The sequence below is a fragment of the Hevea brasiliensis genome, chromosome 9 (assembly GCF_030052815.1).
Source record: "Hevea brasiliensis isolate MT/VB/25A 57/8 chromosome 9, ASM3005281v1, whole genome shotgun sequence".
Taxonomy (NCBI): Eukaryota; Viridiplantae; Streptophyta; class Magnoliopsida; order Malpighiales; family Euphorbiaceae; genus Hevea; species Hevea brasiliensis.
Genome location: NC_079501.1, coordinates 24,447,379 through 24,735,736, shown reverse-complemented (window position 1 = coordinate 24,735,736; position 288,358 = coordinate 24,447,379). Strand labels below are relative to the sequence as shown.

The 288,358-nt window shown below is 34.3% G+C and overlaps 20 protein-coding genes, 2 long non-coding RNA genes and 1 pseudogene across 33 annotated transcripts; 13 read left to right on the top strand and 10 right to left on the bottom strand.

Moving 5' to 3' along the window:
- The first annotated feature begins 20,634 nt into the window (after nucleotides 1–20,634).
- LOC110654529 (G-type lectin S-receptor-like serine/threonine-protein kinase LECRK3) lies at nucleotides 20,635–23,176 on the top strand. The gene has a single exon (XM_021810552.2). The coding sequence runs from the start codon at nucleotides 20,664–20,666 to the stop codon at nucleotides 23,046–23,048; it is 2,385 nt and encodes a 794-aa protein (XP_021666244.2). The 5' UTR covers nucleotides 20,635–20,663; the 3' UTR covers nucleotides 23,049–23,176.
- A 20,294-nt stretch (nucleotides 23,177–43,470) lies between these two features.
- On the bottom strand, nucleotides 43,471–74,595 carry LOC110654527 (ubiquitin carboxyl-terminal hydrolase 3). Its single transcript, XM_058152192.1, is given in 8 exon segments — nucleotides 43,471–43,569; nucleotides 44,349–44,425; nucleotides 44,568–44,616; nucleotides 45,454–45,528; nucleotides 45,682–45,740; nucleotides 46,325–46,455; nucleotides 53,156–53,319; nucleotides 74,401–74,595. Coding segments are annotated over 8 exon segments (729 nt in total). The 5' UTR covers nucleotides 74,476–74,595.
- A 1,548-nt stretch (nucleotides 74,596–76,143) lies between these two features.
- Nucleotides 76,144–78,910, bottom strand: LOC110654509 (AP2/ERF and B3 domain-containing transcription factor At1g51120-like). Its single transcript, XM_021810531.2, has one exon. It carries the CDS (start codon nucleotides 77,179–77,181, stop codon nucleotides 76,507–76,509), a length of 675 nt encoding a protein of 224 aa, XP_021666223.2. The 5' UTR covers nucleotides 77,182–78,910; the 3' UTR covers nucleotides 76,144–76,506.
- Nucleotides 78,911–79,567: 657 nt separating this feature from the next.
- LOC110654526 (probable enoyl-CoA hydratase 2, mitochondrial) lies at nucleotides 79,568–83,524 on the bottom strand. Its single transcript, XM_021810545.2, has 8 exons — nucleotides 83,168–83,524; nucleotides 82,882–83,051; nucleotides 81,896–81,970; nucleotides 81,332–81,422; nucleotides 81,176–81,227; nucleotides 80,793–80,896; nucleotides 80,642–80,718; nucleotides 79,568–79,950 (listed from the first exon to the last, which is right to left on the bottom strand). Exons 1-8 carry the CDS (start codon nucleotides 83,397–83,399, stop codon nucleotides 79,774–79,776), a joined length of 978 nt encoding a protein of 325 aa, XP_021666237.1. The 5' UTR covers nucleotides 83,400–83,524; the 3' UTR covers nucleotides 79,568–79,773.
- Nucleotides 83,525–84,880: 1,356 nt separating this feature from the next.
- LOC110654525 (uncharacterized) lies at nucleotides 84,881–87,906 on the bottom strand. Of its 2 annotated transcripts, XM_021810544.2 has the most exons (7): nucleotides 87,773–87,906; nucleotides 87,452–87,654; nucleotides 87,086–87,122; nucleotides 86,608–86,891; nucleotides 86,430–86,460; nucleotides 86,031–86,290; nucleotides 84,881–85,799 (listed from the first exon to the last, which is right to left on the bottom strand). In XM_021810544.2, exons 1-7 carry the CDS (start codon nucleotides 87,816–87,818, stop codon nucleotides 85,095–85,097), a joined length of 1,566 nt encoding a protein of 521 aa, XP_021666236.2. In that variant the 5' UTR covers nucleotides 87,819–87,906; the 3' UTR covers nucleotides 84,881–85,094. The 2 variants fall into 2 exon arrangements, with proteins under 2 accessions (XP_021666236.2, XP_058009489.1); XM_058153506.1 differs by lacking the exon at nucleotides 87,452–87,654 and having other exon boundaries at nucleotides 87,773–87,884.
- A 9,680-nt stretch (nucleotides 87,907–97,586) lies between these two features.
- LOC110654508 (increased DNA methylation 1) lies at nucleotides 97,587–100,618 on the top strand. The gene is made up of 7 exons (XM_058152191.1): nucleotides 97,587–98,333; nucleotides 98,415–98,514; nucleotides 98,644–98,729; nucleotides 98,838–99,067; nucleotides 99,405–99,491; nucleotides 99,601–99,692; nucleotides 99,945–100,618. Exons 1-6 carry the CDS (start codon nucleotides 97,587–97,589, stop codon nucleotides 99,677–99,679), a joined length of 1,329 nt encoding a protein of 442 aa, XP_058008174.1. The 3' UTR covers nucleotides 99,680–99,692; nucleotides 99,945–100,618.
- A 638-nt stretch (nucleotides 100,619–101,256) lies between these two features.
- Nucleotides 101,257–111,702, bottom strand: LOC110654524 (polycomb group protein EMBRYONIC FLOWER 2). Its single transcript, XM_021810543.2, has 15 exons — nucleotides 111,547–111,702; nucleotides 111,218–111,374; nucleotides 111,008–111,063; nucleotides 110,606–110,670; nucleotides 110,112–110,164; nucleotides 107,566–107,619; nucleotides 107,429–107,488; nucleotides 106,642–106,688; nucleotides 106,402–106,535; nucleotides 105,709–105,982; nucleotides 104,570–104,618; nucleotides 103,174–103,257; nucleotides 102,825–102,904; nucleotides 102,509–102,598; nucleotides 101,257–101,792 (listed from the first exon to the last, which is right to left on the bottom strand). The coding sequence occupies exons 2-15, from the start codon at nucleotides 111,341–111,343 to the stop codon at nucleotides 101,654–101,656; spliced, it is 1,311 nt and encodes a 436-aa protein (XP_021666235.1). The 5' UTR covers nucleotides 111,344–111,374; nucleotides 111,547–111,702; the 3' UTR covers nucleotides 101,257–101,653.
- An 18,301-nt stretch (nucleotides 111,703–130,003) lies between these two features.
- On the top strand, nucleotides 130,004–131,704 carry LOC110654523 (phospholipase A1-Ibeta2, chloroplastic). Its single transcript, XM_021810542.2, has one exon. The coding sequence runs from the start codon at nucleotides 130,100–130,102 to the stop codon at nucleotides 131,678–131,680; it is 1,581 nt and encodes a 526-aa protein (XP_021666234.2). The 5' UTR covers nucleotides 130,004–130,099; the 3' UTR covers nucleotides 131,681–131,704.
- A 49,537-nt stretch (nucleotides 131,705–181,241) lies between these two features.
- LOC110637817 (pentatricopeptide repeat-containing protein At4g16835, mitochondrial-like) lies at nucleotides 181,242–183,676 on the top strand (annotated as a pseudogene).
- A 1,042-nt stretch (nucleotides 183,677–184,718) lies between these two features.
- On the bottom strand, nucleotides 184,719–187,175 carry LOC110647820 (GTP-binding protein YPTM2). Its single transcript, XM_021801810.2, has 8 exons — nucleotides 187,006–187,175; nucleotides 186,580–186,652; nucleotides 186,257–186,304; nucleotides 186,117–186,164; nucleotides 185,735–185,806; nucleotides 185,488–185,643; nucleotides 185,257–185,360; nucleotides 184,719–185,052 (listed from the first exon to the last, which is right to left on the bottom strand). The coding sequence occupies exons 1-8, from the start codon at nucleotides 187,017–187,019 to the stop codon at nucleotides 184,956–184,958; spliced, it is 612 nt and encodes a 203-aa protein (XP_021657502.2). The 5' UTR covers nucleotides 187,020–187,175; the 3' UTR covers nucleotides 184,719–184,955.
- On the top strand, nucleotides 187,066–193,812 carry LOC131182848 (uncharacterized). Its single transcript, XM_058152190.1, has 3 exons — nucleotides 187,066–187,125; nucleotides 192,161–192,425; nucleotides 192,907–193,812. Exons 1-3 carry the CDS (start codon nucleotides 187,066–187,068, stop codon nucleotides 193,041–193,043), a joined length of 462 nt encoding a protein of 153 aa, XP_058008173.1. The 3' UTR covers nucleotides 193,044–193,812.
- A 2,754-nt stretch (nucleotides 193,813–196,566) lies between these two features.
- Nucleotides 196,567–197,990, bottom strand: LOC131183208 (uncharacterized). 2 transcript variants are annotated; one of them, XR_009151341.1, is made up of 3 exons: nucleotides 197,911–197,990; nucleotides 197,404–197,462; nucleotides 196,567–196,830 (listed from the first exon to the last, which is right to left on the bottom strand). It is a non-coding gene; the product is annotated as an uncharacterized LOC131183208 (long non-coding RNA). The 2 variants fall into 2 exon arrangements; XR_009151340.1 differs by lacking the exon at nucleotides 197,911–197,990 and having other exon boundaries at nucleotides 197,404–197,892.
- Nucleotides 197,991–203,546: 5,556 nt separating this feature from the next.
- Nucleotides 203,547–205,473, bottom strand: LOC131183209 (uncharacterized). The gene is made up of 3 exons (XR_009151342.1): nucleotides 205,447–205,473; nucleotides 204,945–205,003; nucleotides 203,547–203,684 (listed from the first exon to the last, which is right to left on the bottom strand). It is a non-coding gene; the product is annotated as an uncharacterized LOC131183209 (long non-coding RNA).
- Nucleotides 205,474–207,537: 2,064 nt separating this feature from the next.
- LOC110647821 (flavanone 3-dioxygenase 3) lies at nucleotides 207,538–211,517 on the top strand. The gene is made up of 2 exons (XM_021801811.2): nucleotides 207,538–209,822; nucleotides 209,945–211,517. Exons 1-2 carry the CDS (start codon nucleotides 209,673–209,675, stop codon nucleotides 210,338–210,340), a joined length of 546 nt encoding a protein of 181 aa, XP_021657503.2. The 5' UTR covers nucleotides 207,538–209,672; the 3' UTR covers nucleotides 210,341–211,517.
- Nucleotides 210,563–211,102, top strand: LOC131182847 (2-oxoglutarate-dependent dioxygenase 21, chloroplastic-like). Its single transcript, XM_058152188.1, has one exon. The coding sequence runs from the start codon at nucleotides 210,563–210,565 to the stop codon at nucleotides 211,100–211,102; it is 540 nt and encodes a 179-aa protein (XP_058008171.1).
- A 1,331-nt stretch (nucleotides 211,518–212,848) lies between the features above and the next one.
- LOC110647832 (uncharacterized) lies at nucleotides 212,849–219,769 on the top strand. 5 transcript variants are annotated; one of them, XM_058153503.1, is made up of 8 exons: nucleotides 212,849–213,167; nucleotides 216,758–216,846; nucleotides 216,959–217,034; nucleotides 217,742–217,791; nucleotides 217,905–218,246; nucleotides 218,708–218,746; nucleotides 219,117–219,331; nucleotides 219,416–219,769. In XM_058153503.1, the coding sequence occupies exons 1-7, from the start codon at nucleotides 212,993–212,995 to the stop codon at nucleotides 219,294–219,296; spliced, it is 951 nt and encodes a 316-aa protein (XP_058009486.1). In that variant the 5' UTR covers nucleotides 212,849–212,992; the 3' UTR covers nucleotides 219,297–219,331; nucleotides 219,416–219,769. The 5 variants fall into 5 exon arrangements, 4 of the variants coding, with proteins under 4 accessions (XP_058009486.1, XP_021657524.1, XP_058009487.1 ...); XR_009151339.1 differs by having other exon boundaries at nucleotides 212,850–213,167; nucleotides 219,117–219,554; nucleotides 219,675–219,769; XM_021801832.2 differs by having other exon boundaries at nucleotides 212,850–213,167; nucleotides 219,117–219,769.
- A 14,718-nt stretch (nucleotides 219,770–234,487) lies between these two features.
- LOC110647828 (lysine-rich arabinogalactan protein 19) lies at nucleotides 234,488–235,024 on the bottom strand. The gene has a single exon (XM_021801828.2). It carries the CDS (start codon nucleotides 235,022–235,024, stop codon nucleotides 234,488–234,490), a length of 537 nt encoding a protein of 178 aa, XP_021657520.2.
- A 3,383-nt stretch (nucleotides 235,025–238,407) lies between these two features.
- LOC110647827 (putative glycerol-3-phosphate transporter 4) lies at nucleotides 238,408–243,338 on the bottom strand. Its single transcript, XM_021801827.2, has 3 exons — nucleotides 241,915–243,338; nucleotides 240,239–240,784; nucleotides 238,408–238,676 (listed from the first exon to the last, which is right to left on the bottom strand). Exons 1-3 carry the CDS (start codon nucleotides 242,945–242,947, stop codon nucleotides 238,639–238,641), a joined length of 1,617 nt encoding a protein of 538 aa, XP_021657519.2. The 5' UTR covers nucleotides 242,948–243,338; the 3' UTR covers nucleotides 238,408–238,638.
- Nucleotides 243,339–243,617: 279 nt separating this feature from the next.
- LOC110647833 (50S ribosomal protein L19-2, chloroplastic) lies at nucleotides 243,618–246,282 on the top strand. Its single transcript, XM_058153502.1, has 5 exons — nucleotides 243,618–243,845; nucleotides 243,927–244,286; nucleotides 244,386–244,472; nucleotides 244,546–244,679; nucleotides 245,890–246,282. Exons 1-5 carry the CDS (start codon nucleotides 243,822–243,824, stop codon nucleotides 245,996–245,998), a joined length of 714 nt encoding a protein of 237 aa, XP_058009485.1. The 5' UTR covers nucleotides 243,618–243,821; the 3' UTR covers nucleotides 245,999–246,282.
- A 1,691-nt stretch (nucleotides 246,283–247,973) lies between these two features.
- Nucleotides 247,974–252,781, top strand: LOC110647830 (vesicle-associated protein 2-1). Of its 2 annotated transcripts, XM_021801829.2 has the most exons (8): nucleotides 247,974–248,214; nucleotides 248,457–248,593; nucleotides 249,769–249,839; nucleotides 249,950–250,031; nucleotides 250,401–250,516; nucleotides 250,602–250,733; nucleotides 251,476–251,550; nucleotides 252,408–252,781. In XM_021801829.2, the coding sequence occupies exons 2-8, from the start codon at nucleotides 248,533–248,535 to the stop codon at nucleotides 252,540–252,542; spliced, it is 672 nt and encodes a 223-aa protein (XP_021657521.2). In that variant the 5' UTR covers nucleotides 247,974–248,214; nucleotides 248,457–248,532; the 3' UTR covers nucleotides 252,543–252,781. The 2 variants fall into 2 exon arrangements, with proteins under 2 accessions (XP_021657521.2, XP_021657522.2); XM_021801830.2 differs by having other exon boundaries at nucleotides 247,974–248,593.
- Nucleotides 252,782–254,446: 1,665 nt separating this feature from the next.
- LOC110647822 (uncharacterized) lies at nucleotides 254,447–260,772 on the top strand. 2 transcript variants are annotated; one of them, XM_021801817.2, is made up of 15 exons: nucleotides 254,447–254,989; nucleotides 255,083–255,144; nucleotides 255,426–256,313; nucleotides 256,477–256,543; nucleotides 256,630–256,692; nucleotides 256,952–257,015; nucleotides 257,118–257,211; nucleotides 257,288–257,371; nucleotides 257,460–257,549; nucleotides 257,665–257,692; nucleotides 258,015–258,542; nucleotides 258,627–258,685; nucleotides 259,789–259,898; nucleotides 259,993–260,080; nucleotides 260,159–260,772. In XM_021801817.2, the coding sequence occupies exons 1-15, from the start codon at nucleotides 254,569–254,571 to the stop codon at nucleotides 260,462–260,464; spliced, it is 2,952 nt and encodes a 983-aa protein (XP_021657509.2). In that variant the 5' UTR covers nucleotides 254,447–254,568; the 3' UTR covers nucleotides 260,465–260,772. The 2 variants fall into 2 exon arrangements, with proteins under 2 accessions (XP_021657509.2, XP_021657508.2); XM_021801816.2 differs by having other exon boundaries at nucleotides 258,624–258,685.
- Nucleotides 260,773–261,759: 987 nt separating this feature from the next.
- LOC110647824 (bax inhibitor 1) lies at nucleotides 261,760–264,136 on the top strand. The gene is made up of 6 exons (XM_021801819.2): nucleotides 261,760–262,029; nucleotides 262,567–262,710; nucleotides 262,815–262,906; nucleotides 263,332–263,518; nucleotides 263,611–263,766; nucleotides 263,861–264,136. The coding sequence occupies exons 1-6, from the start codon at nucleotides 261,913–261,915 to the stop codon at nucleotides 263,909–263,911; spliced, it is 747 nt and encodes a 248-aa protein (XP_021657511.1). The 5' UTR covers nucleotides 261,760–261,912; the 3' UTR covers nucleotides 263,912–264,136.
- A 1,116-nt stretch (nucleotides 264,137–265,252) lies between these two features.
- On the top strand, nucleotides 265,253–280,879 carry LOC110647825 (uncharacterized). Of its 4 annotated transcripts, XM_058153501.1 has the most exons (6): nucleotides 265,860–266,043; nucleotides 267,178–267,334; nucleotides 267,570–267,680; nucleotides 280,134–280,284; nucleotides 280,318–280,446; nucleotides 280,635–280,879. In XM_058153501.1, exons 2-5 carry the CDS (start codon nucleotides 267,218–267,220, stop codon nucleotides 280,404–280,406), a joined length of 468 nt encoding a protein of 155 aa, XP_058009484.1. In that variant the 5' UTR covers nucleotides 265,860–266,043; nucleotides 267,178–267,217; the 3' UTR covers nucleotides 280,407–280,446; nucleotides 280,635–280,879. The 4 variants fall into 4 exon arrangements, with proteins under 4 accessions (XP_058009483.1, XP_058009482.1, XP_058009481.1 ...); XM_058153500.1 differs by lacking the exon at nucleotides 265,860–266,043 and adding an exon at nucleotides 265,253–265,391 and having other exon boundaries at nucleotides 280,134–280,446; XM_058153499.1 differs by having other exon boundaries at nucleotides 265,852–266,126; nucleotides 280,134–280,446.
- The last annotated feature ends 7,479 nt before the right edge of the window (nucleotides 280,880–288,358 follow it).

The following is a 288,358-nucleotide window of genomic DNA, read 5'->3' as shown; positions in this document are numbered from 1 at the left end:
TGTGGTAGGTCCGGCATAAGTCATTTTAAAATGCTCATGAGGAGTGAAACATGGTTTTGGTGGTGCCGAGGTGAGGCAAGATTAGAGTCGATGTCCGCTTGACGCTCCTTGAGTGAAAACTTGGAAATTATAGTTCCAAGGGACAGCGTGAGTATTGGTGACAGGGAGCTGAGGCGGAGTTTGGATAACCGTTACTGGCGGTGAGGCTACTGGGGGTGAGAAGGTGATTCTGGGTTTAGAGGTAGAAGTATTCTGGCTGTATCTAGTTGTGTTCACTCCCCCTTCCGTCTTCGACCTTGTCTGGCATCTCAGAATTTTGAGGGATAACAAGTTCTGAACCTCTTGCTTGAATCCCTCACAGTCCCGCAGCTCATGATCAGCTGCCCCTCCATGGTAAGGACATCCCGTATTCTTTACTGACCCTGATACCTGTGGGCAAAGGTAGCCTTCCCTCATTGCCATGGAAAAAATTTCCTCAAAGTGAGGAATCAGCTCGTCTACCTCCGGTGTCAACCTTTCTCCGTCAGATTCTATCATATTTACACCATTGCCCACATTATGGTTGGGCAATGGGTTTGAGGTAACATTAGGGAGGGAACCATTTTCCTCAATTTTCAGCCATCCATTCCGGATTAAAGCGTGCATTCTCCCCCTGAGTGCTCCACAGTTGTCAGTTGAATGCCCTTGTGCTCCTCCATGATACTCACAACGGGTAGTGGCATCATACCACCTAGGATATGGAGGTTGAATTGGGTCTAGGGGAACTGGTACTATCTGGTTTATACCGACTAAGTATCGGTATATTTCACTTAGTGGGAGGGGAAGGGGTGGATCAGAATTTCTTGGTGGTCTCGGGTTATTTGGGGGTGGTCTGGGTTGGTTAGGTGGAGGAATCTGTCTGGGTTGATAATTTGCAGGTGGTGGGTATTGTGGGCGCGGGTGTGGATAATTTGGGAACGGAGGTGGGACGTTTGCAATTGTTTGGCCATGAGGGGAGGGGTATGGCCGATAGTTATTCTGGGGAAGTGGGGAGTAATGGTTTTGCCGGGTGATGGAATGCACCTCACCTTCTTTCTTTTTGCCAAAGCTGGCAGTCTTCTTTGCAGGATTCTCATTCACCTCCTGCAGTCGCCCCATCCTTAGGTTGGCCTCTATTCTCTCACCGGCTTGGATGATATCCAAGAAGCTGTTGGAAGTGTTCCCAATCATCAAATTGAAATAGGGGGCCTTCAATGTTTCAATGAACAGGGAACATAGTTCATTGTCGGTCACCGGAGGGTATACTTCCACCGCCTTTTCTTTCCATCTCTGGGCATACTGCTTGAAGCCTTCCCTGTCTCTTTGTACCAGGTTCTGGAGGTCCCTCCTTATGGGTGCCACATCACAATTGAATTTGTATTGGTTCAAGAAGGTATCAGCCAAATCTTTCCAGGAGCGCAGCTTGCTCCTGTCCAATTGTATGCACCATCTCAGAGCTACTCCGGAGAGGCTCTCGTGAAAGAAGTGAATGAGAAGCCTGTCATCTTCTGTTAGGGCAGACATTTTGGCAATGTAGGTTGCCAGGTGAATGCGGGGATCTGAGTTCCCGGTGCACTTGTCGAAATCCGGGATCTTGAATTTGGGTGGCACCACCACATCCGAGACCAACCTAAGTGACGCCACATCAACCGAGCCGTACATGTTCAGTCCCTCTATTGCTCTCATTCTTTCCTCTAGAGCAGACAGTTTTTCATTTTCCTTGGTCTTATTTCTGCTCCTACTGTGTGAAATGCTCCTCCGGTTGGGAGATGAGGGTTGGAATGGACTGGAGGGACTAGGGCTGAAGGGTATGGTTCGAGATTAGAAACAGCTGGATAATAGGGGAAAGATGGGTCATTATTTATGGTGGCCGGATTGACAGTGATTGTCGGGTCCGAGATAGGTGACTGGAAGGTAAAAGAAGTTGTAGCTTGGTGTGGATCATTTGTTGCAGGTGGCGGAGGAGGTAGTGGTAGGCTAGGCTATGCAGTGGGTTTATTTTGGGACATTTCCCTCATTAATCTCATAAGTTCTGAGACCTGATCCTTCAATTCGGAAACCTGTCCTTGTAGGTTCTGTACTTATTCCTGATCTTCCATTATCTTCTTTGTTCGGGATCTTGTTAAGTACACTCGCTTGGGCTGAACCGTGTGCTTGGTCAGACTTGCCTTGTTTGAAGAAATGTTTGATTTTCTGTGAGGAAGTAAAAAAATTTTAATGAATTTTGAATTTCGTAAAAAAAAACTAAAAGTCCTGGTCCGGACGAAGGATACAGTGGCATTTGAGAGCCAAAATGTAATCTGCGAAAGGATGATAGCATCAACTTTATCATGGCATCGTTCGATAGTCTGACTGTGAATGACTGAATTGAATGTGCATTTATGATACCTGTCCATATAGCACATCCAATTTTTCACATAACCCTAGCGAGGGAGTTCCTACGGGAGTCATATTATTCATTCACAATTTTGCTAAACGGTGGTCCAAAATCATTTCATTAACTGAATAATTTGTACACCGTATTCTTTACATCAGCCTAGGCTCTGGGAGGTTCTTTATAATGAGATGACATTTTCTGAGATACTCATATAACCTTTCTTTTTGTTTGGCAGGGTCGAATGCTTTCAGAGCATACTCGGATTCAGGTAATAGTTCTTGCTTTCCCTGTGCTATCGTTCTTTCCAGCTGGTCGACATTCTCTTTCAGCTCTTGATAGAAAGCAGCTTGTCTTTCTTTCTCTTTCCTTTCCTTAGCACATTCTTTCAGAATATCGTTGATGAGTAGTGCTTGTTCCTTTAATTCGAGCTTCTTCTTTTTGTTTTCTTGCTTGTATTCTTCTACGAGTATCTCTTGGTATTTCATTTTTTCCTGAAGCTTACTATTCAGTACTTCTACTTCTTTTACCACAGCTTGGAGAGAGTCTTTTTCATTTTCCCACCGTGCCTCTTGCTTTTCGAAGCCCATTTTTTTGGCCCTTGCCTCTTCCCTGAGTCTTCTCACCTTTCTTTTAAGGTTCTGCTGTTGGTCCTCCAATCGTTTTATTTGTTCTTGCAGTTATGAGTTCTCGGTATTTGCCTTTTGTAATGAGTCTGCTAGACGATTATTAGCTTCTTCTAATAGGATGTTTCGGCGAGGGTCGCTATCTTCGAATTCTACAGTTGAGTGTTCTCGGTCTCTATCAGCCCTCCATTCAAGATAATCGCGTGTGGCACTTGGACCTTTAGGCGACCTCTCTGTCAGAGTGATGTTTTCCCAAGATTTGCAAGCCATTTTCAACCCTTCTTCTTCCTTGAGCTCATGGTAGAAATGACCTTGGTGGTATTCTTCAATGTTGATTCTGGACTGTGTTGAGCCGAACTACCTCATTACTAATGCCGGAGTGTAGCTTGTGTATCCAGTCACTCCGATCAAAGATACTGATTGATTATCCCCTGTGCTGACCAAAATGGGTTGAGCTGGTGTCCACAATTTCCTCCAATAATAGTTGTGGCTATTGAAGCTCAAAATCCGTTCCCGCCACTACTGTTCATTCTTCGGACTGATTACTAATCGGGTCATTTTCTCGATGAGAGGCTGATCAAGATACCAAGTTAGTCCCTTCGTCTCCACCGGACACATATGACTAATAATCCAGAGGTGCAACAGCTGAGAACAACACTTAATGGACCCCTTGCCTTGCCGTCTACAGTAAGTAAGGGTTAAGAAAGTCTCGGCGAGAATCGTAGGTATCGGATTGACCTTCTGTTTCTCTACTGCCCAGAATATTTCTACAACACCGCATGTTATGATTCTGGAAGGCCCAGGGAACAAAATCAAGCCGTAGATTGCCAAAGCGAGCATCAATGAAGCCTGGTCCCACTGTTTATCTTGAATGTATTGTTCTAACCATTTCTCGAGGTAGGTCCAATACCATCCATGCCTGTTCCCTTTGACGGTTTCTTTTGCCTTTGCTTCTTCTAGGGAAGTACCCAACATATGTGCCAATCGTTTCCAGGTCTGCCTATGCTCGAGGTGTAAGTAGATCCGATTCTGCATTGAGTAAGGAATTTCTAGTAATGCCTGATATTCTTCCATAGTGGGAACTGTATCAATATCATTGAAGGAGAATACCCCGTACTTAGGACTCCAAACCGACAGCATGGCCTTTAATGCCGGGATTTGGACCTTGACTCGCATTAAGGTTGCAATCCTCCCGTACTTTTCCTCAAATTGTACCTTGACCTGATCGGGAAGCAACCTCCAACCATTAGACAGACCCTCAAGGTAGTTCATTCTAACCTCAATTTTGTTCAGATTGAATGAAGGCGATAAGCTAGCATGTGCCTTGGAAACATCATTTTGCGGGGGTACTGGACTATGAGCTGATCCGGACCACAGTTTAGCATTCTGAACTTCTTATGCCGACTGACTCGAGGATGTCATGTTAAAAATGATGCTTATCCTTTTATAGATCTTATTTTGGTGATGCCTGCAGGGAAAACTTATTAGCTGGATAAATTCAGGTGATCTTGAATTATACTGTTGGCATAGTGATACCTACACATTTATCGAAGTAGGAAAATGTGTGGGTTTAGTATGATTCAAGATTACCCTTAAAAATAAGAACAAAATAACATAAACAGAATAGGGTAATAGTAAGTATGCCTCTTTTGTCTTAAAGTAAAGGAAAGTCCTAATACCGGCTGGGTGCTATCTAGTTGGACAGTTCTATCTTACAAGGTAGCTCACTACGGCTTCTAACTATCATGATAGTTTGGCTCAGGGTCTAATTTTCTAAAAGCCATAGGTTCCCAAATTGCCCCCACTGTAAACAGTGGAGCCCCATTCTATCCCCCACGATACTGTCGGGAAAATTCCACGGGTATCACAGTGAATAGAACGAGTTTCAATTTGAGCAGAAGCCTTCACGGATACTAACGGGGTAAAACCCACGGGTACCGCTACATGACTCCCTCCTACTTTCCTAAAAGGGTAAGAAAGCCCGGGTATAGGGCTGAAGTGTGTGAGGATATCGTGTGAGTGTTCAGTGTGTGAAGGGACACCTTTACCTCTTCCCAATTCAGGGGGAATTTTATTTTTCCTTCTTTTTTTTAAATGTAGAGCACTGTAGAAAATAAGACAAGCAAGACAAACAAAATGGTTAGCAGGAATAACAATAATTAACATACAGAATCTTGAGGAGTGAGCCCACCTAACTATGATTTGATCGCAAGATTAAATATACTTTTGGACCTCTAGACCGGGGTTAAGTTTTAATACTCCCCAGTGGAGTCGCCAAGCTGTCGCAAGGTGTTTTGCGGTCGCCTGGACGAACACTCACCGAAGTGGAAAAGTGAGGAGTCGCCACTTTAATTTTGAGGGAAATTAAAGAAAACCATTTGTGAAAGCAAGTTAAAATGAAACCACTTCAAAAACAGAGATTCTAGGTTCGGGGTCCATGAACGGGTGGGGAAGGTGTTAGGCACCCCACCTCGTCCCTCAATGAGGGTAAGCAGATTTAACTTCACGTTCTTCATAGTTAGGAGGGCTTGAAGGGGAATGTTAATCCTTTTGACCGAAAGGAATGTTTGATTTTTCACTAATCCGGATTACCCAGATACATAAGTAAATGAGACAACCTTAGTGAGTTGCTGTTGCGTATTAATTTTATTTCAGGGGGATCATCTTACGTATTTGTTAAAATTTGACTTGGAAGTCGGATAAGAACTCTCCTCCGATCTCCTATAAATATTTGTTAAAAATTTTGGGTTGAGAATCGGATAAGAACTCTCCTCCGACCTCTTTTAAATATGTGTTAAAGTTTTTAAGTGAGAATCGGATAAGAACTCTCCTCCGATCTCTTGTAAGTATTAAAATTTTGGCTTGAGGATCGGATAAGAACTCTCCTCCGACCTCCTTATAAATATTAAAATTTTAAGTTTGAGGATCGGATAAGAACTCTCTTCCGATCTCTATTAAATATTAAAATTTTAAGTTTGAGGATCGGATAAGAACTCTCTTCCGATCTCTATTAAATATTAAAATTTTAAGTTTGAGGATCGGATAAAAACTCTCTTCTGATCTCTATTAAATATTTATTAAAATTCTGGGCGAAGATCGAATAAGAACTCTCCTCCGACCTCTATTGAACATTTAAATGGGGACCGGATAAGGACTTTTCCGATCTCTCAAGGTTTAATTACAGCTACGTATCATAAGAAACTGAAACTAAGAGTTTCGGCATTCAAAGATGCTAAGGGTCGGAATGAGGCTTCTTTTAACTGGTTGGTACCTTGTGACCAGACAAAGGATGCCAGACTAAATTTTACCGATCTCCTATGTAATTACCTTACCAATACCTTTTTGTACATAATCCGTCCTGTTTATTTACTTGAAATTTAGTTTCATTCTGCTGGATCACCTTCCCGGTTAGCCTAGTGATACAACTCTATTATTTTCTTGACGTATTACTCAGGCTTTCTATTTTAAAGAAGCACTTAAGACACGACTACCTACATTTTACCGAACTACTTATACGCTACTTGAGATGAGGACTTTCGCATTTAGAAGTAGCAAAGCTTAACAAAAGAATGGACCAATTGACAAAGAAAGTAAACTTCGGGAATAACCTTCATTACACCATAGAAACTTGGCGAAGATTAAGAACATAAAAGTAAAGGAAATGCGTAAAATAAAAAGAGCTTTTAGTGAAACAGAGATATAAACACTCACCTGTGAGGAGCCGAATCTACTAAACTAATCGCAGAACGTAATAGGGGCACAAGCTTTTTAGCTTGAAGGCTGAAGCTCTCCTAGAAACGAAAATGAAAGAACTGAAAATGGAGAGTTCCAGTATTTCAAGAATCCCTTTTGCAAGAAAACACTTTGGAAAACTGGTTTCAAAAGTTTTTCCTTATCAAAAACTTAAAAACAGCAGAGTAACGAACTGAATTAAATTTCAGAGTTCTTCCACTATAGTAACTATTTCTCCTTTTTTTTCCCGTCCTTTGAATAGTTTTCATGCAGGTATTTATAGGAATTGGGTGCTTCCCCTGAAGGGTCAGGATCTATTTTGAGGGAGATGGAGGGTCAGGATTTTGAAGGACATGATCTGAGGCTCAGGAATTAAAGAGGATCAGAACGGACGGCCGAGATCCCCTTCAGAATATTTGTCATTTTCTTCTTTTAATCTGACGGTCCCAAATTCTCTTGTCCGGGGCGATCCGAGGGCTGGGAGTGAAAGGCGCTGATCTTGTCATTTTCTTCTTCGATCCGAGAGCTCCGAGCTTGTCCTTACAAGTAAGATCAACGGCGGAGATTAGGATGTACAGCGCTGTCTTGACGTACTCTGGCGCATGTCAGAAATGCGGGCGATTCTGGGGCGTGCGGTTGAGATTTCTCCTGCAACGCTTTAACTACCTCGGCTCTAATTATGACGATAATTGACAGGAGCTGTCTTATTCTCTTTGTCTTCCGACCTCCCCTCTTTTTTGGTCTTTTCAACGTGATCCTTTTTCGATTTTTCATACCGGGTTCCTCTCTTCATGCTCTCTTCCGATCTTTCCTGACACGCTCTCTTCCGATCTTTCATGCCAGTCTCCCTTCTACCGATCTTTAAAGATCGCTCTTATGATGTAATAAGACCTTTAATGTAGTCCGATCTCTAGAGATCGCCCAAATGATGTGATTAGACTTTTAATGTAATCCGATCTCCCGAGATCGCCCAAACGATGTAATCAGATCTTTTCGGAAATAAAATTTATTTTGACAACTGTTGTTTTATTATTATTGCATTGATTATTTTTCGATCCCTGAAGTATTTATCCGATCCGACTCTTAATTTGAATGACACTTATCTGATCCGTAATTCAAAATATCTTAATCTGCCGCCCTACAGTTAACCGATCTCTTTATGGAATCTCCGGAATATTTGTGAGACGTGTCAGAACAGCTGGCGAGTCCCACTATCCAATGCATTATCTAGAACATCATGAGCATTAAATGCTCGGACGAGTATAAATAGGGGTGGGGTTAGCCAGTTGCTCCTTCATGTCATTTTCAATCTCTCGCAAACAACTTCCAAATTCTCTCGTTTTCTCAAGTTCTTTCGACACCGATCAAGCTCCGGTAAGGATTTTGATCTTTACTTTAGTTTAAATTTTCTGTTTCCTTTGAAAATGAGCGGTGCTGAAGGTCAGAGAGCAGTAAGCCCCCTTCCATTGAGTTCTCGTCATCATCCGATGATGTAGAGGTGGTTGGACCAAATGCGCAACCTGAACTTCCTAGGATCTCCGCTCCAGCTCGGGGACAACCAGCACCATCAAGGCATGTGCCTTCTTCGGGGAGGGAAAATCTTCCCATGGATGAGCTACCGTCAATCTTGCAAGAAACCGACCTTCAGTCGTTCAGCCAGGAGTACAACATCCAGCCTGATTCCTACGAATTGATTAAGTGTCACGGTGATCTTCATGCCGATCACTTCTTCGAGGAGAACGATATGATTATGGTCTACGAAGAACAATTAAAGGCCGGTCTGCGGTTCCCTTTGGACGACTTCTTCAAAGAAGTTTTGAAATATCACCAAGTGTGCATTGCTCAAGTTCACCCGAACTCGTGGCGGATCTTGGTAGCTTTCCGAGGCCTATGCCGAGCTAAAGGGCTTCGACCCACGGCTAAGGTGTTCGCTGAACTGCATCGGCTAACTCGTCGCAAGGATGACGAGTATTGGTTCTTCCAGGCGAAACCCCATTGTGGGCTTTTTACCGATCTACCTTCCTCCCTGAAGAATTGGAAGAACCGCTTCTTTATCCTGAGGAGCAAAATTTCGAACAGCTTTGAGGGCTTCCCCTGCAGCTGGCTGCATCAGGGTCCTTTGCTTACGAAGCACATCGCCCTAAATAGGGAAGAGGGTGCAATGGTGATGGAGTTGAAGGAACAGGCGTCCAGAGAGAACTTCTCTTGTTTGGATGCCGTGACGGCCGAGCTACACCATTGGACTATGCAGCTGGTCACCGGTCAAGATCGCGGGCTTCAGCTCTCTACTCTCGGCATCGGTATTTTCTATATCTCAGATCTTTGGACCTTAGCGATCTCACTGACCTCTTCTTTGTGCAGGTATGGCAAGCGGCGAAGCTTCTAAGGAAAGCCGGAAGCGGAAGAGAGAGATCTCTAGGAAGGTACGGGAGATGAAGCGCTCCGAGCTGCTTCAAACACCTGGTCATGAGCCCGGGGAAATACAGGAAGGCTCATCTCAACCTTCGGGACCGGTGGTCGTAGAAGTGGTCCGATCCCCTCCTCGCCGGGAAGAGCCGCCTCCACCTCCTCCAGTTGCTCCGAGCGCAGAAGAGGGTCCTTCTCAACCTAACGTGAGAACCCTCTCCCGCGGTGCCCAAGTCTTAGTCCACTCACTGGAGAAGAATCGTACGGTTCGAGAGAACCCTGGTTTCGCCAAGGTCTTGGCGTCCTCTATCTGTCTTCGAGAAGATCGGGATAGGCTGTCTCCGGATAACCTTGATGATATCTTGACCCGATCCATGAGCCTGAACGTGGAGTGCCTGGTGAACCAGCACATCATACGGGAGAAGGCGCATCGCCTGGGTAAAGAGGTCGAGAGGATGGGTCATGAAGCAGCTTCCCTCCGATCTCAACTTTCATCCGCTCAGGGCTACATATCTCAAATTGAGGGGCGAATGAAGTTCTATGAGGACAAGCTGGCCGAGTAAGCTTATGTCCTGGCTGAGCGAGATCATGCTCTTGAAGAAGTGCAAGCGCTCTGGGCCGATGAAACTACTCAACTTGCTCACCTTGCTGAGGAGCTCAAAGCGAAAGAAGAAGAGATGGTGACCGGAGTGGCCGGCGCTTATGTGAATGCTCACAGAGATCTCCTGGCCGAGCTCAAAAAGCGTTATCCTATGGAGGACTTCTCTTGGATGGCCAACCTGACTCCCGAGGATGAAGGTGAGGATAGCGAGGAGGAGGCTGAGGGTGAGAGAGGAGATGGACAAAATGTAGATCAGGTTAGGGGTGATCCCCCAGCCGAATGACTTGTACAAATTCTGAAATGAAATGAAATGAAATGCCTCTTTTGTTCGGTGAATGGTTGTGATCGGAAAATTTTTAAATTATTTAAACACTTGATTGTCTGAGTATATCGAAGCAACTGGAAGTGATTATTAACCTAAGTGTGAGAGATCGGAAAACACAATGAGCGTGAGATCGGTAGGGAACCAACGCTAAACGGGACTCGATTAAAATTGGAAATTTGACGAACCCACTTAAGATCGAGATCATCATTACACTGGATTGGAATCTTAACTTGATTATTCCTAAACTTAAAATGAGAGATCGGTAATAAGACCGGTGACATAAAGATATAGTGTCGGTTCAATTTTGTTTGACAAGAGAGATCGGGAATGTACTTGACTGGTCAGGAAATTTGACAATTGGCTTGAGAGATCGGTGAGTGACTTGAGAGACCGGTAAGGCTTTAACTGATACGAGGACTTAGCATTGATTCAATTCTCTGTGAAGAGGGATCGGAAATGTGGTTAAATGGCAAGGAGAGGTCGGAAATGTAATTGGCTGGCAAAGGGAGACTTAATGCTGGGGGATCGGTTTCGAAGTTTATTGATTCTGGGGGTCGGCCAAAATATGGTGTCGACACTTTTGCTTAACCCTAAGCAAGAGGTTAAGCAACATTTTAAGCATCTTCTTAAGTATTGTAAATTCATACATTTGAGATACTTTTTCATATTTTTCTCTCTAAAGCTTCATTGTTAATATCATTTTGAGCTTAATTTTGAAATTCTTGAGCATATATTAATTTAATTCCCAATTGTATATACTTCATTAATTGATTAGCTCACACAATTTTGCCCATCTTTGCATTCATTTTAGACATTGAGGACAATGTCTCATTTGAGTTTGGGGATGAGGGCAGAATTTTTGCAAAATTTTTTAAAAAAATTCATTTATTCATTTATTGCATTTCATTCATTCATATATAGTTAATCCATACACTTATACATATACCATACATATGTCTATACCTATATACATACACTTGCATATAGTTTTCATATAGATTACACTTAATTTTAATCTGATTTATGCATTCATTTTAGGTTCATGCATATCATAAAAATAAACTTTTACCTTGTCCTTAGAGGATTGAGAGTTGCTTTGAAGAGCAATTGAGCTTACTTTTAGAAGGGTTTGATGGATTGAAAGTTCTGGATAGGTGTAAGATTATTAGATTCTTGCCTTAGTTTATATCTTCTTAGCAAACGGCCACCCAATCAATTGCATTGAGTTTGAGTGCCTAAAGAAAATCTAGGGTAAGAAGTAGCTAATTGATGTCTCACCAATGCTAGAACAATCCTTCAAAACCTTTCAAGGCGAAATCATAGCATGCACTTGAGAAAGAAATGATCTAGGCATTCTTTGAATTTTAAACCCATATTTTAGCCTTAGCCAACCTCACTTTAAAATTTCCCTTTGGAACCAATTTGAGCCTACATTTATCCCTTTCATTTCTTTGGAACCCACATTAATGCCTAGCCATAAACCCAAACACTTACTTACCCTCCATGAGAATAATTTTTTGAGTGATAGATACACCTAAAAAAAAATAAAAAATAAAAAAATATAAATAATAAAAAAAAAGAGAAAAATAAATAATAATTAGTTGGGAGAAGTGACCAAAGTAAAAAGGCTAGCAAATTCGATTATGGTATGTAAAGTAATTCACCACCCAAGTACACAAAGAAATGAGTTTGTGGGTGAATTAAAAGGGACAATTATAATTCAAAGTTAATTTTATTTATGTAGTCCCTTCAAAAGTTTCAAAATTATATACTAGCATTGGTGAATAGTTGTAAAGTTCCCTCTCCCATTTGAAAAAAAAAAAAGGGGTTGTGTGTTTTGATCTTTTAATAATTTGATTATTCTCATGTTTTATTACCTTTATCCTTTCCTTATTAGCCATACAACCCTTGAAAGTCCTTTTGATCTTTTGATGTGTTTTTCTATATTAGTGGAGATTGAAATAGAAGAATTGCCTATGGGAACGAAATATCATTCATCCATTCATTTACTTCCATCATTATTTGAGAGACTTTAGTTTATGGATTGCTCTATAGTCTATTTAGGCATGATTATTCTTTATGATTGATTGGTATGGGCTTGATGATATGGATAATTGACCCAAGGCTAAGCGGTGATAACTTTGGTAAGGATTGAATTCTTTGTACCTTGAAAGTGGGTATATGGTTTGTTGGTGGCTAAAAGTAAGCTTGAGAGCTTGGATAAGTAGTTTTCATGAATTTAAAGGAAGGTGCCCCAATTGCATTAATTGTTTTTTGAATTGCCTGAGGACAAGCAAAGGTGTGAGTTTAGGGGAATTTGTTGCACTTATTTCATATAGGCATTTCAAGGTAGTTTTGCATCCATTTTGCCCTTATACTTTAGTATATTTTATGTTTTTAGCTTTATTTTAGCTTATTTGTTAACTTTAGCTACTTTATATTTGATTTTTATAATTTTACTATTTTTAATAGGTTTTTTTAGCAAATTGAAGGTCAATGAGTGTATTAGGAAATGATTTGAAGAAATTTGGAGTCCCTTAAACATGGAGAAAAGCTGAAAAAATCAAGCTTTGGAAGATTAAGTTGGCCAAAATTTGCTTGAGATTTTGTTTATGATGTTGCTCAGGGTATGTCATATTGCTTAACCTTAAACCTGGGGCAACTCGCAAGTCAAGCACAGCTTAAATCCAACATATTCAAGTTTTCATCCACAAATTTACCGAGATTTGCTTAGGATCCTGCTTGAGATCTTGCTTAGGGTAAGCAGCAGTGCTTAAGGTGCAACACAGGTCAAGCTGAAAGTCAAGCATGAGCAGAAAAACTCATTTCATTCCAAACCTGCCGAGATTTGCTAAGGGTCTATTTAACCATAAGCAGACAGGGCATGTAGAAGCCAAAAATTGCTGAAGAAGTTACTTAGGGTAAGCAGTACCCTAAGCAAACTGCCCAGAACATGAATATCTCTACTGACCTGGATATTTTTACACCTCATTTCCTATCCACTCCTTGGCTCTTATTTATTTTTAGGGCAACTTTTGGTACCATATAAAGTCATCATTTTCTAGTTTTTGCCACAAGAAGTAATAAAAGGAAACAATAAGAAAGAAAAGGAAAAAAAAAATACAAAGATAGTACGAAAAAGAGCGCCATCAATTCTGCAGAAGAGGAGCTGCTGCAGCTATTTTTAGAAGCTCCAAGACTCAGAATTTTTGGTCCCTCTACCTAGGTTTTTCTATTTTTAGTCATCTTATCATGTTTTTGTTTACTTTTCCATCAATCTTTCTTGTAAATACCAACATGAGTGAGTAAACTCTTTGAATTTCAGAGTTGAGAAACATGTTTTAGATTAATTTGTGAATTTGAACTGATTATTTCCATATTTTATATAAATATGAGTTTTGATTATTTCATTGTGTGCTTGATTTACTTGCCTAATTTTTGTACCCATTGGGTATTGTGTTAATCTTTGATTGAAAGATCGAAAGGTGAAGATCGTTGATAGATAATCAAGGATTGAAACTTAAAATCACTTAGATTTAGAAATAAATTAGGGTTTTAAGAGGAATTAATGATTGGTTATAAAACTTAATGAGTTTTAAATTGATCAAATATCGTACGAAAGTAGGTTTGGTTATTTCAAAACACACTTTGGTTTGCTTGAAAAAGATATCAAATGAATTTAGAATCAATCACCTTTAAACTCTATTTTCCCTTAAAAATAGAATATTCAAGACAAATCCTAATTAATTTTTGCATGAACTCCCAACTCTGGAATCATTTTTATCATAATTAGACTTTAATTTAAATTACCCGTTATTAATTTAGTTCAATTGCATCTAGATTTAGAATTTATTTACTTGTTCTTTACCCATTCTAATTAGATTTATCAATTTACTTTGCTCATTTACATTTACCATTTATTCATCAATCATTAGCCCAAATAATCGCTTCATTCATAGTTTGGTATTCAAACGGCAAATCATCGTAAGAACAATACTTGATTTATCACTTTATTACTTGGTACGATCCGTATACTTGCGAACACACCATCATGATGCTTTTAGAGATCATTTGCTGCAGAAGAAGTGTTGTAATGGAGGTTGACGAAGAAGAAATGGCAATACTTACTGATTAGGCTTATGATTTGCTATATGGGAGGTAGACTTGACCTTTTGGTGGAGAACGACGAGTTTGCAATGGATGATGCAGACAAGCTGCATAAGTGGGTGATGATAGCCCTTTGGTGCATTCAAGAGGATCCTTCAAATAGTCCTACAATGAAGATGGTCATGGAAATATTAGAAGGTTATCTTGAAGTTCCTTTGGTGCCATCTCCTTCTTCCTTCTCAATGCACTGATAAGTCTACTTATTCCTTGATATAAGAAGATTTATTATATCACATAAAAATTTTATGGGACAAATTTTGGCTACTCAGCTTGCAGTGTTTCATCTTCTGCAAATTGTTATGAAATTGGCTTCACTTGCATTGCATGTACAACTTGTTTCAAAGTTCCATGTATAGTGTGTAGCAAAACTTATAAGCAAAATTGAGTATATCCACAGAAAAATTATATTAAAATATTGTAACAATATATATTATCAGTAATACTATAGAGTAGCCCACCGTCAATGAGGCCTTGATCTAGTGAGAAAGCTGGTCATCTAAAACTAAGAGATCCCATATTTGAATCTCATTAGTTATCGGTTGATTATATTTTCATATTATTTGATTGTTTGTTTATGTTTATTTATTTTGCTTTACAAATAAACTTTAACTTAGTCCTATTTCAGTTGTAATTAATATAACATATATTCTATGTCTTTAAAAAAAAAAGACATACCTGTAAAACCCCAAAAAAGAAGTCTTTTTATTCAACTTATTTTGAATTATATCAATAGTGTAAAGCCCCTTTATCTGGGGTTCTATGTCAAAAATACTAAACAGCCAAGCAAAATTAGTTATAACAAAGGGTAGCTGAATTGTAAAATGAGCTCCAAAAGTGCAATACTTCCAGTACTCGTATATGCAAAAAGACGAAACTATTAAGTTTATCTTCTCTGTAGACTTTTCTAGAGAGAGAATTTTCTTTTGTCTCTCCCTTTTCGTTTCTCTGTGTTTTCGTGAGCGATCGCCTGATTGAGCTGCCCCATTGCTGGGGTGGGGTTTATACTTTGGGTTAGCCTTTTTTCCAGAACAAGACGCCTACTTGTACATGGCTCGCAAGTTATGGAGAAGCAATTAAGAAATTTCAATAAATGGTGGAAAATAAGAAACCGACAAAATAGTCAAGATTGATGGAGCTGGGAAGGTGGCCCATTTAGTAAATTTGCGTGTTGCAAGGAAGGGGTATTTGAAAAGAAGACTGGAAATTACAATTTAATAAGTAAGTGGTCTTTATGAACTTGTTTTCGGAATTTATAAATATCAAAGTCACTTCATATAATAGTAGTATGCATAGAATTTTGAAAATTTAAATTTAAATTAATTATAAAAAATAATAATTAAATTTTAAATTAAAATCAATTAGTCGCTGTCTGTTCTGAGCTTTCTCCCATTATCAATAAAAAAATAATTGAATTAAAATCATTTAATAATTTATTATTGACTAATGCATGCATTGAGACAATGTCATCTCCATGATAATGTGTAAGCTTCCCACTAAATTCACTATGCTTAAATTCGAATTAATATTTTTTAAATTTAAAACACAATTATTATTATTATTTTTTTTTTTTTGAAATTCAAACCAATTATATACTGAACTCCTCTTTATTATAATTCGGTTCGATTAAATACTCTCAAAAACTCCATTCATTACAAAAACGTGTTGGCTTTTGCTTATAGGTATTGAAGTCAAAGATGTCTAAATCATCTGCTTTGAATGGTAGTTTGTTTCGTTTATTACACAGAGAGAGAGATCACTTGAATTTTCCAAGTTGAAATATTCAAAGTATTTTTCATAGACTTAAAAGGAGACTAGAAATTTGCGAAATAGTCTTCTATATTTATTTTTGGTGTTGAATGCACTTTCCATTCTTTTTCTTTTTTTTTTTAATAGTAATCTCCATAAACTCTTTTTCAAATTTTAATTTTAACCGATAATTTAATTAATGAATTATTTAAAAAATTATTTAAATATAAATAATTTTAATTAATTAAATTTTAATTATTTAAAATTAAATTTTTAATATTTATTAAGCTATATTTATATGTGTTTAAACTTTCAAGATTTAAAAAACGATTAATACCCTATTTGGATAATTTATGAGAAGGAAAGAAAAATAACAGAGAAAAAATATATTTATTTTGTCTTTTTTAATTTCTTCTTCTGTATTAATGAATGAAAGAAAAAATAGTTAAAATTACTACTTTACCCTCACTTTATAAATTTTATTTACCATTTTATTTAATAAGGACATAAACAAAAAATTAAATAAATGATATATATATATATATATAATTGCATAAATTTCAATGAACAATTCCTTCACTTTTATTATTTTCTCTTCAAATTGAAGAGAAAATAAATATGGTAAAATAACTATTATTTTTCCTTCTTCCTCCTATTTTCTCTTCCCTTTCTAAACAAAAGAAAGTAAGAATTCGTTCTTATTTTTCCACAACTTATCTTCCTTACCTAATACTTTTCACGATGCAGTAAAAGTGTGAAATGAAGAAAATTGAATTCCAAAAGTTGAATTAAATATATTTCATCTCGTGAGTCAATTCTTTGATCAAGAAAATTAAAAAGACACTTGGTTAATTTTTTTAAAATTTTTATTATTTTTTATAATATTTAGAGTCAAACCAAAACCGTTTTGGAATAATCTCGAACTAATATTATTTTGAATTAAACGTTTCGAATTAAAATTATTTTAAATTAAAATTGAACCAAACTATAGAATTATCTAAATTAACAATTTCAACTCAAAACTAAATCGGAATCGATCCGTGATAAGGTCTAAACGAAACAGTCTCTAAGGCCCATACCTTTATTAGTGTTGTCTCTCTCCCTCTTAGCCGGCCAAACACATACAGCTTTCAAGTCATTGAATACAATGTCAGAGAGAATATAACTATACAATGTGAAAATTACAATTGTGTGGTTTCATGCTGTCGTGGAATCTAATAATTAAAATCGAATCAAAATTTGGTTATAATTTTAATTTTATTTTTTATTTTTTAGTTTCTAGTTTCCTTTTAATATAATTTTAGAAATAATTTTATAAAATTATTTTTATGAAAAATCATATTTAAATTAGTATTTAAATTAGAAATTAGGGATTAGTATTTTTTAACCCAAGTTAATTTTTTTAATTAAATTTTAATGATATGGCACATGAATTTCACTGATTTATAACAAAATAAGTCAAATGGCTTATCACATTAAATTAAACACATTTTACTTATATTGATTAACCAATTATTAATTTTTATGAATTTTAAAATTTTAAACTATTATACTAAATAAATATAAATTAAGAGACAAAATACGTAAAGATTTGAATCATTATTATAATTAGGCTTTACATGTATTATTAAGTTTATAGTCAAGGGATCAAGCATTTGAATTATAATAAATTATAACTTTAAATTTTAACATTCTATTTCTCTTTATAATTTTTTATGGAATCATGCTGATGGCTTGTCAAATTGTGTCATAAATATATATATGGCATATATATATACAATCTAAAAATTTAAAACCTAAAATTCTAAATCCTAAATCTTAAAAACTCTATAGAATTCTCAACTTAAACCTAAACACTAAGGTCATGCTTAGTATGATAAAATCAAAATTATAATGTAATCGCGATTACATTATATATTTAATTACGATATTTGGTAATATAAAAAATTTGATGTAATAGAATGACAATTACGTAATTAATTATACTTAAAATAATATAATGTTTATTACATATAAAAATGGATACAATCATCATTACTTGTTTTGATTTTTCTTTTTATTGTCAATACTACTATCACTATCTCTACTCAGCCACCACTATTATTCCTACTCCGTTACCACCACAGCAACTATTACCACCATCACTATCACCACCTTGTTACCACCATTACCTAACCATCATTATTACCACTTAGCTATTATCACATCTATCATTACTTGACCACTACCTCACTTTGCCATCACTATCATCATTTAAATACCATTGTGGCCGCCGCCACTACCACCACTACCATTACTTAACCACTACCATTTGATTATCAATAACTGCAATCATCACCACTTATTGTTAATATTATATATAAATTAAATATTAAATAAAATAATCATTATATTATCACATCTATCACTACTTGGCCATTACCTCACTTTGCCACCACTATTATCATTTAAATGCTATTGTTGTTGCCACTACCACCATTACTGTTACTTAATCACTATCATTTAACTATCAATCACTGCAATCATTACTATTTATTATTAATATTATATATAAATTAAATATTAAATAAAAATAATCATTATATTACATTATTTATATTTTTATTCTGTAATCAAAGAGAATAACATTATAACAAATATATTATAATTTTGATTGCATTATATAATTGATTAAATTGTATTATATTATGTTTAACCAAACGTAATCTAAATTATAAATCCTAAACAATAAACTCTGAACCATAAAATTCTAAGTTCTGAACAATTTTTTAACACTAAATTCTAGGCCCTAATCTTAAAACTTTAAATGTAAACCCAAATAAAAAAAAATAAATAAATCTAAAAAAAAATTGACGGACAAAGGCAGGCGATTTAACATTTCCCTTTTTATTTGAAAAAAAAGAAAACCTTAATTAATTTGTCGTAGATGGGATATGATAAGCCAAGGGTTAGTCATATTTAGGCGCAATGCAATTTTACTTCATCAATCACACTCTAGCCAGCTATCTCTTGCAAAAGTGATAAAGAGAGAGCAAAACAAGTAACAAAATCTTCATAATTATAGATAGAAAGAGTCAATTCTTGCGCATAAACGTACAAACATTTAATAAATAAATTTATTGACTTTTAAGACATGGAATCCCAATTTGCACCGAGCTGTTGAACATATTTCAAACTTGTGAGTAGGTCGATTTAAAGTTATAAAAAAAAAATTAATTAAATTGATTTAATTTGAAATTTAGTTTTATTTTTTTAAATAAATTGGTTCAATTTTATTTTTTTTAAGAATTCAATATATTCTATTTAATTTGAATTTTCAAGAAAAAAAATAGAATCAATTTTTTTTTAAATAATTATTATTAGCTTTTAAATCAGAATTAAAAATATGAAATATAATTAAAATTTATTTTAAAATCAGTATAAAATAAGTATATAAAAAAAATCCAAGAAGAGATGAAATTGAATTTAAACTTTCCTGTAATTCACTTTGGTTCAATTTGATTTGTTATAAAAATTGATTTATTCAACTTTTTTTTTTTGTTTTTTTATCAAATTCAATCAATCAATGCTTATCTCTACTTTCAAGTTAGAAAATACTATAATTTTTTGATTTTTCAAACTCAATCAAGTCTATCGATACTCACCCCCACTTTCAAGTTATAAAATATCACAAAGTAATAAAGAAAGACATGAAGTCTTGATGTTTATCTAGGATAATTTAGAAAAAGTAAAATATAAATTAATCTTTTAGATATGTTAAAAATCACAGATCAATTCATATATTTCTTTTATGAGAAATAATTTAGTCTATGAAGTTTAATTTGGTTAACAGTTTAATCTTTACCGTTAAACTCAAATTTTGTTTTATTAATAATAGTCTTTAGAATCAAATTTTATATTTAAGTATTAGTATTTATTTTTTATTTAAATAATTTTATATTTTATAAAGTATCCAAATGTCCATATGGCTCGAATCTTCGCGGGGATGGTTTCTCAGGTGGGTGACGTTCCGGTTGGTGGTGCGATGGAGGTAATTGACTTGACTGCTGTAACTACCTCAAGGGTCATGCAATCGGAATTCCTAATTTCTGACATAGTCTCCTTCGGATTTAGGGTTCTAGGTTGATTTTTGATGTGATGAACACAATAGGATTTGTTTCCAGAATGTTTAAAGGAGGTTTTGGAGTGCTAAAGTTGGGAGTTGAGAACAACTTTCCTATTTGTCCCACTCGATCAAGTTTCAAAGCCAATTATGATTTGCAAGGGTTAAATCACATATAAATAAATAAATAAATAAAAACCATTAAGAAGATAGTTACATATTTAGGTCCACAAGTAAAGGAATGTGGTTCCTAACGTGGAGGAGGACCTGTATGATATGACAAATATCATTTGGATGAACATATTGAATCTCTTCTACGCAGCAAGAAGAGGGGACAAAATGATCAGTTTTGGCCACACCTAACCTCAACCAGTGCAGATGAGTCAAGGTGGGCTCAGCAGCAGCATACGCGATATTTAAGTGCGAAAAGAAATAAAAGGACAAATTGGTCCTTTTACTGTTCTTAGTATAAGTTAGGACAGTGAAAAGCTGCTATTTATATGATAATGTAATATAATGATACCCCGTGTATTGTTCTTGGTCATTCCTAATTAAGAGAAACTCCAATGGCTTCCATGGAAGTTCCTAAACTCCTTTTTCTATTCTCTCTCTTTCTCCTACATTCAGTTTCTGCCTTGGAGAACATAACCTTGAGCTCATCTTTAGTTGCAAATGACAATAGCCCTCCATGGCTTTCATCTTCTGAGGACTTCGCTTTTGGTTTCCAAAAGCTCAACAATACCAACCTCTACTTACTTGCTATCTGGTTTCACAAAATTCCTGATAAAACCATCGTTTGGAGTGCAAATGGAGATAATCCAGCCCAACAAGGCTCCATGCTCCAGATTACAGCCACCGACCTTGTACTTACCGATCCTAGTGGCCAACGAATATGGAATGGTGAAATCAACCCAACTGCAACCGTTTCCTACGGTGCTATGCTAGACACTGGCAACTTTGTTCTTGTTGGTACAAATTCTGATTACCTATGGGAGAGCTTCAAAAATCCCACAGACACCATCCTGCCTTCTCAAACACTGGAATCCGACACCGTCTTGTTCTCTAGGCTCTCAGAAACCAACTTCTCCAGAGGAAGGTTTGAGCTTTATTTCGACAATGGTGACATCAAGTTCAGTCCGCTTGCCTGGCCAACTGATTTCCAGTATAAATCTTATTTTAGTAATGGAACGTCTGCCAGTGGTTCTCAGCTTGTTTTCAATGAATCATTTGATATCTACATGATGCAGAGCAATGGAACGATTGTCCAACTCCCATGGAAGACCCCGAACACAGCACCTAGTGTGGCTGGAAACTACTATCGAGCAACAATGGATTATACTGGAGTCTTAACACAGTATTCCTATCCCAAGGGCTCCAACGGTGAGCAAAGCTGGTCAATCGTGCGATACATCCCTGAAGACATTTGTCATGCCATATTCAATGATCTTGGTAGTGGTGCATGTGGGTATAATAGCTACTGCAGAATGTTAAATGGCAGGCCTACTTGTTCGTGCCCAACTGGATATTCACTTATGGATCAAAATAATCCATTTGGAGGTTGCAAACCAAATTTTCCTCTGGGTTGTGGACTTGGTGATGCATCAGAGAACCTGAAAGAATTATATGAATTGCAGGAGCTTAAAAATGTGAATTGGCCTCTGGGAGATTATGAAAGGCTGCAGCCTTATAGTGAAGATCAGTGCAGAACTTCTTGTTTGCAAGATTGTTTGTGCGATGTTGCCATTTTTGGTAACTCAATTTGTTGGAAGAAAAGAATACCTCTTGGCAATGGAAGATTCGAAATTGGGAACTCAAAAGCTCTAATCAAAGTTAGAAAAGGCCCTTGGGATTACCCTGGTCCTACCTGCAGCATAGATAAGAAGGAAAAGTCGATCCTCTTAGGATCACTTAGTGCCTCCCTTGTCCTCAATGCGTTTCTTCTAATCTTAGCTCCTCTAATTCTCTTTTTGAAACAAAAGAGGAAATCAGACAGAGTCAGTGAAGTTTTAACCCCTCTGGAAACAAATCTGCATGTGTTCACTTACAAGGAACTCGAGGATGCAACCATTAACTTCAAAGAACAAGTCGGCAGAGGTTCTTCTGCAATTGTCTACAAAGGCATCCTAAAATTTGCTCCAAATAATGCAGTCGCGGTGAAGAAGTTGAATAAGTTGTCCCAAGAGGCTGACAAGGAATTCAGAAATGAATTGAAAGCAATTGGGAAGACAAGCCACAAGAATCTTGTCCGGCTGCTGGGTTTCTGTGAAGAGGGAGCTCATCGCCTTCTGGTTTACGAGTTTATGACTAATGGTACATTAGCAAATTTTCTTCTTGGGATTCCAAAGCCTGGCTGGAATATAAGGGCTAAAATTGCCTTGGAGATTGCAAGAGGGCTTGTGTATTTACACGAAGAGTGTGAAGTTCCGATCATTCACTGCGATATAAAGCCTGAAAATATACTCCTAGATGAACATTTCACTGCAAGAATTTCTGATTTTGGGTTAGTGAAATTGTTACTGTGTGGTCAGAGTCGAACTTTGACCAATATCAGAGGAACAAGAGGATATGTAGCTCCTGAATGGTTCAGAAATGTAGCTGTTACAGCTAAAGTGGACGTTTACAGTTTTGGTGTTTTGTTGTTAGAGATTATCTGCTGCAGAAAGAATGTATCGAAACTCGAGCACGAAGAGATACTAACGGACTGGGTTTATGATTGTTTTGTGGAAGGAAGGATAGATGATGTGGTTGAATTTGATAAGGAAGCTGAGGCTGATAAGGACAGGGTGAGCAGATGGGTAAGCATAGCAATCTGGTGTATTCAAGAGGATCCTTTGAAAAGGCCCTCAATGAAGATGGCCCTGCAAATGTTAGAAGGATCGGTTGAAGTACCCTTGCCCCCTATTCGTATTTTCAGCTCTACTTACTCAGATTTTGAGTCATCGTCATCATGAAATTAAGCTCTACTGCAGAAGAATAAGGTGTTGATAATCCAAGAGCATATATTACAGAGATTTTTTTTTAACTTCTACATTGTAGATTGCTAGTACCACATGAATAAAGCTGGTGTATTGATCGAATAGTTAATGATTTAATAGTCATACTGTAGATTATAGGTTTTTCTTCTTTTTATTTTGCTTATAATAACCTGATGATCGAATAGTTAATGATTTGATAGTCATGAATAAAAATTTCATTGGCTATTCGGACACTGGGAAAGTTCTTTACAATTGTTTGCATGGGAAAGTTTTCTCAAAATGTTATTTCAGAGGAAGAAATGTGGTGGAGGGTGAATCTGATATTTGACCAGAACAGAATCCCCAGTAAGATAGGAAAGGAGCGTTCAGCCTTAAATTGCCAAACTTAAAACGCACCCTCAGCTTTCGTAGAAATGGCGATTACAGAAGCAACATAGTTCCTTGAAAAATGAACTTTGTTATTTCCCAGCAGCCACATAGACTACAAAAGAACAGGCTACAAAATTGAAAGAAAAAAAAAAAAAAAAAAAAAAAAAAAAAAAAAAAAACAACCCAACAACAACAATTTATTGTCCGTAATATGGAGTCGGCCACCATTAATAAGTTTTTGATATATTGATAAGGCTAGTCACCTAAAACTAAGAGATCCCACATTTGAATCTCATTAGTGCTGGGTTGATTATATTTTCATGTTATTTGATTGTTTATTTTACATAAATTTATTTTCCTTTGCAAATATACTTTTACTTAGGCCTACATGAGTTATAATTAATATACATATAATTATGATATAACCTATATTCTATGTCTTGGGGGGCAGAAAAAAAAAAGAAGTAATTATAAAACCCCTAAAAAGAAAGTCCTTTTATTCAACTTATTTTGAATTCTATCAATAGGATATGCTTTAAAAAGAAAAAAAAAACACTCAAAAAAATTTTGTTCGATTGTCCTGAAAAGCTTTGATTGTGCATTCCAAGATGTTTTAATCTTAAAATATTTAGGCTAAAATACCCATTGAAGTTAATGTTAATTTTCCACAGAAAAAAAATCAACGATGTCAATCCAAGATGGAGTTGTATGTTTGTTTAAAAGATTAAAAACTTAATTATGATTATAATAATAGCCTCGTAATATGTTTTTTTTTGGTTAATAGAAAATTGCTTGCTTGGGCTAAATATTGTATTCTGGATTGGCTGTAGAATTAAGGATGGCCTGGTCTCTTCAAAGTTCAAGCCAATCCAGTATTGATAACCCTCTTTATCTGGGGTTTTATGATGAGAAAAAAAAAAAAAAAAAAAAAAAACTCAGCAGCCAAGGAAAGTTAGTTTATATATATATATATATATATATATTTTATCATAAAGGAAAATTAGTTCACAAACAAAGGGTAGCTGAATTTGCAAAATTTGCGCTAAAAAGTAAAGGTTCATTGGTTAAATAAATCTAAAATTTTACCTCAGTTATTAATTTTATTCAAAATTTTTAATTTTGAATAATTTAATTATAATTTTTAAAATAAAAAAGTTTTTATTTAAAATTTGAAAATTAATTTGAAAATTTTGATTTGTTACACTTGAATTGTCATGTGTCATGTGGCATGTTATGTCTCTCTTTCTCTCCCTTAATCTCCGCGTGTGTGTATGTCTCTCTCTGTCTTTACGAAAAGAGTATAAATTTTACACTGAGTAAATTTGATTGCTGATGATAGAGAGAAGACGGGAGGGAGGGAGAGATGGAAAAGAGAGAGATGAATAATATATATATATATATATATATATAATATACTATATGGCAATTTAAATGTAAAAGATAAAAATTTTGAATATAACTAACAATAAAAGTAAATGTTTGAATTTATTTAATTAAAAGACCAAAAATAAAAAATGCAATACCATCGTCATTCGTATCTGCAAAAAGACAAAAGCATAAGACTTTGCATAGCTTCAACCGGAACTTGAGAAGTTTTGTACAGCTTTTACTTGCCTTTCGGATAAATTTTAACAACTATCCCTGAACTTATATAGTTATAACACTACAGTCTTTTAACTTTAAAATGTAACATAAAACCCTTTAAATTTTTAAATTTTGCACAATAAAATCCCGTTGACTTTCAATTACTGATTTTTCAGTTAGAAACTAATGTGAATAGCTCCCACAGATCGTGGTTTTTTTTTTCTTTTTTCAAAAAGTGTGGCAAGGATTACGTGCATGTCGTTATTGCAGTCTTCCATATGGAGCTTTCTTCTTCGGTTTTGTGCCTGTAACACTCTAATCCCCTACTGATATCTTATCTTTTTTTTTTACTTTCTAAGATCGTAGGGTCTAATCATTTGAAGCTCTAAAACTATTAACGGATATTAATAATCACCCTATATCACCTATAAAATTGGTGAATTGGCAGAGTGAGTACAAATTAATGAGTGAATAAATAAATAATAAAGAAAAATAGGCAATGTTTTGGTATTTAAATATACCAATATGCTCTACTAAAATAAGCTAGCTAAATGAATATCATTTATTCAAAATCACTTAACTGAGCTAAAATAAAATTCATTGTGTAAAAATATTGTTGAAATAAACATACCAAAGTATTATAAAATTTACAATATCCTTGTATACTCGCAACATACTTACTGTAGATAGTGTTGGTATCTTAGGCACATAAAATAAACTTTGACAGCCTGAGAGCAATGTTGGTATCTTGGGCTATATAATGACGCTAACAGCCTAAGAGCAATAAATACACTGATTATACATATATGCAAAGTTATCCCTAAAGGGCGACCAATTGATATACGCACAAAAAATTATGTGTACATTAAATATTATCTCAAAAATAGTATAAATATAAGTTGAGCTAAAAATAAATCACCTGTCGTCAAGGTACTATTTATTCGATGTATATATTGAGTGTATTCAGGCATTCATTTAGCTGTAATTATAATTTCATTTTATTAAAGATAAAGCATAAATTATCTTTCTCTATTTCTATTTACATAATTAGAAATAATATAAATAATTTATATTTAATAAAATATAAATATTATATATTTATCCATTCACCTGTACTGCAAGATTCCAATGCACAAATACTATTATTCCATCGATGTAAATGAGGGAGCAGAAGCATGGTTATTGATGCATTAGAGCATAAAATTTCAAAATTTTTCTTTTAGGGTTTCATGCATCATGCCACATCTCTTACGTGCCTAATTAATTTCAATGCTCAATTGCATATTAAAACACTTTTAATATGTATTAGGATCTTCATTTGCCATTCAAGATTGTGAATTAACAAATTAATTCAATTAAACCTTAGTTTGAAAGAGAAATTTAGGTACTAACCTCTTTGATGCACTATGGATGCAATTGACACCTTTAGGAAGTACCTAGGACCTCGAGTGTTGCCCCTCTAACTTGTCCACACCAAGATTACCAATGGGCAGCCCCTAATTTTACTTTTCAAGCCTTGCCAACCAATTATAATTTGGGGTTTTGCTTTTAAAAAGGTTATATGTGTGTATAGGACACTAGAAACAATTCCTAACAATTTTAATTCAAAGGGAATGAATGATTTCTCTTTGAATTGTTGAGAAATTGAGAGGAGAGGAAGAAAGCAATGTGCCGCCACACTTGAGAGGCAAGAGAGAGTTATACGTTTCTTCTTTTCTTTTCCTTTTATAATTAGGTCAAATAATCACTTAAACCTTTTGCCACATGTCACCATCACATTGCATCTTATTTTTAATTGACTTAATCACATTAAGCCAAGTGTCAAAGCTAAACTTAATCTTGACTTTGCTCATCTTATATGATGGGAAGACAAATGACAAGCTTATATGGTGCCATGTGTTACCATGTGAAATGATCAAATTACCTTTATGTTTTAATTTTGAGTTCTCAACCCAAAATCATTATTTCTCCTCTTATAATTAATTTATATCAAATATAAATTAATTAATTAATCTCCATTAATTAATTTCTCACAATTAAATTTATATTTAAACACTTTAAATATAAATTTAACTTATAGTATACATCCAATAACCTAGATTTGGTTTCAAGCCATGCTAGAGACTTTGCAATCTCATTGTAAATCAAACCTATTTAATTAATCAATTAAACTCTTTAATTAATCAATTAAATCACATTTTACTTAGTGATTAACTTGTGTATGTATGTGACTCACTAGGCTTATCACTAATTGGCAATGAGATATGATATTAACTCTTAATATCATCACAACTCTTTCTTACCATAAATGATTTCTCTAAATCATTTTAGGCATCTCATAGACCATGGTTGACACCTAGCATAGCGTGCCATGGCCACCCAATCAGTAACAAGGAATACCTTAAATGAACTTATAATCATATGTTACCATGCACTAAAATCTCTCTGTTACAAAATCTCAATTCGAGCTGCAGTCATGGTTAATGTCAAACCCCATTTGCCATGAACATTATGTTCTCTTTTAATTCCAGTTCTTGATTAATTAGATTTTCTTATCAGAAACACTTTTCTGACTAAATCTGTCTGTTCTGGCTAGGAACTTGAAACATCAAGAACAATTAAATGAACATAGGATTTTATCCCTATTTACTTAGGGTAACGGATTCCATCTTGATCAACACCTATCTCCATATATAACTAGTAGGAGCCAACACATGCCCATATACTCATACACAGTACAAGTATGAAAGTAGTATCAAACTCAAACCACCTATATACAAGATAATTGTGTTATCTCAGGTCTAAAGATTATATGCACTGATATGATATATGACAATGCATTGACAAGAGTAAATTCTATGTGCTTGTCATATGCGTCACTGGTTCGGCCTACTTATCATGTATAAATGCCTATCATGTTTGTTGTGTGGCATGAGACTAACCACTCCACCTTATTTATATCTCATATAAATACCTTGGAAACAAACATGATTACAATCTTTCTGAATAAGTCATGTCCTTTGTGAAGTATCTTCGATTGTGAACCAGTTTATGGTACTTTGTGCTAGAAATACTGTAACTCATATTATTAACAACTTAAGAATAAAATTTCTAACAAAATATCAATGGTCCTTTTCTATTACACATAAATACATTATGTAAACGAAAAAGTGAAATTATCTTTTATTAATAAAATATATACAAGATATATACTAAATAATATGCTCTAGGGCATACTACTAACAATCTTCCACTAGCACTAGAGCCATTCATTACAATATCTTAGACCCATCTTCTCAAGATGTCGGTCTAACTGAGTTTGTGACTTAGGCTTTGTGAATGGATCAGCTGGATTTTCAGCTGATGCTATTTTCTGCATGGCTACATCACCTCGCCCAACTATCTCTCTGATAATATGGTAACGCCTTTCTATGTGTTTGGATTTCTGGTGAGACCGGGGTTCCTTAGCCTGTATGGCCGCTCCATTGTTGTCACAATAGAGAGGAACTGCTGACTCAATGGAAGGAACTACTGCAAGTTCTGTCACGAACTTCTTTATCCAAACAGCCTCTTTTGCAGCAATATACTTGGCCTCTGTAGTGGAATCAGCAGTCGTATTCTGTTTGAAACTTTTTCAACTGACTGCACCTCCATTACAAATGAACACAAACCCAGAGGTAGACTTTCTATCATCGATATCTGATTGAAAATCAGAATCAGTATAACCATCCAATTGCAAGTCACTACCTCCATAAATCAAGAATAAATCCTTAGTTCTTCTCAAGTACTTAAGGATATTCTTGACAGCTATCCAGTATTCCAAACCTGGATTGGATTGAAACCTGCTAGTCAAACTAACAGCATATACGATATCTGGCCAAGTACACATCATTGCATACATCAAACTTTCAATAACCGAAGCATATGGAATCCTGGCCATTTTATCTCTTTCTTCTAGTGTCTTTGGAGACATCTCTTTAGAAAGGTGAATACCATGTCTTACTGGTAACAATCCTCTCTTGGAATCAAGCATGTTAATCTCTTTAACACCTTTTCAAAGTATAGACTTTGGAATAAACTAATTATTCTTTTCGCTCTATCTCTATAAATGTGAATTCCAAGAATATAGTTTGCCTTCCCTAAGTCTTTCATAGAGAATGTATTTGACAATCATATTTTTACAATTGTCAACATACCTATGTCATTACCTATCAATAGAATATCATCCACATATAAGACAAGGATAGCACTATCACTAACTTTCTTATATACACATGGTTCATCCACATTTTTTTATAAAACCAAATGACTTAATAGCTTTATCAAAATGGATATTCTAACTCCTCAAAGCTTGTTTTAACTCATAAATGGATCGCTTTAGCTTGCATACCTTGGAACCGTATTGGGATTCAAAACCCATAGGTTGCTCCATGAAAATGTTTTCATCAATGTATCTATTAAGAAAAGCTGTTTTGACATCCATCTGCCAAATCTCATAATCATACTATGCAGCTATTGCTAATAGAATCCTAATTGATTTAAGCATGGCAACAGGCGAGAAAGTCTCCTCATTGTCAATTCCTTGCATTTGGCGAAACCCTTTCGCTACTAGCCTTGCTTTATAGGTCTCTACCTTGCCATCAAAACTAATTTTCTTCTTGAAAATCCATTTATTCAGTATAGGTACAATACCTTCAGGTGGGTCAACAAGGTCCCAAACTTGATTCTTATGCATGGAATCAATTTCGGATTTCATAGCTTCAATCCATTTTGAAGAATCTATATCTGATATAGCTTCTTCATAGGTAAGAGGATCATCTCCATGATCTACTTCTTCATGAGTAAACAACTCTTGTTTATCTTCATGAAGAAAATCATATCTCATTGGTAGGTGAGATATCCTGATTGATCTGCGAGGAATTACCGTAGATGTTTCATCAATAGGTGTAGGTTGACTAGATGGATCTATATCTATTCGATCTATTGGTCAGTTAGAATTCTCCAATTCTAACTTTATTTGCCTTCCTTTGCCACCTTTTTGAATAAACTGTTGTTCAAGAAAAATGGCATCTCTGCTTACCATAACCTTTTGTGATGTAGGCAAATAAAAATAATATCCAAAACCTTCTTTTGGATATCCAATAAATCGACCTTTTTTCTGATTTGGTTTCCAATTTATCAGTGTTCAACTTTTTAATATAAGCTGGACAACCCCAAATCTTAATATGCTTAAGACTCAGTTTTCTTCCATACCATATCTCATAAGGTGTGGAAGAGACTGATTTTGATGGAATCCTATTCAGAATATGCAAAGTTGATTCCAATGCAAATCCCCAAAAAGAGATTGGCATATCAGTATAACTCATCATACTGCGTACCATATCTAATAGGGTACGATTTCTCCTTTTAGATACACCATTCAGTTGTGGCGTTCCTGGAGGAGTCAGTTGGGAGACAATGCCATGCTCTTTCAAGTATTCATTAAATTCAGTACTTAAGTATTCACCTCCATGATCTGATCGAAGAGTTTTAATACTTTTTCCTGTTTGATTTTCTACTTCACATTTAAATTCTTTAAACTTTTCAAAGGATTCATGTTTGTATTTCATCAAATACAAATACCCAAACCTTGATTTATCATCAGTAAAGGTAATAAAGTAATGAAAACCGCCTCTATCCATTTCCTTAATGGACCACATATATCATTATGTATCAATTCTAAAATATTTTCAGCTCTTAGCCCTTGTCCAATAAAAGGTAATCTAGTCATTTTGCCTTGAAGGCAGGATTCACAAGTTGGAGTAGGTTCAGAACCCAATGAGGATAAAATCTCCATTTTCTCCAGCTTTGTAATCCTATCTTCTGCAACATGACCTAATCTTAAGTGCCAAATATATTTTGAACTTGAGTTAATTTTTATCATGGCATTACATTCATTTAGATTGCTTGCATTAGATTTGTGTTTAACATTATTATCCAAATAATAAAGTCCATCATGCATATAACCCGAGCCAACATATTTATTTCTAAAATAAATATTGCAAACATCATTTGTGAACTGAAATTCATAACCATTTCTAGTCAAACTAGATATAGAAATGATATTCTTAAAAGCATCAGGTACATGCAAAATATTATTTAAACACAAAATATGTCCACACATGTATAAAGATTTAGATTTTATGGCTAAAGCTTCAATAGTTGAGCCATTGCCAACCCGAAGTCTAATATCTCGTGACTGCAAGCTGCTACTATAACACCCCTCTCCCGTCTACAGTGTAGCCGAGTAAGGCGTGCTACATTCGGTGCCGGAGCACCCTATCCTGTCTTATCGTTTACAATATTAATTTAATATCCATTTATTTTTATTATCTCACTTGTAGAAATTTTTTTTTATTTCCATTTCATTTTTATGGAGACCCAAACAGAGTCCCCTCTGTTCTATTAGTGCATAGTAGGTTTCATGTTACCTATTAAAATAATTCATATCTTTTACATCTATTCATTCATCATATTATTCCTCGTGCTCATATAAATTTTCAAGGAAATAAAATACTTTATTTCATTCATAAAAAGTCAAGTACAATATTTACAATTCATATGCCATCCAAAATTATTTATATCATTTAATTACATACAATACCAAAATGTAAAATCTAATATGTACATGAGCCCTATCAAAAATAACTGATGAGGTGACAACCCACACTGTAGCAGATCTGGCCCAAGTCCGGTCTAAGAACTACTGCTGCTGCTGCTCTCCAGCACCTACGCGTGGTAAGAACCAACGCGCTAAGCATAATGCTCAGTGGTGCATAAATAAGGAAAAATAACTAAACAATTTAAAATAATTATTTTAAATATAATCTTATAAGGTAACATACAATTATATGAATTTACTGTCTTTTTACTTGTTTAACAAACTTTGGAAACAATTAATTTAATCGGGATCTTTTTATTCATGTAATTTATATTCAGTCTTATATAATTTATATTAATGGTTCTCTCATGTACTTGTTTGAATTTAAAATTTTATTTCTCATAACTGTGCCCAAGTAACCTATGACAGACTATAAAAACTGGATACACGGGAGTATACTAGTTAGACATCCGTATGTCTACCCAGTATACAACGGTCATATCAGGCACAAGGCTAGCGAGTAGGCATAAGCCAATAATAATGAAAATTGGCACTATAGCCATCGGGCAGATATAAAGCCAATAGAACAATCATCTTAGACATATGTTGTCTGTCAATGATTATCCCGATGGGCAGTACTGCAATATGCAATCTCTAATTGGTATACCAATCAATCCAAGCTATATAAATGAGTCTAGGTGTATTCTAGCCAAAATAATGTTATTTAATATTCATAGTTTCATTGATTCATGTCATTTTCATGCTTAGCAAGTTATTGTAATTTATTTTATCTCACATGCCAAATTATATTAGGAACATTTCTCAAGGTCCAGGTTTAGTATCTTAGATTCACCTAGCAAGTTGGCCAAGATGTGACCCTTATTTGGCTATACTTCCTTCATGGAAGTTGTTTCTCTATATCTTATCTTTGTTTTTCCTTTCAAATCATGTTATTTAAGTTTTAGAACTCAAGTTTTGGTTAAATAACCATAACTGGTTCATTGTCTCTTTCTGGGTCCAGAATTAGGTATATTCTGGAGTCTGTCTTGGTCTAATTAATTGGACCTGTTACAGTCATTTTTAGGCCTAATGTTCTTCATAAAAGTTATTACCCTATGTCTTATGGTCACTCAAAAATTTTAATTACAATTTTTCAAATTTCGTAGAATTAGTTATGGCCAAATCACTGGCCTGGACTCAGGTACCCTGTGTCTTTAGGGTCCAAGTTCAGGTCAGTAGATTTGACTCAACTTTTAGGGTCCTTATGTTCATAATTTGAGGATAATGTCTAAAACAAAGTTGGAGCCTTGTTTCTTAGGGTTCCAGATCAGTATGGCTCATCCCAATTAGAGTTTCCTAGTGGAAGATATACTATAAAAACTATTCTGGGGTCAAGTGTAATTTGGTCAAACTCCAGATTTTGATGTGTTAACTTCTTCTAACCATTTAACCTAGTTACTTTGGGTTCTGGATTTTGGTCAAAATACCAATATTGTATATCTATGTCTTATAAAAAATTTTCTATTAATTTCATTCCATTTGAACTTTTATAGTCCAAGTTATGACCATTTTACCAAAACTGGTCGGGTGGTCTATGTTTAGGAAATTCTGGGCAGGATTAATTTTGGTCAGTTTGGTGACCTAAATTGGGTCAGTAATTTCATTTGGTTAGAGGCATTTCTGGGCTTTGTGTTCTCAATAAAAGTTGTATTCCTATGTCTAATCTTTCCAATGGCATAAAATTCAGGTCATTTGGACCTGTCTAGAAGGAGTTATGGCCAAATGAACATATACTATTCATTTGGTCAATTTTCTGGACTCAGAATTTGGTAAGCCGGATTGGAATAGTAATTAGGTCTAGATTTGGACAGAATTTGAGTATGGTTTCTTCATGAAAAATGGGATATTTTGAGTCTAGTTTCACCTCCAATTAGCCTCATGCCAATTGGAGCCACATAACTTCAGTTATAACTCAAAGAGTATACTGGACTCATAGGTCCAAATTCTTGCATAAGAGAAGCACTCCCAATATTCATTCCTCATTACTCCCAAACTACAATTTATCATTCATAACACTTCAAATGATCAACAAACAGTCTCAACAAGATCAATCTCAAGCCATAACACCAAGGCACCAAAAATTAATTCAAACCCTAACTCAAAATTTCTTAACTCATGAAATTTCTAGCTAATTTGCTATCTATCATCACCAACCACTTCAATAACACTTACAAACCAATTCAATTCATCAAAAATCAACAAAACCATACTCAATTTGCTATCTATCTAAAACTAATGCACCTTTTAAAGTGAAATGCAACATCAGCAATATTTTCACATCATAACAGCAAAAAGGTAATTTGGAGCACTCACACACCCAGTAATATCAATCATAATATATGGGAGCTGATCCTCTATACAACTCTCTTAAATCCAACCTGTGCCAGCGAAAAACTCAGCTCGGACTTCCACTTAATAACCAAATCGGGGTCCCAGCGAAGAACTCAAGCCGTGTCTACCCTGAAGGACTGGGTCCCAGCGAAGATCTCAAGCCGTATCTACCCGTCCTATCCATAGTTCACACCACATCACACGCACGCCAACGTACGCACACTGCTCCAAATTACCACAACAACATCCATGGCACTTTAACAGTTGTGAATGCAACATAAAACGTGTCTAGAGTTTAACTAAATAAATACATACATATAAGTGATGCATGGGCATGCTTAAACATATAATAATATCAAAATTACAATTAAAATTAATATTTTACTCACAGACTTGACAGCAGTCACTGTGGCGGCTGGGCGGAGGAAGAAGGTTGTCCCGGCTCACCTGACAAATTTTATTACAATCATTTAATAAATTTGACTCAATACGATTAAGAAAAAGACCAAATACGTCCTAAGTCGTATCGAAAATCCGGCAGAGTCTCCTCTATACCTAGGACCTACCCAACCTGCAAAAGGGCTCAAAACACACTTCTATATTCACAATCCATATATCCATAACTCAATCACATCACACAGCCCCTCCTGAGCCCATCCAAACAGTCATCAATCACAATATGTAAATTTACAGTTTAGTCCTTATAATTGATCATTTTTGCAAAAACTGCCCAGATAAGCTCTAAAAATTCTAAAACTTTGCCCCGTGGTCCTTAGCAATACTACTAGGCTATTGCAAAAAGAATCATAATTTTCTAAGCTACCACAAATATTTTATGGATTTTTAATCCTATTTAAGCATTAGAAAATTACGAAAAAGTAAAGTGCGGATTTACCTTTGCCGATTCCGACTCTGGGGACGCGCTCGGGACGTCTGAGAATAGTGGGGTAGCCAAAATCTCGATCCAATTCGGAGACCTTTTCGGTGGTCAGTCTGTTTGGCTGAAAATTTACAGACCCGGACAACTGTTGAATTTCCGCGAATTGAAGATACCTACACGAAGCCCACAATACGGGGGTTAGTATAAAATTTTTACAGAATTTTCTAAGCTCATTTAATACTCAGAAAAACACTGCGAAGTTTCGAGGGACCCACCGAAAAACGGTGTTGAAAAATTTCGAAATTTATATTGCCGCAAAGCTCTCAACGAGTGGAGCACTCTGGTACTCTCGGTTTTCTCGTGGGGTTCACGGTTTGCTAGAAATCTAGCCCAAAAGTCAAAATGGGCTAAAACTTCCCTGACAAAAATTGGACAAACCGCTAGATGGATTTTAGTGTTCTTAGTGTCTATGGAAAGCTCTCGAGGTGTAGATGGATTTAGACACAAGACCCGGCCCGATTAGTGGCCGGATCAACCGGATTTTGACCGGGAAGATGAAGCAGTGCGCTTGCGCGTCGCGTCGCTTCGTGCGCCTTTTTCCGGCGTTTCAGGAGGCGGCCGGCGAGGGGAGGTGGCTGGGGAGGCACGCCGGCTGGCTGGGGAGGCGGCGGCGAGGCAAGGGGAAGAGGGAGGAGAGAGAAAACAGGAGAGAAAGAGAGGAAGGTCGGGACGCGGGCGGGGAGAAGAAAAAGGAAAAAGAAAGGCCGGTTTGATTAGATCAGTCCGATCCGGTACGTTCGATTCGGCCGATTCGATTCAGAATACAAAATTTTAAATTTTTACTCTGCCTTGGGACCGAAAACGAGGCCCAAAAATTCTGAAAAAATTCTAGAAAACTCAGAAAAATTTGTAGACTCCAAATATATTTTTAGTTTTGCCACGTGGTCTTTAAATTAATTTTTAAAAATCATCAAAGTTTTTATTTTCGGAAAATTAGCCCCGATTTCTAAAATCCGAAAAATCTTAAATAATTTTATAAAATTTAAATAAAATTAAAACATCAATATTTGCCCAAAAATAATAAATTTAAAAATTAAGGGTGTTACATTCTTCCCCCCTTACAAAAAATTCGTCCTCGAATTTTACACAAGGCAGAATAAAGTACAGGATTACACATTGAACAGATAAGGGTACTTGCTACGCATGTCCCGTTCTGACTCCCAGGTGTACTCTTCCACTTACTGGCTCCTCCACAAAACCTTAACCATAAGGATTTGTTTTGATCTTAGCTGCCTCACTTGGTAGTCCACTATGGCTACAGGTTGCTCCTCAAATGTCAAGTTTTCTTTTAGCTCTATTACATCCAGCAGTAGTACATGAGAAGGATCAGGAATGTATTTCCTGAGCAGGGAGATGTGAAACACAGGATGAACATGAGAAAGGTTGGGTGGTAGCTACAACCGGTAGGCAACTGCTCCAACTCTATCAGTAACTTCAAAAGGTCTAATATACCGAGGCGCCAACTTGCCCTTCTTTCCAAATCTCATGACTCCCTTCATCAGAGAAACCTTCAGGAATACGTAGTCGCCCACTGCAAACTCCACATCCCTCCGTCTGGGGTCTGCATAACTCTTACGCTTCATCGAAAGTTTTCAATCGTTCCCTGATTAAAGAAACTATCTCTGAAGTGTACTGCACTAGGTCTACATCATGTACCTTTGCTTCTCCCATTTCCGTCCAACACAGAGGAGACCTGCACTTTCTTCCATATAGTGCCTCATAGGGTGTCATTCCCTATGCTGGAATGGTAACTGTTGTTGTAGGCAAACTCCACCAAAGCTAGCTGATCATCCCATTGACGTCCAAAATCTAAAACACTCATGCGAAGCATGTCTTCTACTATTTGGATTGTCCTTTCGGACTGCCCGTCTGTCTGAGGGTGGAATGCAGTACTAAAGTTCAACTGTGTGCCAAGTGCCTCCTGCAACTTTCTCCAAAACCGAGAAGTGAATTGGGGCCCTCTATCAAATATTATGGAAGCAGGAACTCTATGTAATCTGATTATCTCTCGAATGTAGAGTCGAGCGTACTGTGCTACAGAATATGTAGTCTTCACAGGCAAGAAATGAGCTGATTTAGTTAGGCGGTCTACAATTATCCATATCGAGTCATATCCTCGCGTGATACGAGACAACCCAGTCACAAAATCCATAGTAATCATTTCCCACTTCCATTCTGGGATAGGGAGCTCTTGCAGCTTCCCTGACGATCTATGGTGTTCAAACTTCACCTTCTGATAAGTCAAGCACTTGGACACAAAGTCTGCTATGTCTCTCTTCATGCCATTCCACCAATAGCTATCTTTCACATTGTGGTACATCTTGGTGGAGCCTGGGTGGACATTATACAGTTTATAGTGTGCATCTTGCATGATTTCATTTCTGAGATTGTCCGCATTGGGCACACATATCCTAGAACCTTGCATAAGGACGTCATCATTGGCAAATCCAAACTCACCACCTTCACCTTGCTGTACTCTTTCTATGATCTTCATCAATTGTTGATCTCTATGCTGGAAAATTCTAACTCTGTCTCGCAAGTCTGGCCTCACTGAAAAGTGAGCCAACAATACCCCCTCATCCGAAAGATCTAGGATTAAACCTTGATCCATCAACTTATGTACTTCCTGAATCAACGGTCTCTTCTCTGCTGAAATGTGTGCCAAACTGCCACAAGATTTTCTGCTCAAAGCATCTGCTACTACATTGGCCTTCCCAGGGTGGTACTGGATGGTGCAATCATAGTCCTTCAGAAGCTCCATCCATCTCCTCTGTCTCAAGTTTAAATCCCTCTGTTGGAAGATGTACTTCAAACTCTTGTGGTCGGTGTATATCTCGCACACTTCACCATACAGGTAGTGTCTCTAGATTTTTAGTGCAAAGACTACAGCCGCCATTTCCAAATCATGGGTGGGGTAGTTCTGCTCATGCCTCTTCAGCTGCCTTGAAGCATAAGCCACTACTTTTCCATTCTGCATCAAAACACACCCTAAGCCAACTCTGGAGGCATCACAATACACGGTATATCCTTCACCACTCATCAGTAGTGTCAACACCGGGGTGGTGGTTAGACACCCCTTAAGCTTCTAAAAACACTCCTCACAGTTATCTGTCCAAATGAATGGAACATTCTTCCGAGTTAACTTAGTTAAGGAAGCTGCTATCCTGCAAAAATCCTGCACAAAACGCCTATAATAGCCAGCTAGACCCAGAAAACTTCGCACCTCAGTGACTGTTGTAGGCCTAAGCTAATCAATTACAGCTTCAATTTTCTTGGGATCCACTTGAATACCTTCACTAGAAACCACGTGTCCCAAGAATGAGATGCTTTCTAGCCAAAATTCACATTTTGAAAATTTGGCATATATCTGGTGCTCCCTCAAAGTCTGCAACACCATTCTCAAGTGCCACACGTGTTCTTCCTCGGTCCGAGAGTATACCAAAATGTTATCTATGAATACGATGACAAAATGGTCCAAAAATGGCTTGAACACCCGGTTCATCAAGTCCATGAAGGCTGCTAGTGCATTAGTGAGTCCAAAAGACATCACTAAGAACTCATAATGACCATATCTTGTCGTGAATGCCATTTTGGACACGTCCTCATTTCTGATTCTCAACTGATGGTAGCCTGATCGCAAGTCTATCTTTGAAAAGAATATATTGGAAAAGAATCTAGTTCTTGGAGCTGATCAAACAAATCATCGATCCGAGGAAGTGGATACTTGTTCTTCACAGTCACCTTGTTCAGCTGTCTATAGTCAATACACAACCTCAATGACCCATCTTTCTTTCTCACAAATAGAACAGGAGCGCCCCATGGTGAAGTGCTCGGACGTATAAAACCCTTATCCAAAAGCTCCTGTAGTTGCTCCTTTAGCTCTTTCAATTCTGTTAGCGCTATCCTGTAAGACGGCATTGATATGGGGTTTGTACCCGGAACAATATCAATGCAGAACTCTATTCCCCTTTCTGGTGGCAACCCTGGAAGCTCCTCAGGGAAGACATCCATGAATTCTCTGACAACAGGAACATTTTCCATGTTGACACCTTCTACAGATGTATTTCTCACCAATGCCAAATACCCTTGACTTCCACGCCTCAACATTTTTCTAGCACTGATTGCTGACACCAAATTATATGGAGCCACGCTCCTATCACAGTCAAATCTAAACTCTTCCACACCAGGTATGTGGAAATACAACTTTTTGTTCCTGCAGTCTAAAGTGGCATAATGAGTTGCCAACCAATCCAGCCCCAAGATTACATCGAAATCTATTACTGGTAGAGGAACCAAGTCTGCTGGAAGGATCTTTCCATCCACTACTACAGGGCTACCCGGAAAAACCATAACTACATCTATGTTATCGCTAAGTGGGATAGCTACAGACAAAGAGCATTCTAAAGTTGTAGGGCTTCCACCCAATTTCATGGCAAACATAGGGGAGACAAATTAGTGCGTAGCACCCGGATCTATTAAAACACGAGCCTCATGGGAACAGACTAGAAGAATACCTGCCACAACTGCATTGGAAGCCTGAGCATCCTGGTGGGTCAGGGTGAAAACCCTAGCTTGACCCCTACCCTGAGTGGCAGAACCCTGATACTGACTTCTACCTCATGATCTGCCTCTAAATCCACGTCCCCCTTGTCCTCGACCCTGTTGGCCACTGAACTGACTACCTGCCATGCTGGAAGCACCCGGATACAACTAACGAGGAACATTTGCAACAGAACCCTGTGACCCCATCTGTGGCTCACTGAACACGGGCATTCCCTAACAAAGTGACCTAGTTGGCCACACCTGAAGCATACTCCTGAACCCATCATACAAGGTCCTGAATGTCTTCTTCCACACTGTGCGCAAGGTGCTAAGGAGGATCCCGAGCCAGACCTAGAACTGTTGTATCTCAAACTGTGACCACTGCTGGATCCGTACCCTGGTCTGAACCCTCGGGATTTGTGTCTAAATCCACTCCTCTTATTTCTGCTTCTTCCTCTGTAATTAGTTTGGCCACTACTATCCGTAGTACCCATGTGGGAAACACCTAAAGAACCCTCTGCTCTATTTTTCTTTGCCCTTCCGCTGTCATCCACAGCATAGTTAATCTCTATCTGTCTAGCTCGATCAACTACCACATCAAAAGACTGATCAGACATTATGGCCAAGTTTGCATACCTCCTGTCAAGCCCCTTTAGGAATCTCTTCACCTTCATAGTTTATGTAGCTACTGCTGTAGGGGCATACCTGCTCAATTCGAGAAATTCTGTAGCATATTCATTTACAGACCTGCCATTCTGTCTTAAGGCCTCAAAGGCCCACTGCTTTTGATCTCTGAAACTTTCTGGTACAAATCGGTTGATGAACAGTTCCACAAACTGAGTCCACGACAAACCCTCCATCCGAGATAATATGTAGTCATTCATCCATTGTCTAGGCATAGGCCCCATGACATGCTGCATACACTCTATAAGTCTTCTATCAGTCAACTGTAATTTTGTTCCTGCCTGTCTGTAGGAATCCAAAAACCGATATGCATCATCTGAAACATCATAAGTACCAGGCACCAACTTTTTAAAATTAATTATCTGTTTATATGGTTCCCCTCTTGGTGCGGTGGACTGCTGCTGCTGTGGAGGGTGGACCATATACTGCGCCATCATATCGATGGTTCTCTGCAACCCAGCTAGAGTAGCTGCCATTGGGTCCATGGGACCCTGTGCCATAAAAGACTAATCCTGAACTGGTGGCAGCTGCTCTTCTACTTGAGCAACTCTAGGCCTCCTACCCCGCCTCCTCGGGGCAGGCGCCTCATCCTGTGTTGACACCTCGTTAGGCACATCTGGTTCTGGTGCAGTGGCAGCTCTCCTGCTTCTACGCATTTTCCTGAAATTCAGCAGCATTAGCCCACAATATTCAAAACAACATGTTACACAGCTTTATAGACTTGTATTTATACATAATTATATGAAGCAGAAACTAGAAGCAAAGATGACAATGCAAGACGAATGTGGACCCTATTTTTCGCATGTGACACCTAGTAGACTCTTCCCAATACTTTAGATAAACATTCCCTAAGAATCTAGAGCCTAAGCTCCGATACCACATTTTTCACGACTCAACCTATGGGCCGGACCGGCACTAGGACTTGAGCCAGCTTAAAGCCTCCGAGGCCCGTAGTAAGCCTAACTATTCCTTAACCCAACTCTAAGACCCATTGGGCCCAATTTCAAGAATTCAACCGGACAGAGTACGGCCATAAAATGGACCTTTCAATGGGAAGTTTCTGACTCACCCGACCTGTAAACACAATATATAATCAATTGGGGAGCTCAGCTCACCCTCCACATACTCAAATGTCATAAAATATATGGGAGCTCAGCTCCCTCATCCAATCCATCAAACATGCATAAAATATTAAGTTTACAGGTCTAAAATAACAATTTTTATTAGACCTAAATCAAATAAATATTTCTAACACATGCGAAAATTCTAAGATTTAACAAGTTTATACAAACATTAATAATCGACTTGCGAGGGAGAAAGCAGGTTAACCTCAAAAATATCCTCCTGTGGCCTGGAAAAATATTGAACAGGAGTGAGCGTTCGACTCAGAGTAAAATATCAATTTTAACCATAATCTCTATAACTATGTAAAACTAATGCACCCTGTAGAGTGAAGTGCAACATCAGCAATATTTTCACATCATAACAGCAAAAAGGTAATTTGGAGTACTTACACACCCAGTAATATCAATCATAATATATGGGAGCTGATCCTATCTGACTCTCTTAAATCCAACTTTGTGCAAATAAAAACTCAGCTCGGATTTCCACTTAATAACCAAATCGGGGTCCCAGAAGAACTCAAGCCGTGTCTACCCCGAAGGACTGGGTCCCAGCGAAGATCTCAAACCGTGTCTACCCGTCCTATCCATAGTCCACACCACATCACACGCACGCCAACGCACGCACACTGCTCCAAATTACCACAACAACATCCATGGCACTTTAACAGTTGTGAATGCAACATAAAACGTGCCTAGAGTTTAACTATATAGATACATACATATAAGTGATGCATGGGCATGCTTAAACATATAATAATATCGAAATTACAATTAAATTAACATTTTACTCACAGACTTGACAGCAGTCACTGTGGTGGCTGGGCGGAGGAAGAAGGCTGTCCCGGCTCATCTGACAATTTTTATTACAATCATTTAATAAATTTGACTCAATACAATTAAGAAAAAGACCAAATACATCCTAAGTCGTGCCGAAAATCCGGCAGAGTCTCCCCTATACCTAGGACCTACCCAACCTGCAAAAGAGCTCAAAACACACTTCTATATTCACAATCCATATATCCGCAACTCAATCACATCACACAGCCCCTCTTGGGCCCATCCAAACAGTCATCAATCACAATATGTAAATTTACAGTTTAGTCCTTATAATTGATCATTTTTGCAAAAACTGCCCAGATAAGCTCTAAAAATTCTAAAACTTTACTCCGCGGTCCTTAGCAATACTACTAGGCTATTGCAAAAAGAATCATAATTTTCTGAGCTACCACGAATATTTTATGGATTTTTAATCCCATTTAAGTACTAGAAAATTACGAAAAAGGAAAGTTCGGGTTTACCTTTGCCGATTCCGACTCCGGGGACGCGCTCGGTACGTCTGAGAATAGTGGGGTAGCCAAAATCTCGATCCAATTCCGAAAATTTACAGACCCGGACAACTGTCGAATTTTCGCTAATTGAAAATATCTTCACGAAGCCCACAACACGGGGGTTAATATAAAATTTTTACGGAATTTTCTAAGCTCATTTAATGCTCGAAAAAATACTGCGAAGTTCAGCGGGACCCACCGAAAAACGGTGTCGAAAAATTTCGAAATTTATATTACCGCGAAGCTCTCGACGAGTGGAGCACTCTGGTACTCTCGGTTTTCTCGTGGGGTTCACAGTTTGCGAAAAATCTAGCCTAAAAGTCAAAATGGGCTAAAACTTCCCGGATAAAAATTGGACAAACTGCTCGATGGATTTTGGTATTCTTGGTGTCTATGGAAAGCTCTCGATGTGTAGATGGGTTTAGACACAAGACCCGGCCCGATTGATGGCCGGAACTGTTTTCTTTAGCATAGTTTTAATTTATACGAAGCATAGTTTTAATTTATTTTTAGTCAGTTAGCAATTAGTTAAGGAAAGAATCTTTTCTGGTGTGCTTAGTCTGCAAGTCTGCAAAGCTGTTAGCCGGAACTGTTTTCTTTAGCAGCTTGCATAAATAAGCTGCTCAGCTCTTCTTCAATGTAATCTTAGTTTTCACAATTTGTCTCCTAATTTTCTTGTTATGATATCAGAGAAAAAATTCTCTCAAATTTTTTCTATTCCTGTAATTTTTTTCCTTTCAGTTTCTCGAAAAACAATCACTCCTTTTCTGAGATTCAACCTTCCTTCAATGGCTAGTTAAGCAAACTCTATTGCGAGACCAGAAGAATTGCCTTCCAGAATCCAGTCTGTATTATCTTCATGCAAACTAGAATCCATCGTTGATCTTAGTTTCTCCTATACTCTCAGCATAAGACCATGGCTTTACTCTCTATGAACAAGCTTCAATTTGTAGATGGTACTATTCTCATTCCTGTGATCACAGATCCTCTTCACTCTAATTGGCAGAAATGCAATACCATGGTTTTATCTTGGTTAGTGTGTTCTATTTCTCCTTCTATAGCTCAGAGTATAATAGGGCCTGATAATGCCATTGGTGTGTGGAAGGATTGTTTTGCTCAAGGAGACTTTTCAAATCTCATACCTGCAACAAGAGATCTATAGTTTCCATCAAGTTGATCTCTCTGTCACTGATTACTTTGCACATCCGAAAATACTCTGGGATAAGTTAACAAATCTAAGACCTATTCCGTCATCTTCATGTAATCCAACTTGCAATTGTGATGCTCTTGCTACTGTTACACATGATCAATCAGATTATGTGATTCACCTCTTAAAAGGATTAAATGACAGTTTTTCCATAGTGATATCTCAAATTATGTTGATAGAACCTCTTCCTTGCATTAATAAGGCCTTTGCCCTAGTTATTGAACATGATGCATCTCAACCAAATCAAGTATGCAAACTCAATAAATCTCTTTATGGCCTGAAACAAGAGAACAGGCAGTGGAATGCAAATCTCTTCTATTTGCACCTATGAAAAACCATTTCATTCAGTTGTAGTACTCCACCATTTTTTAAATAATTGAAAAAAAATTTTATTTTGTCCTCTCTCAGCGGCGACATAGACTTAAAAAAAAAAAAACGAACATGAAGCTAAGGTTGTAAATACACACCTGCAATAAGCTGCTTGGTGAGGATGCACCATGTGCTATCAGTCCTGACTTTCTTCAATCAAGCTCAAAAAGTTCTCCTACATATAGCAGAGTAGGGATTAATTACACGTGGAACCAATGATTTGCAAACATATCTGATTACTTAAGCACAACAAATTAGTGCTTTATTTCTCATTTGTTTTCTCATATTTAGACACAAACGCATTTGAAAGTATCTACCTTCCACACATGTGAAGCTGATAAAGTGAGCGTCCACATTATCTGAAGCCTGCACAAACAAAAATTGGGAAGAAAATGAAGTACCAAAATAAATAAAGATAAGTGCATCGCTATTTCTCACTTCTCAGTATTTTCATTCATTTGACAAAAAATATAAGGAAAATGAATATTTACAAACTCCTATCCTTTATCATTTACAACCACGTCTAATCTCTCCTATCAAGCATGATCAACCAGGTGCATTTCCACAACTTCACATATGGACCCAAAGCCATCCCTTCATTCCTAACCAAATCACTTGCTTTCAGTCTTTCACTGAATATTGTCTCTCTCAAAAGTCTAGAGATCAGTCTAGCTTTCTCAACTCTCTGTAGATAAAACTTCCTTGCAATCACTATGCTAACTCATCCGACCCTCCAAAGTAAGGTGGTTGAAAAACATTGTAGAACCATTTCTCTACCTTAGGTTGCTTTGTGTTACCACTATTAATACCTTTTCAGTGGTTTTCCATGGAAGTCATTTGGAGTGACTTGAACAGACAAACTTTATGGCCCTCCTTCACTGTCCAGAATATACCAATTACTTATTTTCTTCAGATACGATACAAAAGGCTACTGACCATAAACTTCCTTACAAGAGAAACATACTTCAAGTCAAGCAAAATAAAATTTCTTTTTGCTATTGAATGCCCTCATCATCAGAGGTCCTAAAATGGATATAATGAAGCCCTGGTGATAATGATAAATAGTGAATAGGAAAGGATTATTCTTCATGCTTGTATGCTTACATAACAATAGCATTTTATGTCAGCATATCAACATTTTGACAATAAGAACTAACATGAATATTATCATTCAATCAAAAACTGAAATCATTATGATACTACCTCTGTATCACCAGCTGTAGCTGCTACAGAATGAGCAACTTCCATTTCTCTGTCATTCTCAAGAAATGTAGCATGCTACCCAAAATACATGGAAAAGGAACAAAAATAATAAGAGAGATGTAAGGAAGCCATATTAAGTTATCATCAAAACATCAAACAATGCATATGTCGGGGTTCATGTTGGAAAGAGAAGCAGAAGGGCCAAAAGACAAAAGAAAGAAGGAAAACCTCCAGTGGTCCCATCTTTGCAGTGGATTTGAAAAACTTATCCAAGAATGATCCCTCAACTGAAAAATAAGTTAAATATCAAATCATAAGTATAGTTAATGTAATAGGGATTTTGAAAATGGATTGTAAATTTTTAATTACCATAATAGATACAAAAAGGTATTTAGTTCATAACTCTTTGCATATGAGCCTGGGATTCTGAAATTTCAGGGCAGAGCAATAAAACACCTAAACCTTTTCTTGTGTGACAATCCATAACCTTTGACAGTCTCACATAGAACAATAATAGAAGGCAAGCATGCAGTTCATAATTATCATCACTATTCCTCCGTCAATTGTTGCATGTTCTACAGCTCATCAACTAGAGCAGTGCATATTCCAGTCTGAACAATGGGAGTGCAAATTGATACAGCATAATAGGTCCATTCATTCTTCAATTTTAAGGGCTCAGCTTCTCATGTATATCTTTGTGCACTTAGTGCAGCCAATTATAACTCAACCTAACATATCATAATCAGAAGCAACTAAAACTGAATGCATATGTGATGTGGCAGTGGGACTGATAGAATCCAATCCAATTGTCAATGTTTGGTTTGGCGGAGGGTGAGGGAACCATGAATAAAAGATAAACAAACCAACTTACGAAGCTTGATCTCTGAAGTGATGTTACCAACAGCATGAAGAAGCCCTATTGTTCCACAAGCATTACCCACAGTTTGTTTCATGAAATAAACTTTACTGCTAGGTTCCTGTAGCCAGAACTCATCAAAGAATCATAATCAAATTGTCCAAGAAAAATGAAAAGGAAAAAAGTAAAATAAGATAAAGAAAGAGGGTTGCGGTAGGTGACAACCAGCGTAAAAATTTCGTCACACCTTATGAAATGGATTCAAATGATATAAACATTGGGGCATCCTCTACTTATGACGAGCTACATCGAAGCCCGGGTGTAGTGAGAAATATGCAAGGGTGTAGGGCGTTCACCGAAAGCGACGCGTCATGCCGGCGCCCTGGTGTAGTGTTAAGTGAGCAAGGGTTCCCACATCATGGACGGCTGTGGGTAAAGAAGTTAGTCTATAAGACAAATAGTAGAACAGATAGTGGAACAAAACACAAAATAGACATAGAAAATAATAGAAGATATCATAGAAGGAGACCAATTAGGAAGGAACAGGATAGGAGGAGGATCAGGGTTGGTACTTGGAATGTTGGATCACAAAATTAATGGAGTTTGTGGATACCTTGGAAAGGAGAAATGTGAATATTATTTGCATTCGGGAGACTAAATGGGTAGGAGAGAAAAGCAAGGAAGTGGGTAATTCAGAGTACAAACTGTAGTTTACCAGAAAGGAGAAAAACAAGAACGGAGTGTGCATAATCATAAACAGGACATTGAAAGACGCTGTAATAGCTGTGAATAGCTGTGAAAAGAGTAGGAGATAGAATTATACTAGTTAAAATAGTACTAGAAGGAGAAATAATAAATGTAGTTAGTGCTTATGCCCCACAAATAGGACTAGATAGTGAGAGCAAACAAAGGTTTTGGGAAGATATGAATGATTTAATGCAAAGCATACCGAATGAAGAGAATATTTTCATTGGTGGAAATTTGAATGGACATGTAAGAAGTGATAGGCAAGGTTATGAGAATGTTCATGGAGGTTTGATTTTGATAGTCGAAATGAGGAGGGAAAAAGTATCATAGATTTTGCTATGGCATACGATCTAATACTAGCAAATACCTACTTTATAAAAAGAGAGTCACATTTAGTGACTTTCAAAAGTGGGCAACATAGAAGCCAAATCGACTTCCTCTTAACCAAGAAGATAAATAGAGCTCTATGCAAGGATTACAAGATCATTCCAGGGGAGATTTTAACAAGTCAATATCAGTTGGTGGTCTTGGATGTCAAGTTTAGGAACAATTCAAGTAAGGTCAGAAGAAATAGTGTAGCTCGAACAAAGTGGAGGGAGTTCAAAGGAGTAAAGCAAGTAAAGTTCAAAAATGAGTTTCTCGAGTTCGAAGCATGGAAGCTGGATATGGAGGCCAATGATATGTGGATACAGATGGCATCAAAGATTAGAGAAGTAGCTAGAAAAGTACTCAGAGAACTTAAAGGACATGGACCACCCTCAAAAGAGAGATGGTGGTGGAATAAGGAAGTATAAAAGGCAGTGAAGAGAAAAAAGGAATGGTATAAGAAATTACCTAAATGTGATAATAATGAGGCATATGAACAGTACAAAATAGCAAAGAAAGAAGCAAAAAAGGCAGTTAGTCAAGTACGAGTACAGGCATTTGAAAAGTTATATGAGAAACTTGAAACTAAAAAAAGGGAGAAAGATATTTATAGATTAGCAAGGAGGAGAGAAGGAAATGTCAAGATTTCAATCAAGTTAGGTGCATTAAGGATAAAGAAGGAAAAGTGTTGGTAAAAGATTAGGACATTAAAGAAAAATGAAGAAATTATTTTAATGATCTCTTTAATAATAGTCAAAATGGTAATAGCGTGAATATAGACTATAGAACAATAGAAAAGAATGTGAATTATACTAGAAGGATTTGATCTTTAGAAGTAAAGGAAGCACTTAAGAGAATGAAAGTGAGTAAAGCCTGTGAACCCAATGAAATACCAATTGAAGTGTGGAAGTATTTGGGAGATATGGGAGTGGCATGGTTAACTAAATTATTTAATAAGATTATAAACTCAAAGAAAATGCCTGATAAATGGAGGAAGAATATTTTAGTACTTATTTTTAAAATAAGGGAGACATACAGAGTTGCTCAAACTATAGGGGAATTAAACTCATGAGTCATACTATGAAGTTGCGGGAGAGAGTTGTGGAGCATCGACTACGTCATGATACTTCTATCTCTCTCAATCAATTTGGCTTCATGCCCGGTCGTTCAACTATGGAAGCGATCTTTCTCATTAGAAGCTTGATGGAGAAATATAGAGATGTGAAGAAAGATCTACACATGGTTTTTATTGACTTGGAGAAGGCTTATGATAGTGTTCCAAGAGATATCTTATGGAGTGTGTTAGAATAAAAGAGGGTATCTATTAGGTACATACAAGTGTTGAAAGATATGTATGAAGGAGCAACTACTATTGTGCGCATAGTGGGAGGGGATACAAGAGATTTTTCGATCTCAATTGGATTAAACCAAGGATCAGCTACAAGCCTTACCTTTTTACATTAGTTTTATATGAATTGACGAAACATATACAAGAGAGTATTCCTTGGTGCATGATGTTTGCGGATGATATTGTTCTGATAGATGAGACGCAAGAAGGAGTCAATAGAAAGCTAGAGCTTTGGAAAAGTACTCTAGAGTCAAAAAGCTTTAAGTTAAGTAAAACGAAGACAGAATACATGTATTGTAAGTTCAGTGAAGGCCAAACTGGTGATAGGGAAGGAGTTAGTTTGGATGGAGTGGTATAATATCTCGGCTTAGTCCTTCAAGTAGATGGGGGATGTGAGGAGGATGTTAGTCATAGGATTAAAGCCGGATGGTTGAAGTGGAGACGTGCCACGGGAGTTTTATGTGATCACAAGATTCTCAATAAGTTGAAAGGAAAATTTTATCGTACAGCCATATAACCGGCTATATTATATGATAGTGAGTGTTGGGCACTGAAGGAGTCGTATACGTCTAAGATAAGAGTTGCGGAGATGAGAATGTTAAGGTGGATGAGTGGCCATAATAGACTAGATAAAGTCCGTAATGAGAGTATTAGAGAAAAGGTAGAAGTTGTGTCAATTGAGGATAAGTTGAGAGAAGGGAGATTAAGGTGGTTTGGTCATGTGAAGCGTAGACATACGGAGGCTCCAGTTAGACAAGTAGAGCACATTAGTTTATAGGATAGAAAGAAAAAAAGGGGTAGACCTAAATTGACTTAGAGGAGACTAGTACAACATGACCTAGAAGCATTACACATTTCTGAGGATTTAACCCAAAATCGTTTAGAGTGGAGAAAGCGAATCCATATAGCCGACCCAAAATTTTTTGGATAAAGGTTTAGTTAAGTTGAGAGTTGAGTTGTTACCAAAAGCTACATAGTTGGAAATAAGAGTTCAGTCTCGCTAATTAGAAAACCTTCTAAAGTTTTTCAGGGTGAAGAATCTAGAAAACATCACGATGATTTCAGGATATTCGAAAGAAATTCCAAATCTAAATTTTGCAGCAGCTTAGAAATATCACATTGGACCTAAAAAATGAACCCCATCTGATTGAATATAATCATTAAACAGAAGCTAAGCTGCTTCAGCTGAAATAGATTCTGTACCAAAAACATTCTTTATCTCTAGCATGGAGGCAGATGCCAACAATAAACGTTCACATTAAAGTGGGGCATCTCATTTACCATGCAGTTAATAAATATATCTATCAAGCAATCTTGCAAGTTATTAAATCCCTAGATGAGGTGCCAGTATGATCCAGCAACACTAATATAAGCTCACGAAACTTTATCCTTTATTCTAAAATTGAAATTTCACTTATGTCTGCAAAAGGTATGCCGACTCTAATGTTAGTGTTCAAAATAAAATTTCTTGAGCTAGTAAGGCCCTCTAAGTGGGCAAATAGCATCGGCAAAGGCATCTGACTGATTAAATTCCCATCAATTCCCATAATTGAATCACAGTTTATATGCAAAATACACCTTCACACAAATGTTTTAGTTGCAGAAAAAGATTGGATGACAAACATGACACGTGTTTGAGATTACAAAAACTCAAATTGAGCATACAATCAAATTATCACGGTACTCACATTTTTCACCCCTTCCTGCTGTATCCGGATTAATTACCGTGAAAGGGTCTCATAGGAAAAAAAAATATAAAAAAGGGTTAAAAATTTAAAAATTATAAAAACGGGGTGAGTTTATAACGCAGACACGAGTCAAAATAACATTTTTAGTAGGGACACTATTAAAGATAGCGTTTGGAGGCGAAGCAGTCGGGATGCTGTTTTCAACAGCGTCCCAGAAAAAAAAAAAAAAAAAAGAAAGCTGGACGCTACTTATAGTAGCGTCCAACTTTTGTTTTGATTTTTTTAATATTTTAAATAAAATATAAATATTATTTTAATAAATAATATTATAATAATTAATATTATATATTATAATATTTTTATTATAAAAAATTATTTTTTAGTTTAAAATTAAATTAAATTTTAATTAAATAAAAAATTAAAATATAAAATATTATTATAATAAAAGAATAAAAAAATTAAATAAAAATCTAGACGCTACTTATAGTAGCGTCCAGCTTCTTATTTAATTTTTTTAATTATTTCATTTTTATATTTTAAATAAAATATAAATATTATTTAAATAAATAATATTATAATAATGAGTATTGTATACTATAATATTTTATTATAAAAAATTATTTTTTAATTTAAAATTAAATTTTAATTAAATAAAAAATTAAAATATAAAATATTATTATAATAAAAGAATTAAAAAAATTAAATGAAAATCTGGACGCTACTTATAGTAGCGTCGAGCCTCATATTTAATTTTTTTAATTGTTTTAATTTTATATTTTAAATAAAATATAAATATTATTTTAATAAATAATATTATAATAATTAATATTTTATACTATAATATTTTTATTATAAAAAATTATTTTTTAATTTAAAATTAAATTTTAATTAAATAAAAAATTAAAATATAAAATATTATTATAATAAAAAAATTAAATAAAACCTGGAAGCTTCATATTTAATTTTTTTAATTATTTTATTTTTATATTTTAAATAAAATATAAATATTATTTTAATAAATAATATTATAATAATTAATATTATATATTATAATATTTTTATTACAAAAAATTATTTTTTAATTTAAAATTAAATTTTAATTAAATAAAAAATTAAAATATAAAATATTATTATGATAAAAAAAAATTAAAAAAATTAAATGAAAACCTGGACGCTACGTCCAGCTTCATATTTAATTTTTTTAATTATTTTATTTTTATATTTTAAATAAAATATAAATATTATTTTAAATAAATAATATTATAATAATTAATATTATATATTATAATATTTTTATTATAAAAAATTATTTTTTAATTTAAAATTAAATTTTAATTAAATAAAAAATTAAAATATAAAATATTATTATGATAAAAAAAAATTAAAAAAATTAAATGAAAACCTGGACGCTACGTCCAGCTTCATATTTAATTTTTTTAATTATTTTATTTTTATATTTTAAATAAAATATAAATATTATTTTAAATAAATAATATTATAATAATTAATATTATATATTATAATATTTTTATTATAAAAAATTATTTTTTAATTTAAAATTAAATTTTAATTAAATAAAAATTTAAAATATAAAATATTGTTATAATAAAAAAATTAAATAAAAACCTGAACGCTACTATAAGTAGGTCCAACTTCTTATTTAATTTTTAATTATTTTATTTTTATATTTTAAATAAAAATAAAAATATTATTTTAATAAATAATAGTATAATAATTAAAATTATATATTATAAAAAATTATTTTTAATTTGAAATTAAATTAAATAAAAAATTAAAATTATTACAAAATTTTATATTTTTTTATTTAATTTAATTTTAAATTGAAAAATAATTTTTTATAATATAGAATTTTAATTATTATACTATTATTTATTAAAATAATATTTTTATTTTTATTTAAAATATAAAAATAAAATAATTAAATAAGAAGCTGGATGCTACTTATAGTAGCGTCCAGGTTTTCAGTTAATTTTTTTAATTTTTTTATTATAATAATATTTTTATATTTTAATGTTTTATTTAATTAATATTTAATTTAATTTTAAATTAAAAAATAATTTTTATAATAAAAATATTATAATATATAATATTAATTATTATAATATTATTTATTAAAATAATATTTATATTTTATTTAAAATATTAAAAAAATTAAAACAAAAGCTGAACGCTACTATAAGTAGCGTCCAGCTTTTTTTTTTTTTTTTTAAATTTGGATAGCGTTCGCACGCTATTAAGAGTAGCGTTTTGTTTGAACGCTATTGTTAATTGCGGTTTGGACATTAAAACGCTACTGGTACTAGCGTTTTTACGCTTCTGACTTTTCTCACCTCAGTCAGGTAAATTTTTTACATCACACTCAATTTTAATAATTTTTATCTCCGCGTTACCATTGTACGGTCAATTTCCCGCTGTATCCTCTCTTCTTCACTTTGAAAAAGAATTAAAATATTCATGAAATCAATGGACAATTAAATTTACATTGCTAATCTTACAAGCTCATTGAGTTGCATCAAACAATTAAATTTAAATTGCTAAACTGTATCATAAGAGCGCAAGAGTTCAGGAGTTCTATCAGAATTTAAGTTAAGACACGTTAAAACACCAGAAACAAATACAAGATTAGTACAGAGAAATCCTATAAGTAAAAGACAACAAAAAAAAGAATTGTTTCACATACCAGCATAAGTGCACAACAAAGAACAAACCTGCTGAGCGATGGGATAGAGAAACAGAACGGCAAGAACAGGCTTCGGAACCATTTCCAAGAGTTCTTCATCCAAGCCATAAACATCATAGCACTCTGCTTCACTCTCCGGAAGACCTAAGCCCCAAAGAAACTGCACAACGAAAGTATCAAGAAAAAATAAACTAAAATGGCTTCCAAACTGTTGTCCCAAAATAGTCCAAGAGGGGGGTGAATTGGACTTTAACAATTTCTCGGCCCTTGCTTGTAGCCTAATGAAAAATTATGGCTTTGTTCAACTAGATGCTTCTCTATACAAAATGATAGTAATATGTGCTTCAACAATGTATTCCTAAGTTGCAATTCAAGCCTCAATCAATGTATATGGCAATATCTAACAAAGCATTCATCATACAATATACAACTAATTTCTCAAGTCACTCAATATGTCCACAAATTTATCAACTCAATCTATTTAACCAACATTCAATATCATGTATATAAGGAAAAATTTAAATTGCACAAAAGTAAAGAGGTAAAGGTTAGAGAGATCAAACACAATGATTTTTATAGTGGTTCGGCTTAACTAGCCTACATCCACTCTCTCAAAGAACCCTCTTTGAGTCTTCTCTCCACTATTTGCTCTTTTGAAAGCAAGAGACCAAAAGCCCTTTACAACTTTTCAACACCAAGCTTTCACCAAGGTAGCTTGAAACCTTCACAAGTGCTATCACAAGCACTTACTCTCTCAAGCTTCAATAGGTGCTTGTACAACCTCTCTTAAATGCAATTTAATATTTCAACACTCACTCTTACTCAATACAAATCAAACTATAAATAAGATATAAGTTGATTTGCCAATGGTAGCTCAAAATCTTTAAAGCTCTTGAATGAAAGCAATAAATGAAAAATCAATATTGGAGTTCAAATGTAAGCTTTCATCAAGTGTAAATGAAGTAAAGAATGTGTATTTATAGTCCCAAATCATTTTAGACCGTTTGAAACCCTTTTGGAACGATATACACACTGCCCAAGACAAAATGGCCGTTATTTTGTCCTTTTGTGCGAGGTTGAGCAGCTCTGATCAATTAGCAAACTAATGAAATTTTAGTAGCAGTCAGTAAACTGGTTAGTAAACTAAAGTTTTTAGCAAACACATTTGCAAACTAAAAACTTTAGCAAACCAATTAGCAAACTAAGTCAACAGCTGCATGTCTCAACTTGCAATGTAAAATGATTTAGACCTTAAAAAAATGTTTCAATAGTAGTGTCCAAGGTCATAATGAGAAAAAGTAATCAGAAAATAAAATTTCATTTTTGAGCTCCATATGACTAAATTCTCATCCATTCTTTTCACAAAAGACCTAAGACTCAATCTCTAACACTATGCCTTTCATACCTTTTCATTGAGTCTTGGCTTCTATAGTCTTGTTCTTTTCCTATTTTGGATTTTTCTTGAAATGCCTTTGAGTATCATTTCTCCTTAGATGCAACTTCAATGATACTTTAGGAATAAGACAAAGAATCTACACATCACTTTAAAGTTAGGTTAGATAGATTCTCTTTGAGTTTTGTTATCATCAAAATCAATGCTCATTTTGAGCTACACGGGGTCAACAATCTCCCCCTTTTTGATGATGACAAAACTCAACTGAATTAATCAATCAAAAAATAAAAGTGTGTGAAAGTTTATGTGAGTATGTAAATCCAAGTATAGTATGCCAAAAATGCTCCCCCTGAATATATGCACATAATTTCCAAGAAATCTATTTTCTGTACACAAGCTCCCCCTGAGCTTATGCTATAAAGCATGTTCACAATATTCTCAAAAAGCATTTTCATTTGTCACAAGTATAAACACAAGTATAAACACATATCCATCAACACAAGTATCAACATTTCATATCCATTCTATAAACACATATTCACACACATATTCACATGTTCATATCCATCATATCCATCCTATTTGTATCAACACATTCTATTCTCCCCCTTTTTGTAATCAATCAAAAAGGAAACAGGAGAAAAGAACCCAAAAAGAATCATGTTAGCCCAAATTTAAACGCAGTAAGGTGAACAGTAGTAAACTAAAAACCAACAGTAGCAAACAGACTAGTAAACTAAATATGCAAATAGGAAACTAAAAATCCAGATTAGATGGGAATCATTTAAGTCTTTTGCTTCTTCGAGTGGATTTGGAAGGCACTAACTTCTTCCTGGTGATTTTGACAATAGGTGGCTGAGTTCCTTAGTCAGCTACTTGATCACCCTTCTGTGGCTCTGAAGGAACGGAAGCGTGAAAAACACAAGTTTATACTATTGAATTCAAAAATTTTCACCTAGGGTCACATGCATCATGCAAGATTTATTTTTATCTATTTGATTTCAATGATAAACAACATATTAAAACACTTTTAATATGTTTTTGGATCTGTATTTGCCATTTAAGATTTTAAAATTAATCAGATTAATTTTAGAACCCTAGATTAAATCAAGAACGATTACACTAACCTCTTGATATGCTGCAGCGTGTCAGCGCCTTTGAAATTCGTCTTCAGGACACCAGATGTTGTCCCTCTAGCTTGTCCACACCAAGAACACCTATGGCAGCTCTTGAACAGCTTCTAAAGCCTTTTCTATTAATTAGAAATTCAAGTTCTGCCTTTTAAGAGATTAGAGATGTAAACAGGACACTAGAAACAATTTCTAGTGTTCTTAATTCAAGAGATTGATGGCTAATCTCTTTGAATTGATGAGAAATGAAGAAGAATAGCTGGAGAGCCTCAAAGTGGCGTGACAAATGAGAGGAGAGGCTGCTGGTTATTTTTCTTTTCATCACCACACTTAAATAGCTAGGTTAACACATTAAACCCTAGCCACATGTCACCTTTTGATTAGCTCTAGGTTTAAGTGACCCAATCAAATTGTGCCAAGTGTCAAACCTATATTTAATCTTGATTTTAATCATCTTACATGATTAAAAAACATTTGGCAAGCTTATGTGTTATGCCATGTGTCACCATCTCATGATGCCACGTGTCACACTGCAAAATGACCAAAATGCCCCTGTGTCTTAATTTTGAGTTCTCAACCCAAAATAATTATTTTTCTTCTTCTAATTAATTTATATCAAATATAAATTAATTAATTAATCTCTATTAATTAATTTCTCATTAATTAAATTCATATTTAAACACTTTAAATATAAATTTAACTTATATTATACATCCAATAATCTAGATTTGGTTTCAAGTCATGCTAGGGACTTTGCAATCTAATTGCAAACCAAACCTATTTAATTAATAAATTAAACTCTTTAATTAATTAATTAAATCATATTTAATTAGGTGATAACTTGTGTATGTGTGTGACTTACTAGGCTCATCACTAATTGGCAATGAGAAATAATATCAACTCTTAATATCATCAAAACTCTTTCTTACCATAAATGATTTCTCTAAATCATTTTATGAACCTCATAGACCATGGTTAACACCTAGCATAGCATGCCATGGCCATCCAATTAGTAATAAGGTTTACCTTAAATGAACCTATAATCATATGTTACCATGCACTAGAATCTCTCTGTTACAAAATCCCAACTCAAGCTGGAGTCATGGTTTATGTCAAACTCCATTTGCTATGAATATTATGTTCTCTTTTAATTCCAGTTCTTAATTAAAAAGATTTTCTCATCAGAAACTCTTTTCTGAATAAATCTATCTATCCTGGCCAGGAACTTGAAACATCAAGAACAATTAAATGAACATAGGATTTTATCTCTATTTACTTAGAGGAACAGATTCCATCTTGATCAACACCTACCTCCATATATAACTAGTAGGAGCCAACACATGCCCATATACCCATACACAGTACAAGTATGAAAGCAGTATCAAACTCAAACTACCTATATACAAGATAATTGTGCTATCTCAAGTCTAAAGATTATATGCACTGATATGATTTATGATAAAACATTGACAAGAGTAAACTCCATGTGCTTGTCATAAGCGTCACTGGTTCGGCCTACTTATCATTTATAAGTGCATATCATGTTTGTTATATGGCATGAGACTCACAATTCCATCTTATTTATATCTCATATAAATAACTTGGGAACAAACATGAATACAATCTTTCTGGATAAGTCATGTCCTTATTATGAAGTATCCTCGATTGTGAACCTATTTATGATACTTTGTGCTAGAAATATTGTCACTCATATTCTTAACAACTTAAGAATAATATTTCTAACAAAATATCAATGGACATTTTCTATTACACATAAATATATTATGTAAACGGAAAAGTGGAAATGCCTTTTATTAATAAAATTATGTACAAGATACAGACTAAATGATATGCTCTAGGGCATACTACTAATAATCTCCCACTAGCACTAGAGCCATTCATTACAATACCTTAGACCCATCTTCTCAAGATGTCAGTCTAACTGAGCTTGTGACAAAGGCTTAGTGAATGGATCAACTGGTTTTTCAGCTGATGTTATTTTTTCTGCATGGCTATATCGCCTTGCCCAACTCTATCTCTGATAATGTGGTAGCGCCTTTCTATGTGTTTGGATTTCTGGTGAGACCTTAGTTCCTTAGCCTGTATGACTGCTCCAGTATTGTCACAGTGTAGTGGAACTGCTGACTCAATGGAAGGAACTACTGTAAGTTCTGTCACGAACTTCTTTATCCAAACAACTTCCTTTGCAGCATCTAATGCAGCAATATACTCAGCCTCTGTAGTGGAATCTGCAGTCGTGCTTTGTTTGGAACTCTTCCAACTGACTGCACCTCCATTACAAATGAACACATATCCAGAGGTAGACTTTCTATCATCGATATCTGATTGGAAATCAGAATCAGTATAACCATCCAATTGCAAGTCTCCACCTCCATAAATCAAGAATAAATCCTTAGTTCTTCTCAAGTACTTAAGGATATTCTTGACAGCTATCCAGTGTTCCAAACCTGGATTGGATTGATACCTGCTAGTCAAACTAATAGCATATGCGATATCCGGCCTAGTACACAACATTGCATACATTAAACTTTCAATAGCCGAAGCATATGGAATCCTGGCCATCTTATCTCTTTCTTCAGGTGTCTTTGGAGACATCTCTTTAGAAAGATGGATACCATGTCTCACTGGTAACAATCCTCTCTTGGAATCAAGCATGTTAAACCTCTTTAACACCTTTTCCATGTATAGACTTTGGGATAAACCAATTATTCTTTTCGCTCTATCTCTATAGATGCGAATCCCAAGAATATAGGTTGCCTCCCCTAAGTCTTTCATGGAGAATGTATTTGACAACCATACCTTTATAGTCGTCAACATACCTGTATCATTACCCATCAACAGTATGTCATCCACATATAAGACAAGGAAAGTGATAGCACTGTCACTAACCCTCTTATATACACATGGCTCATCCTCATTTTTGATAAAACCAAAGGATTTAATGGCTTCATCAAAACGAATGTTCCAACTCCTCGAAGCTTGTTTCAACCCATAAATGGATCGCTTTAGCTTGCATACCTTGGAACCATCTTGGGATTCAAATCCCTTAGGTTGTTCCATGAAAATGTTTTCTTCAATGTATCCATTGAGAAAAGCTATTTTGACATCCATCTGCCAAATCTCATAATCATAGTATGCAGCTATTGCTAATAAAATCCTAATTGATTTAAGCATGGCAACAGGCGAGAAAGTCTTCTCATAGTCGATTCCTTGCCTTTGGCGAAACCCTTTCGCTACTAGCCTTGCCTTATAGGTCTCTACCTTTCCATCAGAATCAATTTTCTTCTTGAAAACCCATTTTTTCCTATAGGTATAATACCTTCAGGTGGGTCAACAAGATCCCAAACTTGATTCTTATACATGGAATCAATCTCGGATTTCATAGCATCAATCCATTTTGAAGAGTCTATATCTGATATAGCTTCTTCATAGGTAAGTGGATCATCTCCATGATCTACTTCTTCATGAGTAGACAACTCTTGTTCTTCTTCATGAAGAAAACCATATCTCACTGGTGGGTGAAATACCCTGGTTGTTCTACGAGGAACAGCTGTAGATGTTTCATCAACGGGTATAGGTTGACTAGATGGATCAATATCCATCTGATCTGTTGGTTGGTCAGAAGTCTCCAATTCTAACTCTATTTGCCTTCCTTTGCCTTCTTCTTGAACAAACTGTTGTTCAAGAAATGTGGCATCTCTACTTATCACAACCTTTTGTGAAGTAGGCAAATAAAAATAATATCCAAAACTATCTTTTGGATATCCAACAAATCGACCTTTTTCTGATCTGGTCTCCAACTTATCAGTGTTCAGCTTTTTAATATAAGCTGGACAACCCCAAATCTTAACATGCTTAAGACTTGGTTTTCTTCCATGCCATATCTCATAAGGTGTGGAAGAAACTGATTTTGATGGAATCCTATTCAAAATATACAAAGCTGATTCTAATGCAAATCCCCAAAAGAAGATTGACATATCAGTATAGCTCATCATACTACGTACCATATCCAATAGGGTACGATTTCTCCTTTCAGATACACCATTCAGCTGTGGCGTTCCTGGAGGAGTCAGCTGAGAAACAATGCCATGCTCTCTCAAGTATTCATCAAATTCAGTACTCAAATATTCACCTCCACGATCTGATCGAAGAGCTTTAATATTCTTTCCTGTTTGATTTTCTACTTCAGATTTAAATTCTTTGAACTTTTCAAAAGATTCATGTTTGTATTTCATCAAATACAAATACCCAAACCTTGATTTATCATCAGTAAAGGTAATAATGAAAACCCCCTCTAGCCATTTCTTTAAATGGACCACATACATCACTATGTATTAGCTCCAAAATATTTTCAGCTCTTATCCCCTATCCAACAAAGGCTGATCTAGTCATTTTGCCCTGAAGGCAAGATTCACAAGTTGGAGTAGGCTTAGAGCCCAATGAGGATAAAATCCCCATTTTCTCCAGTTTTGCAATCCTATCTTCTGCAACATGACATAACCTTAAGTGCCAAATATATTTTGAACTTGAGTTGGTTTTCACCATGGCATTGCATTCTTTTAGATCACTTGCATTCAATTTGTGTTTGTCATTATTATCCAAATAATAAAGACCATCATTCATATAACCCGAACCAATATATTTATTTCCAAAATAAATATTGCAAACATCATCAGTGAACTGAAATTCATAGCCATTTCTAGTCAAACTAGATATAGAAATGATGTTCTTAAAAGCATCAAGTACATATAAAATATTATCCAAACACAAAACATGTCCAAACATGTAAAAAGATTTAGATCCTATGGCTAAAGCTTCAACAGTTGAGCCATTGCCAATCCGGACTCTAACATCTTAAGAACGCAAGCTGCTACTATTTGCTAGTTCCTGCATATCATTAGAAATGTGAGAAGCGCACCAGATATCTAAAACCCAAGTCGTAGATGAACTATGAGTATCATCGAATCTAAATAACAAGATATGGACATACCTTAGAAGGTGTATCCTTCTTGTCCTTGGAGAAGCAAGATACTGCAGGCGGTTCCTTTTCAGTGCCCATCCTTTTGGCAGTGGAAACACTTTCCTTTGCCTCCATCAACTTTAGTCTTCCTTTTCTGTTTAGCTATTTTCTTGGAAGGACCAGGAATCTGAGGTTTCTTTTTCTTATTGCCCTTCTTCTTGTTGGACTTTCCAGTAGAAGAAGATGCAACCAAAGCTACCTCTTTTCCTTTATTGCACAGCATATTCTTTTGGGCAATAACCACATGTTGAGTAAACCAGCTAAGGTGCATTCCTGTTAGTCATATGGAAATTTGTCACAAAATTCTCAAAAGACTCAGGGAAGGGACTGAGGATCAAATCCATTTGTAGTTGGAAATCCATGTTGAAGTCAAGATGTTCCAACTGCTCAAATAGCCGAATCATCTTGTGGACATGATCCCCAACATTACATCCCTCAGACATCCTCATACGGAATAGCTGTCTAGATATCTCATACCTAGCATTCCTGCTGTGCTCACCATACAACTCTTGTAGGTGAAGGAGGATCTCACTAGCACTCTGCATGTTCTCATGTTGCTTCTGTAACTCATTACTCATGGAAGCAAGCATGTAACACTTAGCTCTCATATCATGCTCCTTCCACTTGTCCAAAGTTTCATGTTCCTCTTGTGTGGCCTCTGGAGGTAAGGGACTAGGAACATTTGAATCTAGAACATATCCTATATGTTAAAGGTTCAGGACAAGTTTTAAATTTCTTAGCCAATCAGACAGATTTGGTCCTGTCAACCTATTGTGATCAAGTATGCTTGCAAGGATATTGAATGGTGGTGGTTGTTTTGTGCTCATTTTTATCAGAAAATTAACTGCAGAAAATAACCAGATTAATTAGTAAATGTATCATGTAATTAACCAAAATGATTATGGTCTTTTAATCAAATTGGTCCTCCCACTAACTTAGCGAATCCTACACTTCCAAAGTAAGCGGAAATCCTAGTTGGATGGATTTCTAGTGGGTGATTGAATTCTTATAATTCTATTGATCATCCTCAGGTACATCCATTATTGGAATTACAATAAACTATAAGTGAGCAACTCCTTGCCCATCACATCTCATGTGAGGTTCAATCCTTTACCTAGCCCCTAATGCTCAAAATCTCAGGTACATCCATTATTGACTTATCTTGCATTAGTTAAGTTGATCCCATTGAGCCAGTAATTATGAAAATAATTTTAATGTCCTCAGGTACATCCAATATTGGCCACCAAACCATTTACATATTTACAACATCTCATGCTTAACAATTATTCTTAAGAAAATCTCTTAAATTAATTGCATCTCATGCAACTATTTAAAATTTCTTAAAATAATTGCCCCAATGGAGGGCTTATGTTATAATTACTTTAATTATACCATTTCCAACTTAATCATTTGTTTGGAAGATTTTATAGCCATCCTAATTACTATTAAGGTCTCACTTTGCACATTATCCATTTAGCATGCATATATCATATAATTGCATACATTCCCATACATCTCATGCATTCATGGATAAGCAATAAATATGGTATGATCATGGACTTTCTAAGGGATTCAATTCTGAGCCACCAAGAATTGAATCAGGACATTCCTAGGTGCATTTCATTCATTCATTTTACAAGAGTTGCTGAAGGAATACATAATCAACACTTGATCTTGAATTCCTCCCACTGGTCCCACCAATGCTCTTGACCTCCTTGAACTTCTTGCAATCCAATATTACATAGTAATCCTTGGCATACCAAGGCGAATTTACAAGAACTTAAATAAATGAAATTACAACCCAAAAATTATTACAAACTTAATAATACATGCCCAAAATAAATTAAAATAAATTAATTAATTTACAATCCCAAAGAAACATAAAAGAAATAAATCCAATCACATTGGTCTTTTATAGTCCATGATCATCCATCATGCATATCACTATTTAACAATTAAATAAAACATACATACTTAAATTAAATTGAATATCTCATATTCAACTTAAAAATCCAGATTTGAATATGATTCAAATAAATTTAAAAATTCAGATTTGAATCTCATTCAAACAAATTTAAAAATTCAGATTTGAATCACATTCAAACAACTTCAAAAATTCATATTTGAATCACATTCAAACATTTTTTAAAAAATCAGATTTGAATCACATTCAAACATTTTTTAAAAAATCAGATCTGAATTTTATTCAATCAATTTTAAAAAATCAGATTTAAATATGATTCAAACAACTTTAAAAATTCAGATTTGAATCACATTCAAACAACTTTTAAAATTCAGATTTGAATCACATTCAAACAATTTTTAAAATTCTGATTTGAATCATAATTTAATTGTGTGATAAAAACTACTAATTAAATACTTTAATTAGTCAAAGAATAGGCCTTAGATCATACAATAATTGCAGAATTAAAAGCCAAACCTTAAACCACCCATGGAAGCCAAACCATGCGCACCATTGATAGTGTTTTTTCAAGTATGCCGCCAACTTGCTTTGCAACCAGCAATGAACTTTTGATCTCATGATCAAACACACAATTAAATCATATAATCAACAATCTAAATGGCAAATATAGTGGCTCTGATACCAATTGAAGGAACGGAAGCGTGAAAAACACAAGTTTATACTATTGAATTCAAAAATTTTCACCTAGGGTCACATGCATCATGCAATATTTATTTTTATCTATTTGATTTCAATGATAAACAACATATTAAAACTCTTTTAATATGTTTTTGGATCTGTATTTGCCATTTAAGATTTTAAAATTAATCAGATTAATTTTAGAACCCTAGATTAAATCAAGAACGATTACACTAACCTCTTGATATGCTGCAGCGTGTCAGCGCCTTTGAGATTCGTCTTCAGGACACCAGATGTTGTCCCTCTAGCTTGTCCACACCAAGAACACCTATGGCAGCCCTTGAACAGCTTCTAAAGCCTTTTCTATTAATTAGAAATTCAAGTTCTGCCTTTTAAGAGATTAGAGATGTAAACAGGACACTAGAAACAATTTCTAGTGTTCTTAATTCAAGAGATTGATGGCTAATCTCTTTGAATTGATGAGAGATGAAGAAGAATAGCTGGAGAGCCTCAAAGTGGCGTGACAAATGAGAGGAGAGGCTGCTGGTTATTTTTCTTTTCATAACCACACTTAAATAGCTAGGTTAACACATTAAACCCTAGCCACATGTCACCTTTTGATTAGCTCTAGGTTTAAGTGACCCAATCAAATTGTGCCAAGTGTCAAACCTATATTTAATCTTGATTTTAATCATCTTACATGATTAAAAAACATTTGGCAAGCTTATGTGTTATGCCATGTGTCACCATCTCATGATGCCACGTGTCACACTGCAAAATGACCAAAATGCCCCTGTGTCTTAATTTTGAGTTCTCAACCCAAAATAATTATTTTTCTTCTTCTAATTAATTTATATCAAATATAAATTAATTAATTAATCTCTATTAATTAATTTCTCATTAATTAAATTCATATTTAAACACTTTAAATATAAATTTAACTTATATTATACATCCAATAATCTAGATTTGGTTTCAAGTCATGCTAGGGACTTTGCAATCTAATTGCAAATCAAACCTATTTAATTAATAAATTAAACTATTTAATTAATTAATTAAATCATATTTAATTAGGTGATAACTTGTGTATGTGTGTGACTTACTAGGCTCATCACTAATTGGCAATGAGAAATAATATCAACTCTTAATATCATCAGAACTCTTTCTTACCATAAATGATTTCTCTAAATCATTTTATGAACCTCATAGACCATGGTTAACACCTAGCATAGCATGCCATGGCCACCCAATTAGTAATAAGGTTTACCTTAAATGAACCTATAATCATATGTTACCATGCACTAGAATCTCTCTGTTACAAAATCCCAACTCAAGCTGGAGTCATGGTTTATGTCAAACTCCATTTGCTATGAATATTATGTTCTCTTTTAATTCCAGTTCTTGATTAAAAGATTTTCTCATCGAAACTCTTTTCGAATAAATCTATCTGTCTGGCCAGAACTTGAAACATCAAGAACAATTAAATGAACATAGGATTTTATCTCTATTTACTTAGAGGAACAGATTCCATCTTGATCAACACCTACCTCCATATATAACTAGTAGGAGCCAACACATGCCCATATACCCATACACAGTACAAGTATGAAAGTAGTATCAAACTCAAACTATCTATATACAAGATAACTGTGCTATCTCAGGTCTAAAGATTATATGCACTGATATGATTTATGACAAAACATTGACAAGAGTAAACTCCATGTGCTTGTCATAAGCGTCACTGGTTCGGCCTACTTATCATTTATAAGTGCCTATCATGTTTGTTATATGGCATGAGACTCACCATTCCATCTTATTTATATCTCATATAAATAACTTGGGAACAAACATGAATACAATCTTTCTGGATAAGTCATGTACTTATTATGAAGTATCCTCGATTGTGAACCTATTTATGATACTTTGTGCTAGAAATATTGTCACTCATATTCTTAACAACTTAAGAATAATATTTCTAACAAAATATCAATGGACCTTTTCTATTACACATAAATATATTATGTAAACGGAAAAGTGAAAATGCCTTTTATTAATAAAATTATGTACAAGATACATACTAAATGATATGCTCTAGGGCATATTACTAATAGGCTCATCTTCATCAGATGGTGGTTGAAGAGGAGCAGCTAGGGTTTGGTATGGATTTGACACGGTGGATTTAGTCCTTTTTCTCCCTTTCTTGGCTGCAGGGGCAGCAACTGCAGATAGTTGAGTTGGAGCACTCTCTTGTTGATCCTTGAGAGAAGCTTCCTTCTGCTGCGTAGGGGCAGCAGCAGTCTCAACAGGTGGAGCACTTGGAGGTTCAACAGGTAGCTCACCTTCAGGTTCTACAACCTTTTCACCATCATGCTCAGTAGGTACATCAGTTGCAGGGCCAATTTCAGGTTCAATGACCTGGTCACTAGCATGCTCAACAGGGGCTTCTACTACAGGTTCAAGCTCAGGTTCAGCTACATGGTCACCTTCATGTGCCATAGCAGCAGGAGACTCACCAACCTTATTGCTTTCACCCTTATCAGCAAAGACTTGAGTAGCAGCCTCAACTTTAGTTGGAACACCAGTTTCTTTGGCCTGCTGAAGATCCATAATTAGCCTCTTCAATTCCTCATTTTGAGTGAGCAGGTGACTCACTTTGTAGTCAATCACATTCACATATTTTCTCAGAATGTCAATGGACTGATGGGTTGAACTAAAGGGATCATTAACAGCAGCTTTTAACCCTTGAATCTCACTCAAAAATTCACTAGCAGAATCAGAACCAACCTTAGCAGAGGAGGAACCACCCTTTTCAAACCTTTTCTTTCTCCCATCAGTGTCAGAGTGTATTTCTCTGAGCACAATCAAATCAGTCCTAGAGCTTTCCTTAGAGACATTCACATGCAGCTCTTTAAACACAGCAGTTAAAAGATGTGCATAAGGCAGTTTTCCAATCCCATAAGCTTTGCACATGTTATTGAAAATTAAATAAGCCAAATTCATCCTAACTTTATTCACAATGTGCCACATAATACACATGTCCAAGTGACTCAAATAACCATAGCTACCAGATTTAGAACAAAAAATGTAGTTCACCATACTGTGAATGATTTTGATATGTTGAAGGGCTTTTGTACTGGTGGACTTTTCATTTGCGACAGTGTTAACAGGGAACACTTCATTTTCAAACTCAACCAAATTGAATCTGCCACCCTTGCAACATCCTTATGTGTGGAAATTTTATTTCTATCATTGGGCAATTTCAAAGCCGTAGCTATCAGTTCAACAGAGACACCATATATACTGTTATTCAAAATCACCTTAAATTTGTCCTCATCATCAACTGTTCTCAAAGTCCTATAAAACTCTTGAACAAGCCTAGGGTAATACTCATTTGCACATTCACACACATCCAACCATCCTTGAAACTCAAAAAGCTCTTTGAATTGAAAGTTTACCTAATTAAAGTACTCCCATTTGATAAATTTGCAATCTAACAGTGCTTTATCCACTGAGCCCGAAGATTTGACGGCGCGCATTTTTCGTTGGGTATCAATCCCTTGCTTTTGTCCCTTCTTTTTCTTTTCTGGCGTCGATATAGGGGGTTCGACACCCTTGGATGGATTTGAAGACTCACTAGCTGATTTCGATGCGGGTAAGTTTTTCTTCCCTTTCAATTTCTTTCACAATGTAGCAACAGGAATATCGTTGGAGGCTGACGAGGAAGACGAAGCAGCCGCAGCAACTGGAGACTTGCGTTTGGCACGAGCCATTGACAAAGTGGTGAATTTGAAAACTGGTTTTTCAGTGTGTTAGGAGTGGAGAAGAAAGGTGAGATGATAAGTCTAATGGGTTTGGGTGAATTTTTGTCGAGAAGAAAATGGGTCTGGTTTAGAGGTATGGTGTCGTGAACCGATGCAGAGGAGAGAGAGCGTGAGGGTTTCGTGTGGCAGAGGGTTTAAGTCCTCTTGAGTCCCGCGCTTTTTTGTTTCATTGTACTTTCAACTGAACTTGCTTTCTTACTTCTTTTTTTTATATTTTATATTTCAAACAAGTCTATCTATCCCTATATGCACAAATAAACATTTCTACATGTCTGACACAGCACTGAGAGTGTGACATCAAATGTGAAAAGATAAATGCATTGCTGGACATGCAGAGAGTTTCAAACACAATCACGTTTTGGTTTGAGATTTGAACAGTACACGATATAGCAAATTAATTTTAGTCACGCAATATTAGCATACAACTTAGTAAACTAATTTTACGAATACACAAACAAGTTAGCTAATATTCTTTAAAGATTTCTTAACAAACTTATATTACAGCAGATCATACACACATTAAACAAAATGTAAAAACATGAAATTATTATGACTTAAACTTCAAGCAAGTGGTTCACACATACCAATTTCCCTTCTAATTCTACAAAAGGTTTCTTCATTAAGAGGTTTTGTAAAAATGTCAGCAAGTTGATTTTCAAAGGCAACAAACTCTATTTTGATATTTCCATTTTGAACATGATCTCTAATAAAATGATATCTGATCTCAATATGTTTAGTTCTTGAATGTTGGACTGGATTTTTGATCAAGTTTATGGCACTTGTGTTGTCACACCTAATTGGAACAAGATTATATTTTAAACCAAAATCTTTCAATTGTTGTTTCATCCATAAGATTTGAGCAACACAACTACCAGCAGCTATATATTCTGCCTCAGCTGTAGATAAAGCTACTGAAGTTTGTTTCTTACTGTGCCAAGAAACTAGTGCAAGACCAAGAAATTGACAAGTACCTGAAGTACTTTTTCTATCTAGTCTACTTCCAGCAAAATCAGAATCACTCTAACCCACAAGATTAAATGATTCACATTTTGGATACCATAAACCAATTGAGTATGTGCCAATGAGATATCTAAAGATCCTTTTAACTGCACTTAGATGGGATTCTTTTGGACATGAATGAAATCTTGCACACAAGCAAACACTAAAGGGTATGTCTGGTCTGGATGCAGTAAGATACAAAAGAGAGCCAATCATACCTCTATAAAGCTTGGTATCTACTTCTTTACCTTTTTCATCATTGTCCATTTTAATTGTTGAACTCATAGGAATGCCCATGCTTTTCAAATCTTCCAATTTAAATTTCTTCAGCATTTCCTTGATATACTTTGATTGATTTATGAAGATGCCATCTTTCATTTGCTTAATTTGAAGTCCAAGGAAGAATGTGAGCTCACCCATCATGCTCATTTCAAATTCATTCTGCATAATCTTAGAGAATTTCTTGCAAAGAGATTCGTTAGTAGCACCAAAAATTATATCATCAACATAAATTTGCACAATAAGCATATCATCATGATGCTTCTTAACAAAAAGTGTTGTGTCCACTTTGCCTCTTTGGAATTCATTCTGTAAAAGAAATTTACTAAGCCTTTCATACCATGCTCTAGGAGCTTGTTTTAAACCATATAAAGCTTTAGTAAGTTTATAAACATAATTTGGATGCTCATGATTTTCAAAGCCTGGAGGTTGTGCAACATACATTTCCTCATCAATATAACTATTTAAAAATGCACTCTTGACATCCATTTGATAAAGCATAAACTCCTTGTAACATGCAAAGGCACACAACATTCTAATAGCTTCAATTCTAGCAACCGGAGCAAAGGTTTCATCAAAATCAATCCCTTCCTCTTGGTTGTAGCCTTGAGCCACTAGTCTAGCTTTATTTCTAACAACATTGCCTTTTTCATCCATTTTGTTTCTAAAAACCCATTTAGTACTAATAATTGAATGATCTTTTGGCTTAGGCACTAAATTCCAAACTTTATTTCTCTCAAATTGATTTAGTTCTTCTTGCATGGCAAGAATCCAACTTTCATCATTTTGAGCATCTTCAAAACATTTAGGTTCAATTTGTGAAACAAAAGCAACATTACCAAAATATCTTCTCAATTGTGCTCTAGTCATCATCCTCTGAGATAGATCGTCAATAATGTCTTCTTGGGGATGATTTCTATGAAATCTCCATTCTTTAGGTAAATCTTCATGATGGGGCTCATTTACTAGTAATTCTTCCAAATTTGGCATTTCTTCATTGATTTGATCTTCATTGGCATCATGGACATCTATTGTGGTTTCTCCTTGAGTTTCTTCATCTTTGTCATCAATTTGTTCCATTTCTTGACTTGATATTATATTTTCTTTTCCAAAAACCTGCTCATTATTATCATCACAAACATTTTTCCTTCTGATAGAAGGGTTAGTCTCATCAAACAAAACATGAATAGTTTCCTTAATAACCAAAGTTCTTTTATTGAATACTCTATAGGCTTTACTCTTTGTTGAATACCCAAGAAAGATTCCTTCATCGGATTTAGCATCAAATTTCTTTAAGTTATCCTTCTTGTTATTTAAAATATAGCACTTACAACCAAATGCTTTAAAATATGAGATATTTGGTTTTCTTCCTTTCCACAGCTCATAGGGGGTCTTTTTCAAAATTGGTCTAATCAAAACTCTATTCAACACATAGCAAGATGTATTAACAGCTTCAGCCCAAAAATACTTTGGCAAATTATTTTCACTCAACATAGTTCTAGTCATTTCTTGCAAAGTCCTATTTTTCCTTTCTACAACTCCATTTTGTTGTGGTGTTCTAGGAGCTGAAAAATAATGGTTGATTCCATATTTATCACAATATTTCTCAAATAAATGATTTTCAAATTCAGTTCCATGGTCACTTCTTATAGATGAGATGCAAAAACCTTTTTCATTTTGAACCATTTTACTAAAAAAGGTGAATTTTTCAAAAGTTTCATCTTTATGAGCAAGGAAAAACGTCCATGTATATCTTGAATAGTCATCAACAACAACTAAAGCATATGACTTTCCACCAAGACTAGTAGGAGTTACAGGTCTAAATAAATCAAGATGAAGCAATTCTAGTGGCCTAGTGGTAGACACAATATTTTTGGATTTAAAAGATGCTCTAGTATGCTTTCCTAGTGCACATGCTCTACATTGAAATTCATTTTCATAATTAATCTTAGGAAAACCATTAACAAGTTCTTTCTTAGACAATTTTGAAAGTGTATGCATGCTTGCATGACCCAGTCTTCTATGCCACAAATAACTAGAGTTATCCAGAGATACTATACATGTACCATGATTAGTTTCAAAATTATTCATGTCAAGCAAGTAAACATTATTGGATCTATTGGCAATGAACAATGTGTCATTATCTAAGTTATTGATTGTACATAGAGAAGAAATAAACTTTACCTCAAAACCTTTATCACACAGTTGGCTTACACTTAGCAAGTTGTATTTCAAACCTTCAACAAGCGATACATCTTCAATACAAGGTTTGGTTCCAATTGTGCCATTTCCAGTTATTTTTCCTTTCCCTTTATCTCCAAATTTTACATATCCTCCATCTTTCATTGTAATTTCTGAAAACTTGTCCTTTTCACCAGTCATGTGCTTTGAACAACCACTATCTATATACCATTTATCACTTTCCTTCATCCCTTTGAAACAAACCTGAAATTTAATCATTGAGTTTTAGGTACCCAAGCAACTTTGGGTCCTTGGGGGTTAGTGACCTTAGGTAAGGTTCCCTTTGGTACCCATACCTTCTTTACCTTAAGATGACATTTCCTAAGTGCACAAGAACTAATCATATGACCTCTTTTATTGCAATAATAACATGTAACATTAGGCAAGGAAGATGTAGATGCTTTAATGAAATGATTCTTGTACTTGTCATAGTTCATGAAACCATCAAAACCAATTCCATTTTTTTCATTCGAAATTCTTTGGTTTCCAAGAAGTACATCTAGAGTTTCTTTTCCTTTTGTAAATTTTGCCAAATCATTTGTCAAAGACTCTACTTTGGCTTCAAGAACTTTATTTTTCTCAATGAGTATTTCACATGTTTCTTTTGAGATTTTCAACTCTAAATCTAGTTCTTTAAACAAGGCAATTTGTCTTTTGTAAAATTCATTTTCTTTATACACATTGGACATGGCAATATTTTGTGATCTCAATGATTCAATTTCTAAATTCATTTTAGTGCATTTTCTCTTGTAATTTCTATACTCATCATATACTCTAGCAAATGCAAATTCAAGTTCTTCTACATTAGGAGATTCATAAGAATTTAGCTCATTGTCACTTTCTTCTTTCTTTTGTGAACTCTCGACTTTCTCTTCAAGTGCCATCATACAAAGAAGAGCAGTCTCTTTGTCACTTGATTCATCATTTGAAGATTCTTCACTGTTGCTCCATACTACTTTCATAGCTTTCTTGCTCCTATCTTCTTTTCCTTTCTTCTTTTTGAATAATGGACATTTGGGCTTAATATGTCCAGGTTTGTGACACTCATAACATACAATTTCTTCTTTTGAATCTCTGGAGTGTTTGTCCTTGGGAGTATACTTTTTCAAGAATTTCTTGTATTTGCTTCCTCCCTTCTTGAAAGCTCTTTTAAATTTTCTTGCAAGCATAACCATTTTATCATCATCATCACTAGAAGCACTTGAGTTGTCACTTGAGTCAACTTTGAATGCAACTCCTTTCTTCTTATCTTCATCCTTATTTGACTTGAGAGCAATGCTTTTCTTCTTCTTTTGCTCATTTTCAACTTCATCTTTCTTGTATACCATCTCATGTGCAATGAGAGATCCAATGAGTTCATCATAAGTGAATGTTTTAAAATTCTTGGTATCTTGGATAACTGTAGTCTTTGCTTCCCAAGATTTTGGAAGTGATCTAAGAATTTTCTTCACAAGTTCAGCTTCCTCAAATCTTTTACCAAGTGCTTTGAGAAGATTTACAAGATCGGTAAACCTTGTACTCATATCTGCAATTGATTCTCCTGGCTTCATTTCAAATAGCTCATAATCTAGAATAAGAAGATTTGCTTTGGACTCTGTGACGACATCAGTTCTTCATAAGTGACTTCAAGCTTATCCCAAATTTCCTTAGCAGACTGACATCCTGAAACACGATTGTATTCATTAAGGTCAAGTGAGCAGTGCAAAATATTGATAGCTTTAGCATTTATAGAAATTTTCTTCCAATCATTGTCATCATATTCATCTTCATGTTTTGGAACTTTTGTAGTTCCTAGACCATTCTTTTGAGGAACATATGGACCATTTTTAATAATTCTCCATGCATCAATATCTACAGATTGTATGAAATTTCTCATTCTTACTTTCCAAAATGAATAATTAGTGCCATTGAAGAGAGGTGGTCTAGTGATTGAGTAGCCTCCGGCTAATGGTGTAGGTATACCGGCAGTATTACTAGATGAACTAGCCATTATGGATCACTCTAAGGTTGTAATACCCTAAGCAAGAGAGTCAGGCTCTGATACCAATTTGTTGTCCCAAAATAGTCCAAGAGGGGGGTGAATTGGACTTTAACAATTTTTCGGCCCTTGCTTGTAGCCTAATGAAAAATTGTGGCTTTGTTCAACTAGATGCTTCTCTATACAAAATGATAGTAATATGTGCTTCAACAATGTGTTCCTAAGTTGCAATTCAAGCCTCAATCAATGTATATGGCAATATCTAACAAAGCATTCATCATACAATATACAATTAATTTCTCAAGTCACTCAATATGTCCACAAATTTATCAACTCAATCTATTTAACCAACATTCAATATCATGTATATAAGGAAAAATTTAAATTGCACAAAAGTAAAGAGGTAAAGGTTAGAGAGATCAAACACAATGATTTTTATAGTGGTTCGGCTTAACTAGCCTACATCCACTCTCTCAAAGAACCCTCTTTGAGTCTTCTCTCCACTATTTGCTCTTTTGAAGGCAAGAGACCAAAAGCCCTTTACAACTTTTCAACACCAAGCTTTCACCAAGGTAGCTTGAAACCTTCACAAGTGCTATCACAAGCACATACTCTCTTAAGCTTCAATAGGTGCTTGTACAACCTCTCTTAAATGCAATTTAATATTTCAACACTCACTCTTACTCAATACAAATCAAACTATAAAGAAGATATAAGTTGATTTGCCAATGGTAGCTCAAAATCTTTAAAGCTCTTGAATGAAAGCCATAAATGAAAAATCAATATTGGAGTTCAAATGTAAGCTTTCATCAAGTGTAAATGAAGTAAAGAATGTGTATTTATAGTCCCAAATCATTTTAGACTGTTTGAAACCCTTTTGGAACGTTATACACACTGCCCAAGACAAAATGGCCGTTATTTTGTCCTTTTGTGCGAGGTTGAGCAGCTCTGATCAATTAGCAAACTAATGAAATTTTAGTAGCAGTCAGTAAACTGGTTAGTAAACTAAAGTTTTTAGCAAACATATTTGCAAACTAAAAATTTTAGCAAACCAATTAGCAAACTAAGTCAACAGCTGCATGTCTCAACTTGCAATGTAAAATGATTTAGACCTTAAAAAAATGTTTCAATAGTAGTGTCCAAGGTCATGATGAGAAAAAGTAATCAGAAAATAAAATTTCATTTTTGAGCTCCATATGACTAAATTCTCATCCATTCTCTTCACAAAAGACCTAAGACTCAATCTCTAACACTATGTCTTTCATACCTTTTCTTTGAGTCTTGGCTTCTATAGTCTTATTCTTTTCTTATTTTGGATTTGTCTTGAAATGTCTTTGAGTATCCTTTCTCCTTAGATGCAACTTCAATGATACTTTAGGAATAAGACAAAGAATCTACACATCACTTTTAAGTTAGGTTAGATAGATTCTCTTTGAGTTTTGTTATCATCAAAATCAATGCTCATTTTGAGCTACACGGGGTCAACACAAACAAATCCCAGAACAAATTTGGATAGATAGAAACCTTAAAACAAAATGAAAAGAAGAATACAAAGAGTTTCAACTTGAAGCAAAATGAGCTTATTACGATCAGTTAATTGATTAATTTCCCCATAAAAAACTTTCCCAGCAACCAAACACAAACATTAAAAAAAAAAAAAAAGAAAAGAAAATTAATCTTTGAATTGGATTGCAGCAAATTAATCAAACAGACGATGATTAAAGCAAAAAAGCAAAGATTTTCAGAGGTATCGGAACGTGGTTCATAACATCTGGATTAGCTTCAAGAGGAAGCCACCGCTTAGCAGAGGAACTTTCGTCTGTGGCTGCCATTGGTGTTCTACTTGTTTAGTGGAAAAGAGATTCGGAACGCCGAGAGAAAAAGGAATTGATAAAAGCCATAAAAAGGTTTTGGCTGGGTTTTAAACTCCATTTTTTTTCTCGGGTCAATTATATAACTTTTTTTTTTTTTTTACAATTACAAATTTATTCTACCCAAGCTGACGCTTGCCCGCATGGCGTTCCGGGTGTAATTTTTTTATTATTGAAATTTTATAATATTATTAATAAATAAATAATTTGATAAAATAATTTATCCTATTCTCTATAATTATAGTGTGATTATTTTTTTATTGTTTTAAAAATAATTTATTGTGATTGAGATAAATATAATTATTTAATAATTAAATTACAATCTATATGAATATTAACTCAACATAAAATATCTGTTGAAGTAGGCTCTAGAATACATAAAAGAAATTTTTTTTTAATTAAAAACTCTTAAATTGAATTAAAATATAATAATTGAAAGAAAAATCTTACCTCATAAATTAAACAGTAACTTGAGGATCGCTTTCTACTTCATTTGCATCACAATTTATGATGATTCCATATTTTATAATATGACATGTTCTAAAAAAATATTTATAAAAATTAAGAATTTTGAGTTGTAAATGGTAGTTATGATTTTTCAAACTACTAAATTGTTCATTTGGAATGATTTAGAATTTTTGTATTTTTATTTTTTTTTTATATAATTCATTCTTTCATAGAAATATTATGCATTTACAAAATATATTTAGGGATTAATTAAAAAAATAAAATATATCTTTAATTTATTATTATGATAATATTATTTATAAATAAATATTTTATTTAAATAAATATCTTTAAATTATTTATACATTTAAAGAATAATAGAGGGTAGTTTAATAATTATTATATTTATTTTATAATACTATATTATCTAATTATCAAACAGGAAAAGCATTATATTATTTTTTTAAATATATTAATAATAAAATTTATATCATATAATATAATAAAATACGATACAATATATTATGTTGTACTCAATTCAAACAGGGATATAATATCATACATTAATATATATACAGGAAAGTGAATTCTGATAAAAACGTAAAAGAAATGTTTTTTATAATAAAAAAAATTCTGACCTGAAGTTACCATTCCCATGAACCCTAACTTGGGTATCATTTTAGTGTATAAATATAATTTTCATTAATTCTCAAATCGTGCTTCAGCGATTAGCACATATTTTATTTAATTTATTAATTACTAATTATATGTTATAATTTATGATATTTTTGTTATAATTTATATTTTATATATTAAGTATAAAAGAGAAAAAAAATTGTGATGTTGTGCATAGATAAAATAAAATATAATTTGTTTAACGGAATTAAATTATGAACACTAAATTGTTTGCAGAACATATGAGGGGTTAATTTATGGATTTTGTAATATCTGAGGGACTTGCTTGTAAATTACCTTTTGGTAGAAGCAAACTTAGAGCTTGTTTCTCATCAAGTCTAAGAACACAATAACCTAACCCTCTTGTTTATTGGCAACAGATGAAACCAAAACCAAACAAAATCTTTTAAGGAGAAACATAAAATTGAAAGTTCCATACTGAATCGTTCTGTTCAAACCATGAAAATTTCACTGAAAGATCAAAGCAAAACTCAAGAAACAACAACAACAACAACAGCAATTGTTTTTATTCATTAAAACATCTCAGAAAAAGAGCTTATAATTTGGTCTTCTTTTGATAATTTGGAAACCAAAAAGCTTAGCTACATTATCTGTCTCCTTTTCTTCTATGTCTTCAGAATCTACTTCTTTGTTTGCTCTTTTCCTTGCATCTGTTTCCTTGCCTACATTCCTAATAACAACATTACTTTCCATACTACTGCGTTGAGCATCTATCATGTAAAACAATCTTCCCTGATTCTCCCTTTGATGCTCACATCTATAGAAAAAGACCGAGCCCTTTGGTTTCAGGTTGTTCATCTTGAGAAAGTTTCTCCAGCCTTTTGTAAACACAAATGTCCGAGTACTTTTTCAATAAGAATACCGAAAAGTCCATGGATGACAGTGCCTGTCGAAGAAGGTTAATTCGATGGACTTATTCCCATTTTCATATCCTCCAGATGAGTTCACACCGGCAAGTGGGGGAAAGTACTCCATTGCATAGTCTTTAGGGATGTGAAAGCCCTTCATGCGAACAACATCAGTTTGTGTCAATTCCTTTCGGAAAAGCATTTGATATGAGATACCTTGCTGATTTGCTAGATTACTTGCTGCATATTTCCTCAACAAAGATTGATTTGCAAGGTAATTTGTAAATTTGGACAGGTATGTTTTATCCTTGATCATATACAGGATATCTTCATTTGAGTACCGACGCTGGAATTTGGTCTCTTGAACTGTGTAATTGGTCATAGGGAAGTTGAAGGGGGCATCACTTCTCTGAAGTTTGATGACTGCTCTGTCATAAGCCATTGCTGCCTCTTCCTCCATGTCATGTGTTCCAAGCCAGTAAGCCTTGTACTTAAACGCGATCTGTGCACCCCACTTGCCACTCCTAAGCGAAATTACTCCTCTGAATTTTGGAGAGGAACTTCTAGCTCTGCTGCTACAATGCTCAGTGCTCTGCTGATTCATGTTGATGATGTTCAAATTTGAACTTTCCATCGTCGTGCTTACCCTTGAATCTGAATTCGTCCCCACCTCCATTGACTTTTATAATACAATATTGAGAAAAAAAAAATTCGGAAATTAACAATGGAAGGAGTCTGAGTTGAGACCTTGTTATGGTAACTCTGAGGAGTCTGAGTTGGAGAAGGCAAATATGAGAGTCTGCAATTAATTTCGTGATGAATGGAAAACAAAATCCAGGGAGTTTACAATTCACTGCCTGATTATGTTATATGTCCTACATGGAAAGTATGCAAAAAACTCAACTGCTGGATGAAGGATACAGTTGCTGCTGACATAAAAACTGTCAACTGATATCCTAGTAATATGACAGATCTGCATGACGAATTCTGAAACTCAACTTTTACATATTAAGGGGAAAAAAACAATAATATTCATATCAATTACTTGATATGTTTATACCCATGTTTTAGTTCAACTTCAGTGAACTGTTCTTTTTTGCTTCTGAATAGTTCACTCACTTCCTAGTATGGAAGAAGAAAAGTTAATTGTCAACTCAATTCTTATTTTCAGTGACTTTTTTGTTAATGAACATTAACTAGATGTTCATTCTTAAATGTAAATGATTTCCAAAATATGCAAAACATTGTAAAATGGATAACAAACTCATTTCTTGATCCAGCAAATAGAATTTACAGCACGCCATGGTCATCATCATGGTCTAAGATTTGAAGTTTTCACATTGACAGCCAAAGATCATCTTCAAAATCACCACAGTCCAAATTCTTTCCAGATCCTATGAAGAAAACTCATTTGCTAGAGCTCTATGCCAAGCTCAAACTCTTTTGCTGAAGGATATTCAATATTCTCTCTCTTTTTCATGAATAAATTCAAAGAATTGTACAAAATAGGATGAGGGACTAAATGGACTAAGTGCAATTTTATCTTAGAGATTCAAAAAGCTTAAATCCTGAGATAAAAGAACTTCTCTTTTGCTACTGCATATTTCTGTGAACTTATCAAATCAATTTAACACAGACAAGCCTGCCTACATGCTCATATGCATACAACTCAAAATTTAAAAATATAAAATTATGTTGCTTGTATTGTTATTTTTATGGCATTTGTTCTCCTTTTCCTTGTTTAAACTGCATTGAAGTGGATTAAACATTCTTCTATGTCTTTCAATTTACCTTGATTTGCAGAGAAGTAAACAATTCATTGTTTCACATTTTGGCTTTCGCATCTATTGGTTGAAATTACTAACTGAGATTATACTTCTAAAAAGAGAATAATAAATTCCCCTTGATGCACAGATAGAACAAAATGATCAAAGAAAGAAGATGATGCTGACTATGACAATTTTGAAGGAATTTTGACTACTATATATAAAACAGCAATTATTGTAATAAATTAATAATGAATAATAAAAAAAGGCCAGTAATTATTATAAAAATTATTGTTATATTATATATTGCAAATTATTTCTTTGATGCAAAACAGCCATTTCTCTCACTAAGTTAAGCTTTGGTTCAATAATGCACAGAAACAAAAAGTTGCTACAAGAAGCCATACATATCCTTATTGACAACCTATTCTGAGTAGCAAAGAATTTCAAAATTGGGCTCCATGGTCCTGTCTTGCGTATGCTACAGTTGATAGGTGAAACATTTTGGTTTCTGAAATGGAAATAATAAACCTGCTTTGGCGGGCTGGGTTCGCAGTTACCTAGAGGTGGTGATTTGGGTTCAGTTTAGAACTGGCATAAGACCAGTCTAATTCAAAATCGAAATCAATTAAATTTGAATTGATTGAAATCAAACTTGAACTGAATTGGAAACCTATTGATTTAATTTTGGATTAAAATCAAAATTTTTCTCCTTTTCAAATAAAAAAATAACCGATAAATTTGATTACAATCGAACTGAACCGGAATTAAAAATAAAAATCAAAACGAAACCCCACAATCCAGTTTCAGCCCCCCTGGACCTGAAACCAGAACTGCTGGTACGGTTCTGGTCCGGAACCAGTCCATGGCCAGTCCTTCATTTACTTAAAGCTAAGGATTCCCGGCCATACATCAATGAGTTAATTGCAGCGGGAAAAAAAAGAAAAAAAAATGTACAGTATCACAGTTTTCTGCCAAATGGAGATTTATTTATCCATAACAGTCCGGTTCTGATTTGTGCAACTTCAACATTTGCTTTTCCTTTTTTTTTAAACTGATAAATACCCGCAACTTCACCCATTCTAGCCATAGAAGGATGGAACCTGCGAACCTATATGTTAAAAGTTATTGCTAAATCTTCTGGAACAACAATGACTTGGTATCCTTTAATGAGATGATGTCCTATCAAACATTTAAAGGTCAAGGTCAAAACATTTTGTATGTAATGTACTATCAGCCATTCTGTTTTACAAGATCTTTTCTGCGAGTCTGAAAACTGATTTATCACTAAACTACTGAAAAGATTCCAACCACCACCACCAAATTTATTATGATATAAAAGATGAATTACAATACAATAACATATACATTGTCATTGCTCATGAGCATCAATAATTTTAGTTCTTTAGTTTCAAATTGTAATTGTTTTATTTCAATTGGTACCTTGGCTTCTGCTTTTCTGCAACTTTGTCAAGAAATTGCTTTGTATCATTTTGTCCTGTTTACTCTCCAGTATACCTTGGTTTCCGCTTTTCAGCAAATGCTGCCAAACCTTCCAAGCGATCTTTTGTGTTCAACAGCTGTTCATAACACTCTTCTTCCAATTCCAAAGCAGATGCCAAATCTATCCCTAGCCCCTCATTAATAGCCTTTTTTGCCAGTCTTATTGCTATAGGACCCTGTCAAGAAAACAGGTTGGTTTGAATGAGCAGAAACTAAAAGCAAAAATTGCTGTTTGTTTCACATTGAAATAACATTCAGTGTTACACTTTAGATAATGCGGTTCAGTTTTACCGGGAAATGTTTTGTACACATCTGACCCCAGTAAAATTCATTTTAGTCTCGTAAGTTTATAAGAAAATAAAATTCTTTGAACCAAATATAGCGGATCCAGAAAATAAAGGATCATCAAGCTATGGAATTAAAGGTCCTAATTGTGGATACACGACCTTCTATTCCATAGGATTTCAACATGCCTGAAATTCCTAAGCAAAAATGATGACCAGAAGGTTAGAAAACTCGCATACATCAGGAAGCAGAAAAGTGCATTTTCTTCTCATTTATGGGGGGTGCATAAGGAATAGAACTAGAGAAGGAATGCAGTTTACACTCTGGAAGAGCAACTCAAAGACCTTCACTTATCTCTAATTCTCAGCATTTAGTGAACTATTCCATGTAAAATCAATCATTTTATTGTAACCATGGATATTATACGTACAATATGGGTAACAGATCCAATCATGACACCAAAAGTTCCCAGCAGTGTGTTAATGATTTGGTTGTCACTAAAATGTTTCTGCACTGCTGTACTGATCTTCTGTGCTACATAATTTGCTGACTAAGAAATCTTTATGGAATATATAATTGTACCTTCTGATTAATTTCCCGAGCAACTTCAAGTGCCTTTAAACGAGCTTCACCAGCAGGCACAGAGTAATTCACAAGGCCTGCAGCATTGCACACCTTCATTACTAAATATGGATTAATATATATACACCAAACAACTTCCCAGTAAACATACCAATTGACATGGCCTCCCTGCCACCAATCTTCCGACCAGTAAATATAAGTTCCTTTGCCACTGATTTTCCTACCAATCTAGGAAGTCTTTGTGTCCCACCTGCCCTGTTCAGAATCAGGATTCCATGAGAGGCCAGGAGATCTTGCACTAAATAAGTTCCCACAGAAAGATAGGAAGTTTTCAAGTATAAAGAAGTCAGGTCAAGCATTAAACAATAATAAGTTCCACTCTACGTAAGGATATGCCTCTATAGATCAGAGAAAAAGCTGTTCCAACAATAATCAGAGGAGGAGAAACGGTAGCGGATACATTGCCATCAAATAAAAATGCAAAGAATCAGCAATCCAAAATAGCAAACACATAAAACATGATTTGGCACATACCCAGGAATTATAGCAAGTCCTGTTTCTGGCAAGCCCAATACTGCATCCTCTTCTGAATCATTAGATGTGGGACACAAATACTAATGAAGTTGGAACTGAAAAACCATACTAAAACTAAAGGAATACTGTCTATTGTAAAAAAAAATCCAGAATTACCACATATCCGAAGATCACATGATAAAGCCATTTCAAGTCCACCACCCAAGGCTGTTCCTTCAATAACAGCAATTGTAGGAATACAAAGTTCCTGTAGTGAACATTGAACAGAAGGCAAGACAAAATTCCATGTTATATAGACACATTATAGTAAATACAAGGATATCAGCCCCAAGTGAATGTAGCATACAGTGAACACAAATGAAATGTGATATCATTGACATTGAGCTGTCTTTTAAGTGGTAAAGTTGGGAAAGTTGAACTACAACCAAAACAACAAAAATTTGATGATAACATTTTAAACAGCTTAACTTCACAGTCCCATGAATGCAAGAGAATCATTATTTCGGTAAGCCAAGTTAATCTGCTTGTGTCTATACTATGTATACAGTTATCTATATGTGCACATGATATCCATAGAATTGAATAAACAAAAATACATCATTGAGGGCAATTACATAATTCTTCCAAATATTTAAGCCTCATCCATTCTACTGTTGAATAGCATACAAATAACAACTATTAGAGAAGATATTAATGTACTGCGAGGAGTTCAGGATCCACCTCTATAAGTGAGAATGTGGATCGCAGTGTGTTGACAAAAAATTGCACTTCAGATGGAGTCATTGTCTTACGCTCCTGCCAATCCAATCAAAGGTAGAGCTGTGAAGCATATGCATCCAAGAGCCGGTAAAATATAAATATCATCTTGATTTACAAGCAAAACATAAACGTCTAACGATAGTGAAATAAACCAGGAAAAGCCGTCACAGAAAAATTAATGAAGCCCTCCTTGGAGAATTTCTTCATCCCAACCTCTAATGACTACATTTTCAACTGACAAATACAGAAGCTAATAATCAAATTTAAACATTTAAGTCTCTTGACCTTCAATTTCAGCCTTTAAATCAAATTGAAGCAAATATAGTGAAATTTTTTAGGAAATCAAAAATTGTACCATCTGCACTTAACCAAATTTTATAGCTCTAGAATGAAGACCAAAGCAAATTGAGATGAGTACCAAACTCAAACCAGATAACAACTTAATAGGCACAATCAATGCCACTGCGTGTAATGAACCAAAAAATAAGAGAAACAACACAATTACACAAGAGACAGACCACAAAAGAAATATATAATGCATGCTTCCTAACCTAAACCACAGAGAACAAGTTATTTAGGCTGACTAAATCCCTTACTGAAGTAATATATAGAGCACAAAGAGAAACTAACAATCCAACCAAACGTTTAGTTTGAGTTAAAAATGAAGTATCCTTCATTTTCTGCAGGCCTATTGCAAGCATGTTAGGTAAAGATAAATTTGTTGTGCAATGAGAAAGTAGCTGATATTAGCCCTTTTGAGGACTAAAAGATATCATTGCGTGCAAAAATTCTCCCCCAGAAGCCACCTTTAACGAGTCTACAGTAATATCCTTGTGATGAGCCTCATATATCCGCTATGACAAGGTTCCCAACCAACAAGTCACCTAAACAGTGATGAAATTGAAACAAATCAATCACCCAATTAAAAAAACTAATGAATGCAATACCTTCAGATCAGCTCCTGCACAGAACACTTTGGGAACCGAGCTGCATATCATAACAACATTAGCAGAGTCATCCCTACTGATTGTTTCAAAAGTTGCCCGTAATCCTCTCAGCATTTCCTTCCCGATGGCATTTTTCGCTCCCGGCCTATCCAAATTCACCTCAACAATTCCTGTTAATCAAATTAGTATTACTTGTAAGGCTGATAAAAACTCTGGAGCGACTTGTCATACCCTCGTAGCAAATAACAAGAAACACCATTAACAGGCATGCAGAAGTGGAACTTACCGGGATCAGAATCGGAAAGCCTTTGCAGCTTGACTGATTCAGAAGAAGCGGGCTCCAAGATGAGCGTTTTACGGCTCTGTAATTGATGAAAACTGCCATCGAAATTAGGATTGGAAATCTCAGAAGGACCTATCAGTTTGCTCAAATCGAACAACTGAGAAAAGTTATGGGATTTCGACTTTTTAATGTAGTGGTGACCAAGAGATCTTGTAAAAGCCATGAAAGTACCCATCTATGCTTCTGCGTTTTAAAGTCAAGAAAAATGTGTACAAAATTTGTGACAGCTCTAAGCCTTATGTGGAGATGGAGAGAGTGCGGAGAGCAGAGAGAAGAGTGGAAAGAGGTAAATCTAAAAGTTGGGATAATTACATTTAAAATTTGGCAAAACAAAGTTGGACTTTAAAAAAAAAAAAAAAAAAAAAAATCAACTCTTTATCCAAAAGAATTTTCATATTTTACAATTAAAAAAATTATTATTTATTCTTTACATTATAGTAAAATTAATAATTTAATTTGAGCCCTTAAAAATTTAAGAACTTCAAAGAATATATAATGGTAAGTTTTTAAAAAATCAATATTTTTTATTGCTCAATATATTTTTATATTCGGCCAAATATTAAAATTTTATGGGCATTGGGTTATTTGAATATTTTAAAATGATCAAAGTGAAGTTTAACATATTTCTCTATTTTTTTATTAATTTAAATTTTTAATATTTTTTTTTAATAATCTCATTATTATTGAAATAATTTTTTTATTGAAATTTCTTTTTATTCAAATTAAAAAATATATATTTTTCATAATATTATAAATTGTAATCATGTCATTTATTTTATTTTATTTATAATTTTAATTGAATTTAATTTTCATGATGATTAAAAAATTAAATTATAATAAATTCTATAACCTTTTTAATTTTATATTATTAATATATTTTAAATTTAATAATTTATAATAATAAATATTCATTGTATTTTTCAATTAATAACAATTCCATATTAGTTACTATGATGTAACGATTTCTAAATATTAATCAATGATTGCAAAATTATCATAATCGATCAATTAATCTATTTAATCAATGACTTATGATTAACAAATTACATATTTTAATTAGACCATAAAGTTAAATTTTTATATCTGTCATTGTTCGTTGACCACATTTTAATCTCTATTAAATTGATAAAAAGAGATTAAAAAATTAAATAATCAATAGAATTAAATATAAAAAATTAAATTATGTATTAAAAATATAAAAATAAAATAATTAATTTTAACATTATCAAAAGACTAAATAATTTACCAAATTTAAATTGATCTACCTCCATTTTTTTTCCCTAATCTCATCTCCCTGCTTTTCTTTTTTAAAAACTATTACAATGACACAAAATAAAATTTAATAAAAAATAAAAAAATAAATTACTGCTAACTTATTTTTTATTATATCAAATTTAGTTTTAATTTAATAGTATTAAAATAATTTCCTAATAATTTAAATCATGATAAAAAATAAATAAATAAATAATTCCGTTAATTTTTTTTTTTTTAAGTTCCATCTACCAATACGATCTCATACGGCTAAATTTTCGAATAGACAGATCAATTAGTTTATTTCTGTTGCTTCAATCCATCTTTCCACGCAGAGATGCTGATTGGCAAACTGGGAAGTTACAGAAACGTTTATTAGGTTCAAAAAATAAAGAAAACTCATGCTTGTCATAAATCACATTTTATACTTATTATTGGCTTAAGAATAAAAACACTTCAAAGCATATGTAGAAATTCTGATCAACATATTACATATTTTCTCACCTATGAGGAGAAAAGATTGAAAATAAACTAAAAAAACTTTCATCTCTCCAATGAGTTTTAACTCAATAGTATTGAAATCATTCCCAGAAGTGGCGAGTTTGGACAAGAAAAACTTTTACAACCTATGAACCCATCGTTCAAGTCGAAGTTGCTTCCGCAGAGGTCCAATATTTGGCCTAGTCTTCTGAGGACACCTCCATTTTCCGGTGATCTTAATGGCATCAGTCTGTTCCAAATTAGTTCTTTCTGACAATGCCTTCCTTTTGATGGCTCCCTTTCCACAGTCTGAGGTTATCCTTTTATTTCTTGAACATTCTGATAAAATCTTTTGAGGTTTGTGCACAGAATTCTCATCATTTGCTATACATCGGTTCTTTGTCGTCACAAAACCACTTTCCTGAACTTCTTTTCCTTCATTTTCTTTGTTATTACTTTCACGAGTTGATTTTCTATTTAAATCTCCAACAACTGGAACAAAATCCATATTAGTTGCGGATGATACAAGATCCACTCCCATTTCAACCTTAGTTTTCAAGTTCTCTGCAAGATCCTTCCTAAGATTCAACTTTGTTGGAGATGCCCTATCATTATTTCTTGAATTTGTATTTCTCTGGTATGTCATAAAATCAGATGCTTGTAGGAAATTTGGCTTCTGTTGCTGTTTATACGGAGGACATTCACCATTCAAGCTTCCTTTCTCAAGATTGTTGGTTGAACTTATACGATGATTGGAAAATATCTTATCTGCAATGCTCTGCCTCTTTTCACAGCTCAAGTTATCCAGAGTAGATGAACTTCCATTCCCAGAAGCCCTAATGCCCTGGCATTTGAAAATGTGAAATTAAAGAGAGAGAATTATGGGATCACCGAAGACTAAACACCATCCTTCAAAATCTCAAATATCTTTTGTGCCAAAAAAAAAAACCATAAAATTATTATTATTATTATTATTATTATTATTATTATTATTATTATTATTAGGTTACTTCAAAATCAACATTTTTGCAATTAAAAATAACCTGCAACAAAAGAAAGAGAAAGGGGAGAGTACCTTATTTAGAGACTGGTTTTTCTGCTCATCACCTCTCAGGGAGTTGTTAGACTTCAAAAATCCATTTGAGAATACTTTCTCATCAATAACAGCTTCATCTGTGATTCTGGTTTTTCCGAATTTCCATAAATTCCTTTCTTTCTCTTTGTTGTTATGTTGATTGACCAAATCCTCACAATCAACTTCTTTCTCAATCAATCCCTTGCTTTCTAGAGATCCATACACATAACTAAAGAACCAGTTTCTAGTATCTGGTGGCTCTGATAGAAAATAAATATAACACAATTCAACTAGTATCTGTATGTAAACTATATTTCTTGCATTCCTTATTGAAATGCTCAAAAAATAAGGTGAGACAAAACAAAAAATCATAGAACAATTTTCACAATAGCTACTAACCAGATAGAGTTGAAGGTGAAGAATCTGGAATCTGCAATATTAAAAAAAATGAAAATGTGTTGAATTTCAGAATGAGTAAATGAAATTAATAGCATGATATGCTTGATATAACACTGCTGCAAACCGATTTATGATTATGCAGATAAAGAAAAACAAAAGATGGATCAAGCAAAACCACCTCATTTGAAGATTTATTGACAAGAGTGTCTTCAAATGAATTCTCACAATTGACAAGCCCATTTGAACACAGCTTTCCACCAGCAGGATCTACTTCATTACTGTTCCAAGAATTCCTAGACTCATGCTCAAATTTGTCTTCCCTTTTTCTTTTACTTACTTTAGAAGCAAATTCCTCTTTCTCACACGCACTTTCTTTGGCAACTGATTCTTTAACATCATCAGGTGAATACAGTAAAGGAGATTTATACACATAAGTAGAAAACCAGTTTTTGATGTGAGGCTCTGACAGAAGAAATAAAACAGTAGTTATTAAAATCTTAAAATAGATTCCCATATCTTTTCTAATTATAGGAAAATCAAGAAAGGAGAAAACAATAAGATTGACAGCTTTGAGAAATTCTGTCAGATCAATACATTATCCAAACAACGACCAAATTTTCAAAAAATCTAAAAGCTTCTGAAAGAATTGGCCTAACCGGAAAGGCCTGACAGCGAGCATGTAGAATCCGTCATCTGAAAAAGAAAGAGAATGTGTTGCTTAAACATGAGAAACATTTAGCATTGAGTAATTATATTATTGATTGCAAATAAATTTTGGGCAAGTGGGAGGGAGAGGGGGCAACAGTGGCATTAAAATAAACAAAGCACAATAAAAAAGTAAAATACTTTGGCCATTAAATTGTAACCTTCAAATCTAAGCAAATCGTATCCCAACACCAGCAATTACTAATAAGATTTTAGTTTGAGCTATTAATGACAGGAGAAAAACCAAATGCTGATGCTGATTTTATGGTTGACACCACCAAAAGAAAATAAATTAAGGCAAAAGGAAAACTAAATACCCGACTCAAAGACTTGTCTTCATGCTTATCATAAGTGTCACCGTTTCTTCTAGATTCGCCCAAATGTACTTCCTTTTCTCTGCTTCTCTCTCCACCAACAGAGAGCCCATCTCCCTCACACTTACTTCCTTTAAACTCATATGTGTCCAATACAAAAGATTCATATCTGTAACTAGGAAACCAATTTCTTATGTGGGGAGGTTCTGCAAAAAAAAAATCACAATTTTTTTATTAGATTCTTCTAATTCAACCATTTCCAATTGCTGTTTTAATTGCTGTAAGCAATCTGGGAAACGAAATAAAACAGCAATTTAAACGCACCAGAAGGAAGCGAGAGCGGATGAGGTGAATCAGATGGCTTTTCCATCTGATCTCTCCTTGACGCAAAAGAATCTATAACTTTCTTTTTTTTCTCTTCCGCAGTATGAAATTCAAGGGGTTGGGTTAATGGGGCAAAATTTGGCGCCATATAAAAGTTAAATTTTTTTAATTCGTAGACGACTTTTTATTATATTTTAAATTTAAAATTATTTTTAATATAATTAGTTTTAATTGGTATTTCAATTTGAGGTATCACATTTTTTAAATTTTTTAATAGCATAAATAATTACTTTTTTTGAACTAAGCATAAATAATTACGTGGATTATGGAGAGTGAAATCAAAAGCGAAGAGTGAAATCAGGAGGGCACAATGGCTCTTAAAGGAGAATGCATACCGAGAATCTAGAGAAAACGAGGTGAAAGACCTAATCGTGCGATATTGAAGAATCTGACACCAGAATCAGCTCAATCACAACAGTGCCACTGACTTTTGCACGTGTTGAAGGCCCGCTCCAAGATGCTAGACAGGGGTGAACAGATTTCAATTCATTTAATTTTGTTCAATCGATTCAATTTTAAAATTTAATTAATTTAATTTAATTTTATATTATAAAAATTTTAATTATTTTGTGTTGATTTAATTTTAAAGAGAAAAAATCGATTAAATCGAATCAAACTGAATAATAATTTTATATATTTAAATCAAATCAAATCAAACTGAATCGATTTTTGAATTGATTTATTTTTATAGGGAATTTATGAATTATATTTAATTATATATATATATATAAATTATTTAATTTTATTGATTAATGATTATTAGGTTCAAACCAAAGTCAAAATTAGACTAAATAACTTAAAAATTAAGTCTAAATTAAAAAATCAATCAAAAATCAAAACTGATCGATTTGAATCGAATCAAACTGAAATAGAGTGATTCGATTCGATTTTTTATTTGTTTCTATTCGGTTCGGTTTCTAAAATATGTAATTCAATTTTTATAATTTAGTTTGATTCGATTTAAACCAAATACTCACCCCTAAATTGTTATTGCCAGACGCACTTATCGGCGTAACTGGGTAGTGGATTGTCTGGGCATATAATTTGGAAGATAATTCAACGTATATAATAATATTTTTTGGGTTAAAATACTTATATTAAATATATTTTTCTTCAACAATTCATTTTTATATTTATTAATTAAAAAACTTATTAAATAAATTAATTAATTAAAAAATTTTTAAAAAGAGAGATTTATTTAGACTTATTATTATTTTCACCTATTTACTTTCAATTTTTTAAAATAAAAAAAAAATAAATGTTGACTCATACAATGTAAAATGTTTTTCACAGTAAAAAGGTAAATATTGCATGCATTTATTTAATTTTATGAGTATTTTTATTAAAATCACTTAATTTTAATTTCTTTTACAAATTTTATTTAAGTTCAATTTAATTTTATAAAATATACTGTAATCAGAAATAAAAAAAATTAGGTTAATTTACTGATTTGTTATCTATTTTATAAATAAAATTATATTATTTTATTAATTTTTTTTAAATAAGATACATAAAACGTATCATGTTACCCTCTCATCATCAAACTCCTCTCTTCTAGGAGTGAGCATTCAGTTTACATCGAATCGAATTAAATTAAATTACCAAAATCACATTACTATACTTTAGAACCGAATCGAAATGAACTAAAAACTAAATCAAACCGAACTACTTTATTTTGGTTTGGTTCTGTTCAAACTGATCGGTTCCAAATTTTGCTTGATTTTTTAATTTAGACTTGATTTTCAAGTTATTTGGTTTGATTTTAACCTTAGTTTGAACCTAATAATCATTAATCAATGAAATTAAGCAATTTATAAATATATAATTACATATAATTCATAAATTTCCCATAAAATAAATTGATTCAAAAATAAAAAAATATTATTCTGTTCAATTCGGTTCAAATCGATTTTTTCTTCAAAACGAACCGAATCGAAATAACTAAAATTTTTAAAATATAAAATCAAACTAAACTGAATTATATCAAAAACCGAACCAAATTATCTAATTAAGACTATTCGATTCAGTTTTTCGATTTAAACCGAATAGTACTCCCCCCTACTCTCCTCTATCTATTTCTTCTCCACTAACTACAACAAGTTAGGTAATTTTATTTGTAATAATTAATTAAAAAAATTTTAAAAAGAGAGATTTATTTAGACTTATTATTATTTTCACCTATTTACTTTCAATTTTGTTAAAATTAAAAAAAAATTAAATGTTGACTCATACAAGGTAAAATGTTGTTTTACAGTAAAAAGGTAAATATTACATGCATTATTTAGTTTTATGAAAATTTTCATAAAAATACTTAATTTTAATTTCTTTTACAAAATCCATTTAACTTTAATTTGATTTTATAAAAGACACTGTGACCAAAAAGAAAAAGTTTTAGGTTAATTTATTGATCTATTAACAATTTTTAAAATAAAATTATATTATTTTATTAATTTTTTTTTTAAATAAGATGCATAAAACGCATCCAGCTATCCTATTACTGCCAAACTCCTCACCTTTATTTATTTCTTTTCCACCAACTACAACTAATTAGATAATTTTATTTATAAAATAATTCACAAGTCAGCAAATTAATTTAAAAAAATTTTAATTTTCAATTATAATGATTTTTATGAAATCAATTAAATTTTAATTAATTCTCTAAAATATTTAAAATTTAACAAATTTTATGAAAATACTTGTAAAATTAGCAAAGTCATAACTGTCGCTTTACTGTTCTTCCTTAAAAAAAGATTACAATTAATATGTTTAAAACAACTATATAAAATATTTTATACTTTTATTCTAACTTTTTAATATCTAAATGTAAAAAGTCTTAAAAAAAAAAAAATTTCACAATGAAAGGAGGAAATGGACAATAACAAACCATACCTGTCACCTTACAATTCTGCCTAACAATATTACTATTTTTTTTATAAAAAAAATTACTATTAATATGTAAAATATTTTATATTTTTATCATATTTTTATAATATGCACTTAGTAATATAAGATAAGTGAATTTATTTTATATTTATTTATATATTGTTAATGTCATGGCCTAAATTCTTAGTCAAACCGGCACTATGATTTGGGTCGGCATAAGGCCCCCAAAGCCTGTAATAAGCATAACTATTCTTTAGCCCAACCTTAAAGTCTATTTTCAAGAAATCAACCGGACAAAGTCCGACCATAAACTGGACTACCCAATGAGAAGTTTTTTACCCATCCGACCTATGATCACAAAATAAAATTATTTGGAGAGCTCATCTCACCCTCAACTCCCTCATTCACATAACTCATTTAATCCACAAATCCACGATACAGAATTTTACAGATTTTAAATAATAATCTATTACAATTCCAAGTCAAATAAAATATCTTCTAACACATGCGGAAGTCTAGAACTTTCACAAATTACAACACAATACATAGATAGAGCAACTAAGAGACCTGCGAAATAGAAAGTAGGTTAAACACAAGTAAAAGTGCTCCTATAACCTGGAAAAAAAAAAAAAAAAAAAAAAAAAAGGTGAACATAAGTGAGCATTTGACTCATAGAGTAAGATATTGATTTTTACAAATAATTTCTATAACTACCTAAGTCTAGTGCATCTCTAAGAATGAATGCAACACCTTCACACAGTTCAGACAGGTCAAGCCATAATCACATCGAAGACAATTTAGAGCACTCACACACCCGTGTGCCAATCCATACTCACACACACACACACACACACACACACATATATATATGGAAGTTGATCCCCTATATTGCTCTCTTAGTTCCAACCTTTGCCAACGAGATCAACTCAAAGCCATAATTTCTCTCAATATCTAAATGCGAGGGCCAGCGAAATCAACTCGAAGCCGTGCCTACCCTGACTTTTCCATAATAAGGATTGAGTCCCAGCGAGTCAAGCTCCAGCCACGTCTACGCGTCTTACCCATATCCATATACACAACTTATACACACTAATTCTCACACACAGCTTTAGATCGTCATAAAGCAACAATCACAACAACATTATCAAATACAAATGCAATACAAGGTGTGCCTAGCAAATAACTATGTACATATATCTATAAGTGATGCATGAATATGCCTTGAATACATAATAATATTGAGATTATAAGAAAAATCAATATCTACTCACAAATTAATCAAAAGTCAAGGCGGTAGCTGGGCGGAGGAGGAAAGTTGACCCGGCTCACCTAAATAATTATACTATAATTTCATCAGTATTAGATTCAAAACAAAGCTTTAAAGAGGCAAAAGACGTCATAATTTATGCCTAAAATCTTGCATAATTTTTCCTATATCTATTACCTACCTAACCTACAAAGAATTTTAAATAACACTTCTAAAGCCACACATCATCTCAACAATAATACATGACCCCTTCTGGGCCTTCCAACTCAGGCAAATCTCACACAATCCAATAATTCAATTATAAGGTTTAAAACAGATATTTTGCAAAAGTCATTCAAAGTAGCTCTAAAAATTCTAAAATTTTGTTTCGCGATCTTTAGCAATACTATAAAGCCAATGCAATATAAATTATAATTTTCTAGCCACCCACGGATATTTTATAGATTTTAATTCTAAACCCGACGCTATAAAATTGAAGAAACTTAGAGTTTCCTACGCCAATTCTGACACTTGGAACATGTCCGAGGCGTCTGAAAATAGTGAGTAAGACTATAAATTTGACTCGATTCTGAAGCAGCTCCGGCAGCCTATCTGCTAGGTCTAAAATTGCAAATCTAGGCGAAAGTCGAATTTTCACGAAACGAAAGTACCTACGTGAAGCTCACAACACCAGAGGTTAGAATAAAATTATTACAAAATTAAATAAACTCATTTAAAACTCGAAAAAACACTGCGAAGTCCGTGGGACTCACCAAATTTTCGTGTCGAAAAATTTTAAAATTTATATTGCCGCGAAACTCTCGTCGTGTGGAGCATGTTGATAATCTCGGAATTTTTATGGGATTTCTAATTTCGGAGAAATTTAGCCCAAAAATTAAAATGAGCTAAAATTTCTCAAGCTAAAATCGGATAATCCGTTCAATAAAAATTTGTGATATTGGTGTTTATGGAAAGCTCTCAAGGTGTAGATGAGGTTTAGGACAAAACCCAGCCCAATTGGTAACCGGATCAGCCGAATTTTAGCCGAGAAGCTGAACAGTCGTGCGTGCATGTAAGGGACTTCTAGTGCGTTTTTCTGGCGTTCCAGGCGGTGGCCGACGGCGAGTGAGGGCCTAGGTTGGTCGTCAGTGAGTGGGGGAGGATGGGGAGGTGGTGGCCGGTGGTGGGGAGGGAAGAGGAGAGAGAAATTGAAAGGGAAAGAGGAGGAGGTCTGCGCACAGGAGAAAGAGAAGGGGAGAAAAAGAATGTCAATCCGATTCAATTGATCCGATCTGGTTCGGTTCGATTCTGCTAGTTTGATTCAAAATATCTAAAATTAAATTTTTTACTCTCTCATTGGATAAAAAATGAGACCCAAAAATTTTAAAAAAATTACAGAAAACTCAGAAAAATTCGTGGAGTCCAAATATATTTTTAGTTTTATCACATGATCTTTTAATTAATTTTTAAAATCAATGAAATTTATTGTCTAAAGAAAATCAAACCTGATTTTAAAAATCAAAAAAATTTCAAATAAAATTTCATAATATTTAATACAATAAAATATTATAATTTACATATAAAATAATTATATTAAAAATTTGAGGTGTTACAGTTAATTTATTTATATATTTATTAATTATTATAAATTTATTTGATATAGTATTATTTTAATAGATTATAAAATTATAATTTTTTTATTTTATTTTTAATTGTAATTTAAAAAATAAAAAAATAAATTTTAATTATAAAACTATGTTAAACATAAATTATATAAAATCTAATTAAATTATATAATTTAATATCAACTAATTAATGAAATTCTTTGAATTTAAAATTCAATTAAATTTCAAACTCTATTTTATAGGACAACGAAAGCTCGTCTGTGTTGGCACCATAATATCTTTAACATCACAATCTTAAGACAGTTTGCAATAACCTTTGTGGTAATGGTTGTCAAATCTATTTATAAATAAATAGTTATAGATAGATTAGCGTTTAGTTTATTTAAAATAAGTTAAAATATTTTATTTATAATTTATTTATTTTAAAATTATTTTTTAATTAAATAAAAAATTATATTATTCTAATAATTTTAAAAAATATTAATATTATTTTTTTTATAATTTTAATAATTAAATTATTTTTAAGAATCTTTTAATTAAATATTTAAATTATTTAAAAGTTATTTTTAAATAATTTTATTGAATAATTATTTATTTTTAATTTAACCTATAAATTAAAAATATATATTTTAAATTAAAAATTAAAAATAAATAAAATTAAATATCAAAAATTAACTATCCCACATCAATTGCCATATTCTTGAAATAGAAATTTAACCCATGCATATTAAAAACATTCAATATATGCAATCATAATTTTAATCTCATATAGAAACAAGTCTTCGATTGTACATAATAAGCACAAAAATTATAAATTTTTATTTTCTAAATATGAAATTTTATTTTTAAAATAATTTATTAACATGTAGTTTTTGCATATGGGGATTAACTCACATGTAGGGGTGAATATTTGGTTCGAATTTAATCGAATCAAATTAAATTATAAAAAATCAAATTATATATTTTAAAAATCTAACTGAATCGAAATGGGTGAAAAATCGAATCTAACCGAACCGCTTTATTTCAGTTTGGTTTGATTTAAACCGATCAGTTTTGATTTTTAATTGATTTTTTAATTTATACTTGATTTTCAAGTTTTTTTATTTAATTTTGACTTTGGTTTGAACCTAATAATTATTAATCAATGAAATTAAACAATTAATATATATAATTAAATATAATTCATAAATTTTCCACAAAAATAAATCAATTTAAAAATTGATTCGGTTCGATTTAGTTTGATTTGAAAATATAAATTACTATTTGGTTTGGTTCTGTTTAACTGATTTTTTCTCTTCAAAATCAAATCGAATAGAAATAATCAAAATTTTTATAATGTAAAATCGAATCGAACCAATTAAATTTTAAAATCGAACTAATTGAACCGAATTGACTCGGTTTAATTTTTCGATTTGAACCAAAATCTGCTCAGCTCTACTCACATGATCAATTTAAATAAATAAATTTTAAAATAAAGGGTATTTAACTTTATACAACATCTAATATTATTTGTAAATTTTCACTTAATGCATATAATTTTACTTTTATTTTAAATTACATACATATTTAAATGAAATCTTTTGTATTTTCTAGAAAAAATACCCATACTTCAATAATAAACACATTATTCTAATGTGGTTTATATAAACCTGGCTTTGGGTCAGTTCGACTTGTGAACCAAACTAGCATCAACCTAGGTCAATGGTTTCGGGCCTTGAACTAATTGTTCGAAATAAGGATTAGGAGGCCAATTACAGTGTTCTATTAAACTTGAACAGAGCCTAATCAATTCGAACTGGTAGTTTTGAATCAAAACTAGTCCAATTTAAACATTTTTTTTAATTATATTAGACTTATATTCAATTAATTTTTTACATTAGAAACTAAGTAAATATATCTAAAAATTTATTATAATTTGATAATATTAAGATTTAAGCTAGAATTAGACAATCCGTTTCAAATAGAAACTGTTTTAAAATGAGAAAATTCAAGTGGTTTTCAGACCTAACGCCAAGGCCGCCGAACTAGCCCTTTGCCAGGTCCAGGTTTATATTGTTAATTAATTGATATCTTAGGTTAGAGGCATCACATTATTATGGACAAACCATCCACATTGTAAATAAATAGAAGTAAAACTCTTTTTGATATGTAGATTTTCAAAATTGGATTGGAAGGATTGTTTTGAAAATCAAATTTGAAAAATTTGTTAGCCATTTTGGTAGTTTGCACTTTAACCTTATTGCCCCGTGTTCTGTTGTTCTGTCACTATAGTGAAAACCAAAGGTCCACAAGTAAGACCACTTTTCTCAACTCTTCACAAATCAATTCATCCCTCTTTATATTAGGTTTGTGATCTCCATATTTTTTCATTTTCAAGTCATTTGGTGAAATTCCTCTATGTGGATTATGTAAGTGATAAGTTTTATATTACCCTTGATTTTGTTATTATAAGGTAATTTACTCTTTTTTTTTTTAATTTTAAGATTTCGAAAGTTTTGACAGAATTATCAATAATTTTAACGATCAGATGATCGGTAAAGAAAATCGATTGCATGCTCTGTATTTAAGGTGACGATTTCCGAGAAATATTAGGTAATTTTTCTTTCTAATCATTTTAATAAAAATTTTATATTTTAAATCATATTTATTTATTTTTTTAATTCGATCTGAATGTAAATTTTTTAAAATAAATAGATGATATATTCCCTTATTGCTATGGTAAGAAAAGTTATATGTTTCTTTTTGCCTAAAATAAGTTTTATCTTTTTTTTTGTTTAACTACCGATGATTTTTTTGTTGATAATTTGATGATCGATGAGGAAATTAGATTGCATGTTGTGTATTTAAGGTGATGATTTCCGAGAAATTTTAAGTAATCTATCTTTTTAATTATTTTAATTAAAAATTATGTTTTAAATCATATTTATTTATTATTTAACTCGATCTAAACATAAATTTTTTAAAAATAAATAGATGATATATTTGATGGTTGTTGTGATAAGAAAAGTTGTATTTATTTTTCCTAAAAAATTTTATATTTTTTTAATTTTAAATAAAAAGTTATATTGATTTGTCCACTATGAATCAATTTGCAAATTTTCTTTTTATTATTTTTTTACAATCTTATGTGTTTTTTTCCCTTTAATTATCATTACAATCTAATAAAATTAATGAAAAAAAAATAAAAAATAGTCAAATGACGTTTTTTTTTTAATTTTCTAATGAATCTTTATTATTTTATCAAAAAAATTTACATTTTTATCATATATATATATATATATATATATATATATATATATAATTATTCATTAATTTACTTTCTTCTTACATCCGAAAAATCATATAGTACAGCAGTGATTCCATGTAGGATGACCTACGTTGGATAGCAAGCCAATTAGAATTATACAAATAAATATGAGTGGGTCCCATAATATCCCATGATTTTATTTTAACTCATAATAAAACAAGAGTTTCAAAATTGTGTGCATAAGAGGAAGAAAAGGGCAATCAAATTGAATTATTGAATTGAATATGTTTCACTTAATTCAGTAAGGTTTCTTTACAAATTCAACTTGCTTCAATTTTTAATCTACACTTTTTTTTTTAGCTTTTTAAACCTTAAAATTAAATTATTTTTCATAATTAATTTTTTATTATTTACAAATTATGATTTCAAGATATTATATAAAATATATAGTTAAACTAGGTAATCCGTCCATAATAGAGCAAGAATTTCCCAAGACATCAAACTGATGGTTCAGCTCTAATCCCATATTTGAACATCAACACTCCACAAAGAAGATTAACGAAATCAAAAATCAAAATGGAAACAAATCAAACTGATGCTTTTGTGTTTTACACAGATTCTTTATTTGGACACTCTATACCAATTAACTAGCTTGTGATTTCATCTGGTTTCTATTCTAATCTCATCTGTTTCAGATACATTCTTGCATACTAAATGCAAGTTCTTGAAACAAAACCAGCGAACTATAGAAGAATGGCTTATGGGTTAAGGAAAAGAAAACAGAAGGATGTTGTTATTGTAAGCTCTGGAAGTGAAGGAGAATATGAGAGTGATCCTGATTATACCAGGACTAAGCCCCGAAGAAACAAGAATTCTTGCAGATCAATTCAAGACATGGACACTCAGAAGACCAAGATTTTATTCCCAGGGGTCGATGGAATTTCCACTGGACGAAAGAGGAGAGGTCTCACTCAAAGGAAAAGAGCTGATAATGGAAAGAAAGAAAAAACAACGAAAAGGAGAAAGTTAGGTTCTCGTTCAGTTCGAGGACCCAGTGCATTCAGCATACAAAAAAGAGCTGCAGAGAAAACAGTATTATCATGGTTGATGAACCAGGGAGAAGTCACTGAAAATGACAGAATTCAATATGTTAAAAAGAAGGTGTTAAGGGAAGGGATAGCAAGAAGGGATGGTGTGTGGTGTAGGTGTTGCAATAAGCTTATGACAGTGTGGGAATTTGAGATTCATGCGGGAAGTAATTTAAAAGTGCCATATGAGAATATAAATGTGATTCGAACCTGTAAGTCCCTCCTGAATCACCTGATTCATCAATGGAATAAAATGGAAGAATCAGATAGCTGCGAATTTAATCGTGTTGGGCCTATACCTGGTGCAACTGATGGTAATGATGATGCTTGTCAGATATGTGTAGATGGAGGGGACTTAATTTGTTGTGAGAAATGCCCCTCTACATTCCATCCAAGCTGTATGAAAATGGAGGTAATTAAAACTATTTCTGTGTTCAAATTCTTGTTCCCATAGAACACATTGTAAATTAATTTCTTTAAATTTGGATTGCAGAGCATACCACAAGGGGATTGGTTATGCCCTTACTGTGCGTGCATCTTCTGTGATGGTGGAAAAGGTGATATGCTAACATGTTATCAATGCGAGAAGAAATGTATGTGCTGTTATCATTTCTTTATTCTGTCAGGATTCCATTTATTTTCTTGCATTTCCAGTTTTGTTATATAATTTGCTGTTTAAGAAGACAATTCTTAAGGAGCTTGTAACCATTTCTGTTTTGTAGATCACTGGGAGTGTTTTCTTCAAAGACAGGCTTTAGATCTTAATATAGCTTGGCTCACTTTATTTTGTGGGTCTCACTGCAAAGAGGTAATTAACCTTTCGGTTTTTAGTTTTCTGAGAATATATATCATTTAGGGAAATTTAAATGATGAACTTGAAAAATATGAACTGAACTTTCTTTTGAGCTTTCATAAGATTCACGGGAAGCTTCACAGTCTACTTGGAGTAAAACACAATCTAAAAGGAGGATTTTCTTGGACGCTGCTCCGGCGGTTGGATCCATTTGAAATTGATGATGAGCATACAAGAATGGAATGCAACTCCAAAATTGCATTAGCATTTGAGGTGCTGAATGAGTGTTTTACGACCAACACCGATCGGCATACTGGAATTAATATTTTACAAAGTGTGGTTTATAATAGAGGGTAAGCTTACTTTCTAGCCTTTAAATTTTTATAACAGATAACTTTTGTAGACTGGTGGACTGGGCCATTACAGGCCCATTATTTTTCCCTTGCCTTGCTCAACCCCATGTGGGACTTTGTCTCAAACTCCAATTTCCAACATTTTCCCATACGCTTATACTATGCAACTACTGTTTCTTTCTCCTATAACTCGTTATAAATTGTATGTGGCTATGTAAGAGAACTTCTCAATTACCATTATCATCTCAATGATTACAAGTTAGATCAGCAATTCCTTATCCAAAAAGCAAAAAGAAAAATATGATGAGATAATTGATCACTTTTTATCTCTTTCCAGATCAAATTTGTCAAGACTGAATTTTAAAGGCTTCTACACTCTAGTTCTAGAGAAGAATGATGCAATCGTCTCAGCTGCAACTATGAGGTATTTTCATCATATATGTATGCGTAACTTTGCGTGCACATTCACCCTCATGAAACAAAAACATGTACATATATTCTGTTTTTAAAGTGATCACTCCATGCTTCTGCAGGATGCACAGAAATGACTTGGCTGAGATGCCTTTCATTGGAACCCAAGAGCACTATAGGGCTGTCAAGAATGATATTTGATGCTCTTGGATACGTAAGTTGTGAAATTAAATGTTTTACTTGTTCATTTGCTTGCGTTTTTATGTTCAGAGTGTAAACATAAGCTTTTTCTTTCCCAAGATTCATCATCAACATTTTTTTAACACAAATCTCTTCTTTGTCTTCATTGTTTCAAGAATTTTTTGATTAGCTGCTATAATTTAAACAAGTTTGCTTTTGGCCTGGAATTCTTAGTTACTACATTGCTACTTATCTAAATGAGTTCTAATGTTGATCTAATTCCTAGGTCTTTTCCTGCATTGAGGTTAAACATCTGGTCATCCCATCACTCCCGGAGCTTGCCAATATGTGGCAGGAGAAATATGGGTTTCGCCCCATCGATGATGTGGTGAAGCAGAAGCTTATCACCTACAATACCGTCATGTTTCCATGCACAGTCAGGCTGCAAAAGACCTTTCTGGACACCTCAGCTAGTTCCTCCAGAACTATGGACATTGATGCGAATGATGAGAACTGCATAAAGCTGGCCCTTCTTGATTTGAATCTTGATCCTCCAGAACCTGCAGACGATGAGCTCGCAAAACCAGTGACATGGAACGAGTAGATCCAATGCCATAGAGCTTACATTCTTGCCATTGCAAGGATGGTTTCTGGGGTTTTGATTAGTGTCGTTGGTTAAGCATTAGATCATAAATGGAAGCTTGCAGGCTTAATAATGAACTTCCAAGTGTTCATGTTTTATGCTTTGATCTTCTAATAAGCTGGAAACTTTATTCTCCCAGTATTTTAAAGGATGGGAAGTAGAAACTGAAGTGACTTAGATCATCCTTGCTTAAATGTCTGTTATCTTTGCTTCCTGTTTATCTGTTTTCATCTTCTAGAGTTTCAAGGTTGCATGACTCTTTGTGAGTTTATTTCCCGTTTGAACATGTTTAGAAGTCCTTAGTTTGGTCTTAGCAATTTATTTTCTCATATTTTAACATAGTGGAGAATAATGATGAGAAAAGGGCAAGACATAACCACAAGTGGCTGCAATCGATACGAGTGAGAACCCATTTGTAATGGAAGATTTCCTTCCAGAGTTCCCTCCCTAGAGTCAAAACTTGGCTCTCACCCGTGACTAGCACGAAAACTCTTAAACCCTTTGAATCACAGACTCCCAATTTTTGCTTAAACAAATCAGTCAATCTTTTCTCCTTTTTTTTTTTTTTTCATCTTTTTGGACAGCAAAGGAATAACCATGACCAATAAGGAGATAATGGGCAGTGACCCACCGAGTCCGACGCCATCAATCGTTTACTCACCGAAGAAGCTTTCTGCGATCAGAATTGGTAAAAACAAACACGATAGAAGGTGTTCTTTGGAGCTGAAGGATCCAATCTATAAATTTTAGAGTTGGTTGACATTATTATTGCAGTTATTATGATTATTTAGAATTATTTTGTTTGAAGGATCCGTTTCTTTAACACCCCAATTCCCTCCCCTTTGACGCCAATGACAGCGAGGAAATGCTTATTCTCAGTACTCTAGTCCAAGGACGAATAAAGAATCATCCAAATCCAAAATTCAATTCCACTACTGGACTAACATGTGCAAAGTTAAGAAGAGAAATACTACAGATTGTGCACAATTAGAAAGAAAAATACTACAAATTGGATGAAAGAGAGAAAGCAGTTGTATCTGATAACTGCACCTCAGAGACTGCTAAATGGCACAATTATGAACTTCTTAAACTCAATAAAATTACCAAAAAAAAAAAAGAGGGGCGGGCTTGGATTGAATGAGATTACTGTAAGGTTCTATCCCCATAAATTACAAAGGAGCCCCAATGACAATCCATTGTACAGGAAAGAATGTTAATATTCCAATTATGGCTCAATGATTAGGAGTGAGGTTGGGGTTGGGGTTGGGGTTGCAGTTGAGTTAAGTAAAGAATGGGTTAAGGCAGCAGGAAATCAATCTCATATGTCATCAGTGTAGTCCTCAAGACTGTCATTAATCATCTCCTCTTTCAGTTTTTATAGCATCAGATCCTTCATCTCTGCATCTTTCGAGGATCATGTTACAGTTGTTCATTGTGCTTGCATCAAGAAGACCATGGTTCCAAAGCTTGATCATGAATAACCTCCAGCACCTGAATCCATGAGCATTTGATGGATCAAAGATACATATCTAAAGAAAATGCAAATGTGGAACCATTTTTATTCGAGAAATTAAAGAATGCTAGAAGCTGATTACAGGGAAGAATGAATTAAACTACATAAAGGTTCAAAGTACACAATTGAGACATAATCATACTTTAGAACAGTATCATTGTAGAAATAGCATAGCAGTTGAAGAAGCATCTAACAAGAGGTCATGTGGTCCAATCAAAAAGAACTACAGAATGGAATTTTTTGTTATGTAAACCAACAGCCTTTTGAATGCATCTACTCCTCAATGAAGAATATGTATTTCAAAAGGTCCATCAGAGACAACCAATTAATGCAATTATTATCAACATTGATTTTGGTACTTTTATCTCATGTAAACCTAAACAAGATTAAGAACCTTGCCAAATATACTTTAGTTTTGCACAGCAGGATTCCAATTCTATTTGTTAGAATGGTATGTATATAATTAAGGCTTTAATTAGAAGATTAAATCCCTTTAGTTAAGGGATTTCTTGATTAGGGTAATTTTGTATATCTTCCATTTTAGGATCACAAAAACTGTATATATATCCCTCAAGCGTGAGGGAATAATCAAGCTATTTTCCCCCAAATTCCTCTTCTTCTACATAATTGTTTATATAAATTTGAATGAAGCAATGGCCAGAAAACAAGGGGAAAAAATATTCAGGAACAGTACCAAAAAAGAGCAGGAGATCCAACCAGTTCCCGTCCATGAAGCTTTGAAAATGCCTCGCATGCCCATGCTACATGACCATCTGCCAACACCCTGCCAAAGTGAAAAGTAAAACCTTCTACCTTTAATTTCACTACCAAACCAAATCACGTGAACATGCATTAAGAAGCTATTCTTATGTGCTGCTGAGTCTTGTAAACATCTCAGCATACAAAAATACAAGGAAAGAATTAGCAGAAAAAGAGAGAGAGAGAGACAATATAATTGAAAAGAATAGAAAAAGAACCAAGAAGACGAAGAATTGGTTAGCAATAATTACCTTTGCTTTCTCACAAATGAGTTCCAAAGATGCATAAGTTGCTTCTCATCTTTACTAACATCCACGAAGTCATCAAGCATCTAAAACGTTAGTTCAATGTTATTTTCTCCACTGAGTAGTTAGGTTGAAAACATCTCATTTAGGAAATGACGGTTATGCTTAGATGTGCCACAAAAGGCACATGAAACAATGTATAAATCAATTTAAAATAAACTTTACTGATTTGTCTAGAAAACCAAGTGAAAGTCAAGTTGAATTCCAGTTGAATATGTTCAAGTTTCGTAACAATCAGTAGGAATATTAACACAGAAAAAGAAGAAAAACAAATATGCATAAGCATCAAGCATACCCTTCTATCTTCAAAATCTGCAATGTCGTCATCAACTTCATCTTCACTGTCTCGATCCGTCATTACTTGTTCTAGTGCCATAGGCTTCATGTACAAAAAGAAGTTGTAAGATCAGTAATAAAATAGTATAAACTTATGAAGCCACTTGAGAAAGTTCAATTAGATCTTAGGAAACCTATTCACAAATACTTTAAATTGAAAATCTACGCAATAAAAAGCACTTGCACAAACCATTCAGACAAGATTTTCAAGGAAATTCATTTAGAACTGATTTTTTATTTATGCTTTAATGTTTGTTTTTTATTTTTTAGCTGGCAAAAGTGTCGTGTTGAATATGACCAATATGCACCATCAAGGAGAAGAAATCGCTGCAGCATCCGCCAACAAAATTGTCCTCATGATGGGTGATCCAATTTAGACACAGTATTGGAACCAAGTACCATCAATAATAATAAAGTTTCATTGTTCTTATTATTAAAATAATTGCAGAAGAGAAGCTGAAGAGGGGTATGAATAGAGAATGAATGAAATACTATAACAATGTCAACCATGGGCATGTTATTACACCCAAATCCTATTTCCTTTATTGAACAAATTTGTTCTAGTTCCCTACTAATTCTTGAACAAGTACAGCAGTTAAATAGAAGTTCTTGTGAAAATTCACATTTGATTTTACTGGGTTTTAAATCTGCATTACCATAAATCCTGAATAGAAATTAACAAATAAAAGTTATAAGATTACAGCTTAGAAGATGAAATCTAAAGAGAACTGTAAGATCACTTAAATAAATAAGCATTAACACCAACAAAAACAGGTTGGAAATTCAAGTGTTAAAATAGGGGAAAGAAAAACTAAAGAAGGAAAAAAAATTCCTTTATTAGTTTTGTGCAATGTCCCTCATATATATAAAAAATAAATAATAAAGCTTTTCCAAAAATACTGGTCCTTAGGAACCATATTCCAAAGAAAATCCTAGGAAAATTGCATTAAGTACACTCTGTAGAGGCCTAAAACACACACACACACACACACACACAAAAACAAACAAAAAAGGACTAAAAGAAAAGGAAGGAAAGAGAGGGTAGACGAAAAGGAAAGAAAGAGAGGGTAGACAATGTTACGCAAATATTTCAATAATCATAAGCCACTCAACCTGAGAAAAGGCCACATATCATCTTAATCTTATACATCAAGCTTACTGATGGGGAGTCATCATGGAAAGATACCCATAAATTTTTGGCACGACTATAGTAAATAAATCCTACTTATGATATTTATATTTACCATGAAAAGCTTAAATGTTCAAATTAAGCAGTGCAAGAACTGAAGATTATGCAGGCAACTGATGGACCAAACAATTGAAGCAAAAAATAGATGAAAAAACAAAATTTTTACCTGAACTCTATGAGAGTGATAGAACTGTCTTCTCTGCAGGAGTACACGGCTAAAAAGACAGAATTTTTGAAAAAGAATATCAATTAGCATCCAAATGTGAACAAAGTTGAAGTAAATAATTGTCTCACTGTAATTTTCAAATTCATAACGGACAGAGAAGATAGCGGCTCTTTCCACTACAAAGTACATCCTAAGAGCTAAAACGTTACAAGGCTATCTGAGTTTCATATTCACGGTGTGTGGATAAAACAAATATCGGTAGAAAAGACAACTGAAAAAATATGAAAAAGACAGATAATGGGAGCAGATAGCATCATTTAAAGAGAAAATCTCTAGCTAGAAACAAATATATGGTCATATGCATAAATGATCAACAATTTCATAGACAAAAAATGTTGGTTCGAGTGGAGAGCACCACAGTATCAAGTTAAAAGACTAGATTCTGTTAAAAAATTGCAATTCAAAAGTGCCAAAAATTCTGTCAACAACTACATAATTTCCTAGAAGGATAAGCATACAACTCTGAGGTTAGAAAAGGCATTGCGCCACCATTTCAATAAAAATTACCAACTTGAAATTATGCACACAGATTAGAATGTGAATCACAAATGTACTTGTATCATGACCAAATCAGAAGAATCAGTAGTGAATCAGGTGAATCAATGTGAATCGACCGATTCAATCGATTCTTTTGCCAGAGGGTTATTAAACCCTATAGGCCAGAGCTTCAAAATTTAATATTTCACTTCATTTTCACTATGAAAAGTGCATATAAAACTTTCCCTCAGCTATTTTTCTTCCACCAGTCATTCATTCTGCTCCCCCTCTTCTTCTTTTTCTCTTTTTCTTTTTTTGGGTTAATTTACTTCTCTAATTATAGTTATCAAATTGTGAATTTTTATCATAGATTCAAATCACTAGGATGGGGAATCGATTAGAATCAAGAATCATACAATTCTAACAACAGTGGTAACCAGTTAAGCACATATTATCCTCTACTTTAAAAAACAACCTAAAAGTTGTTCAATGCTAGCATAAAGGTTTTGGAGGTCAAAAAGATTTAAGAAGAAAAAAAAGGTTCAAAGTTGCTGGAATATTATTGAAATAATCTAGGAATGACAAAACATTGAAGAACATACTTTCTAGGGTCTGACCGGTCCACAGTTAATTTCCTTGCTTTTGCAATATGGATCCCAGCAGGCAGTGAAGGATCACTTCCAGATTGTGATTTAACACACTCGGAGTCCACAGAAGATTGAGCCTTGGCAATTGAAACATCTTGAATGTTAAAACTTGATGCAACACGTTCCATTAACTCTGTTGCACTAGGACACTCAGTACCATAGTTTTCTGCCCCATGCCTTGAGTTGTGCAAATCCTTCTCACTGGAAGATGACTTGGAAGCATTCTCACCTATACAAGATAGGACATCTAAAACATTCATACAATGTACATCATCTAAATATAAATTCAAATTCCAAATTCCAATACTCCCTACAAAGCATATGATTAAAAGAACCATAGAATGACACTTGCATCCATATATTTTTAGCAACTGTGCAACATATATAAAAGAAAAAGGAAATAAAAAAGAGCCAAAAGACTAAAACCCAAAAGCAACACACCACTTGGCTTACTTTCTTTATGAAAGTGATTTACCATACCACAAAACATGTAAAAAATTCTTGCAATTTACAAAAGTGGCAATACGAAAAAAGTGTTATATCTGCATAGAGTGAAGCTTAAACATTCTATGGTACTTTTAGTTTTAGTGTTGGAACATTTGAAGATTAATAATAGTAACAATGCCAGAATCAGAAAAGAAATATTACCATCATCCTTCCTCAAAGATCCCTTGTTTATGCCGTCCATGGGCAGTTTTAGGAAATCCATCTCCAGGAACTGCACACAAACTCGCTTCTCATTTTGACCACAGTCTCTTGATTTGCGCCTTCGTGGCCTTGAGCTGTACATACAGTTGTTTAACCTTTTCAATTCCCATTATTTTTACTGACAAATGGATGGATATTAACCAGAAAATGGAAACTGCATTCAGGGATCTGAAAACCAACCAGAAGAAGAACGTCTGCTGTCTTTGCTCTACTCCATCTGCAACAGTCTGTATGTATTGACAAGATGTAGATAGTTAAAAAAGATTCTGTTCATGCTACTGCCAAAATTGAAGGCCCCAATATGATTCTTAGTACAAAATACAAACAATATTGGGAAGGACTACATAATAACTGTAGGACATATTAGGTAGTTTCCGCAAAATATGGAGGAAAATGAGTTGGCATGAGCTGGTAAAATCCTGACTAAGTAGGAAAATGAACTGTCCTCTACTCTATAAATATGGATCACATCAATATTCAAGGTACGCAATTTTCTATTCTTTACTTATTTGTTAGTGTTTGCGTTCTTGGCATTTACTAACTTTAGGCCACCGACCTCACTTTTTCTCTTGTTTTAGATAACATTCTGATCCGGGACCGGCTCAAGAACTTCAAGCAACATCAATGACAAAGCAAAAAACATTTTCAATAGGTACAAGTGCAACAAAGGTATGAATGTAACCAGTACGTGTCAAAAATTTTTCAAAGGAGATAAAGAGAAGATTAAATTCTTCATGTTTCTTGCTTATCTGCTGGGATATGGGGAGTCTTCATTGGAACCATAATTCAAAGGTTCCTTAGGAATTAAGAAACTTTTTGGTGAGAATTCCAAGTAAAAGATCAGTTGCAAAGTGCCTTATTCAATCCAAGTTGTTTTTTTATGCAAAATACAAAGAAAAAAAGGTCCAACATTTAAGAAAAAAAAAATCATCTCTATAATATATCAAGAATAAAGTAAGATTCTGACCTCAGATAAGAATCTATCAATTTTCACAGAGACATTCACAGCTTGGTAGTCTTCACTCGCCTACGAAATAAATTTTCTTGATTAATACTTCCAGAAGCACTCAATGCAGAAAAACTGATTGAATTATTATTACCAACCCAGAACTCGAAGTTGAATAAATCATGTGAAGAGCATAAATGGTACCGAAGACCCTGGAAACAAGTGAAACCCCAAGTGAATATAAAATTCAGTTATATCATCCAAACTATGTTAGGGATGCATTCCTAGGAAAATAAATTACAATATCAGAAAATAAATTACAGTGTCAATGGGAATCAGCAATAGCTAATTATTAGCAAAAATATAGATTCCAATTGAGATATATTTTTATTGTAATTATCCTAAATTAAGGACTCGAACGTGGCTTCCATATGTAAAGAATTCCTATTAGGAAATCTTGTAATCTCTATATAAGGGATCATCCCTTTTTTTTAATCAGAAAGGAGACCTTCTTATGAATAAAGAAAAATGGAATTTCTTTAACAATATTTTTTAGAGATTACAAGCTTCCTCTAACAAGCTTCATTACAATTTTGATGTTAAAACTCCCTCTAACGAGCTTTCTTGCAATTCACCATAGGTCGTTCAGGCAAGGTCGAAACACTAACAAGTAGGGGTATAAATGAACTAAGCCGCTTGCGAGCTACTCGAGACTCGACTAGTTTAGAAAAAGAGTAGAGCTTAAGCTCGAATTTTAGACTCGTTTACAAGCTCGCGAGTTGGTTCATTGAACAAGCTCGTGAACTGGCTCATTAAAGAGGTTCGCGATCTGACTCGTTAAAGAGGCTCACAAACTAGCTCGTAAATAAGTTTGCAAATAGGCTCATTTTAAGACTCATTTATAAACTTGTAAACGGGCTCGTTTACAAAAACATTTATATTAGTAATTGTAATTTATAATATTATAAATATATTTATTTTATTTATGATTGTTCTAAAAATAATATATAAAAAATATATTATTAAAATTATAATATAATCAATATATAAAATATAATTTTTTTGTAATTTATTTTTAAAAAAAATAAAGTTAATTTTTATATGAGAAATAAAATTATAATATTATATAATAAATACATAAAAATTATTTTGAACTATTTTATTCATATTACAGTACTAAATAAATCAAAATTTAACTACGTACTTTTGGTGGTGGTTGTATGATTTAAAACATGAATCCATCTCTCTCTCTCTCTCTCTCTCTCTCTCTCTCTCTCTCTCTCTCTTCTTCTTTCTCTCTATATTTTGAACTTTTAAAAGACTAAGTTTCAAGTTTAATACTAATCCATTTAACTATTATTATTACTTTCTCTCTTCCTCTTTGCAATCTCTCACCTTTTTTTTTTTTATAACACTAATTAATCTATCCATATATTATTATTACTCCCTATGCTATCCCTTTCCTAGTACCTGTCCTTATAATATCTCTCTCTCTCTGAACTGTAAGCCTTTAAAAAGTTAAAATTTCAATTTAGCACTAGGTTATCTCCCTCTATATATACTTTTAAATTTAGATATGTGCTTCAATGATTACTATTCTACTTAATATTGTCTACTTATTCCATACAAATTAAATTGTTCATATCTTAGATAGATTATTAGTAAAAGGCATGAAGCCCCAAATATAATTTGATAAATTAAATAAATAATATATTTAATCTTTTTAAACTTATTTAAATAAATTAACTATAAAAATAGTAAAAACACTCAAATTATAATATATTTATATAAAAAAACTGATAAATTAATTTATTAACAATATGAATTAATTAATAATGCAAAAAGTAATATATTTTATTAGAATAACATTAGAAAAATAAAATAATAATTTAATTATAATTACCTAAAATTTACAGTGTAATTTTAAAACTAAATCTATGTAGTGTTGAATTGAAAGAATAAAAAATAATTAATTTATTTGAATTATGATATTGTTGTAATTTGTGTTATTTTAAAATTAGTTGTAATACGTTTTAAATTTTTTTCTTGTTATTTTCTATTATTAATAACTATGAACTCATATAATAATATATTATGAAAATACTTTTGAGTTAAAATAGGTACAACAACAGTTGAGCTCAAGCTTATCGAATTTGATATTGAACTTATTAAACTCGAACTCAAGCTCAAGCTTGAGCTTATCAGGCTCGCGTTCGAATTCATTTTAATGAGCTTATCGAGCTTGACAGAAGCCGAGCTCAAGTTTGACTCTTAAAACGAGTCAAACTCGAATCAAGCTCGAATTTAATATATTTCAAACAAGCAGAACTTGAACTTTAATATTACAGCTCAAGCTTGAGCTCGAACTTGAACCAATACTAACGAGCCAAGCCAGAATAAGCCAAAACTCGGCTCGGCTCGTTTACACCCCTACCAACAAGTGGAACCCAAGTAACTAGGAAGAAGATTATTTTGTCCATTGTCCTATGACACGATCCTATGCTAAGACCCATAACAAACTATTGCCAAGAAAATATCTATATTTTTATATATATTTTCTGCAGACTCATAATTTAGCGTGTTGTATCATTAGCCCTTCACCAAATCTTAATTTTATGAGTATCTGTTTATACTGTGAAGTTAGGGATGGAATAAAAAAATAGAAAGCAAAAGGTTGAGCACATATCTCATACAGAAAACCCACCTTAAAGCTCACACACATCATCAAGCAAAATGGACAGGAGAAGTCTTCAGTGACTGCAGGTTAAAAAATCAAATGAAATGGTTAGCAGCTCAATGAAAATATTTTTTTAGCAAATATTCAATAAAAACAAAGCACGCACCAACAAATAGCAAATGTATAACTATAATGCAATAAGAACTTGAAATCATGTTTGACCAAATTATTAATATTACACACCTAGGATCTCTGTCCATAGTTCCTCACTTTGTTTTTCAAGTAAGGCAGTAAACCATATACCAACTTAATAAAATTGCCAGTCTTCATAAAGCATTGAATACCCCCCCCCATTCTCTGCTAGTGCCAAACCCCCACCTCACCCAACCCACACCCACCCACCCACACCCCCGCCCGGTGACCCAACACAAAAAAAAAAAAAAAAAAAAAAAAAAAAAAAGAAGCAGCAAACAAAATGTACAATTTTATAAGAAACCCAGAAAAAAGATCTATATCAATACCTTCAGTCTTTTGAAGTTTGTTATTGTAATCCCTGTAGTTGAAAATTACAACTCCAGCTGCCAACCTAGAAAAGCATATGCAACCATATACATTAACTAGTCAGTACTGCCGAGAACAAAATTAAAGACTACAAAGCATGAAATGATAAATGATGATCGCATGCACTTTCTTTCACCCTGAATTTGATGAATAAATAAAGCTATCATAACTCATATTTCACATAAGGAGGAACAATTGACTACACTAATTATTGAGTTAAGCTCGATCCTTTTCTTAACCACAAAATGGGAACTAAAGACCTCCAGTGGCATTAAAGCTAATGCAAAATAAAAATTTAAAAATTAAAAAAAAAGGCATAAAAATGTCCTTACGGCAAAGTAATTAAATTGGTAAGCTCATACCTCCTTTTACGCCTTTCTTTCATTTTATAACGCAAACATCTTCGAAGAAACGAAGGCTATAAAAGAAAGAGCACCCAATTAAGAAGCAGAAAAACCAAGAAGAGAAGCTAGAGTTCAGTGCTTCACATATCACAGGTAAAATCCCTGATCAGTATTAGATTGCAAAAAAACAAAACCCCAAGAACGGGAAAAAAAAAAAAAAGACATTACATTGTATTGAGCACGGCGGTGAAGAATATTATAAAGTTCAACAGGCTTGCAGTATATGAGGAGGCTTTCATCAGCTGCAATTGCCTCTTCTACAGATAAATGCACACAACAATTCTGATGGCACATCTCCTCTCCTCAAATTCCCAGTTATAAATTCCTGTTCCACAAAATCCAATTAACATAAACCATGACCTAGCTTAATTACAATATGAATTCGTAATCACAACATCTGAAAGAGAAAATTGCAGCATCAAAACCATAGCTAATTCTTCCAAGAAAAAGCGCAATAACAAAATTAAAGGGAGATCAAGAAGAAGAAGAAGATTTACCCAAGTGGAAAATTTTGGTCGGAAAGTGAGGGAATTGCAGCTTCGAAGCGACGACGAGGTCAAGGAGACTTGTCGTCGTTAGGTTAGCCAACGGAAAACGAATTGTAGAATAGACCTCTATCAATTGGGACCAGGCCAAAGCTAATATTATTGGCTGGTTGAAAATATTTTTATTTTGCAAATAATATTTGGTAATTAATATTTTTCAAATTAACTTTATTATATTGGGTAGTTGGGGTCGAATTGTATTGTTATTTGGAGGCTGCGGTTGCAAATTTTAAATTTAAAATTAAATTTCATATATATTTAATAATAATTTAAAAATAAAGCATTGTTTTTTCCGCAGCCAGATGGGGAATTTGATTTAATATGGCCGTTGAAATCAGTTGTATTGTTGAAATGGGCCTGTGCATAGTGGACTCTGAGGAAGAATGATGGGCCTACCCCACATACAAATACCTCCATATGCTCTATAGTGGGCTAGGTGGGCTGGAGTTCTGGGATAGCCGAAGCCCAAAACTCCACTGCTTTGAGGTAAAGGAGGAAACTTGTTTTGGACTAGCTAGGCTTTGATTCTTAGATTGTTCTTACTTAAATTCAATCTATCATGAATTTAACATATAAAATATACAGTGAACTTATATATTAAATATATAAATTTTATATATTTATATCTTTGATTTATGATGAACTAGGTTTAGGCAATAATTTCTTCTCATACATATTGATAAGCAAGAGTCAAGCATGTTAGGGGCATAAAAATAAGCATTACAGTACTGTAATAGCTTGGATACACTAACTAATTATATATATAAATTGCGTATGCATGATCATAAAGGTATATAGCATAATATTGAAATTATAAACATAAACAATATCAAATTCACAAATTAAGCAATTTAATATGCTCCTTGATTTAGTGAGAAGGAAGAAGAGAGTATGCATAAATTACCTAAATATAGATACACAAACAATATTAAAAATAGAACATAAGCAATGTAGAGAAGCAAAAAAAATTTCTAAAGTCAAGTCAAAAATTTGGTAGAGTTTCCGTTATAATTAGAACCCAACATCTTACAAAGAAATGCAACTTATATATCCCAAACAACACCCGCATGACTTTAGGGCTACGATACTCTTTTGCAATAACGGTCTGGGTCTTGTCAAGTCAACTAATTATCTTCAATTTAACAAATTTAGCTCAGGTGTCTAAACTTCTCAAATATCAAAAAATATTCAATTTAACTCAATTAATTCTGATTAATGTCCCTTACAGTCTTTAACATTATTATCTTGGTGTCCCAATTAAATTATTCAATTAGATTAGCCTTTTTTTTTTTTCCACGCCAATTAGGTTAGCTTGATAGCACAATTTAACCATCTTTAAAAACTTAGTTCTTGTGCCAAAATTTAAACTAAAAGTTTCGATTTACTTCCAAAACAAAGTACTTGTACAAAGCCCATAATATTATGAGTAGGCATCTATTTTAATTTAATTAAATGGACAACTAGAAGGGTTTGGAAACTCTTAAGGAAGGTTGTAGGTCCTAAAATTTTTAGGCAATGAAATTTGTCCCAATTAGTCTCTATACGAAGCTTTACAAGGCGTACGCCGATGGTCTTAAATTTCCCTTACAATGCCCAATTTGGCCAATATTGCGTTGCAAAATATGTAGACTAATTTTTTCTCGGCCTCGATTGGTGGTCGTTACTATATGGGGTTGATTTTTCAATGAGTGGCAATTCTATTGAGAGCAGTCTCAGTTGTTGTCATGGCCGAATGAGAAAGATTCGATCAAGTCTAATTTCGGGTTCAAAAACAGGTCTTGCGATTTCTCACTCCAAAAGCAACCAAATCAAGCGCTACCAGTGGCCACGCATTCATGAGAGGTGGGCTAGTGATTAGCGTTGTGCCTTGTGCAGGAGAGGTCGATAATGACAATTGGGCTCCCCTGAAATGGCTGCATCACGAATGAAAATGGAGGTGGAAAGAATTCTACATTTTCGAAAGAAAGGGAAGCTTGGAATGCATTTGAGTCCTTTGTTTAAGGAGTATCGTCCAACCTTTTTCAAATTGGCTTTTTTTTTTTATTATTATTTAAAACTGACTTTTTCACTTTGCCTCAAGACCTCCAAAATTTAGAAAAATTTTCAGAGGTTAGGAATAATTGTTAATGCAAGAAAATCATTTAAAATATGTCGCATAGTATTTAGAAAATATATTAAAAATTCAAAATTAAAAAAAAAATAAATTTCAGAAAAAGTTCATTAAATTTTTATAATTTTTAATACATCAAAATAAATTAAAATTGCAAAAATTTACAAGTTTGGTCCACCTTTCATATATATTAACATTTCAAGTATTCAGTTAGTTTAGTTCATTTCAGAATCAAATATGTTATTTGCACAGCACTATTTTACAAATTGTGTTGTGGCCACCTCAACATATGAATGGGGTGAAGAGAGGTTTTTTAAAGTAAGATGACATAAGGTAATGCAAGACAAAGGGAAAAATGCTAAATTTAAGTCTTATATTTATTGGAAAAGTTTAATTTAACTTATTTTTAATTTTTTATTCAAATTAATCTAAAAGTTTTAATTTAAACTTAATTTAGTTCAAAAATTAAATTTTATGAGGTAAATTTCTTAATTTTTTTATTTAAATAAAAATTATAATGTTCAATTTCTTAATTTTGAGACTAAATTTATTGATTTCTTGATTTAAATCTAAAAATTAATAAGTTCAATTTTTTTTTTTTTTGAGCAAAAACCTTTCTTTCAAACAAATCTTATACTTTAAAAATCTATGCGTTACCTTCAAAAACTTAATTTCAAACATAGTGCAAAGTGATCCGCCTGCCATAGCTCATGTTCTCAAGCTAAATAGGCATCATCTTCCAATGCAACAGTGCCAATCGTCCCAACAATTTTTGTCTGTCAATCATTTCCTCAACACCTCCAAAATCCAAACTTGACGGTCGGACCGTCAAGGGGTGGCCCGAAATGGTGTTCTCAATAATATCCTGGGCATTGCAATTTTGTCATTGGACCTTGAAAAAAAAGTTTGATTATCAAACAAAACGTTATTTTATATAATTATTAGCGTTGTAAATGAATCAAATTGTTTATGAGTTGCTCAAGGTTTTTTGTTTATGAGTTGCTCAAGGTTTTACTTGATAACAACGTGGCTTAATTCATTTTGAATTCGGACTTAATTTTTAAATTTGTTTAATAAACAAACTAAATTCGAGTTCCATAGTATTTAGTCAATGAGTCAGTCTATTAAATAGACCAGTGAATAAACTCATTTGTAATAATATTTATATTAATTATTATATTTTATTATATTATAAATATTTAGTATTTTATTTACATACATAGTTTTTTTACAATTTAAATTTAACTTTTATAAAAAATGAAGTTATTTTTCATACGAAGGCTAATAAAAAATACGTAGTTTGCATTTCATAACTCTAAACTTAAATTCATTAGGCTTGGAAATGAGTCGAGCTACTCGTGAGCTGCTTGAGATTCGATTCAATAAAAACTCATCTCGTCTGGACTCATTTATTGCTCTTTTTCTAAATAAGTCAAACTTAAATTTTTTAATATTTAACTCAAATTTGAGATTAACTTGAATTTAAAAAAAAATAAAATAAAATTTATGAACCAAGCCTTAATTTTTCAAAACCCGATTCGGCTTAATTGGCCAAGACCCTTAATGGGTGTAGTGTTCTTGATTTTCTTATGGTACTGGAGACGGAAAATTATTATGAGCGATGAGATTTGAAATCTAAGGCTCACTCTTTTAAATAGGTTCTTTCTTTTTTTTTACCGTTAAATTAAAAATATCAAGTGTGTTCATTTACTTTTCATTAATTTAACAATTTCATGGTCATTAAAAAAGACTACATTATCACAATCCTAAAAAAAAGGGTCGCATCATATATACTTTTAACAACTAAAAGTTAGATAAAATTGAAGAGAAATGTTAAACACACAAATTTAGTAAATGGAGGTTTTTCAATAGTAAATGAAAGAAAACTGTGGATTTTTGAAAATAAAGAATGACCAAGAAACTGAAACGTCAACAACAGTATAATGAGAAGCCATATACTCTTAACAACCCAAATTTAAATTAAATCGAAGAGAAATGTTTAACACAAATTTAGTCAATGGGGCTTTTTCATTGGTAAATAAAGGAATACTATGGAATTTTTTTTTCTTAGAGAAGAATACTATGGATTGTTAAAAACAAAAGTGGTTGGATTAGTGGCATAGGGCTAATTTCTATACCAAGTGCCTGTTTGGTGTTGCGTTTAGAGGTTTAAAACTGTTTTTCTAAATAAAAATATCATTTTAAAGCTGTTGAAAAAAATCGTTTAGAAAAAATTATTTGTTATTTTATTGTTTTTATAATTAAAACTTATCAAATTTAATTTTAAATTATTTTTTAATACTCTCTAACTAGCTAATATATTAAAAAAATAATTTTCTTAACAGCAATTTTAACAATAATGCTAAATAGGCCCTAAGTAAATAATAATAATAATAATAATAATAATAATAATAATAATAAATAACCTAATATCTAAGAATGAAGTAAAATTGATTTCACAATTTAGTTATTACGTCATATATACTATGTGTAGCGGGGATATTACGTTAGCTAGAAATTCAATAAAATCAATAGAATTATTTCAAAGTTTAAGTAATAAAATTAAATTTTCTAAAAATTCATTATGAATATCAAAGATAAAAATGGATAGATATATTAAATTAGAGATTAAAAACAGAAATTAATATTTTAAATAAAACATTATAAATAGGTAAGTAGTCTAACAAAAAATAAAAATTTTTAAATTTAAGGGTCATGTTTTTCCTTCACCGACCAAGACCAATTGTTGAATATGAACATAAATTTTCCTTGCTTGAAATTTCGCTATATGGGCTTAATATGTCGATAAGATGAAGAATTATACAGCGATCTCAGCAAATAAAAATTTTCATAAGACCTCAACAGTGTGTTTAACGAGTCATGATTCAATTTTTGCATGGAACTAGTCTCCATTGACGGATTCATGGGGCACATATTGCAGAGTCCACAACTGATACACGAGCACTCTTTATATTTCTGATTTTTTTTTAATTTTTTAGTCAATAAAAATTATTTTATTCTCTTTTAAATTTATATGAAAATAATACATTTTATATAGGAATAAAACTGTGTACATCAACTTTTATTAAAATTCACAATTATGAATATTTCATGTACTGAATCACATTTTTTAGTACTGTTTTAAAAATTGAAACAGCGGCTTTATAACAAATAAATATTAGAAAATTCTTTCAATATTGGCTTAAAGAATTCATTAGAATAAATAAAAAAAAATGTGAAAATTTAGATTGAGAAATGCAGAGTAAAGGAAAGACGAAAAAATCTTTAAGAAACTAATGAATAATAAATTAAAATTAATTCGATTTTAAAAATTTTATTTAAAAAAAAATAATATTAAATAAAATGAAATTCATCTGTAATTCATTTATGCTTTTATTTTTGATGTGTCACATATATACACTATGATGTGCGTCATGGTTTTGTCATTGTTGACTAAAACTTAAGCTAATAGGAAAACAAATTTAAAGATAAGATTCTTGATCATGACTTGATGCCAAGTGCCAACAGACAACATTAATATGTTTTATCGTCGACCATGATGTACCCCTTGAATTGATTTATCTCAAATGGTCGCATTCTCAACTTAGACCTAGCCTGCCTAGCAGGCAAGAAATATTAGCTTCATAATTCCTTCATTATCAACCCCAAAAATCTTTAAATCTAATTTTTCTTTTCTAGAATGGAGAAAATTTGCTATTTTTATATGCTTGGAGATATTGGAATCTCATGTCATCAAAGATAAAGAAATTAAAAGTGAATATATAGTAAAAGAGATATCAAACGATGTAAGCTTAAATCATTTTGATGAAAGTAAATCCAAATTTAATAAAGTTCACACAAGATAGTAATATAGTATTAAAAAATAATGTATTGAGCATTCACGTAAAACCAATTGCATCATGAAATTAAGAAGGAGAAGCAGAGTACACCTAATAATTTGTCCTCTTTTTAGTGGGTTGGATCATTCAGAAAGACAACGTGTTTTGCTCTGATTCAAATATAATCAAATAATCTATATCTATATATTAGAAAGGTAAAAACTTGTGGTTTTCTAAACCATTGAAGTTTTGATTTTTCGCTTGGTTTTTCAAATGCTTGTTTGAATTTCACCTCCATTCGAAAGCATTCATTAGCTTGAATCAGATTAATTTCCTCACTTGGTTGCATTTCTTTCAAAGTCTGTATATAATTTCTTCACAAGAATGTTGAGTCATACTCTAATAAAAAGAATTATCCTTAGATAGTTTCCTTGAAGGTGGCAATGATCTTTTTGCGAGAAGAAAATTATATACATTATATTAAATATGGGTCAAAATTTGACAGTGGATGGAGCTGGATAAAAATGCATAATTTTCAGAATTTTTGCATGGAGTGCTTCCTGGAAGGGTGGAAGCGAGGAATGTTTTATTGACCTGCATGCGCAGGCAGTGTAAACGCAACAGAAGAATTAATACTCATCTCATCTGATCTCCTTATGTGGTGTGTACTTTTCTTTTTCTGGTAAATACTGCCACCGTCAATCCCTTTTTCTCCCCCTCGCTATTTGTCTCATATTGCTCTTCATTAATTTGTTCATTTCTTAGCCCCAAAATCTAGAATTCAACATTCAACTCCTCCTTCTTAATTTATATACGCCAGCTAGCCTTTTCATTAGGGATGTTGATGTCTGAAAAACCCTCAAATTATTTAAAGATATGTTCTTTTTAAGTATCTAGTAAGTTGAGGGAAGCACTTGGCATTTTTAATGATATCTAGACGTGTATAATTAAACCTATAAAGATTAATCTAAACTGTTATAGATATTTGGCCTTAACTTGGTTTGGACATTTCATCATAAACAAATCAAGCAATGGTGGTTAATTAATTAAAAGTTAATTTCAACTTTATTAGTTGGCTCTAAACATCAAACAACCCACTACTTAATTTGTCATCCTTTTGAAAAGTACTGTTGTCTTACTTCAAACACTTGCATATATTTTTCCAAATTCCAACCTTACCTAACAAGAAATTGAAAAAGGAGGGAAGAATTAAATAAAATAAAATTAAAAAAGATAAATAAAATCAAAGTAAATGATGAAGACTTGTTATTAAGTTAATGTATATTCTTTCTTCATTTTCCTCAGCTGATGAGTTGACAAAAATGAGAAACCCTAGCCAGTTGATTCATAGACATTCATCATCTAAAACAACATATAGATAATTAATATTCTTCCAGCAAATTTCCACAGAGGACATGGAAACGGAAAACGTGGTTTCTAAAGGTTTCTCTGGGTATCTGCAATGACTAATCGATATAACTTAAACTTATTATTTATATAGTTTTTAGTTTCTTTCCTCTTCGTCGTTAGGATATATATTTTGTCTTTTTTTTTTATATAGAAAAAACATTAATTATAAAATGTGAATAAATTGAGTATGCATGGTTTAATGAGGGGAGAATAAATTAATTAATTACTTCTTATTTTGTAGTCAACATTTATATTTCAATAAATCTTTAAAATTTACAAAGTAATAATGAGTACGTAATTAATTAATTAATTAATTAATTAATTAATTATGGGAAATGAAATGATTCAAATGAGTAATAATAATAATAATAATAAATATTATTTTCCCATTAAGTGAGAATTGCGTTATCATTTTTTTAAGCTGAGCGTGTCTGCGTTTTCATTTTTTTTAAGCATAGCGTGTGATTGACCCTTTGAAAGTTGAAAGTTGAAGCTAATTAACACAATTCAACTTTCACTAATCCAATCTTATCTGATATAACCTACAACCTAATTTCATAACCGCTTTATCATCTTGGAGTGTTGTCCTTTCGTCTCACTGTGACTGGAAAACATTCCATGCAACCGGTCCCAACTCCACCAAATACTATCTACCCATACGTAACCTAGAAATGAAGATTATTGGATATGCATGAGACCACTTTTCTTATGAATAGTCATATTAACGATTTTAATAGTTGTTTTAATAGCTATTAATTATTAAATATTAACTGTTAATAATTATCTATTTATATGGTGATTTAAAGCATAAATCTTAGATAAAAATGACAGTTAGATTAACTATTTAGTGTAAAAATAGTAATATTATCTTATTGATCCTGATCAAAATGCTTCATCAACCTTTAAAAATTAGTAGTGGTAACTTTTTATAAATCACTTCTTCAACATTTAAATACTAGTACAAATGTTATATCATCGAATAATATAAATAAGAGATATAGTATTTTGATTAAGTTTAAAACATTTAACGCTACCTTAAAAGCTATTATGAAATAGGACCCTTGTTCAATAATAGTTTTTTAAGGTAGTGTTTTATGTTTTGACTAGTGTCAAAATACTATATTTCTTATTTATATTATTCGGTTGCATAAGTGTTTATAAATATTCAAAAAGTTGGATGAGTGGATCATAAAAATTTATCTCTTATAACTTTTAAGATTGTTTTTTGTGTTTTAACTATGGTAAAAAAATGTTATAAGTATTTTTAAATTTAATAGCTAATCCAACAGTTATTTTTACTGAGCACTTCTACTTTAAAACCACTATAGAAATAGCTAATTATTAATAATTAATATCTAATAACTAACAGTTAGTAAAATAACTGACAGCTACTAAAATAGTTAACTAGGAATTACAATGGGTCGGATTTTTGTGAATACCTGACTCGACTAGACCCTAATAGGACAGGTTTAGATAGTATATAATCAAATTTAAACAGTATATAATCAGATTTGAGATGTGTTCGAGTTTGAAAAATAATATTCATGATGGGTTTGGGTAGAATTTGAATTTTGCATATTAGGTATCAGTTACTCAAACTCATTTATATAAATACTTAATTAAATATTAAATATATATTTTTTATAACAATATTTATAAATTTTTATATATTTTATATTAAATAAAATAGAATTTAAATATTTTATGGAATTATTAAAATTTCAAAATATAAATTATTAATAAAAAATAATTTTTATGTTGATTATTAATTAAAATATATAAAATTAAAAGGTTCAATATTTTTCAAATAATAAAAATTGGGCTCGATATTAGTTTAAATAGTTGAAAATAAATTTTAATTGGGTTTAGAACGAATTCGTTGTTAAGAATATTAATCGAATTAGGGTTCGAGTATTATGATTTTTATGAAAACTCTACGTATTATCATTCATACAACTAACTACTATTAAAACAATTAGTATTGTCAAATAGACCCTAAAAACATTTTAGACCACACAAAACTATTTATTTTCTAAAAAAAATATTTTATAAATATAGGCCTATCTTTTAAATACATCTATTTATCTATGTATCTATATCTATAATATATATAAATATATAAATGAGAGGGTGAACTTTTGAACTAACACAAATACCCTTAATTTAAATTACTTATTATTTTAAAAATAATTTATTATAATTTATTTAAATTAATTTTAAAATTTACATAAATTTAAAATCATAGTCCTACTTGTAGTCAACTTCTACTTAATTAAGTTTTTTTTTTTATTGTATGTCAAAATAAAATTTAGTAAATAAGAATTCATTAAAATTATAAATTATTTTTTTATAAAAAATCGTAATTTTCATGTTATAAAAAAGGAGATTTTTATAAAAAAAAAAACTAAAAATCAGATATTTATACTTTTCTAAATATAATTATAATAAAAATTATAATTATAACTTAAATAAACTCAAAGTGCTTTTAATTTTTTTTTTAGATTATTTTTTAATTAGTTATTAAAATTTATTGCTTTATCATACTATACAAAAATATAAATGATGAAGAGTACATCTATATATAATTCAATAATTAATTAATAATATATATAAATGTATAAATGAGTGGGTAAACTTTTAAACTGATAAAAATATTCTTAAATTTTATATTATTTAATTATAAAAAATAAATTTTGGTAAAAAAAACTAAAAATAGATATTTATATTTTTTTAAATATAATTATAATAAAAATTATAATTATAATTATAATTTAAATAAACTCAAAGCGCTTTTAATTTTTTTTTAGATCATTTTTTAACTAATTATTAAAATTTATTACTTTATCATAATATAAAAAAATATAAATGATAAAGAGCATATCTATGTACAATTCTATAATTAATTAATAATTTATATAAATATATAAATGGGTGGGAAAATTTTGAACTGATAAAAATATTCTTAAATTTTATATTATTTTTAATTATTTATATTAATTTTAGAGTTCCTATAAATTTAAAATTCCTAATATTACTTATAATTCTACTTAAAAAAATTCTATTGCAATCTAAATTAAAATATATAAAAAAATTAATGAATAAATTCATATTTCCTTAAAAAAGTATCATCAATTTATTTTAAAAATTATTTTAAATTAAATGGCTTTTATACATAATTAAAGAAAAATAAAATTTGTAGAATCATATGAAGGCTTCAGCGATGGAAGAAATTATTTTTTTTTTAAATCTTTGTTAATGTTATGTGTAATCTGGAGGTTTAAATATATTTACTAAAACATTATACAGATATGACAAAAATTTTTATATAAAATTGGGGGTGGAAACAAAATTAAAAATGAGAGAAAAAAAATTAAATTGTCATATAATTATTTTAATTTATAAAAATTTATAAATTATACTTTTATAGAACAATGATCATGATTTTTTATAAATCAAATGTTTTATTAATTTTAAATAATTAGGAATAATTTAATAAAGGAGGTTCATAAATCATAATCAGCATTCATTTTAATATTTTTAGTCAAGCATTAATGTTTAGAGAATTTAATTTATTATTTAAAGATTAAAAAGTTAAAGTGCTATAGAAAAAACTAAATTTGATATTTAAAAGTTTAATTGTGAGTAGACATTTTTTTAAATTAATTTTTCTCGAAAATAATAAATTATAATTATTACAATAAATAGCAACAATTTGACCTTATGGGTATAAATAAATAAAGATAAATTTTTATACCATAAAATTAGAATTTTTTTCCTTAATATTTAATCTATTTTCATAATTTATGGGAAAATTAATTTTAGATATTAGTTAATTAGATAAAATTGTTATTCCTAAATTTGGAGAGAAATTTTTAGATATAAATTAAAAAAATCAGTCACCAATATTAAAATTTTTAATAATTTAAACAAATATAAAATTTGTAAAACCTAATATTTCATGACAATAAAACTAATTGAATAAAAAAAAATTGCCATATTAGCATTATTTTAATTGATACAAAACTAATATGAGAACATAAAACTTCATGATATTAAATTAATGAATTTTTTTTTCTTTTATACAATCAAGCAATAAATCATATGGTGTATTTCTTAAATTCTCTTTCTCTCTCTATATATATATATGTATAGTTTTACTTATTCTATTTCTTGGGTTGTAAATTCAATATAGTTTTTTTTTTTAAATATTATAATTTATTTGTTTCAAAAGAAAGTGTTATATATTATTTTTTTAATAAATTTTATATGTTTTTATGTTGAATATGATTTATTAATATATAATTTTTGGTATAATATTTCTCATTCTAAATTGGTTTATAATGATTTTATTATTATTTATTACTAACTTAAATAAATTAAAAATAAATTTAAATAAAAAATTATAATTTAAAAACATATTATAAAAACACGCATGAGATAAAAAATTAATGTTAATAAAATAACGAAAGCATAAATTGAAATCCAAATGAACTTAAAAATTTTCAAAATTACATAGTTGTGAAAAATCAGGGTGTTGCATCTCTAATCTCATCCTAACAAACAATTCCATCAATATTAGTTAGAGGTGACAAATTTTGACTGGGCCGCAAATTTATCCATTCTAAATTCATATCAACCTATAAAAATGGATGATTCAATTGAAAACCAATTCGATGAATATAAAATAATTTTTTAAAAAAATTAATATTTTTGTCTTGTAATATAATTTGCAATATGCAAATTAATTCAAATGTGATTGAAAATTCTTTTTTAAAATTCATGTTGTTATACAATTAATTAAATCACACATGGCTCATGCTATATGTTATTATTTTCTTTGGAAGGAACAAAAGCCCTTATGAATTGCTGGTTTCAGAAATGAAGTTGATAGATTGACTCGTGTGAAGGCGGAAAGCAAGCTAAACTAATTAGTCCTGCATTTATGAACGCTGCAATACGCTAAACACACCTATCTGTTTCATGGGTTGGTGAACACTGATAACCATTGACACATGTTCAATAAAAACCTTGTTAACTTGCTTTCACTTTCAGTTGTTGGCAATGGGTGGTCTGTCTGCGTCTCTTGTGAGGAAAACTTGGATCTTTTAGGAATTTCAGGAGTTGAATTCATGCCTCTCAATGCATCAAAACGCGTCTAATATTATAGTCTTGTTGTTATCAGCTAAGAAGACAAAGCAAATCTCTCCACCCTTTCATCTGCTATAAGGTTGGGTCTGGTCGGTGGTGATGGTGAAGCCATTACTACTACGTCCACCAAATGTGGCTTTTCTATGGATCATATATTTTTTTCTTTTGTCACGTTGATTGTGCTTCTACTAAATATTATTAATTGAGTGTAAGAAAATTAAGCAAGGCTATACATTAATCCAATTTAATTATATGAGTAACGTGATCATAGCTTTCTTTCCACTTCCCATGTCTCCCTATTTTTTCTTGTTAAAGATATATACAGCCGCGAACGATGATTAATCATATAGTTTATAAGAATATATTAATTTTATGGGAATTATTATTAATTATCATTATTTATTTTTTTATTATAGTAAATTAATTATTTAATTTTATATTTTAAAAAAAACATATTAATTAATTTCTAAATTTTGATTTTATCGTATGCTTTGTCCTCCCATCTATTTTTCTCAAATTTTGCTATTAATGAACATAGTTTTATCCTGAATTTTTATCATTATAAATATTTTCATTCAAGAATTTTTATTATTATGAACACTTTTATCTCTCTCATTGGTTACTTTTTAGTTCCTTGCTTAACGATTAAGGTGATAAAAATGGCTACAGAGACCAAATAATTCATACAATTAAATATGATAAACTAAATCATATATTTTCAAAAATAGGAGAATCAAGTCATTAATCTTTTTTTTTATATATAAATCAGGATATCCTTTATGTCCGTTTTACAAATAATCATTTTAAGATTTACAATTGTCTCTCCCAACCATGTATTCTCCAATAATCGAATCTAAATTCTTCCTCTTAGAGTGCAGTGAAGTAGGGGTGTGCAGTTTTCGGTTTAAACCGAAAAACCGAACCGAACCTATTAATTCGGTTCAATCGGTTCGGTTTTAAAATTTAATTGGTTCGGTTCGGTTTATAATTTTGATAATTTCGGTTAATCGGTTCGGTTCGGTTATTTTCATAAAAAAATAAAAAAAACCGAACCGAACCGAAATTATTAATATATATAGGAAATCAAAAAAAAATCGAATCAAATTGAATCGAACCGAATCGAACCGAACCGAAATCAAAGAAAACCGAACCGAACCTAAATATTTTTTAGTTTTGATTTCTAATTTTTTTTGTTTTTATATTTTTATTATTTAGATTTAATGTTGAAAATATGAAATTTTATAAATTTCGGTTTGATCGGTTTAAAACCGAACCGAACCGAAATTTATCGGTTCGATTCGTTTCGATTTTCTCTTATCAATCGATTCGGTTCGGTTTTTAAAATTTTCGATTTTCGATTTTCGATTTTATCGGTTCGGTTCAATTTGAAACTGAACCGACCGTTTGCACACCCCTACAGTGAAGTCATTAATTTATATATATATATATATATATATATATCAGGATATTCTCTATCTCCGTTTTATAATGCACGAAAGAATAATCTTTTTAAGGTTCGTAATTGCTTCTTCCAATAATCCAAGAATCAAACTTAAATTCTCCATTTGAGACTGTGAGCTTTATCACTGTACCAAATAGTTAATGATAGAATCAAATATTAATTTAAGCATAATCAAAAGGCTAAATAGCAATTTACCTAACCATAAACTATGTATAAATCTCTTTTACATATATAGTTAATTGTTGAAAAAAGTTATTAAATTAATTTTCATATATATTTTTAGAATGAAATTATTTTCTAATCCCAATTCATTATAAATTCAAGGCACAAATATATAAATTTTATGTATTTTATATATAAATTTCACCATAAATCTTGTATCTTGATATATAGTGAATCAAATTTAAATGAAAAAAATCTCTCATTAGAAGGTGCATGAGACCATAATCTTAATTATTTTTTCTTTTTAAAAAGAAAGACGTTCTTAATTGCGTTCTAAAACACTCTATTATGCTAAATAAAGAACCAGTGAATATAAATTAGGACTTATTAATTGGCTTGTTCACGATGTTTTTTGGTGGCTCATCCCCATTTTGTTCTCGTTTAGGCACTTTTGAGAAGCGTTATTAAATCCTATTCTAAAGTTAACTTCACGAAGAAACTAACATTTAATAAGTGAATCATTAAAAAAATTAATTATTTGCAATATTTATTAATATAAATAAATACAATTAATTAAATTTTAATTATTTAAAATCAACTTTTTAATATTTATTAAATTATAGTTTCATAAGTTTTAATAAGTATTGAATCATGAAAAGATATATTAAAAAAAATTTTAATACAATATGTTAAATTACAATTATTTATAATTTTGAATAAATAAATGTAATTTTATTTTATTTTTTATCAATAAAAAATAAATTAAAAAATAAAAATAAAACCATTTGAGAGGATAATTACCTTCTTTTAAAAAAAAAAAAAAGATTTGTGAAAAGGTATTGGAGTCATCTGAAACTGATGTGACATAAAGTAAAATTAATTTAATATTGGAAAAAATAAATCACTTAAATCACGTTTTACGCTGCTGCCTAAAATAATGGAATAGAGCTGCACGCGGATAATGGGAAGTAAAAGTAACAGAAAAAGGCAATTCCCTCGCTTTGTAGAGATGCCATTGCTCCTATGGCTATTATTGCCCCCTCAACCATTCCCCTTTACCTTTTCCTTTTCCGCCTGAGATCTCCTCCGCCACTCGCTGGGCCGCTTAGTGGAGTGTATATGTCAGTACGACTTTCATAGATTCTCATGTTTTTTTCATGTGTTCTTAATTTATGTACATATATCCCATAGTTACTCGTTTTGCTTATTTATTATTTTATTTTAATAATATAATTATATATTTAATTTTTATATTTACATTTTTAAATTTATATTGTAAAAGTTTATTAATGATAAAATTTTTAATTAGTTATGTTTAATGAAATTTAAATTTATATTAAAAATTTAAATAATTATATAATTATCAAAATTAAATTATAAATAATTATTAAATTTTTTTATTAAATTAGGTGGTGTATTTTTATAAATTATTTCTTAAAATGTAGGGACAGATGTCACTTCGAGGGTTTCAATTACCAAATTTCCTTGGGAAGAAAATCAAAGTGACGAAGAAAGAGAAATGAAATGGGACAATTAGTAACCAAATTCGGTTAAGGATCCATTGATTTCTGGTTGTTCTTGCTCACACATTTAGCTCATGTGACTAAGAAATGATGGTTGATGCATGATTTGATTAATGTAATTAGAAAGATAATATTAATTAATGGATCATCACTGTACAAATATCATTCATGTTTAATTGGGAAAAACATGATGGGTTAAAGTGCATGCATTTAGAAATTAATTCAATGGGACCTTGTATTCGATGAAATGCCCCAATGAAGTGAATTTCTTGCGCATCTTAAACATTGATTATAAAATATTTTGATTCATAGGACTTGATCAAACTGCTGTGAAGGCATCATTTAAATCATTGATTAGACAATTAAATTAATTATAAAAATATACTTTTTTACAATGCAAGAAAAATAAATATATATTCACTTTATTCAATTAAAAATATATAAATAAATACTACAATATAGACAACTGCAAAAAAAAAAATCCAAATTGAGTTAATTTCTCTTGTATTTTAGTGCGTGTATTTTATTATTAATAAAATTTAATTTGAAAAAAAGCGTATAAAAATTTGCACATTTCCCACTGCACTTCTTCCGGGACGCTGGTCCGCAGTTTAAACTTTATCTCAAGTTCTAAAAAATTTTATATACCGCTACTTTTTGTGATGTGCCAAATCAAACTCCTTGCACTTATAAGTGGAAGATCTTTACTCTTTAATTCAACCAACAGAAATTAACAAAATTTTTAATTCAATAATTAAAGGTATTTTATGTTATAATTCAATACGAAATAATTTTAGTGAAAAGTTTTTAAGAGTGAATTCTACATAAATAATTTATTTTTTATATGATTTAATTTTATTTCGATATTATCACCTACGCCACATGATTATAATCGGAAATCATAGTTGGCGATGTTGATATTATTAATACGAATTTAGGATAATCATATCTCAAAAGCTAACTATTAAGATTGAAAAATCCTTTCCGACTCTCACATTGGTTGTGAAAGTGTGGGTGTGTGAATTTATAGGCATGTGTCAAAATTTTACTCAGTTAGTAATTACATGGGTGTGAGTATTGGTATAATAACTCCTATACTCCTTCTACATTTGACCAAAAAAAAAAAAAAGAGTGAAAAACTCAAGTTTATATATATACCATATTGAAATCACATACTTTCACTGTGAAGCATAAATTTTCTTTTTATTGTAACATTTTACTTATTTAGTAGAATTATATTTGAATTCTTTTTCTACTAAAAAATAATGAATAGAATTCAAATTATACAAGTAAGCATATGCATTTAATTAATTTATAAAAAAAAAATTAACGCATTTTAGGGTTTGTTTCAGAAATTAAGTTACATATGAATGACCATTAGGATTGGAAAGGCATGCAGTAGTCTATTTGGATGAGTACGTAAGAACAGAACTGTTTGACTTGAAACTCTTCTCTTTTAATTTGTTCATTGAAAACCCATTCAATTTCAATGTTCAACATATTTGGCTGATATTATTCAGCCTTTTACCAAATACAACCCTAATCAGTAATTAACATAATTATATAATTAAGGGACTTTCTATTTCATATGCCCGGATAAGTCGATCATCAAGACTAGTCATTACGAAATCAATAACCCTTTTGCTTAAGCTTTTGACACTGATTAAAGGGGAAGACATGGTAGTGACATTATCTTTGAAATCAATGGTGACATATTAAATGACATTTTCTTATGGTGGGAATTTGATTAGCCTACGTTTCAAATTCTTGGAAGAAAATCCATTTGGGGAATTGAGTGGGAAACTGGGAATCTTGTCCAAGCATTTTGGAGATTGTGAATTCACGAAATATTTTCCATGCACAACAGCGGCTTGCCTAACTTAATTTGAAAACATATATTTATATATTTTCTTAATTTATTAATTCATCTAAAATTAAAAAAAAAAACTATTAAGTGAGTATTGAATATTTATAGTGAATCATCTAATTTAATTTAAATTAGATTTTTTACTCTCTGTTTACTACGATTATTTAGAAAATAATTTTTTAAAAAAATATATTTTTTTCATGTAAATTACAATTCAATCTAAATCGGTTTATTTATCGAAATTAATATTTATAAATCTCATTATGATTTATAAAGACGAACAAATCAAACTAATAATTTTATTTAATAAAGTTGGTTGAAGATTTATTTTTTAAATATAAAATTGACAGTTCACATCTGCTCCTCTTCTTCCGTACAAATTGAATTTCACATATATGCATATATTTTTTTAAAAATTACTCTTCATAATAATAATTCCGTCCATCTTAGTACAACATAGTCAATGTCAAAAAATCAAGTATTTTACTCAACCAGTTAGCCAATCCCGTGAGACCATAAAGGGTTAAAACCGTAATTTCATTCCAATATTTCAGGCTAAAAAGAAAAAGTAACTGCTTTTTCACTAGCTCGCAGCAGATTTTTATGGAACAATTATTATTATTATTAATTTTATTATTACAAGAAAATACTTATAATAAATAATTAAAAAAAAAAAAGATGAAAACGAGTTCGGTTTTCGCACGCGGATACCTCGATTGTACATGGGTAGTCATCTTTCCAATTATATCCCTCAAATTAACATACGCGGTGTGTTAGTTTTGCAGAAGACTTACGTTCTTCCTTGTAATTTAAAATAAAATTGGAGGGCATTTAGGAAACTTTCACAGACCTTCTTCCTATATATAACCCCTTCTTGTCATTTTTTAACTCACTTGGTTTCATCTGCCAGCTGTTCTATTCTCCTTCCTTTCGACTTCATATATCCCTTTTACCTTCTCTGTCTTTCGCTTGCTCGATAAATCTATGCAGATCAGCCCAAGTCTTCCGGCTGAGCACCTCCACCTAGTTCAGGCCAGACGCGGCAGCTTCAGATGCCAACAATCTCCGTTAAATCCTTTAACGAAACCCAGTTCGGCGTCGACTACAACTCAATCTTTGAAGCCGGTTACTTCAACTGAGTCAACTAAGAAACACCTCGCCAATCTTGAAAAACTTCTTCAAAAGAAGACTATTCCGGAGTCCAACCTACCGGAACCTGTACAACCGGTTCATAAAGTTTCCAATGAGAATAATAATAATAACAATAATAGATCCACATTGGCAAACAAAGGTAAAGCTTTACTTGAAGGCCTCAACTTGGCTAGGATGTGGCCTGAAATACGAGCTGCTGAGGAAATGTCGCCCAGACACCTAAATAGGCTTCAGCGCTTGTTGTCCAAAACTGCGGAGTATTCTCCCAGGAATAATCTCGGTTCCCGGTGGAGAGAGTATCATGGAAGTAACGATTGGGCCGGGCTTCTTGACCCGCTGGATGAGAACCTCCGGCGAGAGGTGGTGAGGTATGGAGAATTCGTGCAAGCTGCCTATCATGCTTTCCATTCGAACCCCGCAATGTCAACAGAGGAAGCTCCGTTGCCCAGACACGTGGCTTTGACCGACAGGTCATATAAGGTGACGAAGAGCCTCTACGCTACATGCTCCGTGGGGTTGCCCAAATGGGTAGATGATATTGCACCGGATCTCGGTTGGATGACCCAGCGATCCAGTTGGGTCGGATACGTGGCGGTATGTGATGACAAAAGAGAGATCCAGAGGATGGGAAGGAGGGATATAGTGATCGCATTACGTGGTACAGCCACGTGTCTTGAATGGGCTGAGAACATGAGAGCCCATTTAGTGGATATGCCCGGGAACTATGACGGACAACCCAAGGTGGAATGTGGGTTCTTGAGCCTGTACAAAACCAGTGGAGCTCATGTGCCCAGCCTAGCCGAATCAGTGGTTGAAGAGGTAAAAAGGCTCATGGAACAATACAAGGGTGAGACCCTAAGCATCACAGTCACAGGCCACAGCCTAGGGGCAGCCTTGGCCCTATTAGTTGCAGATGATATAAGTACTATACAAGCCTCTGAAATGCCACCAGTTGCAGTTTTTTCCTTCGGTGGACCTAAAGTTGGTAACAGAGGATTTGCAAACCAAATTAATGTCAAAAATGTAAAGGTCTTGCGCATTGTGAATGATCAAGATGTTATCACCAAGGTTCCTGGCTTGCCCGTGGTTGAACAACTAAATGATAACATGCCAATGGCCTACTCGCACGTAGGAACTGAGCTTCGTGTGGATACCAAGATGTCGCCCTATCTAAAACCAAATGCTGACGTGGCATGCTGCCATGATTTGGAGGCTTATCTCCATTTGGTAGATGGGTTCTTGGCTTCAAATTGTCCATTTAGAGCAAACGCAAAGAGAAGTTTAGTGAAGTTGCTTAATGATCAGGAGTCTAATGTCAAGAAATTGTATACAAGCAAAGCTCATGCTTTGAGCTTGAATCTTGATAGGAGGGGATTCTCCACTTCTGGTTGTTTGCCTAGTCCATCTCAATAAAATTTTCTTCTTCTTACAAAATAATTGTTGATAAAAAAAATCAAATGACAATGTACTTTTGATATAAATATAATGATCAAGTTGTTAAATGCAATTGCATTATATATGTCCAATCAAATCAATCAATTTTAATTCCATAGTACCAAAATTGTTTCAAATACTATACAATTTTGACATTTGACTAGTTGTTGAGTTTCAATTCTAATTTTTTATTATTACATTAATTAGATAATAACTCCAACTTACCTTGATAAAATGAGTAAATAATTTTGTTGCCCACTTCATTGATCAACATTTTACTTATTATTAGATTAATAATTTAATAATCAAACATCTATTTTGTAATATAATAAATTTCAATGCAAGAATTAGCTATCTTTTCATTTGGGTTGGCAATTTGCGATAGATTATTATTAAGGTTTATTTTTTTTTTTTAGTCAACATTAATTTGTGTTCTTATAATGTCAATTTGGTGCGATTATTGTAAACGTTTGACCAAAAATTTTGAATGGTGGCCAAATAAAAGTGTTGTATATCAATGACAATTTCAACTAATGAAGCATTTCTATATTTTTATATATTTATTATAAGTATGAGGCTGATATAATGTTTTTATAATTTTTTATCATATTATCAATTTGATGATTTTAATTTAATTAAACTGAAATTAATAATACATTAATTTAATAAGTTAATTAATAAAACTAAATTGAATTAATTCAATATTGTTTTTGTAAATATATTCATTAAATATTAAAATTATATATTTAATATAAATTCAATTTACATATATTTATTTATGTATATTCCACATCATTAATTATCTAATTACTAAGAATTTGAGATGAATAATTTTTTAAAAAATCATCTATGTGTGTATTTTGTATAATAAAGTATTTAAATCAATTCACATAAAAATACAAAGAAAATAATAGTTTAACAAATAATTGAAAAAATATTAATTTATGTATTAAATAAAATTGTACAAATTAAACTCACTAAAATTATAAGCTCATCAGCACCTTTTTGAAATGACAATGTTTATATACGTAAGATGGTAACATAAACTTTTTCAAATATTAATTTAAATAATAATAAAATTCTTTTTACTCAAGATAATTAATTTATGGATAATAAATGTGATATCACATTTATTTAAAAAACTTGAAAATTTTTAAGTACTCTCAAATAAAAATTTATCTCCTTTCTCTTACTTATGCCTCCATTCTCATTCATCTCTTTCTATGTCTCTTCCCCACTCACCTACACAATCCCTTTTTTTCTACTTCTCTTTTACCTGTCTCATTATCTTTTGAGATATTATCAGGTACACTCAGTGTGTGTATATATATATATATAAACTTCATCGGTAACATAAACTTTCTCAAATATTAATTTAAATAATAATAAAATCCTTTTTACTCAAGATAATTAATTTATGGATAATAAATGTAATATGACATTAATTTAAAAAACTTGAAATTTTTTAAATACTCTCAAATAAAAATTTATCTCCTTTCTCTTACTTATGCCTCCACTCTTATCCATCTTTTTCTATGTCTCTTTCCCACTCACCTACACAGCCCTTTCATCTCTACTTCTCTTTTACCTATCTCATTATCTTTTGAGATATTATCAGATACATTCAGTGTGTGTGTATATATATATATATCCTTATTCTTAAAATATGGGTTATATTTTTCTATAAGTAAGAAAAAAATTATTTTATTATATATAAAATAATACTATTTTTTAATACTATCAATGCATCTAATATTTAACCCTATCTCTCTCTATTGGCCACATGTAACTCTTCCAAAATTTCATACTTTCTTTGTTGATTTTGTTGAGTTAAAGATGCTCATATTAAGAGTATTACTAGACACTTAAAAGAAAAAAAAAAATAAAAAGAACATTGTGTGCCTTCTAGTACAGTACGGTGTTTTTTGAGCTAGGGCTTTTTATTAAGGAGCAGAGGCATTATTGTAATTTGGCTATCAAGGATGCCGACTATATATAGGTAAAAAGGGACGAATCCACAATGGGGCACTTGCCCTCACTTCCCCCAAAGAGACCCTTTTAACTTTTATATAGTAAAATTTCTTTTCTCTTTAATGTTTAAAGCTTGCCCCACATTTGTGAATTTATATTTATTCCACACTTAATTTTTTTTTTTCATTTAATAAATTAATTTGCAGTTTGCGCTTAGCCGGTCCCAAGCCCCGATAAAGGAGGAGGGTTGCGGTAGGTGACAACCAGCGTAAAAATTTCATCACATCTTATGATATGGATTCAAATGATATAAACGTTGGGGCGTCCTCTACTAACGACGCGCTACATCGGAGCCCGGGTGTAGTGAGAAATATGCAAGGGTGTAGGGCATTCACCGAAAGCGACGCGCCATGCCGGCGCCTGGGTGTGGTGTTAAGTGAGCAAGGGTTCCCACATCATGGACGGGTGTGGGTAAAGAAGTTAGTCCATAGGATAGATGGTAGAACAGATAGTGGAATAGAACACAAGATAGACATAGAAAATAATAGAAGATATCATAGAAAGAGACCAATTAGGAAGGAGCAGGTTAGGAGGAGGATCAGGGTTGGTACTTGGAATGTTGGATCACTTACAGGAAAATTAATGGAGCTTGTGGATACCTTGGAAAGGAGAAGGGTGAATATTACTTGCATTTAGGAGACTAAATGGGTAGGAGAGAAAAGTAAGAAAGTGGGTAATTCAGGGTACAAACTGTGGTTTACCGGAAAGGAGAGAAATAAGAACGGAGTGGGCATAATCATAGACAAGACATTGAAAGATGCAGTAATAGCTGTGAAAAGAGTAGGAGATAGAATTATACTAGTAAAGCTAGTACTAGAAGGAGAAACAATAAATATAGTTAGTGTTTATGCCCCACAAATAGGACTAGACAGTGAGAGTAAACAAAAGTTTTGAGAAGATATGGATGATTTAATACAAAGCATACCGAATGAAGAGAATGTTTTCATTGGTGGAGATTTGAATGGACATGTAGGAAGGGATAGACAAGGTTATGAGAATGTTCATGGAGGTTTTGGTTTTGGAAGTCGAAATGAGGAGGGAAAAAGCATCTTGGATTTTGCTATGGCATACGACCTAATGCTAGTAAATACCTACTTTATAAAAAGAGAGTCACATTTAGTGACTTTCAAAAGTGGGCAACATAGAAGCCAAATCGACTTCCTCTTAACCAGGAAGACAAATAGAGCTTTATACAAGGATTGTAAGGTCATTTCAGGAGAGGCTTTAACAAGTCAACATCGGTTGGTGGTCTTGGATGTCATGTTTAGGAACAATTCAAGTAAGGTCAGAAGAAATAGTGTAGCTCGAACAAAGTGGTAGGAGTTCAAAGGAGTAAAGCAAGTGAGTTCAAAAATGAGCTTCTCGAGTCCGAAGTATGGAAGCTGGATATGGAAGCCAATGATATGTGGATACAGATGGCATCAAAGATTAGAGAAGTAGCTAGAAAAGTACTTGGAGAGTCTAAAGGACATGGATCACCCTCAAAAGAGAGATGATGGTGGAATGAGGAAGTACAAAAGGCAGTGAAGAGAAAAAGGGAATGGTATAAGAAATTACCTAAATGTGATAATAATGAGGCATATGAACAGTACAAGATAGCAAAGAAAAAGGTAAAAAAGGCAGTTAGTCAAGCAAGAGCACAGGTCTTTGAAAAGTTATATGAGAAACTTGGAACTAAAGAAGGGGAGAAAGATATTTATAGATTAGCAAAGAGGAGAGAAAGGAAATGTCAAGATCTCAATCAAGTTAGGTGCATTAAGGATAAAGAAGGAAAAGTGTTGGTGAAAGATGAGGACATTAAAGAAAGATGGAGAAATTATTTTAATGATCTCTTTAATAATAGTCAAAATGGTAATAGCGTGAATATAGATTATAGAACAATAGAAAAGAATGTGAATTATACTAGAAGGATTAGATCTTTAGAAGTAAAGGAAGCACTTAAGAGAATGAAAGTGGGTAAAGCCTGTAGACCCGATGAAATACCAATTGAAGTGTGAAAGTGTTTGGGAGATATGAGAGTGGCATGGTTAACTAAATTATTTAATAAAATTCTAAACTCAAAGAAAATGCCTGATGAATGGAGGAGAAGTATCTTAGTACCTATTTTTAAAAATAAGGGAGACATACAGAGTTGCTCAAATTATAAGGGAATTAAACTCATGAGCCATACTATGAAGTTGTGGGAGAGAGTTGTGGAGCATCGACTACGTCATGATACTTCTATCTCTCTCAATCAATTTAGTTTCATGCCCGGTCGTTCAACTATGGAAGCGATTTTTCTCATTAGAAGCTTGATGGATAAATATAGAGATGTGAAGAAAGATCTGCACATGGTTTTTATTGATTTGGAGAAGGCTTATGATAGTGTTCTAAGAGATGTCTTATGGAATATGTTAGAACAAAAGAGGGTATCTATTAGGTACATACAAGTGTTGAAAGATATGTATGAAGGATCAACTACTATTGTGCGCACGGTGGGAGGGGACACAAGAGATTTTCCGATCTCAATTGGATTACACCAAGGATTAGCCATAAGCCCTTACCTTTTTACATTAGTTTTAGATGAATTGACGAAACATATACAAGAGAGTATTCCTTGGTGCATGATGTTTGCGGATGATATTGTTCTGATAGATGAGACACGAGAAGGAGTCAATAAAAAGCTAGAGCTTTGGAGAAGTGTTCTAGAGTCAAAGGGTTTTAAGTTAAGTAGAACAAAGACAGAATACATGCATTGCAAGTTCAGTGAAGGCCAAACTGGTGATAGGGAAGGAGTTAGTTTGAATGGAGTGGTACTGTCCCAAAGTAATCACTTTAAATATTTAAGCTCAGTCCTTCAAGTAGATGGGGGATGTGAGGAAGATGTTAGTCATAGGATTAAAGCCGGATGGTTGGAGTGGAGACGTGCCACGGGAGTTTTATGTGATCGTAAGATTCCCAATAAGTTGAAAGGAAAATTTTACCGTACAGCCATACGACCGGCTATGTTATATGGTAGTGAGTGTTGGGCACTGAAAGAGTCGTGTGCGTCTAAGATAAGAGTTGCAGAAATGAGAATGTTAAGGTGAATGAGTGGCCATACTAGACTAGATAAGGTCCGTAATGAGAGTATTAGAGAAAAGGTAGGAGTGGTGTCAATTGAAGATAAGTTGAGAGAAGGGAGATTGAGGTGGTTTGGTCATGTGAAGCGTAGAAATACGGAGGCTCCAGTTAGACAAGTAGAGCACATTAGGTTAGAGGATAGAAAGAAAAAAAGGGGTAGACCTAAATTGACTTGGAGGAGAGTAGTACAACATGACCTAGAAGCATTACACATTTCTGAGGATTTAACCTGAAATCATTTAGAGTGGCAAAAGCGAATCCATATAGCCGACCCCAAATTTTTGGGATAAAAACTTAGTTGAGTTGAGTTGAGTTTAATAAATTAATTTGTCCACAAACTAAAAATTTAAATTATTCATTAATTATATTTTATTTGTAATTACTTAAAATTAAACAATATAATTTGACTTAAATAAAACTTATTATTTAAATATTTAAACTAAAACAAAACTATTCTTTAAATTTTATTTGTTAATCTATTTCAATTTAATCTTAATTTTGTTATTCTAATAATTAAAATAAATAATACTATACATACTGAGTTTAGCTTTAAATTATTTATTAATATTTTAATTTTTTTTTCCTATATCCTTCAAATCCTAATTTGTATATTATTTTTGTATCGCTATTTTTATAAAAAAAATAATGGTCACTTAATAATTTATATTAAACTATTTAAAAGGGAGCATAACAGAATTCAAATCCCACCCATAATAGTTTATTAGTACTAAATACTATAAAGTAATATTTTTAATAATAATAATTAAAAAAATATTGCCTTAAACTAATAGTTAAAAGTGAGATTAAATTTCACCAAACACTTGGGTTAAAATTTGTCACCCTTCAATATTTGAAAGCAAAATAATTGAAAAAATTTAATAATAGATTTAAAATATAAAAATATTGAAATTGCTATGACAAAAAATAAAATTTTTTTAGACTTATCCTTACCTTTTAACATAAAATAATTATCAACATTTTGCAATTACACAGGTGTGCATGTGTTTACACAAATATTCATACATATTGCCCCACCATATAAATTTCTAGGTCCATCCTTAGCTATAGGTAACCCTATTATGATATATTACATGGATTTTCTCACAGTAAAAGTAATTGTAATGACTCCGTGGATGAATTTCATCCATTTAATTTGATTGTTAAGTTATTACTAAATAATGTATATTTCTGTACTTGATTAGACACATCCTCTTATTTATATAGAAAGATTTTATATTTATAAGAGTTAATTAAATTTTACGGTGGAATTATTTACTAAAGGCATGCCACTTATCTTAAGAACACTGAAAGTTCCTTTTTACCTTTATATATATATATATATATATGTTTCACTATTTTTCTTTTCATAAATAAAACAATGAAGTGTACTTTAGTCATTTTGATAATATTTTAATGAAAACACCTGTTTGAAATTCCATTGTAATATCATTTATGTTATTACAATTAAAGAAGATTGTCACGACCTAACCTATGGGCCGAACCAGTACTAGGATATGTGTCACGACCCAACCTATGGGCCGGACCGGCACTAGGACCTGGGCCAGCATAAAGCCCTCAAGGCCCGTAGTAAGCCTAATTATTCCTTAGCCCAACTCTAAGGCCCATTTAGGCATAATTTCAAGAAATCAACCGGACAGAGTCCGGCCATAATATGAACCTTTCAACGGGGAGTTTTTGACTTACCTAACCTATAAACACAATATATAAACAATTGGGGAGCTCAGCTCACCCTCCACATACTCACATCAACATAAAAATAAATGGGAGCTCAGCTCCCTCATCCAGTCCATCAACATGCATAAAATTTAAGTTTACAGGTCCAAAATAACAATTTATAATACAGACCCAAATCAAATAAATATTTCTAACACATGCGAAAATTCTAGAGTTAACAGGTTTATACAGACATTAATAAATGATTTGCGAGGGAGAAAAGCAGGTTAACTTCAAAAATATCCTCCTTTGGCCTGGAAAAATATTGAACAGGAGTGAGCGTTCGACTCAGAGAGTAAAATATCAATTTTAACTATAATCTCTATAACTATCTAAAACTAATGCACCCTGTAGAGTGAAATGCAATATCAGCAATATTTTCACATCATAACAGCAAAAAGGTAATTTAGAGTACTCACACACCCAGTAATATCAATCATAATATATGGGAGCTGATCCCTTATACAGCTCTCTTAAATCCAACCTGGTGCCAGCGAAGAACTCAAGCCGGACTTTCACTTAATAAACCAAATCGGGGTCCCAGCGAAGAACTCAAGCCGTGACTACCCCCGAAGGATCGGGTCCCAACGAAGATCTCAAGCCGTGACTACCCGTCCTATCCATAGTCCACACCACATCACACGCACGCCAACGCACGCACACTGCTCTAAATTACCACAACAACTTCCATGGCACTTTAACAGTTATGAATGCAACATAAATCGTGCCTAGAGTTTAACTACATAGATATATACATATAAGTGATGCATGGGCATGCTTTAACATATAATAATATCGAAATTACAATTAAAATTAATATTTTACTCACAGACTTGGCAACGGTTACTGTGGCGGCTAGGCGGAGGAAGAAGGCTGTCCCGACTCACCTGATAATTAAATTACAATTATTTAATACAAATGACTCAATACAAATCAAGAAAAGACCAAATACGTCATAAGTCGTGCCGAAAATCCGGCAGAGTCTCCCCTATACCTAGGACCTACCCAACCTGCAAAAGGGCTCAAAACACACTTCTATATTCACAACTCATATATCCACAACTCAATCACATTACACAGCCCCTCCTGGGCCCATCAAATCAGTCATCCATCACAATATGTAAAATTTCAATTTAGTCCTCATAATTGATCATTTTTGCAAAAACTACCCAAACAAGCTCTAAAAATTCTAAAACTTTGCCCCGCGGTCCTTAGCAATATTACTAAGTTATTGCAAAAAGAATAATAATTTTCTGGGCTACCACGAATATTTTATGGATTTTTAATCCTATTTAAGTACTAGAAAATTAATAAAAAGCAAGGTTCGGGTTTACCTTTGCCGATTTCGACTCCAGAGACGCGCTCGGGACGTCTGACAATGGTGGGGTAGCCAAAACCTTGATTCAATTCAGAGACTTTTTCCGATAGCCTGTCTATCTAGCCGGAAATTTACAGACCCAGACAACTATCGAATTTCCGCGAATTGAAGATACCTACACGAAGCCCACAACATGGGGGTTAGTACATAAATTTTACGAAATTTTCTAAGCTCATTTAATACTCGAAAAAATACTGCGAAGTTTCGTGGGACCCACCGAAAAACGGTGTCGAAAAAATTCGAAATTTATATCGTTGCGAAGCTCTCGACGAGTGGAGCGCTCTGGTACTCTCGGTTTTCTCGTGGGGTTCACGGTTTGCGAGAAATCTAGCCCAAAAGTTAAAATGGGCTAAAACTTCCCAGGCAAAAATTGGACAAACCGCTTGACGGATTTCGGTGTTCTTGGTGTCTATGGAAAGCTTTCGACGAGTAGATGGATTTAGACACAAGACCCAGTCTGATTGGTAGCCAGATTAGCCGGATTTCGACCGGGAAGACGAAGCGGCGCGCTTGCGCGTCGCGTTGCTTCGGGCGCCTTTTTCCGGTGTTCAGCAGCGACGAGTCAAGGCGGTGGGATGGGCACCGGCGGGTGGGTGGCAGAGGCGGCGCGGCAAGGGGAGGAGGGAGGAGAGAGAAAACGGGAGAGAAGAAGAAGAAGAAAAACGCGCGCGGGAGAGGGAGAAAAAGGAAGAAGAAGGGTCGGTCCGATTAAACCGGTCCGATCTGGTCTGGTTCGATTCGGTCGGTTCTATTCAGAATACAAAATTTTAAATTTTTACTCTGCCTTGGGACCGAAAACGAGATCCAAAAATTCCAAAAAAATTCCAGAAAACTCAGAAAAATTAGTAGACTCCAAATATATTTTTAGTTTTGCCACGTGGTCTTTAAATTAATTTTAAAAAATCATCAAAGTTTTTATTTTTGGAAAATCGAACCCGATTTCTAAAATCCGAAAAATTCCAAATAATTTTCAAAAATTTAAATAAAATTAAAACATCAATATTTGCCCAAAAATAATAAATTTAAAAATTAGGGGTGTTACATTCTTCCCCCCTTACAGAAAATTTGTCCTCGAATTTTACACCTGGCAGAATAAAGTACATGATTACACATTGAACAGATAAGGGTACTTGCTACGTATGTCCCGTTCTGACTCCCAGGTGCACTCTTCCACTAACTGGCTCCTCCACAAAACCTTAACCATAGGGATCTGTTTTGATCTTAATTGTCTCACTTGGTAGTCCACTATGGCTACAGGTTGCTCCTCAAATGTTAAGTTCTCTTTTAGCTCTATTACATCCGGCTGTGAGAAGGATCAGGAATGTATTTCCTGAGCATGGAGATGTGAAACATAGGATGAACGTGAGAAAGGTTGGGTGGTAGTTCCAACCGGTAGGCAACTGCTCCAACTCTGTCAGTAATCTCAAAAGGTCTAATAAACCGAGGTGCCAACTTGCCCTTCTTTCCAAACCTCATGACTCCCTTCATTGGAGAAACCTTCAGGAATACATAGTCGCCTACTGCAAACTCTATATCCCTCCGTCTGGGGTTTGCATAACTCTTCTGCCTACTAAAAGCTGTTTTCAATCGTTCCCTGATTAAAGGAACTATCTCTGAAGTGTACTGTACTAGGTCTACATCATTCACCTTCGCTTCTCCCATTTCTGTCCAACACAGAGGGGACCTACACTTTCTCCCATATAGTGCCTCATAGGGTGACATCCCTATGCTGGAATGATAACTGTTGTTGTAGGCAAACTCCACCAAAGCTAGCTGATCATCCCATTGACCTCCAAAATCCAAAACACTCATGTGAAGCATGTCTTCTAGTGTTTGGATTGTCCTTTCGGACTGTCCGTCTATCTGAGGGTGGAAAGCCGTAATGAAATTCAACTGTGTGCCAAGTGCCTCCTGCAACTTTTTCCAAAATTAAGAAGTGAACTGGGGCCCTCTGTCAGATATTATGGAAGCCGGAACTCCATGCAATCTGACGATTTCTCGAATATAGAGTCGCGCATCGTGCAAATGTATATGTAGTCTTCACAGGCAAGAAATGAGTTGATTTGGTTAGGCGGTCTACAATTACCCATATCGAATCATACCCTCGCGTGGTACGAGGCAACCCAGTCACAAAATCCATAGTAATCATTTCCCACTTCCATTCTGGGATAGGGAGCTCTTGTAACTTCCCTGACGGTCTCCGGTGTTCAAACTTAACCTTCTGACAAGTCAAGCACTTGGACACAAAGTCTGCTATGTCTCTCTTCATGCCATTCCACCAATAGCTATCTTTCACATAATGGTACATCTTGGTGGAACCTGGGTGGACATTGTATAGTGTATAGTGTGCCTCTCGCATGATTTCATCTCTGAGATTGTCCACATCAGGCACACATATCCTAGAACCTTGCAATAGGGCGCCATCATTGGCAAATCCAAACTCACCACCTTCACCTTGCTGTACTCTTTCTATGATCTTCATCAATTGTTGGTCTCTGTGCTGGGAAACTCTGACCCTATCTCGCAAGTCTGGCCTCACTGAAAAATGAGCCAACAAAACCCCCTCATCTGAAAGATCTAGGATTAAACCTTGATCCATCAACTCATGTACTTCCTGAATCAACCGTCTCTTCTCTGCTGAAATGTGCGCCAAACTGCCAGAAGATTTTCTACTCAAAGCATCTGCTACTACATTGGCCTTCCCAGGGTGGTACTGGATGGTGCAGTCATAGTCCTTTAGAAGCTCCATCCATCTCCTCTGTCTCAAGTTTAAATCCCTCTGTTGGAAGATGTACTTCAAACTCCTGTGGTCGGTGTATATCTCGCACACTTCACCATACAGGTAGTGTCTCCAGATTTTTAGTGCAAAGACTATAGCCGCCATTTTCAAATCATGGGTGGGGTAATTCTGTTCATGCCTCTTCAGCTGCCTTGAAGCATAAGCCACTACTTTTCCATTATGCATCAAAACACACCCTAGGCCAACTCTGGAGGCGTCACAGTACACGATGTATCCTTCACCATTCATAGGTAGTGTCAACACAGGGGCAGTGGTTAGACACTCCTTAAGCTTCTGGAAACTCTCCTCACAGTCATCTGTCCAAATGAATGGAACATTCTTCCGAGTTAACTTAGTTAGGGGAGCCGCTATCCTGGAAAAATCTTGCACAAATAGCCTATAGTAGCCAGCTAGACCCAGAAAACTTCGCACCTCAGTGACTGTTGTAGGCCTAAGCCAATCAGTTACAGCTTTAATTTTCTTGGGATCCACTTGAATGCCGTCACTAGAAACCACGTGTCCCAAGAATGAGATGCTTTCTAGCCAAAATTCACATTTTGAAAATTTGGCATATAGCTGGTGCTCCCTCAAAGTCTGCAACACCATCCTCAAGTGCCACACGTGCTCTTCCTCGGTCCGAGAGTATACTAAAATGTCATCTATGAATACGATGACAAAACAGTCCAAAAATGGCTTTAACACCCTGTTCATCAAGTCCATGAAGGCTGCTAGTGCATTAGTGAGTCCAAAAGACATCACTAAGAACTCATAATGACCATATCTTGTCCTGAATGCCGTTTTGGACACATCCTCATTCCTAATTCTCAACTGATGGTAGCCTGATCACAGGTCTATCTTGGAAAAGAATCTAGCCCCTTGGAGCTGATCAAACAGATCGTCGATCCGAGGAAGTGGATATTTGTTCTTCACAATCACCTTGTTCAGCTGTTTGTAGTCAATACACAACCTCAATGACCCATCTTTCTTTCTCACAAATAGAACAGGAGCACCCCAGGGTGAAGTGCTCAGACGTATGAAACCCTTGTCCAAAAGCTCCTGTAGTTGCTCCTTTAACTTTTTCAATTCTGCTGGTGCCATCCTGTAAGGTGACATTGATATAGGGTTTGTACCTGATACAACATCAATGCAAAACTTTATTTCCCTTCTTGGTGGCAACCCTGGAAGCTCCTCAGGGAAGACATCCATGAATTCTCTGACAACAGGAACATTTTCCATGTTTACACCTTCTACAGAGGTATCTCTCACCAATGCCAAATACCCTTGACATCCACGCCTCAACATTTTTCTAGCACTAATTGCTGACACCGAGTTATATGGAGCCACGCTCTTGTCACCATCAAAACTAAACTCCTCCACACCAGGTATGTGAAAATACACCTTTTTGTTCCTGCAGTCTAAAGTGGCATAATGACTTGCTAACCAATCCATCCCCAAAATTAAATCAAAATCCATTACTGGTAGAGGAACCAAGTCTGTTGGGAGGATCTTTCCATCCACTACTACTGGGCTACCTGGAAAAACCATATCTACATCTATATTGTCACTAAGCGGGGTAGCTACAGACAAAGGGCATTCTAAAGTTGTAGGGTTTCTACCCAATCTCATGGCAAACACAAGGGAGACAAATGAGTGCGTAGCACCCGGATCTATTAAAACACGAGCCTCATAGGAACAGACCAGAAGAATACCTGCCACAACTGCATTTGAAGCCTGAGCATCCTGATGGGTCAGGGTGAAAACCCGAGCTTGACCCCTACCCTGAGTGGCAGAACCCTGATACTGACTTCTACCTCCTGATCTGCCTCCAAATCCACGTCCCCCTTGTCCTCGGCCCTGTTGGCCACTGAACTGACTGCCTGCCATGCTGGAAGCACCTGGATACAACTGACGAGGAACATTTGCAACAGAACCCTGTGACCCCATCTGTGGCTTGCTAAACACGGGGCATTCCCTAGCAAAGTGACCTGGTTGGCCACACCTGAAGCATACTCCTGAATCCATCATACAAGGTCCTGAATGCCCTCTTCCACACTGTGCACAAGGTGCCAAGGAGGATCTGAACTGGACCAGGCTGTTGTACCCAAAGCGTGACCACCTTTGGATCCGATCCGCACTCGAATCCTCGAGGTTTGTGTCTAAAACCACTCTTCTTGTTCCTACTCTTTTCTTTGTAATTACTCTGGCCGCCACTATCCGAAGCACCCATGTGGGGAACACTTGAAGAACCCTCTGCTCTGTTTTTCTTTGCTCTTCCACTGTCATCCACAGCATAGCTAATCTCAATCTGTCTCGCTCGATCAACCACCACATCAAAAGACTGATCAGACATCATGGCCAGGTTTGCATATCTCTTGTCAAGCCCCTTTAGGAACCTCTTCACCTTCATAGTTTCTGTAGCTACTGCTGTAGGGGTATACCGCTCGCCTGCAAATTGCAGAGCATATTCATCTACAGACTTGCCATTCTGTCTTAAGGCCTCAAAGGCCCACTGCTTTTGATCTCTGAAGCTCTCTGGTACAAACTGATTGATTAACAATTCCACAAACTGAGTCCACGACAAACCCTCCATCCGAGGTAATATGTAGTCATTCATTCATTGTCTAGGCATAGGCCCCATGACATGCTGCATACACTCTATAAGTCTTCTATCAGTCAACTGCAACTCTGTTCCTGCCTGTCTGCAGGAATCCAAAAACCGATATGCATCTTCTGACACATCATAAGTACCAGGCATCAACTTCTTGAAATTGATGATCTGTTTGTAAGGTTCCCCTCTTGGTGCGATAGACTGCTGCTGCTGTGGAGGGTGGACCATATACTGCTCCATCATGTCGATGGTTCTCTGCAAACCAGCTAGAGTAGCTGCCATTGGGTACATTGGACCCTGTGCCACAAAAGACTGATCCTGAATTGGTGGCAACTGCTCTTCTACTTGAGCAGCTCTAGGCCTCCTACCCCGCCTCCTCGGGGCAGGCGCCTCATCCTGTGCCGACACCTCGTCAGGTAGATCTAGTTCTGGTGCAGTGGCAGCTCTCCTGCTTCTACGCATTTTCCTGAAATTTAGCAGTATTAGCCCACAAAATTTCAAACAACATGTTACACAGCTCTATAGACTCATATTTATTCACAATTATATGAAGCAGAAACTAGAAGTAAAGATGACAATGCAAGACGAATGTGGACCCTATTTTCCACATGTGACTCCTAGTAGACTCTTCCCAACGCTTTAGACCAACATTCCCTAAGAATCTGGAGCCTAAGCTCTGATACCACATTTTTCACAACCCAACCTATGGGCCGGACCGGCACTAGGACCTAAGCTAGCCTAAAGCCCCCGAGGCCCGTAGTAAGCCTAACTATTCCTTAGCCCAACTCTAAGGCCCATTTGGGCCCAATTTCAAGAAATCAACCGGACAGAGTCCAGCCATAATATGGACCTTTCAACGGGGAGTTTTTGACTCACTCGACCTGTAAACACAATATATAAACAATTGGGGAGCTCAGCTCACCCTCCACATACTCACATCAACATAAAAATAAATGGGAGCTCAGCTCCCTCATCCAGTCCATCAACATGCATAAAATTTAAGTTTACATGTCCAAAATAATAATTTATAATACAGACCCAAATCAAATAAATATTTCTAACACATGCAAAAATTCTAGAGTTAACAGGTTTATACAGACATTAATAAATGACCTACGAGGGAGAAAAGCAGGTTAACCTCAAAAATATCCTCCTGTGGCCTGGAAAAATATTGAACAGGAGTGAGCGTTCGACTCAGAGAGTAAAATATCAATTTTAACTATAATCTCTATAACTATCTAAAACTAATGCACCCTGTAGAGTGAAATGCAACATCAACAATATTTTCACATCATAACAGCAAAAAGGTAATTTCGAGCACTCACACACCCAGTAATATCAATCATAATATATGGGAGCTGATCCCCTACACAGCTCTCTTAAATCCAACCTGGTGCCAGCTGATCATTTTTGCAAAAACTACCCAAACAAGCTCTAAAAATTCTAAAACTTTGCCCCGCGGTCTTTAGCAATATTACTAAGCTATTGCAAAAAGAATAATTGTCTGGGCTACCACGAATATTTTATGGATTTTTAATCCTATTTAAGTACTAGAAAATTACGAAAAAGCAAGGTTCGGGTTTACCTTTGCCGATTCCGACTCTTGGGATGCGCTCGGGACGTCTGACAATGGTGGGGTAGCCAAAACCTCAATTCAATTCGGAGACTTTTTCCGGTAGCCAGTCTGTCTGGCTGGAAATTCACAGACCTGGATAACTGTCGAATTTTCGCGAATTGAAGATACCTACACGAAGCCCACAACACGGGGGTTAGTACATAAATTTTACGGAATTTTCTAAGCTCATTTAATGCTCGAAAAAACACTGCGAAGTTCCATGGGACCCACGAAAAAACGGTGTCGGAAAAATTCGAAATTTATATCGTCGCGAAGCTCTCGACTAGTGGAGCGCTCTGGTACTCTCAATTTTTCGTGGGGTTCACGGTTTGCGAGAAATCTAACCCAAAAGTCAAAATGGGCTAAAACTTCCCGGGCAAAAATTGGACAAATCGCTCGACGGATTTCAGTGTTCTTGGTGTCTATGGAAAGCTCTCGACAAGTAGATGGATTTAGACACAAGACTCGGTCCGATTGGTGGCCGGATCGGCCGAATTTCAGTCGGGAAGATGAAGAGGCGCGCTTGCGCGTCGGGTTGCTTCGGGTGCCTTTTTCCGCTGCCTGTGCGGCGAAATGAGGCTACTGGGGACGAGTGCCGAGGGTCGGGTGGCAGTGAGGCGCGGCGCGATAAGGGGAGGAGGGAGGAGAGAGAAAATGGGAGAGAAGGAGAAGAAGAAAAACGCACGCGGGAGAGGGAGAAAAAGGAAGAAGAAGGGCCGGTCCGATTTGACCGGTCCGATTCGGCAGGTTCGATTCAGAATACAAAATTTTAAATTTTTACTCTGCCTTGGAACCGAAAACGAGGTCCAAAAATTCTGAAAAAATTTTAGAAAACTTAGAAAAATTCGTAGACTCCAAATATATTTTTAGTTTTGCCACGTGGTCTTTAAATTAATTTTTAAAAATCATCTAAGTTTTTATTTTCGGAAAATCGAACCCAATTTCTAAAATCCGAAAAATTTCAAATAATTTTCAAAAATTTAAATAAAATTAAAACATCAATATTTGCCCAAAAATAATAAATTTAAAAATTAGGAGTGTTACAACCTGGGCCAGCCTAAAGCTCCCGAGACTTGTAGTAAACCTAACTATTCCTCAACTTAACTCTAAGGCCCATTTAGGCCTAATTTCAAGAATTCAACCGGACAGAATCTGGCCATAAAATAAACCTTTTAATAGGGAGTTTTTGACTCATTCGATCTGTAAACACAATATATAATCAATTGGGGAGCTCAGCTCACCCTCCACATACTCATAATAACATAAAGTCAAATGGGAGCTCAGCTCCCTCATCCAGTCCAACATACATGCATATAATAAGTTTACAGGTCCAACATGGCAAATTATATTACAGACCCAAATCAAATAAATATTTCTAACACATGCGAAAATTTTAGGAGTTAACAGAATTATACAAACATTAATAAACGACCTGCGAAGAAGAAAAGCAGGTTAATCACAACAATAATCCTCCTGTAGCCTGGAAAAATAATGAACAGGAGTGAGCGTTTGACTCAGAGAGTAAAATATCAATTTTAACCATAATCTCTATAGCTATTTAAAGTTAATGCACCCTGTAGAGTGAAATACAACATCGTCAATATTTTCACATCACAATAGTAAAAAGGTAATTTGGAGCACTCACACATCCGATAATGTCAAACCATAAATATATGGGAGCTGATCCCCTATACAGCTCTCTTAATCCAACCTCTGCTAGCGAAGAACTCAAGCCGGAGTTTCGCTTAATAAACCAAATACGGGGTCCCAGCGAAGAACTCAAGCCGTGTCTATCCCGAAGGACCGAATCCCAGCGAAGATCTCAAGCCGTATCTACCCGTCCTGGCCATATCCAACACCATCCCATACGCACGCCAATGCACACACACTGCTCCAAATCACCACAAATAACATCCATGGTAGTTCAACATTTATAAATGCAATATAAAACGTGCCTAGTATTTAAATACATAGATACATACATATAAGTGATGCATGGACATGCTTGAACACATAATAATATCAAAATTACAATTAAAATTAATATTTTACTCATAGACTCAACTGAAGTCATTGTGGTGGCTGGGCGGAGGAGGAAGGCTGTCCCGGCTCACCTAACAATTTTTATTACAATTATTTAGTACATTTGACTCAATACAAGCTAAGAAAAGACCAAAGATGTTCTAAGTCATGTCGAAAATCCGGCAGAGTCTCCCCTATACTTAAGACCTACCCAACCTACAAAAGGGCTTAAAATGCACTTCTATATCCACAAACCATACACCCACAACTCAATTATATCACACAGCCCCTCCTACGCCCATCCAAACAGTCATCAATCACAATATATAAAATTACAGTTTAATTCTTATAATTGATCTTTTTTGCAAAAACTATCCAATTAAGCTCTAAAAATTCTAAAACTTTGCCCCGCGGTCCTTAGCAATATTACTAAGCTAATGCAAAAAGAATCATAATTTTCTGAGCTATCACGAAAATTTTATGGATTTTTAATCCAATTCAAGCACTAGAAAATTAAGAAAAAGTAAGGTTCGGGTTTACCTATGCCGATTCTGACCTCGGGAATGCGCTCGAGACGTCTGACAATGGTGGGGTAGCCAAAATCTCGACCCAATTTCAAGACTTTTTCGATAGCTTGACTGTCTAGCCGGAAATTCACAAACTTGGGCAACTATCAAATTTCCTTGAATTGAAGATACCTACACGAAGCCCACAACACGGGGGTTAGTATATAATTTTTACAAAATTTTCTAAACTCATTTAATGCTCAAAAAAGCACTATGAAGTTTCATGAGACCCATCAAAAAATAGTGTCGGAAAATTTTGAAATTTTTATTGTCACGAAGCTCTCGACGAGTGGAGCACTTTGGTACTCTCGGTTTTCTCGTGGGGTTCACGGTTTGCGAGAAATCTAGCCCAAAAGTCGAAATGGGCTAAAACTTCAGGGGCAAATTTTGGACAAACCGCTAGATGGATTTTGGTGATCTTGGTGTCTATGGAAAACTCTCGAGGTGTAGATGGTGTTTGACACAAGACCCAGCCCAAACAGTTGCTGGATCGGTTGGATTTTGGGCGGGAAGGTGAGGCATCGCGCTGTGCGTCGCGTGACTTCGAGCGCGTTTTCCCGGCGTTCTAGGAGGCGCCGGCAAGGGAGATGGTTGCTGGAGGGGCGCCAGTGAGCTGGGGAGGCTGGGGCGGTGGCTGGCAAGCGTGGGGAGGAGGGAGGAGAGAGAAAACGGAAGAGAGATGGAACGCGCGCGAGGAAGAAAGAAAAGGGAGAAAGAGGTCGGTTTGATCGGTCCGGTTCGATTCGGCTGGTTCGATTCAGGATACCTAAAATTGAATATTTACTCTGCCTTGGGATCAAAAATGAAGTCCAAAAATTCTGAAAAAATTTTAAAAAACTCAAAAAAATTCGTATAATCCAAATATATTTTTAGTTTTGTCACGTAGTCTTTAAATTAATTCTTAAAAATCATCAAAGTTTTATATTTTTTGAAAATCGAACCCGATTTCTAAAATCCGAAAAATCTCAAATAATTTCTCAAAATTTAAATAAAATAAAATATTAATATTTACCCACAAAATAATAAATTTAAAAATTAGGGATGTTACAATGACACACCATTAAACTAATAATTCATTAATTGAGTAAATGTTTTATAATTTCAAAATTTAAAAAATTATATTTTTAATAATCTGTTTTCTTTTAAAAATTTTTATTAAAAGAAATTAAATTAAATTTATTACTATTTAATAATTATATATGCACTACCAATTAAAAATGAGTTAATTAAAATTTTTTTATTAAATATAAAAAAATAGAGATGCCTCAAATTTAAGCCTTTCTATTTATTAGACACTTTCATTGTTTCTCAGGACAATGAAAATGCAATATTTATATAAAAAGTAATATTATTTAAACATCTTCATATGATTTAAATAAAATTTAATTAAATTATAAATTAAAGAGACAAAGTGTTGTTTTATTCTTCGACTTTTTGTCTTACCTTTTATTTCTTTTGCTTTTTTTTTAATTTCTTTCTTTTTTTAATTTTTTTATAACTAAACTTATTCAATATTTACATAAAAATATTATATTATTTAAATAATTTCATATAATTTAAATAAAATTTTATTAAGTTATAAACTGAATGTAAAAAAAAATATATTTTTACCATTTTTTCATAAATAAATACTTTAAGAATTTGAATTTGTAAGATGTAATTTCTTAATTGATAATAAACTAAAAATAAATTAAGAAAATAATATAAATTATAGTATTAAAAAATTAATTTGACGCATATATATATCATTATACAATAAATTTTACTTATATATATATATATATATATATATCAAAACTCAATTTTGAGTTATTCTGGGAAGAACAATATCGTAAAACTTTTATTATGTGATTTCTTTCCTTTTCTTTTTTATTTAAATTGATTGAACTCTCCCAATTTCTATCTATATTTTTTTATAATATTTAATTTTAAAATTTTATCTATTTAATTATTTTTATTATTAAATAATTATATTTACATCAATTAATAAAGATTATCTCTAAAGGAAAAAAAAATAAAGAAATAAAATATAATTATAATGAATATGAGAATTGAAACTTTTTTTTTATAAGAAATATTATCTCTAATTATTCACTTTAATCTATTAATTTATAAAATTATAGTGCTATAATTTTTTTTTATGTGAGACTGTATATAGACATATTTAAAATAAAAATAAAATTTATAATAAATCATAAATAATAATTTTATTTAAAATATATACATATAAATTTTTTTTATTAATAATATTAAAAAAATTTTGATAACAAAAAAATTTCTTCGGCGGCAAGCATCATAGCATGTAAACAACCATACGAGGGATTATTAGCACAGACAAAAAGTGGGCCTCTTAAACAGCAACACAAAGCCCTAACATAACTAAAAAATGGGCCAATTGGATTTGGGCCTGTCTCAGACTCAGTGAGTGCCATCCCCAATTTCTATCATTATTATTTTGCAATTTTTTTTTATTACATATTAATATCTTCGCCCGTCTATTTTTTTAGCATAATAATTTATTTACACTTCGAGGCCAATAATTTTTTTTTTTTAAATACAAATGTCAGGACCCAACCTATGGGCCGGACCGACACTAGGACCTGGGCCAGCCTAAAGCCCCCGAGGCCCGTAGTAAGCCTTAACTATTCATTTACCCAACTCTAAGGCCCATTTGGGCCCAATTTCAAGAAAACAACTGGACAGAGTCCGACCATAAAATGGACCTACCAACGGGGAGTTTTTGACTCACCCGACTTGTAAACACAATAAACAATCCATTGGGGAGCTCAGCTCACCCTCCACATTCTCATACCATCATAAAAATAAATGGGAGCTCAGCTCCCTCATCCAGTCCATCAAACATGCATATAATAATTTTACAGGTCCACAATAATAATTTAGTTTACAGACCCAAATCAAATAAACAACACAAGACCCGGTCCAATTGGTGGTCGGATCGACCGGATTTTGGTCGGGGAAGCCGAAACGCCGCGCGCGCAAGGAAGGGGATTCGCGCGTTTCCGCCGCTCGGGCCACGGCTGGTCGGGTGGCAGGTGGCGCGGCCTACTGGGTGGCAGGGAGGTATCGGCTGGCCAGGGGAGGGAGGAGAGAGAAAAGAGAGAGAGAAGGAAGAGGGAACGTCGCGCGCGGGAGGAAGAAAAAGAGAAGAAGACCGGTCCGATCTGGTCCGGTTTGATTCGGCCGGTTCGAATCAGAATACAAAATTTTAAATTTTTACTCTGCCTCGGGATCGAAAATGAGGTCCAAAAATTCTGAAAAAATCCAGAAAACTCAGAAAAATACGTAGACTCTAAATATATTTTTAGTTTTGCCACGTGGTCTTTAAATTAATTTTTAAAAATCATCAAAGTTTATATTTTCGGAAAATCAAACCCGATTTTTAAAATCCAAAAAATCTCAAAAAAATTCCTAAAATTTAAATAAAATTAAAATACCAAAAATGCTCATAAAATTTAAAATTTTGGGGTGTTACATTCTTCCCCCCTTACAGAAAATTCGTCCTCGAATTTTACACAAGGCAGAATAAAGCACATGATTATACATTGAACAGATAAGGGTACTTGCTACGCATGTCCCGCTCGACTCCAGTGCACTCTTCCACTGACTGACTCCTCCACAAAACCTTAACCATAGGGATCTGTTTGGATCTCAGCTGTCTCACTTGGTAGTCCACTATGGCTACAGGCTGCTCTTCAAATGTCAAGTTCTCCTTTAGCTCTATCACATCCGGCTGCAGTACATGAGAAAGATCGGGAATGTATTTCCTGAGCATGGAGATGTGAAACATGGGATGAACGTGAGAGAGGTTGGGTGGTAGCTCCAACCGGTAGGCAACTGCTCCAACTCTATCAGTAACCTCAAAAGGTTCGATATACCGAGGTGCCAACTTGCCCTTCTTTCCAAATCTCATGACTCCCTTCATTGGAGAAACCTTCAGGAATACATAGTCGCCCACTGCAAACTCCATATCCCTCCGTCTGGGGTCTGCATAACTTTTCTGCCTACTGAAAGTCAAGCTGCTGCTCGATTAAAGGAACTACCTCTGAAGTGTACTGCACTAGGTCTACATCATGCACCTTCGCTTCCCCCATTTCTGTCCAACACAGAGGAGACCTACACTTTCTTCCATATAATGCCTCATAGGGTGCCATCCCTATGCTGGAGTGGTAACTGTTGTTGTAGGCAAACTCCACCAAAGCTAGCTGCTCATCCCATTGACCTCCAAAATCCAAGACACTCATGCGAAGCATGTCTTCCAGTGTTTGGATTGTCCTTTCGGACTGTCCGTCTGTCTGAGGGTGGAAAGCCGCATCAAGTTCAATCAGGTGCCAAGTGCCTCCTGCGACTTTCTCCAAAATTGAGAAGTGAACTGGGGCCCTCTGTCAGATATTATGGAAGCCGGAACTCCATGCAATCTGACTATTTCTCGAATATAGAGCCGGGCATACTGTGCCACAGAGTATGTAGTCTTTACAGGTAAGAAGTGAGCTGATTTGGTTAAGTGGTCTACAATTAGCCATATCGAATCATATCCTCGCGTGGTACGAGGTAACCCAGTCACAAAATCCATAGTGATCATTTCCCACTTCCATTCTGGGATAGGGAGCTCTTGCAGCTTCCCTGACGGTCTCTGGTGTTCAAACTTCACCTTCTGACAAGTCAAGCACTTGGACACAAAGTCTGCTATGTCTCTCTTCATGCCATTCCACCAATAGCTATCTTTCACATCATGGTACATCTTGGTGGAACCTGGGTAGACACTGTACAGTGTGTAGTGTGCCTCTCGCATGATTTCATTCCTGAGGTTGTCCACATCGGGCACACATATCCTAGAACCTTGCACTAAGGCGCCATCATTGGCAAATCCAAACTCACCACCTTCACCTTGCTGTACTCTTTCTATGATCTTCATCAATTGTTGGTCTCTGTGCTGGGAAACTCTAACTCTGTCCCTCAAGTCTGGCCTCACTGAAAAATGAGCCAACAACACCCCCTCATCTGAAAGATCTAGGATTAAACCTTGATCCATCAACTCATGTACCTCCCGAATCAACGGTGTCTTCTCTACTGAAATGTGCGCCAAACTGCCAGAAGATTTTCTGCTCAAAGCATCTGCCACAACATTGGCCTTCCCAGGGTGGTACTGGATGGTACAATCATAGTCTTTCAGAAGCTCCATCCATCTCCTCTGTCTCAAGTTTAAATCCCTCTGTTGGAAGATGTACTTCAAACTCTTATGGTTGGTGTATATCTCGCACACTTCACCATACAGGTAGTGTCTCCAGATCTTTAGTGCAAAGATTACAGCCGCCATTTCCAAATCATGGGTGGGGTAGTTCTGCTCATGCCTCTTCAGCTGCCTTGAAGCATAAGCCACTACCTTTCCATTCTGCATCAAAACACACCCTAGGCCAACTCTGGAGGCGTCACAAAACATGGTGTATCCTTCACCACTCACAGGTAGTGTTAACATAGGGGCAGTGGTTAGACACTCCTTGAGCTTCTGGAAACTCACCTCACAGTCATCTGTCCAAATGAATGGAACATTCTTCCTGGTCAACATAGTTAGGGGAGCCGCTATCCTGGAGAAATCTTGTACAAAACGCCTATCGTAGCCTACTAAACCTGGAAAACTTCGCACCTCGATGTTGTAGGCCTAAGCCAATCGGGCCATGACTTCAATTTTCTTGAGATCCACTTGAATGCCGTCACTAGAAACCACGTGTCCCAAGAATGAGATGCTTTCTAGCCAAAATTCACATTTTGAAAATTTGGCATATAGCTGGTACTCCCTCAACGTCTGCAACACCATCCTCAAGTGCCACACGTGTTCTTCCTCGGTCTGAGAGTATACCAGAATGTCATCTATGAATACGATGACAAAACGGTCCAAAAATGGCTTGAACACCCTGTTCATCAAGTCCATGAAGGCTGCTGGTGCATTAGTGAGTCCAAAAGACATCACCAAGAACTCATAATGACCATATCTTGTCCTGAAAGCCGTTTTGGACACGCCTCATTCCCGATTCTCAATCGATGGTAGCTTCGATCGCAGTCTATCTTGGAAAAGAATCTAGCTCCTTGGAGCTGATCAAACAAATCATCGATCCGAGGAAGTGGATACTTGTTCTTCACAGTCACCTTGTTCAGCTGTCTGTAGTCAATACACAACCTCAATGACCCATCCTTCTTTCTCACAAATAGAACAGGAGCGCCCCAAAGTGAAGTGCTCGAACGTACAAAATCCTTGTCCAAAAGCTCCTGTAGTTGCTCCTTTAGCTCTTTCAATTCTGCTGGTGCCATCCTGTAAGGTGGCATTGATATGGGGTTTGTACCCGGAACAACATCAATGCAGAACTCTATTCCCTTTCTCGTGGCAACCCCGAAGCTCTTCAGGGAAGACATCCATGAATTCTCTGACAACAGGAACATTTTCCATGCTGACACCTTCTACAGATGTATCTCTCACCAATGCCAAATACCCTTGGCATCCATGCCTCAACATTTTTCTGGCACTAATTGCTGACACCAAATTATATGGAGCCACGCTCCTGTCACCATCAAAGCTAAACTCCTCCACACCAGGTATGTGGAAATACACCTTTTTGTTCCTGCAGTCTAAGGTGGCATAGTGAGTTGCCAACCAATCCATCCCCAAAATTACATCAAAATCCATTACTGGTAAAGGAACCAAGTCTGCTGGGAGGATCTTTCCATCCACTATCACTGGGCTACCCGGAAAAATCATATCTACATCTATGTTGTCACTAAGCGGGGTAGTTACCGACAAAGGACATTCTAAGGTTGTAGGGTTTCTACCCAACCTCATGGCAAACACAGGGGAGACAAATGAGTGCGTAGCACCCGGATCTATCAAAACACGAGCTTCATAGGAACAGACCAGAAGAATACCTGCCACAACTGCATTTGAAGCTTGAGCATCCTGGTGGGTCAGGGTGAAAACCCGAGCTTGACCCCTACCCTGAGTGGCGTAACTCGACATCGACTTCTACCTCGACCGCCTCCAAATCCACGCCCCTTGTCCTCGGCCCCGCACATCGAATCGATCGCCGCCATGTTGGAAGTACCCGGATACAACTGGCGAGGAACATTTGCAATAGAACCCTGTGACCCCATCTGTGGCTCGCTGAACATGGGGCATTCCCTAGCAAAGTGACCTGGTTGGCCACACCTGAAGCATACTCCTGAACCCATCAAACAAGGTCCTGAATGTCCTCTTCCACACTGTGCACAAGGTGCCAAGGAGGATCCTGAACCAGACCCAGAACTACTGTACCCTGAACTGTGACCACTGCTGGATTCGTACCTTGGTCTGAATCCTCGTGGTTTGTGTCTAAAACAACTTCTCTTGTTCCTACTCTTTCCTCTGTAATTACTTTGGCCACCACTATCCGGGGTACCCATTTGGGGAACACCGGTAGAACCCTCTGCTCTGTTTTTCTTTGCTCTTCCGCTGTCATCCACAGCATAGCTAATCTCTATCTGTCTGGCTCGATCAACTACCACATCAAAAGACTAATTAGACATCATGGCCAGGTTTGCATACCTTCTGTCAAGCCCCTTTAGGAACCTCTTCATTTTCATAGTTTCTGTAGCTACTGCTGTAGGGGCATATCTGCTCAATTCCAGAAATTCTATATCATATTCATCTACAGACCTGCCATTCTGTCTTAAGGCCTCAAAGGCCCACTGTTTCTGATCTCTGAAGCTTTCTGGCACAAACCGATTAATGAACAGTTCCACAAACTGAGCCCACGACAAACCCTCCATCCGAGGTAACACGTAGTCATTCATCCATTGTCTAGGCATAGGCCCCATGACATGCTATATACACTCTATTAGTCTTCTATCACCAATCGCACTGCATTCTGCTGTCACAGAATCCAAAACCGATATGCATCGTCTGACACATCATAAGTACCAGGCACTAACTTCTTGAAATTTATGATTTGTTTGTAAGGTTCTCCTCTTGGTGCGGTGGATCTGCCATCTTTGTGGAGGGTGGACCATATACTGCGCCATCATATCGATGGTTCTCTGCAACCCAGCTAGAGTAGCTGCCATGGGGTCTATGGGACCCTGTGCCATAAAGGACTGATCCTGTACTGGGGGTGGCTGCTCCTCTACTTGAGCAGCTCTAGGCCTCCTACCCTGCCTCCTCGGGGCAGGTGCCTCATCCTGTGCCTACACCTCATCAGGCACATCTAGTTCTGGTGCAGTGGCAGCTCTCCTGCTTCTACGCATTTTCCTGAAATTCAGCAGCATTAGCCCACAAAATTCAAAACTGCACATTACACAGCTCTATAGACTCATATTTATACACAATATATGGAGCAGGAACTAGAAGCAAAGACGACAATGCAAGACGAATGTGGACCCTATTTTTTCGTATGTGACTCCTATTAGACTCTTCCCAACATTTTAGACAATTTTTCCCTAAGAATCTGGAGCCTAAGCTCTGATACCACATTTGTCACGACCCAACCTATGGGCCGGACCGGCACTAGGACCTGGGCCAGCCTAAAGCCTCCGAGGCCCGTAGTAAACCTTAACTATTCATTTACCCAACTCTAAGGCCCATTTGGGCCCAATTTCAAGAAAACAATCGGACAGAGTCCGGCCATAAAATGGACCTACCAACGGGGAGTTTTTGACTCACCCGACCTGTAAACACAATAAACAATCCATTGGGGAGCTCAGCTCACCCTCCACATTCTCATATCATCATAAAAATAAATGGGAGCTCAGCTCCCTCATCCAGTCCATCAAACATGCATATAATAAATTTACAGGTCCACAATAATAATTTAGTTTACAGACCCAAATCAAATAAACATTTCTAACACATGCGGAAATTCTAGGAGTAAATAAAATTACACAAATATTGATAAACAACCTGCGAGGAAAGGAAGCAGGTTAACCTCAAAAATATCCTCCCGTGGCTGGAAAATATTGAACAGAGGAGCGTCGACTCAGAGAGTAAAATATTAATTTTAACCATAATCTCTATAACTATCTAAAACTAATGCAACCTGTGGAATGAAATGCAACATCAGCAATAAATTCACATCATAGCATCAAAAAGGTAATTTGGAGCACTCACGCACCCTGTAGCATCAATCATAATATATGGGAGCTGATCCTATACACTCTCTTAAATCCAACTCGGTGCCAAGAAGAACTCAAATTCGGACTTCCACTTAATAACCAAATCGAGGGTCCCAATGAAGAATTCAAGCCGTGACTACCCCTCGAAGGATCGGGTCCCAGCGAAGAACTCAAGCCGTGACTACCCGTCCTATCCATAGTCCACACCACATCACACGCACGCCAACGCACGCACACTGCTCCAAATTACCGCAACAATATTCATGGCACTTTAACAGTTATCAATGCAACATAAATCGTGCCTAGAGTTTTTACTACATAATTATATGCATATAAGTGATGCATGGGCATGCTGAACATATAATAATATCGAAATTACAATTAAAATTAATATTTTACTCACAGACTTAACAACAATCATCGTATGGCGGGCGGAGGAAGAAGGTCATCTGCTCACCTGACAATTTTATTACAATCATTTAATAAATTTGACTCAATACAAACAAAGAAAAAGACCAATACGTTCTAAGTCGTGCCGAAAATCCGGCAGAGTCTCCCCTATACCTAGGACCTACCCAACCTGCAAAAGGGCTCAAAACACACTTCTATATTCACAATCCATATGTCCACAACTCAATCACATCACACAGCCCCTCCTGGGCCCACCAATTCAATCATCCATCACAACATGTAAAATTTCAATTTAGTCCCTATAATTGACCATTTTTGCAAAAACTGCCCAAATAAGCTCTAAAAATTCTAAAACTTTGCCCCGAAGTCCTTAGCAATATTATTAAGCTATTGCAAAAAGAATCATAATTTTCTAAGCTACCACGAATATTTTATGGATTTTTAAACCTATTTAAGCACTAGAAAATTACGAAAAAGCAAGGTTCGGGTTTACCTTTGCCAATTCCGACTTCGGGAACGCGCTCGGGACGTCTGACAATGGGGGGCTAGCCAAAACCTCGGTGCAATTCGGAGACTTTTCCAGAACAGTCTGTTCGGAATTTCGCAGACCGATCAATCGCCGAATTTCCGCGAATCGAGGATACCTACACGAAGCCCATAACACGGGGGTTAGTACATAAATTTTTCAGAATTTTCTAAGCTCATTAAATGCTCGGAAAAACACTGCGAAGTTCCGTGGGACCCACCGAAAAACGGTGTCGGAAAAATTTGAAATTTATGTCGCCGCGAAGCTCTCGACGAGTGGAGCGTGTTGGTACCCTCGGTTTTCTCGTGGGATTCACGGTTTTCGAGAAATCTAGCCCAAAAGTCGAAATGGGCTAAAAACTTCCCGAGTAAAAATTGAACAAACCGCTCGATGGATTTCGACGTTCTTGGTGTCTATGGAAAGCTCTCGCCGAGTAGATGATTTTAGACACAAGACCCGGTCCAAGTGGTGGCCGGATCGACCGAATTTTGGCCGGGGAAGCCGAAACGCCGCGCGCGTGAGGGAGGGGATTCGCGCGATTCCGGCAGCTCAAGGCGCCGGGCCGGGTGGCAGAGTGGCGCGCTGGCCTACTGGGTGGCAGGGGAGGTGGTCGGCCAGGGGGAGGGAGGAGAGAGAAAAGAGAGAGAGAAGGAAGAGGGAACGTCGCGTGCGGGAGGAAGAAAAAGAGAAGAAGACCGGTCCGATTCGACCGGTCCGATCCGGTCCGGTTCGATTCGGCCGGTTCGATTCAGAATACAAAATTTTGAATTTTTACTTTGCCTCGGGACCGAAAACGAGGTCCAAAAATTCCGAAAAAATTCCAGAAAACTCAGAAAAATACGTAGACTCCAAATATATTTTTAGTTTTGCCACGTGGTCTTTAAATTAATTTTTAAAAATCATCAAAGTTTATATTTTCGAAAAATCGAACCCAATTTTTAAAATCCGAAAAATCTCAAAAAAATTCCTAAAATTTAAATAAAATTAAAATACCAAAAATGCTCATAAAATTTAAAATTTTGGGGTGTTACAACAAAGGAGAGAGTATTTTATTTATGATGAACAATTATGTGAGTAAAAATATGATAAACATGAAAAAAATTCACTTAAACATATATTCTATTTTTTATTAAAAATATTTGACATTATTTATAATAAATTTCATTTTTTATTATTAAATTGAGTTATTAGTTTATATATATATATATATATATATATATATATATATATATATATATATATATATATATATATATATATATATATATATATATATATATATATATATGAACCTCTTTCTTTAACATTTTATTATTTTACTTTTAAAAATTTTAAGTTTTTTTTCTTATTTTTCTTATTTTGATGAAATAAATTGAAAATTTTTAATTTAAAATTAATATTTATTTGTCATTAATTGTATCTTTAAAAATCTAAAACGCATTGTTAAGAAAAGTTGATTATATATATATAAAATTTAATTAGTTCATTAAATTATTATTAATTAAAAAAATATAATTCTTTAATTAAAAAAATTTAACATTGCTATTTAAAATATTAAAACATTAGCAATAAATTTTGATCACATAAGTTGATAGTTGCTCCCAAATCAATGGCTTTAATGGCTATAAGTTTTTTTTTCTAATGGCCATGAGTTATTCTTTAATAATAATAATAATAATAATAATAATAATAATAATATTATTATTATTATTATTATTATTATTAAATCAATTTAAAATAATAAAAATAAAATAATATTAAAGTAAATTAAAATTTGTTAAATATATAAAAGGGGGAGATAAACTTTTTAAGTATTGATTTTCCTTTAAAGTAAACATAATTCTTGATTTTACGGCCATTAATGTTTTTAAATTAAAAATTAGAAAACATAATAATGTGTGATAATTATATTTAGTAATTATATATTATAACTATTTAGAAAATATAGAAAAAATTTAATGTTGACTTTTCTTTTTTTTAAAAAATTTAAAATTAATTAATAGACATTACCTTTAATCATTAGATATATTTAAAAAAAATTCAACCATTAATTTCTCTTAAAAATTTAAATATCTATGATTCTTTGTTCTAATTTAAAGCATATATTTTAAAGGAAATTATATTTTCAGTTATGGTAATAATCGGTGAGTCATGATAATATTCATTAAATTTTAAAATTAAATATTTTAGGTTGGCAAGTTATCAGTAGTTAAATATTAAATTTAATTACAGTAAATATATTTAAAAATATTTCACTAAATGGTTTTGATTTTCCTTTAAAGTAAACGTGAATCTTAATTGTATTGCCATTAATATTTTCAAATTAAAAATTAAAAAATCTCATAATGAATGGTAATTATATTTAATAATTAATAATTTTTTATTATTTAATTTTAGAAGATTAAATTATATAATAACTATTTAGAAAGTACAGAGAAAATTGCCATTAATAAGTTTAATTAAAAATTACAATTTGACATAAATACGATAGAATTAAAATCTTATGTAAGGAGGTCAAACCTTCACAGTTAGGTATGTTGTTCAATTCTTTATTTTACTTAATACAATGGTACCGTCTGTGGGCATAACACTATGTCTCTTCCTCAAACTGATAGTCGGTTGGCTTGTGATTTATGACAACCAAGCCAGAAAATTTTATCATTGCTTGAAAATTTTTGAAAATAAGCAGAGGTTTGATCATTATTTTTTATTTATGCAAATTGTCACTGAAAAAATAATTTCAACCTATATATTTTAATTTTAATGTTTTGAATGTGTGAAAAATAATGATTTCTCTGCATTCGTCCATATTAAAGTCGAACTGATTCAAAAATAATGATTTTGTTTCTGGTTATTACACCAATAATCGTAGAGGAGAATCTAATTTCAGCTTGTGTAAAGATACTGTGATTGGAATTTCTGTATCTTAATTTTTTTTTTTCAATAAAAGAGGAAGAAATGAAAATAGCTGATAAAAATTATGGACACTTGAACTAGTGCATCTTCACACTAGCCGTGGCTACCCCGGCTATGGCACGACCCAGTTTCATGATCTGTTCTAACCCCCAAGAAATCGATGTTGTTGAATGGGACTGTTTTTGCATGAATGTCTAGCCAATAAGGACGCAAGGAAGAAGCCTTTTGTATGTTTGGCCTTTGTTTTACTTATATTTACAAGACTGGCTATGGAGAATAAACTCTAATGTATTTGGGGTCACTGCCTTTGGTAAAAAGAAAATAGTCTTAGCACTAACCTTGATTACAAGTCCTAATTAACCTCAATTAACCTTTAATTTATCAAAACCTTGACTCTCTTTCTTGTTCTCCCCAAAACTGAAATATCTTCCTTCAATAGCATCCATAATTTCAATCAATATTCATAGAAATCTCCACAATCAAACGTGAATTTTATTAATTCACAACTAACTAAGCTTAAATCATAACTTACCTCAATTGGTCAACAGCTCTTCTTCAGTAATCTTCCAAATTTCTTAGAATCATTGCTTGCTTTCTTCAAATCAAGGTTTGATACAAAGTTTTCTCTTAATTTTCTATAAAAATTTAGGAGAAATTTATGTGTTTTAGAGCTTGAAAGATGAAGCTCTAATGGAGGAATAGAGAGAGAGTGAGACGGCAAGGGATGGAAAGAAGAAGAAGATGATGAAGATCAATGATGGTGGTGACGAGGTGTTTTGATGAGTTGTCCACTTAATTAATATGTTTGTCTTATTTCTTACATAAATATCTAAATGATTATAATTATCATTTTAATTCTAATTATTAAATTTATAATATTCTAATTATTAAATGCTAATTCTAATTATAATATTCTAATTATTTTATACTTCTTTCAGTTAATTAAATCATATTTTGATACATCAATCTTACTTAATTTAATTGACATTTCTATCAAAAGTCAACTCTTCAAGTTAATTGACTAAAATGCTCTTCATCGGGTTATAGTCCATCTTTTTCAATAATACTGATTAAGTCCATAACCATGGTCGCTTCGGTTTTTATTCTGCTTATCTTAATTAATTTTCATTTCATTTTTAGTCCTTGAGCTGGATTTGAATAATACTATTCACAGACCGAAAATAGTACTATTCAGAGCTCAAAATTCTCGGGACATTACAACTCTTCCCCTCTAAAAAGAAATTTCGTCCTCTAAAAAGAAATTTCGTCATCGAAATTTACCTGAGGTAAATAGCTGAGGATACTGCTGCCTCATTGTCTCCTTGCTCTCCTAAGTGGCTTCCTCTGTGTTATGGTATCTCTAGAGTACCTTCACTAATGGAATCTTCTTATTCTGCAATTCCTTGATTTCCTAAGCTAAGATTTTTACCTGTTCCTCTTCATACGTCAAATCTGGTTGCACATCAATTGCCTCTACTGATACGACATGTGAAGGATTCGATCTATATCTCCTTAGCATCGAGACATGAAATACATTATGGATCTTATCTAATTCTGGTGGTAAAGCAAGCCTATAGGCTACCGGACCCACATGTTCAATGATTTCGTATGGACTGATAAACCTCGGGCTTAACTTACCCTTCTTCCCAAATCTTAACACCTTTTTTCATGGCGACACCTTGAGGAAAATTTAATCACCAACTTCATTTTCTATGTCTTTTCTTTGTAAATCCGCATATGACTTCTATCTATCTAAGGCAACTTTCAAACTAGCTCTAATCACCTTTACCTTTTTCTTAGTCTGTTTCACCAATTCTGGCCTCACAATCTTATCTTCACCCAATTCTGTCCAACATAAGGGTGTCCTGCACTTTCTCCCATACAATGCTTCATAAGGAGCCATCTTTATAATTGCTTGATAACTATTATTATATGCAAACTCTGCTAATGGGAGATACCTATCCCAACTTCCTTCAAATTCCATAACACAGCTTCTTAACATATTTTCAAGTATTTAGATTACTCTTTCTGATTGGCCATCTGTCTGAGGATGAAAAGCTGTGCTATAATGTAAATGTGTACCCAAGGCTTCCTGTAACTTCTTCCAAAGACTGGATGTAAACCTCGAGTCTTGGTTTGATATGATCGATACTGGCACCCCATGTAACCGAACTATCTCACTTATATACAATTCTGCTAACTTCTCCAGTGAGTAGTCAGTTCTAACTGGTAGGAAGTGAGCTGACTTCATCAATCTGTCTACTATTACCCACACTGCATCATGCTTTTTCTGTGTGAGAGGTAGAACAATGACAAAATCCATCGTGATACGATCCCATTTCCACTCAGGTATAGCTATAGGTTGCAGTAAACCTGGATGGAACTTGGTGCTCTACCTTAACTTGTTGACATATCAGACATCTAGTCACATAATCAACAATGTCCTTTTTCATACCAGGCCACCAATAATGAAACTTCAAGTCATGATACATCTTTGTACTCCCAGGGTGTATAGCATAAAAGCTACTGTGTGCTTCTTTCAGAATGCTCTTCTTCAATTCTTCATCATTCGACACACACATTCTTCCTTTGTAGTCTAAGCACCCATCTTCCTTTATCTCATACCCATTCTCCTTCCCCTCTTTGATTCGGCCCATTATGGTCATCAACTTCTCATCTAGCTTCTGGGCCTCTTGCACTTGCTGTAGCAAACTAGGCTTCACTTGCAACTTAAATATAATAGCTCCATCTCATGCTAATGTCAAACGAGCATTCAAAGATCTTAATGCTGCTATGGACTTCCTGCTTAAAGCATTTGCTACCACATTAGCCTTTCCAGGGTGGTAATCAATAATACAATCATAGTCCTTTAGGAACTTTATTCATGTTCTTTGCCTCAGGTTGAGTTCCTTCTGGGTTGGCACATATTTAAGACTTTTGTGATCCGCGTAGATATAACACTTCTCACCATATAAGTAATGCCTCCATATCTTTAATGCAAATACAATTGCTGCTAATTCAAGATCATAGGTAGGGTAGTTCTTTTCATGTGGTTTTAGCTGCTTAGAAGTATAAGCAACCACTTTTCCTTCTTGCATTAGAACACACCCAAGCCCATTATACGAGGCATTATTATAAACCACAAAGTCTCCTTGATACTGATTGTGTTAACACTGGCGCTTCAGTAAGCATAGCCTTCAATTTCTCAAAATTGGCTTGGCACTTATCATTCCAGTCAAACTTCACATTCTTATGCAGTAGCTTAGTCAGTGGAGCTGATATAAGAGAGAATCATTTCATAAATCTCCTATAGTAGTCTGCCAATCCTAAGAAACTTCTGACTTCTGTTGCTTTCTTAAGTGGCTTCCATTCCATTATAGCTTATATCTTCTTGGGATCCGCTCTAATCCCATCAGCTGATACTATGTGTCCAAGGAAAGAAATCTCATTCAACCAGAATTCACATTTGGATAACTTAGCATACAACTTCTTCTCCCTCAAGGTTTGTAATACAATCCTTAACTGTTTATCATGCTCATCCCAGTCCTTGGAATACACCAATATATCATCAATAAAGACTACTACAAACTGATCCAAATAAGGATGAAAGATATAATTCATAAGGTCTATGAATGCCATTGGTGCATTTGTCAATCCGAGTGGCATCACAAAAAATTTATAATGCCCATACCGGGTCTTGAAAGCAGTCTTAGGTACATCCGCCTTCTTTACCCTTAGCTGATGATACCCCGATATGAGATCAATCTTGGAGAAAATACCTGCTCTCTTTAACTGATCAAACAGATCATCTATCCTGGGCAAAGGATACTTATTCTTTATCGTCACTTTATTCAATTACCGGTAGTCTATGCACAATCTCAATGTTCCATCCTTCTTCTTTACAAACAACACTGGTGCTCCCCATGGCGATACATTAGGGCGTATAAACCCCTTATCTAACAGTTCTTGCAATTATACTTTCAACTTCTTTAACTCTGTCGGTGCCATCCTATAAAGAGTAATCGATATTGGTGCTGTACCCGGCATCACTTCAATTGCAAAATCTACTTCTCTTTCCGGGGGTAAACCGGGCAATTCCTCTGAAAACACATTCAGAAAGTCACATCCAGTGGGTATATCTTAGAGACTAGACCAAGCCTTTCTGGTATCAACCACATGTGCTAGGTATACTTCACAGCCCTTTCTTATCAGTTTTCTAGCTACCGTGGCCGATATAACATTGCAAAGGTAGCCCATCCTTTCACCCACAACTGTTACTTCTTCATTACTAGCAGTTTTTAAGGTGATCTGCTTCAACCGATAATCTATCATGACCTAATGATGCGATAACCAATCCATCCCCAGTATCACGTCAAATTCATGGAATGACAGCTCAATCAAGTTGGCTAAGAACTCATATCCCTGAATTCTTAAGGGATAAACCTTATAGACCTTATTCACCACTACACTATGGCCTAAAGGGTTAATGATCAGAATATCCTGCTCAGTCTCATCTATCTGAACTCCTCTCTCTATAGGCAAAGTAATACAAATATATGAATGTGTGGATCCTAGGTCTACCAATGCATGCAAGGGTACCAATGCATGCAAGGGCATATCATAGAGAAAGAAAGTACCTTGGATCATGTCGAGCGCATCTTGCTCCTCTCGGGCTTTCATAGCATAAGCACACACTGGTGCCTTGGTGTAACACCCCTTACCCGTCTGTAGTGTAGTCGAGCAAGGTATGTCACATTTGGTGCCGGAGCACCCTATTTTGTCTTGTTGTGTACATTATTAATTAAATTTCATTTACTAGTATTATCCTTTTTTTTTCACATTTCATTTTTGTGGAGACCCGAACAGAGTCCCCTCTATTTTTATTAGCATTTGGCAGATTCCATTATTTACCTGTTAAAAACTCATATCAATATTTTTCAAATCACATCTCATTATCAATTCATATCACATGTAATATAATCAATTCATGTGAAACACATTTCATTTCATTAATAGAATTCATATACAAAATTTTCAAATTTATTTACAATCACAAGATATTTACATCATTTACTTATGTACAATAAACAAAATACAAAAGCTAAATGTACATGGGCCCTACAAAAAATAAGTAACTGAGGTGACACCCTCACACTACTGTAGAGTTAGTGGAAATTTCTGTCTGTCTCTACTGCTGGTGGTGGTGGTGGTGGTCTCTAGTACTTATGCGATGGAAAAATCAACGCGCTAAGCATATTACTTAGTGGTGCATAAATCAAAATAAAAATAACTAAATAATTGAAATAATTATTCTATGTATAACTTTATAAAGAAATATAGATTTCATGAATTTGAAGTCTTTTACATGTTTATAGAACTTTGGAAGCAATTAAGTTAATCAGGATCTCTTTTTGTTCATTTATGCCATGTTCAGTCTTATTACTCAAATCTGTAACCTCTCCATATAATTATTTAAATTTTAAAGCTTATTACTCATATTTGTGCCCAAATAACTTATAACAAACTATAAAGACTGGATACACGGGAGTGTACTAGTTAAACATCCGTATGTCTAACATGTATATATGTATCATGTCAGGCATAAGGCTAGCGGGCAGGCATGAAACCAGAAATAAAATTAGGCACAATGGTCAATGGGCATGCATAAAGCCTGTAAAATAACCATATCAGACATATATTGTCTATCAATGATCATTCCTGTAGGCAGTACTGTAATCTGTAATCCCTAATTAGTATACCAATCAATCCAAACTATATACATAAATCTAGGTATACTTTGGGCAAATTAGTATTATTAAGCATTTATCGTTTTATTATTTTATACTATGTACTATTAAGGGTTCATATCATGTTATTATCTCATTTCATACACTATCTATGCTTTACACCATTTTCATGTCATTATAATGGGAACATAGGTCCCAAGTATATTTTCATATGGCTTATGTGTTTAGTAAACCATTTAGGTAATTTACATTTTATGTATTAAATGATTTCATGAACCTTTCTTTAGGTTTAGAACTAGTGCCTTAAATTTACCGATCAAATTGGCCAAGATGTAGACACTGTTTGATCACACTTCCTTTATGGAAGTTGTTCCTCTATGTCTTATCTTTGTTTTCCTTTTTGAATCATGTCATTTGGATTTTTAAAACTCAAGTTATGGTTAAATTACCATAACTAGTTCATTGGCTCTTTCTGGTTCCAGAATCATGTAGATTCTGGAGTCAATATTTGCCTATTCATTTAGGCATGCTATAGTCAATTTTAGATCTAATGTTCTTCATATAAGTTGTTACTCTATGTCTTAGGATCACTCAAATTTAAGATTTACAATTTTTGAAGTTTTATAGGATGAGTTATAGTCAATTAACTGGCCTGGACTCATGCATCCTGTGCCTTCAGGATTCCAGGTTTAGGTCAGTAGATTTGTCTCCCATTTTAGGATCCTTACACTCAAAGTTTGAGGAAAGTTCCTAAATCAAAGTTGGAGCCCTGTTTTTTAGGTTTCTAGAATAGTTTGGCTCATCCTAATTGGAGTTTTTTTATTAAAAGTTATGCTATAAATACTGCTCTGGGGTCAAGTGGTTATTTAGCTCAATTCCAGGTTTTGGCATGCTGAATTTCCTAGCAATTTGACCAAGTTCCATTAGGTTTTAGGTTTTGGTCAAAACACCAAAATTGTAGTTCTAGGTCTTATAGAGATTTTGGCTTTAGTTTCATTGCATTTTCAGTTTTGTGGGCCAAGTTATGGCATTTTTACCAAAACTGATCGGATAGGTTCAAGTCCAGAATTTATGGGTAGACTTAGTTCTAGCAGTTTTAACAAGCTAACTTTAATTAGCAATTTGATTTGGTTATGATCAGAATTTAGATTTCTGTTCTTCATGAAAGTTATTCTACTATATCTAAGATTTCCATGGGTTTAAGAATCAGGTTATTCTGATCTTTTTAGAGTAAGTTATGGCCATTTAAACATTTATTGTTCATTTAGTCATTTTCCTAGGTCCAGATTAGGGTTATCCAGATTCAAGCAGTTTTTAGGTCAAGTTAGGTACAGTTTTTTGGTATAGTCTCTTCACAAAAAATGGAGAATTATGACCCTAGTTTCATCTCCAATTAGCCTCACACCAATTGGAGTAACACAACTCTACTTATGGCTCAAAAACTACACTGGACTCATAAGTCCCAAACCTGCATGAAAATTTAGCACTTTCAAATTCAATTCCTCCCAACTCTCAAACTTCAATTGACATTCATGGCACTTCTAATGGTCAAAAAATCATCTCAACATCATCAATTTCAAGTCATACACAAGATTTCCTAAAGTTAGGTCAAAACCCTAACTTCCACACTCAATTCATGCATACCACATACAATTCAACATATACATCATATCTTTCATGATATATAAGCTAAAATTTAGATTTTAATTCAATTAAACCCAACATTTCTCACTTCTCTTAACTGACCAAAATTTTGGTCTTGCACTTAGTCAATATTTTCTTTCATTTCTTAGGTCAAGTTAGGGACTGTTTTTGGGCATGGTCTCTTCATGAAAAATAAAGCATTATGACCCTAGTTTCTTCTCCAATTAGCCTCACACCAATTGGAGTAACACAACTCTACTTATGGCTCAAAAACTACACTGGACTCATAAGTCCCAAACCTGCATGAAAATTCAGAACTCCGAAATTCAATTCCTCCCAACTCCCAAACATCTATTCATACATCATATCTTTCATGATATCTAAGCTAAATTTTAGATTTTAATTCAATTAAACCCAACATTCCTCACTACCCTTGGCTGACCAAAATTTAGGTCTTGTAATTAGTCAATATTTTCTTTCATTTTTTAGGTCAAGTTAGGGATAGTTTTTGGGCATGGTCTCTTCATGAAAAATAGAGCATTATGACTATAGTTTCATCTCCAATTGGCCTCACATCAATTAGAGTAACACAACTCTACTTATGGCTTAAAAACTACACTGGGCTCGTAAGTCCCAGACCTACATGAAAATTCAGCACTCCCAAATTCAATTCCTCCCAACTCCCAAACTTCTATTCGTACATCATATCTTTCATGATATCTAAGCTAAAATTTAGATTTTAATTCAATTAAACCCAACATTCCTCACTTCCCTTGGTTGACCGAAATTTAGGTCTTGCAATTAGTCAATATTTTCTTTCATTTTTTAGGTCAAGTTAGGGACAGTTTTTGGGCATCTCTCCATGAAAAATGGAGCATTATGACCCTAGTTTCATCTTCAATTAGCCTCACACCAATCAGAGTAACACAACTCTACTTATGGCTCAAAAATTACACTGGACTCATAAGTCCCAAACCTGCATGAAAATTCAGCACTCCCAAATTCAATTTCTCATAACTCGCAAACTTCAATTGACATTCATGGCACTTTTAATAGTCAACAAATCATCTCAACATCATTAATTTCAAGTCATACACAAGATTTCTCAAAGTTAGGTCAAAACCTTAACTTCCACACTCAATTCATGCATACCACATATAATTCAACATATACATCATATCTTTCATGATATCTAAGCTAAAATTTAGATTTTAATTCAATTAAACCCAACATCCCTCACTTCCCTTGGCTGACCGAAATTTAGGTCTTGCAATTAGTCAATATTTTCTTTCATTTTCACACAATTTCCACTCCTTTAAACTTGCTTAACATAATTAAAGAAGAGAGAGAGGGTTAATCTTGCACTAACCTTAATGGACCAATTCCTTGACCTTGTAAATCTTCTATATTTTCCTTTCTTTTTGCCACTACTAGCTTCTCCAAGGTGAAAGATGAAGGTTTAATATTGGGACTTATGAAATTTAGGGTGAGATTGGCTAGAGAAATTAAGCTTGAAAGCTTGAAAACAATGGTGGAGGATGGCTTAAGTAGTTCGGCCAAATGGAAACTCAAGAAAGAAGAAGACTTCTTTAATGAAATTTTTATCTCTTTTAATTTCCATCTTATCTCTTTATATATGGTTATTCAATTTTAATTGGTTACAAATTTTTAATTATGTCATCTTATGTCATGCTTTCATCATAAATAACATTTTTATTTCTTTCTTTTCCTTTCTTCTTTTCTATTACACAAATTCATAATTTTAATTCATTTTATGTTTTTTAAATCTCTCTCATTTTAATTGACATTTAGGTCAAAATTCATCTCTAAGGGTGAAATGATCAAAATGCCCTCCGTTGTGCTTATCGGGTTATATTTGTCTATATCGATTGATTTAATTTACTTAAATTTTCTTTGATATTTTTATTGTTATTTAATCCTCATAAAACCTTCAATTTAATCCCAATATTTATCTTACAGGGTTTCCCCACGAGTTTGGGATTGGCAACTATCTTCACAGTCGCTTCCCATTAAGGTCACCCATCATTGTGACTTTCGGCTCCCTTAACCTATCCTCACTTCTTTTCTTTTATTTTTCCTAAATTTTTTCTTGGTCTTTATTTAACCATCTCATGACTTCTCACTCTAGTTCGAGTGTAGTTCCAGACATCCTAGCTATCCGAATAGACGTTAGTCATCGAAACAGTAGAATGTATGGACTACCTAAAGTGAGGGCGTTACACTTGGCCTCTGGTCTCTCCACTGTCTCGAAAGTAGCTCTCTGTGAACTACCTGCTGCCTTCGTCCTACCGGGTCTCCTACCCCTTTGGGTTGCAAGGGCGGATCTCTCAGTCTGTGTTAAAGCAGTAGGAGCATTCCCTCCTGGGCAATCTCTCTGAAAATGGTCTATGGCCCCACATCTGAAGCAACCCAGTCAAATACTAGCACTCTCCTCTATGTCTCTTGCCGCAATGACTACATGCGGCTAGGGTTGCTCCCCTGGATATTGTCCCCGGAGAACTAGCAATTGATGCTGCTGACTGGCCTCTCTTAAGTATAGTCTGTGACCTCAGCTTTGTGACTAGCTCTGGCTCTGGCTCTAGGATCCCCTGGGCCTCTTACTAGTTGTGGCTGAGGAGCTAGACTACCCTGGGCCTCTCTTATACTATCTGTCTCTGTGGTTCTGCTTACTGTCTTTGACCCTCTCTACATTTAGAGCTGCCTCCACCATCTAAGAAAAATCTGCAATCCAAAGTGTTGTAATATGGAGTTTCACATTATTATTCAACCCCTCCTCAAACCTACGGCATTTGTCTGTCTCAGTGGGTACAACCTCACAGGTATAACGGCTCAACTGCACAAACTCCCACTCATACTCTGATACCTTCAGCTGTCTCTGTCTCAACCTAATGAACTCCCTCCTCCTGGCCTCCAGATATATGTGGCTAATGTAATTTTTCCTAAACTCAGCCAAAAAGTACTCCCATGTCACTATTGCGGGCTGCACTACCCTGGACACTGTGTTTCCACCACTGGTAGGCATTCTCCTAAAGAAGGGAGACTGCACCCTCTAAACTCTACTCTGGAGTGCAGTGTAGCTGCTGGAGAACCAGTACTATCCTTTCCAGCCAGTGCTCGACGGCAGTCGGATCATTATCTTTCCTACCCTTAAAGTCGATAGCCCCACACTTCCTTAAATTTTCCAAGTGGGACCTCTGTGGGGATCGAGTTCGTGGAATAGCTCCAGTGACCTGCCGAAGCATCTTAGTCATCTGCTCAAAAAAGATCTGCTAAGCCCTGCCTGCTGCTGCCTAGGCTGATGCCTCTCTCTCGCCTCCACTAGAACTGGCAGGAGTCTGGCTCTCTACTTCTTCATCCACCGGCTGAGGGAATTCAGGCTCGGTGGGCTGAAACTCCATATTAACCTATAATAGATAAGAGAACAGATCTGCATTAGTATCATCTCGACTCTTAGTGAATGCAATGCATGACATGCACTCTATGTCCTTCTATCTATCTAGGTCTAGGAATGCCTAAACCTTGCTCTGATACTACTAAATGAAATATCCCCTTACCCGATCTACAGTGTAACCGAGCAAAGGAATGCTACATTCTGTGTCAAAGCACCTAATCTTATCTTATTTAATTGAAGATCAATTTAATTCCATTATAACTTAATGGGGGAAATTTTAAATGGAAGTTGCAAGAGTTTTCCTGTATTTTTTTTAATGTTCTACCTGTTAAAGAATACTCCTGTTCAAATTATCTATATTGGAAAGTCTCAAATTTAGAATAATTTCAACATCACAACTCATAATTCCTTATCTATTCACATCTATTTCTATACATAAATTTTCTTTCATTATATTCATTTACAAAATGTGCACATTTATCATACATTTCAAAATTTAATTACAAACATTATATTTAATTACAATACACATGATCATACAATACTGTGGGCTAATGATCTCTACCAGAAATATGCGAAGGTGACAATGACTACTACTGCAAATCAGTCCAAAATTTCTGTCCCAAGTCTACTGGGTCCTATCGACTGGACCTGCGCAAGGAGAAACCAACATAATAAAAGTACAATATACAACAAAAATAAATTTTCATGCTTGCATGAAATAAGGAAAATGTACATTTAAATATTCATAAATCATTTAAAAGAATATATAATTTATAATATCAAAATTTTGTAGTCATTTCATTTGTTCAACTATATAATGATTTTGGTTACCTTTCACAATATTTTTCTCTCGTTTCCTCATATTTCTATATTTTTACGATCTTTGAAAATATTGATTTTCATAGGATTTTTCCTTTTCTTTATTTCAATATTCAACTTTCTTAATTTACTTTAGTGCCCAAAGTAACATTTAACAGGACTGTTTGGACTGGATACACAAGTTTTATTAGCGCTGGACACTCAGTGCCTCGAGCTGTCATATTTTCGGACACATCGGTGCCTACCGGGTATGCAATATAATTGGGCATAAAAGCCATGGAATTAATCATATTGGACACTTGGTACCTGCCAGTGGTTATTCAAAGAAATCATGAATAAAAGATAACCATATCAGACACTCGGTGCTTACCAATGGTATCCGGGCATAGAAGCCATAGGCAGTACTGCTAATCTTGTTTCTTATTGGCATGCCAATCTATCTAACCCTTACACTACTGTCTAGGCACATGTGGGCTAATTTATTATCATTAGCAATTCAATGTTCTCATTAGTTCATCATTTCATTCATCACGGGAACATAGGTTCCAATCACAATTTCACGTTATAAGCAATTATGCTTACATTTCATAATTCCAAAATTTGTACCTCAACTTCCTTAATAGATTTGGCCAAGGTACAACAGGTATTAGGCCGCACCTTCTTCATGAGAATTGTAGATCTATGTCTTATATTTATTTTGGCTTTGGAATCATTCAATTTGCATTTGTGTAGCTTGATTTATGGCCATTTTGCCAAAACTGTTCGAGTGACCAATTTCTAGTTTTCAGATCACTTCCAGAATCCAGACAGATTTCTGGACTCACTTTGTCAAGCAAATTTGGATAGGTTACAATCATAATTTAGCATCATGGTCTCATATGAATTGTTTTCATGTGTCTCAGGATTACACAGGTTTAAGAATTACTCAATTTGGAGTTTTGTAGAGTGAGTTATGCTCAATTTAGTACGTACTGTTCATTTAGTCATTTTTCAGGATTTCAGTTTTGCATTGCCTGATTCCAACCCTAATTCAGGTATCTTCTAGTCAGTTTTAGGTCAAGAGTTCTTCATAAAAATTTTAGTATATTGTCTTTTCTTTAATTTGCCTTTGGTTTCACATCAATTAGAATTACGTAGTTCAAGTTATAAGCATTTAACCCCACTGGACTCAAGCTGTCCAGATTCACACTTAATTGCACAATATCAATTCATTTAATTTCTTCATCATATCATTAATGTTTCTCAATAAATACACATCAAATAATCATAATACAAACATAATAGCATTAAATAAGCTTCATACAATGAAAATCCTAATTGTATAAAACCCTAACTTAATTAGCAATAACTTTGAAAATTCATGAAATTTCTTAGCATTAACCTTGATTACAAGTCCTTATCAACCTTCAATTCACCAAAATCTTGACTCTCCTTCTTGTTCTCCCCCAAACCGAAATCTCTTCCTTCAATAGCATCCATAATTTCAATTAATATTCCTAGACATCTCTACAATCAAACTTGAATTCCATTAATTCACAATTAACTAAGCTTAAATCATAACTTACCTCAATTGGTCAACAATTCTTCTTCAGTAATCTTTCAAATTTCTTAGAATTCTTGTTTGCTTTCTTCAAATTAAGGCTTGATACAATGTTTTTTCTTAATTTCCTATAAAAATTATGAAGGAATTTATGTGTTTTAGAGCATGGAAGATGAAGCTCTAATTGAGGAATAGAGAGAGAGTGGGACGACAAGGGATGAGAAGAAGAAGAAAATGATGAAGATAAATGATGGTGGTGATGAGGTGTTTTGATGAGTTGTCCACTTAATTAATATGTTTGTCTTATTTCTTTCATAAATATCTAAATGATTATAATTATAATTTTAATTCTAATTATTAAATTTTATAATATTCTAATTATTAAATGCTAATTCTAATTATAATATTCTAATTATTTTATACTCCTTTCAGTTAATTAAATCACATTCTGATACATCAATCTCATTTAATTTAATTGACGTTTCGGTCAAAAGTCAACTCTCAAGTGAATTGATTAAAATGTCATACATCGAGTTATAGTTTATCTTTTTCAATAATATCAATTAAGTCCATAACCCGATGGTTACTTCGGTTTTTATTCTGCTTATCTTAATTAATTTCCATATCATTTTTAGTCCTCGAGCTGGTTTTAAATAATACTATTCATAAACCAAAAATAGTATTATTCAGAGCTTGGAATTCTCGGGACAGTACGCCTACTATCACCAGTAATGTATGTTTTCTACAAAAAACGATGCTTGCCCTACCTTCCTTCTTTCACAACTTTGCCACCTACCAATCACCATGGGTCTACTCTCTCCATCATGGGAGGATATACATTCGGGGCGATGGTGGCACTTGCCCCACTGCCCCAATAAAATATCAAAGGAAATATATTCTATTGCCCTCACTCAAAAATAAAGTTTTGCCCCTACTACTAAGTAACCCTTGATTATTATGTCAAGTTTATATTTGATTGAGCATATCAAATTAATAGTTATTTATATATCATGACTCATTATTCATGTTTATTCATTTATTATGATCCATTACTCATGTTGATATTTTAGTCCTTTTTCTCTTTGCTTTTCCCATTATAAAATGACAAGTCCTCCTCTCTTCCCCCCTAAAATTATATCCTAAATCCACCCCTATCCATCTCCACAAAATTCATTATACAATAAAGGGACCTCAGACCCCTTAAATCATGACACGTGTTTAAGAGAGTTAATACGACAATGCTCGAATTATAAAACTATGATTCCATAAAGACATTTACATGGAATGTCAAGTTAGTAAATAATTAAACACATATACAAATTTAATTATTAAATTTTTAAAAAATAAAAAACTATTTCATAGTTACTTAGTTGTTATAAGTTTGTAGGTCCACTTATATATCCATATTTATTTCATGTAAAATATTTTACATGAAATTACTATTTTACTATATAATTGCTCATTGTATAGTTCGTATAAGAAGCTTAACTGTATAGCTTGTCCAACAAGATGAATGCTCATATCGCTAGCTACGTGTATAACAGATGAGCAACACCTTTGTGAGAGGTTTTATGAGGAAAAATATTTAATTGTAGTTCTGAAACATTTTATAAGGTTAATTTTTCCAAGTCGATTGTAGCTTTTAGTAATGGACTGCCCACATTAAATGTGTTGTCTTTATACAAAGCTCAATACTCTAACATCACAGCCTATGGGAACATCTTAAGATGACCATCACTCCAAGCATAGGGCATAATTAAGGCTATCTCTCTATGACCAGACAAATGCAGTCCATGTACCACACCCATTGGATAAGGAAGACATATATAAAATGTCAATACTAGGTAAGAAGGCATTTTTCACTTCATTTACTCATTCAACCTTCTTGCATTTATTCTTTTTGTCTATGTCTCTAGTGTGTTTAGAGGGAGAATTTTCTCTCAAAGTTTAGCTTGTTTTAGGGTTTTCTAATTTTCTTTTCTAGGTTGTTCGGAGCTGGTCCCTGCCCGTTGGGGTAGGGGAAGGTTTCCTTCTCCTTCCCAGGGTATGGGCTTCCCTCCTCATCTCTAGGTGAGGCTGTACAAGGCTTTTGGTGTTTGGTTTTAGTTTTGCAGGAAGTGGTTAATGGTGAGGGAATTTGCTTTTGTCCTGCGTATGGCTCTGTTAGTTTGGAAGAAACTTTGGTCTCCATGGCTCTGTTTCTTCTAGATGTCGATTAAGCTCTGTTTTAATGGGAAGTGTAGGTAATCAACGAGGGAGGGATTTAAAGGAAGACGATCATGAGGATTTAGAGCTGGCATTTCAGAAGTTCCTTGCTAGTTTTCCCATGGCTAGAATTATGACACCCCTTACTCGTGTACAGTATACCCGAGTAAGTAATGCCACACGGTGTACTGGCACACTCTAATATACCTTACTTAATTTGTGTCATGCTTTTGAAGTTAATTTATGAAATATGATTTATTTTAACTATTTATCAAAAGTATTATTCATTTGACGTTCCGAAGATTTTAAGGAAAATCCATGAGTACCGCTAAAAATGGAGAAAGCAGCTTCTTGAACTGTTAAAAACACTTCCAATATACAATTTCATTCATTCTCAACTCCAATATCATCAATAAAACTCAATATCAATATCTCAATAATTTGTCAATTTCAGGTCTCAACAACCTTTTCATTTCTCAAAACATCCCTTTCTCAGGGTTCTCATATATAAACAACCATTAAATACTCAAATTAATACCATACATGACCATAAATCTTTATTATTTACATGAACCTCAAAATACATTAAATAAATCCCAAATACATATGAGAAAATATTAAGTTAATGAGAAAATGACAATATGACATCGAGTGTCCTACCAATGCACCGCAGTGACGAGGTGACACGGACATCGAGCAGAATCGCCGGATGGACTCACCCACCGTGGTCTACTGGGCTCGCGATCGGATCTCCAGTACTACGCTGGCAAAAGCAACGCGCTAAGCAATAATGCTTAGTGGTGCAATAATATAATAAAAGAAAATAGCAAGAAAATAAATGTGTATAGAATGTGTATGCTTTCTTTGTTTGGTATTGATATATTCATTGTTTCATTAACGTTGTTCACTTTTATTCATTTGGTTGCCCCAAGTAACCTACACTAGATGACTGGACTGGATAACGGGTAAACTGGCACTGGGTACCTAGTAACTCGGGCCGTCACACCATCGGTCACATATGTATATCGGTGTAATGCGACTAACAATGTCAGAATAATATCGTGCACAAGGCCAAGTCTCAATACAAAGTCAGAATGGCTAAAAGCCATGAAATCTCGAATGGCATATTGCCATGTGCGATCGCTAATCGAACCCTATTGGCATGCCAAACTATCCAAACCAATCTTGTTAGGTATACTAGGGCATTTGAAACTTTTAAATTCTTCAATTTGTGAATTTCAACTTTTTTGGTGTCACTATTCATCATTGGTCAACAAAAATGTTGACTTTTAGAATAAAAATGTGTACATTGACTTTGGCACTCCCAACATACCACATTTGGTGTTTAAAACTTGTTGGCATTAAGTGTTAATACCATTTCAAAGTGTAAATCCACACAAGCAAAATTTTCAGTTTTGATGAGTCAAATTCACTGTTCCATTGGACACTGTTACTGTTGGAATTTGAAGAAATGTAAAACATGAAAGTTGTTCCTTATTTTGTCTAGTTGAATTTCCTTTTTTGAATCACTCCATTTGGAGTTTTGTAGCTTCAGATATGGCCCAAAAACCCAAGCTGGCCGGATTGCCAAATCTGCAGATTTACCATATCTACAGTGCATGAACAGTAACTAGAGTCACTTGGTTGGATGGGTTCTGGCCATAATTTGGGGTAGGTTCCTTCATGAAAGTTGTTTGTCTATGTCTTAACTTGTTGCTGTAAAAATTTCAGGCCAATTGACCAAATCTACAGTGAGTTATGGCCAAATGAACAGTTACTGTTCATTTGGTCAATTCTGCAGAGGCAGTTTCAGGGTTCCGGATTGGGGCCAAGTTTTGGTCCTCTTACTTTGGTCTTTTGGGCATGGTTTCTTCAGAAAAAATGTGCCATTATAAGCCTAGTTTCATGTCCAATTGGCCAAACATCAATTGGACTAACACAGCCCAAGTTATGGCAGTGCAAAGGGACTGAATTTTCAGTCCCTATGCTGCTGTCATAGGGCAGTTTATACCTTGACTTTGCCATACCATTTTTCAGTCCAAATTGTGTTCAACATACCTCAAATGGTCACTTATTGACCATTAAATTGTTCTTTAATAGTTTAATAAACCAAGTCACATTTTCACCCTTCCAAACCCTAATATCCAAATCAATTTACTCATAAACCTCAATTAGCACCCTAGTTCAACATCTATGTAGATATATAACTTAAACACCATCTCCAACTCATGCTAAGTCCATTAAAAACATTCAAAACCATTCCTCTATTAGGGCTGCCAAATTCTTTGGTAGAGATACACATGAATTTGTTTCATTATTTCACAATTTCTAATTCATTACAAGCATAAATCATGGAATTAATGAGTTTTAACTTCATATATGCACTAACCTTGTTGTATGCCAATCCAAGCTTGAGAAAGCTTCACTTTCTTTCCACTTTCTCCTCTTCTAATGGCTGCCCAAGTCTAGCTCTAGTGATAGAGACAAATTTTTGTGAAGGTAAGGTGAGGTTTTGAGGTGGTTTTGGTAGAGGTTTGGAAGCTTGGGTGAAGCTTCAATGGTGGAAGGGTGTGGGAAGTGGCTTACGTCTGATTTTGGGAAGAAGAAGAAGGCAGATTGTTTCTTCAATTTTTCTGCCCATTTTAGGCTTTTAATTATGTTTATAGATAGGTGTCACAATGTGATTGGGTGGGAACTTCAAATGACATCATAATGATGTCATAAATGAGCCTTTTTTCTCATTTTCTTTTCTTTTCTTCACTATTCATTTTCAATTTAATTTTTAGTAATGTTTATTCATATTTTAGGTCATAATAATTATTTAATCAACTGGACAAGTCGGCCAAAAATCACCTCTGAAGGCGAAATGACCAAAATGCCCTCCGTTTGGCTCAACGGGTCAAAATTGTCTGTACCGATTGAAAAATTTTTCTAGGTATTTTCTTGGCATTCTAATGCTATGGGAACCTCAGTAACCCTTCTCTGGAGTCCCAAAAATTATTTTACAATTTTTCCCCCGGGTCTAGGGCTTCTCGTTGCGAGAACCGCAACTTCCCTCCGGTTACCCATCGCTTGGGCACCTGCTCGTTTGACTTGGTTGTATTTTATTTCTAAAATTTTTACTAAATTTTTCTTATTAATATTTGAGTTAATTATGGTTCCTGATTTTAGTTTAAATATTTTTCCGGACGTTCTAGCTGTCCAGACCGATACCGATCACCGGAACAGTGGAATGTACGGAGTTGCTACGGGGAGGGTGTTACAAGAATGTTATGGCTTCTATCATCCTCTCTCCCCTATTGATAGTTAGTTTATGCCCAGTTTGTCCACCGATGGCTTTGGATCTAATTAGTGTTAGTGAATTTCTTTGTGTCCTTGGATGTCCTGCTCAAGATGGTAAGGATTAGACAAAAGGAACTACCCTCTCTAGTTCTGGCAACTTCTTCCAGGAGGCGTGCGACATAGTTGAGGCACTCGTATTAGGGTTTCTTATGTTTTCATGGTTATATTAGGGTTTCTTATGCTTTCATGGTTAGGATTAGCGTGTTGTTTCTGGGCACTATGAGAGATTTTGCTTTGGCTTGAGCTTAATGCTTTTAAGCCCTTATATGATGTATTTGTTATTTTAGGCCACAAGACTTGTGTGATGTATCTTGCCATTTGGGCTTTAATGCAATAGAGTTGCAATCAAATGAAAAAAAATCCATTTGTCCATCTTCCTTCCGGCACTAACTTAATTATCCCAGTGCCAAGTTGAAAAGACCCATTTAATCCTCAAACTTTGCCTTTTTTGCAGATCACTTGCTGGTATTCAATCCTCGCACAACTCGAGTCACTACCCGTATACTTGGCATCTTGTCCTATACCAACCGTACAACGTATCTATCCTTTCCGAGACACGTGGCGTCCATCCAGCCATCCCGGATCTCATTGGTTGTCAGATGCCAAACTAGGCAATGAGTCCAACTGACCACCACCTAAAATCCATTTGGTTTCTTCCACTAACACGTCCCCAACACCAACCATTTTCAACAAATCTACACCACTGCATCCCCGTAAATGCGTTGATGTCATTTTGTCAACCAGATTATCTCTAGTTATATCAGGTCCTGTGATTTGGATTCTGCTCTTTCTGTTCGATAACATGACGATTAAAACAACAGTTGCTTGGAATTCAATTTTGGCTGGCTATTCTAAAAAGCGGGGGACATCGAATGAAGTCCGAGAACTGTTTGATAAAATTCCTGAGCCAGACACAATATTTTATAACAGCATTAGCTTGTTGCATAGATAATTCTGAGTTTCTGAAATGGCTCGAGCTTTCTTTGCTGGGATACCCAAAAAAGTCAGCTTCCTGGAATACAATGATTTCAGGTTTTGCTCATAATGGGCAAATGGACAAAGCGCGCGACTTGTTCTTGATAATCCCGAATAAAAATGTTGTTAAATGGAATGCAATGATTTCAGGGTACGTAGCATATGACGATCTGCATTCAGCTGTAAAATTATTTCAAATCGCACCAGTCAAGGGTGTGGTGGCTTGGATAACTGGAAACATGAGGCTTGGGAGGATTGAGTTAGCAGAGAGATTGTTTCAAGAAATGTCAACGGAGAATGTTGTTTTATGGAATGCTATGATTGCAGGTTATGTTGAGAATTCTAGGGCTGTGGAAGGTGTGAAGCTTTTTATAACAATTGTGGTGTTTGGCATCAGGCCAAATCTATCAACCTTGAGTAGTCTTTTGTTAGGATGTAGTAAATTGTCTGCTTTACAGATTAGGAAGACAAGTTCATCAGCTAGTATGTAAGTCTCCATTGTCTAGTGATACGACAGCAGGTACATGGTTCATGGTTAGTTAGCAATTATTCTAAGTGAGAATGCTTTGAAATTGTTTCTTGAGATTCCAAGGAGGGATATAGTCACTTGGAATGCGATGGTTTGTGGTTATGCTCCACATGGAGCAAGTGATAAAGCTCTAAGTTCGTTTGATGAGAGGAAAAATGAAGGAATTAAGCCATATTGGATTACCTTTGTTGCATTATTATTGGCTTGCAACCGTGCAGGTTTTGTAGATCTTGGGGTTAAATATTTTCATTCTATGGTGAGTGATTATGGAGTTTAAACCAAGCCGGAATACTAAACGTGTATGGTTGACCTTGGTTGATCTGGGAAGCTGGATGAAGCTGTAGATTTAATAAAGAAAATGTCTTTCCAACCCTCGTGTTGCTATATTTGGAACTCTTGTGGGTACATGCTTGTAGGATACGCAAGAACAATTACTTGGCTGAGTTTGCTGCCAAGAACTTGCTTGGGCTTGATCCAACAAGTGCTAATGGTTATGTTCAACTTGCAAAGTTTATGCATCTCATAACCGATGGGACCATGTTGCCAGGTTTAGGCGTTCAATAAAAAGCAGCAGGGTAGCGAAGACCCTGGATGCATTTGGCTTGAAGTTAATAATATAGTTCACAAGTTCAGTCTGGTGATAGGGTTCGCCCAGAATTAGCTTCCATACATCAGAAATTGAACGACTTGGAGAAGAAAATGAAATTAGCAGGATATGTGCCTGATCTTGAATATGCATTCCATGATCTGGGAGGAGCAGAAAGAGCAACTTTTGCTCTGGCACAGCGAGAATCTGGCAAATACTAGTGGCCTTATCAAACTGCCATCGTGCTGTAAAGTACATCACAGCAGAAGAAAGATGAGAAAATATTGTCAGAGATAAGGTTTTATCATTTCAAGGACAGGTTATGCTCGCAGTAATTTTTTTTTTCTTTTTTTTTTAAATTTTATTTATTTATTTATTTATTTTTTTGAGCAAAGCTCTTATGGTGATAATTGGTGGGCAATAGATTATGCATTAGAACCAGCTTTGGTGAATAAATCTGTCATGTTTAAAAACATCTATTGGGCACCACATTAGGAAGATAGATACTTCCAGCTCAGGAGGAGGGAGGGGAGGTAGGGTTGGTGAATCATTTTTCATGCATCAGACCTGATTGTTCAGAAACTAGAGAGTACAAGGAGAAAAGTGAATTAAGCGTCGATCACAATCTACGAATAATAACACACCTATATTATATTAACTTCATGAATCCTTTTAAACCGGTTCTTTTATCAATTACAGGTTAAACTAGTTTTCCTAAAAAATTATAGTTCCAAGTTAAGCCATTAACCTTGATTGATGCCTAAAAATCCTAATATGCAGGTAGCAAAAAAGAAAATAATGGAGAGAGATGACACAGTTCTATTTTAACTAATGATAAGAAATTTCCATGACAACTGAGAATCATTAACATGTGATCCCTGGTTCAAAACATAATCTCATATTAACTATACCATCTACAGGTCAATGCAGGGCTCACTCAAATATCAATTCAACACATCTATGAAAAATCAAAGCAACGTTTTTTCCACAAAACTCCTGGTCAATTATTCCGCAACCTCTGGTCAGGGTTTGCCGCCAGCGAATTTTCTTCCCGGCTTCGAAGAATATCCTGTCGGATTTTTCTGGGTAAGACCACCAGCAAAATTTCTCAATTCCCACCAATAATCAAACATTTTGCAGGTTTTGTCAATCCATGATACTGTCTACGGCATTTTATTTTTCGTGTATTCTTTCTTACCAAAAGATGGTGGTTGTGGCAGTGCCAGGGGTCCACTGAAGATTTCTGTATGTGCTAATAAATTTCCAGAGTTTCTTTTATAATCAGGCAAACGGACTTTATAACGTCTGGTGTATTGACAAGATACGCACATAGGCAGAAGAATAAACGAAAATGCATCATAACATGTGGAAGAAGCAGAAGACGAACAGAATAAGGTAGATACTGGTATTCACCAATATTCCTAATCTGTACACATGTTTCTTAAAACAAAATTACATTTAAAAGAATGGAATTTTTTTAACAGTTCTGAACAACTGATCAGAACGTAACCATATAAAATAATTTTCTTCTTATCTAAGCATTAAAAGATAACAAGTTTTACAAGCCACAAAGAACACGGTTAACATCACAAGCTCACTAAAACAATTTCCCTTTCAAGATGAGCAGCATCCAGACTTCTGATTGACAGGCTGTCCTCGAATCTGCACAGTTGGGGGCCTTGCATTGTTCATTGCCGGTTGGCTCGCCATCCTGTATAGAAAAATCAAAACAAGAAGATTAAATGATCAGTAAATTAAAAGGTGAATTAAAAACTACATCAGCAACATAAAACCTAGCTAACAAAACCATTATGGGAAGAACATGTGGTATATGATCACTTCTCTGAACTAGTAAACACGTGACTCAATTTCACTCTTCCAACCAAATATAAATTAAAAAGGAAAATTAGAGCACCTATTCTTGATTTCAGAAGCCATAGCCATGAAAGCCTGCTCAACATTTGTGGCGTTTTTAGCACTTGTCTCCATGAAAGGGATCCCAATTTCATCAGCAAATGCCTAAAGAATGAAAAGGGAAAGTTTGGTGATAAAACTTCCACATTACTTGAAAGTAGACCGATTTAAATTCATTTCCAGCCAAAGAAAAAAATGAGGCAAATGAAAGAATCTACAAGCCTAATGTTACCTTTGCAGTCTCATATGAGACAACTTTGTTCGCTGTAAGGTCATTCTTGTTACCAACAAGAAGCTTGTTCACGTTTTCACTTGCATAGCGGTCAATTTCACTCAACCATTGTTTAACATTATTGAAGCTTTCTTGATCTGTGACATCATAAACAACCTAGCCAAAAGGCCACAAAAATAAGAGAAACTCCACAAGAGAAGTGAAACCAATGAAATTATGTGATTAAAAGAGAAATTGCAGAACTTACAATAATGCCATGGGCTCCTCGATAGTAGCTACTTGTAATTGTCCTAAAACGTTCTTGCCCTGCTGTGTCCCACTGCATGTTTAACATAAGAGACAATGTTTAGGAAACTTCTGGCGCATTACCCTAGTAATGCACCATATTATTCTAGGGAAAATAGAGCAAAGACATTTCAAATAACTATAGAATTCACAATAGCAATAAATAGATTCTCATAATTACTCCTCCATTCCCCAAAAGAAAACATGACATGTTATACACCATATGGCCCCTGGAATTTCAATATTATTGCCATCATCAAAGATTAAACCAACCCAGATGCTGAGACTGAATGTAAAACTCAGAAAAACATAGCAGAAGTGAACGACATGATTTGATAACTCACAATTTGGAGTTTAATAGTTTTCCCATCTTGCTCCACAGTGCGGATTTTCTACACAACGGAATACAATAAAAAAAAAAAATCAATTATACAGGTAACATCGTACAAATCAACCAAGCCAAATGTTAGTAAGAATTACTTACAAAGTCAACTCCAATGGTACTGATGTAGCTCTCCAGATAGGAATCATCCTAATTACAACCATAATGAATACAATCAGTAGGCATGTTAAATCATCTTTTAAGACAAACCTTGTTCAATGATCAGCAACCTCAATTGTTTACCGTAAAATCGATTTCATGGTTTTCTTACGCGCATATAAGTTAAACTTCAAAAATACAAGTATCACCTAAACCAACTAATTAACTAATACTATAACTCCACTCCAATTTTTCATGCAAATGTCATGGTAAGAAAGTTATAAAAAAAATAAATGTAGATTTGATCACAAGTGATAGAAACTTACAGCAAACCTCAGAAGTAGACAAGATTTGCCGACACCTGAATCTCCAATTAGCAAAAGCTTGAACAAATAATCACTGCAAATTCGACATAAAAAATATTTATAAGGGAATTACTTAAACACCAAAGAAACTCATAAATCACAAACGCGGAGGAGGGGGTCAACTGATCTAAAGTCAAGTGACCTAGATCTAAGCAATCAAGCCAATACCAACGCAACAAATGAATTCAATCATCAGGTAATTAAAACAAAGGGCCAAACAATAACAACTAGAGCACATATTAAGAAAATTGCAGAAATATAATTAATTAGCAAATTAATTCATTCCAGATCCAAGTTAATTACATATATATTAGATATAATTTGATCAAGATGGAGAAACAGAACTCTAAAGGTAAGAGAATCAAGAAGGATAAGATTATAACTTACTATTCAGGATTCATGATTCTGTCGTGAATGGATTGATTGAATTTCAAGAATTATGATGAGATGCCGGAAAGCGAGGGAAAAGCCGATGCTCGAATCTCCGGAGAATTTGAGCGAAAATGGGTGAGACAGAAGGACTAATTTGGAGGTGATAGAAGGGCTGAGGGTACCTGTATTTAAAAGGATCCGATTTTGTCGGAATTTATGTGAAGTGGTTTGACGTGTCAGCAGTGTGAATTGCTTGCCACGTGTTTAGCATTTTATAATTAAATTACAAAATTATAAATTAGTTTCCTTGCTCAAATGAAATCCCCTCACTTTTAAATAGGAGCTGCCACTTGTGATATGAAAGTGGAGATTGATTAGATTTTTTTTTAATTTTAATTTATTTGTGAATCTCATTAAGATTTGAATTAAAATCTTTGAAATTGAATTAAAAATTATCTATATATATATATAATTTCAGATATGTTATTATTTTTAATATAATTATGTATATTTATATATAATTAAAAATTATAATATACCTTATAATTATTATATTATATTATATTAATGCACTAATTATAATTTAATATTATTTTTTTATTTTTATATTTTAAATAATTTAATTATAAATATATTAAATTATTTTTTAATTTTTATTTATAAGTGCATTATCATATAATATGCTTCATCTTAATTTTATATATATATATATATATATATATATATATATATATATATTAATAACTAATTTTTAAGTTCAAATGATAATTCATGTATCATTTTTCATTACAATAATAGTCTAAAATTGTTGAGAAATTAAAACTAAAATTACATTCAATTAAATCAAAATCAAAGTATTAGAATCAAGTCATAATCAAATATCGAAAAATCAAATTGAAATCACACTAAAAGCTTCATTTGATTTGAATTTATAAGCATACTTGAAATTAAAATTGAAATCGCTTTTTTTATATTAAAAGGAAAAAGTTTAGGTGGAGAAAAGTCTTTCCAATTTAGGATCGTGACATATCATTAATCACAATGATAAATTATAGTGAAATTTATAGATTGTCTATCAAAAATAATGATTATATGTATATATAAACAATAGTAAAATATTCCTCAGAACTTGCTACTTGACATTTTCTTTTACAGTACTGTCACATGACTAATACATGATAAAATTTAACACACAATATTCTCTTATTATATATAAATTATAAATTATTTAGTAGTTATTTTATTAATATTATAATAAGTAATTGTTATTATAAGGTAATTTATAATATATTAATATATATTAATTTTATATTTATATATATATTTAATTATTTTTATGAAATTTTATTAAAAAGTTTAAGAAATAAAAATAATAAAAATAAATTTTAAAATAATTAATAAAAAAATTTAAAATTTTATATTATTTTTATATATTAAAATTAAAAAATATATAAACTAAAAGTATTAATAGCTCAATTCTCTGCTTATCAATATAATGGAAGCGTTGATTGACCAACTAAATCAACCATTGTTTGCAAAACCACATGCTTGCTTATAATGTAGAATACAAAACAAAAATAATGACTATTCTTTTTTTTTTTTCCCTAAAAAAAGTTGAATTTTAATTAATTCAAGATTCTATAAATTATTTTTAATGAACAATAATTTTATTTATTTAAAATTTATTATAAAATTTTATTTTTAATGGTTTTTATATATCAATATAATTTTTTTTAAACCACCCACAAATTTTTTGTCGAATTGAGTTTTGAATTTTTAAATTATTTAAAAAATTTTAGAAAAAAGCAAGCTTAAATTTATTATTGTATTTGGTTTTTGTAGCATTTAATTTTGCTAACATGCATGAACTATTTTCACAAAGTATGTGCTCGGATAGTCCAAAGTCTCATTTGTTAGTTCTCGGTTTCTAGTGGACAAATAACATCGACCAAATAATTAAATTGGGGTCTCATTTGTTAGTTCTTGGTTTCTAGTCGAAAAACAACATCGACCAAATAATTAAATTAGGGTAGTTGTTGAATCATACCACATAGTTCCACCAATAACAAAAGCAGCAAAAAAAGATAGTTGTGATGCTACTGGAAAAGACATTTTCAATATTGTCCTTTCCATATTTTCCAAATGTAATCCTTTGTATTATATTTTTAATACTTTATTTGAAATGAGATAAAATAACTCAACTCAACTAAGTCTTCATCTAAAAAGTTTGGGGTCGGCTATATGGATTCGCTTTCTCCACTCTAAATGATTTTGGGTTAAATCCTCAGAAATGTGTAATGCTTCTAGGTCATGTTGTACTACTCTCCTCCAAGTTAATTTAGGTCTACCCTTTTTTTTCTTTATATCCTATAACCTAATGTGCTCTACTTGTCTAACTGGAGCCTCTGTATGTTTACGTTTCACATGACCAAACCACTTCAATCTCCCTTCTCTCAACTTATCTTCAATTGGCACCACTCTTACCTTTTCTCTAATACTCTCATTACAGACTTTATCTAGTCTAGTATGGCCACTCATCCACCTTAACATTCTCATCTCTGTAACTCTTATCTTAGAAGTATACGACTCTTTCAGTGCCCAACACTCACTATCATATAACATAGCCGGTCTTATGGTTGTATGATAAAATTTTCCTTTCAACTTATTGGGGAACTTACGATCACATAAAACTCCCGTGGCACGTCTCCACTTCAACCATCTAGCTTTAATCCTATGACTAACATCCTCCTCACATCCCCCATCTACTTGAAGGACTGAGCCTAGATATTTAAAGTGATTACTTTGGGACAGTACCACTTCATTCAAACTAACTTCTTCCCTATCACCAGTTTGGCCTTCACTGAACTTACAATGCATGTATTCTGTCTTCTTTCTACTTAACTTAAAACCCTTTGATTTTAGAGTACTTCTCCAAAGTTCTAGCTTTCTATTGACTCCTTCTCGTGTCTCATCTATCAGAACAATATCATCCGCAAATATCATGCACCAAGGAATACTCTCTTGTATATGTTTCGTCAATTCATCTAAAACTAATGTAAAAAGGTAAAGGCTTAAGGCTGATCCTTGGTGTAATCAAATTAAGATCGGAAAATCTCTTGTGTCCCCTACCACTGTGCGCATAATAGTAGTTGCTCCTTCATACATATCTTTCAACACTTGTATGTACCTAATAGATACCCTCTTTTGTGCTAACACATTCCATAAGACATCTCTTGGAACACTATTATAAGCCTTCTCCAAATCAATAAAAAACATGTGTAGATCTTTCTTCACAACTCTATATTTTTCTATCAAGCTTAGAATGAGAAATATCGCTTTCATAGTTGAACGACCGGGCATGAAACCAAATTGATTGAGAGAGATAGAAGTATCATGACGTAGTCGATGCTTCACAACTCTCTCCCACAACTTCATAGTATGGCTCATGAGTTTAATTCCCCTATAGTTTGAGCAACTCTGTATATCTCCCTTATTTTTAAAAATAGGTACTAAAATACTCTTCCTCCATTCATCAGCCATTTTCTTTGAGTTTAGAATCTTATTAAATAATTTAGTTGAAATGAGATAAAATAAATTGAAATTTATTAAAATAATAAAATTTAATTGAATTTTTTTTATTTTTATTTTTTTGCTATTTAAGTGTGGGTGAAGGTTTTAAAAATATTTAAAATAATTTTGAAGATAAAATATTTTTAATAGATTAATTTAATGGGTTAAACAAATTTTTTTAGAAAGTTTTAGAAATCTTATTTCAAAAATTAGGAATTCTCTCAAACACAAGTTTATAATTTTTAAATCTTTAAAAATGTTTCACTACTTTACAAAATTATTATTATTATTATTATTATTATTATTATTATTATTATTATTATTATTATTATTATTATTATAAAACCTTCTATTAAGGTCCAAGGTAATAGTCTATGAGGAAATCCAAATTTGGTTCGTGTAGTTAATAAATAAGCTTAAATACAATGAGGATATATATTTTTTATAAAAATGAGAAGATAATCAACCCCCTTTTCATTTATGGGCACAATCATGATTTAATTAAGCTATGAATTGAGATTTAAAAAAAAAAAAAAAGAAGGAGAATGGTTCATTTTCATATTACTACAATTTGATTGATCCTTGAATGCATTTATGCCAGACAAAAAAGTGAATATTATGTTCCAATATCTCTAATTTTATCAACTATGCTTTCACCAAAAGAGAGAATTTATACTTGGAAGGTAAATGCTAGCTAGGACAAATACCATCGATATCCACCATCCCAGTATTTAAAAGAAAAAAAAAATTCCTATTTTTTTATATTTATAAATTTTTAAATATAAATTATTGTAGTTTTATTTTATAGAAAAAAAATATATCTTTTAGAAATTTATTGATTGTGATTACGATGCACGCAACTCCAAGATCCACGGCCCATTAATAAGCCTATCTGAAGTGGTAAACTGCATGAATCCATAACACACAGATGCAGCCCCACATACAGGCAGTCTTTCACTAAGGGGAGATGTTAGGTTTAAGATTGCTTCCCATTCGCATCTCCCGGCCGACCTTAAGATTGCACCTGTGTGCAAACCACCACCAAAAACTGATCCCATGACATGCAAACCCAGGGAAGCTCACGTTGATTCAATAGACATCCATAGCAACCCTTCAAGCAGAAGAAGAAAATTAGACAAAATCAAATAACCCGGTAGAGTTTCATCTATCAAGCTCTTTAAAATAATGGTCACAATTAGCCTTGGGTCTACAAAAGAGAAACAGGAAACAAAAGGAAAAAAAAAAAAAATCCAATCCATAGAAAAAGGGAGAGCGAAACCCACTTTTTAAAATATTACATGTAAATTTTAAATCAATATTACATGTAAGTTGCCTCATAGTAAATCTTTAAAGATCAATTAATATAATTTTTAAAATAATTATTATTTCCTTAAAATGAAAATAATATTAATATTTGTAGATTATAAATTTATTAGTAAAAATAAATAAATAAGCAATAAAATATGAATAGGAGTTTATAAAAATAAACTATGATAAAAAATGGCGTCATAAATCAAATTATATTAGTGGTTTCTGATATTAATTAGCCGAAGAATGAACAAACGGGATCGTTGTGGATGTGGGAATCTCCACTCAGTAGCAAAACGCTGGGATCTCTGTCTCCACATTGAAGAAGGAGAAGACGCAGAGATCATCGAGCAGTTCTTGGGTGCCTGAAGAGTCCTTCAAGAACACCAATGCAAATTGCACTGACAAAGACCAGCAGCAACTTCCCGCTTACGATCCTCTTTCCCACGTCGCCAAGAAGGAGAGGTCTCGTCTCAGATCTGCAGAGAACGCAATCCATCTCATCCCTCTTGTTCTCGTTCTCTGTGCCATTATCCTTTGGTTCTTCTCCAACCCAGGTACTAAAAATGCTCTCTGCTTCTTAATTACTTCAATTTTTATCAATTGTTTGCTCTAAAAATTTTATTCAGTTGATATAGCAATGTATTTATAGCGTTAGTATCTTGCTAAATTGCCATGTCTTGAGGGTAAGGTTTGAGAAATTTTGTCTGGCGTTGTTTTGATATGTTAGTTTAATTTGGGATGGATGCAGAAATCTTTCGTTTTGATATGGGATTTGATTAGTTTTTAATATCATATATTAATTTTTCTTTCTTTGTACTCAAGTGATACCATCTGTGATTGGTGGGGAGCTAGATTGCTTAAACTTCTTGTTTTCCAAATGCTTAATAGCTCTATTGTTAGGTGCTTTATTTGTTGATGGCAAACATTTAAACTTGGTTAGACTTTTTACCATTATCTATTTATTGTACCTTCTGCTAGATAGATTGGATTTGTAGACTACTTGAACAATACATGGTTTACAATATCTTTTTTCAGGAAGAGCACAAAATTATTTGGTCCTTCGGATCCAACTCTTCAATCGTTATTTCATCTCACCCATCATATTGATGGATAGGACAGAAGTTGTGATTGCTGACTTACCTAGATATTTACATGTGGGTTTTGATTCTTAATCAATTAATTTCCCAATGGCTGGTTCATCTGTTCTACATTCTAATGATGTCAAAAAGGCTTTGAAGAATTAGATCTCTATGATATGTGGTTCTTACTTCACTTCATATTGCAGAAACCGATTTTTTTGTTGACAACCCAATTTCTTGGGTTTTCACTTTATATGTGGCAAATGTTATTGTTATTGTTATGAATTGATCAATTATATAATTGTTTTATAATTAAAATCCATGTTTTTTTTGAAGAAATATATTTAATTTACCAGATAATATTAGATTTAGAAAAGAGAATGTACCCTTTCCCAACTCACTTGCCATTCCAAGAGAAGATATCAGTTAGATACACATGTAAATTACTATCAGGTCCCTATAGTTTGTCAAAATTAACAACTTATATTTTTAAAACGCAATTAAAACTTCCTCGTATTTTGTAAAATCAAACTTTTTAGTCCCTTTATTAGATTGCTGTCAAAGAAAACATTAGTCAACTTGTTTTAGTCTTGGTCAAAGGGACGAAATAGTATGGATCCTTAAAATTATAAGGACTAAACAGTATAAATATTAAAGGCCAAAATAAGTTAACTAACGCTTTCTTTGACAAAAGGACTAAAGATTTTGATTTAAAAAAAAAAGAATGTTTTAATTGAGTTTTTAAAAATAGGGACTAAGTAATTAATTTTGACAAATTACAACTAAGTTTATTAACTGATACTTATATAATGTAACATTTGCTGTGTTGGATTATTTTCTAATCACATAGCTCATCTATTTTTGGCAGAGTCAAGGGTTTGATAATTGATGGAAAACCTATTTTGGCATTAGTTCCAGGAGAGGCTTTAACAAGTCAACATCGGCTTGTGGTCTTGGATGTCAAGTTTAGGAACAATTCAAGTAAGGTCAGAAGAAATAGTGTAGCTCGAACAAAGTGGTGGGAGTTCAAAGGAGTAAAGCAAGTGAAGTTATAAAATGAGTTTCTCGAGTCCGAAGTATGGAACCTGGATATGAAGGCCAATGATATGTGGATACAGATGGCATCAAAGATTAGAGAAGTAGCTAGAAAAGTACTTGGAGAGTCTAAAGGACATGGACCACCCTCAAAAGAGAGATGGTGGTGGAATGAGGAAGTACAAAAGGCAGTGAAGAGAAAAAGGGAATGGTATAAGAAATTACCTAAATGTGATAATAATGAGACATATGAACAGTACAAGATAGCAAAGAAATAGGCAAAAAAGGCAGTTAGTCAAGCAAGAGCACAGGCTTTTGAAAAGATATATGAGAAACTTGAAACTAAAGAAGGGGAGAAAGATATTTATAGATTAACAATGAGGAGAGAAAGAAAATATCAAGATCTCAATCAAGTTAGGTGCATTAAGGATAAATAAGGAAAAGTGTTGGTGAGAGATGAGGACATTAAAGAAAGATGGAGAAATTATTTTAATGATCTCTTTAACAATAGTCAAAATGGTAATAGCGTGAATATAGATTATAGAATAATAGAAAAGAATGTGAATTATATTAGAAGGATTAGATCTTTAGAAGTAAAGGAAGCACTTAAGAGAATGAAAGTGGGTAAAGCTTGTGGACCCGATGAAATACCAATTGAAGTGTGGAAGTATTTGGGAGATATGGGAGTGGCATGGTTAACTAAATTATTTAATAAGATTATAAACTCAAAGAAAATGCCTGATGAATGGAGGAAGAGTATTTTAGTACCTATTTTTAAAAATAAGGGAGACATACAGAGTTGCTCAAACTATAGGGAAATTAAACTCATGAGCCATACTATGAAGTTGTGGGAGAGAGTTGTGGAGCATAGACTACATCATGATACTTCTATCTCTCTCAATCAATTTGGTTTTATGCCCGGTCGTTCAACTATGGAAGCGATCTTTCTCATTAGAAACTTGATGGAGAAATATAAAGATGTGAAGAAAGATCTACATATGGTTTTTATTGATTTGGAGAAGGCTTATGATAGTGTTCCAAGAGAGGTCTTATGGAATGTGTTAGAACAAAAGAGGGTATCTATTAGGTACATACAAGTATTAAAAGATATGTATGAAGGAGCAACTATTATTGTGCGCACAGTGGGAGGGGACACAATAGATTTTCCGATCTCAATTGGATTACACCAAGGAATACCATAAGCTCTTACCTTTTTACATTAGTTTTAGATGAAATGATGAAACATATACAAGAGAGTATTCCTTGGTGCATGATGTTTGCGGATGATATTGTTCTGATAGATGAGACACGAGAAGGAGTCAATAGAAAGCTAGAACTTTGGAGAAGTACTCTAGAGTCAAAGGGTTTTAAGTTAAGTAGAACGAAGACAGAATACATGCATTGCAAGTTCAGTGAAGGCTAAATTGGTGATAGAGAAGGAGTTAGTTTGAATGGAGTGGTACTGTTCCAAAGTAATCACTTTAAATATCTAGGCTCAGTCCTTCAAGTAGATGGGGGATGTGAGGAGGATGTTAGTCATAGGATTAAAGCCCGATGGTTGAAGTGGAGATGTGCCACGGGAGTTTTATGTGATCGTAAGATTCTCAATAAATTGAAAGGAAAATTTTATCGTACAGCCATACGACCGGCTATGTTATATGGTAATGAGTGTTACGCACTGAAAGAGTCGTATGCATCTAAAATAAGAGTTGCAGAGATGAGAATGTTAAGGTGGATGAGTGGCCATACTAGACTAGATAAAGTCCGTAATGAGAGTATTAGAGAAAAGGTAGGAGTGGTGCCAATTAAAGACAAGTTGAGAGAAGGGAGATTGAGGTGGTTTGGTCATGTGAAGCGTAGACATACGGAGGCTCCAATTAGACAAATAGAGCACATTAGGTTAGAGTATAGAAAGAAAAAAAGGGGTAAACCTAAATTGACTTGGAGGAGAGTAGTACAACATGACCTAGAAGCATTACATATTTCTGAGAATTTAACCCAAAATCGTTCAGAGTGGAGAAAGCGAATCCATATAGCCGACCCCAAATTTTTGGGATAAAGGCTTAGTTGAGTTGAGTTGAGTTTTAAGCCAGAATACTTCAATCCAACAAAAACAGCTTGTTTGTTACATCTCATCAAAGGTTTAGCATATGACACAACCCAAAGCACTACTGCTGGGTTCATTTAAACGTAAGACTGATTTAGTCTGTTAATATGCTAAAGCAGTTAAATTTCTTTTGTCACATTGATACATGATTGTATAAGTTTTATGTTATAAAGGGTGCTTTTTTCTTTGGCACAAAATTTAATGCATTAATTGGTTTTGATTGAATGAGGAGGAAGGATGCTATGCCTTTAGTTATCTTTTTTCCTGTCACGACCCAACCTATGGGCCGGACCGGCACTAGGACCTGGGCCAGCCTAAAGCCCCCGAGGCCCGTAGTAAGCCTTAACTATTCATTAACCCAACTCTAAGGCCCATTTGGGCCCAATTTCAAGAAAACAAACGGACAGAGTCCGGCCATAAAATGGACTTTCCAACGGGGAGTTTTTGACTCACCCGACCTGTAAACACAATAAATACTCAATTGGGGAGCTCAGCTCACCCTCCACATACTCATCAACATAAAATAAATGGGAGCTCAGCTCCCTCATCCAATCCATCAACATGCATAACATATTTAAGTTTACAGGTCCAACATAATAATAATATTACAGACTAAATTCAAATAATTACTGCTAACACATGCGGAAATTCTAGGAGTAATTAAAATTACACAATATTGATAAACAACCTGCGAGGTAGAAAAGCAGGTTAACCCAGAACAAAATATCCTCCTGTGGCCTGTAAAAATTTTTGAACAGGAGTGAGCGTTCGACTCAGAGAGTAAAATATCAATCTTAACTATAATCTCTATAACTATCTGAAACTAATGCAACCTGTAGAGTGAAATGCAACATCAACACCATATTCACATCATAGCATCAAAAAGGTAATTTGGAGCACTCACACACCCTGTAACATCATTCATAGTATATGGGAGCTGATCCCCTATACAGCTCTCTTAAATCCAATCTGGTGCCAGCGAAGAACTCAGCTCGGACTTCCACTTAAATACCAAATCGGGGTCCCAGCGAAGAACTCAAGCCGTGTCTACCCCGAAGGACCGGGTCCCAGCGAAGAACTCAAGCCGTGTCTACCCGTCCTATCCATAGTCCACACCACATCACACGCACGCCAACGCACGCACACTGCTCCAAATTACCACAACAACACTCATGGCACATTAACAGTTATCAATGCAACATAATTCGTGCCTAGAGTTTAACTACATAAATATATGCATATAAGTGATGCATGGACATGCTGAACATATAATAATATCGAAATTACAGTTAAAATTAATATTTTACTCACAGACTTGACGACAAATTACTGTGGCGGCTGGGCGGAGGAAGAAGGCTGTCCCGGCTCACCTGACAATTACATTACATCTATTTAATAAATTTGACTCAATACAAACAAAGAAAAATATCAAGTACGTCCTAAGTCGTGCCGAAAATCCGGCAGAGTCTCCCCTATACCTAGGACCTACCCAACCTGCAAATGGGCTAAAAACGCACTTCTATATTCACAATCCATACATCAACAGTTCAATCATATCACACAGCCCCTCCTGGGCCCATCAAATCAATCATCCATCACAATGCGCAAAATTTCAATTTAGTCCTTATTATTGATCATTTTTGCAAAAACTGCCCAAACAAGCTCTAAAAATTGTAAAACTTTGCCCCGCGGTCCTTAGCAATATTACTAAGCTATTGCAAAAAGAATCGTAATTTTCTAAGCTACCACGAATATTTTATGGATTTTTAATCCTATTTAAGCACTAGAAAATTACGTAAAAACAAGGTTCGGGTTTACCTTTGCCGATTCCGACTTCGGGAACGCGCTCGGGACGTCTGACAATGGGGCTAGCTAAAACCTCGGCCCAATTCGGAGACTTTTCGATGCAGTGCATCGGCCCGAAATTTGCAGACCCGATCAACTGTCGAATTTCCGCGAATCGAGGATACCTACACGAAGCCCATAACACGGGGGTTAGTACATAAATTTTTCAGAATTTTCTAAGCTCATTTAATGCTCGGAAAAACACTGCGAAGTTCCGTGGGACCCACCGAAAAACGTTGTCGGAAAATTTTGAAATTAATATCCAGCGAAGCCCTCGTCGAGTGGAGCGTGCTGGTAGCCTCGGTTTTCTCGTGGGATTCACGGTTTTCGAGAAATTTAGCCCAAAAGTCGAAATGGGCTAAAATCTTCCCGAGCTAAAATCGGACAATCCGCTCGATGGATTTCGGCGTTCTTGGTGTCTATGGAAAGCTCTCGCCGAGTAGATGGTTTTGGACACAAGACCCGGTCCAATCGGTGACCGGATCGGCCGGATTGGCCGAGGAAGGCGGCCGCGCGTAGGGGAGAATCGCGCGCGTTTCCGGCCGTTCAGCGGCCGCTGGTGGGGACGGCCGGGAGGCGGCCGTGAGGGCGCAGGAGGCGCCGTGGCCAGGGGAGGAGGAGAGAGAAAGAGAGAGAGAAGGGGAGTGCGTCGCGGAGGAAGAGGAAGAAAAGAGAAGAGACGGTCCGATTCGACCGGTCCGATCCGGTCCGATTCGATTCGGCGGTTCGATTCGAATACAAAATTTTGAATTTTTACTCGCCTCGGGGACCAAAACGAGGTCCAAAATTCAAAAATTCAGAAAATTGAGAAAAATCGTAGACTCTAAATATATTTTTAGTTTTACCACGTGGTCTTTAAATTAATTTTTAAAAATCATCAAAGTTTATATTTTCGGAAAATCGAACCCGATTTTTAAAATCCGAAAAATCTCAAAAAAATTCCTAAAATTCAAATAAAATTAAAATGCCAAAAATACTCATAAATAATAAAATTTGGGGTGTTACATTCTTCCCCTTACGTAAAAATTCGTCCTCGAATTTTTACACAAGGCGAATAAAGTACATGATTATACATTGAACAAGTAAGGGTACTTGCTACGCATGTCCCGCTCTGACTCCCCGGTGCACTCTTCCACTGACTGACTCCTCCACAAAACCTTGACCATAGGGATCTGTTTGGATCTCAGCTGTCTCACTTGGTAGTCCACTATGGCTACAGGCTGCTCCTCAAATGTCAAGTTCTCCTTTAGCTCTATCACATCCATTGCAGACATGAGAAGGATCGGAATGTATTTCTGAGCATGGAGATGTGAAACACGGGATGAACGTGAGAAAGGTTGGGTGGTAGTTCCAGCCGTAGGCAATCGCTCCAACTCTATCAAGAACCTCAAAAGGTCCGATATACCGAGGTGCCAACTTGCCCTTCTTTCCAAATCTCATGACTCCTTCATTGGAGAAACCTTTAGGAATACATAGTCGCCCATCGCAAACTCCACATCCTCCGTCTCGGGTCCGTGCATAACTCTTCTGCTTCATCGAAAGCCGTCCTCGATCGTTCCCCGATTAAAGGAACTACTTCTGAAGTGTACTGCACTAGGTCTACATCAGGCCCCCGTGCTTCCCCCATTTCTGTCCAACACAGAGGAGACCTACACTTTCTCCCATATAGTGCCTCATAGGGTGCCATCCCTATCCGAGTGATAATCGTTGTTGTAGGCAAACTCCACCAAAGCTAATCGCTCATCCCATTGACCTCCAAAATCCAAGACACTCATGCGAAGCATGTCTTCGATGTTTGGATTGTCCTTTCGATTGTCCGTCTGTCTCGAGGGTGGAAGGTCAGATCGAAGTTCAATTGTGTGCCAAGTGCCTCCTGCAACTTTCTCCAAAACCGAGAAGTGAATCGGGGCCTCTATCGGATATTATGGAAGCCTAATTCCATGCAATCGACTATTTCTCGAATGTAGAGCCGCATCTTGTGCCACGAGTATGTAGTCTTTACTGGTAAGAAGTGAGCTGATTTGGTCAAGCGGTCTACAATTACCCATATCGAATCATATCCTCGCGTGGTACGAGGCAACCCACCACAAAATCCATAGTGATCATTTCCCACTTCCATTACGGGATAGGGAGCTCTGCAGCTTCCCGACGGTCTCGTGTTCAAACTTCACCTTCGACAAGTCAAGCACTTGGACACAAAGTCTGCTATGTCTCTCTTCATGCCATTCCACCAGAGCTATCTTTCACATCATGGTACATCTTGGTGGAACACGGTGGACATCATGCAGTGTGTAGTGTGCCTCTCGCATGATTTCATTCTGAGGTTGTCCACATCGGGCACACATATCCTAGAACCTTGCACTAGGGCGCCATCATTGGCAAATCCAAACTCACCACCATCACCTGCATTACTCTTTCTATGATCTTCATCAATTGTTGGTCTCGTGGCCGGGAAACTCTAACTCTGTCCCTCAAGTCCGGTCTCACCGAAAAGTGAGCCAACAATACCCCTCATCCGATGATCTAGGATTAAACCTTGATCCATCAATTCATGTACCTCCGAATCAACGGTCTCTTCTCTACCGAAATGTGCGCCAAATCCGCGGAAGATTTTCTCGCTCAAGGCATCCGCCACAACATTGGCCTTTCCAGGTGGTGGTACCGATGGTGCAATCATAGTCCTTGTAAGCTCCATCCATCTCCTCTGTCTCAAGTTCAAGTCCTCTGTTGGAAGATGTACTTCAAACTCTTGTGGCCGGTGTATATCTCGCACACTTCACCATACAGGTAATGTCTCCAAATTTTTAGTGCAAAGACTACAGCCGCCATTTCCAAATCATGGGTGGGGTAGTTTTGCTCATGCCTCTTCAACTGCCTTGACGCATAAGCCACTACCTTTCCATTCTGCATCAAAACACACCCTAAGCTAACTCTGGAGGCGTCACAATACACGTATATCCTTCACCACTCACAGTAGTGTCAACACAGTGGGCGTGGTTAGACACTCCAAGAGCTATAGGAAACTCACCTCACAGACATCTCTCCAAAAGAATGGAACAAACATCCTGGTCAACTTAGGTACGTGAGCCGCTATTCTGGAGAAATATTGTACAAAACGCTCAGAGTAGCCACTAAACCAGAAAACTTCGCACCTCGGATCGTTGTAGGCCTAAGCCAATCGGGCCATACTTCAATTTTCTTGGGATCCACTTGAATGCCGTCACTAGAAACCACGTGTCCCAAGAATGAGATGCTTTCTAGCCAAAATTCACATTTTGAAAATTTGGCATATAGCTGGTGCTCCCTCAACGTCTGCAACACCATTCTCAAGTGCCACACGTGTTCTTCCTCGGTCCGAGAGTACACCAAAATGTCATCTATGAATACGATGACAAAACGGTCCAAAAATGGCTTGAACACCCTGTTCATCAAGTCCATGAAGGCCGCTGGTGCATTAGTGAGTCCAAAAGACATCACCAAGAACTCATAATGACCATATCTTGTCCTGAAAGCCGTTTTGGACACGTCCTCATTCCTGATTCTCAACTGATGGTAGCCTGATCGCAGGTCTATCTTGGAAAAGAATCTAGCTCCTTGGAGCTGATCAAACAAATCATCGATCCGAGGAAGTGGATACTTGTTCTTCACAGTGACCTTGTTCAGCTGTCTGTAGTCGATACACAACCTCAATGACCCATCCTTCTTTCTCACAAATAGAACAGGAGCACCCCAGGGTGAAGTGCTCGGACGTATGAAACCCTTGTCCAAAAGCTCCTGTAGTTGCTCCTTCAGCTCTTTCAATTCTGCTGGTGCCATCCTGTAAGGTGGCATGGATATGGGGTTTGTACCCGGAATAACATCAATGCAGAACTCTATTCCCCTTTCTGGTGGCAACCCTGGAAGCTCCTCTGGGAAGACATCCATAAATTCTCTGACAACAGGAACATTTTCCATGCTGACACCTTCTACAGAGGTATCTCTCACCAATGCCAAATACCCTTGGCATCCACGCCTCAACATTTTTCTAGCACTAATTGCTGACACCAAATTATATGGAGCCACGCTCCTGTCACCATCAAAGCTAAACTCTTCCACACCAGGTATGTGGAAATACACCTTTTTGTTCCTGCAGTCTAAGGTGGCATAATGAGTTGCCAACCACCCATCCCGAGATTACATCGAAATCCATTCTCGGTAGAGGAACCAAGTCTGCTGGGAGGATCTTTCCATCCACTACCACTGGGCTACCCGGAAATACCATGTCTACTTCTATGTTGTCACTAAGTGGGGTAGCTACTGACAAAGGGCACTCTAAAGTTGTAGGGTTTCTACCCAACCTCATGGCAAACACAGGGGAGACAAATGAGTGCGTAGCACCCGGATCTATCAAAATACGAGCCTCATAAGAATGACTGAGAAGAATACCGCCACAACCGCATTTGAAGCTTGAGCATCCCGGTGGGTCGTGGTGAAAACCCGTGCTTGACCCCTACGAGTGGCGTAACCGACATCGACTTCTACCTCCGACCGCCTCCAAATCCACGTCCCCTTGTCCTCGGCCTTGTTGGCCACCGAATCGATCACCGCCATGTTGGAAGCACCGGATACAATTGTCGAGGAACATTTGCAATGTAACCACGTGACCCCATCTGCGGGCTCATCAAAACGGCGATCTCTAGCAAAGTGGCCGGTTGGCCACACCAAGCATACTCGACCCCATCAAACAAGGTCTGAATGTCCTCTTCCACACTGCACACGGTGCAAAGAGGATCTGAACGAGCGAATCGCTTTGCCTCGAATCTGTTACCACCGCTGGATCCGCACCGGTGCGAACCCTCGATTTGTGTCTAAAACCACTCCTCTTATTTCTCGCTTCTTCCTCTGTAAGTAGTATGGCCACCACTATCCATAGTACCCGTGGGGAACACCAAGAACCCTCGCTCTGTTTTTCTTTGCTCTTCCATTGTCATCCACAAAGATAGCTAACCTCAACTGTCTGCTCGATCCACCACCACATCAAAAGATCGGACATCATGGCCGTGTTCGCATACCTCTGTCAAGCCCCTTTAGGAATCTTTTCACCTTCATCTTTTCTCAGAGCTCTGCTGCAGGGCATATCTGCTCAATTCCGAAATGCAGAGCATATTCATCTACTGCACCGCCATTCGTCTTAAGGCCTCAAAGGCCCATTGCTTCGATCTTCAAGCTTTCTGGCACGAACCGATTGATGAAAAGTTCCACAAACTGAGCCCATGTCAAACCCTCCATCCGAGGTAACACATAGTCATTCATCCATTGCCTAGGCATGGGCCCCATGACGTGCTGCATACATTCTATCAATCTTCTATCACCAATCGTAATTACGTTTCGCTCGTCTGCAGGAATCCAAAAACCGATATGCGTCGTCTGACACATCATAGGTACCAGGCACCAACTTCTTGAAGTTTATGATCTGTTTGTAAGATTCCTCTCTTGGTGCGGTGGACTGCTGCTGCTGTGGAGGATGGACCATATACTGAGCCATCATGTCGATGGTTCTCTGCAGACCAGCTAGAGTAGCTGCCATGGGGTCCATGGGACCCTGTGCCATAAAGGACTGATCTCAGATCGTTGGCTGCTCCTCTACTTGAGCAGCTCTAGGCCTCCTACCCCGCCTCCTCGGGGCAGGCGCCTCATCCTGTGCCGACACTTCGTCGGGCACATCTGGTTCTGGTGCAGTGGCAGCTCTCCTGCTTCTACGCATTTTCCTGAAATTCAGCAGCATTAGCCCACAAAATTCAAAACTGCACATTATACAGCTCTATAGACTCATATTTATACATAACATATGGAGCAGAAACTAGAAGCAAAGATGACAATGCAAGACGAATGTGGACCCTATATTTCCGCATGTGACTCCTATTAGACTCTTCTCAACACTTTAGACAACATTCCCTAAGAATCTGGAGCCTAAGCTCTGATACCACATTTGTCACGACCCAACCTATGGGCCGGACCCAAGACTAGGACACAGGCCAGCCTAAAGCCCCCGAGGCCCGTAGTAAGCCTTAACTATTCATTAACCCAACTCTAAGGCCCATTTGGGCCCAATTTCAAGAAAACAAACGGACAGAGTCCGGCCATAAAATGGACTTTCCAACGGGGAGTTTTTGACTCACCCGACCTGTAAACACAATAAATACTCAATTGGGGAGCTCAGCTCACCCTCCACATACTCATCAACATAAAATAAATGGGAGCTCAGCTCCCTCATCCAATCCATCAACATGCATAACATATTTAAGTTTACAGGTCCAACATAATAATAATATTACAGACTAAATTCAAATAATTACTGCTAACACATGCGGAAATTCTAGGAGTAATTAAAATTACACAATAATGATAAACTACCTGCGAGGTAGAAAAGCGAGTTAACCCGAACAAAATATCCTCCCGTGGCTTTGTAAAATTTTTGAACAGGAGTGAGCGTTCGACTCAGAGAGTAAAATATCAATCTTAACTATAATCTCTATAACTATCTGAAACTAATGCAACCTGTAGAGTGAAATGCAACATCAACACCATATTCACATCATAGCATCAAAAAGGTAATTTGGAGCACTCACACACCTGTAACATCATTCATAGTATATGGAGCCGATCCTATACACTCTCTTAAATCCAACTGTGCAGTGAAGAACTCATTTCGGACTTCCACTTAAATACCACATCGGTGTCCCAGCGAAGAACTCAAGCCGTGTCTACCCCGAAGGACCGGGTCCCAGCGAAGAACTCAAGCCGTGTCTACCCGTCCTATCCATAGTCCACACCACATCACACGCACGCCAACGCACGCACACTGCTCCAAATTACCACAACAACACTCATGGCACATTAACAGTTATCAATGCAACATAATTCGTACCTAGAGTTTAACTACATAAATATATGCATATAAGTGATGCATGGACATGCTGAACATATAATAATATCGAAATTACAGTTAAAATTAATATTTTACTCACAGACTTGACGACAAATTACTGTGGCGGCTGGGCGGAGGAAGAAGGCTGTCCCGGCTCACCTGACAATTACATTACATCTATTTAATAAATTTGACTCAATACAAACAAAGAAAAATATCAAGTACGTCTTAAGTCGTGCCGAAAATCCGGCAGAGTCTCCCCTATACCTAGGACCTACCCAACCTGCAAATGGGCTAAAAACGCACTTCTATATTCACAATCCATACATCAACAGTTCAATCATATCTCCCAGCCCTCCCGCCCATCAAATCAATCATCCATCACAATGCGCAAAATTTCAATTTAGTCCTTATTATTGATCATTTTTGCAAAAGCGCCCAAACAAGCTCTAAAAATTGTAAAACTTTGCCCATGGTCCTTAGCAATATTACTAAGCTATTGCAAAAAGAATCGTAATTTTCTAAGCTACCACGAATATTTTATGGATTTTTAATCCTATTTAAGCACTAGAAAATTACGTAAAAACAAGGTTCGGGTTTACCTTTGCCGATTCCGACTTCGGGAACGCGCCGACGTCGACAATGGGGGCTAGCCAAAACCTCGCCCAATTCGGAGACTTTTCCAGAACGGTCCATGCGCCCAAATTTGCGAACCGATCAACTGTCGAATTTCCGCGAATCGAGGATACCTACACGAAGCCCACAACACGGGGGTTAGTACATAAATTTTTCAGAATTTTCTAAGCTCATTTAATGCTCGGAAAAACACTGCGAAGTTCCGTGGGACCCACCGAAAAACGTTGTCGGAAAATTTTGAAATTAATATCCCGCGAAGCCCTCGTCGAGTGGAGCGTGCTGGTAGCCTCGGTTTTCTCGTGGGATTCACGGTTTTCGAGAAATTTAGCCCAAAAGTCGAAATGGGCTAAAATCTTCCCGAGCTAAAATCGGACAATCCGCTCGATGGATTTCGGCGTTCTTGGTGTCTATGGAAAGCTCTCGCCGAGTAGATGGTTTTGGACACAAGACCCGGTCCAATCGGTGACCGGATCGGCCGGAGTTGGCCGAGGAAGCCGGGCGCGCGTAGAGGGGAGAATCGCGCGCGTTCCGGCCGTCGGGCGCCGGGCCGGCTGGCCAGGACCGGGAGGCGCCGGCGAGGGGAGGGCGCAGGGGAGGCGGCTGGCCGGCGGCAGGGGAGGGGAGGAGAGAGAAAAGAGAGAGAGAAGGGGAGTGCGTCGCGCGCGGGAGGAAGAGGAAGAAAAAGAGAAGAGACCGGTCCGATTCGACCGGTCCGATCCGGTCCGGTTCGATTCGGCCGGTTCGATTCAAAATACAAAATTTTGAATTTTTACTCTGCCTCGGGACCGAAAACGAGGTCCAAAAATTCCGAAAAAATTCCAGAAAATTCAGAAAAATACGTAGACTCTAAATATATTTTTAGTTTTGCCACGTGGTCTTTAAATTAATTTTTAAAAATCATCAAAGTTTATATTTTCGGAAAATTGAACCCGATTTTTAAAATCCGAAAAATCTCAAAAAAATTCCTAAAATTCAAATAAAATTAAAATGCCAAAAATACTCATAAATAATAAAATTTGGGGTGTTACATTTCCATTCCTTTATTGTATATTTCATCAGGCATGGCTCTGGTTTGATCTATCTATTTCAGATACTCAGGATTTGTTTTACCTGGTTAACAAGTTCTTTTAAACTAAAAAGATGAGAACTTAGAAATTTCTAAAATTGTCATGGTAGCAACTGCAAATGAAATTTGTTTCTTTAGACAGACACTCGAGCTTCAACTCATTTATCATGTTATGTCTTTTGTGGTGAAATGCAAAAACCTGTTGAGTTCAATTTAAGAATTTGAACAAATTTTCCCTGAGGTTTTTCAACTTGCTGAGGTTGATTCCTTGGGAGGAATGTAAAAAGTAAGATGGAATGCCATTAAGTGGCCAATGGTGGGGAGAAGAGGGAAGATTCTTTATGTGATGCTTATAGTACTATTTCTTAGGGGTGATCGGTTCCGGTTCGGTTCAGGGTTTGGCTAGGAACCAGAAACAAACCGAAATTTCAATACGGTTTCAGTTCAGTTCTTAATTATTTGGTTTCGGTTTGGTATGGTTCTCGATTCTTTGGTTCTGGTTCGTTTCGGTACGGTTTCGATTCGGTTCTCGTCTCTTAAAACAATTTTATGTAATTATTTCCTTAAAAAGCTATTCTTGAATTAGCATTTAAGTTTTAAATTGAATTATTAATACATAATATATCATATAATATATCTTTTAGTTATACCTAAATTATATAATATTTAACTATAAAGTGTATATATAATTTAGGTTAAATATATTATATAATATAATAGTATAAGTATATCATATAATATATATTTTAATTATTTATTAATCATATAATATTTAATGATAAGACATAAATATAATTAAAAATTAATATATATATATATATATATATATATATATATATAAAAGAAAATAGTATATTTATAAATAAGAATTATAAGGTAATTTAATATATTTATAACTAAAATTATTAAAAAAATATAAAAAAATGAAATATAATATTAGGTTGTATTAAGTTTATAATTATATATACATTTATAAATATATATAATTATATTGAAAGTACATAATACATCTAAAAAAATATAGAAACACATATGTATAAATCGGTTCTCGGTTTAATTTCGGTACGGTTCAGTTTGGTTCTTTCCCTCAAAAACCGTACCTAGCCCTACTATTTCTATTTCTATCACCATTGTGTTCTTAGAAGGTGCTTGTAACACAACAAATTTATCAAGATCTTTGTACAATGAATTACAATGGAGAGAAGCTTCGCATTTACATTAACTGGCAATTGGGATGGAAATTCGCTTTAGAAATTTGTTTCAGCGGAGTTTCACAATCAAAATTTGTATGTATGGTTAGTGGGAATACACGGGGCCATCGTTCGCTTCCATTGGACCTGAAATGCATCCTCTGTAGTAGGTCCAGAGTTGATTGCATTTGTAAGTTTTCTTGCTAGAACTGTCTTGTTCATAGAAGGCAATGGATCCAATTACGGTTTCTTATTCCTCATCATTCAGTCACATGAGAAATTGCATTAGCTTACTACGGTTGGCTATTTCTGCAGTCTCCCTAGATTCACCATAAGTACATGCCGGCAAAGTTTCAGTACTAGCCAATTCATTTCAGTTCCGTACTAGCCAATTCATTTCAAAGTTTTTTTCATTTGTGTGAAATACATGAAACTTGTAGCCCATACCCTTTGTTTGGAATGAGGGAAATGGAGAGGAGAAAATAAATGAAATTTGATATTCTTAAAATCCTTGATTGGACATTAAATTGAAGGGAGAGAAGAAGAGAAAGGGAGAGAGTCTGGGAAAAGGTATTTCTCAACTCCTTATATTTGATCCAAAAGATTTCTGTCTAAAAGAGGAATTGCCACTTGATAGCCCCTTGGAAATACTTGCATGCTTATATATATCACTTGTATGCAAATACAAATATCATTTCTCATACTAAATCTATACAAACATCATAAAGGAAATTAGATCTTTTATTTTCTCTTCATTTTTCTTACTCAAATTCTTTTGATTTTCCCTGCACAATTAAGATACAAACAAAGGGGGAAATTCTCTTGCAACATTGAGTTAATTTTCCCTGTATCTGAAAAATGAGAGGCCCATTGCTCTCACCATATCGCTGCAAATTTCATTCTGCAACTCTTTCGCAAAAGTTGTGCGTATGAAAGCCTCTGCAAGATCCTTGGATATCCAGTTTAATATCAAAGAAGTCACCATAAAGTCACCTTTCCTCTGGATTTCATATTCAACAGAATCTTCTTCTGGAACCCTAATTGTACCATCTACAAACCCCAACTTTTGTTTTGCATCATTGCCCTATTCCATGATCGATAGTTACCATCGATCAAAGAGGCCGTGACTAAAGCTCACACCTAGATTGTCCGAGCTTTGCAAGCTCAACAATCCTATCCAGTGGCTATATTCACCATCGTAGCTTGATTCCGTGCAGGAACTTGCTCTGCTCTTTCCTTTATGGCAATAATTTCTTATACTAGGACTACAAAACCTAACCGTGGAAGTGAAGGGACAAAAAAAAAAAAAAAGAAAAAGCCCATTTGAAAGCTAACTTTCCCACTCTTGATACCATGTGAGAAAGTCAACTTGAGCAGAGGAAAAGTGAAAGAATCTTATTCTCTTGTGCACTGAAGTACATGTGATAAGTCCTATTTATGCTCTGCCGACTAATTAAACCAACTAAAATATAATCTCTACGTCCTCCAATGCACAACAAGCGCCTTGCCCCAGATTGGGAGTCATTGGGTGCCAAGCATCCATAATCCTTCAGAAGGGCTTAGCTGGATGCAGCCAACGATCTAACAGGGGAGTTTTACCGACTGTTTCATCTGGGGATAGGTCTATTAAGTTCAGTAGCTCAGTAAGCCAGTTCCTGACAAGTTCCTTAGCTTGCTTCTTCAACTCATAATGGATTTGTAATTTTTGGATTTGCAATAATACAGTATCTCTGATTGTCAGAATAAAAAAAAAAGTTGTACTATTTTAATTTCCAACAGGTTTTACTCAAAATAAAACAACTTGTACTATTTTACTTAATAATATATTAGCTAATCTTATGTAGAGAACTTGACCTTTTCAAGGTAGGTGTTTTTTAGGTCAGGTGGGAACCAGTTGAAAAAGTAAACCTTGTTTTGTCTTCGTTTCAAATCTGATATGGGAAGTTTGATAAATGATGATTATCCTATCCAGCTTTCAAGTGCACCCTTCATTGATTTCTCAATACTCTTGAACCAAGATTCTCGGATAAAGAATGACGTCATCAAAGAAATTGGCAAAGCTTGTCAAGATTTTGGTTTCTTCAGTGTAATCTTTAATTTCCTTGTCTGATTCCTCAGCTCTTGTCCTCCTACCCCGTTACACTTTTTTACCCCAGATATTTTTTATCTAAGTTTCACTATATATTTTTTTTGGACATGGACATGTAGATCATTAATCATGGGATAGGTGAATCATTGATAGAAGATGTCATGGACGCAAACTCAAGATTTTTTGACATGCCAATAGAAGAGAAAAAGGAGCTGCTGTCTAATGATGTCTACAAGCCAGTAAGATTTGAGACATTTATTCAGGATGATAAAGAAAATGGGAAACTCACAAGGGAATTTCTGAAGCTTTATGCCCATCCAATAGGAGATTGGATAGGATCTTGGCCTGGAAATCCACCAGATTACAGATATCTTAAATTTTTAACGTTTTTCTTTTTAAATTCGGTTTCAATTAAGATTCGAACTCGAGATCCCACAATTTTAAAGATCATTTCAATTAGTACTTGCTTGTCTTTTATACATAAACTTCAAGAATGGAAAATTATGCTATTTTAATTTCTGCCTAGGCATATTTTGAATAGGACTATTCTGTGGTATTTTTAGATCGAATGAGCTACACAACAACGAAAGTATAACTCCTACACTCTCACTCTTATATACTTTTTTCCACAAAGCCCTAATCATTTCTTCCCTTTAGAGGGAGACTTTTGCTACCTATATTACCTTGAGCCCACCTGCTTATGAAACAGGGCAAACATGAAAACATACGCCATAGAAATGAGGGCATTGAGCAGTCAAGTATGTGGAGCTATAATGGAAAGTTTGAGCTTGAGTTCAACATTTTGGCAAAACAAAATTGAACAAGGAATGCAGATGATGGGTATAAACTGTTATGAATCAGCTTGTCAATTGAACAACATCTGGACAGGAATAGCACCACATACGGACCATACTATATTCACTCTTCTTGTACAGAGCAGTCCTGGCCTCCAGGTGATGAACCCTAGTGATGGTTGTTGGAACGCTGCCCCAGGACCTAAAGGTTCCTTGCATGTCCTAGTTGGGGACCACCTTCAGGTCCTTAGCAATGGCAAATACAAGAGTGTTATACACCGAGCAGTACCTGGTTCAGAGGAAAGAAGGTTATCTGTTGCCAGTTTCCATAGCTTTGCAATGGATGAGGTGGTGGAGCCTGCAATGGAATTGGTGGACAAGGAGCATCCAAACTACAAGGGAAGTAGTGTAAGGGACTACCTCAACTATCTTTCCTCTAAAGAGTCAAAACCCTTCCTTGAAACTCTTAAAATTGTATCTTAAATCTGCAATTAAATGTTAATAGAATAATGGATTGAATAGAGGAGAAAAAGGAGCTTGTCTCTAATGATGTTTCCAGGCAAGCAACATTTTGGGATAATGGGAAATTTACAAGGGACTTTCTGAAGATCTATGTTATATGACACCAACTAGAAGAATGAATTGGATATTAACCTGAAAATCCACAAAATTACAAGCAGATGAATTACTTGTCTCCTTCATCTCTTCAATGCTGTTACTGATCAATAGCCAAATGCAAGTATGCAACCTCTGTAGGGGCGTTATCAACTTTCTTTCTCAGAAAGTATTTGTCTATGCATTATGCATGATGAATCCACATATTAAAAAATTGAGATCATATATTTGTATATTGAGTTGATAATAAATGCAGGTAAGTTTTTTTTTTTCTTCTTTCAAATTTCCACAATTTAAATTAATCCACCGAATTCATAATTTTATAATGACCATAATTTAACTCAACTTAACTCAACTAAGCTTTTATCCAAAAAATTTGGGGTCGGCTATATAGATTCGTTTTCTCCACTATGAACGATTTTAGGTTAAATCCTCAGAAATGTGTAATGCTTCTAGGTCATATTGTACTACTCTCTTCTAAGTCAATTTATAGTGATCATAATTGAGGGGAAAAAAAAAACGCTTCAATTGTGTGAGTTTATTTTCACTTTTAAGAAAAGCGTGAATAAAGATCATATTTACAAGAGTGCCCTTATATTATAACAAAAGAATTTTATAAATAAGTTGGAGATGATAATGGGCAGTTACTTATAAAAATTACTCTTATATCGGATTAATATTTTTAATATTAAAATTTATTTTAAATTTAATTAAAATTTATTCTTAATTATTTAAAATTGATCCAAACACACTATTATTATTATTAAAAAATATTTAAATATATTTAATTTTATATATTTTAATTAATAATTTTTATAAAAAATAATTTATATTTAAAAATTAAATAGCTCTATAAAATATTTAAATTTTATTTATTTAAAATATAAAAAATAAAAGTTTATAAATATTATTATAAAAAATATATTTTTTATTTAATTAATTATTTATATAAATATATTCAAATATATATATCATTTAAAATTTGAATTCAATCTGAGTGTCAATTAGAGAGGGAAGAAATGGATTATAATTATGATCAAATAATATTTATTTATTTTTTGTTAAATCAGCTTTAATATAAACAATTTAAACTTTTAACTTTTTAATTTTCAACTCTTTTTATCAAATTCTATGTTATTTTTTAAATTTAAATTTATTTCAAATTTAAATTATATAATACTTAAATTTAACATACTAAAATTTTATCGGATGAAATCACGTCCATCCCAACTCAAAGAGAGAGATAAATGATCTTTCGGCCAATCACCTGGCAAGATATGATAATTAATAATGAATTTATTTTTATGTAATAATTATTTATTATAATATTAAAAAAATATTTATTACTAAGCCCAATTACCTTTTGGTCCAATTTGACATTCTGTTACTAACTTACTAGTTAGGTACAACAACATGGAAGCCCAGACAATATAGTGTTTCTCTTAAATTTGAGGACCACTTTAGTAATTTACTCTTTAAAAAATTCACCCTATTGTTACGTGATAAGCTGTGATAATGCCACATGTCCAGTTGCAAAAAAGTAATACTTTTTGATAGTAGAGAAACCAGAGCTGACTACTACCGGGCACCGGCACTGTCAATGCCCCTAGTTTTTGCTTAGCTAAAAGCGGACCAGGGGTTTCGCCAGAAACTCAGAAAGAGCAAAAGGTTTTAGAGGGAGAGAATATGTAGCTTGGAGATAGAGAAAGGAATTTATGCACTCACATTGGCGTTGCGAAGGGGGAAGCTTCTTGAAGAATGGAGAGTAACAGTGGCTTAAGCAGTAACAGCAGCATTGTTTTGGCCAATCAGAGCAAGCCTTTGCAAGGAATCCGAGTAGAAAATCCCTTTACTTTCAAAGTCTTTCAAGTATTTACCGGCTTTGGCTTCGGTTGTGGTGTTGGTATTGGCGTTGGCAGACCCATAAATCTAGGTATCTCCTCTTTTTCTCTTTGTATATATATCATTTTTTCTCGATTTCTCTCTGATTTTCTCCCTCACTATCCGCATATCTGGGAAGATGAATTTTTGGGAATTGTTTAAATCCAAGAAACGCATCTGAAATCTCTGGCTACAAGGCCATGTAAACAATCATTTGATGTGCCTTCTCTTTTTCATTCATTTTCTTCAGAAACTTCAGCTGCGCTTAGTTGCCAAGAAATTGTGGGAAATTGGAAGAAAGTTTGTGACTTGATTGTTTGGCTTAAGCGGCGAGTGTTATTTGCATTCAGTGTTCAAAATAACTAATATGATTGCTTTATGTTCTGCAGTGATTAATATTATTTTTTATGTTTATTCTTTGTTTCTACTTCCTATTAAGATTAGTTGAAATGTTAATTGTTTTGAAGAGGTGGGTTAATTTGTCTAATACGTTTCATGTACTTTGTTTTTTCTGTGGAATTTTGAAATTGATTTCACATAATGGTATGAGGTGCTAATTGCGCCTTTCTAGAGTTGTTAAAGTTCTCAGGGAGGACGATATGGTCTACATTCCTTTAAAATCTGCATAACAAAATTCAAATAACTTGTTTAGTTGGTCATCCTGTATACTTTGACTAGAAAGAGTTCTGGGTAACCTGTTATTCCTGCAATCAGACTCTGCAACATGGGTGATAATTGTTACACCCTCACTTTAGCTAGCTTTAGCTAGTCTGTGCATTTGACTGTTCCGGTGATTAATGTCGGTTCGGACAGTTAGAATGTCTGAAACTATATGTAGACTAGAGTGAGAGTCATAAATAATTCAAATAATGATAAAAAAAATTTAGAAAAAATTTTATAAATAAAATACAATCTCTAGCGATGGGTAACCTTATGCAAAGTTGCGGTACTCGCAGCTAGAAGCCTTAAACCCGGAAGAAAATTTATAAAATAATTTTTGGGACTGCAGAGAAAAGTCATTGAGGTTTCGATGATATTAGAATGCTAAGAAAATGCTTAGGAAAATTTTTAGATCGGTACAGACAATTTTAGTCTTTTAAGCAAAACAAAGGGCATTTTGGTCATTTCGTCTTCAGAGACGATTTTTGACCAACTTGTCCAGTTAAGTAAATAAATTATATGACATAAAATATGAATAAATATTGCTACAAATTAAATTGAAATTGAGTAGAAAAGAAAAGAAAAGAAAATGAATTAAAATTACAATTTTGACCTCATGCTTATGTCATTAAAATGCTCCCACCCAATCACATTGTTACACATGTCTTTAAATCACTTAAAATGAGTAAATGGGCAGAAATAAAAGAAAAAAAAAAGATTCTTCTTTCTTTCTTTCTTTCTTCTTGCCGAGACTCCCTTTCTCCCATCTACCATTTTTCTTTTCTTTAGCTCAATTTTCCTTAGGTTTTCATTATAAAAACCCTAAGTCACAACACTAAAAATTGTACTAGAGTCTTGCTAAGGTGATTGGTTGCCAAGAAAGTGAAGGAAAAATTAAAATTAGCTAAGGGAAAGTTCTGCTCACAAGGTTAGTTCCATATCTCTTTCTTTTCTCTTTAAAATTGATGTTAGGAGAATGAAATGAGTTAGAAATTTAAAGAATTGAAAGAATATGTTGAGGAATTGAAAGCCATAAATTTCTGCAGCCATGTGGAACTTTGGGGAAATTATGATTTTGATGGAATTAAATTTGATTACTAATGTTCTTGATGAGTTGTATATGGTAGAAGATGAATTATAAGGTCTTATGCATGAATTGAGGTATTATAAATTAGGGTTTTGAGCTATAAGAAATTAGTATTTTGCGCTATATTAGGGTTTGGCCATATTGATAGTAAATGGAAGTTTTAATGGTCAATTAGTGACCATTTGGTTGAGTGTAATGAGGAATTGAAGTGAATTGTAACTTTGGATTTGAGATTGGGTGTGCTGCCTTGAGTGCCATGCAAGTCTGGATATGAGTCCAGCAAGTTTGAGCAGCTGTAACTTGAGGGTTGTAGGTTCAATTGGTACAAGGTCAATTGGACATGAAACTAGATACATAATGGTACAATTTTGATGGAGGAAACCTATCCAGAAAACAAACTTAGGATGCCCTAAAAATTGATCAAATCCGGGTCGCACCAATACTGTCTGGGCAAAATGACCAAATGAACAATGTTCATTCATTTGGTCATAACTCAGTGTAGAAAGGTCCAATTGACCTGAAATTTATATCAATGGAAAGCTGAGGCAATTTAGAACAACTTTCATGTAGAACACAAACTCAAATTCTGGATTTAACTAAATGAAATTGCTAGCCAAAGTTGGACTACCAAATCTGGCAGAATAAAAAATTGCCCAGAAATTCTAGGTAAAGGTAATCCGACCAGTTATGGTGCAATAGCCATAACTTGAGCTAGAAAACTCCAAATGGGGTGATTCAAAAAGTGAAATGTAACTAGACACAATAAAAAACAACTTTGATTGAGAACACTTGGCCAAATTCTCACTGTATAATGGCCTAATGGAACAGTGAACTCTATCACCCAAAAACTGAAATTTTGATTTATTCTCCATTGGTTAGAAGCATAGATTGACAACTAATCCCAATACTTTGAGAACCAAAATATGGTAAATCTATGTGATTAAAACTTATGTAACTATTATATATGAGAAAATCAATATTTTGACTTGAATGACCAAATGAATAGTAACTTTACATATTAAGTACAAATATTCAAAAAATAACTTTGTAATATGCTCTAGTAGGCCTAGTGTGATTGGTTTGGATAGGTTGGCATGCCAATAGGGTTCTGATAGCATCACTGCGTATGGCTTCATGGCATTTTGTGATATGATAGCCTATGGCTATACTGATTATGATGTTATACTTGACTTTATGTCTTATTGCTTTTATGGCTTATTAGCCATTCTGTCTGCACATCGGGAGACACATTGTGACAGATGGTGTGACGACCCGAGGTACCTGGTACCCAGTGCTAGTTCACCCGTTTATCCAGTCTGGTCAATTTGTATAAACTACTTGGGCATGGAAAAATATAAATGTAATTGAATTGATTATTAAACGAAGTAAGTAAATTTCAAGCAGGTGAATAGTGAAATACGCCAAATGGTAATAGAAATAGGGGAAACTCCGGTAGATTCTTCTTAGAAAAATAATTGATATTAAAATATAATGAGAACAAATTATTAAAAGAATAAAGAAAGATAAGATAGGGTGCTCCGGCACCGAGTGTGATATGCTTTGCCGGCTACACTGTAGACGGATGAGGGGTGTCACAATAATAGTTTTACATAATGGCTTTCTTTTATGATACTTCAATGTAAAAGGCAGTTAGGTTTTGTAACACCATCTTAATTCAGGTGTGTGTGTGTGTATAAATAGCTACCTTTTGAATCAACATTTCCTTCATTTAATTGCAAAGAATGTCACATGTAGGGTGAGATTGAATGGTAATAGACGACAGATGTTGTTTTGTCTTCTCAAAAGCCAATCCTATTGCCAAGGACATCTCTGATTTCTTTCTCTTCATTTTTTGAGGTTTTTACATGCAAGTGTTGATTCAATATATAATGTAGGTGCACTGCCAATGGTGGGCCAGTTTATGAGTGCAGCCAGAGGTGCAACTGATCCCTTCTCTGGTGCTAGCAGGCATATAAATGATGCTGTAAGTGAATTTTTGTGCTTATAAATGTCTATTATTGTTGTTTCTTCTTTTGATTGTTGTTCCAGTTAAAATAGACATGAGCACTTCTCATTTCTCATTTATCATTTTTCAGTTGCGGAAGATGGGAGCTAAGAGAATTGAAGTAGGAATTGGATGCGGAGTTGGTTTTGGCCATGGCTTTGGAGTTGGTATGTCACATAGCGTCCCTTCTGAAGAAGCAATCGATAGTGTATTTTCTATGTCATTGTCATTTATGTACTACAATTACATCAGTAGTGCCTAGCGATCTCTTCTTGTTATCTTGCCAGTGCACATCGGTTTTCATTCCATGTTTTGAGAGTGTGTGTATTAATTTACTGTTGCTAGGAAAACAGGGAGAAAATGAAAATTTATTGTGCAACATGTGCCTCATGTTTTCCAATACAAATTATGGCACCAAATTTATATATATATATATATATATATATATATATATATATATATATATATATATATATATATATATATATATCTAGTTCACAAATCAACAATCTCATTATAGATATTACTATGAACGATGGATGATTGTGAATTGTGCTATTGGTCTGCCATGAAGCAATGGTAATCCGTACAGTGAACTTACTAGTGGGTTATATTAGATGAAGTGATATCGGGTCTTATGAACAAATGTTCAAAAGGATCCTAAAGGGGTCAAAATGGATGCTGTTAGATATCAATATCTCCAAATTCTGAAATGAATTTGGCTGGATTTATATTTACATGTACTGGATTGTTTGTGCTAAACTGACCTTGTAATGGATTATTACTCTGTTTGCATAAGGCATTCTACGTAGATGCCTTTTGTTTGCTCATTGTCCACATATTTGATGGCTGAAAAATTAATTTTACTTTTCAGGCCTTGCTGTGAAACCTGGGGTGGTGCAGAAGATTCAAGTCTGTCTCATGGTATGTATTGTGTCTTCTGTTTATAAATATATATACAAAAATTCACAAGCACAATTAATGCTGCTTACAATTTGTCACTCATTTATTTGAAATTGGAATGCCAAAATTGTTAGCAAGTGATGACAAAGATGATGGCAAAATTCGGAATGGCTCCCAATCTATCAATTGGTCAAGGTGCCCTTCCAATGTCAATGCAAAGCGGCTTGAGCACAGTGAATGGACCCTCAATCCAAAATCCATTGGGAAGTATCACACAACTGGCAACAAAACTTCCTGACCAAACACCTGAAAGCATGCATGGATATGGTAGTATGATTCCACATTCAAGCTATGAAAACTCCACGCCAACAAGCAGTATAGTTGACACACCTTTTGGTAGTCGAACGGAAAAGGTCATTAGCGGTTTTCTGAACAATCCAATTCTGAAAGAAGATGATAAAAACCTAAATGAAGTGGTATGCACAATGATATTTATCTATCCCTTGGTCTGTTTATTGATGGATTTCTTTAGGTAATGTGCAAATGTTTGGATGTTGTTCCCTGAGAACACATCCATGGCTGCTGTCCTTTTTAATTTATCACTCAACTGCTTTTGTTAATTTTTAATGGATTGCCTTCACTAGGCTTGATTCATATTTTCAGCTAGGATTTGTGTAATTGGAGCAAATTATTTGCTTGTCCCCCAATGCTTTTTCTGAGTGCACAAAAGCAAAGAACCACATAGTTCTCCTGGCAGCAGCTATAAGCCTGTAGAAGGCAGCAATGTGTCCAGGGATTGTCAAAATCTCTTGTTTACATATTTTCATTGTCAAACGTGAAGATTTTTTTGCAGACTTTTGTTTGCATGTACCTGAGATTATATATGTTCTGAAATTTTTTAAATATTGTGTTTAATTCTTTGATGAAATGTTTACAGGCTGGACGCTTGCGTTCTGAAAACAACCTGCTTCAAATGGTAATATTTCATATCTTCTCTGCTTATCTTGAAGCCATTTTGTCAAGATGTAGTTACCATAAAAAATTTGGATCATCAATGAAACTATGGTAGCATTTAGTGGCTAAAAGAGCTAAAAGAATTTTTTAAAATGGGATTCTCAATGAATTACTCAATTTTGTAATCATTCATAATTGGAGTAGCTAAATTTGTTTGAATGGATTTATTTTGAGATGCATGGGAGATTCTAAACTGTTGCGTGGTGGTTGTGTTGCGAATTTGTGTTAATAACACTTGCAATGCAGTTAAAGTGTGCGAACATTTCTGCAAGTCTGCAATTCATTTTTCTTGGATGAAATTTGTTAGATGATTACATTTCCCTTCCACCTAGGTGTTGAAACACCAGCAAGTCATTGAAAAGCTTATGGAGGAGAATGAGAAGCTTCGTCAGGTACTGGTGGAAGACCTGAAAATATCACCCAGCAAACTCCATTCCAGTCACTCGCCTAGAAGTAACTCTGTGTGCGCTGATTGTTTTGAGTGCCGAAGAAAACAAAGAAAAAGGAGATGAAGTTAATGTAAATATCACTGGAGAAGACATTCAAGGTCTGGACCTCTAAGATCTTAACTGATGATGCCCTTTACGAACTGTGCTTTTCTAGCATTCGTTTGGCTTGGCCATTCTTGCAGGACAATAATCTGGAGCTGTCAATTGTAACTTGAAAGATTAAATTATGAAGATAGATACAGATTACTTGTAAAAAAACTGATCAAGTTGCTTTGAATATACACTTAGTTGAAGAGCTTTTGAAGTCAGGCCTGCCAGAAGGTAACCTAACCTTTCCTTTTGCACTTTTCTTTATATATATATATTTGTTAAGCTTTAACTTTGATGAGGGCATTTTTTTCCTTTTTTTTTTTTTTTTTTCTTTTCTTTTTTCTATTCCAGTCAATTGTCTGGGATTTAACTTTCCTTGGTGCATGTGTATTGTAACAATAATTTCGAGTCCTGCTTTCTATTTCTCTAAGATTGGATTGGATACATCTCTTTTTTTGTTTTTGGTCTGTGTCTCTTTTTTAATGCTGCCATGTGATTTATGAATTATGGGGCTTATTATAGGCCTTATTTCATTCAGAATACTGTAAATGGTATGGGTAACTGTAAGACATGAGTACAGCAGTCCACCCACCACTGTCCCATGTACAGATGGTCAATCGAAAGAATATTGTGAATCATCCATACTGTCACGACTCAACTTATGGGCCAGACCGACACTAGGACTTGGGCCAGCCTAAAATCCTCGAGGCCCGTAGTAAGCTTAACTATTTTTTAACTCAACTCTAAGGCCCATTTGGACTCAATTTCAAGAATTCAACCGGACAGAGTCCGGCCATAAAGTGGACCTTTTAACGGAGAGATTTTGACTCAACCGACTTGTAAACACAATATATATAATCAATTGGGGAGCTTAGCTCACTCTTCTCATACTCATAACAACATAAAATAAATGGGAGCTCAGTTCCCTCATCCAGTCTAACAAACATGTATATAATAAGTTTACAGGTCCAACATGGTAATTATATTACAAACTCGAATCAAATGAATATTTTTAACACATGCAGAAATTCTAGAAGGTAACAGAATTATACAAACATTAATAAACGACCTGCGAGGGAGAACAGCAGGTTAACCTCAACAATATCCTCCTGTGGCCTGGAAAAATATTGAACTGGAGCGAGCGTTCGACTCAGAGAGTAAAATATCAATTTCAATTATAATCTCTATAACTATCTAAAGCTAATGCACCCTGTAAAGTGAAATGCAACATCAACAATATTTTCACATCATAACAGCAAAAAGGTAATTTGGAGTACTCGCACACCCGATAATATCAAACAATACATATATGAGAGCTGATCCCCTATACAGATCTCTTAATTCAACCTGTGCCAGCGAAGAACTCAGCTCGGACTTCCACTTAATAACCAAATCGGGGTCCCAGCGAAGAACTCAAGCTGTGTCTACCTCGAAGGATCGAGTCCCAGCGAAGATCTTAAGCCGTGTCTACCCGTCCTATCCATAGCCAACACCACATCACACGCACGCCAACGCACGCACATTGCTCTAAATTACCACAATAACATCCATGACACTTTAACAGTTGTGAATGCAACATAAAACGTGCCTAGAGTTTAACTATATAGATATATATTTATAAGTGGTGCATGGGTATGCTTGAACATATAATAATAGTGAAATTACAATTAAAATTAATATTTTACTCATAGACTTGACAGCAGTCACTATGGCGGCTGGGCGGAGGAAGAAGGCTGTCCCAGCTCACCTGACAATTTTATTATAATTATTTAATATGATTGACTCAATACAAACCAAGAAAAGACTAAATATATTCTAAGTCGTGTCGAAAATCCGGCAGAGTCTCCCATATACTTAGGACCTACTCAACCTGCAAAATGGCTCAAAACGCACTTCTATATTTACAAATCATACACTCACAACTCAATCACATCACACAGCCCCCCTGGGCCCATCCAAACAGTCATCAATCACAATATGTAAATTTACAGTTTAGTCCTTATAATTGATTATTTTTGTAAAAACTACCCAAATAAGCTCTAAAAATTCTAAAACTTTGCCCCGCGGTCCTTAGCAATATTACTAGGCTATTGCAAAAAGAATCATAATTTTCTGAGTTACCACGAATATTTTATGGATTTTTAATTCTATTTAAGCACTAGAAAATTACAAAAAAACAAGGTTCGGGTTTACTTATGCCGATTCTGACTCCGGGGACGCACTCGAGACGTCTGACAATGGTGGGGTAGGCAAAATCTCGATATGATTCTAAGCCTTTTTCGGTAGCTGGTCTGTCTGGCTGGAAATTCACAGACCTGGACAACTGTCGAATTTCCGCAAATTGAAGATACCTAAACGAAGCTCACAACACGGGGGTTAGTACAACATTTTTATGGAATTTTCTAAGCTCATTTAATGCTCGAAAAAACACTACGAAGTTTCGTGGGACCCACTAAAAAACGTTATCGAAAAATTTCGAAATTTATATTGCCGCGAAGCTCTCGACGAGTGGAGCGCTCTGGTACTCTCGGTTTTCTCGTGGGGTTCACGGTTTGTGAGAAATCTAGCCCAAAAGTTAAAATGGGCTAAAACTTCTCGGACAAAAATTGGATAAACCGCTCGATGGATTTTGGTGTTCTTGATGTCTATGGAAAGCTTTTGATGTATAGATGGTGTTTGACATAAGATCCGGCCCAAATGATGGCCGGATTTCGGCCAGGAAGACGAAACAGCGCGCTGTGCGTAACGTCGCTTTGCGCGACTTTTCCCGGCGTTCCAGGCGGCGGCCGGCGATGGGGGAAGGCTGCGGCGGTGCACCAACGAGGTGGGAAGGGCTGGGTGGCGGCGGCGCGAGGTGAGGGTGAGGGAGGAGAGAGAAAAAGGGAGAGAGAAGAAGGGAGGTCAGGACGCGCACGGGGAGAAAGAAAAGGAAGAAGAGGCCGATCCGATTTGACCGGTTCGATCCGATCCGGTTCGATTCGGCCAGTCCGATTCAAGATATAAAATTTTGAATTTTTACTCTACCTTGGGACCGAAAACGAGGCCCAAAAATTCTGAAAAAATTTTAGAAAACTTAGAAAAATTCGTAGACTTCAAATATATTTTTAGTTTTGCCACGTGGTCTTTAAATTAATTTTTTAAAAATCATCAAAGTTTAATTTTTTCAAAAAATTGAACCCGATTTCTAAAACCAAAAAAATTTCAAATAATTTCCTAAAATTTAAATAAAACAAAATATTAATATTTATCCATAAAATGATAAAATTTAAAAATTAGGGGTGTTACATTCTTCCCCCCTTACAGAAAATTCATCCTCGAATTTTACACAAGGCAGAATAAAGTACAGAATTACACATTGAACAGATAAGGGTACTTGCTACGCATGTCCCGCTCTGACTCCCAGGTGCACTCTTCCACTGACTGGCTCCTCCACAAAACCTTAACCATAGGGATCTGTTTTGATCTTAGTTGCCTCACTTGGTAATCCACTATGGCTAGAGGTTGCTCCTTAAATGTCAGGTTTTCTTTCAGTTCTATTACATCCGGCTGTAGCACATGAGAAGGACCAGGAATGTATTTTCTGAGTATGGAGATGTGAAACACAGGATGAACATGAGAAAGGTTGGGTGGTAGCTCCAACCGGTCGGCAACTGCTCCAACTCTATCAGTAACCTCAAAAGGTTCAATATACCGAGATGCCAACTTGTCATTCTTTCCAAATCTCATGACTCCCTTCATCGGAGAAACCTTCAGGAATACATAGTCGCCTACTACAAACTCTACATCCCTCCTTCTGGGATCTGCATAACTCTTCTGCCTACTGAAAGTTGTTTTCAATCATTCCCTGATTAAAGGAATTATCTCTGAAGTGTACTGCACAAGGTCTACATCATGCACCTTCGCTTCTCCCATTTCCGTCTAACACAGAGGAGACCTACACTTTCTTCCATATAGTGCCTCATAGGGTGCCATCCCTATGCTGGTATGGTAACTGTTGTTGTAGGCAAACTCCACCAAAGCTAGCTGATCATCCCATTGACCTCTAAAATCCAAAACACTCATGCGAAGCATGTCTTCCAGTGTTTGGATTGTCCTTTAATTTGTCCGTGCATGCGAGGGTGGAAAGCAGTACTAAAGTTCAACTGTGTACCAAGTGCCTCCTGCAACTTCCTCCAAAATCGAGAATTGAACTGGGGCCCTCTGTCAGATATTATGGAAGCAGAAACTCCATGTAATCTAACTATTTCTCGAATGTAGAGCCAGGCGTACTGTGTAACGGAATATGTAGTCTTTACAGGCAAGAAATGAGCTGATTTAGTTAGGCGGTCTACAATTACCCATATCGAATCATATCCTCGCGTGGTACGAGGCAATCCAATCACAAAATCCATAGTAATCATTTCCCACTTCCATTCTGGGATAGGGAGCTCTTGCAGCTTCCCTGACGGTCTCTGATGTTCAAACTTCACCTTCTGACAAGTCAAGTACTTGGACACAAAATTTGCTATGTCTCTCTTCTTGCCATTCCACCAATAGCTATCTTTCACATCATGGTACATCTTGGTGGAGCCTGGGTGGACATTGTACAGTATATAGTGTGCCTCTCGCATGATTTTATTTCTGAAATTGTCCACATTGGGCACACATATCCTAGAAGCTTGCATAAGGGTGCCATCATTGGCAAATCCAAACTCACCACCTTCACCTTGCTGTACTCTTTCTATGATCTTCATCAATTGTTGGTCTCTGTGCTGGGAAACTCTAATTCTGTCTCGCAAGTCTAGCCTCACTGAAAAATGAGCCAACAATACCCCCTCATCCGAAAGATCTAGGATTAAACCTTGATCCATCAACTAATGTACTTCCTGAATCAACGGTCTCTTCTCTGCTGAAATGTGCGCTAAGCTGCCAGAAGATTTTCTGCTCAAAGCATCTGCAACTACATTGGCCTTCCCAGGGTGGTACTGGATGGTGCAATCATAGTCCTTCAGAAGCTCCATCCATCTCCTCTGTCTCAAGTTTAAATCCCTCTGTTGGAAGATGTATTTCAAACTCTTATGGTCGGTGTATATCTCGCACACTTCACTATACAGGTAGTGTCTCCAGATTTTTAGTGCAAAGACTACAACCGCCATTTCTAAATCATGGGAGGGGTAGTTCTGCTCATGCCTCTTCAGCTGTCTTGAAGCATAAGCCACTACTTTTCCATTCTGCATCAAAACACGCCCTAAGCCAACTCTGGAGGCGTCACAGTAAACGGTATATCCTTCACCACTCATCGGTAGTGTCAACAAGCTTTTGGAAACTCTCTTCACAGTCATCTGTCCAAATGAATGGAACATTTTTCCGAGTTAACTTAGTTAGTGGAGCTGCTATCTTGGAAAAATTCTGCACAAAACACCTATAGTAGCCAGCTAGACCTAGAAAACTTCGCACCTCAGTGACTGTTGTAGGCCTAAGCCAATCAGTCACAGCTTCAATTTTTTTGGGATCCACTTGAATGCAATCACTAGAAATCACGTGTCCCAAGAATGAGATGCTTTCTAGCCAAAATTCATATTTTGAAAATTTGGCATATAGCTGGTGCTCCCTCAAAGTCTGCAACACCATCCTCAAGTGCCACACGTGTTCTTCCTCGGTCCGAGAGTATACCAAAATGTCATCTATGAATATGATGACAAAACGGTCCAGGAATGGCTTGAACACCCTATTCATCAAGTTCATGAAGACTGCTGGTGCATTAGTGAGTCCAAAAGATATCACCAAGAACTCATAATGACCATATCTTGTCCTGAATGCTGTTTTGGACACATCCTCATTCCTGATTCTCAACTGATGGTAGCCTGATCGCAGGTCTATCTTGGAAAAGAATCTAGCCCCTTGGAGCTAATCAAACCGATCATCGATCCGAGGAAGTAGATACTTGTTCTTTACAGTCACCTTGTTCAGCTGTCTATAGTCAATACACAACCTCAAGGACCCATCTTTCTTTCTCACAAATAGAACAGGAGCGCCCCAGGGTGAAGTGCTCGGACGTATGAAACCCTTGTCCAAAAGCCCCTGTAGTTGCTCCTTTAACTCTTTCAATTCTGCTGGTGCCATCCTGTAAGGTGGCATTGATATGGGGTTTGTACTCGGTACAACATCAATGCAAAACTCTATTTCCCTTCCTAGAGGCAACCCTAAAAGCTCCTCAGGGAAGACATCCATGAATTTTCTGACGACAGGAACATTTTCCATGTTGACACCTTCTACAGATGTATCTCTTACCAACGCCAAATACCCTTGACATCCACGCCTCAACATTTTTCTAGCACTAATTGCTGACACCAAATTATATGGAGCCACGCTCCTATCACCATCAAAGCTAAACTCTTCCACACCATGTATGTGGAAATATACCTTTTTATTCCCGCAGTCTAAAGTGGTAAGATGAGTTGCCAACCCATCAATTCCCAAAATTACATCGAAATCCATTACTGGTAAAGGAACCAAGTCTGCTGGGAGGATATTTCCATCCACTACTACTGGACTACCCAGAAAAACTATGTCTACATCTATGTTGTCACTAAGCGGGGTAGCTACATACAAAGGGCATTCTAAAGTTATAGGGTTACTACCCAATCTCATGGCAAACACAGGGGAGACAAATGAGTGTGTAGCACCCGGATCTATCAAAACACGAGCCTCATAGGAACAGATTAGAAGAATACCTGCCACAACTGCATTGAAAGCCTGAGCATCCTGGTGGGTCAGGGCGAAAACCCGAGCTTGACACTTACCCTGGGTGGCAGAACCCTGATACTGACTTCTACCCCCTGATCTGCCTCCAAATCCACGTCCCCCTTGTCCTCGGTTCTATTGGCCACTGAACTAACTGCCTGCCATGCTGGAAGTACCAGGATACAACTGACGAGGAACATTTGCAACAGAACCCTGTGACCCTATTTGTGGCTCGCTGAACACGGGGCATTCCCTAGCAAAGTGACCTTGTTGGCCACATCTGAAGCATACTCTTGAACCCATCATACAAGGTCCTGAATATCCTCTTCCACACTGTGCACAAGGTGCCAAGGAGGATCCTGAATCAGACCAGGCTGCTGTACCGAGCTGTGACCCTTCTTTGGATCCATAACACAGTGCAATCCTTGGGAATTATGTCTAAAACCACTCCTCTTATTCCTGCTTCTTCCTCTGTAATTAGTTTGACCATCACTATCCGTAGTACCCATGTGAGGAACACCTGAATAACCCTCTGCTCTATTTTTCTTTGCCCTTCCGTTGTCATCCACAGCATAGCTAATCTCAATCTGTCTAGCTCAATCAACTACCACATCAAAAGACTGATCAGACATCATGGCTAGGTTTGCATACCTCCTGTCTAGCCCCTTTAGGAATCTCTTCACCTTCATAGTTTCTGTAGCTACTGCTGTAGGGGCATATCTGCTTAATTTCAGAAATTCTATAGCATATTCATCTACAGACCTGCCATTCTGCCTTAAGGCCTCAAAGGCCCACTGCTTTTGATCTCTGAAACTTTCTGGTACAAACCGGTTGATAAACAGTTCCATAAACTGGGTCCATGACAAACCTTCTTTCCAAGGTAATATGTAATCATTCATCCATTGTCTAGGCATAGGTCCCATGACATGCTGCATACACTCTATAAGTTTCCTATTAGTCAACTGCAACTCTGTTCTTACCTGTCTACAGGAATCCAAAAACCGATAGGCATCATCTGACACATCATAAATATCAGCCAACAACTTCTTGAAATTGATTATCTATTTGTAAGGTTCCTCTCTTGGTGCGGTGGACTGCTGCTGCTGTGGGGGGTGAATCATATACTACGCCATCATATCGATGGTTCTCTGCAACCCAGCTAGAGTAGCTGCCATTGGGTCCATGGGACCCTGTGCTATAAACAACTGATCCTGAACTGGTGGCAGCTGCTCCTCTACTTGAGCAGCTCTAGACCTCCTACCCCGCCTCCTCGGGGCAGGTGCCTCATCCTGTGTCGACACCTCGTCAGGCACATCTGGTTCTGGTGCAGTGGCAGCTCTCCTGCTTCTACGTATTTTCCTGAAATTCAGCAGCAATAGCCTATAAAAATTTCAAAACGACATATTACACAGCTCTATCACTCATATTTTCACATTATTATATGAAGCAGAAACTAGAAGCAAAGATGACAATGCAAGACGAATGTGGACCCTATTTTCTGCATGTGACTCCTAGTAGACTCTTCCCAACACTTTAGACAATTATTCCCTATGAATCTGGAGCCTAAGCTCTGATACCACAATTGTCACGACCCAACCTATGGGCCGGACCAGCACTTGGACCTGGGCCAGCCTAAGCTCCTGAGGCCAGTAGTAAGCCTAACTATTCCTTAACCTAACTCTAAGGCCCATTTGGGCCCAATTTCAAGAATTCAACCGGACAGAGTCCGGCCATAAAGTGGACCTTTCAACGGGGAGTTTTTGACTCGGCCGACCTGTAAACACAATATATATAATCAATTGGAGAGCTCAGCTCACCCTCCTCATACTCATAACAACATAAAATAAATGGGAGCTCAGCTCCCTCATCCAGTCTAACAAACATGCATATAATAAGTTTACAGGTCCAACATGGTAATTATATTACAAACCCGAATCAAATGAATATTTTTAACACATGCGAAAATTCTAGAAGGTAATAGAATTATACAAACATTAATAAACGACCTGCGAGGGAGAAAAGCAAGTTAACCTCAACAATATCCTCCTGTGGCCTGGAAAAATATTGAACAGGAGGGAGCGTTCGACTCAGAGAGTAAAATATTAATTTCAACCATAATCTCTATAACTATCTAAAGATAATGCATCCTATAGAGTGAAATGCAATCTCAACAATATTTTCACATCATAACAGCAAAAAGGTAATTTGGAGCACTCACACACCCGATAATGTCAAACAATACATATATGGGAGCTGATCCCCTATACAGCTCTCTTAATCCAACCTGTGCCAGCGAAGAACTCAGCTCGGACTTCCACTTAATAACCAAATCGAGGTCCCAGCGAAGAACTCAAACTGTGTCTACCCCAATGGACCGGGTCCCAGTGAAGATCTCAAGCCGTGTCTATCCGTCCTATCCATAGCCAACACCACATCACACGCACGCACACTGCTCTAAATTACCACAATAACATCCATGGCACTTTAACAGTTGTGAATACAACATAAAACGTGCCTAGAGTTTAACTACATAGATATATATTTATAAGTGATGCATGGGCATGCTTGAACATATAATAATAATAAAATTACAATTAAAATTAATATTTTACTCACAGACTTGACAGCAGTCACTGTAGCGGCTGGAAGGAGAAAGAAGGCTGTCCTGGCTCACCTGACAATTTTATTATAATTATTTAATATAATTGACTTAATACAAACCAAGAAAATACCAAATACGTCCTAAGTCGTGCCGAAAATCCGGCAGAGTCTCCCCTATACCTAGGATCTACCCAACTTGCAAAAGGGCTCAAAACGCACTTCTGTATTCACAAATCATATACTCACAACTCAATCACATCACACAGTCCCTCCTGGGCCCATCCAAACAGTCATCAATCACAATATGTAAATTTACAGTTTAGTCCTTATAATTGATCATTTTTGTAAAAACTACCCAAATAAGCTCTAGAAATTCTAAAACTTTGCCCCGCGGTCCTTAGCAATATTACTAGGCTATTGCAAAAAGAATCATAATTTTCTGAGCTACCACGAATATTTTATGGATTTTTAATCCCATTTAAGCACTAGAAAATTACAAAAAAATAAGGTTCAGGTTTACCTATGCCGATTCCGACTCCGGGGACGCGCTCGGGACGTCTGACAACAGTGGGGTAGCCAAAATCTCGATATGATTCTAAGACTTCTTCGGTAGCCGGTCTGTCTGGTCGGAAATTCACAGACCGGATAACTGTCGAATTTTCGTGAATTGAAGATACCTACACGAAGCCCACAACACGGGGGTTAGTACAAAATTTTTACGGAATTTTCTAAGCTCATTTAATGCTCGGAAAAACACTACGAAGTTTCATGGGACCCACCGAAAAACGTTGTCAGAAAATTTCGAAATTTATATTGTCGCGAAGCTCTCGACGAGTTGAGCGCTCTGGTACTCTCGGTTTTCTCGTGGGGTTCACGGTTTGTGAGAAATCTAGCCCAAAAGTCAAAATGGGCTAAAACTTCTCGGACAAAAATTGGACAAACCGCTCGATGGATTTTGATGTTCTTGGTGTCTATAGAAAGCTCTCGATGTGTAGATGGTGTTTGACACAATCCCAGCCCAAATGATGGCCGGATCGGCCTGGAAGACGAAACGGCGCGCTGCGCGTCGCGTCTCTTTTCGCGACTTTTCCCGGCGTTCTAGGCGGTAGCCGGCGATGGGGGAAGGCTGGGGCGGCGCGCCGATGAGGTGGGGAGGGCTGGGTGGCGATGGCGCGGGGTGAGGGTGAGGGTGAGGGAGGAGAGAGAAAACGGGAGAGAGAGGAAGGGATGTCGGGACGCGCGCGGGGAGAAAGAAAAGGAAGAAGAGGCTGGTCCGATCCGGTCCAGTTCGATTCTGCCGGTCCGATTCAAGATACAAAATTTTGAATTTTTACTTTGCCTTGGGACCAAAAATGAGGCCCAAAAATTCTGAAAAAATTTTAGAAAACTCAGAAAAATTCGTAGACTCTAAATATATTTTTAGTTTTGCCACGTGGTCTTTAAATTAATTTTTAAAAATCATCAAAGTTTAATTTTTTTGAAAAATCGAATCCGATTTCTAAAATCCGAAAAATTTCAAATAATTTCCTTAAATTTAAATAAAACAAAATATTAATATTTATCCATAAAATGATAAAATTTAAAAATTAGGGGTGTTACACATACTTTGGTTAATGTTTTATACTTTTTATCAAAATTGGAAATTTGTTAATTCCGCAAATGACATTGAAATACTGTTAGCTTTGACAAACTTCTGTTGATCTTTGTCATCCTTTGCATTCAAGTAACTTTGGTTCTGAAAATTGTGTACATTGATGCACTATGTGGAGTTAGGCATCTGGAGAGCTTAGCTGCAAACTGGACTGCAGCTTGTTTGCTAGTTTTTCTTTGGCCCCATTAGACTGTGGACTAGTATCAAGCATATAATCTACCAAATTACCATACATAATTGATTTCCTGCTTTTCTTACTGTTGGAATTTCATAATTACGTTTTTCTAGCCAGTGTGTTGATATACCTTTTTTTTCTCCCATGTAAATTATTTGTCAAGTCCATAAACCTGGAGTGGGGTAGAAGAATTTTCCTTTAGCTACATGTCTGAACTTGTATAGTCAGTCATTAGTGAGATTAGCTCAAAGGTATCTAAAGTCACCTGCAGAGTTGTGAGTTATCAAGTTCAAACATCTAGGGGTGGCCACGGTTCAGGAACCGCCGGTTTAGGTTCAGTGAAATCATGAACCTGAACCAAACCACCAGGGGACGGTTTGGAAGACGGTTCCTTAACCGTCGGTTCCGGTTTGAGCCCTGATTTAAAACGGTTTGAAAGGCAGTTCGAAAAAGAATGATTCAAGGCAGTTTGGAGAACGGTTTGAAAGTGGTTGAGGGATGGTTGAAGGGTAGTTTAGATAAAAAAAAATTAGAGAAAAATTTTATTGATTCAAAATTTAAGTTATATTTGTAAAAATATTTTAATTTTTCTTAGAAATCTTTCAATCAAATAAAACAAGAAAAAAAAAGAAAGAAAATAATTTATCTTTAAGAAAAATTTAATAAATAAAGACTTGAATTTGATTAAAAAACTAGATATGAAATTAATTTTTTTTAAAGAAATTAGCAAAAAGTGTATGAACTTAATTTTGCCTAAATATCTCTTTAGGATTTAGAGGAACAAAAATTTTTAGTTCTATTACTTGCCTTTTTTTTAAAATTATATAATAATTGATAATTAAAAAGTATAAAAGAGAAAAAAAAAATAAAATGGAGGGTATTGAAAATTTTATTGAGGATTTAAAGTAATAACAAAGTAATTGAGATAGTATTGAAAATTTCAGTAAGTATATAAAATAATAAAGTAGGAAAATTGAGAGAGTATTGGAAATTAAAATGAGTGTAGAAAATAATTATTTAGAGAATTTGAGAAAAATTAAAAAAATATTAAGAATTGAAGAAAATGCAGAGAATAATTGTGTAGAGAATTAATGATATATATAAATGAATTAGGAGTGAGGTAACATATTTATTAAATTTTTTTATATTTAAATCGCCGGTTTAATTCGGTTCGAAATCGTCGGTTCAATCCGGTTCGGAACCGCCGGTTCACGGTTCTTAAAAAATATGAACCTGAACTAAACCGCAGAAGGATAGTTTCGGTCCGGTTCGAAGCCGGTTCTGTTTTTTACCGGTTTTGGTCCGATTTTGAACGAACCGGTTCCGATTCGATTCCGGTTCAAAACTAGACCGTGGCCACCCCTACAAACATCAGAGCAAAATGAGAAAAAAAGAAAAACTTGTAGTCAAACATGATATATACAATCATAATTAAATGTTGAAGGTTATCATGACATCAAAGTAGAGCCCTAAATAATTTCATTTCCCCCTCAATTTATCAGGATATGATTCACATGAATCTGTTATTTATGTTGAGTCTGTGTATGAGCTTCACAAATAAAGAAGAGGACTAGTGAGTAGTAGAGTCAGTGTTCTATCATAGGTAAATCAGATGGCAATGGATTAAATATTTTTAAGTATTTGATATATATATAATTTGGTTTTAATATAATGAGTTGTTATGTATTATTGAACTGACTCAATGAGTCTGGTAAATTATTCTGTGCTTTTGAAATATTACAGCAACTATAACTAGCAAGGGTTTCAGTATCACCAACATTGCTTTAGAATCATGATGTGCCTTTTGTAAAGTTTTATTTGATTCTTAGCTGTTGCCTCTTTTATTTGGAATCCTATGCCTTGTTTTCCCCTTTGAAAAGGCTCCTTTCTTATTTGGCATGAAATTCCCATTTCTTTTTATATCATCAATTTATTCTCTTTTACCTACCTATCATGTGATAAAACAATATTAACATCTTGATTTCTTTATTTTTTAATAAAATAAATATTCTACTCTTCAATTGTGGCTAATCATATCTTCAATTATGCTCACTATCCTATTACTTATCTTATAAATAGTATTATTTATAATATGATTAAATTAAACGAAATTATTCACATTCCATCTCTTAATTCAATATTTTTTTTAATAAACAAGTAATTTTATTAAATTAATATGAATCAGAAAAAAAAAAACTTAAAATGCTCAACTAATTCTCGATCAATAAATTTTTTTTTGAAAATCTAACCTTATAATTCAATAATTTGCAATTCAAATTTGAATGTATTTTTTTTAATTGCAAATTCAGATATCTATTATTATTATTATTATTATTATTATTATTATTATTATTATGAGTGAGCTAATTTTGGGATAAAGGTTTAGTTGAGTTGAGTTGAGGATTACGAGTGCGCTAATCTTCTGTTAAGACTAAGAAAATGAGGGGAGAGGGGACATCTCGGGTCTTTGAGATAAGAAATAATATGCTGTAAAGGAATTATGGACACTAGGACAGAATAAAGATGATGATGGCTTATGGGTCATCTTTTGTCTCACTATGTCATGTTATAAATTATTTTATTATTTATTTTCTTGGACTGTTACTATTTTTCTATGAGCAACACACATGAAGATGGATAAACATAAATCCATCTGCTTCTTTTATCTTTATGTAAGAAAATCTAAATTTAAAGAACAGTCGCCTCCTCCTTCCTCTCTCACTCCCTTTCATCCTCGGCAGCCGGCGTCTCCTTTCCCCTCACCAAACAAACGGGCGAATATCTTCCCTATCTCTTCCTCTCTTATCATGTATTGCCACATGCACCTCCTTCTCCTGTGTTGTGACCATTGGTTAAGTTAAGGCGACTCAAGTGGTGGAATGCTCAGCCTGGTAAAGAATAGTGTCTCATCTTTCATTTTATTTTTCCAAATTGGAGGTGGAATGGTTTTGGCAAGAACAATGATTTTAGATATATTTATGATTTTAGTGTTTTCTAATTTCTTTCTTTCTTTCTTTTTGAGTATTGAGTGAAACAAAATGATAAATTTAGAAGTGAGACTCTTGATCATGATCGATTATGATTATATTGAAGATGAAGAATGTTTGGGCTCTAAGAAAAATTATCTTCGTTCCTTCATGCATTTCTCTCCATTTACTCCAATCTTTTGTGGGGCTAACATAGCATGTGGACATCACTTTCCTACTCATGTTCATTTGTCTGAGGGTATCCCCACCATTGCCACTTGCCAAGCCATACTCTACCACTAGCTAGTACTACAAAAACCCATGCTTCCTTCCCTTCTCCTTCTCCCACAGCTCTAACTCCATAAAATTCCAAAAGGACAGCTTCCCATTTCCAAAGCTAAAATGCTCTTTCACCTCATCTTTCCTCCACACATAATATTTACCTCAACAGCTACCGCCTAACCATTTCTCTTCTCCCTTCCCCCGCCATTCACATTCCTCTCTTCTTCGCTACCCTCCATACACACACACACGCGTCTGCTCTCTTCAAGCAGCTAGCCACCTAGCTTTTTCAAATAATAAAGTGGTTTAATCAAGGGTCTGATTCTTTCTTAGTTACCCTAATTAAATTATTTAACGGTTTAATCAAGGGTCTGATTCTTTCTTAGTTACCCCTAATTAAATTATTTAACTAACACAGAAGTATATATCGTTCTTGCTTTCTTGAGCTAAAATAGAGAAATTCTTGTTCTCATGCTTATAAACAAGAAGCACTCGAGAAATATCACAGGGTAATTAAATAAGCATGAAAAAGAGGGGAACAAATAGCATGTAGAACACAAGCAAGAATCACAGCATCCCTTATTCAGCTAAAGTTATAAAAAAAAAGCTGTAACATCCAATTAAATCTCTAAAACTCTCCACAAATCACAAATGCAGCTCCAAGAATCAGACAAAGCAAATAAAAACAAAAATTAAAAGCAAAAAGAATGCACAAATAATCTACATCAAACTAAGGTTTATATGATTGTGTGACCATCTGGCCGTTTTAAGCAAATACTACTACTAGTGCAACTCCTCCAAGCAGTGATAACATGACTGCCACCCTGCTTCCATGAACAAAAGCTCCTGAATCCGGAACAGAAGCTCCTGAATCGGATGTCGATGAGGCGGGAGGTGGAGTTGGTGCAGCTAAAGAAGATGTTGGCGACCCGGCGGTAGAAGATGGTGTTGGTCCCACGGGTGCAGGAGAAGTAGCCACTTCTGGTGGTGATGACTGAGGTGCAGTTGGTGATGGTGGGCTTGAACTTGGACTCGTCGTCGGGCTTATTGTTGGTGGGCTTGCATTTGGGGTAGCTGTGAGAGGAGGAGACGATGTTGGTGGGGATGAAATTGGGGTGGCAGCAGGGGGAGTTGTCACGGCGGAGGAAGGTGGGGTTGCAGAACTTGTAGGTGGTATCGCAGTAGATTTAGGTGGCATTGTAGCGGGAATTGGTGATGATGATATTGGACCTTGAGCAATGGAAGATGATGCCATAAGACCCAGAAGCAGGGTTGTCATAAGCATGGCACGCGAGAGAGCCATGACTCTGTGTGTTGTGCTAGGGAGGAGAGGGACGAGTGTAGGAAGGTAGTATATTAGGAAGAGTACTGAGGCTGATATATAGAGGCAAGCAGAGGAAAGTTTGGAAGAATTCTACAAGTATGCTCACCTCTGAGTGTATGGACATTTTCATGCTACTGGACTAAAACAATGGGATAATTCATTTCTTTATCTGAAATTCGAACTTAAAATTTTTACTCATTAGTATTTTCACTTAATTTTACTTTTAAAAATCAATATGTAAAATAAAAAAATAGATAATCCCATATTCTTCATAAATAATATTGTGATTATATATATATATATATATATATATATATATATATATATATATATTGGTTCTATCCGTAACAATGAAAGAAATGAGGTCGGTGGCTATGGAATTGAATTGCATACCTTGATTAATATCATGAGTCATACTTATAGGGTAGAGTATGGTGTCTTTTTTACCATAATCGGAATTTTATCAGCTCATATCTAACTATTTTTCTCCGTATATCACGATGATGCCATCTTATTTTATAATAATATTATCGGTGAAAATATAGCACATTCCAATAGCATGTACCCAACTTTTAAAATAATTCATTTTCTCTTAACACTTTAACTTATCCTATCGTCTTACACTCTAATTGAACACTTTACATTTTATCTTAATACTCTATATTCTATCCGATCACCCTTTGATTGGTTACCAAAATTCAAATCCGATAGGAACCTTATCTCGGATTTTGGGGCACACTACATGAAAATATATATAAGCGATTGTGGTGGAGATTTGAGCATATGTAATTGTCATCTCACTAAACAGTCTTTAATTGAGTTGGGTGAATGGGCTTCGAGACCTTTGCACACAAACAGAATAGGACCATTAGAATGGCCAATACTTTTGCTTGTGACTTCACCAGAATCACATTCACCAATCCGTAAGACCAGCCCCACACCACAACCATTAGAACCCTCTGCGCAAATTCTTTTCTTCCAATGTGATACGCACTCTTCACAAGGGGATGTTAAGTTACATGTTGTATTTTTTGACCATTTTAGTATTATTATTTTTATTATTATTGAGAAACCATGAACAAATCATTCAACGGGGAAAAATCCTCTAAAGGAAGAAGAGCCAAATCGTCCGGAGCACAAACATCCAACCTCATTAAGAACATCAACACAAATTTGATTGGCCACCCAGTTAGCACATTTGTTTGTCAACCTATTTACAGAAACAACTCTAACTAGAGAATTTCTCATTAGAAAAGATCTGACATCAAACACAAAAGATTCTACTTCCCAAGACAACAAAGATGTAGAAGATGAAACCAAAAATGCTAACTTTAGTGAATCTGTTTATTTGAACTACTTTTTAAAAAACAAATTCAATATATTAATTAAATAGTATTAAAATTAATTTAAAGAGCAAGCTAGCTACACTGTTGTTCTGATAGGTATTGCCTATGGCAAGAAGAAATGTTGGCAGGCGGAAGTTCGAGTTGTTGAGCTGTTAGTTGTTACAGTTTGTTAACTTTCAGTTAAGTATGTTAATGATTAGTTTGTTAGTGGGAAGATCATTACAAGAATAACCAGGTAACCATTGAAGGATATTTCTCAGAATTGTTACAGTGATAAGAGTTCTCCTTCCTCTATTTCTTCCTCTTTTTCTGTTTCTTGTCTTAATTCTTAAACCCTAATTTCTGGTTCATATCATTCTCTTCCTCCCCTTCTGCCTTCACTAAATCTTCTTCTTTCCTTCTCGCTAAACCTATATACCTGCCTATCTATACACACACCTATCAATTGGTTCTCTCATCCTCATAAAAAATAGGGATGAGTGGTTTCGGTTTGATTTGGAGTCTGTTTAGAAACCGGAACCAAATTAAAATTTCGGTACAGTTTCAGTTCGATTTTTCATTGTTTCAATTCCGATTAGGTACGATTCTCTATTTTTCGATTCCAGTCTAATTCGTTACAGTTCTAGTTTGGTTCTCAATTCTTAAAATAATTTTATGTAATTATTTCCTTAAAAAGTTAAATTTAAATTAAAATTTAAGTTTTGAATTGAATTATCAATACATAATATATCATATAATATATGTTTTAGTCATTTCTAAATTATATAATCTTTAACTATAAGGTGCATATATAATTTATGATTAAATATATGATACAATATAATAGTATAAATATATTATATAATATACATTTTAACTATTTATTAATTATATAATATTTAGATATAAGATATAAATATAATTAAGAATTAACATATATATAATATAATAGCACATTTATAATTAAGAATTACAAGTAATTTAATATATTTATAAGTAAAATTATTAAGAAAATATAAATAAATAAAATATAATATTAGATTATATTTAGTTCATAATTATATATACATATATAAATATATATAATTATATTGAAAGTATATAATATATCTAAAAAAAATAGAAAAACATATGTATAAATTCGATTTCAGTTCGGTATAGTTCTGATTTAGTTTCGATACGGTCCGGTTCAGTTCTTTGTGAAGAATAAGAACTGAACTAAAGTATCAAAAAAATTTTAGTTCGATACGGTTCTTCAGTTCAGTTCAGTTCAATTCCTCATAAACTGTGCACAACCCTAACGAAAACCCACATCGCAATTCTCCTATTACATTTATTTTTCTCGATTTTCATACTATCTCTAACTACACAGATAGCATCCTCACAAAACCATTATCCATTACCCAACTTTCATGATTACCTGCCTCCTATTCAACTCTGTTTATTCTTTCTTTTAAAATTTATCGTTGAGTTCCATGGATTAGATGTGAAAGTGCTTTTCAGTATAGGATGCTAAAATCAAAATTCAAAGCAATATCAATATGTCATGTCTGTAATCTTTCTGTAAGTGATAAGAGTATATGAGATGACATTTGAGTACTATCATTCCCTAGATGGTTGGATATGATGCCCACCCATGCTTTCCACCCTTGCCTTATGTGATATATGCATATTTCACCCCTACATCCAATGTATTCTGATTATTTACACACCTGATTTTATTGATTCGTCCCTTTCAATCTTTTTAAAAAGGGAATATGATCTTCTTCCTTTTAAAATTTTATATTTTAAAGAAAGAACGTTTTATAACATGTAATCGTCTCTTGCGCTTCAGGTGAAAAACAATGACAATGAAAAAGAAGTGGCAAAGCAGAAAAAAAAGAAGGGTCTGTTGCTCAGGCCTCATTGGCTCTGATGAAGTCATAATGTGCCGTGCGTTTCTGCTCAGTTACAATAAGAAAATAAGGCAAGAGTTACTGAAGCTGTCAATTATCTCATTATACATTAAAAACTCAGAAACCAACAATACAGCTCAACTCAGCAAAAACAGAAACCATGTATAGATATTACAAACATTAAAAACTTCAGTACATGTATATTACAGAAGATTGACTAAATAGATATTACAAAATATGGCAACAGCCATCAAAATTTTACAGAGGATATTCTTTCCTGTTTGATATTTCAGACTATTATTTTAGGTATGTTAATTAGCCTATTTTTCAACTTTGTTCTCGATTGTCATTTTCCTGAGGCCTTACCTGATTTTCACCTTTGGTCACTTAAAAGTGGCTGGGATGCAGGTGCTGCACAAAAAAAAGAGATGACAGTATTAAGCTCAAATTCTTGTCGTCCCAGACGTGGGGAATACATATACAAATGCAATTGGAGAAGGGGAAGAAAGGTGAAGGGGGCAGGTAGCGTAATCTATATGCATAAATTAAAGACAAGGAAGATTGCCAACAATTGGATGAGAACGATGAAAGGGATGCTGAAAAAAATTATATCTTATGTCACATTATTAAATACAAAAGTGAAAAGAAGCAGTTTCCACCAGTCCAGCAGAATGATATGGCATGCTCTACGTGAAAGTAGTACTGTGAATTAATTATATGAAGGTCATTGAATTTATCATTGAATTCCGATGTGATTACCAAGTCTCAATTTGCACCAGCAAACACTCTCAACTATAATTTGTTTCAATAAAATCACTATTACTAAATTTTATAAAAACTTGGCCGAATGTTTTAGGTGATGAATAAATATGACAACCCTGTAACATATATAACTATATTAAAAAATTTTACTTGGCTATCACATAAAAAAATGTAGGTAAAATTCTACCAAAATCTAGCAGCAGTAACTCTTGAAACAAAAATTAATATTGAGCGACTTTGGCTTAATCTTTACTCCTAAATTCTAACTGTATAATTTTTTTTATCAATTAATTCAGGTTTACGGGGAGAGGAGGAAGAAATTAAGAGGATCCAGTTACACACAGAAGGAACGAGGAATGATTGAAGCCTCAGGAAACATGCTAAGAGGAGGCTGGACTGGAAATCTCATACCATTGGGGGAAGATGCGGACATAATGCCAACTGGAGATTCTAACAAAAAAAGGGAGCTCTAGAAGCCTTTATGCAGAAAGCAAGAATGAAGAAGAGTGTATGTTATTTTTCTATTGTAAATATTGGCAAATTTGCTTGGGGCAATAATAGTTGTCTTGCTGGAAAGTTGGGGAATTGTCTTCTGTTTCTTCTTATTTCCATTAAGCAAATCAGAGAGTCATACAGTATTGTATTCACTGTTATTACATTTTTAATACAAATTCCTGCATCTCTCTTGATTGAAATCTTTTTTAGTTCCTAACTCTAACAATAAACAATGACAAGATATGAAGGTGTAACGATAATAAAATTTACTTATCAACACAAATATGTAAGTAATTGAAGCACATTTAACATGACAAAAGAAAATTTTCTAAAGTCAGTATTGCATTACAAGAAATGTCTCGAGACGTTTTCTCTTGGGGAGGGGATGCACATAAACGGATATCCCAGTTAATTTATTTCTACTTTCAGATATTCAAAATTGGCCCTAGATTTAATTGTTCTAAACACTTAAAAGCCCATATAAGCTCTAAAAAACCTTTTGGCTGAAATCATAAATGAGAAATTTCTCAAGTGTACTTTATTTTGTTTTTGTTGTGTTCTTAGGAAGGGTATAATGCTATGTAAGCATTCAGTAGCATTCAACTGCAAAAAATAATTCAAATTCTAGTACTGGCTATATATATCTCTGTGTATTTGGGTATGTGTGCGTGTGCGTGTGCGTGTGCGTGTGTGTGTCAATGCAATTCACTGCATACCTTCATGACTTTGACGTTCACTAGATGAAGGCCTCAGTTTACTAGTTTTCTCAGTAACTTCAGCTATGACCTGACGTGATAAAAGAAGCCCCGCAATAAGAGCACAAACCATCAGCATCATAAAAACTGCATCCCATCCCATTGTAGAAAGGAAACCAGTGAAAAGAGGACCAAGAGCTGCACCAATTGATCCAGTGCCATCAATAATGGCAGTCACGGTTGCCAATGCTCGAGAATCCCCTCTCAGAGAACTGTGTGTGCCCAAGTCAGCAGAAACTGCAGTTGTGATGAGTGCATATGGCCCATTTACAAATAAGCCAGCAATCATCATAAGCACAATGTTCATAGTCTTTGAGACACTACCATATGCACGGTACAAGAAAATGGAAGGAATTGCAGCATACATAAAACTGGTTGCTGTAATAGCCCTAGCTCTAAGTTTATCAGATATGTAACCAGCAAGGATCCCCCCAACAATGCCCCCAACATCAAAAAGAGTAGACAGGTTTCCAGCAGACTTCACAGATACATACTCTCCACCAATTTCTACATAAAAGTGGGGGAAATATTAGTAGAAAAGATGATTTAGCAATGAGGCTACACAACCATTCTGAGAACACGTAAAAACAACATAACCAAGGAGCCCCAATCATTAAGTTATGGGATTTTGACATTTAACTCCTGAGCTGATGAGCATGTCCACAGATCTAGTAAATAAAATTTATATAGAAGTAGAAAACAAAACAAATGACTCTAAGAAACATATAGCAAATTGCAGAGTATAGTCCTCATTTACAACTCATTGGTAGAAATGATGAAAAAGACAACCTATATAACTTCTCAGGCCAACAAATGATCAATCAGCACATGTATTCATCAAATGATATGTGCAAGGGGGCAAGGAAGTATGAGCAGGAAAAGTAGGACATTGCAGAATATAGCATATACTTCATGTATCAATTATAATTCTAGCCAAAGCTAAAATTTTGCTGTAAATTATGACATGACCATTAATATAATGGTTTTCTTTTTTTTTTTTTCCTTTAAAAAAAGCAATAGACTCAACTAGACTCAATTGGGAGCCACATGGTTTCAATAAAAACTATATATATATATATATATATATATATATATATATATATATATATATATATCTCAATGTTGACTCCATTGGATAAAAAACCTGTCTTGGCTGATGAATAATATTATTGTTATGGCCACATCATCGCCTTCTATAAGATTTCAGATCTGGGCTCCAACTATAACTGAAAAATTATGTACAAGTCATAAAAATGCATTTGCACAGTATTGACCACAATTAGGCTCTAAATTTCTTGCTTTTCAAGCGGCATTATACATCTGCATTTCCTCAAAGAGGAGAAATAATCTTCAACTATGGTCAAGAATTTGACTAGGGCTTTTAGAATTATTCTACCTTCCTAAAGCAACTCCCACACTACTTTGTCAGCCCATGTATACCAGCATATAATTGATTTCTTATAGCATTCTCAACTAGTACCAATATCTTTATCATCTATAGTTCTTACTCAAAATCAAAAACAGCATTTGCACGCACCATCAACTAAAATTCAAGACTGCAAGACAAATCAGAGGGCAAAAAAAAAGAGAAAAGGAACAAATTTGTCATAGACAAAACTAGGAGGGCAGAAAAATACCTGTCTGGCTCAGATAAAATGGTAGCCAGTACAAAAATGTGTAAGCCACAAGCTTCGAGAAAAATAAGCACAATGCAAATGGTATCACTCCAGGTATAAAACAAGCTTCAATAAGCCCCACACTTTTCTTAAACGCAGAACCAGATCGGACCATGTTATTATTCTCTGATTGCACTGTACTTCCTTTGTTTGCCTGAGCCTCCATATCACTAGACACAGCCTCTACCTTTTCTCTCGGGCAATTTGCGCAAGGAAATCCAACATCTTCTGGATATGCAGCCAAGAACAAGAAAACTAATATCCCTCCCACTACAATAGACGCACCTGGAACTATAAAAGACCATCCCCAGCCATAATCCAAAACACTAGCAGCAAGAAGAGACCCACAAATATTCCCAACAGAAGTATGTGCATTCCAAACACCCATTATCAATCCCCTCTTCCTCTTTCCGAACCAATTACCAATCACAGCCACAACAGAAGGCCAACCAGTGGCTTGAAACAACCCAGCGAGCATTTGCATAATCAAATAAAACCCAAAAACATGAATATTCCAAAAGTATCCCATCCCAAATAGCCCCACGAAAATGCCACTACCAATCATCCCGGATGTCAAAAACAACCTCAAATCCAAGGTATCACCCAAATGCCCAGCAACATACATACCCAAAGAATAACAAGCAAGAAAAGCAACATCAATCTCACCTAATTTCGATGTCCCATCTGGTCCATTAAATGGATACCAACCCTTATCTTCCACCCCAGCCTTGTTCACACCCAGGAATTCCTCTTTGATAAAGATGTTCCCTATTGGCCACGGGTATTCACCAGAGGATTTATTGGGTTCAGGATCCAAAACACTCTTGACTATGCTACTGGGTTTTCTGGATGCATGATAACAAGCATACGCGATGAAAGTAATCAACAGAATCACATATCTATAGGTGTTCAGGCTCCAACCTCTTCCTCTTATGCTTCTTAAAAGCAAAATCCCAGGTGGTGTTTTCCTCATCAAATCTAAATTTTCAGCCATCGCGAAATAATTCACTTAATCTAACACGAAACTGAGCCAATTTCTCCAGAGAAGGATCAATATGATTCTCATGAAAATGCAGACAGCGTTCGAGAGACAGATTGAACAGAAAGTTCGATTAGGTGAGAGAGACGAGAGGGAGAGAGAGAATGGCGGGAGAGCGGAGGGACATAGAGAAGGAGCTGCAACGGAAGACACGTGGCTGGATTGCTGGTATTTGGACCGCTCTTCGTATCATAGATGCCACGCGGTGAAAATTGCAAAACGTGGCACAGTATGCTTGCCTTGCTGCAACGCGTCGTCTTACATTGGCCAGACTACCATCGGCTATGCCGTTTTAACCCGACCTGGATTACTTGCCGGATGTAGCAGTCCGAACACAACAAAATGGGCTCCATTTGACGGGAAGTGCAGAGAAATTTTAGAATGTTTTATAATTTTAATTAAAATTGTACTATAATGTAAATATTTTTATATTTAAAATTTATATAATTAACATATATAATATATTAATAATTAATTTTAAATATAATTTATGTATAAATTATTATAATTATAATTATATAAAATTATTTAAAAAATAAAATTAAAGGATAATAAAATTAAAACATTAAAAAATAAAACTAAAATCGTATTTAAAATTTGATTCGATTTCGTTTAACATACCGAAACCGCACTCCCTTAGGAATCACCCGAACAGAAGAAAAGCGGGTGAGTCTATTCGCACTGGAGCGCTTATTCACACGTGCACATCTAATACGAAGAAGCCGACACATCTTCTAATTCCATCGGATAAGGCAATCTTCTCTGCTTAAAACCAGTGACTTGGCTCCAATTTCTTTTCTTCGAAGCCCTAGTTTCCTATTGCTAAGAAATGGGCTCCAAAATTCTCTCTCAGGTACTCATTATATTTATGTAACTGTGATAAATTTCTATGCTTTTTCTACTTACAATTTGTATATTTGTTGGGGATTTGCAGGCCCTAGTTGTGATTCCAAGAAGCCCCACTCTTTGTCTTCCTCCAAGGAAATTAGGGTTTTCTTCAACTTTCCATCGTGATTCCACTCTCTGCATTTCTACTTCTCGAGTTTCGTCTAATTCAATTTGTTCAAATTTGGAAGCATTTGCGAGACATAGCATCGTTGCTAGAGCGGAATCGGAGAACTCTGGAGGAGGCGAAGTAGCGAATGAAAGTGACAATGTTGAAGGAGAAGTGACGGAAGTAGAAGAACAAGAAGAGAAAGAAGGAGAAGTAGTTTTGGAAAGTGATGAGGTGAAGGCCGAAGTAAAAGTGAAAGAACCAAGAAAGCCAATAATCAAGCTTGGGGACATAATGGGGGTACTTAATTGATTCTGCTTGCTACTTTTTTCTTCTTCTATGTGTCTATATGAGCTTGAATTTTTGTCGAGAATGATTTGTGATATGTTCTTTGAGTAGATATTGAATAAGAGAGCAGTTGAGGCATCAGAGAAGGAAAGACCGATTCCAGATATCAGGACTGGGGATATAGTGGAGATTAAATTGGTAATTGCATTTCCTGTTGTTCTCATTTGGGTGTAACCTTTTTTATATGTGATTTATGTGGTTTCACTTACAGGAAGTTCCGGAAAATAGGCGTAGGCTATCCATCTACAAAGGCATTGTTATGTCAAGGCAAAATGCTGGTATACACACTACAATTAGAGTTCGGAGGATTATCGCTGGCATAGGGGTTGAGATTGTATTCCCTCTGTGAGTATCTTAGTCCATCTACTCTGTGTGTGATCTTGTATAAAGCAATTTATATTTGTTTTCAGTCATATGCATTCAAGAGATAATTTAAAAAAACAAATCAATTCTTAATGCTTCCAACAATAAAAGATTTCATGACTTCTTTAAAAGTTTATATCAACATCTGTGATGCCCCTATTCATGGGTAGTGATGCCAAAACAAACATATTAATTATACTGGAGTGTCTGATAATTGTATCCCACTCATTCTTGGCATGGCATGAATACTGAATATTTAGGCCTCAGAGTATGAACATGTTAAAAGTTGAGCCTTTGCAACTAGGACATGTGCTGTACCTGTACATCCAGCATTCTGATGCTGAGGTTATAAACTATGCAATTTTTCAGATTCATGACCATGCCAATGATGCTTCTAACAAGTGCTATTAACTTCTCATTGTTATAACACCCATGGTTTTAAATAACGGCTGTGCCATTACTTTAAGTTACAGGTTTTTCAAGGGTTTGTTACCCACTTACCCTTTACTAAATGTTGAGTTGCATTGGTAATGGTCGTTACCACCATTACATAACAGTAATGACGACAAAAAACAGATACATGTAGTGTTTTATTTAGGGTTTTTTTTTTTCATTCTCTGTGTGTTCTAGTCTTTCAACTACCATTTCTATCACATTTTCTCTCAAAATTTCACATAAACTTCCCATTCTTTCTACAAATTTCTCCCTTATTCTTTTTTAAGGCAAGCTCATCATAAATATTTATATTATCCACAACTACTTCTTGCAAAAGGTGAGTATTATTATTATTATTATTATTTTGTATATTTGTTGAAGAAATTTTTGTTCGATGTTAGGTTTGTTGTTAAATTTATAATATGAAGCATTGGTTTGCCTGATCTTTAGGTTTTTTTTTTATTTTTTATTTTCTAATTAGAATTATTTTTCAGAAATAATTTGACTAAAATACATTATTAATAATATCTAATTTGATGTATTTATACTTATAATGTAGTTGTACATATTAGTTTTACTTGAGCTCTGCAAATTTTTCAAAAAGATTTGCATAACAGCCTGTTACATTATGTCTGTTAGACGTGACCGCAACCACGAACACAATTTAAATCGTCTCCTGAAGTTTTGTTTTGACTCTGGATTGTTGTTTTTAGTGATTAATGGTTTATATCATGATTAATGTGTCATCATTTGACAGCTACTCACCAAATATCAAGGAAATAAAAGTAGTCAAACATAGGAAGGTCAGGAGGGCAAGGTTGTATTATCTGAGAGAAAAGCTTCCCAGGCTGTCCACCTTCAAATGAAAAAACATGGAGAGTCCTTTCTTCTCCAAAATAGCATTCTCACTGCAGAGATATTGTAAGAACTAAATTTCCCTGTATCCATTTTTATTTGTTTTTGTTTTATGCAAATTGTTGTATGCAATACGCATAGATGTGTTGGCTCTTCTTTCTTTATGGAAAAATGACACCATGTAATGTCTCAGTTTTAGGACTCTCTGCTACTCTTTTCTTTAGTTCCTTTAATTTGTACTACTATTTTTTTATAATGCCTATATATGGGGCTCTGCGATGTTTTTCTTTTTAAATATTTTACAGATAAAAAGCCTTGTAAAAGTTGTGTTCATTATTAATATGGTTTATACTTTAAGGTATTCATGCATGTGATTGCGGTATTTTAGGCTGCAAATGTGTTGATGCTTGTGCTTCCACAACATTATAATATAAATAGATGGAGCAGAAATGCTGAGGATGTTGAATGAATTAGAATGTCCATATACAAATTTTTGGATAATCTCATATTTCTGTTGTTGGTTGATGAATTAGAAAGAGGATTTCACAGTTTCAAAGGAAAACGATTATTGAGAGACAGAATGCTTCTTTTATTCCCCTTTTTTTTTTTTTTTTTTGTGTTTTTGTCTATTCAAATATGGAACTTAACACAGCTCGATTGGCTTGTATTATTTTCGTCTAACCTGTGTTTAGAGCATTCGCCTCTAGCCTCTCTAGCCTTCCAGGCTTGAGCCTATATCATCGTTGGCCTTCAAAATGCTCTCATAAGATCATCATCTTCATCATCCCTATACTTTTCCGCCTTCTCTCTCGGCTTCAAAGGTTGAGCTGTTACCATTTGATTCTCATTATTAATCACATTCGCAAGCTCTCCTTAGGTTCCGGAATGATCTTGCTGAAATAGGAAGTAGGCTAAGGAGTGGTCATTGGTCACATGTTAACTTGAGGAATGATCTAGGGTGAGTGAATATAGTTAAAATTGAAAATTTGTCCAGATTTAATTTAAAAACTCAACTCAGTTTTCTCTTTGAATCGGCTTAATTCAAAATTTGATTTTCAATTTAATTTAAAAAAAAAATAATACAAATTGGATAATTTTGTTTTTTAATAACTAGTTGTCAGTGAATCTCAATTTAAAATTAAAAATAGAAAATATAATTGAAATGAGTTCAAAATAAGTTAAAAAAAAACCAAGATGACTTTCAAATAAGTAAATTGAATTGAATTTAACTGATCTGTTTTATTTTTATTTGATTTGATTTCTCTCTAATTTGATTTGGTTTCGCTTAATCTACCAAAGTTTTGATTTATTTAATTTTTAATTTTTCAAACTAATCCAAACCGAGCCAATCCATACTCAACCAGATGATGATGTGCCCAGGATGATAGAAGAGGTTGCATGAGATTCAATTTCTTAGTTTGAGTAGTTTGCAAAATGAAATTGAGAATTTAAAAAGCTATGGAAATTCTTTCATCTTGTGATTTATTTTTAAGATAATGACTTATTTTAAGGTAATGACTTAAAACGAATGAATTAAGCTAAGTTGAATTAAAAAATAATTCAATTTGATTTAGTTTTTATCTCTTTTTAGTTTAGTTTTAGCCAATCTTTTTTAAACAATCTTAACAACGTGTATTTTAATTAATTTAAATAAATATTTTTTAATATATAATTAATAAAATAAAAATTAAATTTAAATTTATTAAATAAATAATATACCTCCTTTTCATCAAAGTAAACTAAGGCTCGGTAATATTATATTTTTTTTTCTCCCTATCACCTATCAGACGTGAAAATGTCCGGTTACCTAAACATTGTTTCCAATCTAATAAATAAAAAATAATTATTATAATATGTAATTTAAAAAACGGTCTTAATTGTTCAAGATCTAATTTCACTTATTTTTTTAATCAGATCTAATTTCACTGGCGTACATATTATTTATTAATTTATTATTTTTTATATAGATATGTAAAATCCACTGTGATTGTGATGGCACATAATTTCTACCCAACTCACATTTTAATTCCAAATGTCTCCTCGTCGTCCGTCTCTCTGGTCTCTCTGTCCACCATTCTCATTCCCGGTTGTATACAAAAACCGAACTACCATTCGTCTCTCCATCTAATAGAGACAGCGCTTTTTCCTTTGTGGAAACAGGCTACTGCCTTGCTTCAAGCGATAAATACCCGAGATATGTGCCTAGAACTGCGAGCCTCTCAGTGCAGTTAGTGTTTCTCTCTCTCTGTCTCCAAATTCAATCCTCCGTATTCGTTTAACCACAAGTTCCTGCTCTAAATTTATTCTCTCTCTCTCTCTCACTTTGACCACTTCTCGCCTTCTTTCTCTCTCCCTCTGGAACTCGTTGCATTAACGTTTCTTCTTTGTAATTTGATTGATTGTTGTTTGGGAGCTTTTGATTGAGTCCAACTTAAGGGTTTTGCTTTGCTTGTTCTTGTGAATTTATAGGGTTTTGATTGATTGGTTTTTCGGATTGTGTGAGAATTTTTGTGTTTGAGATTGATCTGTCTTTGGTGGGTCCGACATGACTGCCGGTGGTGGTAATCAGTTGATCTCAGTTCATCCTGATGAGCTCAAGTTCGTTTGTATGTTCTCTTCCTTCCCCTTTCTCTCTCTCTCTCTCAACACTTGTGTGTTGCTTATGTGATTTAATGCATTGGAGATGTTGTAATTGATGGTGATTTTGCAATTCTAGCGGCACAGATTAGGTGCAAATTACTGAAAATTGCGTCAATTGGAAACCGCCTGTGTGTTTGTCGAGGAGGGTTATCGTCAACCTACGTGCTTGTTCCAATGGAATTCATATGTTGAGAATGAGCTTGGATTGTAGAGCGTTTGACCTTGCTAATAACAAAGATAAATAAGGCAAAAATGTAGGGCGTGATGGTAGATATTTTTAGATTTTTCTGACTGATAATGGAAGGGAAATTAGTTGAAAGAAACGGTTTGATTCTTTCTTTTTGGTCGTTACATTCATAGACTCTTTGCATTTTTAGTTAATCCTTATACATGTAATATGTTCTTTTTCTACCTCTTGGGAAAGCTTTGGTGTAAGAACGAAGTCAGGTATCAAGATTCTGTCTCCTAGAATTGTAAAGTTGGTTTCTTACCATGTTGAGGAAACCTTTCCAATCTCGCACCAAAGAGCTACTGCTATTAGTTTCTCGTTTTTGTTTACTTATATGTTTTCATGTGTTTCAAAATGATCATCACCAATGAGCTAGATCCCTGAGGCCTGACATTCTAGTAAAACCTATCAACACACTAGAGATAGTCCATGGTGCAAGAAGGACTCGTGGAATTTCTTTCAGATTAAAATTGATGGAAGTACAATTTACAGAAATGAATTAGAAGCCAGGCTCAACCTGGTAATTTTTTTTTTTCAGATATCAAAGTCTATTTGCCTGGAGAAGATACTGGATTAGTGGACTATAAAGGCCTTAGACGTGCCTTATTTTTTCCATATAGAGAAACTTGTTTTGTCAAAATAAAAGAACATCAAAAGATGGTGAAACAGCCAAATGGGTTGTTTTCTAGAATTTATAAGCTCAAATATTTGCATAAATAAGAAGTATGAATAACTGATTCAATGCTCCTATCATTTCTTCTGAATATGAATTTATAGTTAGTATTCTTGAAAATTCAGTTACTCCTAAAAAAATATAAGTTCATTGTTTTGATGTAACAGTTGTGAACATTCTTATTGATTCGGTTATGTACAATTCTTTTGGGCTTAAAATTGTGTTATTCATATAATCAGTTGAGCTGGAGAAGCAAAGCTTTTGTGATCTTAAAGTTGTGAACAATACAGCGAACCATGTTGCTTTTAAGGTATTTTATCCATTTCTACGCTACTGTGCAGATATATATGAACTTATTTTTAACAATATGTATTTAAGCCATTGTAGAATTGATTATAATTGCATTTCCATCTTTGCCAGATTAAAACTACTTCGCCCAAGAAGTATTTTGTAAGGCCCAACACTGGCGTCATACAGCCTTGGGACTCATGTGTCATCAGAGGTTCTACTTTTTTTGCTTTGTCATATTCTTTTGACAGGAATTATCCACTATTTAAACTAGAAATTCTTTAGGTATATTATGTATATGAGTATATATGTTTTAGGATACATATCGACAAAGGTTATAATGGTGTAGCATCAAAGATATGAACAGACTGGCCACTGTTAATTTCTTAGATATTTGTTAGTTGATGTCCTGAACAGCTTTGGATTTCTATGTATGAAATGTATCAATTGATTTTGTCCATTATAGGAGCTTGCCTGCATACTGTATCAGAGTCTGCTTTCAGTTTGTACATTACTTTTATTGTTTAAAATCATTTAATAACAATGCTGCACTTCAGCTAAATGCTGTCTGCTGTATTTTCAGTTACTCTTCAAGCCCAACAAGAATACCCTGCAGATATGCAATGCAAAGATAAGTTTCTCTTGCAGAGTACGACAGTGCCTCCACATACTGATGTTGATGAGCTTCCACCAGATACTGTAAGAATGTTAACTTGGAGAAGAAAAGGTTGTTGTTTAACTATGGTTCTGAAATGAGTTTAATTTTATGCAATAATTTTTCTAGTTCAATAAGGATGGTAGTGGAAAGACATTTGAAGAGTGCAAGCTTAGAGTTGTATATGTCAACCCATCAACTCAAGGAAACTCGGAAGAAAAGACAAAAAAAATCTCCTCACAGAGTCTTGATCCTAACTCTGTAAGCTTCTTGTATTTGTATTTATTACTGTTTTAGTTTGTTGGCAGACTTACCTGCTCTCAAATGTTTGCAGCTTCATTCGAGCTTATATTGCATATCTTGCTTAGTTACTTGTTTGATCAGGGATTAATAAAAGGGGTTTTTATCACCAACTAAGAAGTCTTTGAAAAAGATATTGGATGTGATAGTATATCTCATTATAAGTAAATGTCATGTTGGCATCTTATCCTCAGGAAACGTTGATGAATTGGGGTTTATTTTTTAGCAAAACCTTAGAATTCATCATATGGAATATGGATGTCCATATTTGGAGAAATAATAGTTAAAATGTCCATATTTGGAGAAATAATAGTTAAAATGACAAATTAACTATCATGTTAGTATATAGATGAACATTAGCGTAACAAAAAAAGTGTTGCACAAATTTATCAGCTGTGAGCAACATTTGTATATATTATTTGTCTATTTGATCCCTGTAAAAGTTGCTATGATTTAGAGTTGGTATGCCTGGGGCATTGAATCTATTTTTTCTTTTTAAATGTGTACAACTGCAGGGAATTGTTAGTTTTATATGAAAGGATATCATCTATATATGCAAATCATTATTTATAGGAGTTTCAAATAATATCCAACTTGTTACTTTTTACAGTCGTGCAAGTTAGCTTCCTGTACAGTGAAGCATATCTTGTAATGTGTAAATAGGCGTGTTAGCATAACTTCTAAAATTTTCTTTTGTTTGTAGAATCAGGCATTACAGCGCCTGAAGGATGAAAGGGATGCAGCTGTCCAACAAACTCGTCAACTGCAAAAGGAACTGGTTAGTGCCTGTTCCATACTTCAGCCTGCTTTATTTATTTGATTTATTTATTTATTTATTTTTTATCTTTTCTGGCTTGTCACTTGTCAGTACTTTCTTTAGTTGTTAAAGTAATGTTGTTAGAGACTAGCATTTTCCTTTTTGCCTGAGCATCTATTTTCCTTATAAAAGTACAAAAATGTATATTGTTAGCAGTTATCACCTCCCGGGGACTGGGGTGAGCTCTTGTATTAAATAACAGCTGTGGAAGGCCTATTCAGAATTTTTTTATTTATTATATATTTGCACCATTGTAAACAGTCAATTGGCATCAAATTCTTATGAACATTTTAAGAGCATTTATGAGTCAATGTTTTACAAAATATGATTGTGGCAACTGGCAACTAAGCAGTTGGAGGTGAGTGGTGACCCATAGATATGGTGCTTGTTTAGATAGCTCCGACAAGATTTCATCTTAAAACTGCTGAAGGGGGCTATCTGGATGATTGAACAGCGAAGTCTTTTTTTTTTTCCCTTGCATAAGGACAAATTGGTTTGAAATAATTTTACATAATTTTGAGGCAAGGTGTCATATATTTAATAACAAACTTCCAATTGATTATCTTGACTGGGTTTCCCTCCTCTGGACGCATGTTGCATCATCATGAATTGAGGTTGATGAGGGGCTCAGTTTTTGAAGTGCTAGTAATCTGATTTCAAGGGTTAGTCAAATGAAGAAAAGAAAAAGGACTAGTTATTGTCATGAGGAAAATGGATCAGAAGTGTACATGTAACACTGAATATTATGTGCATGATATACAATTTGGTAGAATCACACTTGAACTGTGTGCATTTTGTCTTACTTTTCCTTCCTGCAGGACATGATGAAGCGACGGGGATATCGAAAAAATAGTCCAGGGTTTTCCCTGACTTTCGCGTTTGTTGTGGGACTTATTGGAATTTTTGTTGGTTTCATCTTTAAACTCACATTGTCATTGCCATCTACAGAATGACTCGAATAGCGGGATCCAGGCGATAAATTTTCTCCTGTTTTACTGTACAAGTCATGTTTGGATGAAAGGGGCGTCTACTCTTTCCTTCCTTCTGTACATTGATTGCCGCAATTGTTGTTTGCCTAATATATCTTTGTTTTATTTATATGTTACTGTTAGTGGTGAATATTTTTCATTTCATTGATTTGTTACTTTTAGTGTGAATCAGTAAGTGGGTATTTCTGTTGCAATTTCTGAAATGCAGTTTTGATGTTTCTGCAAAAATATCCCATCGGTTGAGTTTTCCACTTGAAAACATTCCATAGTTGAATCATTTTTATGGCAATATCATACCGCAGGAAACAAATCTGAAGCTGTGCATTGCTAGCCATCAAGCATGTGTGCTGCCATGTTTTGCCTGAAGAATATTCATACAATTTACGTCTTTGATTGATTGAGGTTCATTTTCTGCTTCTCTATTGGTCTGTTATAGACTTAACATTCCCTTTCGGTGATAAGTTAGATGATGTTTTGGATGTCACAGGTGGGAAATGTTTTGTTTTGAATAAGGCTTGAATGTTTCAAGCAAAATGTTCGTTTTTATGAATTTTTCTACGTTTGGAACATTCAGAAAAATTAGTGAATAAAAAAATATTTTCTATTGGAAGGTAAATGAACTCATTTTGAAGGAAAATTTCTCTTCTAAAAAGAGGAAAAAAAATTTTCAAACCTAGGTAAATTCAATAAAATGTAAGAATTTTAAAAGAAAATAATAGATGTCGGGATCAAATTAGGTGTATTCTCCAATTAAAAGCTTTTAGTGAGGGCAATTAGCGCTGGTTCGGCTCAGGTTTGAGTCTCTATTTTTCGATCACCATATTGAAAAAGAAAAAAAATTCAATTGGTTTTTAATCTAGGACACTGTTTGGCAATAATATTTGTGGTCAAATCGCTCAATGTTTAAGGTAGAGCTTAATGTTTTGTCCATAATTAAAATATTAAATCTCTTATTTATATTGTTTGTTAATATATAGTATTTATAATAGTATATAGAGATTGAGATAGTTGTTTATAATAGTATTAATTTTTAGAGATTAAGAGAGCATTAAAACTATATCATTATTTTTATATTTAATAATTAATTAAATAATTATTTTTATCGAATACTTTTATTTTAAATCATTATATAGATAATTAATCATTAAAAATTAATATACGATAGTTAATAAAATAATTAACGGTTATTAAAATAATTAAAAATTATTAAAATAATTAATATTATTAAACATAATTTAAATGTGCCTTACCTAAAAATAAATAAATAAAATTAAATTAAAGAACAACAAATGACATAACATTATAAAAAATTTTCGAACAATCAATTTTATGTTGCTATTGATTATATGAATTTTTAAAATATAAATTATTAATAAAATATATTTTATAAAAATATAAAATTAAATGAATTTAAATATTATTTAAATAATATTTGAGTGTAAAACAAATTCAAATAAATAAAAAATGAATTTTAATTATTTAATATAGTGTGTTGGTTGACCGGGTCCCAGGCCAATTTTGGATCGAAAATAGTCAGTTCATTTGGTCTTACGATTCAGACCGATTTAAGTTTTCTTTGTTTTTTTTAATCTAAAATCGATTTTAGTTGAATTCTAAGTATTATCAACTTATGATAAATTTTTAGGTATTATTTATTTAATTTTTAATATAAAAAATTAGAAGGATCAAAATATATACCCAACCAAATCTGTTTTTAAGAAAAAAAAAATAATTATTTGAATTGAGTCAATTTATGAATCAAAATCACAGATCCGATTCGATTCATAATTTGAACCAGCTCACGGCCTGGTCTAGGTGGAGAGGAGGAAAATTGGCGGGAGATTCCCATGTTCTAAATCTCAAATCCTCAAATCTGCCAAATCCGCGCCCCTCTCTCTCTCTCTCTCTCTCTCTCTCTCTCTACAATTCTGCAAATGTTCCATTTCCATCTCAAGCCCTAAACTCACTTCCATCCCTCAACTAAGTCGCTATGCAAACTCACCTTCCACACTCACAACTCGTTCCGTTCGACTCGCTCCCTGTCACCTCCATGGATTCCGAGTCACAAAAAGCATGGCACCTCCTCTCCCTCCTCCTCTCACTCGGTCACCCAACTTCACCTCTCGAGCTCGCATCCCGATGCACTCTCTTCCGAGCCACTCCCGATCTTATCATATCTCTCTGCTCCACTCCTAACTCACCCATCACTTTAACTACCAGCAGCGGCGGTCTTCATGTAACAGTTTCGCTTCTAGGCCTTTTCGCTTTTCAACGATTTGTCTCTAATGTCAACTTGATTGGCTCGTTTCTGACTCCGATCGGGACCCAAGTCTGTGGACCTGGGATGTTAAAGGATGTTGTAAGGGTGTACTTCAGGAAGCGGAAGCGGATCGGATTTGATTCTGGAGAAGGTAAAATGAAGTTCTTTTTTCTTTTTAATTCCCTTTAATTTTTGCTTTTAAGAGTTTTTTTTTTTTTTTTGGTTACTAACTTTTGTGTTGCAGTGGATGAGAATTATGGATCAGTTTCTCTTCCTTTAAAAAGAATTCGAAATGCTTACCCCAAGGTATCTTCTGATTCAGCAATTCACTCACATTTCTAGTTCCTGCTATCCACGATTTCAGGGTCATTAAATGTCAATTTTAGGAATTTTTTCTGCTTTCAATTTAAGAATAGATGCAGGATAGGCAATTTGCTGAGTTTTAAATGGTTTAGAGAGAAAACAATTTCCGTGACACTGTTTTTAAGTAGAATAGGCCCAGTTACTGGTTATCTGGTTCTAGTAGCGTCAAATGACGTGCAAATGATACTCTTTAAGAGAACTGTTAAATGTGGTCATTTATGCAGGTGCACTTCCAGATAGCTCAAGGTATCAGCAGGAGCATTAATGCTGAGTCAAGTTTCGTGTCTAATAAAACAAATAACATGATTCTGCCACCTGCCTTATTCAGCAAAACCATGGGCAATAGTGTAATCTATAACCTAAGGAACGCCGAACAAGTTGACGATGAGATGAATACAAGTGTTGTGGAAAGCAAGGAGCACAAAAGAATCATGGCGCCTAAGCTGGATGAAGAATCTGCTCTTCTGAGAAAGATGTTGGGTAATCAAGCTGTGTGCCAAGAAATTAAAGTAGATGAGGCAGATTTAAAAAGTAGAACAGATATTGATGCTACTTTTTGGAGGGAAGATTTTAAACAGATTACTATATTACCAGAAGTGTGTGCAAGTGTTAATGATGCTTGTGATGCTGTAAATGATTGTTCCATTCAAAAAGAAGGAATTAAATGCAAGGAAGAGGAACTGTTAATTGGTTCTCGTAACTTGAAAGGAGAAGCAGAAAACTTTTTCCAACCAATTGGTACTGCTCTTTTGGATACACCAATAGAAGGAGACAGCAAATGGATGAATGAACTGCGACCTTTGGATAAAGAGGGAGCAACTACTTTTTCAAAGAACCAGGATATCTTTCCAGTGATTGAGCTCCCAGCAGTTAAGAAGCAGTTGTTGAAAACCTCTGCCAAGATGAAGCTCACTTTTGTAGAAGCAAAGACTCCACCAAGACATCAAGCTGTTAATCAATCTTTGGAGGGGAGTAAGCCAATACGCACTCCTGGAGAAAACCATCAAGTTAAGAGAAATCTCGTGGCAATTACTAAAGCACAAAAATCAAGGAAACGTGACAATATGCTTATTAAAGATGGCAGGAAGGATGTTGCTTCTTTTTCTCACATGGTAAGCTCTATTCTTGCAATATCTGTGCTCATTTTGTACTTGCTCACTCCCTTTGTGTCTGTGTTCTAAATGGAACTTACTCGCTAATGGCTAAGCATGACTTGTACTACTATTACTTAGCTCCATTGCTATTTATTAGGAACTAATGATGGCTACTTTGTAGGATCAAGTGGAAACCAAGGGCCTGCCATGCTTTCAGTCTTATATTGCAGAAGAGGAAGAAGGTTCAGGTATGAAAACTTTTTTGGCATTTCTTGCCACATTCCTACCCATGTAATTCATGTGGATTCATTGGCAGTTAATCCTTAACTGGCAGGTGGTTATGGCATTGTTTACAGAGCTCGGAGGAAGAGTGATGGGACCACAGTTGCAATTAAATGTATGTTAGAAAATTGGTTTTATGTGTCATGCTATCGCCTATTCCTGTTTTGTATAAAAGAATATCAATCAGCTTCGCAGAGTTGACTCGCCATTTGTAGAATTACAAATTGTTGCATATAAATGGTGCTCTTAATAAGAAAAAGTGTATGCAGGGATTAAGTGCTCACAGAAGATCCCCACTTTCTTTTCCCTACTGTTTCTAATGAAATTTGCAAAACGCTTCCCTAATGTCGACTTTGATCTTGTTGGCTTTGCAGGCCCTCATGCAAATGCTAATAAGCACCACGTTAGCAATGAACTAAGGATGCTGGAGCGCTTTGGGTAAGGCTTTAAGAAAGTTCAACGCACATCAATAAATTATTCTCGAATTTGAATTATAGCAAATTCTAATATTTAATACAAAAGTTTATTTAAATAATTCAGGGGTAAAAACTTTGTCATAAAATATGAAGGCTGTATTAAGAGCGGAAATTCTGACTGCTTTGTTCTGGAGCACGTTGAGCATGATAGACCAGAGGTAATCATCAGCTCCTTCAATGGATGGATAAACCTAGTTTTCAATCAGTTGACATTAGTTTTGCCTTAAAATTTAGGCGTTGAAGAAGGAAATAAATATTTATCAGCTACAATGGTATGGTTATTGCATGTTCAGAGCACTTGCTAGTCTTCATAAGCAGGTAAGCTGTACTGCCGAATATATCCAATGCTGATTTGCATGTTATTACCATAAATGAAGAATCTTGATTTCTCTTTTCATCTAAGCAGGGGATAGTCCACAGAGATGTCAAACCTGGCAACTTCCTTTTCTCTCGCAAGGCCAATAAAGGTTATCTCATTGATTTTAACCTTGCCACGGTTAGTTATATTTGTCTGAATAAATTTCCACTCCCATTTAATTTTTCCCACTAGTTTCATAGTTATCAGCAAGAATTAGTGACAGTTGTCTTGTTCTTTATTGTGCTTTTGACAGGATCTGAGCCAAAAGTACAGAGCAACAAGTGAGTTCCTATTCTTATCTTAGCTTCTATATTTAGAGTATGAAGCGGTCAAGAATGAACTGAAGATTTTGGTTTATACCTGTTAATTAATTTGTGAAAACAGAAGGAAATGTAAACATTTACATGTGATAGATTTTCTAGTAAGCAGACCTCTTCTTCTTTCAGCATTTTTTTACCTAGTCTCTTCATTTTCAAGCTTTCAGACTAGGGACAGCCATAGCCAGTATAATTCTCCACAGCAGATTTCTTGACCAAAGCTGATATATCTTTTGATGTGATATTTGGGGCAAAATTGATAGAACTTCTTTCTATTCTTTTGCAGACAAATTAAAAGCAGGGAATGATGTATGCTTCAATCATGTTGCACTTCCCAATGCTAAATCTATTCCTCCTCCTAAAAATAGTAGGATTCCAAGTGCTAAATCTTTGGATGCATTCAATCAAGAGGCAACAAAAAGCTTAAAGATAACTTTAGAATCCAAGATCCAAAAAAAGAGAGCGGTGGATAGAACAAAGGCCCAGAATGACTTGAATGGTCATAATGTAATGAAAAGTCAAGGAGCTGATGGCTCTGGCATAACTTCAGTGAAGGATGGGACAAGTACTAGGACTCCTTCTGTAGAAAGGCCCAGAGAGCCTTTGCCATGCCAAGGTAGGAAGGAACTCATCAACTTGTTGCAGGAAGCAATGCAGAGTCCAAATCGCGAAGGATCAAGTGTTCCAGCTTCTATGAGAAAGAGGATTGCTGCGCCTCCTCGAAAAGTGGATGAAAGATTTATTTACCTTACTCCAATGACTCTGCATTCAACTGGAATTGCTAGTCCTGGTACCTGCTTAATTAAGAACAAAGGTGTGTTTCTTATATTACAACTTCAGTGATTTAGTTTGTTGAAACAGTTTTCTTCTATTCATTTCATTTTTTTGTCATTAGAAGATGGGAAGCACAAGAAAGAAGGTCCATGTGTTGGAACCAAAGGTTTCCGGGCTCCAGAGGTGAGAATGAGAACTGTCATGATTACATCAATTTAGTTTCCACTATTTTTGCTCTCTTTATAATTGCTACCAATGAACTTTTTCCAAAGGGTAGATATTTAAGGGCCTGTTTGGTATCTATTCTGTCCTTTTAATTTTTTGTTCTTCTTGTTCAATTGTTTATAAAAATAAAAAATATATTTTTTATTTTGTGAGATTATAAAACAGAAAAACGGAGTGCTGTAACACATGAAATCCACAAAACCTCAACTAGTTTCCACAAAATATTTTTTTAAATTCAGACTACAAAAAACAGAAAACAGAATCGATACCAAAAAGTCCTAAACGTTTACTGGTGACTGAATTATCAGTATAATTGCTAAAAATATGAATTCACGCATGTTATGTTGTTTGACAATTGCTTTGTAATTGATGGGATGCAAACAGTTAATAGATTTCAGTATTAGTTCATTGATGAATCTGTTCTATGGTTTTGGAAAATATTTTACAATAACTGGATGGAGAATTGGAGATTGTAGTTAATTAAACAATGATGAAATTGCTGTAATGAACAGTAGTAAAAATCTGAAGATAACCACTTTTAAGGAAATACTGGCGCATTTGGAACATCCCTATAAGCCAACCGCAAAAAAATGAGGTGTCAAACATCTCATCTTTCCATTATATTTGGTATATAATACTCCATAAATCTATTTCAGATTGTGCCAGAATACATGCGGTCAAGAAATGTTTTGGCTTCTGTTTCTTGCAACCTAGTTTTATTTTTTTTTATAAGGTGCAACTTAGTTTTATTTCTTATACTAATCCAACATGTAGCATATTAATAGATTTTTTCTGTTGATGTTCATGTGTTATATCTGCATAAGCTGACATTGAAGAGAGCAATAATAATTTGGCGATAATAATTAAACTTTAAGGTTACATATTTTTTGTTCTCCCCAGCACTTGGTTATGCTGCCTATTGAATGATGGAAAATGTAAAACCTCACAAGGGTCTAATGAGAATAATATGCAACTTAAAAATCATGATTTATGCACATTCCTTCTCTATTTTGTTTGTCGAAACGGAACAAATGGATCTTCACATAGAGTGCTTCTTCCAGGTCTTGTTCAGGTCTCCCCATCAAGGACCCAAGGTTGATATTTGGTCTGCAGGGGTCACCTTACTCTACCTAATGATAGGAAGAACACCCTTTTATGGCGATCCTGAACAGTAAGAACTATTGTTTTCAATCCAAAAGCATTTGTGCCCATTTATGTTTTATATCCACACTAGATGTTGCCAACCATATTGCTGCTGTTACCAGGAACATGAAGGACATAGCCAAGCTAAGAGGAAGTGAAGATCTGTGGGAAGTTTCAAAGTTACATGACCGGGAATCCTCATTCCCAGCGGTATTTAAAGTTTATAGTTATGATCTCAATAAGACTAATAAATTGGAATTTGAGTTTAAAAGCTTCATTTTCCCGCAGGAACTATATAAAATAGAGTCTTTTCCATCTACGACTCTACAGGAATGGTGCAAAATAAACACAAAAAGACGGGATTTCCTTGATATAATTCCAAGCTCGCTTATTGATCTGGTGGACAAATGCCTGATAGTGAACCCAAGATTGAGGATCAGTGCAGAGGATGCATTAAAGCACGAGTTCTTTTCTCCATGCCATGAGAGTTTAAGAAAGCATAGGCTCCTCAGGCAAGGGCTCAGCTTGGACTCTGGAACTAGTCTTCCTTCACATGGACAAAGGCACAAAGCAATGGAAAAGGAATGCCTGTGAAGATTTCTCATCAGCAAGCTTGATTTAGGTATATGGATTGGTACTCTCTTCTAAACTTAAACTGATCTTAGGTTAACCCACTTCTTGTAGCTAAATGTGCTACCCATGCCATGTAAGCTTGAGTTCTTTTTGTCAGTCTTTTCATCCCAAGTAAAATTTTGCAGTGTTGTATCTGCATTGCTCCGAAACGCTGAGAAATAGTAGCTCTTACTACAATCAAGTGTACGTAAAAAAGCCTTCTATGCACAGTGGCAATATGCTTATTCTTTCCCTAATATAAACATTCGCTTTACTGATTTTTAGCAGCAGATTTCTTTTTGCTACTGTAATTTAGTCCAGGTGGAGTAATTCTGATTCATGCTGACTCGTAAACACAATCCCATATATACATATATAAAAAACAAAACTGAAGTCAACAATAAAATAAAATAATTGAGTAAAAAAAGAACAAATTTCTAATGTTATTATATTTTTTCATGATATTGAAATAAGTTAATTTTTATTTTTTAATTAAATTAGTCTATTTTATTTAAGATGAAATAAGTTATTTTTTGAAAAATTTAAAAATTATTTTTAATTTTTTAATAAATAAAATATTGCTTTTTATTTATTAAATACTAAAAATTATTTATAATTTTTAATTAGAAATTGCTTTTAAAAAAAAATGTTTAATTAAAAAATTGAAAAAAAAAAAAATTAAGAACACCATTTCACCCAAATCCAATGTCGGCAATGGATGCTCCAAATTAGCTTCAGTTCATAGATTCAAATCCAGCGAATCTTCATTCATTAACAGAATTCTGTATGAGTATTGCTGGTTATGTATATTATACGTAAATTTAAAAAAAAAAAAATAAGGCTGAATACACTACAGTATGGTGGTTAACTGCGATAGCGACAAGGCAGGATGTTATTGGTGGAAATACGTAGCGGTAGGCAAAGTTGCTTTCCGTTAGTAAAAGGGGGCGGCAAAGCGATGTTAATTAGGTAAATAGGACTGGGCAAATCCAACAACTTGCTCTCTTTGTTTTTTTTAAGGGGTAAAATGACATCTATACCATTTCTGCTTAAGGGCTAAGGATCCGTGAAGAATAAAACCTTGACCCGTGACTCCTCCTCCTTCCCATATTATAAACGTTCAAATGCAAAACCATTAAGGAATCCGGGTGGGGGACTTTCTGGAAGAATCCAGATAGGGATGCCGTAGCCGTAAATCACTTTAATTGTTAATATAAGGGCAGTATCGTAAATTGAAATTTCCTAGAAATTTCCTCCAAAACTAACTCCCAACTGGCACCTATTAATTATATATTATTATCTATAAATGTATATGACGTCTTCATTTGCCCAAGAATCATCCCGAAAGTCTTCTTCAATCGATTTCAGTTTGTTTCTTTTCGATCTACATTTTCTCGCTCATTTTCTCTTGGTTTCCTTCTTTCCAACCAATGGACTCGTTCGCATCGTTCTTCGACTCCCAATCGGCTTCAAGGAATCGCTGGACCTACGACTCCCTCAAGAACTTCCGCCAGATCTCTCCTGTCGTCCAGGCTCATCTTAAGCAGGTATGATTTTGCTGGAGTTTATTGTTTTAATTTCTATTTGGTACCTGATAAAATTTTGTTTAATTATCGATCTGTACTTTGGCTTACAACAGTTGTAGGGATACATAGGTTTTTTTTTTTTTTTAAATATGCTTTTCGTGTGTGAGATTTTCCTTCTCTGGAAGAAAAATGAAATTATAAAGCTAATTTGCTGTTGATATGGTTGCGGTAGCGTCTTGGTTGAAGTATTAGTTTCACGTGGTCTTACCTTTTGAATTATGTTTGGTTTTGAGGAAAAGTTTTAGTATGCCATGATTTGAAAACATTACTATGTTTGATTCCCGAGAAAATCGAGTGAACAATGGTAGGGAAAATTATAAGAGGATGGAAATAGAAGATTTTGTGGCCGATACTATTGTTTTATGTACTTATTGAAATTATTTGTATTTTGCTAGATTTTTTTTATTGGTTTTGCTGTCCTTTATTTTTTCTTATTCCATGTTTATACATTAAATTTTCATTACTGGCCTCACAATCTTCAACCTCTTAATTTTGCAGGTTTATTTGACCTTGTGTTGCACACTGGTTGCATCGGCAGCTGGGGCTTACCTACATATCTTATGGAACATTGGTGGTCTTCTAACAACATTTGCATGCTTGGGATGTATGGCGTGGCTACTCTCTGTGCCTCCTTATGAAGAGGTAAGACTTTCATCCCTTCGTCATATCGTGCTTTCTGCCATGCTCCTACAGTAAAATATTTTTGTTATTTACTCTATATTCGCTTTCTTTTTTTGGCGAAGCAGCAAAAGAGGGTAGCTCTGTTGATGGCAGCTGGGCTTTTTGAAGGGGCTTCCATTGGTCCTCTGATTGATTTGGCCATTAAAATTGATCCAAGGTACATTCCTATTAGGTACAATGTGTTAGTGGTTATATCATGGCAATTTGTTAATTGATTCATAATGTATATTTCGGTGTAATTTTTGAACTGGATGGTAATGTCTAGAATTTCTTGTTGTCACATAACATATCAGTTTGACTTTTTTTTTTTTTTTAATGTGTATCTATTGGATATTCTGTACAATAAAAATAATGGAAGTTTTTATTTTTATTTTTTATGGTAATGTGGGTATAACTTGCTTATGAGGTAGTGTATGGAAGTTGCTTATCACCAAATGGTTGTGAATGACACTCCTTTTACTTCACATTTTTTTATGGTTAAATTCGGTTTGGTTGTTGCGAAAGCATTCTTGTGTAATTTTTTTCTTGTAATGTTGGAAAATGTTGTGCTAATTATGTGAATGAATTTCACCCTTGTGACAGTGTTCTGATCACTGCATTTGTGGGAACTTCGGTGGCATTTGGTTGTTTCTCGGCAGCCGCTATGTTGGCAAGGCGTAGAGAGTATCTTTATATAGGTGGTTTGCTATCATCTGGCTTGTCCATCCTTCTCTGGTTGCAGTTTGCATCTTCTATCTTTGGGGGATCTGCGGCCATCTTTAAGTTTGAGGTGAGAGGTTATCATGTAATACTTTCTGTGATCATCTAACATTTTGCTGGTTTTCTAAAGTCATCGTACATTGCTCTTGATAATCTTTGCAGTTGTACTTTGGGCTTTTGGTGTTTGTGGGTTATGTGGTGGTTGACACTCAGGATATCATTGAGAAGGCTCACCTTGGTGATCTGGACTATGTAAAGCATGCTCTTAATCTTTTCACTGACTTCGTTGCTGTCTTTGTGCGAATTCTCGTAATTATGGTGGGTTGCACTAATTTCCAAAATTATTCTCCTGCTTTTTGCTGCTATATCAAAGGCGTAAAGATAACTAACAAAATATTTTTTTGTTCTTCAGTTGAAGAATTCAGCTGAGAGGGAAGAGAGGAAGAAGAAAAGGAGAAATTGAGTTTGAGCAGGAGATTAATAATATGCTGCTGCTTTGAACCCCTGGGCTGCAGTAAAATACAACTGGTTGTCTATAGTCCTTTTCTTCTCAGCCTAATCAAATGTAACTACTTTGGAACCCTGTAACTACTAGTAGTTATGTTTGAGGTATCGTCTGGTTTTGACAATTCCACATGTAGGAAGCTTGTAGTACTATTATGACATGGTTTTCAGCCTGCTTCTTGTATGTTCTGATGACTTGGGCTTGGGTTCGGGTTGGAGGTTTAAAAAATTGTTTTTCTTTTTAATAAAGTACCGAAAAAAGTAGCTTGAAAAAATTTGTTAGTTAGATTTTTTGTAATTAAAATATATTAAATTTAATTTTAAATTAATTTATAATATATTTAAGGAGTGTTCCACGGTAGTTTTAAATAGGTTTTGGGTTGAACTTTTATGGATGCCTTCATGCTTGCTTGTTTTGAGGCAAGTTATATTAAATTATTATTGTGATTATTATTATTATTGCCGATTTACTCTTTATTTTTAGGAGTAATAAAAAAATGTTATAAAAATAAGGTGTATTAATTTTTAGTGAATCAGAAATATGTTATAATACGTCTTGAATTAGCGTTTACGTGACCGGGAGTTATTGGCTGCTTCGCCCTGCCTATGCGAGTTTTGGCGGATCAAACTTCTTGATGATGGTTGGTTGCTTCCTTCTGTCATGCGAATTTGTGAGGTTTCAGGCGGATCTATTCAAAAAGCACTTTATGAGAATATGAAGTTTGAAATTTTTATAAAGGTTATGTTAATTGATTCCTAAATTTGAATTAAGTGATAATGAATTAAATATTATTTAATCTTATTTGGTTGGCAGTTTGCTTTAGTTTGTTTCTGTGAGCTTTTGCTTTCCTTCCTTGCTACCAAAAAGAAAAACTTCGACCCTTTATTTTTTGGGGCGCAAGTATTAAAAAGAAGAAAAAAAAAAAATCTGGACGATTGCATGATCGTTGGTGCTAATGTGAGTTTATAGCAGATAATTAAATTTCTTCTTAAAATGAAAAGAAAATTAGGGCAAGAAGACAAGCATCTGAAAAAGAGGAGATTAATTGATGGGAGTAAAATCGTGCATCAATGTAATGTTGATAAAACTGAAAATAGCAAACCATCTCCTATGCCAGCTTTCATGGATATTTTCAGATGTCCACATATTCATCATATTTCTTCGTCTCTAATGTCCACCTTACTTTGAGAATTAAGAGACACATAGCCCAGTCCTTCCCTTGAATTCCTTCCAATCTTCTCGCGGAATTCGATTTTGCCTTCTTCCTTGGCGTTTCTGCCAATTCCTCTGCCTTTATACCATCCATATCCTGCAAGCAACGCCGCGCCGAAACCCTCCACTGGCGCATCCTCGAACTCCTCAAGGCCGCAATCCTTTGATTGGATTATGAGATCGAGGTTCTTCATTCTCCTATGCGGCCATTCGTTCTCTTTGGGAGGTATCATGCGTCCATTTTGATTTTTCTTTTCAGAAAATTTCATGCTTTCTATTTTTTTTTTTATCTTCTTCTTCTCTGGCTTTTGCTTAATTGCCTTGCTGGGTCTTTTATACCGGCTGCTGAGCGAGTGAGCGTTCTTAGTCCTACATGGTTTTTGCTCATGCCAAGACCGACTCATAAGTTATAAAATTCGGATAAAAGCTCAATTTCTTCGCTAACGTCTAATTAGTTACTACTATATTATATTTGGAGCTTAATTAATACTAAATAAATTTTATTTTAAGCTCAATCCAGTCTAATTATATAGTATAATGAATTTTTTATTATTAATAAAGATTAATATAAAATTTTTTAGATCAATTCCAAAAAAATACAAATTTTAGGTATAAATTTTTTTTATTAATAAATAATTTTTTGGTAGCTAAGGGAGCAAAAGCTCAAGAACAAGAAAAAAAACTAAATAAAACTATGTCGTTTTATCCTCTCGGGTTTTATCTGACGCGTTTAGGAGCTAGCGTTCTTCAGTTCACGTCCTTGGTTCTCCGCCCATCAACGACTACGAGCGTATAAACCCATCCCTTCTACCTCGGTTCCTCTTCCCCATTATCAGAGCTTTTTTCGCACTTCTTTCGAAGTTTCTGTTCAGATCCAGGTTTGTTCCCTCTTTTGCTTGTCTCAATCACATCCACTCTGTTTGGTTGCTGCGAAGATTGAGGGGAAATTGTAAAGGGCACAGTTGAGAAATCCTATTTTATCTTACGAATTACTTATTTAGATTTCAATTTGTTGAGGAATTTTTGAGCTTTGGTTTAAGCCTGTTTTCCTCTTAATGGGATAATAAGCGTGTTGATTTTCAAGTTATCCCAAAATTTCAAGTTTGTTGCTATGGGACTTTTTTTTTATTTTTAAATCCGGTTTACTTAAGCTAACAATATCTTATATTCATTTATGTATGGAATTCATCAACTGTACCATTTGAACAGAAATTGCTGCTTTGATTTGTGAAAGCTATTAAAAATGATAGTACAGTGGTCTATGCTTAATTTTCTTTAACATAATTATTGGATATGGTGTTCTTGAGTTGAGGGAACAGTAAATTATTGCAGCTTCTTCTGGAAAAAAAATTGGTATCAGTCTGGATGATAGTATGAGAACGTAAAGTGTTGGATAAAAATATGTGATATTCGTTTAAGATGTGACTTAACCACAATGTTTTATGGGTGCAACTTGAGATAAAGAAAAGCTTCATCCTTTAAGGAAATTTTTTATAATTAATCAAAATAGAAGCATTCTCAGAAAGATCTTGTAAGAATTGCTCTGACCATTCTTGGTGCGAGAAAGAAATTTTAAAGCATGCACCATTCTATGAACATAATGGCAGTAAGTTGATTATAGGCAGTCATGCAACTGGATGTTTAAATTCTAGCTTACTCTGAGCTTATGCTTCACACATGTAATTTGGACAATTTTTATGCATTGCTTCATCATATGGCATGTGGCTTAAACTTTGTTAGTTTGTTTGATGAACCATTTGGATTGGCAAACAAAGGAAAATCTGTATGCAAAATTTTGGCAATTCTGTGGTGTTGCTTTGTTGGGGGGGAGGGGAAAGGGGGTTGCTTTGGGGGCCAATTGTCCTCAAAATATAATATTTCCTTGGCAACCAAATTGATTATTTTGGAATGAGGATTACGTGCTGTAATTTGACCTTTTTCTTCCTTAAATAATAGCAGTTAATACTAAAAAAATATGTGATTCTGATGGTATTGTACTGACTACTGTGCAGATATGTTGGTAAAATTTGATATTTGTAGCTGAATCATAATATGAATAAGTTACTGGATTTTGGAAGGAAAGCCCTTTTCTATGTGAGGGTTCTTTCTGGGTATGAGGAGCGTAGAATCCGAAATTATAGATTACAGCTTGAGAGGCGTCTCCAACAGGTCTGCTAATTATTTTCCTTTAATTTGCTGTGTTGCTGTGATAAATTTGTTGTCTTTTTAGAGTTATTAATATCTGTTCTTTTGATTTAATTAACCCTATTCTTTTTGTCAACTTTTCTGAAATTCACAGTTTCCAGTGTGTTATATTATTTTGAGTGGGAATTTCATTTCTCAAATCCTAATGATTTTTTTCAAGTCACGTTTGTTTTTTTGTGTGCACTTGCTTTCTGTTTAGGCACAAGAAAGAAAGGCAGCTTTGAGAAAGATCCCTGAGCAGGCTATATTATCAGATGTTCGCCGTATGGTTGAGGAGATGCAAACTTTAAACCGGAAGCTAGAAGAAACTGTAAGTATTGAATTGTTCGGTGTGTGATTGACGGAAAGGTCTTTTTATGAGTTTGTCTACTTTATGAAGAACGTTTCTTAATATGAAGTTCTAGTTGATCTATTTGTACCTGACAGATGTCACAAATTCTACCTGTCCAATATATTGTCCTTATGTTCCTTGTTGGAATGTAACTTACTAATAGATGAGATTTTACAAAATAGTTCCTAAAAAGTCATCTTCACTTATTTTCTTTAACATCTTAATACTAGCATCTCCCATTCCAGTGCAATTGGATTCAAGCTTACAAGTCCTGTTGTCACTTGGCATACATGGAGTGGCTTGTCTACCTAGGTATAGCTCTTCCTAGCTCAATCCTTATGGATATAGCTCTCTTTGGCTAGCCTATGGGTACACTTGGGCATGGTCCTTCTGAAGGAACGGAAGCGTGAAAAACACAAGTTTATACCATTGAATTTAAAAATTTTCACCTAGGGTCACATGCATCATGCAAGATTTATTTTTATCTATTTGATTTCAATGATAAACAACATATTAAAACTCTTTTAATATGTTTTTGGATCTGTATTTGCCATTTAAGATTTTAAAATTAATCAGATTAATTTTAGAACCCTAGATTAAATCAAGAACAAACACACTAACCTCTTGATGCACTGCAGTGTATTTGCGCCTTTGAGATTCGTCTTCAGGACACCAGATGTTGTCCCTCTAGCTTGTCCATACCAAGAACACCAATGACAGCCCTTGAACAGTTTCTAAAGCTTTTTCTATTATTTAGAAAATCAAGTTCTGCCTTTTAAGAGATTAAAGATGTAAACAGGACACTAGAAACGATTTCTAGTATTTTTAATTCAAGAGATTGCTTGTTAATCTCTTAGAATAGATGAGAGATGAAGAGGAAGAGAAGTGAGACTCTTGGGTGGCGGCACCAAGGATGAGGAGTTGCTGGTTATGTTATTTTCTTTTCATAACAACACTTATATAGTTAGGTCAACACATTATACCCTTGCCACATGTCACCATCTGATTGGTTCTAGGTTTAATTGACCCAATCACATTGTGCCAAGTGTCAAACCTATATTTAATCTTAATTTTAATCATCTTACATGATTAAAAAACATTTGGCAAGCTTATGTGTAATGCCATGTGTCACCATCTCATGGTGCCACATGTCACCCTGTGAAATGATCAAAATGCTCCTGTGTTTTAATTTTGAGTTCTTAACCCAAAATAATTATTTCTCTTCTTCTAATCAATTTATATCAAATATAAATTAATTAATTAATCTCTATTAATTAATTTCTCATTAATTAAATTCATATTTAAACACTTTAAATATAAATTTAACTATACATCCAATAATCTAGATTTGGTTTCAAGTCATGCTAGAGACTTTGCAATCTAATTGCAAACCAAACCTATTTAATTAATCAATTAAACTCTTTAATTAATTAATTAAATCATATTTAATTAGGTGATAACTTGTGTATGTGTGTGACTTGCTAGGCTCATCACTAATTGGCAATGAGATATGATATCAACTCTTAATATCATCAGAACTCTTTATTACCATAAATGATTTCTCTAAATCATTTTATGCACCTCATAGCATGCCATGGCCACCTAATTAGTAATAAGGTTTACCTTAAATGAACCTATAATCATATTTTACCATGCACTAGAATCTCTCTGTTACAAAATCCCAACTCAAGCTGGAGTCATGATTTATGTCAAATTCCATTTGCTATGAATATTATGTTCTCTTTTAATTCCAGTTCTTGATTAAAAAGATTTTCTTATCAGAAACTATTTTCTGATTAAATCTATCTGTCCTGGCCAGGAATTTGAAACATCAAGAATAATTAAATGAACATAGAATTTTATCTCTATTTACTTAGAGGAACAGATTCCATTTTGATCAATACCTACCTCCGTATATAACTAGTAGGAGCAAACACATGCCCATATACCCATACACAGTACAAGTATGAAAGCAGTATCAAACTTAAACCACCTATATACAAGATAACTGTGATATCTCAGGTCTAAAGATTATATGCACTGATATGATTTATGACAATGCATTGACAAGAGTAAACTCCATGTGCTTGTCATAAGTGTCACTGGTTCGGCCTACTTATCTTTTATAAGCGCCTATCATGTTTGTCATATGGCATGAGACTCACCATTTCATCTTATTTATATCTCATATAAATAACTTGGGAACAAACATGAATACAATCTTTCTGGATAAGTCATGTCCTTATTGTGAAGTATCCTCGATTGTGAAGTATCCTCGATTGTGAACCTATTCATGATACTTTGTACTAGAAATACTGTCACTCATATTCTTAACAACTTAAGAATATAATTTCTAGCAAAATATTAATGGACCTTTTCTATTACACATAAATATATTATGTAAACGGAAAAGTGAAAATGCCTTTTATTAATAAAAACATGTACAAGATACATACTAAATGATATGCTCTAGGGCATACTACTAACAATCTCCCACTAGCACTAGAGCCATTCATTACAATATCTTAGACCCATCTTCTCAAGATGTCGGTCTAGTTGAGTCTGTGACATAGGCTTAGTGAACGAATCAGCTGGATTTTCGGCTGATGCTATTTTCTGTATGGCTACATCGCCTTGTCCAACTATTTCTTTGATAATGTAGTAGCGCCTTTTATGTGTTTGGATTTCTGGTGAGACCTTGATTCCTTAGCCTGTATGACTGCTCCATTGTTGTTACAGTGTAGTGGAACTGCTGACTCAATGGAAGGAACTACAGTAAGTTCTATCAAGAACTTCTTTATCCAAACAGCTTCTTTTGCAGCATCTGATGCAGCAATATACTCAGCCTCGGTAGTGGAATCTGCAGTCGTGCTCTATTTGGAACTCTTCCAACTGACTGTACCTCCATTACAAATGAACACATATCCAGAGGTAGACTTTCTATCATCGATATCTGATTGGAAATCAAAATCAGTATAACCATCCAATTGCAAGTCTCCACCTCCATAGATCAAGAATAAATCCTTAGTTCTTCTCAAGTACTTAAGGATATTCTTGACAGCTATCCAGTGTTCTAAACCTGGATTGTATTGATACTTGCTAGTCAAACTAACAGCATATGCGAAGTACACAACATTGCATACATTAAGCTTCCAATAGCCGAAGCATATGGAATCCTAGCCATCTTATCTCTTTCTTCAGGTGTCTTTGGAGACATCTCTTTAGAAAGGTGGATACCATGTCTCACTGATAACAATCCTATCTTAGAATCAAGCATGTTAAACCTCTTTAACACCTTTTCCAAGTATAGATTTTGGGATAAACCAATTATTCTTTTCGCTCTATCTCTATAGATGCGAATCCCAAGAATATAGGTTGCTTCCCCAAGTCTTTCATGGAGAATGTATTTGACAAACATACCTTTATAGTTGTCAACATACCTGTGTCATTACCCATCAACAGTATGTCATCCACATATAAGACAAGGAAAGTGATAGCACTGTCACTAACCTTCTTATATATACATGGCTCATCCTCATTTTTAATAAAACCAAAGGATTTAATGGCTTCATCAAAACAGATGTTCCAACTCTTCGAAGCTTGCTTCAACCCATAAATGGAAAGCTTTATCTTACATACCTTGGAACCATCTTGGGATTCAAAACTCCTAGGTTGTTTCATGAAAATATTTTCTTCAATGTATCCATTGAGAAAAGCTGTTTTGACATCCATCTGCCAAATCTTATAATCATAGTATGCAGCTATTGTTAATAGAATCCTAATTGATTTAAGCATGGCAACAGGCGAGAAAGTCTCCTCATAGTCGATTCCTTGCCTTTAGCGAAACCCTTTCGCTATTAGCCTTGCCTTATAGGTCTCTACCTTTCTATCAAAATCAATTTTCTTTTTGAAAACCCATTTGTTCCCGATAGGTACAATACCTTCAGGTGGGTCAACAAGATTCCAAACTTGATTCTTATACATGGAATCAATTTCAGATTTCATAGTATCAATCCATTTTGAAGAGTCTATATCTGATATAGCTTCTTCATAGGTAAGTGGATCATCTTCATGATCTACTTCTTCATGAGTAGGCAACTCTTGTTCTTCTTCATAAAGGAAACCATATCTTACTGGTGGATGAGATACCCTGGTTGTTCTACGAGGAACAGCTGTAGATGTTTCATCAATGGGTGTAGGTTGACTAGATGGATCTATATCCATCTGATCTGTTGGTTGGTCAGAATTTTCTAATTCCAGCTCTATTTGCCTTCCTTTGCCTCCTTCTTGAACAAACTGTTGTTCAAGAAATGTGGCATCTCTACTCACCACAACCTTTTATGATGTAGGCAAATAAAAATAATATCCAAAACTATCTTTTGGATATCTAACAAATTGACCCTTTTCTGAACTGATTTCTAATTTATCAGTGTTCAGCTTTTTGATATAAGCTGGACAACCCCAAATCTTAACATGCTTAAGACTTGGTTTTCTTCCATGCCATATCTCATAAGGTGTGGAAGAAACTGATTTTGATGGAATCCTATTCAGAATATACAAGGCTGATTCTAATGCAAATCCCCAAAAGGAGACTGGCATATCAATATAGCTCATCATACTACGTACCATATCCAGTAGGGTACGATTTCTCCTTTCAGATACACCATTCAGCTGTGGCGTTCCTGGAGGAGTCAGCTGGGAAACAATGCCATGCTCTCTCAAGTATTCATCAAATTCAGTACTCAAATATTCACCTCCACGATCTGATCAAAGAGCTTAATACTCTTTCCTGTTTGATTTTCTATTTTAGATTTAAATTCTTTGAACTTTTTAAAAGATTCATGTTTGTATTTCATCAAATACAAATATCCAAACCTTGATTTATCATCAGTAAAGGTAACAAAGTAATGAAAATCGCCTCTAGCCATTTTCTTAAATGGACCACATACATCACTATGTATTAGCTCCAAAATATTTTTAGCCCTTAGCCCTTGTCCAACAAAAGGTGATCTAGTCATTTTGCCCTGAAGGCAAGATTCACAAGTTGGAGTAGGCTCAGAGCCCAATGAGAATAGAATCCCCATTTTCTCCAATTTTGCAATCCTATCTTCTGCAACATGACATAACCTTAAGTGCCAAATATATTTTGAACTCGAGTTGGTTTTCACCATGGCATTGCATTCTTTTAAATTGCTATACTCTGGGCAGTTCCTTTTCCAGTGCCCATCCTTCTGGCAGTGGAAACACTTTCCTTTGCCTCCATCAGCTTTAGTCTTCCCTTTCTGTTTAACTATTTTCTTGCAAGGACCAGGAATCTGAGGTTTCTTTTTCTTATTGCCCTTCTTCTTGTTGGACTTTCCAGCAGAAGAAGATACAATCAAAACTACCTCTTTTCTTTTATTGCCCGGCATATTCTTTTGGGCAATAACCAGCATGTTGAGTAAACCAGCTAAGGTGCATTCCTGTTTAGTCATATGGAAATTTGTCACAAAATTCCCAAAAGACTCAGGAAGGGACTGAAGGATCAAATCCGTCTGTAGTTGGAAATTCACGTTGAAGTCAAGATGTTCCAGCTGCTCAATCAGCCGAATCATCTTGTGGACATGATCCCCAACATTCTGTCCCTCAGACATTCTCATGCGGAACAGCTGTCTAGATATATCATACCTAACATTCCTGCTGTGTTCACCATACAACTCTTGTAGGTGAAGGAGAATCTCACTCGCACTCTACATGTTCTCATGCTGCTTCTGTAACTCATTACTCATGGAAGCAAGCATGTAACATTTAGCTCTCATATCATGCTCCTTCCACTTGTCCAAAGTTTCATGTTCCTCTTGAGTGGCCTCAGGAGGTAAGAGACCAGAAACATTTGAATCTAGAACATATCTTATATGTTTAAGGTTCAGGACAAGTTTCAAATTTCTTAGCCAATCAGACAGATTAGGTCCTGTCAACCTATTGCGATCAAGTATGCTTGCAAAGATATTGGATGGTAGTGGTTGTTCTATGCTCATTATTATCAGAAAATTAACCGCAGAAAATAACCAGATTAATTAGTAAATGTATCAAGTAATTAACCAAAATGATTATGGTCTTTTAATCAAATTGGTCCTCCTACTAACTTAGCGAATCCTACACTTCCAATGTAGAAAACGAAAATCCTAGTTGGATGGATTTCTAGTGGGTGATTGAATTCTTATAATTCTATTGATCATTCTCAGGTACATCCGTTATTGGAATTACAATAAACTATAAGTGAGCAACTCCTTGCCCATCACATCTCATGTGAGGTTCAATCCTTTACCTAGCCCCTAATGCTCAAAATCTCAGGTACATCCATTATTGACTTATCTTGCATTAGTTAAGTTGATCCCATTGAGCCAATAATTATGCAAATAATTTTAATGTCCTCAGGTACATCCAATATTGGCTACCAAACCATTTACATATTTACAACATCTCATGCTTAACAATTATTCTTAAGAAAATCTCTTAAATTAATTGCATCTTATGCAACTATTTAAAATTTCTTAAAATAATTGCCCTAATGGAGGGCTCATTTATAATTACTTTAATTATGCATTTCCAACTTAATTATTTGTTTGGAAGATTTTATGGTCATCCTAATTACTATTAAGGTCTCACTTTGCACATTATCCACTTAGCATGCATATATCATATAATTGCATACATTCCTATGCATCTCATGCATTCATGGATAAGCAGTAAATATGGTATGATCATGGACTTTCTAAGGGATTCAATTCTGAGCCACCAAGAATTGAATCAGGGCATTCCTAGATGCATTTCATTTATTCATATTACAAGAGTTGCTGAAGGAGTACATAATCAACAATTGATATTGAATTCCTTCCACTGGTCCCACCAATGCTGTTGACCTCCTTGATCTTCTTGCAATCCATTATTACATAGTAATCCTTGGCATACCAAGGCGAATTTACAAGAACTTAAATAAATGAAATTATAACCCAAAAATTATTACAACCTTAATAATACATGCCCAAAATAAATTAAAATTAATTAATTAATTTACAATTCCAAAGAAACATAAAAGAAATAAATCCAATCACATTGGTCTTTTATAGTCCATGATCATTCATCATGCATATCACTATTTAACAATTAAATAAAATATACATACTTAAATTAAATTGAATATCTCATATTCAACTTAAAAATCCATATTTGAATATGATTCAAACAAATTTAAAAATTCAGATTTGAATCACATTCAAACAAATTTAAAAATTTATATTTGAATCACATTCAAACAACATTAAAAAAATTCAGATTTGAATCACGTTCAAACAATTTTTAAAAAATTAGATTTAAATCACATTCAAATAATTTTTAAAAATTCAGATCTGAATATTATTTAAACAACTTTAAAAAATCAGATTTAAATATGATTCAAACAACTTTAAAAATTCATATTTGAATCACATTCAAATAACTTTTAAAATTCAGATTTGAATCACATTCAAACAATTTTTAAAATTCTGATTTGAATCAAAATTTAATTGTGTGATTAAAATTCTAATTAGACAATTTAATTAGACATAGGATGAGCTTTTAGATCATACAACAATTCAAAATTAAAAAGCCAAACCTTGAGCCACCCATGAAAGCCAAAATTGGCGCACCAAAGATGGTGTTCTTCAAGCATACCGCCACACATCCATTGCAACCAGCAATGGATAAATCATCTCATGATCAAAACATACAATTAAATCATATAATCAACAATCTAAATGGCAAATATAGTGGCTCTGATACCAATTGAAGGAACGGAAGTGTAAAAAATACAAGTTTATACCATTGAATTCAAAAATTTTCACCTAGGGTCACATGCATCATGCAAGATTTATTTTTATCTATTTGATTTCAATGATAAACAACATATTAAAACTCTTTTAATATGTTTTTGGATCTGTATTTGCCATTTAAGATTTTAAAATTAATCAAATTAATTTTGAGACCCTAGATTAAATCAAGATCAAACACACTAACCTCTTGATGCATTGCAGTGTATTTGCGCCTTTGAGATTCGTCTTCAAAACACCAGATGTTGTCCCTCTAGCTTGTCCACACCAAGAACACCTATGGCAGCCCTTGAACAGCTCCTAAAGCTTTTTCTATTATTTAGAAAATCAAATTCTGTCTTTTAAGAGATTAAAGATGTAAACAGGACACTAGAAACGATTTCTAGTATTTTTAATTTAAGAGATTGCTTGCTAATCTCTTGGAATAGATGAGAGATGAAGAGGAAGAGAAGGGAGACTCTTAGGTGGCGGCACCAAGGATGAGGAGCTGCTAGTTGTGTTATTTTCTTTTCATAACAACACTTATATAGTTAGGTCAACACATTAAACCCTTGCCACATGTCACCCTTTGATTGGGTCTAGGTTTAATTGACCCAATCACATTGTGCCAAGTGTCAAACCTATATTTAATCTTAATTTTAATCATCTTACTTAATTAAAAGACATTTGGCAAGCTTATGTGTAATACTATGTGTCACCATCTCATGGTGCCACATGTCACCCTATGAAATGACCAAAATGCCCCTGTGTCTTAATTTTGAGTTCTTAACCCAAAATAATTATTTCTCTTCTTCTAATCAATTTATATCAAATATAAATTAATTAATTAATCTCTATTAATTAATTTCTCATTAATTAAATTCATATTTAAACACTTTAAATATAAATTTAACTTATACTATACATCCAATAATTTAGATTTAGTTTCAAGTCATGCTAGAGACTTTGCAATCTAATTGCAAATCAAACCTATTTAATTAATCAATTAAACTCTTTAATTAATTAATTAAATCGTATTTAATTAGGTGATAACTTATGTATGTGTGTGACTTACTCGGCTCATCACTAATTGGCAATGAGACATAATATCAACTCTTAATATCATCAGAACTCTTTCTTACCATAAATGATTTCTCTAAATCATTTTATGCACCTCATTGACCATGGTTAACACCTAGCATAGCATGCCATGGCTACCCAATTAGTAATAAGGTTTACCTTAAATGAACCTATAATTATATGTTACCATGCACTAGAATCTCTCTGTTACAAAATCTCAACTCAAGCTGGAGTCATGGTTTATGTCAAACTCCATTTGCTATGAATATTATGTTCTCTTTTAATTCCAGTTCTTGATTAAAAAGATTTTTTCATCAGAAACTCTTTTCTGATTAAATCTATCTGTCCTTGCCAAGAACTTGAAACATCAAGAATAATTAAATGAACATAGGATTTTATCTCTATTTACTTAGAGGAACAGATTCCATCTTGATCAACACCTACCTCTATATGTAACTAGTAGGAGCCAACACATACCCATATACCCATATACAGTACAAGTATGAAAGCAGTATCAAACTCAAACCACCTATATACAAGATAACTGTGCTATCTCAGGTCTAAAGATTATATGTACTGATATGATTTATGACAATGCATTGACAAGAGTAAACTCCATGTGCTTGTCATAAGTGTCACTGGTTCGGCCTGCTTATCATTTATAAATGCCTATCATGTTTGTCATATGGCATGAGACTCACCATTCCATCTTATTTATATCTCATATAAATAATTTGGGAACAAATATGAATACAATCTTTCTGGATAAGTCATGTCCTTATTGTGAAGTATCCTCGATTATGAACCTATTTATGATACTTTGTACTAGAAATACTGTCACTCATATTCTTAACAACTTAATAATAGAATTTCTAGCAAAATATCAATGTACATTTTCTATTACACATAAATATATTATGTAAACGGAAAAGTGAAAATACATTTTATTAATAAAAACATGTACAAGATACATACTAAATGATATGCTCTAGGGCATATTACTAACACCTTCATGACAGTCCACAGGTCTGACATCTTTGGTTTTACCCACCATGCTTTTATGTCCCAAATCTATGGCCATTTGGCCTTACCCCTCTAATGCTAAGAAGAGAAATGATTTCCCATTAAATCTCTTATGGGATCACCAAACAATATTTATCATTGTTATTAAATTCGGACTGACCCCGAATCTGTCTGGATTTGTAATTTGACCGGACAAGGAAATGACCTAATGTGACCTGTTTGACTTGGTCAGTCCGACCAGCCAATAGGAGCAAAATTTTTTTAATTGTTGGTAAGGGAAATTGAACCCAAGATCTCATAAGAGATTTTTAAAGTCAACAAATTGAGCTAACTTAATAGTTATATATTTTTTATTTCAAAATATATCTCTTTTATTCCATAATAATTATTATCACAAATTTTCCTTATAAAATTATTTTATGTCAATTAAATTATAATACAAAAATGTATTAAAATTATTTTATTTTTTTTACTAAAAAAATTATCTTTCTTTTATTTTTATATTAAACAAAGTTAACAGACTATGTATACAATATTAGTAATTTTAAATTTTATATCTTAATAAAAATTTTTAAATAATTTATATTAATAAACATATTTTATTTCATTGTTTAATAGTATTTAATAATTTATTTCTAAAATAACTTAATAAACATTGAAAATTTAATTAAGGATAAGAAATTAGTTAACCTTTAATCCACAATAAAGCTAAAAGATAATCAGTTTTGGTCAACAAACAAAGCTCCATTTCTCTTTAACCTTTGCAAGCAAACTACTGTATATTTTTATTTATACAATAATTTTTATAAAATAATGTATTTTTTTTATTTTTTAGTATATATAATTAATATTTCATAAATATTAAAAGGATATTTACACATTTATAGAATTTGTTATATTTTACTCATAATATTGAAAAATTTTGATAGTAATACTTAAAATTGAATATTTATATGTAAAATTTAAAAAATCATTAAAATATATGTAAATATAACCTAATAACTATTAAAGTTTGATTTTAAATAATTAAAAATTCATTAATTAGATTTATTTATACTAACAAGCATTATATTTAAGTTTTTAAATTAATTTGTATGTATAATTAATTTTTTAATGACCTATTGATCCATAGTTCCGATTCCTTTGCTGTGTCGACCTTCAGGATAGCTTTAATAAAGTTGATATTTATAAAGAGGAGTTTGTGTTACACAATGATTGTATAAAACAATACAAAATACAAGTTTACAAATATTTAATTGCCTTGCATATGAGAGAAAAAGCTTCTCTATTAAGGTACTAATGCAAATCTCAAGAACGATGCCTTGAAACCCACAAACAGAATTGGTTTATAATCTCAAGAACGCCAAAATCAAGTTCAAACACCAAGAAATGCCTTGACCTATCAATTATAGAGAATTGAAAATCAAGATAATTCAAAGATAAAATTAAGAATTCTTGACCCAAAGTTTATAATCAAACAAGAACCAAGAATATCAAGATTGTTAAACCCTACAAAATTAATCACTCTTGGAGAATTTAGTTTAGTTCAAAAAAGAACTTAGGAAATAATCCATTTCTTGTATTAATTTAATCTAAAGTAATGTTCTCCTGAAAAAATATTAAGTTAGCCTTATATATGCGGTTGCAATCCCAAATCCCTAAACTAAAAAAAAAATAAAATAAAACCCTAAAAACTAATAACAAAAAACTAAAGTGGGCTGCACTCCTACCTAAGGCCAAAAAACACATAAATAAAGTTCAAAACACATAAATTTGATAAAAAATAATTAAATAAAACCATTCAGATCTGTCCTAGATATTAAAAAAAAAATATACTAAATTTGCTTAGAAAACCATCTTCCACGCAAACTGTCCTAGATAAAAAAAAAAAAATACTAAATCTGTCCAAATATTTCTTTATCATTTTCCACGCAAACTTGGATCAAATTAAGTCACTTCTCATCTTCTTGTAACTCCAATTTATTGATTGTATCTCCATATTCAACTTGTTGTGCAACTTTTCCCTCAATCAACTCTTGTAACTTCCTCACTCTAGTCCTTGTGATTGGAGCTTTCTGTGCAATTACATATTGAATCATCTTACGAACATTCTTAGGATCTTGTTGTTCTTGTTGATTTCCATTAGGCACATTGGTCTTAACAACGTCAACCTGATAGGCCAGGATTCTTGTCTTTCTGTTCCACCTAGTGCTCTCGAATATGTAGCATGGGTCAGGTTTTCTGTTTATAGGATGAGAAATAGAGCAAGTCCTCAAGAGTCCATAGGCCAAAGACAAGGCAGGCAACACCTCAAAGAATGGATTTATTGCATCCTCTTCCATATTTTTTTCTTATTTTCTTCTGTTAAAAAATGTACTTATCTTACTGATCTTTGAATCAAATGTCTACTCCAAAGTTACATGTAATTAACAAGAAAGTCATGAGGCTTTCTCTGTATGTGGGATTCTTTCATATGTTGAAATATTATCATGTTAATGTGCAGGAGGCTGCCATTGAGGAGTATTTTAAGCCAATTGACAAGGAAGCTGAAATTATAATGAAGATGCAGCTTGAAGGGGAGGAGAAGACGATGAAGGAGATGATGAAGGCTATGCAAACACAGGCTTTGCTTGAAAGAGCTGAAGCAGAAAAAAATGCAAATTTACAAAGAGCTGAAGCAGAAAAAAGTGTAAATTCACATCATGAGGACAAAAACCAACAGAGCCAGCAGATGGATTCATCGACGTCCGCCAAGCAACATGCTCAGATGAGATGATTCCATTAATTTGGGGAGACTTAAAAGTAGATTTTGTTTTGTAAGTATCTCTCCTCTCTTTTGCTCAATTTGTTTTGGTTATGTTTTTGCCTTTCCGAGATCTGATACAATCATATAATCCACTTCAGCCGTTTGAATGATCAAACCAACGACTCATGTGATTTACATGAAAATTTTTACCATACAAAAGTAAATGGTTTTGCAAAAATTAATTTCCTGTGGTTGCAGAAAATGGCTTCTCAAGTCTCTCTTGTCTATGGATGATGGCCACTCGATTAAAATTGTGAGTTATACGGAAAGACGTTTCATATCCTCCTGTGATTATAATCTGTTTAGTGGGTTGCCTCTGCCTACTTGCAAATTGTTAGCAGTATTGAGTTTAAGCAAGGGTAGTGGAAGGGAAAGTTGAGCCACAGTGTTGGTTTATGATGATAAAAATTATTAAATGGGACCGTCCTATGGTCCTTTCTTTTTCGCATGCATGTGTTTGATGAAAGAAGTATATTCCATTTTTATTCAAAAATCTGTCTCCTAATTGAAGTGAGCATAATTCTATCCGAACCAAAACATTCAATTTGATTCGATTTTCAAAGACAAATTTTAGAAAAGTCAATCCGAACTGAATCGACAGCGTTTGGCTACACTAAATTAGGGATGTTTAGTACCAGCACCCCATGCCTCAACTTTTCTTCCGTTTGGCCATGCCAAAGAGGAAAGTGCCAAAGTCCAGAGAGCAAAGTCCTAGAGATGAGACCCAGTGCTGAGCACCTTAGCTGCCATCCACCAGGGCAACAAATCAGAAACAAGTTCTCCTAAATTCATGTTGTTTTCCTTTCCTTTGCTTTCCCTCTTTGACAAACACTCGCAAAATGTTCAGAATTGTTGTTGCTTTGTGCCCGATGGTGACATTGCTACTTTGTGATCGACAACGATGTTGCTGCTTCGTGCTTTGTTCTTTTCCAATCCAGGTTAACTCAAGGAAAGCTGTCAGTGAAGATAGCAGAGTGCACGTCGTTGATGGCAGGGCCGTAGAACGGTAGAGGTCCGTACTGATTGTTGTTTATGAACCCTGAACGACTATGTGGACCCTTAATCACAATCCATAAAGTATGAGCCCACGGAGTAATCCTCCATCAATGCCCATTTGCCACTTAATTACATTTCCTACACTTTCAAGGAGAAAAGAAAAATAATTAGTGATCACACAGCCTTGAATTATTTTGCTTCCTTTGTGTTGTGTGTACTGTAGCTCATCAAGTCAAACACATCTCTGTCCATCCGCCATGAGAATTTCAAATCACTAGGTCCCCAGCTTCTCAATTTTTCAATTTTTTTTTTCACTTATAATTCAGGGACCTATCGTAGTGGTTTTAGAAAAAAGGTTGATGAGAAATTTCAATTTCAATTTCAATTACAGCACCACATTCAAGCCGACCATAATACAGCCTTGTCTGCTTTCCAACTTTCTTTTTCCCTCTCTTTTTCTCATATATATATATATATCTTGAAACAGCTTTATTATATTTATATCGAATATTCAAATTGCACAATAATGGATAATCCTTTATTTATTTATTTATTTTTTCAAACACTTCAATTTATTCTAATTTCTTTAATCATATTCTCTCTTTCAGCGAAGATATTGTTGTTTTATTGTTAGCTAAGCACTGCATTGCCTCTTTCTAGACTCTCCAGAAGCCTTTCTCAAATAATAAGCTAAAAATTACTCGTAATGCTATAAGGATTTTCTTTTTCCTTTTTAATCTTATTGTCGATGAAAACATATTTAAAATCTCATGGAACAATGTTTTCTTTTTTTTTTTTATTAGTAATTTTTGAAGCACATACATTTTATTAATCTATAATCTATGTATGAAAATTATTAAAATTCAATTTTTTATTTTTGAAAAAAAAAATCTTAAAAAGACCTTTTAATTCTTCAACTATTGATAAATAGTCCCATCAACTCTTAAAAAAAAATGTAGTCAAATAAAGACTTTTTAATCCTTGAAATGATTGAAACAAACTCTTTATAACATAATTTTTAATACAATTAAATTCTATTTGTAAAATAATTTATAAGTTAACAGATCAATTTAAAAAATTTTAATTTTTAGTTACAATAATTTTTATAAAAAAAATTAAAATTTAATAATATTTATAAAATTAAATGATAACGTGCGATAATTACTTGATACATTTTGCCAAGAACGGGAACTTATTATTCAGAATTTTTTCTTTTTTATGGGATTTTATTATGAAATAAATTACAACCAGAGATAACAAATTACATAAGCGAGCATGAGGGTTAGTAATGTTTTATTTTGATTGATATAAACATCTATCACCTATACCGTAAGCAAGGCTGCTTCATCATTATTTTCTTCTTTATGTATAAACCATCCTTGAAGCAATTCTTTCAATTTCATAGACACTTATGTCCTACAATAAATTATAAAATATTATTGATTATGATGTTATACATTGTAAATGGATAATTCAGTATACCAAATATTTTATGTTTATTAATTTTAAAAATAATTAACATAACAGACTATTTTCATGGGCATCATCAAAATTAACTTTACCATTCAATTTGTATTCATGTGTTTATATCTACTAAATATTCCCAAATCAACTCCAATTACTTAATTCACTATATCTAACCTTTTTTTAAAAAAAATCTAATAACCGAAGATGTATTACTTATTTGATAGATTCATGTTCGAGTCTATATTTTTTTAATTTTTTATTAAAAAAATAATTTAAAAAGGCTTATTTTCAAAAATTAAAAGGAGAGAAAGAGTTGGTCTTGGATTTTATGGACACTAATGCAAAGATTATTTGGTGGGAGGAGAAATGCTTTGTAGATTGATTGGATTAGCACATGGGATAGATAAGATTTAGGATAGCTAAGGGAAGGGGAAGAGTCTAATATGGAATTTATTCTAATTCAACAATCAAATGATTCCTCATAATAAAATTCAAATTTACACACATAAAAACATGACCAATAATGGTTAGCCCTTTTACTTCAACAGTTGATGATATCCATTAAAAATAGGCATTGCTCATATATTTTTTTATTATATAGATTTAATATATTTGTAAAAATTAATTTGGACCCATTACAGTTGAGACAGACCCAAGGCCCAATAAAATGGTGGCATTATGATGTCTCTTCCCATGTACACATGTTAGGCAAATTCCAAGGCGCAGGCTTCATCAAATTAACCTAATTCCTAACAAATTCACCCACCTTCCAATTATTTTGGATTCTTATGGAAGGTCATAATTAAAATTTAATGTTTTCAAATTGGCTTAGGCCATCTATAAATCATTAACAATAATACACTAGAATTAATTAGGCTTAATTATTACAAAGGTTACTATACGTACAATTGCATAAAAATAAAATTAATATAGATCTCGGATTCATATGAAAATAAATTTTAATGAAATTCATTTGAAATTAACTATAATTTAACCTAAAAGAAAGAGGATTTCTGCTAATAGAAGATAATGAATTGTGTGTATGGTCTTTTAAGTGGAAGGACTTTATCTTTAGGTAAAAAGCTTGAAATGTGACTTTTTTTTTTTTCCTTCCTTCTCTTGTGGGGTCTGAATTCTGAAGAGAAAATGCATCCTGTCAATTGTGACTTTTGTGGCTTGTTTTTTAAGTAATTAATTAGCCTCTCCAAAAACATAATTAAGTATTAGATTAAAGTTGGGAGATTTCTTTATGATTTTCTTTTAGAGTAGTAACTCATTCTTTGGCCTCTTTAGAAATTTGTGTCTCCACAATGTCAAATCCTGATCACAGCCCACCATTGTTTTTTTTTTTTTTTTTTTTTACATAATATTATATGGCCCTTAAATTTAAGAAAATTATTTTCAATTTAAATTTCTTAGTTTCAACATGCATTAAGAATTATTTTATTTTTTTTATGTAATTAACTCCTATCAAAAATTTAATTTACAATTTCATAATTTTAAAGTCTATTTCAATGTCATTAAGTTAAAGTTTATTGATCAAATTAATCTATCTTTAACTAAATTAAGCAGTAAACTTAATAAAAAAATAAAATTTTCCTACATCATTAATATAAAAGGCTCTCGATCGAATTCAAACTCAAGGCTATGGGTGAGCATTCTGTTCAAACTGAACCGAATCAAATCATGAAAATTGAATTACATATTTTAGAAATCGAATCGAATAGCTCTATTTCGGTTCCGTTCGGTTCAAACCGATCGATTTTATTTTTGATTGATTTTTTAATTTAGACTTAATTTTCAAGTTATTTAGTCTGATTTTGATATTGGTTTGAATATAATAATCATTAATTAATGAAATTAAATAATTTATATATATATATAATTACATATAATTCATAAATTCCCCATAAAATAAATCAATTCTAAAATCAATAAACCTATTTAGTTCGGTTCGATTTAACTAATTTTTTCTCTTCAAAGTCAGAATGAACTGAAATAATCGAAATTTTTACAATATAAAATCAAATCAAACCAAATTACCGAATTAAATGGTTCAGTTCAATTTATTCAATTTGAACCGAATAATGTTCAACCCTACTCAAGGCTCAAACACAGAATAAAAAATAATTTAGGCCACCTATGCTGTTGTCTATATCTGTATGGAAATTAGGTTAATTGTAAAAATTTTTTGAAAATTTTCATAGCATATATATTATTTAAAATTATCAATTAAATTTGTAATTATTTTATAATATTTTATATATTTAATTATGATTAAAACTAAAATTAAAAAAATTCATAATTTCAACATCATGAAATTAAAACTAATTGATTGTTAGCTGCTTTATGTTTTAAATTTTACTATATTTTATCTTTAGAAATTTTAAATTCTAATATACACTTTATTTTATGAATTGTTTTATTACAAAACAATTTAATTTTTCAAAATCCTATATATTTTTCAGTTATTATAAAATTAAAATTATCAATAAGGTCCTTCAATCAAACAAAAGAACGACATAATGATACAATATTAGATTATTGTAGGGTATTCTTCACATTTTATACTTAGTTTTTAACTTAATTTCATATCAGTGACTAAAAATCAATGTATTTAAATCATCATTCCTAAAATTTATATTTTGTTAATAAATTTATCACAGTTAACAAAATTGCAAACATCATGGTGAATAGTTTAAAATATTTTACAAGTATCACCATTTTTATGCCATCTCAAGTGTTAAAAATATCAAGGGTGGTTCATTATTGATTATTATGAATAGAATGATGCATTTTAAGTAAGATTTTACATTTTGCATAAATGAAATTAATTATTAAAAAAAATAGTATAAAGAATTTAAAATATTTGATAACGTTAATAGAGTATGTAAATTAGCCAATAAATAGGTTGCATGCTGTAATTCTTTTAATTCCGTGGCTTTTTTAAGAGCTCTATCAGATAACCTTCAAATTTAAATCTCCTATTAAAGGAAGAATTTACATTTTGTATAATACTTTTCTTGAAAAATTAAAATATCTAAAAGAAAAAAAAAAGAAATCTCAATATAGAAAAAAAAAAGCCCACAAAAATTTAAAATCATTAACATGAATAAATTTATTTACTCAAAATCTATCAACGATAATAAATATATTACGTTGAGATATTTTTAAAATATGTTTCAAATCGACATATATCTAAAAGTTATTAAAAAAAATAATAAAAAAAGAGAATTATCGGCAGTGAAAATACTAGTAGTGATCACTTAAAAAAATTTAAAAAATAAAAAAAAAGAAAAGTCTATAAAAAAAAAAACTATTAATAGCCTTTAACTAATTGGTTTTATCTCAAAATATAATATTGACAAATGATGGAATCAAAATATTTGTTAATATAATTAATTTTGATTAAAATTTAAATTTTTAAAAAATATTTCTGTGTGAAATTGGAATACATTTGATGGCATTACTGACAATCATCCTTGAAATAATATTAAACTCGCAAGGAAAATGGGAAAACTCAACTTATGTACACCACATAGAGTGATCCATAAAAAGGTGTGTATTTTTTATCATCTCATTGTCCAATCCTAATGACCCCACAATAGCATACCTCTACATTAAAGCAGCACTTATCATTAGCGGGGGATGATTTGGGAATTTCAGCACTAATCATACAACCAAATGCCGCAGCCCCATTGCCATCTTTTACTTCTCTGCATACGTAACATCGTCTGTTTACCATATAAATTTCAATAATTATCTTCGAATTTATATAATTATAATATTATAATTATTTAATTTTAAAATATAACATAAAATTCTTTAAACTTTTAAATTTTATATAATAAAATTTTTTTAAATTTTAATTATTAATTTTTCAGTTAAAAATTGATATGAACAGTTCTCACATAATTTAATTTACACATAACTTGAAAGAGAAAAGAAAAATACTGATTAAACTTCATGTTTAAACTGTCTAGGTCAATATCTAAATGAAAAACCAGTAATTAGAGGTTAGAGAGATTTTACTGTGTAAAATATGAAAATTGATGGGATTTTATATTACATTTTTAAGTTTATAAACTATAGTGTTACAACTAAATAAGTTTAGAGACAGTTGTTAAAATTTATCCTCTATTTGCTCAATAAAACTCCTTATCTCAAATCCTAAGAGTTTATTTGAATGAAGTGAGAAAATGGTAAGTAATAGAAGGGTAAGAAAAGGAAAATGTAATGAGAGTTACAATAAAAAAAATCACATATTTGAAAAAAAATGAATTAATAGAAAGGTATGTAGAGGTAATGTATATTATTTATGTTTAGGAAGAGGTAAAGAAAGGGTAAATTTAAGGGGTGTAAAAATATAAATATTTATAACTATCCTCTCTCCCTCTTTACCCTAAAAAAATTGAGATTTGAAAGCTACGAGAGGATAAGACGTTGACTCACCTTTTCTCAAATAAGAGCAAAATAATTACTCACCCCTCTTTATTTTTGTTGATCCCTCCCCATCCTTATCTAAACAGACTCTGGGCCTGTTTAGCATTGCTATTGAAACTGTTGTTAAGAAAATCACTTTTTTAAATATACTAATTAGAAAGTATTAAAAAATAATTAAAAATTAAATTTGATGAATTTTAATTATAAGAATATTAAAATAATAAAATAATTTTTTTTTATCAATATTTAAAATAATATTTTTATTCAGAAGAATAATTTCATATTCTGAAATTCAGTACTAAAGAAGGCTTCTAGTGCTACCCTCGACAATTGCCATTGAGTGCACAACCCTGCAACTGATGTCATCCCAGATTAAACCCAGGACGCAAACCCATAATACAATTTTCATCTTCCTTGAATTAAGTACCCTCACCTGTAATAATAACAAAACCCAATTTTAGATCTAAAATTACAGTTCACATGGGTCCGAACAATGAGTATTTGAAAGGTTAGGAAGCGAAGAGGTTGGTTGCCGTCCGTGGACCATCGCAACAACAGGATGAGTGCTCGTGGTCTCTTAAGTGGCGAAAAGGTGGCTTCACAGTGAGAGAAGCTCCTCTCATTGAGTCACAGATGTTACAATTGTCGTAGGGGTTCTCCTTGGTAACCACGGTAACTAGGGATCTCATTACGATTGGCAACGGCGATTATGTTGCTCGTTGTGGATTGTGACAACGTCGCTGGGCCTCTACATTGTTGCTAATTACGGCAATGGCTGTGTCGGGATTGGAGCAGAGAGATTGGCATTTGCTGCTAGAATTTGCTAGGTTTCTGGGTTTGTTGGATTGATGGAATTTGCTAGTAATAGAATTTATTGGAATTTTCCTGATTGTATTTCATTCAGGTTGAATGTAGACTAATGGAAAAGAATCTTCGAATTTTTATTTTTTAAAAATAGTAAATCATTTTCTTGAAACAAATAATAAATCATTTTTAATATTTAAAATATGGAAATT

Coding starts and splice junctions, on each gene's coding strand:
- LOC110647821 (XM_021801811.2), top strand. CDS start 209,673: ATGGGAAGTTTGATAAATGATGATTATCCTATCCAGCTTTCAAGTGCA. Junction 209,823..209,944: donor AAGATTTTGGTTTCTTCAGT/GTAATCTTTAAT, acceptor ATGGACATGTAG/ATCATTAATCATGGGATAGG.
- LOC110647820 (XM_021801810.2), bottom strand. Junction 186,305..186,579: donor GTCTACTTCTGAGGTTTGCT/GTAAGTTTCTAT, acceptor GGTTGTAATTAG/GATGATTCCTATCTGGAGAG. Junction 185,053..185,256: donor GCTTCTGAAATCAAGAATAG/GTGCTCTAATTT, acceptor TTTTCTATACAG/GATGGCGAGCCAACCGGCAA.
- LOC110647827 (XM_021801827.2), bottom strand. CDS start 242,947: ATGGCTGAAAATTTAGATTTGATGAGGAAAACACCACCTGGGATTTTG. Junction 240,785..241,914: donor ATTTTATCTGAGCCAGACAG/GTATTTTTCTGC, acceptor ACTTTTATGTAG/AAATTGGTGGAGAGTATGTA. Junction 238,677..240,238: donor TGAACGTCAAAGTCATGAAG/GTATGCAGTGAA, acceptor TTTTTTGTGCAG/CACCTGCATCCCAGCCACTT.
- LOC131182848 (XM_058152190.1), top strand. CDS start 187,066: ATGCCGGAAAGCGAGGGAAAAGCCGATGCTCGAATCTCCGGAGAATTT. Junction 187,126..192,160: donor GAGAATTTGAGCGAAAATGG/GTGAGACAGAAG, acceptor TCCACTCAGTAG/CAAAACGCTGGGATCTCTGT. Junction 192,426..192,906: donor TTGGTTCTTCTCCAACCCAG/GTACTAAAAATG, acceptor ATCTTTTTTCAG/GAAGAGCACAAAATTATTTG.
- LOC110654529 (XM_021810552.2), top strand. CDS start 20,664: ATGGCTTCCATGGAAGTTCCTAAACTCCTTTTTCTATTCTCTCTCTTT.
- LOC110654526 (XM_021810545.2), bottom strand. CDS start 83,399: ATGGGTACTTTCATGGCTTTTACAAGATCTCTTGGTCACCACTACATT. Junction 83,052..83,167: donor GCTTTCCGATTCTGATCCCG/GTAAGTTCCACT, acceptor TTTGATTAACAG/GAATTGTTGAGGTGAATTTG. Junction 81,423..81,895: donor CCACATTCTCACTTATAGAG/GTGGATCCTGAA, acceptor TGTTCACTACAG/GAACTTTGTATTCCTACAAT.
- LOC110647832 (XM_058153503.1), top strand. CDS start 212,993: ATGGAGAGTAACAGTGGCTTAAGCAGTAACAGCAGCATTGTTTTGGCC. Junction 217,035..217,741: donor TGGCCATGGCTTTGGAGTTG/GTATGTCACATA, acceptor TTTACTTTTCAG/GCCTTGCTGTGAAACCTGGG. Junction 217,792..217,904: donor AGATTCAAGTCTGTCTCATG/GTATGTATTGTG, acceptor CAAAATTGTTAG/CAAGTGATGACAAAGATGAT.
- LOC110654509 (XM_021810531.2), bottom strand. CDS start 77,181: ATGGAGGTGGGGACGAATTCAGATTCAAGGGTAAGCACGACGATGGAA.
- LOC110654508 (XM_058152191.1), top strand. CDS start 97,587: ATGGCTTATGGGTTAAGGAAAAGAAAACAGAAGGATGTTGTTATTGTA. Junction 98,334..98,414: donor CAAGCTGTATGAAAATGGAG/GTAATTAAAACT, acceptor TTTGGATTGCAG/AGCATACCACAAGGGGATTG. Junction 98,730..98,837: donor GTGGGTCTCACTGCAAAGAG/GTAATTAACCTT, acceptor AGCTTTCATAAG/ATTCACGGGAAGCTTCACAG.
- LOC110647825 (XM_058153500.1), top strand. CDS start 267,218: ATGAATAAGTTACTGGATTTTGGAAGGAAAGCCCTTTTCTATGTGAGG. Junction 267,335..267,569: donor TTGAGAGGCGTCTCCAACAG/GTCTGCTAATTA, acceptor CTTTCTGTTTAG/GCACAAGAAAGAAAGGCAGC. Junction 267,681..280,133: donor ACCGGAAGCTAGAAGAAACT/GTAAGTATTGAA, acceptor GTTAATGTGCAG/GAGGCTGCCATTGAGGAGTA.
- LOC110647828 (XM_021801828.2), bottom strand. CDS start 235,024: ATGGCTCTCTCGCGTGCCATGCTTATGACAACCCTGCTTCTGGGTCTT.
- LOC110647833 (XM_058153502.1), top strand. CDS start 243,822: ATGGGCTCCAAAATTCTCTCTCAG. Junction 243,846..243,926: donor GCTCCAAAATTCTCTCTCAG/GTACTCATTATA, acceptor GGGGATTTGCAG/GCCCTAGTTGTGATTCCAAG. Junction 244,473..244,545: donor ATATAGTGGAGATTAAATTG/GTAATTGCATTT, acceptor TTTCACTTACAG/GAAGTTCCGGAAAATAGGCG.
- LOC131182847 (XM_058152188.1), top strand. CDS start 210,563: ATGAGGGCATTGAGCAGTCAAGTATGTGGAGCTATAATGGAAAGTTTG.
- LOC110647830 (XM_021801829.2), top strand. CDS start 248,533: ATGACTGCCGGTGGTGGTAATCAGTTGATCTCAGTTCATCCTGATGAG. Junction 249,840..249,949: donor CGAACCATGTTGCTTTTAAG/GTATTTTATCCA, acceptor CATCTTTGCCAG/ATTAAAACTACTTCGCCCAA. Junction 250,517..250,601: donor ATGAGCTTCCACCAGATACT/GTAAGAATGTTA, acceptor TAATTTTTCTAG/TTCAATAAGGATGGTAGTGG.
- LOC110654525 (XM_021810544.2), bottom strand. CDS start 87,818: ATGGAAAAGCCATCTGATTCACCTCATCCGCTCTCGCTTCCTTCTG. Junction 86,892..87,085: donor CTCGCTGTCAGGCCTTTCCG/GTTAGGCCAATT, acceptor TTCTTCTGTCAG/AGCCTCACATCAAAAACTGG. Junction 86,291..86,429: donor TTCACCTTCAACTCTATCTG/GTTAGTAGCTAT, acceptor ATTTTCTATCAG/AGCCACCAGATACTAGAAAC.
- LOC110654524 (XM_021810543.2), bottom strand. CDS start 111,343: ATGTGCCATCAGAATTGTTGTGTGCATTTATCTGTAGAAGAGGCAATT. Junction 107,620..110,111: donor TGATGTGTGTGAGCTTTAAG/GTGGGTTTTCTG, acceptor ACTTGTTTCCAG/GGTCTTCGGTACCATTTATG. Junction 104,619..105,708: donor GACCGGTCAGACCCTAGAAA/GTATGTTCTTCA, acceptor CTGTCTTTTTAG/CCGTGTACTCCTGCAGAGAA.
- LOC110647822 (XM_021801816.2), top strand. CDS start 254,569: ATGCAAACTCACCTTCCACACTCACAACTCGTTCCGTTCGACTCGCTC. Junction 255,145..255,425: donor TTCGAAATGCTTACCCCAAG/GTATCTTCTGAT, acceptor TCATTTATGCAG/GTGCACTTCCAGATAGCTCA. Junction 259,899..259,992: donor TTTTATGGCGATCCTGAACA/GTAAGAACTATT, acceptor TGCTGTTACCAG/GAACATGAAGGACATAGCCA.
- LOC110654523 (XM_021810542.2), top strand. CDS start 130,100: ATGCAGATCAGCCCAAGTCTTCCGGCTGAGCACCTCCACCTAGTTCAG.
- LOC110647824 (XM_021801819.2), top strand. CDS start 261,913: ATGGACTCGTTCGCATCGTTCTTCGACTCCCAATCGGCTTCAAGGAAT. Junction 262,030..262,566: donor TCCAGGCTCATCTTAAGCAG/GTATGATTTTGC, acceptor TTAATTTTGCAG/GTTTATTTGACCTTGTGTTG. Junction 263,767..263,860: donor TGCGAATTCTCGTAATTATG/GTGGGTTGCACT, acceptor TTTGTTCTTCAG/TTGAAGAATTCAGCTGAGAG.